The sequence below is a fragment of the Natrix helvetica genome (assembly GCF_964273705.1).
Source record: "Natrix helvetica genome assembly, chromosome: 1".
Lineage (NCBI taxonomy): Eukaryota > Metazoa > Chordata > Lepidosauria > Squamata > Natricidae > Natrix > Natrix helvetica.
In genome coordinates this window covers 88242045-88530402 of record NC_138548.1, presented here as the reverse complement: position 1 = coordinate 88530402, position 288358 = coordinate 88242045, and the positions used below count along the sequence as shown (strand labels likewise).

General features: G+C 40.2%; 2 protein-coding genes across 10 annotated transcripts; one reads left to right on the top strand and one right to left on the bottom strand.

The window, feature by feature from the left end:
* The first annotated feature begins 70873 nt into the window (after positions 1 to 70873).
* Positions 70874 to 161272, top strand: CD44 (CD44 molecule (IN blood group)). 8 transcript variants are annotated; one of them, XM_081948988.1, is made up of 19 exons: positions 70874 to 71321; positions 113121 to 113286; positions 121411 to 121547; positions 124677 to 124748; positions 128977 to 129117; positions 131158 to 131253; positions 135227 to 135355; positions 137336 to 137464; positions 139330 to 139488; positions 141254 to 141445; positions 142507 to 142683; positions 144222 to 144389; positions 144908 to 145078; positions 145603 to 145779; positions 146663 to 146815; positions 148115 to 148273; positions 154637 to 154738; positions 156199 to 156277; positions 159529 to 161272. In XM_081948988.1, the coding sequence occupies exons 1-19, from the start codon at positions 71252 to 71254 to the stop codon at positions 159743 to 159745; spliced, it is 2694 nt and encodes an 897-aa protein (XP_081805114.1). In that variant the 5' UTR covers positions 70874 to 71251; the 3' UTR covers positions 159746 to 161272. The 8 variants fall into 8 exon arrangements, with proteins under 8 accessions (XP_081805114.1, XP_081805117.1, XP_081805116.1 ...); XM_081948991.1 differs by lacking the exon at positions 146663 to 146815; XM_081948990.1 differs by lacking the exon at positions 137336 to 137464 and having other exon boundaries at positions 70875 to 71321.
* Positions 161273 to 162633: 1361 nt separating this feature from the next.
* Positions 162634 to 283887, bottom strand: SLC1A2 (solute carrier family 1 member 2). 2 transcript variants are annotated; one of them, XM_081949059.1, is made up of 11 exons: positions 283641 to 283887; positions 218131 to 218270; positions 202336 to 202488; positions 200373 to 200623; positions 191156 to 191318; positions 188121 to 188247; positions 185887 to 186120; positions 181336 to 181530; positions 180063 to 180197; positions 173867 to 174098; positions 162634 to 170813 (listed from the first exon to the last, which is right to left on the bottom strand). In XM_081949059.1, exons 1-11 carry the CDS (start codon positions 283655 to 283657, stop codon positions 170739 to 170741), a joined length of 1722 nt encoding a protein of 573 aa, XP_081805185.1. In that variant the 5' UTR covers positions 283658 to 283887; the 3' UTR covers positions 162634 to 170738. The 2 variants fall into 2 exon arrangements, with proteins under 2 accessions (XP_081805185.1, XP_081805186.1); XM_081949060.1 differs by lacking the exons at positions 162634 to 170813; positions 173867 to 174098 and adding an exon at positions 179086 to 179222.
* Between the last annotated feature and the right edge of the window lie 4471 nt (positions 283888 to 288358).

The window sequence follows — 288358 nt, the reverse complement described above, 5'->3', positions numbered from 1 at the left end:
TAAAGGTCCTTCCATAGCCTTGGTTGTTACTCTGGGTGGTTTTTAATAATATTCCTACAATGAAGTCTTTGGATGGTCTCTTTGACTGTATTTTCGGTTAGAGAGCAGCAGGGCAGGGCAGAGATAAAAGAATTTGGTGCCAGGGCTGGCATCATTCATATAGCCAGCCCAGAAAGCTTGTGTCTGGGATTCCAGCCAGGAGTTATTCAGCCTGACTTGCTGGAAACAACGAAGCCTTTAATGCTAAAACATTTAATTAAAAAAGGAAACCCTTTCAGCACTATAGCAAAATAAAATTTCCCCTCCTCTGCCGCCTCTTCCCTTTCTTTGCAATGTGTCATCTTCATATAGCTGCTACGTGGCCCTCTAGCAAAAAGTAGCAACGAGAAATTTTTGATGTGGTCAAAGCAAAAGGAAGTCACAAGATGGTAGAATCTTTGCTTTTAATCTGATTTTAAGACCTCATGTTAACAATACTGTGATTAAAGGAAGCCTTATTACCTTGGTGAATTGCAAACATTTGCAGATATAAATTGAAAAGGACAATGATTATAGTTCATGACTATTCTTCTCATGGATACAGACACGGACAAATCCTGATTATCCAAGCAGTGATGCTGCTTCCTTTAGGAAAAGAAAGGGAGATAAATTGGAATCAATATTAGATTTGTTATGGAATAGCACCTTCTGGTGGTCTTGCAAAGGCTGGAAGATGCACATGTACTCAAACCATTTACTTTAAGGAAGATTTTTACATTGATAATCATATCATTTACCAGTGGTAAAGAACCACTGTCCATGGCCCAAATATGGTCTATAGTTGCTTAGTTTTAGGCCATGGCCTTTTCAACCGAGTTATATTCTTCATGCATCAAACTGTTGATACAGGAAGAGACCAATCTTTCTTTGGTGATTTCTATACTATATTTTCAGAAGGAAAAGCTTCTTGATGTCCATCTTGCTAGCTTCCTCTTTGCTGGAGGAAGGTTGCTGACTTCCTTCCTTTGCAGCCTTCAGCTGTTGCTATCTGCTGAAACAGGGAAACCACTTCCAAGCTTGGAGGGAAGAAGAGAGAGACGTGTTACACTTCTTCTCCAATTAGCCCAACTAATTATGGAGCAGGGAAGTTCCATGAGTTTGAAGGAGGATGTATGTATGAATGTAATTGGGGATATTATTTGGATGGGGGTATGTCAAAATGTATGAATGGGGTGTCTTTATGTGTTTTGGTTCTCAGGCCATCCCCCTAGAATGCAACTGTCAAGCTCTTCGTTAATGCTTTCAATATTTAGAAACAGAGAAAATTAAAAGAATTTTAAAAATCAACCTGTCCCGGGCATAGGCAACCTGAAACCCCAGAATTAGATTCAAAAAAAACGGTTCAGACCTCTGCCAAGAAATAAGGATTATTTCCTTGAAGGAAGAATCATAAAGAAAGGCAAGTGAATATCAGAGAAACAATTGTTGCCCCCATCCACTCTTAATTCTGGTGATGTGATAGAATGCAATGAGGAGGTGGATCTCCAGGAGGCTGGAGAATACATTTCAGAGCATAAGCAGCTCAGATATCATATCGTGGGAGAAAGAACGTTAAGACAACCTTTCCCAAATAATTCATAGAGTATATTGCAGATGAAAATAGTAGAATCCTCAATCTGTCAAGATTTTGTTTATAGGTCTGAAATAATAAAGAACTCAGCCTGGAATAATTGCCACATGTCAATCTTGGTTTTGGCCTGACAGGTGCTGTCTTCTGCTATTTAAACTGTAGTACTCAACAGCACAAGTGTTGTTGATCCCTCGATATTATAATGTAATTAGTCCATCATTTTAAATGAATTTGTTTATATGATCTTCTGCTAAGCAATGGCTAAAAACTAAACTGAATCAACTATCATTAGCCTTACTTCGAGCATAATGCAGTTATCAAGACACATATTACATCGGTGCGATCAAATTTACACTGAATAAAGCTGTTAAATGCATCCAATTCTACCCAAGCACCAGTGGTAAGATTCACGGTTTTTTTACTACTGGTTCTGTGGGGGTGGCTTGGTGGGCGTGGCTTGGTGGGCGTGGCTTGCTGGGCGTGGCTTGCTGGGCATGGTGTAGCTTGGTGAGCGTGGCTTGCTGGGCGTGGCTTGGTGGGCATCATGTAGCTTGGTGGATGTGGCTTGGTGGGCATGGTAGGGGAAGGATGCTGTAAAATCTCCATTCCCTCCCCACTCTAGGGGAAGGTTACAGCAAAATCCCCATTCCCTCCCGGTCATCTGGGATTCAGGAGCCAGAGAATAGGTGGGGCCAGTCAGAGGTGGTATTTACCAGTTCTCCAAACTACTCAAAATTTCCACTACCGGTTCTCCAGAACTGGTCAGAACCTGCTGAATACTACCTCTGCCAAGCACCAACAACCACTATAGATTGAGTTTCAGGAGGTCTTTGAATGACAATCCTCATGGAACCACTGTTATGTAATTTTGCCCCTGCATAGATACTGCTGAGTTTGGGTTCTGTTGTATAGCATTCTTGGCATAATCCAACTGTGATGGAAATATCATAGGAACTTGCTAGACATTCTCTTGTGACTAATGCTGATGCAACTCTTGTGGTAAAAACTGCGCTTCTATTGCAAATCATATTGACTTTGTTTACTTCAGTAAGGCCATTCACTGTTATTGTTACCATGAGAACATGGTGAACAGATCCTGAAAAAAGCCTTTTCCACTATACCCCGAGGCAGAAAGGAGCAGGGTGCCTATGGAAGGAGCCATGTTTCAAATATGTATGATTAAGATCAGACAGGTAATTGGATCACGAATTAAAGATTTATATGCCCAGCAGCAGTTGCTATGTTGCAAATCAGGTACATTTTTAAACCCTCAAAAGTAATCCCATGTGGAAGACATTGTGCAGATATACATTGCCCATTTCTTCTCCTCTCTGTGGGTCTCTGAGGGCATCCAAATGAAATGGTGTTATTGCTATCTGGACGATTAAATTCCAGATTCCTGGAAGTTGTGCATTAATCAGAATCCTGCTTGAGAATGGTTGGGCTAGGCAGGAGAAGGCAGATATAAGGTATCTCTTTACTTCCCAGGACACAAATGCTCAGGCAAGAATTGATTTAGAGTTACAGCAAAGAACCATTTAAGCGATATAATTCATTCTGAGTCTTCTCTTTCCTTTTTGTGTTAATGTTGCTTCAGTCAAGAATCTCACCAACCAATCCACGCTAAAGCTCCGACTTCTGTCACTCGTTTTTTAAAGGCAGATTTTAAGACCCATATTCATACATTGGGATATGTGACCCCATCATTGTCACTCCTTGTGAATACTTATCAGAAACAACACATGAACAATACCACAGTAACAGTTTTTGAAATTGCAGACTGCCTTTGAGCAAAAGCTCTGATCTGGATATTAAACATATACCTTTCCTAGCTCTAAAATAGCAATAGTCTTTGTATTTTAAGTTGTTGTTCGCAGTTTTGTGCTGCTTTTTAAATCTGATTATTTTAGCTACTGAAAACAATTTTATAGTGTTAGGCCACCTTAAGAAAATGAAATTCTGAAAAGAAGCATGAAAAGCTTTTATATAAATGATAAATAACTTTATTTTAAATAGTCACCTCATGGTGAGACGGTGGCAAATGAATGAAACTGGTGGCAAATGAATGAATGAAGCTAGAGAAAGAAAATAGGGATGCTTAAATGGCTATTGAGCTCTACTGTTAACTGGCATATTTGCAAAGTTCCATATGCATTCATTGTAGAACAAGAGTCCCCCGCCCCTGGTCCATGGCCCACTAGCGGGCTGTAACCTATCTGGAACCATCCCACCACTGATGAAAGTTGAGTTGTGTGTGCCCATGTGTGCTCACCGGCTTGCCGCTTGCACGGCCTGGTTCCCTTCTCCCACCCTCTTGCTGGGCCACCAAGCTATAAAGTGTGGGAATCATTAAGGGGTGGGCAATGTTACAACCATCAAGTCAAACAACAAATCTATCAAAGCAATTGTTATAAATGTATAAAGCCATTGTTACTAAAAACTAAAAATATGTAAACCGAAAATCATGGCGAGAGTGAAGAATTAGCCACAATAGTGAAGCCATCTTAGGATGTCATCTGGAACACACACACACCCCAGCCTGATGACATAATCAGGTCTTGAGGAACTTTTGAAACATTAACAGGGATGGAGCTAACTTGACTTTGAGGTAGAATGCTCCATAAGGAGGGTGCCGTGGAAGAGAAGGCCTGCTCTTTGCAACCATCAAATGTAAGTATATCTTATGTTTATATTTACATATATATCTCAGGGGTAAAGCACTAGTTTAATATAAACAGAATTATCAATGGACCTACGAAAGATTGTTCTCCCAATCTATATATGCCATGCTGAGTATTTAGGACTGACTTGTTATGATGCAACTTCCTACCACTATTTTTAATCTATTCTTTCCATTATGTCACTTTACATTTACAGCTTGCTGTAGTTTTAGTTGTGTATTGTCCCTCTTTTTGTGAAAGGGTGTGTTGAAATGTCTTCAGATAAAAAAAGCAGGATTGGTCGGGATCTTCATTGTTCAGGGCTGCTTTGTACATTTGAGCAGTGATCTGTAGCCAGAACTATAATTGACGCCACAATTAAATGATTCCATTCTCGGGTGGCCTCTTTGAGTCGTACACTGTAACGGGAACACAACCCGTTATGAAGCACAGCTGCAGTCGTACAAACAAACCCCAAAGGGAGGGGAATGTGGGAGTTCTCTTTCCTTACTCAAGTGGGGAGTGAAACTGGACAAACCTTCTACTGTATCAAGATCAAAGCTTGAAGGTCCAAGAGAATTGGGCTGCAACTGCCAGAACTTTAGGAACAATTGTTCGCTTGGCACAGCACATTTCTGCTGTTCATGTCACTGTTTATAATTAATCTCCCAGACTTTGAAACAAAGTCATTCTTTTGGTATTCAGCTGAATTATGCTGCTGCTTTCCCTTCCCTCAAATATACACAGTTAAATTTACTGTAGATTAAGCTCAGGTTTCTGAGAGATACATGGCAATTTACAGAGAGGCCTGTGATAAAATTAGAAGGCAAATGCAAGCAAGAGAAGTGGTAGGTTGTAGAGAGTTTTGACAGAGGTGAAAAAGAATTAAAGAATTAAATAAGCTAAGCAAAAACATAAAGAACATAAAGAAAATTGTGTTATTCTGAGAATGATGGGCAATCACATCTAATAATATTTCTAGCTTTACAGCAGTACTTTTAGAAATTATATTATAAACAAAATAATTATACATTTTGGCTAGTTTGCTTAACTTATTGAAAATTAGTATGACTAAACATCAGGGAAATAGGGTTCCTGTTCCTTTAATAATACGGAGAGGTGACAAAAAAGCTGTCTGTTAAGATTATTTCGTAACAGATGTTATTAATATTAGAGGAATTTGTTTGTTTTCCCTTATTGGAAAAAAGATAAAACCAATTACTCTTAAATTATTTTCCATTGTACTCATTAACTCATTTTATTATGGTATTTATAACAGGAAATTGGGAAGAAAGGTATGAGTAGGTGGGAGAAAGGTGAATAAAACGTATACTTCTATTGTACTATCATCTAAAACAGGGGTAGTCAACCTTTTTATACCTACCGCCCACTTTTGTATATCTGTTAGTAGTAAAATTTTCTAACCGCCCACCGGTTCGACAGTAATGGTGATTTATAAAGTAGGGAAGTAACTTTACTTTATAAAATTTATAAAGCAGAGTTACAGCAAATCCTTACCGCCCACCATGAAAGCTGGAATGCCCACTAGTGGGCGGTAGGGACCAGGTTGACTACCACTGATCTAAAACAATATATAAACATTTATCCTGTGTGTTCCCATTCCTTGGCCTATAAGTGTTAATCCTATTTTCAACAATCAGTGGCAGGAAGACATTGGGTTATTTATGCCAATTATGCTAATTAAAGTCCAGGCTGGAAAAAATAAACACTAAGTTTGATTATTGCCCATAAAACTTCAAGAAACAAAACAGAAAAAAATATATTACTGAAGATAGAAGCCTTGCTTTTTTCCAAAGGTATGGTTTCATCCTCAATTAATTTTGCTTTGGTCTTTTGTTCCCAGGGTATCTCTTTTACATATTTATTGTTGCAGATACTAACTTTGTCATTCACCCACCATCCCAAATTCTATTTCTCACCCTTTTCACTCTCCAGTTTCTTTCTTTTAAAAAGTGTGCTTGATTTTTCTGTTAGTAGAATTTGGGACAGAGTTGAAGGCAACAATCTTTCATTTTTTTGATGCCTCTAATTACATTCTCACTATGTTTTTCCTCCGAGTTAATGATGACATTTTCTTTCCCTAGAGAATCAACAGTATATTTTCCTTATTCCTTGAGAAACATCTAAACTATTTTTTTCCCACTTGAAGGGAGTTTCCAGATTTGTACAGTCTGCACTGCAGAGTTCAAGCAGTAGCCAGAAGGCCTTCCAAGTCTCCACAAAATATTCCCCTCCTGAAAGAAATAAAATTGGCATCAAATTTTGTCCCAAGATCTAGCCAGAAACAGACTGTCCCATTCAGGGTAAAGTATAATAGCTGAATAGGGATGAGAAGACAAAGTTGGCCCAGTAGTAGAGAAATATCAGTCAGACAAATTTTAAAAAAGGAGTTTATGTATGATCACTAGAGCAATAAACTCTGTTAAGTATTGGAGAGCAGAATCAGGAAACACGGTTTAGATTGAATATTTTTGCAACCAACACATCTGTAGCTACTTCTCCACAACATCTGTAAGGGATAGTCCTAGGAAGCAGAAGGCTTTAACTCATGCTTGGCAAATCTGTGGCATTTGGGTTTCTCTATTCCTTTTCTGTCAGTGTGCACTGATGGGATTTCTGAGGGTATGTGGTTTTGTTCCAGTTAAACTTTTGAGTCAGTGTGTAAACACTTGTCACCTTCAAAGGACTTTTATGTAAATCCATCAAGATTAAATACCAGGGTGGTTCAGATACTGCCAGTTCAGTTGCTGATGAGACCTCATTTGAAAGGTTAGGAATAACTATGTCTTCCTAGGACAGTGATGGCAAACCTTTTTGCACCAAGTTCCCAAACCGAAACACATGTGCATGTGTGTGCATGTGCGCTTCTGAAACCCGAAGACAAGTTGGCTGGTGCATGCATGCCTTTTTTCAGGCTGTTTTCAGGCTGTTTTTCAGGATGGCCCAAAAAACAGCCCAAAAAGTGCCCCCCAAAATAGTCGAGAAAACAGCCCCCCAAACAGCCCAAAATGGCTCACAAAATGGCCCACAAACAGCCCAAAATGGCCCCAAAACAGCCCAAAAATGGCCTGAAAAAGGGCCCCAAAACAGCCTGGGTTTGGGCCATTTTTCAGATCGTTTTCTGGTGCTCTGGTGCCCGCGAAAACCAGCTGGCCAGTGCGCATGTTCATGCCAGAAATCATAAAATCAGCTGGCGATGTCAGGCATGCCCACAGAGAGGGCTCTGCATGTCACCTTTGGCACACATGCCATAGGTTTGCCATCACAGTCCTAGGATATGTTGGGGAGTTTGTTGATTTATTAAAATATTTTATTAGAATGTTTAGTGAGAATCTACAAATAGTCTTAATGGTTGACATGGTAAGGATCTCAGAATAAATAAAATTGATGTCTAAAATTATAGAAAATTGCAAAAAATAAATACATTTGAAATGCAGATTTCAACTTTTGCAATTGTAAATATAGTAAAATGTACTGTTTATTGCTGGATAACTATCAATCAAACGTAGGATTGATCTGCACATCCAGTTCCCCAGTACAAGTGTGGGCCTAGAAGTGTGGGCCTACTCATCCAAAAATGTTATCTACTTGCTCCTGGACCACTACAAAGGCAGTCTCTGCCTGTCTTTTTTGCTGTGCCTAAAAACAGTATTTTACGAGTTATGCTGGAAGAAGCAGTCTAAAAAAGTCCATAGATTTGTTTAAGAAATAATCTGAATGGTGATATTTGATTCTGAAATATACCTACTAACTTTTAAAATCTTTTTTAAAAAGAATTGACTCCTTTTTTTGACATGACACAAAGTAAAATATACTGTGATTACTAGGATTACTGGTTGAAATGACAAGCATCTAAACCATTTTTATGCTGTAGTCATTAAATTATTTTGGAGTGATATAACAATCCAAAGATAATGGGCTACCAGTTACCGCTGGGTCATAATTTTCTCCATATGCTGTTTTAAAGCTATTATTTAACCTGTGTATTTAAGATTTGTATTAATGCTATAATAGCCAAAGAAATAAGAACCAGAAATATGGACTTCTTAGACACTTCTGATGTGCGTTGTCTGTCAGTTGTAAGAAAAGAAGAATGAATCAAATGCTGTTATAATAGTCATAATAATCCTACTCTTGAAGTTCAGGAGAAGCTGATCTACCAGGCATGCTTTAACTAATCTGTAGGACAAATTTTAATTTAGTTAGATATTGTATAACATAATTTGGCTCAGAAGAAGCTATTGGGGATATTAATCATGTTTAACTACATTACAGCCCTAAAATTAGATATAATTTCACATAACAACAACATCAACCTGAAATATTTGAAACTTCTAGCAATGAAGAAAGATATTGTTACCTATATTATCAAAATCTTATCACCTAGATGAGATTGAAATGCAACATGCCAGCTTGGATCACCTTAAAAAAGCACAAAAAGCTGCTTAATGACAATTAATCATTCCACTGATTAATTGTTCTGTCTAGAAAGTTCTCCTTAATTCTAGGTTGGTTCTCTTCTTGATTAGTTTCCATCTATTGTTCTTGTCCTGCCTTCAGGTACTTTGGATAATATGTGCTATTCTCCTATGCTTAATCTTGGATGACAATAGGGGAACAAAGAAATTTGCCTGAATTAAGAACAGCTTCTCAGGGTTCAGGATAGATCAAAATTAAGGGCAAACCCATTATTGTTTGTTGCCTTTTGCTGGTAAATTAAATTGATGGTGTCAAATGATGAGAAGGATGAGGATGGAGCAGCCTTTAATCTGGAGTAGATGACCACAAAGAAGGTCAAGGGGGAGAATAACTGATGAAAAGTAGTGTCACAACGATGTGATTAAAACATTGCCCCTTTGCATGCGTGATGTAACATTGCATGCACAAAGAAACAGGTCACTGGATCCTGAAGATATTGCTAACCATATCATAGGAAATAATTTGGACCTGGTGGCTAAGAAAAGAATACCATCTGAAAAAGAAACTGAATGTGTGTGTGAAATGACTTTTACCAAGGAGACGGTGCTGTGAAGGCATTTAGTTCCTCCTAAATTAATTATCACACATCCTTAAGGAATATCCAAACTCACAAGTTAATTTGCATCTTAAACTGGGTAACTGAACAGCATATTTTAAACTATTTTATTACCCCCGATACTGTTCAAGGCTGTTACGTTTATTTAAACAATTTGTATGTTTTATGACTAGTTCAGAAATTGAGCAATACATTATTCTACAAACTCTTAAGATTTTTGTTACTATTGTCAATGGAAAACTATTTACTGGAAACCCCCAAGGCCAATGATTCAGCAATAGCTCTTTTCTGGAACTGTGATAGTCCTGCCTCTGTCATAGTTATAACTAAAACACAAGTCGAACACAGTAGAATGTCTATGGGATTAAATTTCTTTTATGAAGTAAGCAGTGGAACATCTTAAACGAATGACAATGCAATAAATATCCTTCCTCATAGAATAAAAAACTATTTGGGAAATGGATTCTACCTAATCTGTTTTCATCATCTCCTATGAATGATAGATCATAAATCATCTTCTATGAATTTAAATTGTCAAAAAATCTTGCTTTGTTTATTTGTATGGATTTTTGTTCATTTTTGCAGCAAGCCATTCTATTACGTGAGCTTTTACCAGCATTTTAATATTAGAATATTGAGACAATTCAAACTTGGGATGACATTCTTCTCCACGGTAACGTAAGAACTGGTATGTGATGGAAACTATAAAAGACCAATGCGAATTCCTAGACAGATTATCTCAGACATTGTAGAGTTGTTGGTGCTCTCTGAGCTTGGCTGTTTCCTTGCAGACCTTTCATTACCAAACTAAATAACATCATCAGTGCAATGCATATCTCAGACATACATGTCATGGTCTTTCACAAACCTGCATAATGATGTAAATATTTCTTAAATATGAAAGCAGTGATAAAAGCCACCCAAATTATTGAGAGATATGTTTAATAAATTATTATCCTTATGGAAACTCAGAAAGATTTGACATTTTTATCCAGCTATTATTATTATAATCTGTTCACAACAATGCGAAATCACAGCTGCCAATTCTTTAGCTGTTTTTTTTTTCTTCATATGCATCAAGGTCTTCCTAAGAACCAAGGATATCATAATGTACCAACATAGTATATGTGCAGATCCAAGCAGTGTAGCCTTTTGCAATTACTCTTTGTTGTATAGTTAGTCAGATATCCAGACTGGATTTGGCATTTCTATCCATCTAGCAAGTTGTTTCTAAGGAACTAGGTAGGGTGGATGATTGAGGATGTTAAAGGTATTGTCGCAGGAGGTAAGCTGTTCCAAATAAAGCCGCCTTCTGTAGTTGACTGATGGTAATTTTGTCAATGCCAATGGTGTTCAAGTGGTGCTCAAGTTGTTTTGGGATTGTACTCAAGGCATCTATTACCATTGACACTACCTTTGCTTTCTATACCTATTTGCAGGTGTTGCATTTTGTAATTTTCTTCAGTTTTTTCTCTTCTCTTTTGCTGTCTCCAGGTACTGCAATATCCATTATCTGGACTTTTTGGTCTTTCTTATCAACAATTGTTAAGTCTGTGATATTTTGTGGCAGGCGCTTGTCTGATTTATTTCTAAAGTCCCAAAGCATTTTAGCTTTTTTTGTCTATTTTGCACTCCTGTGAGTTCTTCCTTGCAGGCAAATGGTATTTCTTGCAGATCTTCCAGTACACCATTGAGGCTTCATTATCATGCTGTTGTTTGTATTTGTGAGATCTTTTTGCAGCAGCAAGTGGTCCACTGTTTGTTCAGGTTCTTTGCAAAGGCAGAATTAGCTAGCTGTTGTTGTCGTCTTAATTCTAACTTTATATGCATTTGTTCTTCTTTTTACTATATATCTTAAGCTTGCTACCTGTTCTTACTACATAGCCTAAGGAGACAACAGGACAACTAGACTGATTCTGGGAGTTGAATGCAATGTTCATAAAACATTTTAGGATTACAGATTTCCAATCTAAGAAATCTGATCTCAAAATGTTCACTATACGTGCAAATATGGATTGAAAATGGCCTGTTGTGAGGTTGGACCATTCCTGGTTGACTCAGAATTCAGAATTCAGAGGACGAAAGTTCATTCAAAGGTTGAGTGTTGAGTGACATTTCAATCTCACAATATTTTGTCTACTAACTAACTCTGCCTACTGTCAGGATTTGATCCTGAAAGGCTCAAGGTTGACTCGGCCTTCCCTCCTTCTGAGGTTGGTAAAGTGAGGACCCTGATTGTTGGGGAAAATATGCTGACTCTTTAAACCACTTAGAGCAGCGATGGTGAACATTTTTTGGCTCGCGTGCCACAACTGGGGGGAGCGCAAGGGGGTCGTGTGTGGGCGTGCCACACCCATAATGCAATGCGCGACCCCCCAGTGCACATGCGCACACAAAAGGCGCTCCCTCCCCATTTTTACATGATTTTTTCACCCTCCAAGGCTCCAGAGGCTTTATAGGAGCCTGGGGAGGGTGAAAAGAGCCTCCCCCGCCCCCCGGAGGCCCTCTGGAGGCTTCAGGGACCGTCCGGAGGCTTCCCTGAAGCCTTCGGAGCGCTTAAAACGACCTTCCGAGCAAACCGGAAATCACTTCCGGTTTGCTTGGAGGGTCGTTTTGAGCGCTCCGAAGGCATCAGGGAAGCCTCCGGACGGTCCCTGAAGCTTCCGGAGGGCCTCCGGGGGGTGGGGGAGGCTCTTTTCGCCCTCCCCAGGCTCCTATAAAGTCTCTGGAGCCAGGGAGGGCGAAAAATGGCTTTTAAAAATGGTGAACTCAGCTGGCCAGCGCGCGCATGCACGGTGGCCAGCTGACAGGGCAGCGCCTCGCGTGCCCTGACAAATGGCTCCGCGTGCCACCTGTGGCACGCGTGCCGTAGGTTCGCCATCACTGACTTAGAGAGTGATGTAAAGCATTGTGAAGTGGCATATAAGTCTAAATGCTAAGAACTATTGCTATCTTTTAGAGCTTTGCGGTGCTTCAGGTTTGATTCTAAAATGATACTTTCATAGCTGTGTCCACATCCATACACATACTGTACATACACAGAGAGAGACATATATCCCAGTATCTAAAATAGCTGGCCACAATTCTGCTACTGAATTTATTATGATGATTTGCAAATATATAGTCATATTTTTTTATTACAGGAAATGTTTACAAATTAAAAACATTTAACACTCAGGCAACAGAAGTAACTTTTAATATATAAACGGCAAAAGTTCATTTCACTTCTTTTTTGTTAGCATTAAATCTTGAATTACTTAGTTTCACAATACATAAAACAGCAGATTGATGTGTTAGAAGATCTCTAATCTGAAACAAGCAAAGAATGAAGAAAGAGGAAGTATGGGTAAACAGGAAAGCAATATGTGTTATCGCTAGGGAGGGCAGTTTGAGGTTATGCTTTAATAACAATAGGCAAAGTAACTACAGATTGACCCAATTCTTTTCAAAAAAGATGTTTAAAGGGGATTTGATGGAAAGAGAAAAGAATAATCATGCAATGCGTTTCAGAAAGCAGTTTCAAAACTACTAGACATTAAAGGGCAAACGGTGAAGGGAATATTTTAGCAGTCTAGCAGAAGATGAGCAATGTCTAACCCTTTCAAGAAGGAATAAAACAGCCAATGTTGTTGCACAGAGAAGAAGGGAGAACTGCTTCTTGGAATAAGGTTATCAGTAGGTCTTTCCTCTTTCTCTGGAACTGAGTCGTGCACAAACCTGCTTGCACATAATTCTCATCAAGTAAAATCCAGGTCATGTTCAATAACTGTAGAAGTAAAAGTTGTCATGTTGACTCTGGGATCATTAGCTCCAGGATGTTATCTCGGGTTAGGCAACCCTCCCTTCTACCAGTCAGTCATATATCTTTGTTCACTGTCGTGAGGTTACTCATAGGTTATTTGTGCTTCCCGATAATTCTTACTCCAAAGGTCAGAATTTTTTCTTCCTTTTTATTTCAACTTCTGAAAACATGTGGAATGTTTAATTAAAATGTTGTGTAAAATTTAGTTAGTAACTGTTATTATTTGATCAGTGCTACACAGTTGATAATCTTGTTTTCAGACAGAATTTTTTTTATCACAACCAGTATCTGTTGTGGTCACGATACGTGCAGCTTTAAAGTGAGCCATACAGCCAGCTCTCCTCGATTAATCTGAAATCTTGCTTTCAGTTGGGGTGGATAATCTCTTGTCAAAAATGGATTGTAGTAGTTCCTTGGCAGCGATGTATTTTAACTTTTGCATTTGTTGGAATTGTTTTCATCCTTATTTTGCTAATTGTTCACCATCCAGAGTCACTTTTTCATCTACTTTAGTATCTTTCCAGATATAGATGTCAAATAGCTTTGTATTTTGCTGGATATTTTTTTCCCATTTTTGGAGTTATGGATATCTGTTAAATAAATAAATATTAAGTAGACAAAAGAGTTCACCATCAGTTTAGATTTTTTTTAAAAAAATTGTTTTAGTTAATAAAATATCTCACACATGTGCCTGGGTTTACTTTTGTAATGTCTGAAAATTGGGATGAAGATTGTATTTCCCATGCTGCATGTGGTGAACAACCACTGGCAGACTTTTTGCTCTGTGGAACATCTCAGCATTAATGCTCAGAAATTCTGTACTGAGTCTAGCTGTTGGACATTTTTACTTTTTCTTTTACCTTCTGTGAAAAATGCTGTGGGACCGATAATTATTTAGGGAATAAGTAGCTAGTATATAATAAATAATTAGAAAATTTTCCTTAGTATCTGCTGAAGACTGAAAGAGTTAAAAAGTGTAGAATAATATGTTTATGGCTCTCCAAATGCAATCTTTTATGAGAACAGGAAATTAATGAATTTTAGAAAGAATCTGAAAGTTCGTATTTCTTAATGAGATCCTTTGTGCTCTAATTTTTGAAATACCACGATGGCCGAGTATAGGAGATGAACTAGAGCTGAACAATTTGTTTAGGAAAAAGGATTACTACTCAAGATCAAAATTATAGCACTGTTAAGATTGTCACAGGTATGAATTAAGAATGTGCAAATTGAAGTTCCATATAAATTTTACTTGACACATTATACTTTGGTGGCCTTGGGATATGCTACAGATATTAGAATACTGATAGTCCTTGTTTAGCAATCATGCCATGCTCACCAAGCCATGCCCACCAAAGGCATGGTCACCAAAGCCACACCCACCAAAGCCACGCCCACACAACCAGTAGTAAAAAAAATTGCTGAATTTCACCACTGGGGCATGTGCCTCCAAGCCTGCCAACTCAGATCTAGGAACAGCTTTATGGCAAGAACAAACATCCTTTTTTTAAAAAAAAACAAAGTTTTATTGGTTTTTTTAAAAATTAAGAAAGGGAAAAGGTAAAGGAAAAGTTACAAATTTTGGCAGTTGCATTGTGCGGCAGGTGTCCCCTCCCTCCATACTCATAGTATACAATTACAAAAAATTCAGTACTAAATAACAATATATAGTCAGCATGTAAATTCAGTTAATAATTTCGATCAATTTATATCAAGTGGATTTTCTTACTCATTTTTGTGATCTGAGTTTTCTTGGTATTGCCCCTTCTCCCCCCACCAGCAGAGCTCCGGCCCCTCCCATGTCCTGCATGTCTGTTGTAGAGTCATCTGGTTTATCTAGGAGTGTTTTATTTTTTTCCATAAAGGCCTGCGCCTCTATGGGTGTGTTAATTCTAACTCTTGTGTCCTCCCAGAATATTAACATACCTTCAGGCATCAACCATCTGAACCACACCCCTTTCTGGTATAGTTTCTTCGCTAATTGCGAATAGTTTTTTCTTTTTTCCCTCACTTTCTTGGGGATCTGTTTCAGAATTGTTATCTCCCTATCTTGATATTTCAAAGCTTGCCCCCTTTGTGCACTCAGAATTTCATCCCTTGTGGTTTTTCTAAGAAATTTAATGTGTACCTCCCTGGGTACATTGTGTGTTCTAGCATATGCTGAATTCACTCTATAAACCAAGTCTAGTTCCCATCCCATCTGTTGTTTCTCTTTCTGAATGTATTCAGCCAAAATACTTGTCATAATGTCCCTTATGTCTTCATCATCTGTCTCTACCACATTTTGGAATCTAAGATTCCAAACATTCTCTCAAATTCTATTTTCATCTGTTGGGTGTCAAGTTCTTTGTTCCCCTTCTGCACCCCTTCCATCCCCTCCCTCATCTCAGCCGTCCCACCCTCCAAAAGATCCAGTCTCTGTGAATTTTTACTGATCTGGTCCTGGTTCTCTTTAATTTCTTCTTTCATCTCTTTTAATTGTCTTTTAATCTCCTCTTGGCCCTGTAGGATTTGTTGAAACATTTGTTGAAATTCAGTCTCTGTAGTTCTAGGTTGCATCAGGGCTGTTATCATTGATTGTGTACTAGGACTGGATGTTGTAGATGTCGGGGCAGAGGCAGCGAAGCCAGGCTTCCTAGGAGGTAGTTTTTTATGTGACATTGTTTATACAATAAAGAGCTCAGTCAATACAGAGGGTGATCAGTCAGAGAGGTAGAACAGCCAAGAGAGTCCAGAGAATTAAAGGTCCAAGCAGAAGGTGATTTTTTCTAATTACACTGGCAATAGGGTAAAGTTTTTCACACCAGGGAGTCCAGAGAGTAGCAATCAACAAGAGATTTATCTGAGTAGCTCGGGGACAAAGACCGGAAGCCTGAAGTTTTAAAGGTGGAGTCAGTTTTCACAGTTCATAAAGACAATGGAAGTGTGCCATCTTGCCCTGCCAGCTTCGGGTTTAGAGGCATAACAAAGGTTTCAAAGTTTCCAAAGTTTCCAGATCCTCATTGCATTATAAGGTTAAATCCAAAATTCACCTTTAGTAAGAGCGTGACATCATTAGTTGGCTCTCTCCCTCCTTCTCCCCTAGGGCTGAGAGCAAAATTGTTTCCAGCCGCCTGTCCGAGGGAGGGGGGAAATCCCCCTCCCTCCAGCCGCGCTTCTCAAAGCCGAGCCAAAAAAAAGTTTTAAATAGCTGGCAATTTCTCCAAACTAGCAAAGGGAATGGAAGGAAGTTTCCGCCTCACCGCACCGCAGCCGTGTCCTTCTGCTCGTTCATTCTTCCAGCAGCCTCGCAGCGAAGACGCCGGAGCGTCTCCCCATCATGCTCCCCGATGCCTAGGGCGATGCGGGCCCCCCGCTGCCTCTGATCCAGGGATCCCCCGCGGTGCCGCCCCTTTGGCAGGAGCCTCTACAGGGCGTCCTGTGCCCCCCAAGGAGTGGGGAGCCCACCAGGAAAGCGTGGGGCGAGCAAAGCTTGCCCGTCGCCGTCAGTCGCCGGAACCGGAAGTCCTAAGAACAAACATCCTTGAGCATACCCAAGAACAAAACTTATTTAAAAGATGGAGGAAGGAAACCATTGAGCAAGGAATAATATTAAAGGAGGATATAGATGAAGGATCTGACACAGCTTATACTTCTTGGAGGACACTGAATAGGTTGAGGGTTGGAATGCATGAATGTAAAATCAATATGCTCATGTGAAGGCTCTTAGCAGATAACAACACACTATGTGAATGTGGAGAGACACAGAGCCCGAGCCATCTCCTACCTAGTATGTCAGTTACTACCAGAAATGTGTACCAATAATGACTTATTTTTGACAATGATAAAGCCAAAAAATGGCTTCATTCTGGCAGTTTAAAGTTTGATCTAGACATGCAAGAAGAAGAAAAAAAGAGAAGAAGAAGAGGAGGAGGAGGAGGAGGAGGTGGTGGTGGTAGTAGTAGTATGGGCACACCTTAGTACACTCATATAACCCAACTACATATTGTGGTATACTGCTGGGCACAATTCAAGGTGGTGCTGGTGGTTGGTTAAATGACTTAGGACCTGCATATTTGAGGAGCCATCTGACTCCAACTATCTCAGCCCATCCTACATGATAAGAGCCTCAGCGGTGCAGTGGTTAGAATGCAATACTGCAGGCTATTTCTGCTGACTGACTGCAATTTGGCAATTCAAATCTGACCAAGCTCAAGGTTGACTCAGCCTTCCATCATTCCGAGGTCGGTAAAATGAGGACCTAGATTGTTGGCGGCAATATTCTGACTCCGTAAACTAATTAGACAGGGCTGTAAAACACCGTGAAGCAGTATATAAGTCTAAATGCTATTGCTATTGCTATTCAACAAAGTTGGCATGCTTCATGTCCCTTCAGTTAAACAGACATCTGATGGGATCCAGAAATGCACCTTCTCATTTTCAAAGCCTGAAGTATGGAACAGCATTTCCTACCAACCCAAAATTCCACCATTACATTTGGCTGGCCCAAATTTTGTCAGCCTTAAAAAGAAGTTGGAAAACCTGGATCTTTCCCCAGGCATTGGACCATGTTGACATATGAACCTGCTGTAAATATTAATATGTTCGGCTCTCTTACTGATGCAGTGTATGCTTTATTTTTCTGTTGTGGCTTTTTGTTATTTTTTAAAATATCCTGTTAATTGCCCAGAGTTGCTTTGCAAATGGGCAGTCATATAAATCAAACACATTCATAAATAAAATAGAGAAAACTTAATTTATTTATGTGATTATGAGTTCATATAGTATAGTTGCACTTTTAAAAGCATTAACTTCTTGAGATTACTTCATATTAGGCTAAATTCCATTTGAAGCATTACAAATGTTCGCAAGCTATTAAAAGAAGGTGAGTAATAAGTATCTGTAGATTTTAAGAGAATTTAAAGCTAAACTTCCGTTGCTGTTCTCTGAGCTGGCAACTGAAATAGTTTAGCATACTGTATTATGATTTGATTTTATTTTTTTGCCCCCAAAGAGTTAACGGAGAGAAACCAAATACTAACCAGAGCTGTGTTTACATAGTAGCTTTTCAAAGCAGAGGTCTGGCGCCTACACAGGACAAAGTAGAAAATGAAGGTGAAACAAATAAAAAGCTGTAAGCCCTCAGAGCCCACAGCAAAAGAAAGCATACAACTAAATATTTTCCCATTTCTTTCATTTAAAGAAATTGTTTGAAATGATGACAGGAATACTAGTTTATTTTGCGTTCATATTAAAGATGACTTCTTTGGCAATATTTATATATATTGCGGCAGTTCAAATAACAAACCTCCAGTCCTTTTTATGCTTCCCTTTCTGATGAATCGCAAATCTATGGGCTGTTATCTGCAACTCCAGTTATGCCTATACAAATGTTAATGTACTTAATATTGGGTGGCCAGCAGTGGTGGGATTCAAATAATTTAACAACTGGTTCTCTGTCTCAATGACCAGCTGGGTAGGTGGGGCTTGGTGGTCATGTGACCGTGTGGGTGTGGCCAACTCAATATCACTCAGGTCAATGGGTGCTTTGCCTTAGCTGTGACAGTGTACTAAGGGTTAACTGGAGAGGCAGTTTCTGTAAGCAGGGCAATAAAGATAAGGCTCTTCCTTACATGATTAGCCCTGTGAAGTGGAAAAAATACAGATTTTGTAACCAATTGAAATATTGGGTTTATCAAAGCCAACCTAGAAAAAACAGAAGATACTACAACGGTCATACAGGACACGGGAGGGGCCGGAGCTCTGCCAGCGGGGGGTGAAGGGGCAACACCAAGAAAACTCAGATCACAAAAATAAATAAGGAAATCACAATGTTATAAACAGACCGAAAGTAAATATGAATTTATAACTAGACTATATATTATAATTATATAAATTGATTGAAAATTATTTTTTCTAGAATTAAGATGCTGACTTTTTATGATTATGTATTAAGATTTGATATTTTGATGTAATCTAGGAGTTTGGAGGGAGGGGGCGTCTGCCACATTTGCAACTGCCAAAATTTGTAATTCCACCTACCCCTTTTCCACATAAATGTTTTTAAAAAAACCAATAAAACTTTTTGAAAAAAAAAAAAAAAGAAATATTGGGTTTATTACTTAGAATTTAAAAGTAATGTTGCTGGTGCTTTAAATGCTGTTCTTATTTCCTTAAGTTTAAAGTTTCATTCAAGTGTTAATTTGATGTTAATGATTATTAGAAAAGCATATAACCAATCTTTAAAAATGAATACATCATTATTCTAACTTTTAATTTGGTTATTGTTGTTATTCTTGCTGTTACCATCATTGCTACTATAAGATCATAAATACTTTCCGTACTTGAAATTTCATTTTAAAAAATGGGTCTCTGTTCCTAGGCAATTTGCACTTTGTTTCTCCCTCCCTGCTTCCTTCTTCTGTAAAATTGAAGTTAGCATTCATATATGAGCCACAGTGGTGCAGTGGTTAGAGTGCAGTACCGCAGGCTACTTCTGCTGACTGCCGGCTGACTGCAATTTGGCAGTTCAAATCTTACCAGACTCAAGGTTGATTCAGCCTTCCATCCTTCCAAGATCAGTAAAATGAGGACCCAAATTGTTAGGGGCAATATGCTGACTCTGTAAACTGCTTAGAGAAGGCTGTAAAAGCACTGTAAAGCAGTATGTAAGTCTAAGTGCTATTGCTATTGCTATATAAACATTGGAAATAAATTTGAAATCAAAGAGAATGTAGAGGATTTTACTTAGCAATAAACTGGATAGTTAAACAATGGAATTCATTAAATAAAACATGGCAGTGGCAACTAGATGACTTTGAACATTTACATTAAGGATGTTATAGACCATAAGACTATACAGCTTCTTGTCCCGAATACATTTTATAGCTATATATTATCTTTCTGGTCAGCAATGCCATGTCTCTTTTGCTCTGGAACACTGTTTAGAGAATTCACATAATCTGTATGGTATTCCATAGGGCTCGAGTTAATATCCAAAAAACCCAAGATATTTAACAGTCATCTAAAACAAGATAGTTATGTGAATGCAACATCTTTATATTACAATAGTTAAGTTTAGAGTATAGAGTCTATCTGCCAAGAAAACGAATGGATAATTAATCCATTAACTAATTAACCCAGTGTTCTTACTAAACATTTAAATGCCCAGGCACAAATTATCTTACTTCAGAAAGAAAGAAAGAAGAGATTGTGAATATTTGGATACTAGTTCCAATAGAGGAGAATATTTGTATATTTGTATTAAGATTGAAATGACAGGTTCTTGGTGCTCTCTGAACTGGTTGTTTTCTTGCAGATGTTTTATTATTCAAACTGATGATAATGATAATGATGTTATCTAGTTTTCTTAATGAAATGTCTGCAAGAAAACAAGCTCAGAGACCAAGACCACAACCTCAATACTAGTTCCCTTGTGCAAGTTAATGATGGCAATTTCTCTCCCTCTCCCTCTCCCTCCCTCCCTCCCTCTCTCTAAGTAAGGTATATGGATTCAGTTACAATGGCAATGAGTGCACCATTGGAAGACCTGAAGATCATGAACTTCACATATATCATCATATCACATCAATAAAATCAACCCAATGGTAATACATCAAAAATCAATCTATAGACACTATGGCTGTAGAATATATGGCAGTTGATAGAAGGTTTTCAAAAAATATACCATAATTTCTGACTTTAAGAAATCAGTGTGTCAAGCAAGTCTACAAAGTCTATATAAAGAGTGGAATTTTGTTTTCACTTGTGTTTTGTCTTGGCATTAAATGTCCTAGTTGCATACATCTCTAGTTTCTACAAGTAAAACAAAACAAAAGAGTGTGTTTCATTCTTCAACTGTAGTCAAAGATGTTAACCTGACTCCAATGAATTATATTAATTCAATTCTTATTTCAGTATTCTACAGCACTTAAGCAGACTCTTTAGAAAAGAATAATGCCTTTGCTTTGAACGAGCCTTCACTTGCAGCTTTAGTTTCCTCTATTCTTTTGTGTTGTTTTCAGTGTTTTTTACATTGTTCGTTATTTTTAATTTTTTTTAATCATTGCAAACACCCAGATGAACTGGGAGTCAGGCAGCACATAGTTTTAATATGTTGTTGTTGTTGTTTTCAATGGTCTGCATGATCCAATTTATCAGGTTGGTTGCCTATTTCTTTATGCTGCTTACTTGTTTAGCGACTGTTTTGACAGAGTTGCCAACAATGTACAACAATGTGACCTGATTCATTCTTATGCTGACAGAAGCACAATATTTTAAGTTGTTATTTTTTCTTTCCAAGAGCACAGCACGCCCTGGCTATCTGCTTTCTTGTTTGGTGGCACTCCAAAATACAAGATGGATTAAGAAACATGGCAAATAATTCAATTAAGTTGTTAACAATGCTGGCTTTTAGTTTTTACAATTCATCTTCCTTTAGGATTTTTTTGAAACTTTCAGTTCCTTCAGATTGCTTCACTTTTTAGAGATTGCACTGACTGGAGGACAGATATCTCAACCTCCAAAAATGGGAAAAACGAAGATCCAGCATGGTACAAACCTATCTGAAACGAAGTCCTAGTTTGATGCTATATGGGGGGAACAAACCACTATTTCAGATTTTACGGCAAGTAGATGACCAAAAAAATAATAATTATAAATTAAAATATGTGTTGATTAATCATTAGCTATAACTTTTTGTGCACCTCAGTTGGAGACCTTTCTACAACTAAGGTGTACCAAAGAACTAGTATAGATTTATAGGTAAAAAGCAAAGAATAAAAGTTCTTGGGATGTGAAACAATTGAAAATAAAACCAGTCTTGAATCGAGTTCTATTCTGCTGTAGATCTTATGGAGGAAAAATTCTCTTGAAAATGTTCCAGATTACTTAGGACTTCAGTTAGCTGCCAATATTCCCTTTCATACTGCATGGAATTTCAACAGAGTCACATACTTTTTAAAACTGGGAAAGTTCACTTGACAGTAAAATAAAAAATGTAGTGTTTATTCCCACCAAATGGTCATTTGAAAGTCTTTCTGTTTTTCCAATGTGCAGTACTTTTTTTCATTTTTCCAAAACAACGTCATATTAAACAATCAATCACATTTATTACAATATACAATTTTAAGATACTTGAAAGTCTTTTGTTCTTTCTGTTTTTTTCAATGTCCAGTTCTTTTTTGTATTTTCCAAAACATCAATGACATCTATTACAATATATACATACATACATACATACATACATACATACATACATACATACATAAACATGTTTTCGTATATTTTCACGGGTGTAGGTATGCTGGTCTTGTTGTATTCGGGTCTTTTTCCGTGTAAGATTCTTCAATCTTACATGGGAAAAGACTACAACAAGACCAGTGTGTGTGTGTGTGTGTGTGTGTGTATGTATGTATGTGTATATATATATATGATTTTTTTTCCTGGTAGAGAGGATAAAATTGCATTCATCCTCAGAATCAAATGCCAAGTCTCTTACTTATGAATGAACAAGTGGGTTTGTGGGCACCAGACCAAAGTTAGATGCATGTTTTCACAGCTGATCACCACATGGGTTACAAAGACCATCTCAAGTTTTGTTTTTTCATGGCCAAGCAGGCAGTAGTAAAAGCATAAGAAAGTGTAAAAGTTCAAGCACTAGAAGAGAAACTAAAATCCATAGGTGTCATTTTGAAGCTATTTCATTTAGCAAGCCATAGAAAGAAAGAAAAGAAGAGGTCTAAAGTTTCAGAGTGGTGAGAAAATGCAAAACCCATGGCTTGCAATATATTTAAAAGGATTAAGCTATTTTACATACTAGTCTTTGATCTGGTAGATCTGTTTCTCAAAAAGATTATGTAAAGGGTATGGATATTTGATCAAAGGGAGAAATAAAGAATTTAATAATCTATTTTCTGTAATTGGTTAATCGTAGTAAAAGAGCATCAGGAAGTTTTGGGAAGAAATGCATAACCCATCCAGAATGAATATGCTACTTAGTGCCTGATGCTAACAAATAATAATAATAACCTAGATATAACAGGAATTAGTAGAAACATCAGAATTTATATTCAAAGTTCAATGGCACAATGAAGACATGCATGCTGGTCAATGGTGATAGATCGAGAGAAGTTACTATCAAGAGATGAATCTTTCAAAGAGGCTTTTAAGGATATTCACTATCACCACTACTGTTTGTTATTGAACTGATTCTTCTGTCAACATTACTGAAACAGTCAGTCCATCACTATCAAGCATTGAAAGTATTTGCCAGGCTATCCCATCTCCTTTAAATTAATGCTCTGAATCCATATGGAAAATATCCTTAGAAATAGAATTGTGGCTCAACAATATCTGATTATACAGCAAATATATTGCACTGGTGTTGGCTTGGACAAATGTGGCACACTCACCAGCAATGGAGGAAAATAGTAAAAATTGAAGGAATTAAATTGCACAGCTGAACATGACAATGAATGTTTTCTACTATTTGTTCACCAACTATAGTAAATAGTAATTCCTGGACAGGTGTAGCTTAGCCATTATACTTCAACCTATGATCTATACAGGTCTATACAGGTCTGTTTTAGAATACTGAGTCTAATTGATCATCTTCTGTTTTACATAGCAACTTGATGACTAAACTCTGGTGGTAATGTCTTTTTGATATTATCACATTTGCTATTAATTTATCGTGTAGGAACACAGCAGCAGACGTTTCGGATAAATGAGACTTTCTTTTCCATTTGTGGGTGGCACTGGATCATGAAAGGAGTTGCTACCAATTAAAGAGATTTTAAGTTTGTGAACTGAGCATTTTGTTCATTCCTTGTAAAATTATTATAACATGTTGAGATTATATAGCTTTGTTTTATTTTTTTTAGGCAAAGAGCAATTAAATGGTGTTTGTTTCATCTTCTTATACTTTTACTCTGGAATTATTTTTCCTGAAGTGAAAAAAGGATCGAAGGCATTCTAAATCAATCAATAGCGGAGAAGCAACTGAAATGTATATATGATTAAAAGAATATGGTTGGAGATATCAATACATTTGACTATGAACTGAAATAGAAAAAAATCAGCAGTATGGTTTGTAGTGGAGAAAAATTTCCTAGAATCAATCACCCTTTCCCGAACTTCATCAAGCTTGTAACTATTAAGTTCCTTAATTAGCCTAGACTTCAGAAAATGGGATACTTAACATAAAACATTCAGGGGTGGGCTTCAAAAATTTTAGCAAGGGGTTCTCCGGTTGCTGGGTGGGTGTGGCCATATTGGGCATGGCCTAGTTGGCTTCCTACACCATGGTGGGGGAGCGTTTTTGCCCTCCCTGGGCTTTGGAGGCTTTCCTTGAACCTTCGGGAGGCAAAAATGAACTCCCCAGGCTCCGGAGACCCTCTGGGAGGCTGGAAACGGGCCCTAACTTCCAGCTGATTGGGGGTATTCCAGCAGTCCAATCTACCGCCAATCAGCTGTACTGAATCAAGCTGCAATAAGTGCTGAAGCTGACCTGGATGGTCAGAGTTTGCAGCAGAAATCATATTCAGAAAACACAGTAACTTTCAGCAGGATTCAAAATAATAATAATATACAATACATTACCAAATGCAGGTTTCCAAGGTAGCAGTAAATGCAAGCAAAATGCAAGCAGTTTCACTTTCAGTTCTCGGCTAAGGCTGAATAAGCTGAATAAGATGGATGCTGGTAGGCAGAGGCAGATTTTTTTTTTCTTATTTTCCTTCCCAAAAACTAAGGTGCATCTTATACTCTGGAGCGTCTTATACCCCCCAAAATATGGTACCTGATGTTTTAAGAGGACATCGAGTGAAACGAAACAGAAAGGCAAAATAGAAAACAGAGGCAGGAGAAATGCATCTGAATTGAGAGGAACAGAAGGATGTTCAGAGACAAAGATGAGCTTTTGCAACATTTGCAGGCCACTTTTAAGTTTAACAAATTGCAGCGTAATTACTGGATGGAGAATAGTTGAACTTTCTCTTACCCATAAGTAAACCAAGCAAAACCAAATAAACAGGAAATTAGTAACAAGAGAGAAAAGCTATATAAACAGGACGCCCATAATATGTGACTTTTTTTTTCTCCCACGATAGGACAGCAGTTCTTTATGAAGTCATATGAAATTCTTGCAACATAAAATATTTATGTTATACTCTTAGAGTATGATGTGGATTGAACTAGCCCAGTGGTGGGCAACCTTTTTTTTCAACTGAGCCAAATCTCGCCAAAACCACGATTGAAATTTATTTTGAGAGCCACATTTTTAAAACCAAAAATACATAGGATGGTACACTGTTTTTAGTTTCAATAAACTCTGGCATTTGAAGCACGCAAGTCTTAAAGCTGTCAAGTTGCAAGACCCTTGCACCCCTAACCCTTTAGAAAAAAACAACCCAGGGGTCTTCAAACCTGACAGCTTTAAGACTTGTGGACTTCAACTCCCAGAATTCCTCCTCCAGTCATGTTGGCTCAGGAACTCTGGCATTGAAGCATGCAAGTCTTAAAGCTGTCAAGTTGCAAGACCCTTGCACCCCTAGCCCTTTAGAAAAAAAACCCCAGGGTCTTCAAACCTGACAGCTTGAAGACTTGTGGGCTTCAACTCCCAGAATTCTGAGAATTGAAATCCACCAAGGGCATCAATCATATTAGCCCAGGGATCTGCAAAATTGGCTCTTAAGACTGGTGGACTTCAACTCCCAGAATTCTGAGAGTTGAAGTCCACCAAGGGCATCAATCATATTAGCCCATGGATCTGCAAAATTGGCTCTTAAGACTGGTGGACTTCAACTCCCAGAATTCTGAGAATTGAAGTCCACCAAGGGCATCAATCATATTAGCCCAGGGATCTGCAAAATTGGCTCTTAAGACTGGTGGATTTCAACTCCCAGAATTCTGAGAATTGAAGGCCACCAGTCTTAAAACAGCCAACTTTGCAGACCTCTGTGTTAGCCCAAAGCCTGGCGCTGGGCGGGCCTTGCTCCCCCATTGGTGGAGCCCCAAGAAGCGAGGAGGGAGAAAAAGAGACGGAGGCCAAGAAGCTTCCCCCCTGCCCCCTCCCAGCAAAAATCTAACCGGGGAGCCGGGCGGGCAGTAGCAAATTAGCCGATCACGCACGCAGCATGATCGGCTAATTTGCTACTGCCCGCCCGGCTCCCCGGTTAGATTTTTGCTGGGAGGGGGCGGGGGAAGCTCCTTAGCCTCCGTTTCTTTTTCTCCCTCCTCGCTTCTCGTCCCCGCCCGACTTCAGGATCCTCCCTAATCATTGTGGGTTGAAAAGAAAAAAGGGAAAGGGGCGCTTGTTTTGAAGTGCCCGAGAGGAGGGAGGGGAGCGGGCGCCCGGCACACAGAAGAGCCACATTAAAATGTGTAAAGAGCCACATGTGGCTCGCGAGCCGCGGCTTGCCAACCACTGAACTAGACCGTTCTTATACTATAATTTAATGGATGGAACAACAGAAGGCAAGAAGAAAAGGACAAGTTACAGGGAAGAGGGGGAAATGACCTAAAGTAGAACATATCTGAGTCGAGTTTCTAAAAAGCCGTTATTGTGGCTGAATAGCTGCATGACTTTCAAGTCACATGACTTTCACTTACAAGACAAGATCAAAGTCATGGATGATACTAATTGCCTAGACCTTTTTCAGTTAAACATAACCAGACATAACCACAGCATATTATTAATAACATTAGCAGCAAATAAATTATTTATTCATTGGAATAGAATGTGCACTTAAAACTGTTAGAGGCATCCCTTTGGTTGATTTTGATTTAAACCATTGAAATTCTTTTTTTTTTTTTACAATTACTGGTTTTTTTATAACAACTGTTTTCATTTTTAGATATTTATGGAATAAATAGTTTATGAAAAAGTTTATGGAAAAAGGAAAATAATGTTTCCCCTCAGCTCCAGCTTTCAACACATTTTACTGTATGTGCTGGAAATTTGTTGGTATTAAAAGAAAGTATCCATCCATCAAGAAAGCATTCTTCCAGCATATCAATTTCTCACTGATTGTTGTAAAATAATTTAGCTAGTCCTTGTTTAACAACCATCCATTTAGTGACCATCCAAAATTACAATGGCAATGAATGAATGGTAGTTACAGCAGGTCCTCAAACATTTGGCTGCTGTGTCCTTCAACTTGTCCTATCCCATTTCTGCCCCTTTGGCCACCATGCTCTCTGCCACTTATCTCTGCCATACCCATGCCAACCCTAGCTGACCATTGCTATCTTCTTCCCACTGCTGAAAAGGGCCACCTGGTTAAAGTAGCTGGTGGCTCTTTGTGAGGTCCTTGTGCAGTCTCCCTGAAGCTTGTAGGTGCTTCGTCACCAGAGGTTTTTAAGAAAAGACTGGACAGCCACTTCTGTAAAATGGTATAGCTTGAACAGAGAATCAGACTAGAAGACTCCAAGCTCTAATCTGAATGATTGATTGATTGATTCTGATTGAAGCCTTGATTTGCACATCCATCAAGCATGATAAAATTACCCTTCTTGTTGTCCATATTTCCAGCATAAATTTGAAGTACCTTTATACATTCTAGATAATTTTTCTTAGTTTGATTGGCCAAGGAAAATGATGTGGCAGCCTTATGTGAAAATGCTCTTAGATAATTTGGGAAGAAATCCATGGTACCAAAACAAGTAAGACTCATTTCTGGAAGCAGCATAGCATTTTTGTATTCCGTACTGGAGAACTGTAAGTAAACAAACGTGGATCAAATACTTCTTGTCTGGGAGGTTCAAACTATAAAAACAACTTAAAAACAATGTGGACATATCTAAATCATCAGCAGATTTGGACTGCTGATATTATTTTGTCTCATTGGTTTAGGGTTTTAAGTAGTTATTAATATCCCTTTGGTTGTTAATCATCTATTCTTATATTTATTTAAAATGGCCATGTCTTCAAACTCTCAAGTCTGACTGATCTTGATTAATCATATCTTCATACTCTCCCATCTGTAAGTTTTATTTCTCCTAGCTTTTCCATTTTTAAGTAAGTGATAAGTAGCTGATATCTATTCATTTATTAAAGCTGGGCACAATTTTGTTTCCACCAAAAATATTGAGTCTCTTTTCAGGTTAATGATTTGAGTTTCAATTTTTATTTTGTAATTCCTTATTAATATTCTGTGTTTATTCCAGGACATGAAGCTCAATTACCTTCAGTTTTAATACCCCACAAGAGCCAGCCTAGATGTTAAGCTAAGCTGAGAAATACTAGCTGGCCACAATTACTAAATAACTTTGGGACTTGTACTGTGTGTTTCTGGTTGTAGTCCAACCCTACCCACTAAACTACACGTCTTTGATAATCTCAGTTCCCCATATCTTACTCAATGCACATTTTTCTCAAGGACATTTGTGATTCTTGTGAAAACAACTGCAGCAAATAAGTAATTGTCTTTAACTGAGATATTTAAGTTTTTATATTAGATTTGCCTTAGAGATGGCCATTTGTTTGGTTCGGACCTTCCTCCAATCAAGAGCTGGTATGCTGCTGTTCAACTAATATCAATAGCGCTTAGACTTATATACCGCTTCATAATGATTTATAGCACTCTCTGAGTGGTTTACAATGTCAGCATATTTTCTCCAACAATCCTCATTTTACCAATCTCAGAAGGATGGAAGGCAGAGTCAATCTTGAGTTGCAGGATCAAACTCCTGGCAATGGGCAGAGTGCATCCAATACTGCACTCTAACCATTGTGCCACCATGGTTAATGTCAAAGGTAGGGAATGGCTACTGCAACTCTTAGTTTTGAGGCGAGGTCCATTTCAGTCCTTTTAGCCTACTTGAAAATGGTTTCTTTAAAAAGAGAAGTGGGGGAAACCCCATTTGAACTCAGGCAGAAGTGCCAGGTTTGGTTTGTATATCACTGGCTCTTGTGGAGGAGTCAAGTGACCAAACCAAACCAAACCCTTTCTCTTGAATAACCATCTGTTCATTCACCTTACAAGTTGTTGGAGACACATGGCTACCAGATCTTACATTTTAAAACCACATCTGATTTTTAAAAGGATCCCTTGGAAAGGAAAGGGAAAAATACATGTAAACTCAATTAGTGCTAGCATTTGGTTCCTATAACACTGACTCCTCTGGGTGAGGCCAAATGACAAAGCTATGAGAGAAGAAATAATGCAACAATTACTTAGGTGGAATCTGATGAGTTGTGATCCTGTCCTGGCAAAACTGCCTACTCGGCTTCCAGCGCTTGAACCGTTTGGTTTTACAGGTTGGATCAGCGTCTGGGGCAAATGTGGGAAGGAATCTCTAATGTTTTTTCAGTTGCAGAGAGTATTAAAAGGAATGTCACATAGAAAAAAGTAAAATTTATGCTTCGTTTGTTTGTATTTACACTAATATAATATCAAAAATACTCATACAGATTAAAAAAATATGAAGAAGTAAAAATATTGAGAAACTCTTGTATTTTTCAGGATGAGTCCCAATTACGTTACACAATTACACTAAAAATATAATTTAGATATGCCCGCATTGCTTTTAAATTGTTTCAGATATATCTCATTATAATCCTTTGCTTTCAAGCAGAAATCAGCCAATGAAATCTAGAGATGTAACAAAGTCAGGAAGGAAAATATGGTTATATTTTTAATGTCAGACTCTGTGTGAGTCCTTTAGTAAACTTGCACGAGAGCCTTAAAATCAGCTGGACTGAAGCATAGTATTAGGCTATCTGTTAGGTCTATACAGTACTTTGCAACTGATCTCCCAGGAGTACAGAGGTACAGCACATGCCTATGATGCTTTAAGTAGCTGCACCTTTTCATGGGGTTGCATAGGCAGCCGCAACATAGTTTTGAGAAAAGATGTTGCTGTGGCAGGCTGCTATTCGTTTTCCATATTCTGTGACAGCTTTCCAGTCTTCAATCCTTCGCTTCCTCTCCTACCCAGTAGTAGCCATTCACTTGCCTGTTGAAAAGAGAAGGGAGGGAGGGACGGAGGAAGGAAAGGAGATATTGTGTAGTGGGCTTCAGTAGGCTAGAACAGACTAACTAGATACAACAACATTTATTGACACAAAACTGGAAGTGTGGAATAACAGACAAATCCCTGTAGTTTATACTCTGGGCCCACAGAGCCTTAACCAATCACAATACTTGAAGAAGCCAACCCAAATATGAATGTTTTAAGTTTCCCTCCAAAACAGTTGAAGTTAACAGTTAGGGTCATCTAAAGGTTAGTTTCACTTTAGCAGGGCTTAACACAACTATATATATTCAGAACATAACAGAAGACTTCCATGTTCCCTACCAGATTCCCACAAAAAAACTTAATGGGAAAGTTGGCAGGAAGTTGGAACCAATTCCTGTTCCCGCTGCCTTTTTGCCCAGCCTCTTATCATTTTATTTTCTGTTTAAGTAAGGAAATATCTCTGAAACAATGATTCAATGGGGCATGAGTTGTCTAGAATACACACACACACACACACATCATTAGAGCATTATCCTAGATTTTTAAAAAAAATAAAAACGATGGACTTGCTATCTGTAATTAAAGCTTGTTTGAACATGCTTAATATTTGTTTGGGAAAAAATCACTGGTAGCTTCCGGGCAGAACTAAATCTCTCCTAACTAACCAACTCTTTATTGATCTTATAAGCACCCCTGGGAGCCTATATTGCTTCCAGAATCTAGATCTCAAAATCCAATAAAATGTTTTTAAAGAGGCTCTTACAATTAGTGTATCCGATTTGCTTCCCGCCTTCTTAAAAATGAAAATGTTACAGAACTGTATGCAACTGTTTTTCCACTGAAAAAAAAGGCTACAGAAATCTCATGTGAAATTTGATAATCATTCAAGAATCTTTTAAGTATGTCAAAATGTTTCCTGTTCTCTTAATCATCACTAAAACTTCCTCTTTCAGGCACAGATGTTTGTTGTTCTCCAGAAATAAGTGTCTCAACTTGAAATTTTTGCAAAGTTTGGGCAGCATTGTCTATTATTATGTTATTTTTTGGTTTGGGTAAGGGTTTTTTTTGAGGGGGGGAGGTTGTTTTATGCAATTTTCTGTTCAGAATTCTGAAGAAATAAACAACTTGCAATATGCTGCTTTTGATTCGTTTAGTACCTTAGATGTGTATAACCAATTTCGTTGTATTTAAATACAATGACAATAAAGATTATACTTATACTAGAATGTTAACATTAGCAAATATATGTAGGATTACAGGACTATAAAACAGGGTAATGTATGAGAAAAGATGGGGTGTTACTAAGACTGAAGCAATTTGTGTATTGGAAATTAGATACATTTTCTATTTCTTACAATACAAATAAACATTCAAGAAACACAGAAGGCAAAATCATACAGTAAAGTCTTAAAATGAGATTGTGAACATGCAGCCTTTTATTGTTGTGACCTATCTAGAGCCATTGAAACCATCTCTGGTATCACTTATTTCTTATATGTGGGGCTAAATGCTACTTTAGTTTAGTGATTTCAGTGCTGACTGCTTAATAGCTTCCTACTGCATTTGTAAAATGTCAGGGAGTTGTCTATAAATGTCTTTAGAGAAAGCTTGGGCATCTAAACTGCTTGGGAATTCCAGGACCATGAAAGGAGTAACTCTGTGTGGGGCCCTAGATCTGAAAGGTAGTTTTATAGGATAGGGTCAGCAACAGCAATTGAGAAAAATCAAAATTTTCCATCTGCACATGTGACTCAGAATCACATTTACTATGAACCAATTAGCTGGCAGTTGTCAGGCCAACTGATTGACTAAGCAAATGACTAATATTGCTCAACATGAGTTGTCCTGAATTAACTGGTAAATATGATGTTTCATTTTTTTAAAAAAAAGTTAAATTTCAAGGAAATATTTGAAGATTTACAAAACAGAGTCTGCAAATCAACACAGGTCAAAGAGGTTTAGCTTTGTGCAGAAAAATATAATATGGTTTATTATTGATTTTATATCTCACCTTTGTCTTTATTAAAACTTTCAAAGTAGCTTACAGTAAACATTTTAGATCATAAAACAAAGCAAAAGTCAATACAAGCAAAACCCAAATCAAACAGTCATCAAAGCCATCAATATTTCAAAGCTTGACAAAGCAAACATGTTTTTAGCATCTTCATAAATCCTGAAAAATGGAGAGATAAATCTAATTCCTTGGAAAATGCTTTAATACCATTAGAGAAAAATGGCCATTCTATGCATTCTATGTTCTAATTTATAGTACCTGCCAATTTACACTCTATTTTACAGCATGCAAATAATTCATTGGTCTGTGAGGTGTTCTGTTTTTTTTTCTTTATTTGAAAGTGATGTGAGAGTTAAACTCAAATGTAAAATTGATGTGTTGAATTGTACCAAAATCATGTATGACACCTTCCATTTCATTGATGGAATGGCTATCTAGCTACTTAGAGAAAACAATACAATTGTGACCTTCAAGATACAATGCCAGGCATATCTTGTTTCCATGGTAAAGAGTTAATCACTTTATTTCTCCATCAGGGCTAAGGAGAAAATTTGTTGGATGCACTGTTCTTTTAAAAAGAACAACTTTGGTATAGAGAACAGGAATCAGATGAGGTACAACTCTGGAGTATTGTTTGGCAAAAAATATTTTGTGTATTTAAACTATTAAATAGCTACTAATTAATAAATATCAATTTTCAGTAACAGCTTTTTAATACAATATAAACACATGCAATCAATTAAAATTAATCAATTAAGTGTATTAATCCACTGCCAACGAAAACCATTTTTTACTGTTTGAACTGGAGTTAAACTTTTACTTTCTATCCCATTATAACCAAGGAATTTAAAAGTCTTTTTGTTATTTCAGTGCCTGACGTAGCTACCATTCCTCTCAATGTCATCCTTCTAAAATAGGTCACTTCATCCTGTTGCCTAACTGGGCTTGTCCTCTTTGTTTCCTTTCACAACGATTTTCACCATGGCGCTTATTTTGGATAATAAAAACAATATATTATTGTAATTATATTGTTATATCTTTCACAATCTGTTTGCAATCTTCACGTCAGCTGGGAGTTAAAATTGTGTAATAAGTTTGACTTGTCAGAGGCAAAAGCAAGGAACTGAAATTAAGGTTTGTAGTTATTTACACATCCTTACTACCTAATTGGGCAAAAAATTGGTTTATAGATCTGATTCCAAGGTGATCCAATTGAGTTAACTTTATGAATTGGATTGTTGGTTCAGATTGAATGGTTCATCAAGGTGGTCGCCTCCAAAGTCTTTTGCTCATATTTCAAAAGTCCCATTTCCCCCACTTATTCAGCTTTCTAATTAGTTTGGCTTTATTAAACTATTTAGACTCAAAATCCAATTAGTATTGATGTGTTGTATAAAATCATTTTTAACAATCCAAACTGAACTGATGATTCAAATTAGATCTGATCCAATTTGTACATCCCTACTTTGAATGACCTGCTAGTAGGTCTTTTTGTCATCAGGATTACTGTAGCAATTAAATTAACTAGTTGCAAGTGGTAACATTCTTGTCCTATCTGTAAGATATTCCAAATAAGGTATTGTAATATATAGAGAGTTGTTACCTATTCATAAATGCCAGATAAACTGCTGAGTATAATTAAATGTGCCTCTAATAGAAGAATGCAGTGTTTCAATTGCTTTGTATGAAGATTTCTGTAACTGTACAGCATCTCGTATGACAAGATGATACAAACTAGATAAGTTACTACAGCTTTATAGAAGGAAGCTTAGAAAGTTACACCTGCAGTAATCACACTCCCACCTACCCACCAGTAGTGGGTTTCAGGAGGTATGCCCTGGTACTTGCCTGGAGCACCGGGTACCATTCCGGTACGGTGCTCCGGAGGGCCCACCCACCTGCCCAAACTCCTTACCTGTATTTGAGCTCTTCGGCGCTTCCGCTCATGGAGCGCACAGCGCCTGCGCAACGCTCCACCGAGCAGCTGTAGTGTCGTGGAGGCATTGGAAGAGCTAAATATGCATGCCTGTGCTGTGCACGTGTGCACATGCGCTGCGTGCCTTCATGTGGTGGACGCCGGAACCCACCACTGCTACCCACTATTGATGTTGGAATTTATTATGAAGATGATTGGTCACAGATGATTGGTCAGTCAGATGTTTATGGGAGGAAGCATACTGCTTCCTTTCTCTGTCTATCGGCTCATCACAAGAGACCATCCAGACAGAAAGCTATTATTTTTAATGTTGCCTTTGTTATTTGTGTTGCGTTTGTGCTGATAAAGTCTCCCTTTATTTATTTATCAGCACAAACGCAAACTTTATTAAATAAATCAAGTCTCCCTTTATTTTTTTATCAGCACAAACGCCACACACACACACACACACACACACACACATATACATACATACACACACACACACACACAAATGTAAATGTAGTTCTTTAACTAGTATTGGTTTTCCCAAGAACCTAGATTGTTGTAATGTATTTACATTATATATATATGGATTCAAGCAATGTGTATTTTGTAATTAACAGATGAAAATGTTGTCAATGCATATATTTTCTAAGGTCTGTCCAATATTTTTTGATATGGCACCAGTGTGCTGATAACCATTGAGATCACCACAGCCAGTTGATCCTTTAATCTTTTAATTTTGATTTCCAGATCTTGATACTTTGTGATTTTCTCCAATTTTTAATTCCAATTCTTAATTATTCTTATTAATAAATGATTCCTATACTATCTACCATCTTCATCATTATGGTTGGTTGCACAGACAGCCAAATATTTAGTTTGGATTTGGCACTTCTATCCATCTATTGAGTCTTTCCCAAGAACCTGGGATAGGCAGATGTTGCTGTTTGATGGTGTTAAATTTATCTTGCAGGATGTATGCTGATGGTGATTTTGGGAGATTGCATCCCAAGGGCCTATTACTATTGGTACTATTTTTGCTTTCCTTTGCCATAGCCATTCTATTTCTATTTGCAGATCCTTATATTTTGTGATTTTCTCTAGTTCTTTCTCTTCCCTTCTGCTGTCACCAGGTACTGCCAAATCCCCTATTCAGACTTCTATGTTTTTAGTATTGATATTAAGCCTAACGTGTTATGTGGCAGGTATTTAATTGGATGTTTGTATCTATTATTTTTACAGAGCTTGATAACATGCTTCAAACTGAGGGGGAATACATATGGAACAAACAATGATATATTAGTTTAAGAGAAACCATTAGAAATTAATATTGAATTACCAAGTATGACTTCCTGTTTTGTATATTGTGTTAAATCTTCAGCCATAAATGTTGGTGTTTCTAGCAATTTATAGTATGTTTATCCTCACAAATATTCCTTTCCTCCTTATACATTAATTTAAGACAAAGTGAATTTCAAATTAACCACAGAAATTAAGGAATCTGCACCTATATGTTGCTACTTTGATTTTGCCAGTTCTAGTAAACATTGCCTACAAGAAAATGGCAACTCATTTGTTAACAGATGCATTCAGAACAGCCATTTGTTATTGTGGGGTGGAGGAAGTTTTCTGACGTCTATATATACCACACTCATACAAAATGTATACTTTAATGTTCTTAATATACAAAGCAAATAGTGGAAACGTTGATAGGTACTGATAGCAAATCAAGCACCTCTCCCTTTTCAAATCTGCAAGAATAAGTTAGAGATTCCTTTCGAGCACGGTGTCAAACTCAAGGCCCGGGGGCCAGATCCAGCCTGTGGGGTGCTTACATCTGTGGGCCACCCTGGAAACAACAAAGGCCTCTGCCAATGAAAATGCAGCTTGGGAGGGCTGTAGGCTGCCTTCCTGAGCTCCGTTTTCACTGTCAGAAGATTGCAGGAAGCCATCGCAACTGAAAATGGAGCTCAGGAGCCCGTTCAGGAGCCCATCTACCATCCATCTATCACCCGACCTATCATCCGACCACCTGACCAGCTCACCATCTTTTCATCCAGATGTGACTATGGGCATTGCTATCCCCCCATATGGAGCCCTGGCTTGTTGACTCACTTAACATCGATAGCACCCTGACCCTGTTATAGCTCTTTCCATCATATATTCGAGGTCAGACTTCTCCTACTGCGGGAGTCCCCCCTCTCGCAGGTATGGCCCTTTGCCCTCTCAAGGGCCCACCTTGATGACGGGTTCGTTAACCCAGAGAGGTGGAGGAAGCGCAGACTTAGGGGGTTTTTAACAAAATGTTTTTTATCCATTTTAGGGGGCTCCAGGGTGGGTGGGAGGGTTAATCAGGCCAGGAGGGGGACCAGTGCCAGGCGAACAGGTGAGGTCAGGAGGGGAGTGAGCGGAGTGGGGGGGGGAGGGAGAATGATATTCCAATAGAGGGTTGTTTTATTCCAAAGGTCGTGGGGAGGGGTGGGTGCGAGGATGGAAGAAAATCTCGTAGTCGGTTGGGAGACCGTGGCTGTTGGACACGCCCGGTCGCTTGTACCAACCCCCACAGTCTAGGTGGCCAGGACCTACAGAGCCAGGGCCTGAGGCTGATGCTTTGCAATGCAAGGTCCGTTGTTAACAAGGCCCCCCTCATTAATGAGTTGATCTCGGAGGGGGAGCTGGACCTTGCAGGGATAACGGAGACCTGGTTGGGCCACGAGGGTGGTTTACCCCTTGTGGAAATGTGCCCACCGGGCTACCGTGCATTCCATCAGCCGCGGGTCCTGGGTAAGGGTGGTGGGGTGGCGGTAATTATACGGGAGAGTCTGGAACCGAGGGAGTTCACTGTGCCACAGATATCCGGGTGTGAGTCCCTTGGCGTGAAATGGGGCCCAGGGAGGCAGTTGGGCTTGCTGATTGTATACTTGGCTCCTCGCTATGCATCAGCGGCCCTGCCTGAGCTCCTTGAGCTGATCGCAGAGACGGCGGTTGAGACCCCCAGACTTCTGGTTATGGGGGATTTCAACCTGCCGTCGACGGGTAAAGCTTCCGAGGTGGCTCGGGAGTTCATGGTTTCCATGACAGCCATGGACCTGACCCAACTAATTCAGGGCCCCACACACGAGGGTGGCCACACGCTGGACCTTGTTTTTGTCTCTGGACAGTGGACGAGTGATCTGGGAATAGGGGATTTGGTTATTACACCCCTGTCATGGTCAGATCACTCATCTGTCCGGCTCGACTTCCCTTCGACTTCACGGGGAGGCGGAACCAGATTGTCCCAGATGGTTCTGCCCCAGGCGCCTGATGGAACCGGATAGGTTCCAGATGGAGCTTGGGCCACTTCCTGTAGCCCTGACCCGCTCCCGGACAGAGGACCTAGTGGCCGCATGGAATAGTGCGGCTGCTGGGGCCTTGGACCGGGTTGCGCCTTTGCAGCCTCTCCTGCGGCAACGAACCACCCTGGCTCCTTGGTTTACCGAAGAGCTAAGGGTGATGAAACGCCACAAGAGACGCCTAGAGAGCAGGTGGAGGTCCTCACACTCCGAATCTGACTGAACACAGGTGAGAGCCTATTTACGGACCTACCTTGTGGCACTAAGAGCGGCCAAACGTAGACATTGTGCCACTCTTATTGCGTCCGCAGATAACCGCCCTGCCGCCCTGTTTCGGGTGACCCGCTCCCTCCTATCGCAGAGGCCGCGGGAAGCCCCTTTGCAGGGTAGAGCAGAGGAGTTTGGGGAATATCTGCAGGACAAAATCGCTCAGATCCGGAGTGGATGGGCCCCCTTCAGTGGACCAGGGGAGACGTCAGAAGTGAATCTTGAGGGACCACGCTGGGAGGAGTTTGACTCTGTTGCCCCTGAGGATTTAGACAGGTTACGTGGGCGGCTGCAAGCCACTACATGTTTATTGGACCCGTGTCCCTCCTGGCTTGTACTGGCATCCTGGGAGGTTACACGAGGCTGGCTCCTGGGTCTAGTGAACGCTTCATTAGGTGAGGGGTCCTTACCGGCCGCCTTGAAAGAGGCGGTGGTGAGGCCCTTACTCAAGAAGCCTTCCCTGGACCCGGTGGAGCTAGCTAATTATCGTCCCATCTCCAACCTTCCCTTCTTAGTGAAGGTTGTAGAGAGTGTGGTGGCACAACAGTTCCCACGTCACCTGGAGGAAACCGATTATCTAGACCCGCGCCAGTCTGGTTTCCGGCCTGGTCACAGAACGGAGACGGCCTTAGTCGCGTTGGTAGATGATCTCTGGCGGGCCAGAGATAGGGGTTGTTCCTCTATCCTGGTCCTATTAGACCTATCAGCGGCTTTTGATACCATCGACCATGGTATCCTATTGCGCCGGCTGGAGGGGATGGGAGTAGGGGGCACCGTTTTACAGTGGTTCTGCTCCTACCTCTCCGACCGGATGCAATGTGTGTTGGCAGGGGAGCAGAGGTCGACCCTGAGGTCGCTCACTTGTGGGGTGCCGCAGGGGTTGGTCCTCTCGCCCCTACTGTTCAACACATATGTGAAGCCACTAGGTGAGATCATCTGTGGTTTTGGGGTTGGGTACCACCTGTACGCTGATGATACACAGCTGTACGTCTCCACCCCAAACCACCCCAACGAGGCCGTCGAAATGATGTCCCGGTGCTTGGAAGCCGTTCGGCTCTGGATGGGGGACAACAGACTCAGGCTCAACCCCTCCAAGACAGAGTGGCTGTGGCTACCGGCGCCCCGGTTCAACCAGTGGATTCCATCGCTGGCCATAGGGGGCGAGCAACTGCCCCCCGTGGAGCGGGCGCGCAAAATGGGTGTCCTCCTAGATGCCCGGCTGTCGATGGATGACCATGTGGCAGCCGTGGCGAGGGGGGCGTTCCACCAGGTTCGCCTGGTGCGCCAATTGCACCCCCTATTGGACCGGGACGCCCTACGCACAGTCACTCATGCGCTGGTGACGTCCCATCTGGACTACTGCAACACTCTCTACATGGGGCTCCCCTTGAGATGCACCCAAAGACTGCAGCTAGTTCAGAATGCGGCCGCACGGGCTATCATGGGGAGTACCAGGTACTCCCACATAACACCTCTCCTGCGTGAGCTGCACTGGCTGCCTGTGGTTTTTCGGGTGCGTTTCAAGGTGTTGATTACCATCTTTAAAGCGCTCCATGGCACAGGACCTAGTTACCTGCGGGATCGCATCTTACCTCATACATCCCTGCGACCAATTCGCTCCCACAGGGAGGGACTCCTCCGGGTGCCGTCCACTAAGCAATGCCAACGAGCGGCGCCCAGGAGTAGAGCCTTCTCTGTGATGGGCCCAACCCTCTAGAATGACCTCCCTCCCGATATTAGAACCACTACCGACCTCCACTCCTTCCAACAGAAACTCAAGACCCACCTGTTCCAATTAGCTGGCCTGTCCCATTTATAGTTCCATTTTTAACCTCCTGGCAAACATTTTATTCTGGGGTAGGTTTTTTTAGGGGTAGTTTTTAATGTATTTCCAATTTTTAATTTTAACTATTATTGTACAGTTTATATGTTACCTCCTCCATCTATATTTATTTATATTTATGTATTTATATTGTGTTTTAATATGACTGTACACCGCCCCGAGTCCCTTCTGGGAGAGAGCGCGGTTTATAAATTAAATAAAAGTTAAAGTTAAAGTTTTCACTGGCAGACACCTGGGCCACCACAGGTGCCCCCAATAAAAGTGATGTCAAGCTGACCACACCTACCCTGGCCATGCCCACTCCAACCCCCCTGAGGCCAAACACAACTCTGATGCGGTCTGCAATGAAATTGAGTTTGACACCTCTGCTTTAGAAGCTTTTTGAAGCCACACAGAAAGAAAAAGGGGAATAAATTCCTACTGAATGAGCACAAATGATTTTGCTCATTTTGTCCATATATAACACAGGTCTGCAAAAAAAAAAATTTCGAGAGCTGTTTTGGTTATTCCACGTAATCTTTATGTTTTTTGGTGTACTGAATCCAAAAATGACCTCCATTTTGTCATAGGACATCACGTTTCCTGACAATTTAGGTAACTATGTTAAATAAGGCAATACATCAAAATAAATGGAAATAGACTTATAAAATTAAAGTTTTATTACAATATTTTCATGAAAATCCTTTTTTGAACTGAAATGAGCTCACCTACAAACACTAAACTCGATTCTTCTTCCTTGTGAGTCTCCACTTGGTGCATTTACACTTGTGAGTAGTATCTGGAATGTCTCTCTGAAGCATCCAACATTGGTGTGCCATCATTGTAATGCTCCATATTCCCTGGTATCTCTTTCCATCTCTTTAATGTCTTGGTGGAATCGTTCACCTTGTTCCTCACTCACAGCTCCCAAATTTTCAGGAAAGTAGTCAAGGTGGGACTGGAGGAAATGCACTTTCAAACTCATCAGGCAACCTAAAGCTTGAAATGCTTTCAGCATTCTTCCGATGATCTTTTTGTAGTGGGGATCTTTGTTATTGCCTAGAAATTTCTGTACGACTTCTTTAAATGCAATCCACCCTTCTTTTTGAGGATCCGTCATGGTATTGACAAACTCTTGATCAACTATAAGCCTTCTAATGTCTGGTCTGACGAACACACCTTCCTTCAATTTTGCCTCCGATAGGCATGGAAACTTGGTGACCAAGAATTTGAAGCATTCTCCATCTTTTGGAAGTGATTTTACAAATTGTTTCATCAATCCCAATTTTACGTGGAGAGGTGGTAGAAGAACTTTAGAAGGTACCAAATTTTCTCGGAGGACATTTTTTTCATCGACTGTCAGCACCCTCGGCTGCCAACTCTTCTTGGTCCAGTGATTTTTTCGGACTCGACTGTCCCATAGACACAGAAAACAAGGGTATTTGGTATACCCAGCTTGTTGCCCGAGCAGCATGCACAAGACCTTCAAGTCCCCATACACTTGCCAACCATAGTCTTCATATTTAAGTTTATGAAGAACCAATTCCAAGTTAAAACTTGCTTAACTTATGTATATATTACTGACCATCAGATTTACAGTGCTATTTTTTTTTACATAACTTGGACAAACCCTTTAAGGTTTTTTTGGCATTTTATATCTTAAATGCACTTATGTGAATTAATTAATAGTAATTTGGATTTTAAATTTGGTTAAAAAACCCATAATATAAAAAAAATACCAAAAATTAAAAAAAATGATAAATTTGAAGGCAATTTTGCATGTTGTGGCAAATCATGACATCTAGGAGTTTTTTCAATATTTTATTTGCTTTCAGCACACCAAAATACATGGAAATTAGATTAAAATAATCAAACAGCTTTTTAGTCGCAGACCTGTGTAATCATTTGTTTTATACAATAATTCCTAATGCTAACCAATAATGTTGGCTTCTTTTGGTATAAATAAGAAAGGAAACTAGAGATGTTTATTGGACCACACTTGGAATATTTCATTCAGTTTTGGTCGCCATGATATAAAAAAAATATTGAGACTCTAGAAAAAGTGCAGAGAAGAGATAATTAGGGGACTGGGGTTTAAAACATGAAGAACGGTTGCAAGTATTAGGTATGTCTAGTTTAATGAAAAGAAGGACTAGCATGTCTCTTATTCTCCAAAGCACCTAAAGGCAAAAGAAACAATGGATGGAAACTAATCAAGGAGAGAACCAACTTAGACTTAAGGATAAATTTTCTGACAATTGAACAATGGAACAACTTGTCTCCAGAAGTTATGGGTGCTTGAACGCTAGAGGTTTTTCAAGAAGAGATTGGACATCCATTTGTCTGAAACGTTCCAGGGTTGCCTGTCTGAGCAGAAGGTTGGAGTAAAAGATCTACAAAGTCCCTTCCAACTTTGTTATTTTTATATGACTTGGGATGACTTTGGCATCCCTTTCTTTTTGAGTAGGTTTAAGTGTTGGCTTGTAATTTAAAAACAAAATACATTATATTGTAAATACAATTCCACCATATCAGCAAGTTGAACACAGATGACTTAATGAGATTTACTACTTTAGTTTGATTAATTCGGGGTATTTAAAATTGCAGATTGGTTCCTTAAAGCTGTGGTTTGCATCTCAGCACTCCTCAGTCATATTGAACTATAATGTCCATTGCCCTGCCAGATTTGCCCCAGTATTCCAGCATATCTAAATAATGGTAAAATGGGCAATGCTGCCTTATGGTATATTTTATTATACCAGAATTATCTTCATAATAACAAAAGATTATTCCCAGTGAAGTCAATGAGATTTAATCCCGAATAAGCATACCTATGATTGCCACAGAGCCATTCTAAAATATTTATTGGGTATTTCATATCACATGTTTATAATTTGAACATAAAAGCTGTATTTTAGCATGCACAATTGATTTTAAAATGTTTTTCCTTCATGAATAATATTTTATTTTGAACATATCTACAAAGTCATTTGACTGGCTTAGATATGAATAGAGTAAATTTAATTTTTAAAAACTTCTTGGAATTTTACATAGCCCAGGCACTTTTAGTCACTTGTCTTTAAACTTTATACAATTAATACAATTGCAACTTTCTCTTCTCTTTGTTTGTATTTAATTAAAGCTCTGCTGTTCTCATCTGATGTGCAATAAGTTGACAATAATAGAATACAGCAACTTCCAAACTCTTGGCAAAGTTATTTCCTTCCCAGACTTGTCATGTAATTACATGCACTTTGAAAGACAGGATTGAGCTAGGACAAAATTTGAAATGTTCATCTTGAAAATCAGATTGATGCTTGTAATCTCTGAAACAAGTTTAAGTTTAATGTTCAAATGTATACGTACGTACATATATATATGTACGTACGTACATACATGTATACTTATACATACATACATACATACATACATACATACATACATACATACATATACAGTATATATATGTATCAGGGGTAGGTTCCTGCCATTCTAACCTCTTCTATAGAAGAGGTTCCACAAATCTACCGTGCCGTTTCGAACTGGTTCCAGCTCCCTCCCCCTGCCCGTCTGCACCACGCTTGCCCCACCCGCCGCTCACTGATTAGCTGGCTCACCAATCGCTCCACACACCTCTAAGAGTCCTATCTAAACCTTAAAGTCTTAAAGCTGTCAAGTTGGAACATCCCTAGGGTTTTTTCCTAAAGGGTTAGGGGTGCAAGGGTCTTGTAACTTGACAGCTTTAAGACTGGCGTGCTTCAAATGCCAGAGTTTCTGAATGAACATGACTGGAGGAGGAATTCTGGGAGTTGAAGTCCACAAGTCTTAAAGCTGTCAAGTTTGAACACCCTGGTTTTTTTTCCTAAAGGGTTAGGGGTGCAAGGGTCTTGCAACCTGATAGCTTTAAGACTTGTGTGCTTCGGAGACGACTTCCGGCAGCCAAAGGTGACTGACGCCTGCCTCCGCCTTCTCGCTGCTTCGGTGGGCTCCCCTGAATCTTAGGGGGAGCACAGGGTGCCTTGGAGTGGCGCCCGGCCGTAAGGGCGGCTTGCTGGGACCCCCTGGAACGGCGGCAGCCGTGGGGGGTCCCCAGCCTTGCCCCAGGAGCCGTGGAGCGTAGGGAGCGCGCGGAATGCCATCGCGCGCTTCGCCGAGCGCAGCCCAGGAAGGAAACGATTAATTTGAATGCAACAGCTGAAGCGCGGTGAGGTGGGGGCTCTCCCCAGGTCTTTTACAGTTTAATACCTTATTGACTGACTTGCAGTTTCTTCTTGGACTTTGTTTCAACCAGTGGAGGAGTCAAAATTGGAGGGGGGAGGGAATTTCCACCCCCCTCAGAAAAGCGGCACTTGGAAAATCTCTCCCTTGCAAGGGAGAAAGAGAAAGTTTAAAAAAGTTTAAAATACTTTCACTTCCCTTAATTAATGGGGGAAAAAACCTTTTTTTTCTCTTTTGACTACAACTGTGAGAGAAAGAATGGTTGAACTGATTCTTCTCTAAACTATGTATGGGAACTTTGACTTTGTTGTTTCCTGACCACAGGTGCTGGCTGAGCCAAGATGGCTCACTTCCTCTTTCTTCTTTGTCTTTGTGCATGAGACTCCTCCTTTGAAAAACTTTTGTCACCTTGAATTAATTTCCACCCCAGAGACCTCCAGGAGCCTCTTCAAACAAGTTTTTTCCCTGGATTTGGAATATTTTGATCCACCATCTGCTCTCCTCTTGAACTAAACGACTTATTCTCCTTTGGATCTGCCTGTTTGGTGGTCTCTACCGGCTGTGCTTTCCCACGGACACCATTCCCTGTATAGAACAATAACTATCTCCGAGCTTCATGATGGGTCCTAAAAAATTGCCACCTGGAAAGGCCCCGACATCTTCTACGTCCAGCCCCATTGCCCACCAGTCACAACTGGGATCTTTTTTACAACCTAAAGCCCCTGAAGAGAGTTTAAAGGATTTGTCTACTCAACAGATGCTTCAGGCCCTCTTAAAGGGACAGGACGAAATGAAAAAACAATTGCAGGACTTAAATGACCAGCTCAGAGAAACACAACAAAAAACTACACAGAATGAGCCTAGGATAGGTATACTGGAGGAGGGGGCGGCTGGGATGAGGAGCGACCTGGAGGCAATCTAAAGGGGGAATGCAGAATTTGAGAATCATGTGATAAAAACGGAATTTGAAAGGATGTCTTTTTTTCTTAGGTTTCAAAATTTACCAGAAGTTGAAAATGAAGATCTTAAAGAGATCATGACCACAATGTTAGCAGAATATATTAACAGAGATAAACAACAGCTTGGGTGGGATATTGACCTGATTTATAGGATTAACTCAGCCTATGCAAGAACACATAATGTCCCAAGGGAAGTTCATGTTAAATTTCTTAGAAAAACCACAAGAGATGAGGTTCTAGGAGCTCAAAGGGGAGGACCATTAAAATATAAGGATAAAGAAATAACTATTCTTAAGCAGATCCCAAAGAAAATAAGAGATAAGAGAAGGAAATATACCTTCTTAACAAATATATATATATAATAACGGGGTTTGGTTTAGGTGGTTGTTACCAGAAGGCATGTTGATTTTTTGGGAGAGCAGTAGAATCAGAATTAACACAGTTGCGGAAGCAGAGGCTTTCATGAAAAAACATACTGCTCTCTTAGGCGACGGGGGGGATTTACACAAGAAACAAAGCAGGGAGGGGCTGAGGCTCTGCCAGTGGACGCGACAACAAGAAGACTCAGATCACAAAAGTGAATTGAAATACTATTCCAAATGTTGTTACAATGTATTTTCAAGGAAGTGACAAAAGTAAAATGATTGAAACATATTGACGATTTTGTGTTAAACCTAAAACTGCTAATATCTATGCAAATGTTCATAGTTTTTTATTTTTCCTTTTTGTAAAAGTTGCGAGAACGATTTCCTATGTTTCTATTTGCACAGGGTATTTCATTTGGAATATTGTATCCATTTTTGGTCACCAAGACATAAAAAAGATGTTGAGACTCTAGAAAAAGGGACTAATTTCTTATTACAAGAGTCAAATGTTTTCCATGATTTTACAAATAAAATTTATATCAATGTTACCAAAACTCTTTGACGAATATACTAAGTTTCACCTGTTGCAAAGTACTTCTTTATGTGTTGCATTATGAATTTCAAATAGCAGAAATAAAAGTGCTTAAATCCTAAATGCAAATTTTAAGTATCCATCAAATACAGGAGCAAGATATTCTATTTGGGAAAGCGTATGATAATTTTAGTTGATTGTTTTATAAAACAAATCTTACAAAAATAATTTCACATATAAAGGACTCAAATAAATAGGTACTTAAGAATAAGTTATTACTAGCTAGTTTTTTGGTTTGTTCCTGGAACTAAATAGGCAAACCAAGGAAGAAACTGCAGAAGTAATCTATGACTTATTTTTTATTATAAAATTTGACAGCTGAGTTTTGGGCAGCAGGAGTTCTAAATTATAATATTGCCACACTGGATCTAGTTTAGGCAAATCTAGTTTCTCAAATGCATAGTCATATGAAGGAAGCAAACACAACCCAGAATCCAGAAATATCTTAACCTACATAATCTGGGGGGGGGGGGGGTGTTTGCTTGTTTCTGAAAGCACTAAAACCATCAATTCATCCACAGTGCTTTATTTTTTGTGTGTAAATGAAACACTGGTTTGGATATTTGCTTGCTTCTTTGGCCATGAACTTCATGCTTTTTCTAGCTACATTTGGAAAAATGAAATACAAGAATGCCAGTTTCTATCAATTGAATGACTTTGACCTCAAAAATGTAATGGGTTGGGTGCACCACAATAATATTTTTGTATAAACTGTCTGAGAATTGTGGGTATAGAGTTCACCTTTCAGCTTGGAATTGCTACCTGGAGATTCCCTTTAGAGCACTTCTAAAGGGTCCAAAGCTGCTCTCTCTCACTTTATATTCTGAAAAAACATTTATTTCTACCCAGAGAGATCACCTACTAACTATTGAAATAGAAAGACTTGCAATCATGTTGAAATTATTCACTTCTATAACAAAATGTCTTAATTTTTAAGGTATAAAATAAATATCAGCTGAACAAAAATGGAATTAGCCAAACTGGCAAAGAGCCACTGTTCTGGCATTAATAAACACACTACCTCATTCCTTACAAATATTGCATCTATTTAAGAAGCAGAACAGTTTGATGTATATGATGCCAATTTTAAAGAAGTGATACCTGCTGCTAGGGTTTATACTTTTTGTGGATTCACAGACAACTACAAAGATCACTTAAAAATACTATAGATTGAATTGGCTTAGCAAAAGGCCAGCTATTTTACCTGCTTTGGATCCTTTAGAGGTGCTTTGTGGAATCTCCAGGTAGCAGTTCCAAGCTGAAAGATGAACTTCTATACCCACAATTTTCGGAACGTTTATACAAAAATATTATTGTGGTGCACCCAAAAATATAAATCCTTTATATTTTTGAAATCAAAGTCATTCCATTGCAACGTAATTCGGTCCATTTTTAAACTCAACCCAGTGGTGCTTTTCAGCTGGTTCTATCTGGTTCAGGCGAACTGGTAGCGGTGGTGGTGGTACCCTGCTGGACGTCATCACATCCTGATTTTTATGCTCTGTGCAAGTGCAGAAGGATCTGCGCATGAGCGGAGGTGGCGTGTGTGCTCACATTCGTGAACCGGTAGTGAAAGTAAGTTGATTTCACCCCTGACTCAACCTTTCTTTTGCTGGCTTGTTCCTCCCTCATACCAGATTTGGCTCATAGTTGCTCTTGCATATTGTTAGATTGAAATGGATGTAAAACATAAGCAACTTCTTTGTTGCAGAAAGCAATGAACAAATCTTTCCAAAACCAGAAGGATTTTCTCAGGCCTCCAAAACGTTTTATGACAAGTCAAGATCACAATAGTAAAACTGTTCCTTTGTGAAAAGTGAAAGTGTTTTGCTTTGATCTTTGAAAGTGATCTGTGCAGATGTTACCACAGGTGTGAATAGAGAACACATATACATATACCTCTATATCACTGTATCTTCAGTTGCATCCCAGTCCCTTTTTACTGCTTTTTCACTTTCCACATTTAATTACTTCTTTTATGTTTGGACCTGACCCTAACCCCCACATAACTTCTTGATCTAACATTAAGTTTATTTATTCACATGGGTATTTGCTTTCCCCCCCCTGAACACCTGCTGCTGTCGCTGACTCAACCTGACCTTTAGTCAGCCTTGCCTATACAATTCATTTTGACGTTAGACATCCCTTTAAAGGGTTGGCCCAAGGCTATAGGCCTTGGGCCTAAGCAGCACTGGGGATCTTTCCATGTCAGTATGAAATCAATAAGCTGGTGATATTTTTGGATCTTTGTGAGTATTTATTTCAGATAATTATTTATGCATTAATTATCTAATGGCTTCAATCTAACAATAGGCAAGAGACTCTATGAGCCAGATCTGGTATGAGGGAAGAAGACACTAGAGAAAGAAAGACTGGATTTAAAAATGGGCTTGATCAGGTAGGTGGTTAGGAGAAAAGCTTTACTGAAGAAGAAATTCCCAATGTATTCCAATGGGATAGACAGTTGGAATGTTTTCAACTACTAAATTCCAAGCCCCATTCTCTCCTGATCAAATAACTCAGAGAAGAATACATGTGTTTAATCATGTACTAATATACACAAACTTGAGAGGAAAACACAAACATGTTTGCATAAATAAATCCAATATGTTTGCATCCTTTTGGATGCTGCTGGTAAAGGTTTAGAATTTTTTTTTCAAATGTCATGCTTTGTCTGTTTCTCTCTCTCTAATCCTAACCCAATTCTAACCCTAACCCTTGTCTAGCAAAATTAGTGAAATTAGTCAACCCAAAATATTATATATAAATAAAATATTTTATAACAAGGATTATATTTTAACCGATTATTTTTACTGCCTTGGGTGAAAAATATAATATTGTTCCATACGATAATTTCAAATATTGAAGGCTGCTGTGGATGGGTTTCCCTCCATGTATAGGTTTGAGAAAACTTAAGAAAGGCCTTGGATATACAGGTGAAACTCGAAAAATTAGAATATCGTGCAAAAGTTCATTTATTTCAGTAATGCAACTTAAAAGGTGAAACTAATATATGAGATAGACTCATTACATGCAAAGCAAGATAGTTCAAGTCATGATTTGTCATAATTGTGATGATTATGGCTTACAGCTCATGAAAACCCCAAATCCACAATCTCAGAAAATTAGAATATTGTGAAAAGGTGCAATATTCTAGGCTCAAAGTGTCCCACTATAATCAGCTAATTAAGCCATAACACCTGCAAAGGGTTCCTGGGCCTTTAAATGGTTTCTCAGTCTGGTTCAGTAGGAATCACAATCATGGGAAAGACTGCTGACCTGACAGTTGTGCAGAAACCCATCATTGACACTCTCTCCATAAGGAGGGAAAGCCTCAAAAGGTAATTGCAAAAGAAGTTGAATGTTCCCAAAGTGCTGTATCAAAGCACATTAATAGAAAGTTATGAGGAAGGAAAAAGTGTGGAAGAAAAAGGTGCACAAGCAGCAGGGATGACCGCAGCCTAAAGAGGATTGTCAGGAAAAGGTCATTCTAAAGTGTTGGGGACTTTCACAAGGAGTGGACTGAGGCTGGATTCAGTGCATCAAGAGCCACCACACACAGACGGATCCTAGACATGGGCTTCAAATGTCGTATTCCTCTTGTCAAGCCGCTCCTGAACAACAAACAACATCAGAAGAGTCTTACCTGGGCTAAAGAAAAAGAGATCTGGTCTGTTGCTCGGTGGTCCAAAGTCCTCTTTTCTGATGAGAGCAACTTTTGCATCTCATTTGGAAACCAAGGACCCAGAGTATGGAGGAAGAATGGAGAGGCACACACTGCAAGATGCTTGAAGTCCAGTGTGAAGTTTCCACAGTCTATGTTGATTTGGGGAACCATGTCATCTGCTGGTGTTGTCCACTGTGCTTCATTAAGTCCAGGGTCAACACAGCCGTCTACCAGGAGATTTTGGAGCACTTCATGCTTCCTTCCTCAGATGAGCTTTACGGGGGTGAGCTTCATTTTCCAGCAGGACTTGGCACCTGCCCACAATGCCAAAAGCACCAAAACCTGGTTCAATGACTGTGGGATTACTGTGTTTGATTGGCCAGCAAACTGGCCTGACCTGAACCTCATAGAGAATCTATGGGGCATTGCCAAGAGAAAGATGAGAGACATGAGACTGAATAATGCAGAAGAGCTGAAGGCCTCTATTGAAGCATCCTGGTCTTCCATAACACCTCAGCAGTGCCACAGGTTGATAGCTTCCATGCCACGCCGCATTGAGGCAGTAATTGCTGCAAAAAGGGCCCAAATCAAGTACTGAGTACATATGCATGCTTATACTTTTCAGAGGTCTGATATTGTTCTATGTACAATCCTTGTTTTATTGATTGCATGTAATATTCTAATTTTCTGAGATGGTGGATTTGGGGTTTTCATGAACTGTACACCATAATCATTACAATTATGACACATCACGGCTTGAACTATCTTGCTTTGCATGTAATGAGTCTATCTCATCTATTAGTTTCACCTTTTAAGTTGAATTACTGAAATAAATGAACTTTTGCACGATATTCTAATTGTTAAAGTTTCACCTGTAAATAGCTCCTTTTAGTCATCTGCATGGTGACACAGTGGTTCCCTGAGTCACTGACTCTACCAGTCCAATGATTGCAAAAAAAGGCCTGTTATATCTTCTTCCCTCAAAAATGGAAAAGAAAAAGAAACTGCCAAAAGTGTCTTCAGCCAAGGGATGGAGTTGAAAGAAAACAGACATTCTTCCTGTCCCTGAAAATTAGGTATCATTTGACACCAGTTACATCTACCACTAATTCTAAATTCATTCCACAAATTCCATTTTGGACCCACTTCAGGAGATGATATCATTTTTAAAAAATTTGTTTTCCCAAAACCAAAACAGTTACAATTGCTTTTTTACACAGCTGGATATTTTCAAGTTATAATATATTTTGTACTATTTTAATGAGGACTAAAAAAGGAAAATTATAGAAAGGATTATGATATAACCTTAGATAGAGAGGTTAAAATATATGTATAGGGTCATTCATTTTGTAAGGCTATATGAATTTGATAAATAAATACATGTACTTTTAACTGCTGTGAAAAATATTAGAATCTACTACTTTGCATCTTTTTTTCTTTTCTATTTTTCTTTTACTTTTTTTCACTCAGCTTTCTTCCTGATTTCTTCTCTCATTTTACTATATCTTAGTTTATCTTAGTTTTTAATCTTCCTTTACAAAAATGTGTATATGTATATATGTTTAATGTAGCTTATATGTATAATATATAGCATATATGTGTATTATATGTATAATCTATTGTAGCGTTACCATGGTAATCTATTTTCTCCAGTCCCCTCTGAAGCTATAGCCTTACAACCTTTTCAACAACCTCCCCAAAAAATGGTAGTTTGGTGAGCTGGACAAAAGTTTTCCAGAACTCTTCAGTTCATTGATAACTTCTTAAAGAGGGAGTGTGTCCTACTTATTCCTTAATGGCCTAAAAAGCCAAGGTCATGAGGCTGGAATTCAGTAGATCTATCCATCCTTGATGCCAATCATTCATTTTTTTAAATTTGAAATCAGGGACTTAGCCCTCCAGAGTTAGAGCTGTTTCTCTCACACTTAAACAGTTATTATTTGGCTATTATGGAAATGAAGCTTTCCTTTCTTTCCTATATTTTATAGCTTCACAAGTAAAATTGCTCCAGGGTGCTTGATGACATCTCCAAAGTTTCATGGGAGGTGGAGCTGGGAACTAGAAAAGAAGTAGGAAATGGGGGGAAAACCTTGCTTCACCTTCCAATAAAACATACCACAAGCATAGTTTGACTCAGAAGAAATGTGGACTGCACCATGCACGTTTTTAAAGCAGCTGCCTAATCATTTCATCTACAAAGTTTTTTATCATTAAAAAGTTGCACACGCATCTATATTTTCCCACATCATTTTGCTAGTTTGTTTGGAATATACGATGAAAAATACAACTTCACATCTGACTTAAATTTCACAGTAGTTTGAAATCTGGCAAAGAAAGGAATTTTAAAATTATATACAATCCAGTATGAAAATGTTGATTTCTATTTTTAGTTGAAGTAAATGAGGAGCATAGGGTTTTTATAGCAGTGACACAGGATCTTAAACGTGTTCACAGAGAGAGTCTCAATCATGTATTTGTATCTGTTGCTGTTATTCCAGTAGTAATAGGCTACAGTTCCTCTTTCCATTTCTGCCCAAAAACAACTGTCAGTTAAAACTATAAGAAAGTTAAAAAAAATTAAAGTAAGTCCAAGAAGTAAGATATAAATACAATTTTTTATGATTCTTATTTCATCAATGAGCATGAAAGAAAAAAAGTGTAAGAAGAGTTTTTTTTTTAAAATCAACATCTTGAATCAAAAACTAAAGTCTTTAAAGTCTCCTTTCAACTCTTATTATATCCCTCATATGAGTCACTGGAATATGTTTTTAGTCAGCACTGCACATAACCAGTTATTACCTGAGTCAGTGGAAGCAAATGAATGCTTATTATTTTCCCTAAACATATAACACAGCCCCCCCCCTTTTTTTTTCTTCTTTCTGCATTGGGTCACACACTGAAGATCAAATGCCAGCCACGGTGGTTGTTTATATATAACCTGCGAAAGGTATAACGAAAACAAAAGGCCTCAATTCTCAATTCCATTTTTTTGTTGTTGTTAATATAAACGAGCTGTATGGATTGGATAGTAGAGGAACACGGAGTTTTCTTGTCTATAAGTCACTTGAATCAGTTGAAACTGGCTTTTTCCCAGCAATGGGGGATGGCAGTTGCAGTAGCTATGCTGTATTTTTTTTTTATAAGTTCACACCGGTAGAAAAGAGTTACGGTTTGACCACCATCTTATCTGTTTTGAAAACACTGAATTGATACTGCCCAGGATTTGGGCAGGTGAAAAACTGTCATCTTAACTCCTTTACCTCCAAATAGGGAGGGTCTTTCTTAAGCAATGACCTTTGCATTTTCAATCTTTAGTGGCTGCCGCCTACAGAGAAAGACAGAGTATTCCTTTGTTGTTTCTGACAGAATCTTCCTTTTTGTCCATTGCTTTGTAGCATTGTGGAGGGGAAATATACAATGTGGCTTGTGAGACAGAAAGCTTGGGAATTGTGGGGGGGGGGGGAAGCCACCTGATTTAGTTCTCCATTCTCTTTTTAATTATGAAGTTCAATGTAATAACAAATAGAATAGAATAGAATAGAATAGAATAAAAACTTTATTGTCACTTTAAATGTACACTAATCAGCATACATTAAAATAAAATTTTGTTGCATATAGATCTCAAAAGATAACCATTACACACGCACACACACACACGACACAGAGAAATATCACAGTCTAGTTCAGATGTATATATATACATAACAACAACAAAAAAGAATCATGTGAGTTTACAAGACAGATGGAATAAGGAACAAAGTTGTTACAGAGTTCAGTAGTCCTGCTATAGATACTTCAAAACCTGTTCCGATAGGGGAGCAACAGAAACAGACCACGAAGTGGGTATGTTGGGTCTCTAACAATACTTCAAGCGTTAAGCCCCTAGCGCTTATAAGCAGTAACCTGAACAACGGGAAGTGAGTTTCCTACAATATTCTCAGCTATCCTTACCACTCTCTGTATGGACCTCCTATCTAAGGCACTGCTATCACAAACCAAACCGTGATGGAGTTTATTAAAATGCTCTGAATTATACCTGTGTAAAAAGTGGCCAGGACAGAAGGAGAAAGATATGCTCTCCACATGCAAACGCATGAAATGCAAACGCTGGTTTGCATATTTCACTAAAGATAACATATGAAGAGACCAAGTGAGATTGTTAGGGCAAAGGTGTTGGGACCTAAAATATAGTGGTTGTTTGATAGGATGCCTAAACAAGATTAAATACAGTAGAAAAACTGAAAAATAAGTCTCTTATTACTTTGAGTTGAACTTTGGTTATTTTCCAATTATTGTAAAATGTGACCCTTGTAGAGCTGAAGATTACCCACTCAATTTGCCATTTCATTTACATTCATCCACACACTTAGTCGCTAATAGAGTAAGTACAGCAAATTTTGCAACTGAGAAATTAGCTTTTTATTTAAAATTCTATATATCAGCTTACAATTCAATATTTTTCAGATGATTTATAATAAGTTATAAAATCCAAAAATAAATGATATCTTTGTCCATTTAAAGCAGCTTGAAGGCATGCATTTATTAAAATGTCTCATTAAGCCTTATCCCCTCTGGTTCCTCAAAGGGGCACACATCCAGTACTATCACATTCACCAGTGGAATGAGAAAGACTCTGAAATGCATTTTGGCTAACTAAATGAAGATATATATATATGTAGAAACAAATCCATCCAAATTTAAAATTTCTTAAACCCACCAATATCTAAACTGCCATACTGTACAAAGCTGAATTCACCAGAAATGAAAGGATTAGGAATATCATTTATTTATTTATTTATTTTATTTTATTTCTAGACCACCCCCTCTCCCCGAAGGGACTCGGGGCGGTGTACAGGTACCAAATTAAAAACCATACAAATAATAGTGAATATAATTAAAATCGGATTAAACTTTAAACCCCTGTACATGTATAAAAATCAAAAACTCAGCCTTAAGACCAACCCGTAAAATTTAAAAATACAGACTGAGGTGGGAGAGCTGGAATTAGGCCAGGCCGGCTAGATTAAACAGGTGGGTTTTGAGCTTCTTGCGGAAGGAGCGAAGGTCCGTGGTTGTTCTAATATCAGGGGGAAGGTCATTCCAGAGGGTCGGGCCCATCACAGAGAAGGCCCTTCCCCTGGGTGTTGCCCGCTGGCACAGCCTAGTGGACGACACCCGGAGGAGTCCCTCTCTGTGTGAGCGGATCGGCCGAAGGGATGTGTGGGACAGGATACGATCCCGCAAGTAACTAGGTCCTGTGCCATGGAGCGCTTTGAAGATGATAATCAGCACCTTGAAATTTCAGACTGTGGCCTGTTTTTTAAAAAATTCCCAATCTAAACTTGCCATTACCATTTTCATTACATTTTGTTTAATAGAAAAGCAATAAAAATAGCAATGTCATTTCAAGTAATGTATAAGTAGGGAGATGTTCCTCAACATATATTAAATAGCAAATTCATTATTCACAGTCCCATAGGAATGACCTCCTATTGACCCGCATGGCAGAACAACAGATTGTGTAAAATTGTATAGAATAAGCAGCCTCCAAATGCAATTTCCTTGATCTGCAAATATTTACCTATATGAGTTTAACTAACTTGCTATTTGCACATCCATGTTTGGTCTTAGTAAAACTTTAATGGAAGAAACTTTATTTACATGGAAACTGTGAATAGATAATGCACAAAACACTTTATGCTTCAGATACGCACCTAACAGGGTAAGCAACAAAATCCAAAAGTGACAATGACAATTATATTCTTCCTTCTCAAAAGAGAAATTGTTGGAAAGAGGATTTTATGATGTAGCAAATTTACGTATCGCTTAGTTACATAACACATTATTTTCCTGTCTACCCCAATAAAACCTGTTAGATTGGGTAATGGATAGGCACACACAGGCTCAATGGTAACAACAGCTCTTTATTAAGTACAACAAGTGAGAACAATCCAGCGAAGGTTGAATCTGACAGCAGCCCTTTTATAGTGAGCTGTCAGACCCTTTGACCAATAGGATTAAACCTCTGTTCCCGCCGGAATAGAGGATTTTGGTGGAAACTACTGTGGTTAGAACAAGTATCTAACACCCCTCCCCTCTTGGATGGAACAATCCTACTTGTTAAGTAGTCATGCAGGTAGGCAGGCTTTTGGGTAGCTCTGCCTGACCTGTGAAGTTCAGTAGGAGGGGTTTCCTTGGACAGGTCGGACGAACCGGTTTGCTCCGCAGCTCCGCTTGGTGGAAACTCCTGGAACCTTTCACAGGCCACGGCTGGAGCTTCTAGAGCTGGTTCGCTCGGAGCTCGCTGTGGCCTGTAACATAACCAGATAAGTTTCCCGGTACCCTCAGGCTTGAGCTGGCCATGGAAGGAGTGAGTGTTTGCTCCATTTGGGTAGGGCTTTGGCTAACTTGTGCAGGAGTTACCTCTGGTTGTCTCAGAGTGGAGTTGGAGAGGTGGCCACGGAGTTGGTCAATATGCCTTCTCCAATTCCTACCGTCCTCAAGCTCTAAGGAGGTAAGATTGAGGGCCAGTGATGCCTATCACTGTGGCAGGAATCCACAGAGTTCCCCCGGCGTAGTTGTGGACGTATACCGAACGCCCTACACTAAAAGTCCAAATCTTGCTTGTGGAGTCTGGGGGCAATGAGGCAGAATAATTGGGGAATAGCCAGTCTAAGTGGGACCTGTATTGGCACTGAGTGTGATGTGCTGAATTAGCAAATAGTGGTCAACCCGTGTTTGCCAATCTCCTGGGCCTATCCTATAGAGGGCCTCTTTTGCAGATCTCACCATTCTCTCCACCTGACCATTGGAGGCCAGATGGAATGGAGTGACCAGGGCATCCCTGATTCCCTGAGCTTCTAGGAAGGTCTCAAATTGCATGGCCGTGAATTGGGGCCCATTGTCAGAGACCAAGACGTCAGGCAGGCCGTGCGTAGAGAAAAGTCTGTAGCACCTTGATGACCGCTTCTGCCATAGTGGAGGTCATGAGGACTACTTCTAGTCATTTCGAGTAGGCGTCCACAACTACGAGAAATGTCTGGCCGTGAACTGGGCCAGCAAAGTCAATTTGCATCCTAGACCATGGTGCTTGAGGTCGCTCCCACTCCTTTGTGGGCACCTCTGGGGGACCTGGTCTGGACTCCTGGCATGGTGTACAGGTAGCCACCCATTCTTCGATCTTCCTATCCATGTTAGGCCACCACACGTAACTCCTAGCCAAAGACTTCATCCTGACAATTCCAGGATGCCCTATGTGTAAAGCCTTTAATACTGCAATGAGCAGTTTGCAGGTGTCTTTGTGGAATATTTTGGACAAGGGAAAGGAAAGAAAAGAAAAGATAGAACCGTCACTTTTTTGAAAAAATTAAAAGGATCTTATGTTTAAGCAAATTCAAAACAAAAATATTTCTATATATAAAAGAGACATTGAAAGCGAGAGTGGCAGTGGATTTTAAACTTTTTCTTTTCTTCTGGGAAATATGCATTTATATACAGATGAAGAAACCCTAGGTTACCAGGATTTTTTGGATGGAATTCTAAAGATATTGGAAGGATTTGAGAGGTTTGATAAGAAGTTGGATAGATTCCGGTTCCGGCGGCTACGGCGACGGGCAAGCTTTTGCCCACTCCCGCTCTCCCGGTGGGCTTCCCCCGCTTCTGGGGGGGCACAGGACGCCCCGGAGAGGCGTCCTGCCGAGGGAGCGGCTTGCGGAGGGCCCTGGCATCGGCGGCGGCTGGTGGGAGCTTCTCCACTTCGCTCTAGGCACCGGGGAGCAGTATCGGAGGGCGCGTGGGCGTCTCGCTCCATGCCGATCGGACAACATACTTTTGAAGGAAGCAGCGGCGGTATGGTGAGGGGCTTCCTTTCTTCACTCCCTTTCTTTCTGAATTGATGGACTTTCCAGCATTTTTAAAAGTTAAACTTTCGGATTCTTGCTGGAGGTGCGGCTAGAGGGAGGGGGATTTCCCCCCCCTTGGACAAGCGGCTTGAGAAGATTTTGCTTTCGCCCTCAGGGGAAGGAGGAGGGGGGAGAGCCAACTAATGATGCCTCACCCCTGTAAAAGTGACTTTCATTGGATTTAGTTCCAGAACCTATGGGTGAACTGAGAATTTTCTGAACTTTTAAAACCTTGTTATGCCTCTGAGCCCAAAGCTGGCAGGGCAAGATGGCACACTTCCGTTGTCTTCATGAACTGTGAAACCTGACTCCACCTTTAAAATTCAGGCTTCCGGTCTTTGTCTCCGTGTCACCCAGAAGAATCTCTTGTGGATTGCTATTTTCTGAACACTCTGGAGAGAAAATTTTTCTCTATTGCTAGACTGACTAAAGAATCTCCCAGCTGCTTGGATCTTCTGCCTCCTGATCTCATCTGCCTGCTCTACCTCTTCAGCTGTCCAGTCTCTACATTGACTGATTTCTCTGCTTTATAAACTATGTCTCCAAAAAGACCACCTCCTGGAAAACCTGGCTTTGCTACCTCTGCACCGACATCTGCAACATCCAGTCCTGCCACACAGTCAAAGATTACAGAACTGATGCAACCTAAGAGTACAGAGATGGATTTGCAACAAATGCTTCAACAACTCATACAGGGCCAGGAAGAAATTAAGAAACAATTAAAGGAAATGAAGGAAGAAATTAAAGAGAATCAAGTTCAAATCTATAAGAACTCACAGAGACTGGACCTTGTGGAGGGTGAGGTGGCGGAGGCGAGGGGGGGGGTAGAAGCTTTGCAGAAGGGTAACAAAGAACTTGATATCCAACAAATGAAAACAGAATTTGAGAGAATGCCCTTTTATCTTAGATTTCAAAATGTTATAGAAGCAGATGGGGAAAACATAAGGGACATCATGACTAATATCTTAGCTGAATATATACATAAAGATAAACAACAGATGGAATGGGAGATAGACCTGGTCTATAGAGTGAATTCAGCATATGCCAGAACACATAATGTACCCAGGGAGGTCCATATCAAATTTCTTAGGAAAAGCACAAGAGACATTATTCTGGGTGTACAAAGGGGGCAAGCATTGACATATCACGACAGGGAGATAACCATCTTGAAGCAGATCCCCAAAAAAATTAGGGAGAAAGGAAAAATTATTCGCAATTGGCGAATAAACTATACCAGAAAGGGGTGTGGTTTAGATGGTTGATGCCTGAAGGGATGTTGATATTCTGGGAGGAGACAAGAATCAGAATCAATACACCCATAGAGGCTCAGGCCTTTATGGAAAAAATAAAGCGAACCTAGAAAAAACAGAAGACTCTTCAACGGTCACACAGGACATGGGAGGGGCCGGAGCTCTGCCAGCGGGGGGAGAAGGGGCAACACTAAGAAAGCTCAGATCACAAAAATGAGTAAGAAAATCACATTGTTATAAACAGACCGAAAGTAATAATGAAATTATATCTAGACTATATATTATAATATATAAGCTGATTGAAAATTTTTTATAGAACTAATATGCTGATTTTATACGATTTTGTATTAATGTTTTTTACATAGATGTATCTTATGAGTTTGGAGGGAGGGGGCGTCTGCCATACTTGCAACTGCCAAAATTTGTATACCATTCCACCTACCCTTTTCCTTATAAATGTTTTAAAAAACCAATAAAATTTTCTGAAAAAAAAAGAAGAAGTTGGATAGATTATTGTCTGGCTCAATAAAAGATGAAGGGACTGGAGCCTCAAAAATTAAAGAAGAGAGTGAAGATATAGAAGATAAAGACAAGATAACAGATGAACCTAATAATGGAGCACCTATGAGTGAAAGTGGAAAGGAGGGAACATGGAAAAGTGAATCTGATTATTATTATATACTTGATGATCTGGAGCTCTACCCCTCCTGTCAAGATATGGATTTGATGATGGAATTCAGAAGAAAAACATCTTTAGAAAGACATCTGATAATCAAAGACATGTTAATTTTAATACCAGTTCAAGGGCAACAAGACTATAGGAGAGATCTTTCAAGCAAAAAAGTGCGGAGAGAAGTTTTTAAAAACTTTATAAAGAAGTTTATAAGAGAATTGACCCAACAATTGGCTAAAGAGATAAGACTGTTTTGTTACTGGAAAGACACAGGCTGATAATGAAGGTTGATAACTCAAAACTTAGTTAACCTTTGGTGATTAATAAGTAGGATTTCTTAGACACTTTTAGAATGTTTTTTAAAAATATTTATTCGTTAATTAACTCATTATGATAATAATAATGAAATAAATCTCAATTAGTAAAAATAATTTGGATATAAACTGTAAATTGGGACCTGGGGAAAAGATGTATCAATTTCACTAATACATTTTTGTTTAGATTCTATTATAATGATGTAATTTCTTTGGGCACTTATAAACTTTACTAACAAACTTTTGTTAGAGTTCAAAGTCCTGGCCATATAGATACTCATGGAACCTCTTTATTCCAGCCACTGCAGCCAAAGCCTCATGGTCCAGCTGGCTGTAGTTCCACTCTGCGGCAGACAAGGTCCTGGAATAAAATGCAATAGGGGCTTCGGTTCCGTTGGGCATGCGGTGGCTGAGGACGGCGCTGACACCGAATGGGGAAGGGTCGCAGGTCAGCACCAATGGCAGGGTCTGACTGTATTGTACCAGAAAGGAGTCCGCCGACAGGAGTCGTTTTACCGCGGCAAATGCGGCAGCCTCAGCTTTGCCCCAGGACCATTTCGCGTTCTTAGCCAGGAGACGGTGTAAGGGCTCAGCAATGGTGACTTTCTGTTTAAGAAAGACGCTGTAGAAATTAAGAAGCCCGAGGAACGCCTGCAGCTCCGTTTGATTGCGAGATGTGGGGGCGTCCTGAATTGTTTTAATTTTTTGTGTGGTCGGATGAATCCCTCAGCCATCGATTAGGTACCCTAAGAATTCAACCCTTGGCATTTATCTTTTTTGAGACGGAGGCCTTTGTCTCTAATTCGAGCCACAACTGTTCGTACACATTTGAAAAGTTGCGCTTCATTTGCAGCCGATACCAAGATGTCGTGGAAAAAGGGGATGACTCCTGGAATCCCCTGCAAAAGTCGTTCCATGATGCTTTGGAACAGTCCGAGGGCAATACTAACTTGCAGGTGGTGACATTTGAATGCACCCCTGTGCGTCACAATGTTTTGGGTCTCCACCGTAGCGCCATCTACAGACAATGGTTGGTATGCCTCCACCATGTCCAATTTTGCAGAAAAAAATTTGGGGCCTAATGAATGAAGGAGGTGCTGTACAATGGGTACAAGATAGGCGCTTTGTTGTAGCGCTTTATTTATTGTGCACTTGGGGTCCACGCAGGTGCGGACAGACCCGTCAGATTTGACAGGTGTCACTATAGGGGTCTCTCAGCATGCATGATCAACCGGCTCTAGGATTCCCTGGCCTACGAGCTTGTCAATTTCCCTGTCAATTTTGGGGTGGACATCAAAAGGTACTCTCCTGGGTTTTAGCCTTATTGGGGCTATGTTGGGGTCCAAACTAAAGGAAATTGGAGTCCCCACATACTTACCCAGACTGGTGCCGAAGACGCCCTCGAACTCCTTAAAGATGGCTTTAGCGCAGTCGTCTTCCAAGGCGTTGATACCGGTCACTTCTAGGCCCAGGGCTTGCAACCAATCTAACCCTAGGAGGCTCTGCAGGTTGCCGCTGACCACTGTCACTGAGAGTTTTCTGCTGAACTGCTTGAACTTCACCTGGAAGGTGCCTTGGCCCACGATGGGGACCCTATTTCCCTGATAATCTTGTAGGCGGATATCAGGGGTGCAAAGATGCTGCTTCTTTAGGCTAGGGATAGCCTGCTTTAGGTTATGATGGTCAGTGATGACCTGGTGTAGATCTCCATCTCACATGGAGAGTCCTCAATGAGGACTGTGACCTTCAGCTTTTTTGACCGTCTGGCGCGGAGTTGGCCAGGCGGTCAAGTATGGTAGGTGACTCTACTGTCGCCCTCTGAGCGCAGTGGTGGGTTCTGCCAGGCCCCTTGGTTGGGCCTCTGTTGGCGGTTTCGTGTGCTTCTAGGCTGCCAGGTAGTGACAGGGAATTTGCTGCGGCACACCTTTGAAATGTGCCCCTTTCGCTCGCAGAGCTGGCAGGTTGCGTCGTGGAAACGCCAAGCCGATATGGCATGGTCTCTCCACAGCTAGCGCAAGGCGGGAGACACGGTTTGAATTTGCACACTGGTTGGGTGCGGCTACTGCGCATGCGGCAGCTGTCATCTTCCTCGCCCTCTGAGCTTTTGTGCTCTGCAGCCTTGCAATGTACGTGTGTACTCTTTCACATGTCTTGTGGAGCGGTGCTTTGGCGGTGCTGAGTCTCAGTAAATTTGACAGCTGATTCGGACGTCCTGGCTTCGTCCAAGGCGATCTGCAGAGTGAGGTTGGATTTAGCAAGTAACCTCCTCTGTAGGTTAATGTCCTGCACACCGCAAATTATGCGGTCCAGAATCATCTTGTCCAGGTCTCGGAATTCGCAGTGTGCTGCGGCCTTGCGAAGTGCTGCAACATACTCATTAATCGACTTGCCCTCTTTCTGGTTCCTGATGTTAAACTCATGTCACCAAACGTGCTTGGATGGCTTGGGAGCATAGTGGGTCCTCAGCATCTGCTGGAGCATGGACCAGGTGACTGATTGCAGCGGTGTCGGCTCAGAGAGGTCTTTCGCCGTCTCGAACACTTCCCGGCCACAGTATCCAAGGAACATGTTCTTCTTGCGGCCTTCAGAAAGGCCCAGGAGGTAGTTTGCCTTGAGGAAGCAGTCAAATCGTAGCATGTACGAATCCCAGTACTCGGTGGCTGGGTCATACGGAGTCGGTGGGGCGTGCATGGGTAGTTTGTGTTCTGAGGGCGTTTTGAGTTTGCCGCTCAAAAATGGCTGTTTGAAGCTGCGCTGAGCTCTGGGCTGGATGTATTTGCTAGGTTTCTACGCTCTTTTTGGTTCACCTAGTTGCCTTCCAATCCCACCTTCGTCGCCAGTGTTAGATTGGGTAATGGATAGGCACACACAGGCTCAATGGTAACAACAGCTCTTTATCAAGTACAACAAGTGAGAACAATCCAGCGAAAGTTGAGTCTGACAGCAGCCCTTTTATAGGGAGCTGTTAGACCCTTCGACCAATAGGATTAAACCTCTGTTCCCGCCGGAACAGAGAACCTTGGTGGAAACTACTGTAGTTAGAACAAGTATCTAACAAAACCCATGGCCTCTGTGAAACTTTTCACATTTTATCCGCTTGTCTTAATCAGCAATTGAAACAATGCAGAACAGTGTACACTGAACTCAGTGACCATGTATAATTGTGATTGTCTCCTTTCACAGCTTATTACCTTTGTACTCTTTCCTTTCTTTCTTTGAATCATTGGTAATATCCAAATAATCAAAAAATCAAAAGTGTCTGGGGTGGCTATCAGTAAAAATAAAATGGCATAGAATTGACTAAAACCTTTAGTGGAGAATATGTGTCAATATATGAGTTGAAATACTGGGATTATGTGTACTACAATCCCAACTTTAATAAAGCCTTAGGAAAAATAAAGTACAAAATGAGATGAATGCAACAGAAGTCATACTGGTATTAAGATCCTTGTTTCTGCCTTGTTTAAGCATGTATGGCCAATTCTTAAAAAAAAAAAAAAGCTTATGTTTCCTTGTCAAATGTTATGTACATAGATGGTATCATTTATCAATTTAAACACCAAAAATATTTTTAAGTTGAACTCAACCACCCACTGAACAGTGGCTCAGTGGCTAAGCAGCTGAGCTTATTGATCAGAAAGGTCGGCAGTTCGGCCATTCGAATCCCTAGTGCCGCATAACGGAGTGAGCCCCCGTTACTTGTCCCAGCTTCTGCCAACCTAGCAGTTCGTAAGCATGTAAAAAAGCAAGTAGAAAAATATGAACCACCTTTGGTGGGAAGGTAACAGTGTTCTGTGTGCCTTTGGCATTTAGTCATGCCATCCACATGACCACGGAGATGTCTTCGGACAGTGCTGGCTCTTCGGCTTTGAAACTATATGGCTATATCTATGTAGTTACCAGTATAAGAGGTCAATTTAAGGGCATCTTTATCTTAATCTCTATAACTTTTACTGGAGGTATTGAGGATTGAATCAGGGATCTTGTACAGTTAAGATTCATTGCTCTATCATGGAGCCTTCTTCAAGTAATGATGTATCCAAATACAGTAACAGGTAGGAAAGCTTCCTTCTCCAATGCAACTGACAGATGAAAAAATTGATTTATGCTGCAATTTAATTCATGTTTTCTTAATAATGGATCTTGTTGCATTGGAAAGCACTTATATTCAAATCAGTTAATCAGTATGAACATCAGAACCTATAAATGCCATTCATTAATTTCACTTGTTTACATTCTGTAACATTTACAGATACAAAATGGTCCTTCATTGGACTATGATTGTAGATAGCTGAAGAGAATGATATAACTTTTCCCCTTCTAAGCTGTGACATAAACTAAATTTAGTGGTCAGAGCTGCAACTGTTTTGAAATCTTGATTTTGTTAACAAATTATAACAGTGAAATCATCTTTGAAATAGTTTTCCCTGTATCATTTGATGAACAGGAACTCTGTACAAATGTAGACTGGAAGACAAGGACATCTGAGGTTACTGCTGGTTTTTGCTTTTGAACATAAACTACTAGAAGCCACTGTTCATCCCCTTATTGCTCTGCAGGACTCAGGTCATAACTTACATGTCCGAACAAAGCAGCTGGCAGGAAAAGAAAAGGGCATCCAGCATTCCAGCAGACTGTTTTCTTCTCAAACCAAGAAAATAGTTTCTGGCATTAACTAGATTGTAGATCTTATTATAGAAAGTGTTTGGTGCCACAAAAAAAAAAAGAGATACTTTCTGCCATAAAAAACCTCAATGTTCTTCTTGCAAAAAAACAGAAAAAAAGTCTATGCCATTCTAATGTGTCCAGCATCTATCTCCATAAAGAAGAGAAAATATGGCATTGAGTAGCACATTATAATTTTGTCCATGATAATTTAATTATACAGAGTCTCATCATAATATTGATATTAGTGACCTGTGCCCCAAAAGTGCTTTTAAAAGGCAATTGGATTTTCTTGGAATTTTTTCCCCCTTGAAAATGTTTCACTTCTCATCTAAGAAGCTTCTTCAATTCTGGAATTTGAATGGTTGGTCCTTAGCTCTCTGAGACTCCTTTAGGCCACTTGGGTATATATCTGTACCTTCAGGGTCTCCTGAATAGGAGTGCAAATGAGAGTGGAATCTTTTGAGGATTGCTAAAAGGACTGTGTTGTAGACAGAAAATAGATGGCGTTCTATCTCACACCCCTCTGTTGAGATAAGGCTGTTCAATTTTAATATAGATGGGCTCTTTGACCAGATTTTAGAGGTCCTCTACCATTGGTTTGAAAGAGGTCACGTATATTAAAATTGAACAGCCTTCTCTCAATAGAATCAGAGGGATATATCTCCTGTATACAACACAGTCCTTTCAGCAGTCCCAAGAAGGTTTCACTCATTTACAATCCAATTCAGGTGACACCCCCCCTCCTGAGGGCACAGATAAACCCCAAAGTGGCCTCAAGGATTCTCAGAGAGCTAAGGGCTGATCTTCAGAGTGCTAACAGCCAGATGACTGCCAAGGAATGATTTCCCCATGATTCAGCCAGAACTAAACAAGTTTCTTGGATGAGAAGCGAACCATTTTTAAGGAAAAAAACAAACCAAGAAAGTCCAGTTGCCCTTTGAAAAACGTATTTGGGACAACTATGACCTGGACGATTGAGATTCTTCATAGACATAGTGACCTGTGTATTTCTGGTACAGATACTAACGGTAGAGTATCAAGTTTCCCCTTCTCCCCCTTTTCCCTCTAAGGCAGTGGTTTTCAACCTGTGGGTAGGGACCCCTTTGGGGGTCAAACGACCCTTTCACAGGGGTCGCTAAGACCATTGGAAAACACATATTTTCAATGGTCTTAGGAACCGAGACACCAATTTTATGGTTGGGGGTCACCACAACATGAGGAACTGTATTAAAGGGTCGCAGCATTGGGAAGGTTGAGAACCACTTCTCTAATGTTACTTTTTTTTTTGAAAACTGCTTAAACATTACTTAAAATAGGGGGCAGCTTAACTATAGGTCTATTCCAGGTAAATGAAAATACTCAGAGGTTCAACTGCACACGCAGGGAGAAAGGCTAGTATGAAATGTGTAGAAGCGTGTTTGCATTTGCATATTAATCCTCAAAATGTACAAAACATATACTGATTGGCTGAAAAAAAAGGTTGAATTAAACGCTCTGGCATCTCTGTTAGGGGGATATTTTAGATGTTAAAGCTTTGAGGAGTCCATGTCATTGTAGCAAGGAAGTACTCTCAGAATGAACATCTTCTGCTCAGTAGTTTTTGAGAATTTATCCTCAACAGCTTTCAGGCAACAGATTAGGGAACTTCTACACACCAGTGACAGAAAAGGCATTCAGTTTCCATCTTGTAGAATCTTTCTTGTTTTTTTTTTGTTTTGTTTTTTTAAAATGTCGTTGCAGCCAGTTTTACTTTTTCACTAAGCTATCTTTGTTCTTGAAAGGTACATGAGCTTAGACTACGTATTATCATTCTAAATTGTTATAATCCTTTAGAAATATGGACCATATATCTAAACCAAACAAATAATATTTTCCTTCACATTGAGAATATAACTGGACACCTGGGAGATGCAGAGTGGGAAAGCTAGAAGATGCCTCTGGATTGAAGAGGCTATTTTAAACGGACATTTAAATACCGTATTTAGAGTAACACTGGACAAATACTGTTGTATTCTCGGAGCGTCCACCAGCAGGTGGCGCTAGAGGAGGCCTGTCCACGCGCGCCCAGGATTGGTCGTTTTAAACAGGTTCCAGGGCGGCACGAGCATCAAGCCCCTATTGGCTACCGGCTTGACAGCTGGAGAATATAAATAGCTGTCAACCGGCTTTCAGTTCAGTTCAGTTACTAAGTTGAATAAATCAGTTACTGTTACTGGTTGTCTGTCAGTTATTACTGATACTTAATACTGGCGACGAGGACGGGCGGATCCAACCCAGCAAAACAAGTTACAATGACAACTTCATCGATGTTCGCCCCATTTCGTGTGGAGGCAGAAACCTGGGAGGCGTTCCTCCTGGCACACGACTTAACAAGCCTTTCCCTGGAGAGGAAAAGAGGCATATTTTTAAACTACTGTGGACCAGAAATGTTCGCAACTGCCAGAGCTCTCTCAGCTCCCACCCCTGTACACACGGTGCCTTGGGAAACATTAATGGCAAAATTAAAAACACATTATGAACCGGCACCTTCACGTTTTGCAAGGCGACAAGATTTTCGCCACTGCATTCAAGGAGAGGGGCAATCCATAAGCCACTACGTGGCTGCGCTCCGTGCGGCTGCTATTCCTTGTGAATTTGCTGATTTGGACGAAGCCCTGTTGGAACAATTTATTTATGGTCTGAAAGACGTTAAATTACATCGCCGAATTCTATCCCGGTCAGACCTCACTTTGAAAATTGCCGTTGATGAGGCACGCGCAGCGGAGATGGCCGAACAGTCAACCCCTGACCGTAGACGGTTGCCACAGCCGTTGCCAACGGGACAACAGTTTCCATCGCCTCAAGTAAATCATCAACAACTAGCCTCCTCTATACAATCAGAAATTGACTTAGCAATAGATCGTCTGCAATCATTAAATTTTAGAGACAGTCGCGCCTGCATGAGCTGCGGCGGCAAGCACGCACGCTCAACCTGCCGATTTAGGGCAGCTATTTGCCGGAAATGCGGGAAAAAAGGACACTTAGCAGCAATATGCCGCTCATCCGCTCCTGACAACCGGCCACAAAATCAAAATGCTGCCTACCGTTTTTCTGCACCTGCCCCACCAAATCGCCGCCTAAATTCTCTATCCCTGGGGGACATCCAAGATTACAACCCCGAATGGGTTGTCGACTCAGCATCCGCATCTGCAGGAGGTCGCGGTAAGATGCACCTGACTATCTTCCTCGAAGGCCGGCCTTGCTCTATGGAGCTAGATACAGGCTCAGCTCGCTCAATTATTTCTTGGCAAACATTATCATCTATTCTACCCCACTACAAAGTAAAGCAACTCAGCCCTGCAAACTGCCGCCTGAAAGACTACCAGGGAAACTCCATCAAGCTCCTAGGCTGCGCTAAGCTACTAGTTACTTATGGCTCCTTCACAGGCCACCTACCATTATTAGTGGTACAGGATCCCCTGGCCTCTTTATTGGGGCTCGATTGGTTCAGTGCTCTGGGTTTGTCAATAACTGGCATCCATGCAACGCAATACTCTTCCTTACCTACTAACAATTTCACCTCACTAATTGCGGAATTCAAAGATGTTTTTTCACCATCATTAGGCTGCTACAAGGGCTCCCCAATATCTTTAAACCTCGACCCTTCAATAGCTCCCATCAGGCTTAAGGCCAGACGTCTACCATTCGCCTTAAAGGCGAAAGTAGACGCGGAAATTGACAAACTCCTGGAACAAGGAGTTCTACAACCAGTTGATTTTTCCCCTTGGGAAACTCCAATTGTTGTTCCCCTAAAATCTGACGGTTCTGTAAGAATATGCGCAGATTTTAAAACAACAATTAATAAAGCCCTCCAAGCACATCCCCACCCAGTACCGGTAGTCCAGCACGTACTACACACATTAGGACGAGGTAAGATATTCGCAAAATTGGATCTAGCCCAGGCCTATCAACAGCTACCTGTTGATGAAGCCACAGCACTGGCACAGACAATAGTCACCCACCGCGGGGCTTTTAAATGTCGTAGGCTGCAATTCGGCGTCAGTGTGGCCCCAGGAATATTCCAGGGATTGATGGAGCGGTTGCTCCATGGCATTCCTGGGGTCACACCCTATTTCGATGATGTGCTCATCGCAGCCAAAGACGTCCCCACGTTAATAAAATCCCTACGTGCGGTCCTCCAAAAATTCCGGGCTGCAGGCCTCCATCTTAAGGCATCAAAGTGTAAATTGGGAGTCCCCGCCGTAGAATTCCTGGGATTCCTAATAAATAAAGATGGAATCCACCCATCACCAAAAAAAGTGGAGGCAATCCTTTCCGCACCAACCCCAACCAATAAGGTTGAGTTGCAAGCTTTCCTAGGCCTCCTCAATTTTTATTCGTCGTTCATTCCACACAAAGCGTCGTTAGCAGAGCCCCTCCACCGACTTTTAGACACTTCAGCACCATGGCTCTGGACCAGCCGCGAGGCGCAGGCGCTCGCGGCTGTCAAAAAGGCTTTGACAGCTCCACCAGTGCTAGCGCAATACGACGAGAAGTGGCCCCTGCAGCTAGCTTGCGACGCCTCTCCATTTGGAGTTGGCGCAGTGCTGAGCCATGTATATCCTGACGGCTCAGAGGCCCCCATAGCGTTCTACTCCCGCACCTTGTCCAAGCCTGAGCGAAATTATAGCCAGCTGGACAAGGAGGCGCTGGCCGCCGTTGCGGGAGTAAAACGTTTCCACCATTACCTGTATGGGCGGCCATTTACCCTCCTAACGGACCACAAACCACTTCTAGGCATTTTAGCTGGCGACCGCCCCACTCCAGAAATTTTATCTCCCCGCATGTCCCGTTGGGCGGAATTCTTATCAGCCTATAACTACACGCTGATCCATAAGCCAGGCATAACAATGGGCAATGCAGATGCTTTGAGCCGCTGCCCTTTACCGATTCCGGTATTGGACCCAGCTCCTACAGAAACAATCTGCCTTTTAGATGAATTGCAACTTCCACTGTCCGCATCAGACATAGCAATACATTCCAAAGCAGACCCCATCATCTCAAAAATAATTCATTTCGTCCGCAGTGGATGGCCTAATTCTGATATAGACCAGCCACTACTGCCATTCTATCGCCGCCGAACGGAACTGTCATCTCTCCAAGGCTGCCTCCTCTGGGGACATAGAATAGTAATCCCAAGCAAATTGCGCCAGGCACTGCTATCTCGTCTCCATGAGGGCCACCCTGGCATTGTCCGTATGAAGTGCCTGGGGCGCAGTTACATATGGTGGCCCTCCATGGATGCGGACATTGCAGCGTGGGTACAGGAATGCCCCCAATGCCAGCAGGTCCGCCCCGCACCACCAGCAGCCCCATCCAGAGAATGGGAACAACCCAGATCGCCGTGGAGCAGACTCCACGTGGATTTTTTAGGACCAATAGAGGGAACAACCTTCTTCTTGGTAATTGACGCGTGGTCAAAATGGGTAGAAATGTTCCCTATGCATTCCACTACGTCTGCAGCCACTATAAAAATCTTAGACAACTTATTCACAACACATGGGTTACCTGACATCATAGTGTTGGATAACGGGCCCCAATTTACTTCACAAGAATTTCAGACATTTCTCCAACGCCAAGGCATTCGCCACGCTCCCGTGGCTCCCTTCCACCCGGCGGCTAATGGAATGGCAGAGCGCGCGGTGCGCACGGCCAAGGAATCACTGGCACGCATGGCTCATTTGCCAATGCAGCAACGAGTAGCCACATTCTTAAGATGCCAGCACACCACCCCTTGCCCAATAACTGGCAAAGCTCCTTCCGAGTTGTTAATGGGAAGGAAACTACGTACGACGTTAGACAGATTACATCCCTTTTACGCTACCCCTTCCTACCCATCCTCTCCCCCCCCTAGGGTTTTCATGGTAGGGGAAAGAGTGTTCGCTAAAAACTTTGCAGGGGATCCTAAATGGGTGCCTGGTGTTGTATCGGAGCTAACGGGGCCCTGTTCCTATAGGGTCCTCCTTGGAGATGGAAGAGTGTGGAGGAGGCACATAGATCAGCTGAGGCGAAGAGACACCGGTGCAGCGTCAAACAACTCAAATGTTCCAAATGTTATTCCAAGTGAGGCTATTTTAAACGGACATTTAAATACCGTATTTAGAGTAACACTGGACAAATACTATTTCAAGTTGCAGGTTCAGAAAGGATGCGGTTAGGGAATGAAGTGTGTAATTTAGGGATACCAGATAACAATAGTAAAGAAGATGAGAGAAGGAGAGGGGTCGAAAAGCAACACGTGTGGTTACAGAAAGAAGAAATTCAACCGTGTTTCCTGCTTTCTTCTGTCTTAACAGTCTGTTTTGAAATGAGTTTAGGGCGGTAAATTCTGAGGGCAAAAAAAGGGCAGAAAACACCGCACCAAGGTTTCTTTTCTTTCCCACTCTCGGTGTAACGTTTAAAGTCCGTAATAGCACACGCAGAAGTTTCATTTATTAATCTAGTATTACAGAAAAAAATCTCTCTGAAAGAAACCAAACCAAAAAGAAAAAACACCCTAAAGGCCCTCTCCTTGACTTTATGAAAAGCACAAGCACCTCTCAGCGGATGTTACAGTTAAAAAAAACAACAGCAACCTAAATTTAATCGGTTTATAAGGTCTGGTGAGAGAAAAGAGGACTGGGAGAACCCCAGAGAGGAGGGAAACATTCCTTGCTTAAACTCTTTGCCTTTCCAATGAATGCACAAAAAGAGGGAGGAAAGCCGGGATTAGGAACCCTTGCTAAAACTCAACAATTGCAGGCCAGCCGCTTGCGCTCCTTTTTTTTCGGGAGGGCCGCGTGCCGCGCCGAGCAACTCTTTCCACCCCGCCCCCAACCACGAGGTGCTTTCCAGCCCGGTTGCCTCGGGGAGAGCGCGCAGCGTTGAGTCAAAGCCGTTTGGAGCCTGCATGAAATATTAGCGGCAATTGTGCTTACTCATAAGTAGTAGCCTTTTATCTCCTCCTCCTCCTTTTTTTCTTTTTCTTTTTTTAAATGCCGTGTCACTTGTGTTCCAACAGGGGTGTGACTTCGGATTCTGCTCCCCTCCCTGTTTAGGTCATTCACTACTTCAGGCGCGCTTCACATTGGAATAGAAGTGGTAGCAAAATTTCAGACGCCGGCTTTCGGGACAGATATATTTGTGTAAGCTGCGAGAGCAAACTCCTTCGTCTTTGGGTGCAAGATCTGGAAGCGGGAGCAATGGCCAAGTTCTGGTTGTGTGCAGCCGTTGGATTTTACGTGTTGCTGCAGGTTTGCGCAGCCCGAATGGGTAAGTGACGGGTGAATGGAACTCTCTATCAGGAATTGAGCTGGGTTAGAGGAAAATGGAATACTAGAAGAAGACTTCTTCTGCTTGCCAGTGTGTCTAGTCGTTAACATTGTTTAATCCCAGTGGCGTTTTATTGTTAGTTTGTGAATACATGGTTTGTCCATGTGCGCCTTCACCCCTTGGGCGCGCGTACAGAGATATCCGAAAAGTTAGCCCGAATGGGAGAAACACCATTCTGTAAAAGGAACGGTGAAGTTTGACAGAAGTTTTGCACATCTGGTGCACATTCGGCAGTGGCTAAGGCACTTAGGGATTCATTTTCCTTCACTTCGTTGTGCAAAGCAGATGGGAGAGGGAGAAGGAGAGGGAGAGAAAGCAAGAGAGGGAGAGAGAGCGCACAAAGCCTCCTGGCTTGGACTTGGGTCTCTGCAGTGATGGGAAGTTAATTGTTCACATAAGAGATGCCCAAAGCTCCAACGTAATGAAAACTGAAAAGTGTTCGTTTGCTTTCAGACGAGACTGCTGCGATCTGGAAGCGGATTTTTAAGCCCAGTTGGCACGAAAAGAGTAGTTTTTCCCCAACTTCATCCTACTCTCTCCACTAACGCTTCCCCCCCTCGCCCTTTCTAGTCGTTCCGTGAATAATAAAATGAAATGCTTGTTTGAGAATGAAAGTGGTTTATGTGTTTTTTAAAAAATCACATGCCCCAAATGTCAAAATGCTCTTAAAGTTTGATGTGATACAGAGCCATAAATAGTTGCAGTGAAATAACTGTGCCTTTAACAGAGACTCATTGTTAATAGTAATTGCCCAGAGCTGTTTTGAAGGGAATCTATTATCCTTTTACCCTTATTTCTTCTCCCTTTACTCAGCACTCCATATCTGTTCCTGGGGGCTGACAAAACACTTTTAACAACTGTGGCAGTATCTTTATATTATCTGAACATAAAGAAATGAATTAGGGAATAGTTGCTTGGTGAATTTGTAAATGGGTGTGTCAAACTGCACATTTCTCACTAAATTTTGGAATCACCAGGATAAAATATCCAGGAAAGCGTGCACAAATATTTGTCTAATGAGTGTTATGAGTTTAATTAAACTCCCTATGAGTTTAATGAAAATAAAATCAAGGTGTTGAGTATGTCTTTTTAAGGCAGTGGGAGGTGATCCTTATCTGGGTGAGATATACATGTACAATATAATACATATTATATTGTATACATGTAACATATGCATGTGCACAAGTAAATGACATAATATTTCCATTTTACTATCCACTCTCAACTAATACCTTATTTTATGAACTGCCAAATCTTTGATAAGGACAGCTTGCTATTAGTCTTGGTGCAATCTTTTGTAAGAAAATGGAAGGGCACTCCTGTCCCTCTTATATACTCCATTCTTTGGTAAGGTTAAGGGAGAAAAAGATTTCATGTACATCTTAAGAAAACTTTACATAACATTTTAAGATAGTAGGCAGTGCAGTACATTTCAGGCCAGTTTTGTGGCAGGAAATGCCTGTGCAACTATGGATTATTCCATCCCTATGTGCTGAGATGGAAATAGGCTGGGCAATAGAAATAAGCAATAGAATCCCTTTCTTTAGGAAGTAAGGCTGAATAAAGTATAGTATCATGATTTGTGATGCATATGTTCATTGACTAGTGAATAGTTTGTAGGTTTCAAAATCCTGCAAAATTTTATATTCAAAAGCCAAAGTAGTACCAGAAATTCTTGTATAACAAATGCAAGGCATGCCTCTTCCAAGACACTTTCAGCCTAGTGGGAAGTAAGTAAAAGGATTTTCCTGAGGATAGATGACATCTTTCCAGCATCTTTCCAGCATTTATATTACTTCCTTGATAATGGTTTATAGAATCCTAATCCTGATATTGTTTGTTATGGGCCAATAAAACTTCACTAAGAAATCCTGCTTACTCAAAAAAAAAGCTTTACTAAGCAGCCTTGGGCACATTACTTTCTTTTAATTTAATCTATAGTATAGGAGGCTGTTGTAGAATTACCACCCCCATGTTTACATGAGTTATCCTAAAATGAGTGGATTATAATGTGACAATCAAAATGAAAAAGAAAACCCTATATACATTTATACCATCAAATCAGAATTTTAGAAATATTTGAAGATGCCAGTGATTGCAAAGTTCTTGTCCTGTTATAGAGGATAATAGCTATATGATGTAGGTAATATTGTATTGTACACATTTCAGAAAGTCAGTCGAGTAAAGTATAGCTACATAGATCATATCTTTCAGTTCTCCATTTTCAGTATTAGTTGGAACATGATGTGTTTCATTCATATGGTGAATTCAAGTCCGTGTATGATGGTGAATCTCCAATACTTACTCGTTTAAGATATTTTCTGATCAGCTATTTAAGTTGACAGTTAGGTTGAAGTTGCCTCAATTTCCATGAATGTAGTCATGTTGGTCGGGTAGGGGCATAACATGTTTCTTAACTTCTCTTTGTTTTGCTCTATTTCTGTATGAAGTAATGTCTTACATTTCCTGAAACGTTTGATGTGGTTGAGCCAGAACTCAACAAAACTTAATTTTACATTTTCCTTTAGATTTTTATGTGCAATTACTTGATCCACTTTGTACTGTTAACGTAAAATTTAAGGTCTTAAGGTCTTCCACAGCTTGGGACAGGTATCTAAGGGACTGCATAAGGAACTGCACACACACACACACACGTACAGAGACACCCCCCTACCTTCTGGTGGTAGTAGTGCACTTATAAAGCACTTTCTCAAAACCAATTCCTCTCAATCATAAATCCTATCGTTTTATACCAGAAGATCTACTTTTATTCCTCCTTCAACATATTTGTATTTTAATCTTATTTTTATGCCCTGTCGCGTAGAAATTTTACCATAACTGGGAGAACTAAAGCACTCAATACCCTCTAGTATCTTAGAAAGGAAAATATTGATCAGTAAAGGAGTCAGTTTCCCTTGTCAGCTTGACCTTCTGAAGCATTACCTCAATATGCAGAGCTACGTAACTTAATGTGTAACTTATATACATTGTAGTTGTATTTCTATGATAGGTAAAGTTGAAATTCCTTTTCAGATGAAATCAGAGGCCCTGACAGAAGTAGAAGTGAGAATACAATACAATACAATAGCAGAGTTGGGGGGGACCTTGAAGGTCTTCTAGTCCAACCCCCTGCCTAGGCAGGAAACCTATACTGTTACAGATAAATGGCTATCCAACATCTTCTTAAAGACATCCAGTGTTGGAGCATTCACAACTTCTGGAGGCAAGCTGTTCCACTGATAAATTGTTCTGTCAGAAAATTTCTCCTCAGTTCTAAGTTGCTTCTCTCCTTGATTAGTTTCCACCCATTGCTACACTCAGGTGCCTTGGAGAATAGTTTGACTCCCTCTTCTTTGTGGCAACCCCTGAGATATTGGAACACTGCTATCATTTCTCCCCTAGTCCTTCTTTCTATTAAACTAGACATACCCAGTTCCTGCAACCGTTCTTCATATGTTTTACTCTTCAGTCCCGTAATCATCTTTGTTGCTCTTCTCTGCACTCTTTCTAGAGTCTCCATATCTTTTCTACATAGTGGTGACCAAAACTGAATGCAGTATTCCAGGTGTGGCCTTACCAAGGCATTATAAAGTTGTATTAACACTTCACGTGATCTTGATTCTATCCCTTTGTTTATGCAGCCTAGAACTGTGTTGGCTTTTTTGGCAGCTGCTGCACACTGTTGGCTCATATCTAAATGGTTGTCCACTAGGATTCCAAGATCTCTTTCACAGTTACTACTGTTGAGCAAGGTACTACTTATACTGTACTGTACATTTCATTTTTGTTACCTAAATGTAGAACCTTACTCTTTTCACCATTGAATTTCATTTTATTAGATAGTGCCCAATGTTCAAGTTTGTCAAGATTCTTCTGTATCTTTAGCCTATCTTCTGGAGTGTTGGACATCTAATCCAATTTGTGCTCAGTGAATAATAGGTAATGGGGAAGCCCTTTCAGCATCTTCAACAGAGGTCTGAGGAATAGTTTGCTTAAAAGCCTCCAGCAACGTAGAATTTGTCAGTTTCCGTGGCATTTTGTTTGATTACATTTCACATGTAGGAAAATTTTTTGTAATGTTTAACCAGCGTTTATTCTTGCAATTTCTACCTAGTGTTCTAAGCTCTGTTTTAGGAACAATAGAACAATTCTCTTGCATCTTTTGCATGTCATGTTTTTAGTTATATACCAGTAAATACAATTATTGACCGTCTGGCATTCATCTGAAACACATTTGACCTCCAAGTGTTTTAAAGCAGGCTTCAAAACACCTACAAGCAGATGTGAGCACAACTCTTCTTCAGTCTTTATGGCTGAATGTATGCAGTTTACAGAGCTGCCTTCATGGCACCATTTTACAAGCCCTCACGTGTTCAGGCTATAATGCAGCAGGCTAAATTTACTGGCTTTTTCAAGTGTTTCCGTTAGAACTTGTTATCCAGCCCCCACACCTTCCTGGCTGCTTTTTTGTGATGTGCTTCAGTATGTTTAGTATTCTTAAAACATGTTGTCTAGGCTGAGTTTTTTATTTTTTAAAAATAAGTGTGAAAGTATACAAATGCAATATTTATCATTTTATTTCAGCTGAATATTGCTTTGGTTTGGCTGTGGCCTACCTTCTCAGAATCATCAGAAATTTAATACAACTCAAGTTCAAAGACAAAGTGTGAGACTGTTATAGGAGTTAATGGAGGGGTTCCGAAAAGGAAGGGGGGGAGGATGTGATAAATGTTTCTGAAGCAGTCAAGAAATACGAGAAAAGCATGGGAAGGGAATCAAGAAAGAGTAAAGATCCTCAGAGAGCAATGTAACATATGAGCTTGGTTATTTATGAACAATCATAAACAAAAAAGTGTAATACACAATAAATTTGAAAAAGTATAAAATGTAAAAAAGAAAATAACAGAATAAAATGTATCATCACTGCACTTTATCAGTAAAATATAAGCATACACAAGAATAGAAATCCAGATTTCAAGTTAGCCGTTCTAGAGTTGGATAATAGCAGAAGAAAAATACTTGAATTTTAGAAATTTAAAATACCAGGTTTATGAATTCAATATAGTGAATAAATGAGAAGAGTTAATGTCCCCATCAAGGAATAGAGATCCATAGTCATTCTGAACAACTGCAAATAATATGTTAATGTCAGAGCCATTTGAATGCTGATTTAGATGAAAATAAAAATTCAATTCTTTTCTATAAGATAGTTATAAACCTCAGATTCAAACATTTAATAAATTATCTTTTAAATCAGTTCTAACAAAACATAATATATGCTTAAATTATAGTCTTTGGATTTTTCTCTCCCCATTTCTGAATATATTTCATAAACCATATCAAAATATGATAAAGGAAAGAAATGTGGAGATTTCACATCTCTTATTCATTAATATTTGACTTTTTCTCTATAATTAGTTCTAGTTCAATAAGGAATGTAGCAATAAAATTAGTTGCTTTAAGTTTGAAATCAATATATTGTCAGGATAGATCATATATGAGATATTTTAAATATCAAGTATCGGTAACTGGTAAATTGGTAAACAGAAAGATAAAGCAAAGAGGTGCTTAGAGCAGGGGTGTTAAACTTGCGGCCCACAGACCAGATGCTTTGCGCGCTGGCCACCCCGACCCCCGGTTTAGCAAAGGGGGAAAAAGTCACAATACATCACGTGATGATAATGTGACACCACGAGTTTGACACCCCTGGTTTAGAGGGATGAATTGTAATACAATTCTGAAATATGTGAGGATATTGTTTTTACTAAGACCAATTTATTTCCAGTGGATTTATTTTTGACATTCTGATTATACACTACTATATCCAGAGTCCAGTAGAAGACAAACATTTTCAAAGTTACAGCTCATGCAAAGAATGTAATAGCATGATTAAACATAGTTTTCAGAGTTTATAAATACACATACATTTGAATGATTTTCCATTCTGAGATAGAATTTCTTAAGCATCATTCTGTAATATTTCTTGTCTCAGATCTTTCTCTCTTGGGGGAGGTGAGGCAAAGGTTGCTGTACTTCTCGTGGAACTTTTTCTATGTGGTATTAAAAGTTTCTGTTATGAAGGTAGTCTAAATAACTTTAAAAACCAAAGGTGCAGATATGAAATTAAAATAGCATGCAACAAGTCATTTGGCATCTAAACAATAGGTTCAAATTACGCCTGTTCTTTAGATTGTTTCATCTGTTTCAAAAGAAAGAAAATGTTGAGAAGAAATTTAAATATTCATTTGAAACAATAATCCAGTTGCACGTGCTTTAGATGAAGAGCTAGCCTATTTTTAGGCTTTTTCATGAGCATGAAAAAATGAGAGATTGCATTAAGATTTGCACCAATCCCTAAGGGACCCCGCAAAGCAGGGGCCGAGGGCCAGAACTCTTGTTTTCAATCAACAATGACTGGAAATGGCCTTGAAAAAAAGGATACAAACCAGGACAACACTCTGCCTCCTAACTCCAGTTTCCAAAGTTGTTCCAGGATACCATGATTAATGGTATAGAAAGCCACTGAGAAGTCAACTAGATCAAGGATGGGAAACACATCCCCCCAATGTCCTTTCCACCAGAGATCATCAAAATCAATGCCATTTCCATTTCATATCCAGACCTGAATCCCAACTGAAAGGTGTCCAAATAATCTGTTTTCTTCAGGAACCCTTTGGAGCTGCAGTACAACTATCTTCTCAACAATCTTTCCCAGAAAGGGAACATTGGAGCTAAGATGTAAAGTGTCTGTCAGAGTGGGATCTAGGAATGGTTTCTTAAGAAGGGGACATCATCTGCGCATCATCTCCCAGGAAGCTTTTATAAATCAGGGGGAATGCAGATCTACAACACATGTGGCTGCACTCACATTCTGTAGGATCCTGTCCATTTCCTGAGGACTAACAGGGTCAAACCATTCCCAAATAACTGAGCAAACACCTGTCCCAGGTATCTCTACCAGACCAATGGCTCCACTGACATTCAACTGGGAATGAATCTGAGTGGTTTTTTTTTCCTGCCAGAAAGTTAGTAAATTCCTCCAGTACGCTCCTGCAGGCAGAATTGGGTCAGTTACAGAGGTGGTATTCAGCCGGTTCTGGCGAACCGATAGCGGAAATTTTGAGTAGTTGGGAGAAGTGACAAATACCACCTCTGGCTGGCCCCACCCCCGATTTATTAGCTGCTTCTCGAGTCCCAGCTGATCGGTTGGGTCTTCTTTTGTTGCCCTGCTGGAAAGCAGGTTAGTGGGGTGGGGAGGGAATGGGGATTTTGCAGTATCCTTCTCCTGCCACACCCACCAATCCATGCCTACCAAGCCACATCACATCCACCAAGCCACACCCACAGAACTGGTAGTAATTTTTTTTGAATCCCACCACTGATTAACAAGCAGCCTACTGATATGAATGAAGTTTACTCCCTTAAAAAGGGTAAAGGGGTAAACAATTAGGGCAAATTTAATAGAAGCAATGAATCTTGAGCCGATTTAAAAAACTGCAAACATGGAAGTTTAATCAGACTCCTAGTATTTTGCTATTCCAGATGAATGCCAGGAAAATACCCTTTCCAGTTTTAATGTTTCATTGGGTTGTGCGTGATTCAAACCAAGAGCCTGCATGAACTGGCAGTTGGACCTTTTGCTAACACTGATGATGGACAGTATCCTTCAGCCACTGTATCTGAAGTCTAACTGGCGAGTGTGGTTGGGTTACACGACACACTTTCTCGCAATATTTGAGTTCTTCCCTTCATCTGCCTTGTCTTGAGAGTCATCACTGAGAGGACTACCTATAATATCCAAAGTAATATCTTAACTATAGAAAGAACAGCAAATGATGAGAAATTATGTCATTTGAAAGGTTTGTCTAATTCCCACTATCACCCTGTATAATAATTGAAGTTTTAAAACTATCCTTAAAATCAGCCTACATGTAGTCTTTAATTTACGACCATTTGTTTAGTAACTGTTTGAAGTTACTATAACACTGAATTATTTTTCACATAACTATTGTATACCCATGGTCACATATCAAAATTCAGATTCATGGTAACTGCCGTGTATTTATGATAATTGCAGTGCCCCAGGGTTATGTGAGGCTTTTATGGCCTTCTAGCAAAGTCAATGGGGAAGCCAAATTCATCTTAACAACCATGTTACTATGTTAATTACAGTGATTCACTTAAGAACTGTGGCAAGAAAGGTCATAAAATGAGGCAAAATTCACTTAACTGTCTTGCTTAGCAACAGAAATGTTGGGCTCAATTGTGGTCATAAGTTAAGGACAACATGTATGTATTTAGCAATATTAGCCTTATGTGAATTTAACCAGTGGTGAAACAATTTAGGGTAAGCTGCCTTCTCAGGTAGAATCAGAACTGGCTTTTTAGCCTAAGCTCATAAAAGACAGTCTTCATCAGTGCTACCTGCAATATTACCTATGCCAATTTATTATATCAAACCAGGATATCTTCCTTTTCCAGTATTAAGCAGAGCTTTTGTCTTTTGGAGAATTCTTTATCCAGTTAATCACCTGATCAAGTAGCAGTAGCTAACCAATTTGAGAATGAGAGAGCATCTAGAACAGGAGTCTCTAATCCCCCGGGACGCGGTGTAGTACCAAGCCTTAAGCAGTTCGGAACTAGTCGGCAGAAGAAGTGGATAAGCGTGTGCGTCTTGTGCCTTTTCACGCGGAACCATCCCCCTCCCCCTGCCTTGCTGGAAAGCTTGGGGAACTCTGATCTAGAAGTTCTAGAGCTATGTTATTATTGCCAACTAAATAGATACATTTATTCATTTTCAGAAGTTGTGTTCAAGTCATTTTCTCTTTATTTATCTGGATCTGAATTGTTTATTTGAGCATAAGGTAGAAATAAACCAGAGATGAAAGAATACTATCATGTCTTTATAATGGATCCGAGCGACCTTCTTTTTTTAATTTCACATCTTTTCGCTTTACTGGCAACCATTGTTGGGAGAGGTTTTAGAAGTGTAGTGTTAAGTTCACAGTTTAAAAGGCAATTAGGAAAGTTCAAGGTACTGTGGATTGTTTAGTTGTTGGCTCTTAGAAAGATAATGTATTACAGCCTGCAAAATTTCCATAACTGCTTACATCCTCTGCTGTAATAGAACTTCTGTGCAGAAAAAGAAAATGTGTATTTCACAAGGCATACAGGTACGAACTATTTGTTTAGTGACCATTAGAAGCTAAAGCAGTGCTGAATGAAAAGACTTGCAACCTGTGCCTGACATTAAGCCACTACAACGTCTCTGGGGTCACATGAGCAAAATTCAGGCTCTTGGCAGCCCATCCACATTTAAACTGTATGACTGAAGGGGTGCTTCAACTCCTCCCACACAGGGTTTTGTACGGCAAATACTCTTGGGTGAAAGTACTGTAGATAAACAGCAGTGGTTCAGCTTCTCCAGTGAAATTATGCGACTCCTCAGCCCGGTAGGACAACAAAATAAGAATGCCAACAAATGAGGAGGGCTGGAAGCAGTTTTGCCCAGTGAGAAAATGCTGGTGGCTGGTTCAGGGACCACTATAGGAGTCGAATCTGCCCTTAAGTGCAGTATTTAAGGGACAGGAGCTCTTCCATTGGACCACAAGTTAAAGAAGATGGAAGAATTCCCTTGCTCTGTTTATCCTGGAAAAAAATCCAACAGGCAACTGGGAAAAGTGATGATTAAGCACAGGGAGGGCCGGGATGACAAAATCAGATTCAACTTGCTCAATGGATTCTTTCATTGCAATTCCTAGACAATGTAGCTTTTGGCATACCAAGGTTCTGGGCTGCTTACCGCTCCACAATGCATGGTAATTGATCAAATGGCTGGAGAGGAGGACATAGGCAGATGGAGACAGCTGGAGACAGTTCTTTACCTTACTAAGGCTTTGAGACTGGGAAAAACTAAATCCAGAATGGCTTGGATTTGGGTGGGCACTCGCTGAATGGGGTCTATGACAATTCGCCATGGCCAACTCACCACGGCGAATTCACCATGGCCATCTCACCACAGGACAACTCACTGCAGGAAAAGAGTTACATTAACATCAAAGAAATGGTGGAATAAAATAAAGGATGTAAACGGAGGGACAGATCGAAATATGAATGTCAAAAATTAAAGTAATTTTTATTTATTTTAAATAATTAAATATAATTGTTAAATTGTCTCACAATGAGTTGTCTTGCAGTGAGTTGGCTGTGGCGAGTTGTCCTGTGCCAAGTTGCCGGTGGTGAGTTGACTGCAGCAAGCCTCAGTGAGGTTGGCTATGGGTTGGCCGCAGTGAGGTTGGCTGTGACAAGTTGTCCCATTCCCCACTGTATGTCCCATGATTCTCAGTTGACAATAGCAATGAGAGTGCCGAAAAAGCTGCTGTAAGTCATTATGGTTACGTGACATCTCGCTTTAGAGCATTCTCGTTCTCAATTGCAGTTGTAAGTCAAGGTTACCTGTATTTATTTGCTTACCATATGTACACACTCTAGGACAGCGATGGTGAACCTTTTTTGGCTCGCGTGCCACAAGTGGGAGCGCGGCGGGGTCGTGTGCGGGCGTGCCGCACCCATAATGCAACGCGCGATCTCCCAGTGCGCATGCGCACACAATGCCCCCCCATTTTTACATGCTTTTTTTGCCCTCCCCAGGCTCCAGAGGCTTTATAGGAGCCTGGGGAGGACAAAAAGAGCCTCCCCGCCCCCCCCCCGGAGGCCCTCCGGAGCTTCAGGGACCATATGGAGGCTTCCCTGAAGCCTTCGGAACGCTTAAAACCACCCTCCGAGCAAACCGGAAGTGACTTCCGGGTTGCTTGGAGGGTGGTTTTAAGCGCTCCGAAGGCGTCAGGGAAGCCTCCGGAAGCTCCCTGAAGCCTTCGGAGCGCTTAAAATGACCCTCCGAGCAACCCGGAAGTCACTTCCGGGTTGCTCGAAGGGTGGTTTTAAGGCTTCAGGGAAGCCTCCGGACGGTCCCTGAAGCCTCCGGGAGGGAGGAGGGGGAGGTTCTTTTCACCCTCCCCAGGCTCCTATAAAGCCTCTGGAGCCTGGGGAAGGCGAAAAATAGCTTTTAAAAAGGTGAACTCAACTGGCCAGTGCGCGCATGCGCGCTGGCCAGCTGACAGGGCAGCACCTCGCGTGCCCTGACAAATGGCTCCGCGTGCCACTTGTGGCACGCGTGCCATAGGTTCGCCATCACTGCTCTAGTAAAACACTTATTAGGAAGCCAAAGTAGTTATAGTTACTCTGTGATTTTTACACACACCATATGGAATAATAATTGAAAATAACCACCTATATGCAGCTTTGGTCTTTTTCTGATTCAGAAATGCTCTTTGTTACTCTTTTTGTTATGAAATGTGAATAGTCTTTTAAATTTCCTTAACCAACATCTTGCTCTATAGAGAATTTTAAAAAAAACTTTACAGAGTGTAGGCCACCTTCTATAGTATTTCATTTGAAACCATATGACCTTTCTTATAAGATTCCACTATAAATTTCAAACAAACATCCTCTGGGCTGTAAAAACTTGGCAAACAGCCTGTGTTTTTTCAGTTGATTTGCACATAGAATCCCAGTTGCAAAGAACAGAATGCCAAATCTGACGGCTTGTCTTCCCTGATTGTCAAACCACAATCAAGCTTTCTTGTAGTGATGAGTTGGCTGTACCATCAGTAGCAGTTGGCTGTGAATTCCCTGCTTCTGCTTTTGATGACCCCACCCTCAGCATGAAAGGAATGTTTGGAAGTCAATTAAATGGAGTAGAACAAAATGAATGAAAAGATCAGAGAAAAGGAAAAAGGGGAACAAGCAAAGCAGTGACATAAAATATTTTCTTTATCACATGCATATTCCAATTAATTATCAGTACATTTATACAGCTTTTTTCTTTCCTCTCTCTGAACTCATGGATATATTTGGTGTTGGCTTTTATTCAATAGGGAACACTTTTCCAAAACATGTAAAAGCAAATGGGATTTGGTTGTGTTTCATAAGTTTAAGCAGGTTGCAATGCTTAACCCACAACACAATGGAACTTCTATTGCTTTGTTTAGAATATTCTACCATTGCCATCTTATTTTATATTTTCTTCTCTTTTGTTTGTTAAGATGATTAATTCTAAATAGTATTGTGGTGCTATGCAACCAAAGAGATGTCATTGATTTGGATAGGAAAAATTTGCTCATGTTTAAATTTAAGCAGCTGAAATTCAATGGACATGCTTAATATTGGCTGAATCATGTTCAGTAGAACTTTGACTTATATACCACTTCACAATGCTTTATAGCCCTCTCTAAGCGGTTTATAGAGTCAGCATATTGCCCCCAACAATCTGGATCCTCATTTTACCCACCTCGGAAGGATGGAAGGTTGAGTCAACCTTGAGTCAGTGAGGTTTGAACTGCTGAACTGCAGTCAGCCAGCAGTCAGCAGAGGTATATTTGATAATGTTTATAGCATAAACATTTCAGATGAAATGTATCTGACTGGGCTACCCTCCCCCCCCCACAATATAAGATATGCAAGATCTTATATTGATTGCTTTAATTCAACTTTGCCTAGGATTTCTGTAATGTAGTTTAATATAAAATAAATAGCAAATGGGTTTAAAACTAACATTGAAAAATAGAAATACCAATATATCTGAAATAATTGTTTGGCTGTGCAAAGTTTATGATGAAAGCTCACCTTTAATATTGGTCACAATACTTTTCTCTAGCATCAACTCTTAATTTAGAGCAGAACATGATTACATTTTATAGTTCTGGTGTCAATGCATGGCTTAGTAATGAAAAATTCTCAAGAAAGGAAATGATTAACAGTGGGTTGTCTGGTTCTATTTTGGAAATAGCATTTGCTTTTGATTGAGAGAATTGCAGCACGGGTGGAGAAAGAAGCCCTTCCAAAAGACGTTTTTCCATCTCCAGTTTTGTTTTTCCATTTGTTTGCCACTGGTGATACTCTGAAAAAAAGGGTGTGGTATGCGGTGTCAGACATGTTAAGCATTAAATGTGAATTTTTTATTACTCGTTTTGCCATGCAGAGACTCCTTTTTTCTGCGAAGTGTTTTCCATATGGGCAGAGGAAGCTTGTGCGAGAGACAGACAGACAGAGAGACTGCCTTCCAATACTGACAAGCAGCTTCTGTGCAAATATGTGTATATTTTGAATTGTTGGAAGACAGTTCAAGATACCAGGCAGGGAATAAATAATTTGAAAATGCTTAACAGTTAAGAAAATTCGGTTTTCAAATAATACCTACTTACACAAAACTTACCCAAATGTTATAACGGTCATCTCTTCCTGTTCTGAATTTTTATTTACAATTGGGTGAATAGTGAATGACGAAAGGTAGGCTTCAATGTCTTTGCATATAAAGTGAACACTTTTTATTAAGAATTTGCCTAGACATTTCAGCATATTGGATATTAGGTTGGATTGGTTGTGTCTACTATCTGTTATGAGTTATAGTGACATTGATAGTAAATTCACAGTAGTCATCTAATGACTGCCCATACACTGCTATATCCATAAGCTTCAACATCAGTTGAAAAATGATAATGATATATTTCTGCAACAAGGAAATACTTCCTCAAAAAATCTTTGCAAGAGCTTCTACAACCAATGACTAAAATAACATTGTGTACTGATTAGATGTATCTTCCTTGACACCTGAAATGGTAAAAGAAGAAAAAGACTGATTAGATGATTCTACTGGAACTAGGGAATCAGCCATGAGACTTTAAAAATAATTTTGGTCTACTCCTGGTCTCTGAACATAACCTCTTATAAAGCTGCTGTGGAGACAAAAGATATGGCGGGCACTATCTATGCTACTCTAAGTTAATATAATATGAATAAATAAGAATATTTGTGTTGAATAACAAAAAGAATAACAATAAAAGGCCTGAAAATAATCCTGTAGGTCTCCAACTACAGGTAGTCCTCAACGTACAACAGATTTTTAGTGACTTTTCAAAGTTACAATGGCATTAACTTTTTCACAATTAATGACCTTTGCAGCATCCCCTTGTTCATGGTATCAGAATTCAGATGCTTGGCAACAGGTTCATATTTATGACTGTTGGCTGTGTCCCAATATCATGGGATCATCTTTTGCGATCTTCTGACAAGCAAAATCAAAGGGGTAACCCAGATTGACTTAACAACCAGGTTACTAATTTATCAAGTGCAGTGATTCATTTAACAACTGGGGCAGGAAAGGTTGTAAAATGGGGCAAAACTCACTTAACAAATGTCTTGCTTCACAACAGAAATTTTAAACTCAATTGTGATCATAAGTTGAGGACTACCTGTAATCCCTTTCATTAGACTATGTCAGCATTTTTCCTTTCTTTTCCAACCTAATAACTTCTATAATACTTACGTAATTATGCAAAGATTGTTAATCTTTGGTGGCATCCATTATTAACAAGAAGAATTAAGGGGAAATTGTTTCTTTGAAAATTGTAAACCTAATGATAATGTAAAAAAATACAAGTTTGAATTATGTTTGCATCTTCTTTAATTTCTTTCTTCTGACTGCTCTTTGGAAAATAACACAAATTAATTTGTTTACTTTTCTGCCCTGACTCTAGACCTCTAGATTTTGTAGTTAAGACTTTCCATATTGCCTGGTTATTGTAATAACTTCTATAAATATGTTCCTTTTGTTGACGCTAAGGTTTCTTGAGTACACAATAAACTGGGCCCAGATCATGTCAACTTTCTATTTTTTGCAGCCTGATTTTCATTTTTAGTATTTCGGAATTAAGAAATTTCTAAACTCTTTTCAAGAACTATAGAATAGTACCAGGCTATATGACTAAGTGGAACACCCACATAAAACAGCAAAATTATATTTGTTAAGATACATAAGCTACAATATTAACTGAATTCTAAAGATTAAAAAAAAAGTTAGCGTGGGACAACAAAAAACTTTCCTATCCTCCTTTTGTGCAGTATGAATTTTAAAACTTCAGCATTACTACAGAAAACCCCTGGTGGAAAACCTCCTATAGATACTTCCATAAAAAGATAAATGATTTAGCAATGACCATTTGTTTGTTTTAACTCTTGCTCTTTAAAAACTTTCGAAATTCAGAATTTCCTTATGCCTGGAAATCAGATTTTTCTCATCCTGCATTCAGATACATGCAGGTAGTCCTTGGTTAACAATGATAATTGGGATCAGCAACTTTGTTACTAGGAAATACAGTCATAAGGCACAATGTCATGTGAGAAAATCAATTTAGAACGGCAGTTTTGGCTGCAGTTAGATGAATCCTGCATGGTTGTTAAGCATGACACACACAATTGCCATTTGCAATCTCCTGCCTATTTCCCCATTGCCTTTGCTTGTTGAAAGCCAGCAGAGAAGTTCACAAATCGCAATCACAGAATGCTGCAACCGTCATAATTCTGAACTGGTTGCCAAGCAGCTGAATCCAACATGTGACTGGGGATGCTGTAGCGCAGGAGTGTCAAACTCATGGGTCGGATGCATCACTAGCCATGCCCATCCCCATTTTAGTGAAGGGAGAAAAAGTTGCAATACGTCACATGACAACATTGCGAGTTTGACACCCCTGCTGAAGTGGCTACAACTATGGAGCTCATAGGTCTCCTTGTATCGCACCATTTTATAATTTTGAATGGTCACTGAAGAAGTGATTGTTAACTGAGGATTACTTGGAGTAATTTTTCCTGCATTATATGTGTTTAAATGGAGGCTAGACAGCCATCTTGTATAAATAGTTTTATTTGGATTCCTGCATTATTTATTTTGAGGGGGGAAAACAACTCCTTTAAAGAAATCTTCCAATTTATGTAATGGATTTCTGTTTGACATGCAAGCATTCAGGACCTTTGCACTTCTTATTTCAAATTTGGCTACAACTAATGTTTGACTTATTGACTGGTTCTTAGCTGTTCAATTATGACAGACCTACCTTGGAACTACTTATAACTTGGGTTTGAAGTTCCGATGGTTGATCTTCATCACGTGATGAAACCTTGGCACTTAGCAACACAGCTGAAGTTATGACTGTTTGCAGCATCCTGTGATCACATGACTGTATTTTACGACAGTTTTGCTGAAAACTAGAAGTGCTGGTTTTCAGTAAAACTGCACCCATAGTGAGCCATTGATTTGCTTAATGATCGTGGTATTCTCCTGTGCACTACTTGGAGAGTCCAAGCATGGGTTAAATTCAATCTATCTGCCCAAGGACTGAGTTGATTTTCTTAGGCATGCCCCCTGCTCCTCATTGAGGTCCAGTTTAAAAACTCAGTCTAGCCCAGTAAGGACCATTTTAGGGAGCTCCCAGTCCTTGACCAGATGGACTGGGACTCTCCAAGTAGTTAGCAAGCATTATTTTATTTTTGTGCAGTTAGTCCGTTTTCAGTTACCTAGTTTGCTTAGGGAAGGATTTTTCTGCTGTATTTTGTTAATTTACCTCAGAGAGGGCTATTGCGACTTGGAGCCTTTCCACACAGCTCGTGGGGGAGTTTTCTACAGGGGCTCGTCCAGCAACTGCTGGCGAGCACTGACGGAGAGAGGAGGCTTCCTCTTCCTCTTCCCCCCAACTGTTGGAGGATCGTCTTTTTAGTGCCAGAAGTCACAGCTACACCTGACAGTCTGCGGATCGCCCAACGAGCATGGTGACCATTTTAAATGGCTTTTTTTCACATGCTTTTTTCCTCGGCCCAGAAATTTGCCAGCGCAGTCCCTTGCAATCACAGATCGCCGCTGGGGGGTGTTGGTCTTCATTCGGGTCGCCGGCAAAGCCTCTCCCCCCCACCAATCCACTCCATGTCATTTTCAGGTCGTTTTCCGGTGCTCTGGCAAAGAGACCAGCTGGCCGGTGCACATTCATGTGCCGGAAACCAGAAGTGCAGCTGGCGACAGCACACATGCCCACAGAGAAGACTGAGTGCCACCTGTGGCACGCGTGCCATATGTCCTCCATCATGGGAATAGTCTCTGTAATATAAAGGAATTCATTGGTGTGACTCATGAAGAAATTTGGTCTTGCTGATTGAATATTTCAGAGTTTGCTTGGCACAGATACTTATTTCTCAACTGCATGGATTTACTTGTCTCCACAAATGAATATAGCAAAGATATTTTCAGAGAGATATGAGAAGGATGTGTAATGTCTTCATTAGAGGACCTAACATCATTAATTAATTTACAATTCAGTGAAACAAATGTATGGCTGCTGATTTACTTTTTTTTTTTTTTTTTTGGCCTCATGTCCCAGTTTTTCCAGAGTAGGAAATAGGTGTAGATCATTTGTATTAGCACTGTCTTTAATGCTGCTGATTTAGCTAGCTTACTAGAGTACTGCTGGGTATGGATCCAAATACTTGAATTCATCTTGCTTGCTTGTGAAAATCAAATTAATTCAACCTGTGAAATTGAATTATTAATTTGACTTGAATTTAAGAGGTTTCTGCACATGTTCAAAAACCTTTTTTTGAATTTTCAATTTGGTTTTAAATAAGTTCATTCATTCTAAGTTGTCAGTCTGATTTAGAATGTCACTTCACCTTTGAGATAGAATTAAATCATCCTTGGGGAAAAAAATCCAAATTGAAAATTTCAAACATACTTGCTGTATGTTTCTGTTCTATGTTGTAAGATGGGAACTTTCTTTGGGTAGGGAAGAGTTTCTGCATTGGCTTCTGCATTGCTACAGGCAATACAGGCAAACTCAGGGATATTGCAGTTTGATTTAGTCCATTGCAAACAAACCAATAAATGTAATAAAATGAGTTCCACACATATTTTGACTTCCCAATGTGCATAAACACTATGTGCATTATGTTTACACTATATTGTAGTATATTAAGTGTGCAATGTCTAAATTTTTATGTCTAAAAATATGTAGCTACCTTAATTAAAAAAAATACTTCTTTGCTAAAAAGTGATAATCATAATTTGAGCCTTAAGCGAGTCATAATATCTGTGAAGTGCATTAAAGTGCAGCCCAGTAAAACGAGGCATATCTGTACAAGTATAATTAGTACATGTAACTGAGTCCCTAAAGACAAATATATTCATAATTTATGCCCCAGTTATGTAGCAATTACCTTTCCTTTCTGACCCACTTTCAAATATTGATTTTAGTCTTTAATATTGAGGGAATAGAAAGGAAGTCCATCTTTGGAAACCCAGAGAGAAGGAGGCCTTAATTTGGAAATGCTGGCAGATTATTGCTTATCAGGACATTGGTACTGTAACTGGAGGTTGTATATTTATTATGAGAGCCAGTTTGGCATGGTGTTTAAGGCATCCAATTAGAAATAAGGAATTCTGCCTTAGGCACAAAGCCACCTGAGCGACCTTGGTCCAATTACTAGGGAGGAGGCAAGAGCAAACCACTTCTGTAAATCCTAGCTGAGAAAACTGCAAGGTAGGTCAAGCAGTGGCCGGGAGTCAACACTGACTTGAAGGCACACTCATGGGTGTGGACACTTCACACAAAAGCTGGACTTATTTGGAAGGAATGCCCATTCCTACTTTCAAACCCAAATATTTCATAATAATTTTATCCGAAGGCCCAGTTCCATGCATTTGGGTCAATTTCTGAGACTTTTGCTGTTTAATCAATACCAAATCACTCTTTGCCCAATAAGTCCATAAGAATGTTTAAAATAAGTGTAACTTTTTTTTGGTGCTTGCTAACTCCTGAATGATCATAGGATTTTGTTTATTCTTCTGTTATTTTATATTCCTGTTTGGTGGTCTTAGAGTTTTAACCATTTATCCCTACCACTGGGAATTGTATATATCACCTTGATAGACATTCCAATTGTTTAATCAATCTGTAAATAAAATTACACCTGTGAAATAAATAAGTTTCTTGTAAAAATATCAGATTAATATTATTAATTATTAGCTTGACTGCTGAACATTCATGAAATAGCTATTTTGGCAGCTACAACAAGTATTACATCAGGACTTTTCCCTCAAGTGATGTAATACAATTATATCTGTGGAATACAGTTATGGCCCTTTAGCAGAAGTTGGAATTCAGTTGCTGCACTGAAATAATATAGGTCTTTTCATTTCAAGTTGCTGTTCCATATAATATCGCTTTCCCTTCTCAATGACTTTTATTTTTGTGTCTTGTCTTTTTCAGCTGTAAGTTCAAGAGCAGGTATTATCTCATTTTTATTATACTGTAGCTTCTTGTAAAGACTTTTGGGGGATAGACATGAATAAAAAAAATATCTGAGAAATATAATAAAACAAGTGCCAGTGGTTGAACATGTCAGATTCTAGATGTAGAATTACGTTTCTTCTACATCAAAGAGTTCAAAGATAAAATAAATTCAATAGGGGAGAAAAGCTATCTGACAAAAATATTTTTAGTTAGTAAGAATGATTAGGAATGATTTACTTGAGAAAGGAGACATTAATTCAAAAATAATATAAATAATATATCTAATACAGGAATAAGGAGAAGAGAAAATTTAATAGATCGCCAGATCATTTCAGTAAATGGACAGTGTAGCCATTAGCAGATTGCAAATGTCTGGTTTTCACATCTTCCTTATAAGAGGAAAACCTCATTTCTGATGATTCTATACATTCTGCTTTTTTTTCAATTCTAAGAATATTTATTTATTTTTTAAGTTTATTTGCCATCTATTTCACTTAGCTACTCTAAGCAGCTTTCAGCAATAAAAAGAAAGAATTTAAAGGAGTTTAAACAAAACAAAAGAAAATAATAATAAAACAATAAAATAAACAATGAAAAAGAAAACAGCGAGAATACATCAATGTGATAACAAAAAGATGGACAGATAGAGAGCAGGGAGCAAAGTAAGGAAGTGAATCCTCCCAGCCACCTCCAAATGGGAATTCCCCATTTGGTCCCCAAATCTTCAGGCTCCTGCGGAAAAATAGGCGGGTGGGGGAAGATCTTACCCTAGAGAGTAGGATGTTCCAAAGGGTGGAGGCTGTGGCAGAGAAGGCTCTTCTTCTGTATCCTGATAGTCAAAGGTGTTTGACTGATGGGATCTGCAGTAGGCTCTCTCTGCTGGCACAAATAACATGAGCTTATCCTAGCATGATGAGATGGTTCATCAGATAGCCTTGACCTATGTCAATGAAGGCTTTAAAGTCTTAACCAACATCTTGAACTGCACTGAGAAGCAGACCAGTAGCTAATGAAATTTGCAGAGCACAGGAGCATTCTAGGTGTCCCCAAAATTGCTCTTGCTGCTGCAATTTGGACCAGCTGACCACATTGCAATTGTCCAGACAAGAGATGACTAGGACATGAATAACTGAGTGAAGAAAGTCATGATCCAGGAAAAGTCGCAATTGATACATAAACCGAAGCTGTGCAAAAGCTCTTCTAGTCATGCCTATCACTTATTCCTTGAGCAGGAGATGTATCTCCAGCAGAACCCCTAAGCTGTGAACTAGGTCTGAAGGGGATAGTGCAACCCTCTCTAGAACAAAGGATGACAAAAGGCTCCAGGCATCGAAAGCCACTCAGTCTTGTCAGGGCTCAGTGGAAATCTCATGTACCCCAGCCAGATCCCTACAGCTTCTAGGCATTGTGAGACACCAGAGATAGCATCACTCAAGTCACCAGATGTAGAGATGCAGAGCAGAGTTTCATCAGAATGTTGATGATACCTCAACCCATGTTGACAGATGATCTCACCCAATGTTAAACAGAAGAGGGGTGAGTACTGAATGCTGTGGGATACCGCAAGCGAATGGTCGGATGCTAGATCTCTCACTCCCTATCTACATTGATTTGGCCCAACCTTGGAGAAAGGAGTTGAACCTGTGCAGACCTGCCACCCAGTTCTAATTCACATATCTAGCCCAAAAGGATACCATGGTCAAAAATATTGAAGGTCTTTGAGAGATTAAGAAGAATGAGAATGGTTGCACTACCTCCATCCCACTCCCACTAGAGATTGTCGATGAGTGCGATCACATCTGACTCATAGTCTGGCCTGAATCTTGGCCAAAGAGGGTCAGGAAACCTGTTTCATCCAGGACCCCCCGGAGCTGTTGAGCAATCATTTTCCCCCCACTATCTTCCCCCAAAAAGGAAGATGAGAATCTAGACTAACGTTGTCCAGGCAGGTGGGTTCAAGTGATGGTTTTTAAAGGAAAGGACAAAGCAGGACCTCATTAAAATGTCCTGGGAATGTTTCCTCTTGCAGTGAGGAATTTATCTCTGCATGAACCCACCTGCTGGTCACCATCCTGGAGGCTTTCACCAGCCAGGAAATACAAGGATATAATTGACATGTAGTTGCATTGGTCCAACAGATTCAAATTATTCCCAAATTACTGTGCAAGACCTCTCCCTAGACATCTCATAAGCCGTCTGTTTGTAGCTAAATGGTTCAGAATGCTTGGTTGTCTTATACCAAAAAGTCATAAGCTTATTTTGCATAAAAGTAGCTTTTTTGTCGACGGGGGGACTATTCAGCAGCCAACCACCACCTCTTTGAGAGCCGCTTTGCAAAGTGGCTCTCAAAGAGGTGGTGGTTGGGAGGCTTCTTTGCTAGCCAGTTGCTTCCCAGCAGCGGCAGCTGGCTGGGGCCCACCAAAAACTTTGGTCAGCTTGCCTTCCAGATTCTGGACCAGCCGCTGCAAAAGGAAAGTAACCAAAGAGGCGGTGGGGAGGGGAGAAAGAGGGGAGTCAGGGACGACTGGTGAAGAGAGGGCGGGGGTAAATAGGGAAAAATCCTAAAAAATTTCCTACCTTTTTCTGTTGGCGTGGCTAGGTGGGGGGTCCATGTGACTGGGCGTGAGTCAAGTTGGCCATGCCCATTCAGTCACATGCCCCCCAACCTAACCACACCCACCGAACTATTGACGAAAATTTTTGGAACCCACCACTGTCCTAAATGTTAGGTCTAGCGCCTTGTACAGTACTTGAGTGAAGCTACTTAGTTGAACAAGTACATTCCTGTTTTCTTGTGGACTGGTTGTATTTTTCTGCAATTCGAATTTGTGCATTGCTCAGTCCCAGTTATATATAAGTTAAACGTTATGTTAATTGAATTTTCTTTCTGGACATCCTCTGGATACATGCTTGATTTAAATTGTTTAAAAAGACATTAGGAGCAAACAGATGACTACTATGTAAGAATAACACCACCACCACCCTAAAATAGTGTTTGAATTTTATAAGAATTACACCCTTAATTTTGAGATGTGATTGGAATTTAAACATATTATATGTTTAATAGGGCTTAAAGTTTACACAAAATACACTTGGTCTCAGTTAGCTCTCCTAATAAATTACAGTTTATGGTAATAGGGAAATGCAAAGGAAGGACACAATATGGCTTCAAGGCTTGTTCAAGATAGCCAAGCCTGCAGTTGGTAATTATATGTAAAGCAAGTGTATATGTCTATGATCTCTTGTATTATTTTCTTGTTCACCACTCATTTTCTTAATCTCTACTCTCAATGCTCTTCCTCTTTTTTATGTCTGCTGGCAATAAAAACAGAGCTGGATATATTGGGCTTTATAGAAAGGCTGCAAGAAAGTTATGGAGATAGAAAATTATTGAGACAGACTGAGCTTTGTATTTAATATAATTTAATCTAGCCTATCCAATCCTCCATCTTATTCTCAAAGATTGACTTACTTTGTCCCTTTCATGAATGCCTCATCTTTTATATTAGTTTTGCCTAATTTGCTCCTGTTCAGACAATATTGGTTCCTTTGGCCAAGAAACAGCCAACATAAGCACTATGCCCTAGAAAAGCCTTTACCTTTAACAGAGGGGGGGGGGGGGGATATGACATCATCTCCATTCTACAACACAGTCCTTTCAACAGTTCCAAGAAGGCTCAACATCCATGTGCACCACTCAGGTGACCCTGATGACACACATAAACCTCCGGGTGGCCTCAATGACTCTCTAAAAGAATGCAAGTGACCAGCTGTCTGCAAGGAGTATAAACCAGTGGTGCAATTCAAATTTTTTTACTACTGGTTCTGTGGGTGTGGCTTGGTGGGCATGGCAGGAGAAGGATACTGCAAAATCTCCATTCTCACCCCACTCCAGGGGAAGGTTACTGCAAAATATCCATTGCCACCCCACTCTGGGGCCAGCCAGAGGTGGTATTTGCCGGTTCTCCGAACTACTCAAAATTCCCACTACCTGTTCTCCAGAAGCTGTCAGAACCTGCTGAATTTCACCCCTGGTATAAACCCTTCCATTCCACACCAGCCAGCCAGAGCTGAAGAAGCTTCTTGGGTGAGAAGTGAAAGAAAAACCAAAAAGTCTAGTTGCCTCTTGAAAAAGCACCTTTGGGAACAACCTGATGCCTGAGAATCTCCATAGACACCTTTACATTTTTGCTCCAATATTGTCTGGTTGGAGTTCATTATGTTTTTAAAAGGCAGCTCATCTTCCTGCTCCCTGCCACTTCACTCTTTTGTTTCGGTTCTCTTGATACAGAAACGTTTATTTAACAACCGAGAAAGTCAGCAGATGTTTTTAACATTCTGTTTTTTTAACGTAATCGTCTACTGTCTGTTCTTCATCCCCCTTCATAACGAACTTGCCACGTGTGAGTTTAGAATTAAAATAACTAATATTTACATGGCTTTGTGTACTAGAAATAAAACATTTCCCCCCCATTTTGACCTGAATTATATTTAGGTGTATTCAGAGGCCTTTTCTTCCTCTTTTGGGATTAATAATTCATTATAGTATACATTTATATTCATGGACTTCTGGTTTACTAGTGCAAAATGTGATGGGAAAAAACGGAAAACTATTATTCATGAATTAAATTTCACAGAAAAGAGCCAAGGAGAAAATAAATGTTATGGCTTGCATAAGAACTTTGGGATTAAACCAAAAGGTCTGTGTTCAGACTGCATTACTTTCCAGTAAGAATGTTAGTAGTCTAGTAGGGTAGGCTTTTAATGATAGGTTTCCCCCCCCCCCTCAAGAGGCCATGTTTAATCACTGTCAAAATCAATCATGATGATTTCACAGCCTAAACATTTCAGTTTTATTTCACAGAAACTACACAGCTGCCCTGTATTCTCATGCAATCTGAAAACTCTTCAAATTCTATTTTTGGAGCTATTGTACGGAACATTAGCCAGGAAGAAAGTTTAGCTATCATTTTGACATTGTGGAGACCATCTCAGTATGTGTTTACCAGAGCAACGGTTGTCATACATATGAAACATATTTAAAACCCCATTAGCAGCAGTTTTAACACAGAAATGGACTCCATTAGCAATGATTTTAACAAAACATCTGTACTTGAGGAAATGAAAGAAACATCTTGTTCTTACTTGTAGCTTCACAATGTGCCTACATTTGTCTGGCTCAGTCTTTTTCATTTGTCTTCATATGCAATAAGGCTGATGTAATGTACACAATACATTGTACCAGGTTAGATGTCTGTAGTTACTTGTTAATTCATGCATACATATAGACACTAAATTAGTAGTGTAATAACAGTATTGGAAAGATTGAGGTTCATATGTGTAATTAATGGTCAAGTCTCACTAGGTTATGAGCTGTCAGTATTTTTCAGACTTACCTGCTTATGAGGTGTTTGTGGAAAAAAAATTGTGAAATTTGCTAATTTAAAGATAGCTAATTTACTTTCTATACATTGCATCTTTTTGTGTTCTGTTAGGCAAAATCTTAACACCATGTGGCTTGTATGGTAGGTCCTTATTCTTTCCACAGTACCCCACAGTTTATCTAAAAATCTGATATATCAAACAAAGCTCCTGCACCAAAACTTTATGCAATGAACAGGGTTCATTGGTAAAGAATGGTTGTTTTCACACTGAGTTCCAAGAAGCTTCAGGTTCTTAAAGCATTTGTTAGAAGGAACCAAAATTAAAATTAATGATATCTTGAAGAAAAGTCATTTTCCTAGTTACTTTATTCAGTATGCAGCTACATGTACCAAATGCATTGGGTTTGTATTGGGAGATATTTAGGTTTGCCAGCTGCCAGACTGGACATTCAGAAAACGTACACAACCTACGAAAGCCCTAGGAAAGTTTTTCTTAATTTTCTATTGAGCAATATTAATAAATTGATAAACTCATGAATGACATGGGGGTTTATCCAATCTAATTCTGCCGTGCAGGAAAGAAAATAGGTGACAGGCAGAAACAATCTATATAATACTCACAAAGCATGCAACCTTTTATGAAGTTGGGCCATTTAGTGTGTTGGCAAATGATAAAAATAAAGGCGCTAGTTGTTGGGAGACATTAGTCCAATTCAGTAATTTAGGAGATAGATTAAAATACAAACTTGCTTTGACAAAGTACAATATTTTTTTCATTGAAAGTATTAATCTTAGATGGGGGCCTGTTCACCCGTGCTCTTAGTCAGTTAACCGATGTGTGATAGGAAGAAATTCAGTTGGTGCAAGGTGGGAATGTGATGATGAGAGGAATTTCACTTGATTATTCACAGCCACCATACTCATCTTTCAAAGCAAGTAATTTTTCCAGGAAAAAAGATATTAATATTATGTGTAAAGAGTTGTATTACATCATTCTGTGATTCAGTGCAATGGAAATGTAGGGCTAATCCAAACATTTATTTCATTCACATTTCATTTCAATTATATATACATTCCTTTCTTCTTCTTGAATTCAAGGTGGTAGATAAGGTTCCCTTTTCCTTCCCTTTTATTCTCACAATTGCTTTGTCTGACTGAGAATTGAATGGCTTCTAGTGATTCTGTGAGGGAATTGAATCAAACCTCTTCAGTTTTTTAACAGTTATAATACAAGTTCATCCCAGAGTGGCGTGGTTCATATCCTTTCCCAAATTCCTAGTAGAATTTAGTGAACACATAATTAATTCCGATCTGTAGAAAGCTAGATTCAACTCTTACAGCATCTGTGCGCACTGGGAATTTTTGCATGAATCAGCCTCCCTTGATCTCAAGGCCACAAAATGAGAGTATTAATGACATCATTATTTCCAGTTCACTTTTTATGGTAAAAGCCCTATATATCTCAGTTTTGTGAATACCCTTCAACATTTCTATAGACACAAAGTAAAAGTGTAGGTTTATAGAAAAGTATATGAAAGACAGTTTGGTATAGTAGTTAAGGTGTTGGCTTAAAAATCAGGAGACTGAGTTTTGTTTAATTTTTAGGCATGAAAGCTATCTAGGTGACTTTAGGTCAGTCTCTCTCAGAACCCACTCACAGGGTTGTTGTGCAGAAAATAGGAGTTAGGAATATTACGTGTTGAAATACTTATAAAATAAGATGGTATTCAAAAACTAAATATTTAGTTATGTTAAATCAGTATATTAATTACTACATGGTAGCATAATATAAACAAAATGGCAATAGCACTTAGACTTATATACCGCTTCACAGTGCTTTACACTCTCTAAGGGGCACTCACAGTGCACTCTCTAACGGGTTTACAGAATCATCCTATTGCCCCCAACAATCTGGGTCCTCATTTTACCCACCTCGGAAGGATGGAAGGCTGAGTCAACCGTGAGCCTGGTGAGATTCGAACTGCCAAATTGCAGGCAGCTGGCGGTCAGCAGAAATACTTGTAGTACTGCATTCTAACCACTGCCAACACAGCGTCAAATAAATAATGTTATATGTTAATAATGTTACTTCAGTATGTTTAGATTTTCTAGCAATCCCATTACCTCTGTATGGTATAGGGATCGTCTCCCCCTCATAAAAGTGATGGTGTCTTGGAAAAATACATATTTATAAGTAAAATATATGCCAGTTAAATAGAGAAGAACAATTCAGACCTTTAGAATAATCTGATTGGCTTAATGCTTCTATAATAACATTGGGGAACCTTGACTTTGCAGTGACTTCCATCCACATTTAGTGATTTAAAATCAACCTACAGCCATAATAGAGCATGTCCATTAAGGTCGCAAATAGTGACAACCATTAAATGAAACATAACAAGATTGCTTAATAACCCCATCCCCTCTCCCTGATGCCAGCATTAAATAAACTTGCAGGTTATTAAGCAAGCATGGAGTTGCTTATGGGTGGGGAGACCCACCATCCAACTGGATCCATAAAGAGGCAGAGTAACAGCAAAAGCATTTCAAAACCAATGCTATAGAGCCGTGATGGCGAACCTATGGCATGCTTGCCACAGGTGGCACATGGTGCCATTAATCAGGGCATGCATGGCTTGCCTTGCCAGCTGACTTTGGCCTTCTTTTGAGGCCATTTTTCTTCCTTGAAGCCTCCGGAGCGCGAAAAACCAGCCCTACGGGCAAACTGGATTTCAGAAACATCTGGCTTCCCTGAAGGCTCCAGAGGCCAAAAACCGACCCTACGAGGAGTCCAGAAGTCACTCTTGGGTTGCTCATAGGGCCGGTTTTAGCCCGCCAGAGCCTTCAGGGGTCTTCAGGAGGCTTCAATGAAGGTTCTGGAGGGCAAAAAATGAACCAACGTTGGGTCATTTTTTGTTCTCTGGAGCCTTCAGGGAAGCATCCTGAAGGCCCCTGAAGGCTCCGGAGGGCTAAAACCGGCCCTACGAGCAAACCCGGAATCTGTTCCCAAACTTCCGGTTTGGCTGTAGGGGTGGTTTTTCGTACTCCGGAGACTTCAGGAAAGCTCCTGAAGCCTCCAGAGGGCCTCCAGGAGCGGGCGGGGGCTGTTTTTGCCCTCCCCAGGCTCCTATACAGCCTCTGGGGCCTGGGGAGGGTGAAAAAAGCACATCAAAATGGGGCGGAGCTGGTCGTGCGCACATGCGTGCTTGGGTCGTGTGCATAGCATTATGGGTGTGGCACGTCCGCACACATCCTCCCTTGCGCTGCTCCTGCTTTTGGCACGCGAGCCATAAAAGGTTCGCCATCACTGCTATAAAGGCTTCCAAATAAGCCTCTGTGCTTGACTGATGAACCTGAGCTTATGGATTGGGCCTCTGCTTGCTGTCGGAAGAGTTCAAACCTCTCCTGGTTTTTGCTAGACTTTGGAGAAGCCATGCAAAGTGCCTACTTCAGCACCAGCTTCCCAAACTCTTTCCCTTACTAAATAACTCATTCTAAGGCTGGCAAATCCATTAGAAGCCTTGCACATTCCTCTGCATGATCCTGTAAGTAAACCTCCAATTCCCTCTTACACAGAAAAGCTCGACTCTCCTTAAACAGCAGCATCGGATGATTATCTGTGAATGTAATAAGGGCAGAGAGGGAGTAGGTGATTGCCATCAACAGAGACTTTGTGCTAGCTGCTCTGTTTTAATAAAAGCAGCTACATTGTAGCTCATTTAATAGGATGAGATTCCTTTCATTGCAAGCAGTCTCACAGAGCAGTTGTGTTGAGAGGAGTGTTAATTCCTCACACTCATCTTCAGAGAACGATGGCAGCTATGTCTGCTGTTTGCTCTTTTGCCTTACCCCCTTTCCCTACTCAAGACAGTAATCCGTCTGGTTGCACTGGAGCTGGTCGCTCATTATTTATTAGCATTTCTGAAGTTGGCTGTGGGGTCAGCTGGATACTCATCATTGGTCACCTTTTGTGATTCCAAATCTTAAATTCACCATGACACAGATTATTAGGGACAATCCCAGGCTCCCTCTGGAACTTCTTGAGATCCATTAGTCTCCTGGGGCAGATCAACCAAATAGGTCATGCCTCTCTACAATGGGAAGTAGTACCAGAGAACTTCATGGCAACCATTGTCCTGTGTCTGGATGACCTGGGGTGGCCCTGAATGTCATGGAGGCCATGAATTCCTGAGTTATCCCAGATCCTAGTCCCAGAAAAATAAATTTGGAAATCCAAAGGATCATTAGCCTAGGAAAACTCAAAGCCAATACTTATGGAGTTTAAGAGCTTAGGCACGGAGATTGATACATAGCAAGGAGGCTGATAGTAGCAGTAGTAGTCCTAACTGAGTAATCTTGAAGGGATTTTGCTATTTGAGGTAGCCCCTTATATTGTGTTTTTCATATTTGTAGAAAAACTCGCATATTACAAATCCCTTAACAGTGCTGTACTTTGCAGCTCTATTCAGAAATAAATCCCATTAAATTGAGTAGCTCTTACCAAAAGGTCGTTGATTATAGGACTACAATCTACAATGCATTTTGATTTTCCAAGAAAAGCCTAGCCCAGGGAACGGTGCTTCTGAAATTCCACAATGGTTCATAACAGTAGAGTACCTGCAACAATATAGACATAGATATCAAGTAAAGTATAATTGCTGGAAAAGTATAAATGGAATACACATAGTCCTTGACTTACAACCATAATAGAAATTTCTATTGTTGGTCATGACTGACTAAGTCTATAAGTTACCCACATGACTGACATGATTTAATGACCATTTTGTGGCAGTTGTTAAATGAACATGGCAGTCATTACGCATATACCACCATTGTTAAAGCAAACATTGTGGCATTGAGCAGGTCAGTACAGTTTTTGCTGAAAAGGTAGTTTCCAGCAAATATAAAAAGTACTCTGGGTCATTTGACTGGAATACTGCAGTTAGCCCATTGCCAAGTATCCAAAATGTAGTTAAATGACTGTGTGTGTGCGTGTGTGCGTGCGTGCACGTGCCCCTGTTGGAACTCTGCAACTGGGTTATTAAGTATCTTTTAGGGGGGTCCACGGTAACGGAACGGTTGCTAAGCATTGACTATCGGTAATTCACAAGTACTCTTCATTTGGTATAGGAATTAAAATATTCTATGAAAACCATTTCCATCTATATAGAACTGGAATGCTTCTGTTCTATAAAAATAAAATAATGTGTGATATACAAGGTATCTAAGTCAAGTGAAATGCAATGCAGTCCTTGCTTGTCAATGTAGAATATAGTAAGTAAACTTTTACGTGATCTTCATTGATGAAACGTCTGCTTCTGTTCCAAATGAGGAAAAAATAATGCGGCACTGCAACTCAAATGTGAATTCATGACAAATTAAAATATGTTTTTCTTTCTTCGAGATGTCTTAGGAGTATAGTTCCCAGAATTATTGGCACAGTAGTAGTAGTATGAGACATGTAATCGTAACACAACTAGATGACACCAAGTTGAGAAGGCTGTTCTATACAGGATACAGATTGTTAGGGCAATACTGTGTTTCCCCCAAAATAAGACAAGGTCTTATTTTCTTTTGACCCTTGAAATGAGCACTTGGACTTATTTTCGGGGAGATCTTATTATGTTTGAGGTGCAGGAGGCGAAGAGCATGGTCACCTCAAGGCTGCTGCTGTGTTGCAATATTTTCGGGGAAGGCTTATTTTCAGGGAGGGCTTATTTTAGCGCATGGACTCAAAAGCCCAATTGGGCTTATCTGGGGAAGTCTTATTTTTGTGGAAACAGGGTATGCTGACTCTGTAAACAGCTTAGAGAGGGCTGTGAAGTACTGTAAAGAGATATATAAGTCAAAGTGCTATTACTGTACAGTGAAAAGGCCAAGTTTGGTTTCCTGCATCCTGTCACTTTCTCAGCTACTCTGTTCTTAACCACACAAACCAGAAAGGAAAATCCCAAGTAGATGAGCACTTCCTGGTCTCCTTGACAACAAACTGCAGTTGTTCATGTTTAAATACAGATCACTTTGCTTTTTTTCCATGAAACAAAGCAGTATTTCTTTAAACTCATTTTTGGTACAGAAATTTTGCCTGGCCTCTGAATCGTTAAGTTATATGATACCCGTTTTCAGTTTTAAAGCATCAACTTGTACCCTGCCTGAGCATGAAACCACAGATGAATACTTTAACAGTAAAGGAATATCCCCTATTTTTATTAACATTTTACCCTAACTTTATGGAACAGCTCTTCTAGCAACTGTGAATGATTAGTTCTGCATGATTGTGTTTGGACATAAATTCTTTAGCTGCTACCTTTGCCTTTATAGTCTCTGAAAACCATGTGATTATTTCCTAAATACAGTAAATGCTTGAAGAAATAAAGCTAGATCTGTTTTATCTTCTCTCTGAGCTACATTAATCCAGAGTTTTTCATGCTTATACTTCTGTAATCTCAAGGACCCCGTGCACACAGAATGTTTTACTACTATTGAGATGCCCAGAAATGGTTTTGTAGACATTAAAAAAATGGAAGGGGGAAGCATAATCTAATAATGAAGTGTCTAAGAGTTCTTCTGCACAAGGATGCAATTGCTACATTAAATTGAAATAAGATCCTGCTGATTAAAAGAAACTGACACTGGGAGTGATAACACCCACCCAGCATCTTCCTGCTGGAATTTTGAGATTTCAAAGGTAACTTCAAAATACAGAATTCTGGTAATGAGTCATAGCATAGCTAGCATAGCCTCTCAACTTTTGGTATCCTGCTGTGATGGGGCGATAGCACAATTGCATAAAGAATCCAAATACAAAACCATTGTAACAGAGAGTATGCTACTATAGTTAGCTAAAATTTAATTTTTAGCATGAAATAGGGGGAAGATGAGACACTCCTCTGTTTTAAAATAAAATCAGGTTTATTAGATTTATATCACACATTTCTTCCAGGAGCTCAAGCAATACATATGGTGCTTCCTCCCCCATTTTTCTCCACAACCAACAAACCTATGAGTTTGATTGTACTAAAACTGGTGGCTAGCTGAAAGAAGCTTCCATGGCTGAGGGAGGATTTGAACCTGATCCTGATCCTTACTAACTGGCAGTTGAGCAGTGACTAGTTGAGTGCTGTCTGCTTATCAGTTGGTTGGGAAAAGCAAGCTCTAGTTGATTGTGATTTCTTTGTGAGCAATATAGATTCATGAAGAAAACTTTCATGTATCTTAATGTCATAATAACCTTAAATAGTCAAAGCAACATACTCAAACTCTGCTTCATTCAAACTTCATTCAGAAGACTTGAAGGATGGAAAGTCTGGCCATCAGTATGTATCATTAACTAGAACAAATATATCTATCAGGAAGCATACTATATAGATATATGGTGCAGTTTCTGTGTGCATATAGTAAATGTATATAAGTATACATGTTTATACTGGTATGTCTATGTGAGATTGGAGAAAACACCAACTTATGAAGGAGAGCAACTACATGAATGAAGGCAAATATATGTGTCTCAGGATAATGTTGCAGGATCCACTCTGGATTGGTCACCGGGGTTTAGTTGTCTGAGATTTTGGATTCATTGTGGAGCCCTCGGAAGACTAAACCTCTGGTTCCAGTGACCAACCCAGATTGGATGCTACAGAACGTATAGTTGTATGTCAGTAAGTATGCAGTATGCCTAAACACTTAGAATTTTGATGAATAGAGGAGAGAAGTAAAGTAGCTGTAACATGAAGGATCAGGGCAAAGATACCAAGTCAGTGCAACAATGGATCAGAATGCATGACAAGAGGGTGAGACTTTGTAAAAATTATGTTATTCAGCAGCATTAGTGATTAATAGCAGTAGCAGGGAAACTGTACTTAGTTTGTTTTATCCTCCCCTGTTTATTTCTAGTTAACTCACCCACAAGTGTTACAGACCATTGTCTTTAAAGCCTATTGCAGAAGGAATAAGGAACCAAAGACAGGAAAAGGAAGGTGACTTGTACTGGTGGGTTAAACATTTCTATGTTCATTAAAATTTAAACAGGCTCAGGGGCATTTCATGACTTCACATTGACTCACTAAAATCTCATGCTCTGGGTGAGATTAATGATTAGGACAATTGCTAAAGTTATGCAAGTATTGCCCTTTCTTAGGAGCCATTATTAAAAAAAATACTGGCTTTCAGTTTTGGAACATCACATGGTGTCAGGGAGTAACTACCTGTCAGTGCTTGCCAATTCTATGAAGGGCAGACTAAAGAAATTGAAGCCCAGTTTTGATCTCAGTGTAAATAGGATAGAATAATTACTTTAGAATTGCCAGTTAAGCATACTGTACTCAATGGAACTGTTGCTTCCAAGGTTACTATATAAATGAGGCAGATGAGAGAAAAAGTCACCATATATTGCATATTTCTTCTTTATCAACAGCACAGAACTGGAAATCATTGCAAGGTATAAAATTAAAAGTGTACCTAAATTGTTTTGCAGTTTTTGTTTTGAGCACACACAGGAAACAAAGCAGTATTAACTCTTGCTTGGATTGTTTCCAACCCTATTTCTGAAATTTCTCCATAACCAATTGTAGACTGTTGCTTTTTAAAGCTTTACCATCTTCATTCTTCAACCCTTTTTATAATGGATTGCAGTCTTATAATGGATTCAAAATACATTTTTGTTTTTTAGTTCTACAAATCTAGTTGCTTTTCAGATATACCTGTGAGCTAAGTTCTGTGAAATCTGTGTGTACATTTTAATACACTGTAGCAGAGGTGGGTTGCTGTGGGTACGGCCCGGTATGGCCGTACTGGTAGTGGCCCGGAACAGCTGAAAGTGTACCGGTACGGTGGCCCTTTTGGCCCACCCACGTGCCCACGCTCTATTCCTGTTTTTATGGCAAACGGCAAAGTGCACATGTGCGCACAGCGTGCGGTGCCTGCGCGAGCCCCCAAAATCAGCAGGTGGTCGCAGGGGTGGTGGATTGCACACGCACGTACAGCGCAAGTCGGAATAGAAAGCATGAGTGCACGATCAGCGTACCGGTAGTGACAACCACCACTGCACTGTAGTGATCCTGTAGTATGAAAATCATACATCTTAGTCAGATTCCCACTAGCTAATTTGATTATTCTGTCAAACACTTATTCATTCATTTACTTGGATTTGTATAGTATACTGTGGATTGTTGAAGTCAAAGTAGTTTACAGTATGAGATAGAAATCAAGTTAAAACATAGATTAACTTGGTTTTATCTCTATAAAAACTGCTGAAAGACTCTTTGAAGAATTGTGCATCTACAAATTAATTTCTGTTGGGAGAAATCATAAATTCAAGTCCATGTATAGCAACTATTCTGCAGAGTGTTTCATTGGAATTTATAAGAGTTCCATTGCTCTATGGTACAAAACCCTTTGTATAAATTAAATTTAAGGTAGTTTTGCTTCCTGCTGTCATTTAGATAAGCAGTTAACTTTATCAGAGAATCACTGCAGTATGCTGCACTGTACATTGTGTAGTATGCAGTATAATATCAGCTGGGTGCTCACCATTGGCAATCATTTAATCTAATTAAATACAATACAATAGCAGAGTTGGAAGAGACCTTGGAGGTCTTCTTGTCAAATCCCTTGCCTAGGCAGGAAACCCTATAGGGCCTATACCATTTCAGGCAGATGACTATTCAACATCTTCTTAAAGACTTCCAGTGTTGGGGCTTTCACAACTTCTGGAGGCAAGCTGTTCCACTGATTGATTGTTCTAATTGTCAGGAAATTTCTCCTCAGTCCTAAGTTGCTTTTCTCCTTGATTAGTTTCCACCCATTGCTTCTTGTTCTACCCTCAGGTACTTTGGAGAATAGTTTGACTCCCTCTTCTTTGTGGCAACCAATGAGATACTGGAACACTGCTATCATGTCTCCCCTAATCCTTTTTTTCATTTAACTAGACATACCCAGTTCCTGCAACTGTTCTTCATATGTTTTAACCTCCAGTCCCCTAATAATCTTGGTTGCTCTTCTCTGCACTCTTTCTAGAGTCTCCACATCTTTTTTACATCGTGGCAAACAAAACTGAATGCAGTATTCCAAGTGTGGCCTTACCAAGGCATTATAAAGTGGTATTAACACTTCACGTGATCTTGATTCTATCCCTCTGTTTATACAGCTTAGAACTGTATTGGCTTTTTTGGCCACAGAATTCACAGAATTTACAGAATTTTACTTGGGAAGATTTCCAGATGTGTCGTGTCGTATTTTATTTATTTATTTATTTATTTATTTATTTATTTATTTATTTATTTATTTATTTATTTATTTATTTTATTAAATTTGTTAGCCGCTCCCTCTCCACAAAGAGACTCGGGGCGGCGTACAATAAATAAAAACACATATTATAAAATTACACATTGTACGGAGGAGGTATAAAAACACAATACAATCATTATAATAACATAGAAATATTAAAATAAGATAAAATTAAATACCCCAATGGAGATTACAAGTTTAAAAAGTTGCCAGGAGGAGTAAAATGAAACTATGGTTGAGCCAGGCCTGCTAGTTGAAAAAGGTGGGTCTTGAGTTTTGAACGGAAGGAGCGGAGGTCGGTGGTAATCCTAATATCCGGGGGGAGGTCATTCCAGAGGGCTGGGCCCATCACAGAGAAGGCCCTACTCTTGGGCGCCGCCCTTTGGCACTGCTTAGTGGACGGCACCCGGAGAAGTCCCTCTCTGTGACAGCGAATTGGTCGTAGGGATGTATGGGGCAGGATGCGATCCCTAATTTTATAAACCCATTATGCTTTTCCAGTGATTATTTTAGAACATGATCAACAAGGATGTGTCTTCTACTAAGTCACATTACTCATGATTCAATATTATTGACATCATCAATGATTGACTGTTCATGCTTGGGGATCAATCTTGGTTCTTCTGCTTCAAAGTTTTTGTTCTGCCACTCAGATCTATTCCCCCTGATTTTGAGATACAGGGAGGAAAAAGGTTCACAATAATGTGAATATATTTTCCCTAGTAATAACAATTGTCATTTTATGGAAATACAGTTCTTAAAGTAGAAAGACAAATTAAACAAATATTTTAGCAGATTAATTTGAAATTTGTGTGTACTTATGTTAAAGAACCAATATTATGGAAAAGAATTAATTTCTTGCAAGATCTGAAGAAGAAACTGGCAATAAGATTTTTTATTATTTTATCACATACTGTACCTCTCTTCTCTTTGTTTCACAGAGTCACAGTTTTCTGGTTGAATGTCATACTAATAAGCCAAATTTGTTAGGGTTTAATTGCTTTTACTGTTAATGGAGCAACTTAATAAGCCAGAGAGCTTCCATCATTTGGGTGTAGTGCTAAACAAGCAACCTTGTTTTGGGCTTGTTCCCTTTTTAAGTTTAAGAGAGAGAAACAAAATAATGTCCAACAACAGTTTTCAAAATGAAAGAATAGCAATAGCACTTAGAGTTATATACCACTAAATAGTGCTTTACAGCCCTCTCTAAGCTATTTACAGAGTCAGCAAATTGACCCTAACATGTGAAATATTAATTTGGAAAGAATGATCAATTTGTTTCCTACCCTACAGCAGTGATTTGTGACAAATTCCATAATCAAATAAACAAAAATATTAGTCTGCTAAGCATGTCCTTGTTATTACGAAGGCAAGGAAATTTATCTTCAAAAGATAGTATGCAAATATCTTTTAACTGAGTAAGGATATTTGTTTTGCTTTTTTAGAAAATCTTTTTACCTAATGGCTTGTAGAGAAGGATTGGAGTAATTAGTTCCTTTTCCACCAGGCCATTATAATAGTTATGTGGTACAAATATTTATTTTCTTTTAGCATAGGAATGAATCGAATGCATTGTTCCACCTTTGCCAGTTACTTATTCAGCTGCAGAGTTCCTTATCATTTGTTAGCAATAGCTAAAATTCATGTATTTATATCTGACTCGTTAAAAGGATGCTCATGGTAGCTAACAGTTGTTGTTGTTAGTTGCAAAGTCTTGTCCAATCCATTGTGACCCCATGGAGAATGTTCCTCCAGGCCTTCCTGTCCTCTGCCATCCTCTGGAGTCCATTTACGCTTACACCGACTGCTTCCGTGACTCCATCCAGCCACCTCATTCTCTGTCCTCCCTTTCTTCTTTTGCCCTCAAACTTTCCCAGCAGTAGGTTCTTTTCCTAACAGTAACAGTAAAGAGTAAAGTAAATATTAACAGTAAAGAGCTAATAGTGAAGTCAAGTAAATAAATAAGCAAGTTACAATAAACATATTAAAATTCATTGAAATGCAGATGTTAGAAACAAATAACAGTGCCAACCAAGATTAAAACCTAATTCCACTTCATGTTTTTGTGACTGTGTAAATCAGATATTTTGGGATTATTTCAGATTTTCATGTGCCTCGGCTTTAGGCACCAGCTTTTTGCTTAGTATAGTGCTTGCTGTGTCTCAAAGAGAAATGTCGTGGAAGTGAAGCAATAACGTATTTGGGTCTAAAAGCAAATTATAACTCAAGAAAGAAACCCACTGATACTGTATATAATGATCCATTTCAAAGGTCTGCCCTTTTGTCCCACTTAGGCATTGAAATGCCCAACTTTGAGGGGTAAAAAAAGTCTTGGAAAGTATTTTGAGAAGATTGGGCAATAATTACCTCCATGTCATCTAGTCAACTAAAAGTGACTAGATCAGTGATGGTGAACCTTTTTGGCTTCGCGTGCCAAAAGGGGGGGAGGGCAGGGGGGGTTATGGCCATGCGTGCCAAACCCATAATCCTATGCGTGCAGATCCCAATGCGCATGTGCATGTAACTACCACCCCCCCGGCATGCGCGTGCGACCCCCGCCCTCCCCCTTTTGTTACGTGATGGTCCCGTTTTTTACCCTTCCCAGGCTCCAGAGGATTTCTAGGGCCTGGGGAGGGTGAAAACGCCCCCACGCAGGCCCTCCGGAGGCTTGCAGCATGTTCCACTCACACCCGCAGGACCTGCCGCACCCTGTCGCCTTTAGAGCGCTGGCCTTGGCAGCAGGAAACTGAGCTTGGATAACTAATTGGAGGTGGCATGTGCTCTTCCTCCCTCCCTGCCTTTCTCTCCAGGCATACTGCAATTTGAGAAGGGGGAAAGGGGGCTTTCTTTCCCGTCAAGTCCATGGAAGGAGCAGCGCTGCGCTGAGGTGTCCCACCAGCCGTTTTGATTCTGAAGGAAATCTCCCTCCGTGGACTTGAGAAAAAGGGAGGGAGTGTGTGCGCTCACTCTCACCTCCAGGATGGCTTTTCTGGCAGAGTTCCCAATGGGGGAGATGGGGTTCCCTCCTCCTCCTGCAGCCCATTATGAAGGAGAAGCCCTGGCAGCCACGATGGGCGAGGAGGAATATGTGCTGGGGCGATTGCTGCTTCCTTCCCCCCCCCCTCCAGCTCGCCTGTCTCTTTAAATCGCGCCTCTTTGCCTAAAGTGCCGGAGCGGGACAAAGCAATTGGGAAAGGATTTGTGTGTATGTGTGAGTGAGAGACAGAGAGAGAGACGGTGGGTGGGTGGGGGAGAATAAGACAAGGGGGAAGAACGGAGGCATTTTTGTTCACCTCCCGGACACTGTGTGCCTCCGCCCAGCTGGGCTTCATGGGTGTGCTGCTCCTGGGCTCATCAGCCTCCGCCAGACATCAGATTCCCACCCTCCAGCACCAGTTCAGGGAGGAAAAGGCAGGGCATCCCAACACAGGAACCTCTGCTATCTGGGAGGTGAGAGCGAGCCGAGAAGCCTCTGTCCTTCCTCCTTACCTTATTTTCCCCCAGCCCAAAACACACACAAACCTTTCCCAATTGCTTTCTACTGAGGATGAGGTCATTTCAGGGGGAGACAAAGAGGCGTGAATTAAAGAGACAGGCGAGGCGGGGTGGGAGAGACTGTTTCATGAGCTTTTTAGCCCCGCAAATGATGGCGAGAAACGGCACCCTCACAGGTCAGCTGCTCTTGGCCCAGCAGAGGGGGGGGGGTGTTTCACAAGCTACCCCACCAAGAAAAGCGGCAGCCTCCAAAGGCAGCGGGGTGCAGCTGCTGTGGATAGAAGGTGCTGGGCATCGGGGCCGCCGTGGTTTGCAACAGCGCTGAGAAAGCCGCAAGCTTAAAGGTGCTGTCACTCCTGTGTGCAAGCCGGGATCTCCTCACCCCCTCGGCTGCCGCTTTACCCCTCCTGTGGCTCCTGACCAGCGCTCTCTCTTCTATCTCCCCTTCGCCTCCCCACACTTGTTTACTCATCCCAGAAAGCTTGGGCTACCCCTCCCTCTGACCCTGCCGGCATCGCTCCTGAGCAAACTCCCTCCGACCCCACGGCTGTTGCAAACCACAACCCAACATGCAAACTGGAAGTCCGTTCCCGAAGTTCCGGTTTCTGTGTTGGGTTGTTTTTTGCCCTCCGGAGGCGGGCGAAAAACGGCCAAAAATGAAGGCCAAAGTCAGCTGGCTAGTGCGCATGCCCTAAGAAATGGCTCCGCGTGCCACCCGTGGCACGCGTGCCATAGGTTCGCCATCACGGGACTAGATCTTGCGGGACCTAGGAAGTGTTCTTTCTCTTCAGTGCCCTTCCCTCTGGAATAGCATCTGTCAGAAAGGTCTTAAGACCTAGCTCTGTTTCTATGCCTGGGATTCCTGTGTTATTTATTATTATTGTTGTTGCTGTTTGTAGTCCAGGCTGTCAGGTTTTAAGTCTTTTAATTGTATATTTTGTTTTGAATGTTGTAAGCCACCCAGAGTTATTTAGAATAGATGGCCATAGTAAAATTGAATAATAATAATGACATATAATGAATGGAGCAGGCGTGGGTTCTGGCTGGCACTTCTGCCACTTTGCTAGTGAATAAAAATAGTTCTCTGCATGTGCAGAAGTGAAAAACAAGATGGCGGTTTCTATGGCGCCGCCCAGAGAACCAGTTTGGGAGAGTGGCAGGCCTGGGTTGCTGCCGGTTCCAGCAACCCAGGCCGCCAAACCACTATCAGTTTGGCCAAACCGGTCTGAACTGGTAGGAACCCACCACTGGAGTGGAGCTTTCTTTTAGGTATCATGCTTTTAAAGTAACCATACCTTTGCTCAGCGACATTAATATGCATATTAGTAATATTCATGTTTCTCTGTTATGAAAACTCCCTCTGTTACGTGTGGTTCCAACTGTGGTTAATGGCACTCGGCTGTTTTGTTTTGTTCTGTTTTTTTCCCCCTCCTGGGAGTGACTAGCTTTCCTTTCTTTTGTTTTGTTTTGTTTCAGTTAAGCAGTAAAGTACTTTTAGAGTAAAAATCAAAGACTTAGTTAATCTTGTCCCTTAGATGGTGGCATGTATTAAAACAGTTAAGCCTAGTTCTTTCCATTTTTTACTTGGTCGTTTTACATCTGGCATCCTATTACAGGAGGAAAGCCATATTAAAAATTAGAATCTGATAGCACCTTTCCAAGTAACAAATTTTATTATGAGGCATGTGCTACAGCTCACTTCATCAGATGCAGAGATGCAGGACTTACGTAGGAATTAAATTGGGAGGAAGAGAAGATAGGTTGGCTATGGAAACGTGTGTGACACATGAGATCTTCACAATTAACAACTGTAATATCTTTTAGGAAAACAACTGAGTTTTGAGATCTGAGATTGCCTGAAACATGTTGCTATATCTGAATGCAACAGTTTCTCAATGAATAGCTTTCTGATTTTTTTCAAAACAGTGACCTTGACTCTACTATGGAGTATTGAGGAAAATTGAAATACTCTGATATGAATTTGTCCTTGTTTTGCATCCTGATATCAAATGTGTCTATTAATTTATTTGTGAAAAGTTTGTCCTAATACTTCTGTGTAGAATCTTCATTGACGGATATTGCTAGTTGATAATGACATATTTCACACTGGAGGAAAAACATGTGAAGGTGCCTATCTTGTGTGTGTACTTATTGGGGCCCCGGTTGAAGCTGTTGGTGTGGGGATGACATGATATATTTGACATGATATAATTTTATTATATAGCAGTGATAGAATCACTGCTGGATATCTATTTCTATCGCATACTGTGACTGACTTATGCCTAAAATCTCTATAAAATTCTAAATTAATATACAGGCAAAAGAAATAGAAATCTGTAATTTCCAACTAATAGAATGTTTTTCAATATTTTGACCACAGTCTGATCCTTCTATTCCATAAATAGAAATTTCTGTTTCTCTGGTTACATAATCAGAAAGTCATTATCATTTATTCCAGTGTTGTAATTCAAGTGTATTTTAATTCTGCTTGCTCCAAGGATTTGTTTTGTTCATTGGAAAAGAGCCTTGGCTAAAATACGTTAATGAGTTTAAAGCAGAACTAGAAGAAGACTTATGCTAATGGGAATTATTTAGAAGATATATATAAAGAGGACCATAAATTGAAATGGGTTGATAGCCTTGGTGGAACATATGGAAATTTTTATTATGGCACAAAAGATAATTTCTAAGACACTTTTGTGCATTGCAGTGGCAGAGATAAATTACTGTATTTTTCGAGGTATAAGATGCACTAAGATTTTGAAGAGGCAATTTAAAAAAAAAGTTTTTGCACTCTGCAGACTTCCCAAAAATGGGCCCGTTTTTTGTCAAAAAAAAGGGCATGCATAGCCTTTAGGAGGCTTGTAGAGTGCTCCTGGGGGTGTGTGTGTGCAAAAACAAGCAAAGAACGACCCATGTTTTGCTCATTTTTGCCCTCCCAGCCCCCAGGAACACTCTACAAGCCTCCTAAAGGCTATGCATGACCATTTTTGCAAAGGGGGCAGGATTTCGGGTGGCCAAAAATGCTGTATTTAGTGTATAAGATACACCCAGATTTTCACCCTCTTTTTTGAGGAAAAAGGTGCGTCTTATACTCTGAAAAATACAATACATTGTATAAAATGCGGAATTTTATTGTTAAAAAAATAAAATAAAATCAAGGTCAGAGTAGTTGCTTTTCTTCTGATACGTGGAATTGGTTAAAACTAGTTACCTCAAGGATTTAATAATTAATTAATTAATTAATTTTTCTTTAAATAATTTATTTAAATAAATAAATAAAAAATTAATGAGCTTACCAAGCAATAGTTCTGAAGCAGCCATTTCTGAAATGTTTGTTTCAATGCTTTTTGCTATCTTTATCACACCAATGCTCTTTTCTTCCTATCTCCCTCTCTCCTGTACAGATTTGAATATAAGTTGTAGATACGCAGGTGTTTTCCATGTAGAGAAGAATCAACGCTACAGTCTTACGAGAGAAGAGGCTGTTGAGCTTTGCCAAGCACTTAATAGTACCATCCCAACAGAGGAACAAATGGACAAAGCTTTTACCCTCGGTTTTGAAACTTGCAGGTAGGAAACCTTTCCAAATATACAATGGAGACAGATGTACTGTCAAAGAATAGATGAGCTATTTTTACCACCTGTTGTTTCCCTTACTTATCCTTTGCAGCTTGATCAGTTTTTCCTCCCCAAATGTTCAATGTATTTATCTTTTCTAATTTTCTCTGGTGCTTTCCCTTCTTGGATTGAGTTTAACAATTAACTAGTATAACAAACATATAGTCCTTCAGGCCAGCTTACTTTTTGAAAATGTTCAGAGTCAGGACCTAACTTTTTAAATTAAACATAGCCTCAAGTATTATCTATTTTTAACTATGCATCTGCAATTTCTCTTGGAAGATTTACATATGGAAAATCTTAGCAGTCAGATGGCTCTGCGCAATTATTATACTCTTAAAGACTGAGTTTGGAAGCCTTTGTTATTTATTTTTCCTCTCTCTTCCTTGTGCTTTTTTTGTCCTTTTGTAATTTCAACTTTGTCTTCTTAGTTTTTCTTTTTTACAAAAATAAAATTATGAGACACCTCAAGATCTTTCTCTCATCAACCCTATCACTAATGTGAGGTATTCACAAACTTTGAACTAAAGAGCAGCGTGTTTCAAGCACATGTTTGAAGTCATTATTAAAGTAATTATTAGTGCAAGCCTACAACGTAGATTGATATAATTATCTCAGTGGCTGAATTGTGGAGGCTAAAAGAATAGTGGCTTCTCTTAAGGCCACCCAGGTCAAGATTTAAGCTTGAAACTTCTCAGCTTCTATGGCTAAGTACAATATTAGTCATTGTGCTATAGTAGCTTTCATCATCAGCCTTGCAAATATTTCTGTGTCTTCCTGCTCACCTGCATAGATAGATATGTGTGCCAGAGGGCAGGTTGAACACTGGTCTAGCAATGTCAACCCTGTAAAGCAGCGGTTCTCAACCTGTGGGTCACGACCCCTTAGGGGGTCAAACGACCTTTTCACAGACTATCGGAACTCTAAACTTTAGACTCCCCCTCTGCGGATGGGCTCAGGAGTCATTGCTGGCCGCAGAGAGCGTCACCGTGGCTCCACACCATGGAAAACATAGCTGCGCGTGCATACCCCATACAATTACAGCCTTGGAGACTTTGTAAAGGCGGGAAATTCTTCTCAGTCACCCAGGCTTCTGCAGAAGCTGCTCTCCAAGGCTTTCCAAAGCTCTCCGAAGGCAAGAAGTGGCAAGAAGCGGCTGCCAGCGAAGCTCTCAGCGATGGCAAGAGTCCTGCCACTGCACTGGATTCAGCAAAGTGGCTCAAGCAGCAATAAGACATACTTGGGGAAGGGAGAGCTTGAACTGACTGCCCAGGACTGTTTCTGCGCTGCTATAAAAATGTCTGTTTTCCAGCCACAGGAGGGAAGAAAAGAAGCCAGTCTTTGGAAAGAACCTCTCTCCCCCTCCAGAGAGCTTATGCCGAAAGACAGGAGGGGGCGGACTGGTTTGAATGCGGGCGGTTTAGTGGCGTGCGAGAAAGCCCTCCCCTGCCCGAATGAGACAGACAGAGAATGAAAGGAGGTAGCGTCGGGCGGAGGGGGAGCGTTGGTCCCGTTATTGCTGGAGCTGCTTTTGCTGACTCCAGCATGGCGGTGGGACTCTTGCTATCGGTTTAGTGGCCCACCTTCTTTGCTAGTTTGGACGGGTGGATAAAGGAGGCATGCAATAGTCAAGGGTGAAGGGGAGCACCTTGGTGGCAGGGGTGCTTTATCACAAGCTTCCTTTCTTCCTCCGCCTGCCTGAGCAAAGAAGGCGGGCCACTAAACCGATGGCAAGAGTCCCACCGCCATGCTGGAGTCAGCAAAAGCAGCTCCAGCAACAGTGGGACCAAAAGGAGGTGGGAAATCCATGCAGAGGGAGGAAAACGCATGCATTCCCCACCCCTTCCATTGGAAACGAGGCAACTGTCAGAGGGCAGCGCACGCCACGTGGGCTTGTGCAGGAGCCAAAGAACAGAAGGTGAGGTGACCACAGTATGTGTGTCTGTGTGTTTGAGTGAGTGAGAGAGACAGACAGAGAGAGGCACAGAGGGACAGAGATGGGGGAGGGAGGAGAGAGACAGAGAGACACACAGAATTACAGAGAGGGAGGAGAGACACACAGAATTACAGAGAGGGAGGAGAGAGACAGAGAGACACACAGAATTACAGAGAGAGACAGAGAGGGAGGAAGGGAAGAGAGAGACACAGAGAGAATTACAGAGAGGGAGGAAGGGAAGGGAGAGACAAAGAGCTACACACACAGAGAGAGAGAGACACACACAGAGAGAGACAGAGACAGAAAGAGAGAGAAAGAAAAAGAAAGGAAGAATTGGTGGCTGTTTTGTTTTTTCTTTCCTTTTTTTCTTTTTAAAAGAAAGACACTCTTTCCAGGAGTGTCTGCTCTTAAGCCAGGAGCCAGGAGCCTGCTCTTAAACTTCCCAGACAAAATTTCATTTATTTATAATTAGAAATAAATATTTCACAATATATGATTACATATTGTTTTTGTGTTTAATCACTATGCTTTAATTATGTTCACTTTATAACAATAAAAATATATCTTGCATATCAGATATTTACATTACGATTCATAACAGTAGCAAAATTACAGTTATAGAGTAGCAACGAAAATAATTTTATGGTTGGGCGTCAGCGCAACATGAGGAACTGTATTAAAGGGTCGCGGCATTAGGAAGGTTAAGAACCACTGCTGTAAAGACTACTGCTTATTACTAGCATTTGGCAATTGCTGGAGTAAAATTATAGCATAAGATAAGGCAGCGATGGCGAACCTTTTTTGGCTCGCGTGCCATAAGTGGGGGGAGTGCAGGGGGGTATTGTGCGGGCGTGCCGCACCCATAATGCAATGCGCACCCCCCCCAGTGTGCATGCACGCACTACAGGCGCTCCCCCCCATTTTTTGCATGCTATTTTTGCCCTCCATAGGCTCCAGAGGCTTTATAGGAGCCTGGGGAGGGCGAAAACAGCCTCTAATTCTAATTAGCCTCTCCCCCCCCCTCCGAAGCCCTCCGGAGGCTTGAGGGACCTTCAGGACACTTCCCTGAAGCCTCTGGAGCACTCAAAACGAACCTCCGAGCAAACCGGAAGTGACTTCTGGTTTGCCCGTAGGGCCGTTTTTTTGTGCTCCTGGGGCTTCAGGGAAGCTCATGAAGCCTCCGGAGGGCCTCCGGGGGGCGGGGGAGGCTCTTTTCACCCTCCCCAGGCTCCTATAAAGGCTCTGGAGCCTGAGGAGGGCAAAAAATGGCTTTCAAAAAGGGTGAACTTAGCTGGCCAGCGCGTGCGTGCGCACTGGCCAGCTGACAGGGCAGCGCTTTGCGTGCCCTGACAAATGGCTCCACGTGCCACCCGTGGCACGCGTGCCATAGGTTCGCCATCACTGAGATAAGGCATACTTAAATCCATTGGTATATTTTAATCATTCATCTCTCTAACGACGATAATAAAGAAATGATATAATGTAGAAAATATTCCTACTCCATGTTCTGATGGAAAGTTGCCAAGCTATTGCTTCTGAATTTTTAAACTAATTTCATGCGTTGTTCAGACTTGTATGGGAGTACTTTCAAAGTATTTAATAATAAATACAAATCTAGTGGTGTGTAAGGTAATTACCCTAATTAGCATAAAAAGTAGTTTGATTAGCAAGTTGCTGTTAATGCAGTTATTCAAAAATACTTAGCTCAACTGAAAAAAATTAAAACCAGTATGTCCATTATAATCAGTATGTCAGGAAATCTTGGCCAGCAACATTTGACCTTTGGCCTGACTTATATCACTATCACTGTTCCATTTTCAAAAGGAATCAAAATAATATGCAATGTGGAAGAAAGAGAAAACCAACATTTTAAAACGCATGATCAGTTAGGTGATTATTCAGTCATGAACCCACTCTTTTCCAACTCACAATATATATTTATATATTGAATTATTATATATTGAATGGTGAAGCTTCCTTTATTTTACTTTATTATACTTTATTTTCTTTTGAGCTATGAAAATACTGTAAGGTTAAATGTAAGTAGGAAATTAGTATTTCAGCACCCAGGTTTTTCAGAAAACATTCATACATGGCACATGCCATATAAAGATTTGATATAATGAACCAATGTAACATAGATGTTTCTGCTGTGATGTAATAGCCTACTATACATTTCTCTGATATATTTTTTAAACAAAGCTTTAAAAAGTTGCCAGTATATGCTGGCTTTGCATAAAGTCCTAGGTTTGGTCAATATGTGTACAAAGCTTTTGACCTCCAACCCAACCCTGAATACATCAGATTAAAAAAAGAATAATCAATCCATAAACCAAGACAAAAGTTGAGCAGCCTGTTCCTTCCCTAACTTGATGGGGCTTTTACCTGTACAGTTAGTCCTTGATTTATGACCACAATTGAGCCCCACATTTTTGTTGCTAAGTGAACCATTTGTTAAGTGAGGTTTGCTCCATTTTATAACCCAAGAGCTGTGGTGGTGCAATGGTTAGAATGCAGTATTGCAGGCTAACTCACTGCTCACTCCAGGAATTCAATCCTGAGTGGCTCAAAGTTGACTCACCCTTCAATCCTCCCGAGGTCTGTAAAATGAGGATCCAGAATGTTGGGGGTAATATGCTGGCTCTGTAAAGCGCTTAGAGAGGGCTGTAAAGCACTGAAGCGGTATATAAGTCTAAGTGCTATTGCTATTGCTTTCTTGGCACAGTTTGATACGTACCATATTTTTTGGAGTATAAGACGCACCAAGATTTTGAAGAGACAAATTTTAAAAAAAGGTTTTGCACTCTGCAGATTTCCCAAAAATGGCACATTTTTTGTGAAAACTAGCCCGTGTTTTTTTAAAAGGGCATGAATAGCCTTCAGGAGGCTTGTAGAATGCTACTGAGGTGTGGGGTGGGGACCAAAAATGAGCAAAGAATGGCCCGTTTTTCGTCAGAAAAAGGGCATATATAGCCTTTAGGAGGCTTATAGAGTGCTCTTGGGAGCTGGGGCGGGCAAAATTGAGCAAAAAACGGCCCATTGTTTGCTCATTTTTGCCCTCCCCAGCCCCCAGGAGCGCTCTGGAAGCCTCGTAAATGCAATGCACGGCCATTTTGGTGAAGGGGCGGGGTTTCGGGAGGCCAAAAATGCTGTATTCAGTGTATGGCGCACCCAGATTTTCACCCTCTTTTTTGTAATAAAATTAATCTGGTTGTTAGGTGAACCTGGTTTCCCCTTTGACTTTGCTTGTCAAAAGTTTGCAAAAGGTGATCACATGACTTCATAAGTATGAACCAGTTGCCAAGTATCTGAATTTTGATCCCATAATCATGGGGATGCTACAAGAGTTGTAACTGAAAAATTGTCACAAGTCCCTTTTTTCAGTACTGTTGTAAGGGGTGTGTATGTTTATGTGTTTACCCAAATGTATAAGAATATCTTCATGTGAGCACTCATTAACAACTTTTGCCCCACTACCAGCATACAAACATGTTGGTTTTTTTCATCAATAGGTACTGTATTTCCAAGTTTAATTGAAATTTGTTTTCATTATAAATGCCCTTTATCTTTTGGAATCAGATTAGTTTGCCTGTATCAACCTGCCCATATTAGAAGAATGTTTTTGCATGCACTGCTCACTTGGTTGTTATTTAGCTCCACTGGGCATGAAAAAAACATCCCTTTCAAGGATGACTCCTTGCCTAATTTTGTAATAAAAATATAAAGAGCAGTGTTCTATAGATCATCATAACACTTTTAAATTAGAAAACAATACATTGCAATTCTACGTGTGTCCAGAATTCATTGCAACTTACTCCCATGTAAATGTTGTTAAGATTCCAGCCTTTGTAATATTTAAAGTACACAAATGGCAAAGAAGATGAACACGAAAGCTGTGTGAATAAAATCCACTATTAGTATGGACATTTTAATATGAGGTTGTAAGATGATGTAATGTATTACTTAATAATACATGTATTTAACTATATGTAAGATTAATATTTCTGCTTGACATGAGATTCCATAGATCAGGGGTCCTCAAACTTTTTAAACAGAGGGCCAACTCAAGGTCCCTCAGACTGTTGGGGGGAGGTGTGGCTAGGTGGTCATGTGACGGGTGGGAGTGGCTAGGTCATGTGACTAGGTGGGGTGGCCAATTTAACAGTCCATTAAACAATGCACACAAATTAAACTTTAATTTGTTTTGCTCCTGGGGATGTTTTATTTGCTTTTGCTTGCATGTTGCTTTTTTGGTTGATTTTTCTTTTTACTGGATGGTTTTTCAGTTGTTTAGGAGTCTAGTGGTCCATTTTTATTACAAAATCACAATGTTTAGAAAGGCGTGTATTTTTCCTCATTCAGCAGATAAACTGGAATCTGGTTCTGTCTCCTGCATCGGGGAGACAGAGGTTCAGGATTCATCGAATCATAGAGCTGAAAGAGATAAAGCTTCATAAAGCTGCCTAATAGTATCTCTTTGAATAAGAAGAGATAGTGTATTATTTAATAGCAGAAGAGTGTACTTATCCTTTCCTGAATGCGTGACCAGAATGTTTTTCTTCACATAATGAATATAAAAAGTTGCTCAATTTCAAAGAAACTAATGGCCTCTTTAACATCTATTCCAGAACTAATATGTGGGAAAATTTATCATATACCCTTTGAGAAGAACCTGAGGTTATAATATGCAGAGGTGTTGAAACAATATATAACTATTGTTATGAGCCTGAAGTGTGGTAGGGGTGAAGGCCACTGCTGGCTATCCAGACTCATCTCATGACCCAGTGCTATCCAAACTATTGTGGTTCTTTAGGATTTCAGTTAGAAATTCTCTCCAAAAAGTTGCTTTTAAAAGAGAGAGAGAGAGATTAACAAATGATCACAGCAATATGGTCCCTTGGCTATGGTATACTAAGCAAATAATGTGTAAAATTATATAATTTATGCTAGACTGATAAATAGGATACAAAAGGGATTTTGCAAAGCTGCTCGCTACAAAGTACTGTTCAATTTTTTTAGGCATTTTCCATGTTCTAGAAAGGTTGGTGTAGCTCAGGGGTGTCCAAACTTGGCAACTTTAAGACTTGTGGACTTCAACTCCCAGAATTCCCCAGCCAGCAGAGTTGAAGTCCACAAGTCTTAAAGTTGCCAAGTTTGGACACCCCTGGTGTAGCTCCTTCAACTTTTCCCAGGTTCTTTACACGTGCATGCCCAAACAGCACTTCCACTGAGACTTTTTGCTGAACAAAATGTCCATGCATGTATACTACAAGCATTTATTTATTATTTGTTAAACACGTGTAATTTAAATTATTATTGTTGTTGTTGTTGTTGTTGTTGTTATTATTGCAGAATTAATGTGGGAAAAGCCTCAAAGCAACTTCGATGCCTTCAATAGGGGCAACTGTTTTGGTGCTTTGAGGATGGCTACTTCATTTTTGCAGATACTTTGCTCAGTACTAGTTTGGACTTCTATGCTTACATTTAAGGAAGATCAGTGGATCAAATTATTTGTTGATTCTTTTTCATATCTAATCCTTTTTCATTGTCTTGTTTGCATTCTACTAAGCTGTGAAATCACTTAGAATACAAAAGCCATATAAATTAAATCTGTAGCTTTGCTACTAAGTATCATTCATTTCTGTCCAATGCTAACATAACAGGGAAAATTACTTGTAATTCCTCATTTCTGTAAAATCTGGAGAGTAGAAACTAAGAGAAGGTGGCCTCCATGTTGTGAAAGACTTGCCCCAATCTTGTTGACCTTTCAGATTACTTAACGTAGAATACTTTAGGACACTTTTTAAATTAGTCAGACCACACCATGGGAATGGTAATATGCTCCTCCATTTATTTAAGCTTCGTTTTTCTTATTGTTGCATTGTGTTCTGTATTAATTTTGTATAACATTCATTAGAATGCCCTGCATTTTATATTTTCTGTATTACTTAAGAGTTATAATTTGTCATAATTTTGTGTTGCCACATTTCAATAATGCTTTTAGCCATATAATTGTGGGAGTATAACAATAAAATGAATAATAAATAAGTATGGAGCAAATACATTAGCAAATCAGTTATCAATTGTTGGCTATATAATTTCATACATTAATTTAATTGGTGTTTTTCCTTTTTTTCTAGATACGGTTATATAGAAGGCAAAATCGTACTTCCCCGGCATACTCCTTATTCACTCTGTGCAGCAAACAACACAGGAGTTTATGTACTTGCCTCAAATATTTCTGACCGATACGATACATATTGCTTCAATTCATCAGGTGTGTTTTGGGTTGGTCACATATTTTCTATTTCTGGGAATTTTTTCTGTTTGACACAGAAACCCAGTAGAATAAAGATAGGAGAGAACAATGTGTATGAAGAAACCATTTGCTCCTGCATACTTCATGATCCATAAAATTGAACAAATTCAACAAAATGTACACTATGATCTGATAGCTGCTTCGTAGCAAGCACTCTTGGTATTATGCTCTTTAAGTAAGTAAATACAAGAGTAAAAATAGAATATGGTATTGAAATCTGCAGAACTATTGACTCTGAAACTGGCTTGTTTTGCTCATATGCTGTTTCAGTCTGTTACAGACTTTTGATAGTACATGTTTGCAGAGAAGAAAGACTATAGAGATGTAAGTGACAGGTGCAACACAGATTCATCTCCCATATGCTGCTTTTGTTCCAAAGCATGAACTTTACTTGCTGTTTTTATGGTTAGGGATGGTCTTGATTAATGGTTCTGTCATTGTTGTCTCTAAAGGCAAAAGTCCAATGTAGTTTAGCAGCTGGAACAGTGAAAGAAACAATTAAACCATATGAATTTTATGGAATATGAGTGTGTGTGTGTACACATACGTACACCCTGATATGCGTGTGTGTATACACACACACACATATATATACACACATACACATACATACATATACCCAAACACACACACACATACCCATACACACATATAATATGTATGTTATATGTGATATATGAGATGCATATGTGTGTATGTGTATATATGTTTGTGTGTGTGTATCCATCCATATGTATGTTTGTATGTGTATATATGTGTTTGTATTACACACATGGAAATATACCATATTTCCACAAAAATATGACAGGGTCTTATTTTCTTTTGACCCCTGAAATAAGTGCTTGGCCTTATTTTCGGGGAGATTATTTTTGAGGTGCAGGAGGCAGCAAGCATGGTCACCTCATAGCTGCTGCTGGGCTTATTATCCCAGGAGAGCTTATTTTCAGGGAAACAGGGCACGTATGTGTGTGTGTGTGTGTGTATGTATATATCCAGAGGTGGGTTGCTACCTATTCGGTCCGGTTCGGCCGAAAAGGTAGTAAAAATCTGGCATACCTTTCCGAATTGGTAGTAATGGCAGCCTGGCCACACCCCTGAACCAGTTCCTTGGTCACTGCTTGCTCGCCCCGCCCAGTCTCTGCTCTGCAGCTTGCCTGTCTGAAGTGCTGTGCCCCTGATCCATCTACCACGTAAGCCTGTGAGTCGTGGCTTAGGTAGCTGCCCCTGTCTCCTTCCACGTGAACCTGCCATGCTTCCCTGCCTTCCACATGGCTTTCCTGGCATCCCCATGGCCAGCTTGCAAAGGCAGGCAAGCGGAAGGCTGTGTGGATGGCAGGGAAGCATGGCGGGACTGCGGGGAAGGGAGCAAGCCGCCTACTCCCTTCCCCTAGGCCTTGCCATGCTTCCCTGCCTTTCATGTGGCCTTACCTGTGTTCCCCCATGCCCGCTTGCTTTCTGAGGTCGGCGTCCAGACCAGACTGGCCAGTGGGTGGGCGGCTGGCCCTAAGTGGCAACGCAGACACTATGCTGGGGCTGAGAGGGGTGGCGGTGGCGATGCTGCGGGAAGGCAAGTGGACATCCTTGGGCTGCTGCACATGCACCTGCTCCGTTTCTTCAAGAGCAGAGCCCCCCCTTGCAGGACAATCCAAAGAGGGGAGGAGGATGCTGCAGAAAAAGCTGCCTTCCATCCAGGCCTGTGTGCCTCTTGTGCTGGTTCCGTGGGGCTTAGGGCTCCAAATCAGCCAACTGGCTTCCCACCCAGCCACCTGTCTGCTTCTTGGCAGTGGTGCTGCTGCAGTGGGGGGGTCTGCCTTGCAGAAACGGGGTGGGCACATGTGCAGCAGCCCTGGTACATTCGCCTGGTGCCTACCCTCCTGGAGCACTTTCTTCCTTCTCCCACTGCCAAAAGAAAGAATATTCTGTCATCACAGAACTGCACTGCGCTGGAGAATTCTCCTGCATGGATGTGCCTGGTGGCAGAAGCAACAACACCTTCAGCAGAGCACACTCTGCCTTCAGGGCCTGTTCCCCTGGCCGGATCAACCGTGACGGCACCAATGAATGGTGGCGGGATATTCTTTTGGCAGTGGAAGAAGGGCGAAGGTTCTCCAGGAGGGCAGGCGGTGTATATGTGCAGCAGTTCCAGGATATTTGCCTGGCGCCTGCCCTCCTGGAGCACTTTTTTTCTTCTCCCGCTTCCGAAATAAAGAAAGGACTCAGAGCCTGAATCGGAGCCTCACTGGGAGCACGCCGGCCTGATCAACCTGGCTTATGGCCCTCCATCGCGGACAGCGATGCAGAGTCTGAGGGAAGGGGGGCCAGGTAGGGACTTTGTTCTCTGCTTGTGGGACTGAAAGAGAAGCTGCCTGTGAGGTAGCCCATGGAGCAGAATAAAGGCGCTCTGGGGATCCTCCCCCCAAAAAAGACAGCAAAGAGCCCCGGCCTAGCATGCCCCTCTCCTTCCCTCAAAACTTTTCACCACCGCTTTGGTGGCCATATGTTGGTGATGGGGTAATGTGACTGAGTGTGCGTGATTGACGTCAAGTTGGCCATGCCCACTCAGTCACATGCCCCCCATCTAGCCACACCCACTGAACCGGTAGTAAAAAAAATTGTATATATATGTATATGTATATGTATATCCATGTATGTATATATCAGTGGTGGGTTGCAGGCGGTACGCCCTGGTATGGGCGTACTGGAACCTGCCCAGAGCAACGGGTACCGTTCTGGTACGGTGCTCCGGAGGGCCCATCCGCCCGCCCGAGCTCTTTACCTGTCTATTAAGCCTTTGTCGCATACTGTGCCTGCGTGATGCTCTACCGAGCTACTGGAGAGTTGCGGAGGCGTCGCGAGAAGGAACAATGTATGTGTGCAATGCGCACATGAGCAAAACAGGCTGTACCGGTTGGAATGGGATCCGGAACCCACCACTGGTATGTATGTATGCATAAATGATGGGGAAATATAGTGCTTCCCACATCTTTGTAGTCATGGAGGCCTTCACCATCTTCTTTTGTTTCTTTTACAAAAGTTAGCCAATTTATTGTTGATTTTTTTGTTTCCCATTTTGTCTCCCATTTTTAGAATCAAGAGATGTGGTTTGTGAGCCAGTGAAAAAGTTATATTCTGATTTGCCTAATCATAACAGCAGTATTGGTAAGGATCAAATTTTATTTTTTTTAACATATAAAGTGTTCCTCTGGTGAAACTGAAGTGCACGAACAGTGTGGAACGTGACACTAAACTTGGAGTGAGACTTAGCCTACGTTCAAGTGATGACATAGTCCCGTGATGGCGAACATATGGCACTTGTGGCACGCAAAGCCGTTTGTCAGGGCACACGAGGTGTGCCCTGTCAGCTCCAGCATACATGTGCGTGCTGGCCAGCTGACTTCGGAGGCTTCCCTCAGCCCACGCTGCTCCTACGGCAAGCGGGAAACACCACTACCCCGCCCCCCTGATCTCTCTCTCACCCCCCCCCCGGGGCCTGTTTCCCCACCACACACCTTTTCTGCCCCGGTGAAAGGGGCTGGGCATTGGGGGCATCCCACCCACATCCACCCGCCGGCCACCAGGGATACCACTGGCACTGGCAGGTGCTTCCCGGCACAGGTGAGCCGTGCTTGACTGGGGGAGGGTCACGAGGCTTCGGGCCAAGACCGTGCGAGAGCAGGGATGTGTGGCACGCCCGCCCAAGACCCTCCTGCTCTCCCCCCGCTTTTGGCACGCGATGTCAAAAAGGTTAGCCGTCACTGACATAGTCTATTTAGACGAATTTATAATCAGAAAACAGTTGTAAAAAAAGCATGAGATACATCTTTCTCTGGGAGTCTTTAGTGAAAATTTATCAGTGATAGTTTGATGTTACAGTTGCAGGTATAAGCATCCGAGGTGGCTCGGGAGTTCATGGCTTCCATGACAGCCATGGACCTGACCCAATTAATTCAGGGCCCCACACACGAGGGTGGCCGCACACTGGACCTTGTTTTTGTCTCTGGACAGTGGACGAGTGATCTGGGAATAGGGGATTTGGTTATTACACCCCTGTCATGGTCAGATCACTCATCTCTCCGGCTCGACTTCCCTGGCGCTACCCCTCACCGCGGGGAGGCGGAACCAGTTTGTCCCAGATGGTTCCGCCCCAGGCGCCTGATGGAACCGGATAGGTTCCAGATGGAGCTTGGGCCACTTCCTGTAGCCCTGACCTGCTCCCGGATGGAGAACCTGGTGACCGCATGGAATAGTGAGGCTGCCGGGGCCTTGGACCGGGTTGCGCCTCTGCGGCCTCTCCTGCGGCAACGAACCACCCTGGCCCCTTGGTTTACCGAGGAGCTAAGGGTGATGAAACGCCACAAGAGACGCCTAGAGAGCAGGTGGAGGTCCTCACGCTCCGAATCTGACCGAACACAGGTAAGAGCCTATTTACGGACCTACCTTGTGGCATTAAGAGCAGCCAAACGTCGACATTATGCCGCTCTTATTGCGTCCGCAGACAACCGCCCTGTTGCCCTGTTTCGGGTGACCCGCTCCCTCCTAGTACAGAGGCCGCGGGAAGCCCCCTTGCAGGGTAGAGCAGAGGAGTTTGGGGAATATCTGCAGGACAAAATCGCTCAGATCCGGAGTGAATGGGCCCCCTTCAGTGGACCGGGGGGCGACGTCAGAAGCGAGTCTTGAGGGACCACTTTGGGAAGAGTTTGACTCTGTTGCCCCCGGGGATATGGACAGATTGCGTGGGCGACTGCGAGCCACTACATGTTTATTGGACCCGTGTCCCTCCTCGCTTGTACTGGCATCCTGGGAGGTTACACGAGGCTGGCTCCTGGGTCTAGTGAACGCTTCATTGGGTGAGGGGTCCTTACCGGCCGCCTTGAAAGAGGCGGTGGTGAGGCCCTTACTCAAGAAGCCTTCTCTGGACCCGACGGAGCTAGCAAATTATCGTCCCGTCTCCAACCTTCCCTTTTTAGCTAAGGTTGTAGAGAGTGTGGTGGCACAACAGTTCCCACGTCACCTGGAGGAAATCGATTATCTAGACCCGCGCCAGTCCGGCTTCCGGCCCGGTTACAGCACGGAGACGGCCTTGGTCGCGTTGGTGGATGATCTCTGGAGGGCCAGAGATAGGGGTTGTTCCTCTATCCTGGTCCTATTACATCTATCAGCGGCTTTTGATACCATCGACCATGGTATCCTATTGCGCCGGCTGGAGGGGGTGGGGGTGGGGGGCACCATTCTGCGGTGGTTCTGCTCCTACCTCTCCGACCGGACGCAATGCGTGTTGGCAGGGGAGCAGAGGTCGACCCTGAGGCCGCTCACTTGTGGGGTGCCGCAGGGGTCGGTCCTCTCGCCCCTCCTGTTCAACACATATATGAAGCCGCTAGGTGAGATCATCCGTGGTTTTGGGGTCGGATACCATCTGTACGCTGATGATACGCAGCTGTACATCTCCACCCCAAACCACCCCAACGAGGCCGTCGAAATGATGTCCCGCTGCTTGGAAGCCGTTCGGGTCTGGATGGGGGACAACAGACTCAGGCTCAACCCCTCCAAGACGGAGTGGCTGTGGCTACCGGCGCCCCGGTTCAACCAGTGGACTCCATCGCTGGCCATTGGGGGCGAGCAACTGGCCCCCGTGGAGCGGGCGCGCAATTTGGGCGTTCTCCTCGATGCCCGGCTGTCAATGGATGACCATGTGGCAGCCGTGGCGAGGGGGGCGTTCCACCAGGTTTGCCTGGTGCGCCAATTGCGTCCCCTATTGGACCGGGACGCCCTTCGCACAGTCACTCATGCGCTGGTGACGTCCCGTGTGGACTACTGCAACGCCCTCTACATGGGGCTCCCCTTGAGATGCACCCGAAGACTACAGCTGGTCCAGAATGCGGCCGCGTGGGTTATCATGGGGAGTAGTAGATACTCCCACATAACACCTCTCCTGCGCGAGCTGCACTGGCTACCTGTGGTTTTTTGGGTGCGTTTCAAGGTGTTGATTACTATCTTTAAAGCGCTCCATGGCACAGGACCTAGTTACCTGCGGGATCGCATCCTACCCCATACATCCCTGCGACCAATTCGCTCTCAAAGGGAGGGACTCCTCCGGGTGCCGTCCACCAAGCAATGCCAACGGGCGGCGCCCAGGAGTAGGGCCTTCTCTGTGATGGGCCCAACCCTCTGGAATGACCTCCCCCCCGATATCAGAACCACTACTGACCTCCGCTCCTTCCGTAATAAACTCAAGACCCACCTGTTCCAATTAGCTGGCCTAGCCCATTTATAGTCCCATTCTTATCCTCCTGGCAGTTATTTTAATTCTGGGGCAGTTTTTTAGGGATAGATTTTAATGTTGCTTTTAATTTTAATTATTATTGTACAGTTTGTATGTCGCCTCCTCTATCTATATGTATTTATATTGTGTTTTTATTATGACTGTACACCGCCCCGAGTCCCTTCGGGGAGAGGGTGCAGTTTATAAATTAAATAAAAGTAAAGTAAAGTTCTGCATAGGATAGGATTGTAAATTCAGCAAGAGATGCTCAAAAAGTATTGAATAGACTTCTTTTCTAATCCAACAATTTTGCACGTCTCAGAAAAATCAAGCATTCCAGAAACCTCAATACATAACGCTTTGTGGCATGTTATTTTCTGTAGTGCTACATTGGCATAATTTTTCTAGTAGGGAATGTCAATTGGTGTGTTGCATACACAAATATATATTATGTTACACTTTTCAAAGAAATGAAGTACTTGTTGAAGTATACACATGTAAAATACACAATCATTATTGTATGACAGATAATGGTTTATTAAGGAATTATTTCATAATAGTGGTCAAAAGAATTTACCCTTAGACATACTGTTAAGAAGGGGGTCCTTCTTAATTGGCAGAATCTTACACCCCTTTCCCAAATGGACTGAAAATTGGATTTATCTTTTATTCTCATGTTGACACATTTCTAGATTGGCTTCTGCAGCCTCCATCCCAAAATTTATGAAGCAGAATTGTGATCCCTGAAATATTGTTCACTGTTAATCAAAATTATGACTCATTGAAGCAAGCTAGGACCAAATTATATATTTTTGAAATACTTTATAAATGAACTATTGTGTAGATTTAATCAGAATGTTACATGAAATAACCCCAGAAAAAGACACGTTCTGATTCTGACCATGTCAGAGGAGGAGAGAGGAACTTAATAGCTTAAAGCTTTCTACCACTTACTGTAGGTTCATACTATTCAGTTAGAATCTAAATTTGAGCAAATATTTGCATATTATTTATGTTTGAGTAAGGATTTTAATATTTTCACATTACACTTTATAACCATTTCCTGCACCATTTGTCTAGTTTCAATCAACATGTAATGTTAAATACTGTATATCCTTTTTCATTCAGAAATTTTCAATGCTGATGGATCACGGTACATTGAAGGAAAGAAGGTCACAGAAAGGCCACAAGTAACTGAAGATGACAGCAGTGTGGGCAGTGGTTCTGCAATTGGCAGAGGAACTACAGATCCCAGTGACTTCACACCAGGTATTTGCATTGATCAGCCTTCTACAGAACGACATTTAAATATGGAATTTGTGTATACCTTCTCAACTTAGGTGGTCTCCAGATGAGTGGACTTCAGTTCTCAGAATAGCTCAGCAAGCACCAATATTTTTGAGGCTTCTGGGAGCTGAAGTAGATTGGGAAAAATTCTTCATTAGAGATAATCTTCAATTTACAACAGTTCATTTAGTGACCATTTGAAGTTACAACAATACTGAAAAAAGTGGCTTATGGCCATTTTTCACACTTATGACAGTTGCATTATCCCCGTGGTCACATCATTTACATTTGGATGCTTGACATCTGGTTCATATTTATGATGGTTGCAATGTCCTGGGATCAGGTGATCATCTTTTGTATGTATGTATGTATGTATGTATGTATGTATGTATGTATGTATGTATGTATGGTGTCACAACCCCTGATATGCCCAGATATGGGAGGGAGCATACTGCTTCCCTTTTCTGTCTTTTCGGCTCATCCTAGGAGCCATCCAGGCAGAAAGCCATTTTTTAATGTTGCCTTTGTTACATTTGTGTTGCATTTGTGCTGATAAATATCTATACTAGTCTCCCTTTATTTATTTATCAGCACATGCTGGTTTTGTTATATTCGGGTCTTTTTCCGTGTAAGATTGAGATTGTCTTGGCAACGTTTCTTTTGTTAGCAGAGGCATTTATCAATAAAACAAGGAAAGATACGATTTTCAACAATTCTTTCTCTTCTTAGTCGCCCATGTTTTTCACATTTCAGAGACCTTGCCATTAACTAATCTTCAGAATTTTTTGATAATTTTGCTGTTTGACAACAAAGATTCTTACTGTAATAATGAAAATTACACAATTCTTTACCATAAAAGAAAACATTAATAGTTTATTTCATTGACTATTACTTGTAAAAACACAACCATATGACAATTAAGTAATGATGGTTGACCACAGTTTCATATCTATCTTCCAGAGGAATAAGGGGGTAAATATCTCTTAACTTTGGGTTTTTTGGAAAATATTGTAGCCTGAAGACACACTTGGACTCAACTCTAAATTATGCATGTTAAATGATGTTACCCCATAGACTGACCCCTTGAATTGATTTTTACTAATTCAGAGTTTTCCCCAGCCAGATTGGTGTATCAGTGGCAAATAAAACATATGCTGTAAGCATATTTGGAGTTTACAGTACTGTGTAGTATGTAAGATACAATATATTTTCTCAAACTAAAACACAATAAAACAGCCATGGAAGCCTGGGGAGGGCGAAAAACGGCCCAACACGCAAACTGGAGGTTCAAAATGGACTTCTGGGTTGCCCGTTGGGCCATTTTTTGCCCTCCGCAGGCTTTAGGAGGCTTCATCCTCTGGAGGGTGAAAAATGATCCAACATGCAAACCAAAAGTTCGGGAATGGACTTCTTGATTACCTGTTGGGCAGTTTTTCTCCCTCCCCAGGCTTCGGGAGGCTGAAGCCTCTGGAGGGTGAAAAACTGCCAAAAATCAAGTTTGAAAATCAGCTTGCCAGCGTGCGCATGTGCACTGGAGCTGACAGGGCAACGCCTCACGTGCCCTCAGAAATGGCTCCGCTTGGCATAGGTTTGCCATCACAGGTATATATAGACCTAATAAAATGAAGGGCCTAATGGAAGATGTGGCTCCATTAGGATTCTTGCTGATCGGGCCTGGTTGTCAGGGTTCCAAGTAACACCCTCAATCAAATAAGACTCCGAGGCAAGCAGTTTCGCAAGTTCCATTTTATTAGAGATATCATATTGGCACATCTGGGAAAACCCGAATCTGAAAGCTCCTGGGGTTTCCTCACCCAAAGGAAAATTCCTTCCCCTGCACCCACATGTACATCACATGGTCAATTAATCCACCGTCCCAACTGGAGATGTCCCCCAGTCAGGTCTCTCCAGGTGCAGGCTGAACGTCCTTGACTCTCAGAGAAAAGACTTACGGTTAAAGATTGTATTGTTGATTGGTCACTAAGTGAAAAGAGTACAGCTCATTCATATTTTATGACACAGAGGATGATATCACAACATTTACACCAGTATACGGAGCAGAAGACCACGGTCATCAGCATCCAGGAAATCCTGAAGATCAGAATCCCCAGAATCCTAGTAAGTGTAATAATTGTAGTAATATCTGTTGTAACTTGGTTTTAACAATGACAATGTAGTCCTTCATCCTTTTGACATTGACTGTATAGTCTATATATGCAGACTATATGAAAGAATACATATTCATTCACATTCCTCTGGTTTAGAATCATACATTTAAGCTCTTGTATCTTCTAAAGTAAAGAGTACCTCGAATAACAAGAAATTAAAATTCTAGTATATGACAGGAACATTTAGGTTCATTGTATCCAGTTGTTATACTGTGTAATTGCTACAGATAGTATGTTATAGTAATGAGCTCATAGGATTTGATATCTCTATTGTAGAGCCATTAGGTATTTGCTTTCAAAAAAAAGGGAAGATGAGTCTCACAAATAAGGGCTGATCAGATTATTTTATATGGCTTAGTGGTTGGCTCCTTTTATGCCCGGGTTTCGCTCTATGAAATATTTCTGAATGCATACATTTCTCTAATAGAGTCTCTATAGTCTCTGACTAAAATTAAAATCTCTGGCATTCATTAAGCAATATCCACCCCCACCCCCCCCCCAAAAAAAAACCCTAGTAAAATTGTGATGGAATGTGCACATGGAGAAGCAGTGGAAGGGAGTCTTGGCAGCATAGAGCTTTCTCAGGGAGTAAGCTGTATATCCCAGAGAAAAGCCCAAATTAATAGACTGCGGTCCTAGGTGTAAGGGAAGGGGGAAGAAGCTTAGGATAGCCTATAGAATATTTCAGTGTGTATTATTAGTGTAGAGCACAGATGTCAAACTGGCAGCCCGCAGGCCAGATGTGCAGACCAAGTCTACCCAGCTCTGCAAATGGGAAAAGCATCATGAAATGTCACGTGACTGCAACGTAAGTTTGACACACATGGTGTAGAGGGTTAGAGTGTCAGTAGGCAAGATAGGTGTAAGCAAATAAAAGATTGGACTCGGTTGTATTAGTTGTCTTTGGAGTTGGGCCTGATATATATGTGTAGACATAGCGTTTGTGTAAGTCTTCCTGGAAGAAGTAATTGGATTTTTTTTCTTAGTATTTCTAACACTTACTTTGGGAAGATGTCATTATGGATCTTTCAGCCAAAATGCTCATTAAAAGCCCTTACGGATGGTTTTATGACTATGTATACAAAGCAAAGAAAACGTTTACTTGGTTATGATAACATTTCATATTTAGAGGAAGAACTTCATTTTGAGATTTTGTCATCCAGCTTTGTGATGGCATTTCATCTTACAGTTGATTTCACCTTGCATTTCTTCATATACTGAGTGTTTTTATATTTTCCTGATAATATATTTGGATTCTCGGAAGTGGAGCCGAAGAGAGTTTCATATCAATCCAAATAATAATTTGTTCTAATCTAATGGATCATTTCCTTCTTGTTTATCATTTTACATACATGCTAACTATTAACATGACTTTGGTATTGCAACAGTTTGATTTCTCAGCATTGATTTTAGATTTCTTAAAGAAGTTGTGAGTTATACAACAGCCTAACTAACGGAAGATATTCTCAAGGTGATACTAATATAAACTTGTTTTCATTGTCCTCGTAGAACTGATTAATAATCTCCAATTTCCTAATGATTTTTTCCCCAATACCTGATGTTTAAAAACGTACAAATAGGCACGAGACTATCTAGTGGAGATCCACCCATTAGAAAAACTTTTCATAGATTTTTCCCCCTTCCAAGATAATGGCCACTGTGTCCAATATATATATAATTGTTCATAAGTATGCATCTTTTTTTTTTATTTTGAATCATGTTTAGCATTATATATATGCAATAGTCTTTTCTGTAGAAATGGTTTAATTTATGCATCAGCCTTCATTTTTTCAGAGATCCTGAAGTTATAATGGAAACCTTTGTTATTACTTTGGATATTTACCTGCAATTGCAAATTTTCAGGATTTGCTTTTGGCAATGCTTACTTTGAATGCAGCTTTTTTGTTTCAATAATTTTCAGAGATTATAAGCACAAACTTCTTTCTGGTGAAACTTGGCAAACTCAGAAGCCAATTTTCATCAGTTCATGAAAAGGTAAGCTGGAAATAGGTCTCAAAGTGCTGCCAATAAAGCCATTTAAACTACTGGTTTTTTTTAAAGAAAAATCTGGAACCGTTCTTTGAATTCATGGAAAAACTGATTTCTTAAATATTCATGGATAAAGCAATTTTATAGGCTAAATTGTTGCAGCTATATGATTAAAAACCTATAAAAAGACTTTGTCTCTGTGCTTGTCTATGTTGTGTAGTAAATAACATAAGATAGAATTGACAAATATTCAAATTATTCCAAATATTGGAGGTGGTGGTTGTGAATGGGACTGGTTTTTCTGTACTCTTCTGCTCTGTGCCTAGATCAAGGATTAATGTAATCCTATTGATCTGTGTCGGTTGCAATGTTACACTCTGGGTTCCTTCCTCCCTCTCAGATGATTCATTCTGTCAAAAACATCTCTCAATAGCTTGTGTGTGTTTTTCTGCATTTGGGTGAATGCATGGGTGATATGATGGAATTTCCATGGTTTAAGATTTCTATTTTGCAATTGACTTTTTGTTAGCTGTAAATTATAATTGCAGTGAATATTCTTTTTTTTTATTGTCCAAATTTTATTGATTTTAAAAGTTTTACAGGGAAAAAAGGGGTTGAAAGGTTATAAAACATTTTGACAGCTACATCGTGCGGGGGGAGGAGAAGCCCCCCCAGGTCTCGCAACTTTTACAAAAAAAGATAGAAAATTATCAGCATTTACATAGATATTAGCAGTTTTAAGTTTAACACAAAATCATCAGTATGTTTCGATCATTTTGCTTTTTATCACTTCCAATTGCAGTGAATATTCTATGGTGGGAACAGAATGTATATTCATGTAAAAATGTTTGTATCATATAAAGCATTTTACACAAGAAACTTTGATTTGGGGAGGGAACTTTGCTTATATTAATGTTACTACATTGATGTTACTTTTTAGGAAGTGAATAGACTTGAACTTTAGATTTGATATTTCCATGTAAATACAATATATGTATATTGTATATTGAACAGAGGAAAGTTACAGATCTAAAACAACCTTATACAATTATGATTATATGAACTTCAGTTTGTGTGATTGACTGGCAGATAATGAAGATTACATTGAATAATAGACAATACAGAATTTGTTTTTACAGTTCAATCCCTATACCAAATAAGTTTCGTTCTTAGTTTTGTTAGGAAACACAAAATTGAAAACTGAGTTTCCATTCTTAGACTATGCATAAAAACAACATATCACTTGTGCCTGCGACATTGGGAAAATATGTGATGGAATTCCAGCATATATTTCTTAACCATAATCACTTCTACTCTTTCTACTCTGGAAAGTTGCTATATTGTTCTTTACTTCATTGGGTTCTTTCTGATATTTTCCTGATATCTCTATCTGTTCAAGGGCTTCTATTCTTTCTATTGTCCTTGCTTTCACTTTTATCATTGAAAATTATCTCCATTAGATTTACTTCTTTGTATTCTACAATGGTGGAAATTATAATATTATTCTCTATTTCTGCATTGCCACAAGGAAATACTAAAACTTACAAATTGAACAAAAATAACTGTGAAAATTTGATCCTTGAACTAGCTTCCTATTTGAAAATCCCATTTTGTATCAAAACTGACAATAGAAATGCAAATGATTATCGTCCTTTAACATAACCATGATGAAACTATGTTTATTACTTGGATTCCCTCTCCAACCCCCACATCTTTACTTTGTGTTCATAATGTTTGTGTTGTTAGTGTGTAATCCATCTTGTCTTAGAGTACTCCCAAAATAAAATACGTATGAGTATATTATTTAAAAACCAACAACAGTAGGACTATTTAAGGACATAGGAAGTGACTGTTTATCATCTTCTATGAGGAAGTTCTATTGATTGAAGACAAAACATAAATTCAGCACTGTAGTTATTCTGCCATCATTGCAGCTGAAGAAAATTCAAATCATGGAAAGCACCATGGAAATTCTAGTCAAGATCAGCAAATCACTGAAAATTTTCCATTATGGTTGCCATCTGAAGAACATAAAGGAATGCAGAATACAACCTCCAGCAAGGGTAAACTCTTGTAACATTTTAGTCAATCATAGTCTCTTGCCTATGCTTTTTTTCAAAAACTCTGGCCAAAAGTTTGGTTTCCCTGGGGAAAAAATGTTGCTTATATTCTTCATGAGTGCTGCTTGAACAGTTCTGGTATTGGTGCATTAGAAATATGAACTGTAATAGCCAAGTAATTGTCTATGTCATACAGAAATTTGTTGTTTGGACTTAAGTGAAACTGTTGCTTTAAGAGGGCACTACTTTAAGTATGCTTTAAGGACATGCTATTTTAGGAATTAATCTATGTACTGACATGTAGAAAAGCTAATGGGCATATCTCTTGCATATATAGTATGGAAAGAAATGATTGCTTCACCTAAAATTATAGTGTAGGGGCATTGCTTGTTAATAAACTGACCCAAATAGTTTTAGACAAATTTAAATCTTTCTTTCAGTTTACAGTACTTTTAAAAATAAAATGTGCCCCATAATTTACATGCAGGTAAGACCTGCAAGCATTTCCTTTTCAATATGTATTTTAAGTCAAATGCCCATATCCTCAGGTTCTACACCAATAATGTTTATCTCAGTGCCTTGTAAATCATAACTATTTAAAAGCAGCCCATTTCTATAAGAGTTACAATTTAAAGAAAAAAATGACAACATGACAAAGAAAAGTCTTATATCAGTTAGTTCCTTAATGGATTTAAACTGGGCTGTGTAATTGGAAAAGAACAAAATATTTCTAAAGTCCTGCATTGCATTTCTCTGCCTTCATTTTGCCATAAATTCTCCATTGTCATGCTGAGGTTCCACTTACACCTCCATAGTCAAATATTCCTGAGACTTGATACATAAACTTATTTTCCTGACAAATACTTACTCTTTTAATTCTCTGCTGAATCCAGAAAGGTGTCATTTTGATTTCCTTTTTACTCTCTTCATGTGGTTCCTTCAAGCCATATTGTTAAGCTTGGAGAGTTTTCCTCCACATTTTATCAGCGGAATAGCCACTGTGCCATCAGTAAATGGGTGTTGAATGTATTATTCTCCTCTGGATCATAGTCACATCAATTCATCCAGTCTAGGTATGAATCTACAGTTTTCTGGAAGTATACTTTCCAGAAGATGCTATCATTTATCATGCTCTGGATATGGTCTAGAAGGACCAGACCCTTTTCAGAAAGATTCACTTTGGAAAAACTACTAGGCCATGCCTAGAATAGCTGGATCAGCATTATCTGGAAGAAGAAATGTACATTTCCCTCAACTATTCTATCTTCACAAAAAGAAGAGTTTATACATACATATAAAGTCTTTAAAAACACAGTTAAGTTCTGACTCCTTCCCCAGGCCTTTGAATCAAGATGTCCTAATTGTAGAGTTGTAGTATATTTTAATCTGTTGCCATTTTATGATTTTAGCTGACTAATATTGTCTTCAGTTAGCTCAGAATGTAATATAGTTCATATTATGCTCTCATTTCTACATATAAGAATACAATTATTCCATTCCTTTCCATGCTTTCCATATAAATTCATATCCAAATCCCACTTACATTCTTCCAAAGAACTCTCTCCCCCGCCCCATTTTATGGGGGAGATTCTTTTAAGAGTTAGGATTAGGATTAGGTTTGTAATTAGAAACAATCTCTCAAGTACCTCATATCTTATTGAAATGTTGCAGTTGCTGAAGTAATGATGATCCAGTATGTTTTTACTAGCAAAATGTGTTTTGCTTCCCTTAAATCACAAACTGCACAATCCAGATTCTACCATTTGTTTAAAGTGAACTTGCTTTTACACACACACACACACACACATACGCACACAAACACACACACACACCCCTCTGAAATTAGATAATCCATTCTTCATATCTTATTGACTATTCCAATCAGTGAAGCAAGAACATATTAATGATGTAGGCAACAGAGAAATAGATAACAGGATGAAAATATAAAAATCTTACCATAAGTTTACATCAATAAATCAATAGATCAGAGTTTTGAAGATGATGATGATGGTGGTGGTGATGATGACGAAGAAGGGTCTGGGCAAAAAAATCCTGAAACAGTTCTTGAGTGGGACAACAGTGGTGATAAGGAACTTCACACGTCAAATACCAGTAAGAACTAATCCCTATTGTGCATTGTATTATAGAAAATAATTAAGGTATGATAAAGTGCCTTTTAGATGTAGGCTTAGATCTTCAGTAGTATACTATTTGTATTGATCTACAAAAGATTATTTTATCTGAGATAGATAATAGCAAATAATAGAATTTCAGTTGAAACAGGCAGATAAATTTGAGCGATATTTTTCTGCATGGTCTATTTTGCATAGCTGGCATTGGCTTTTGCATTGGAAAATGTCTGCCTTGGCGATTGCTGGAAATAGAAACCCAGCAATGCTCTCAAAGGTGTGTGCCTACAATCTGTGCTTAATTTGAATGGAAAGGGACTAAATTCTGAGCTGCATTACCTGCTTTCCATTGGTATCTGTTTTATACTTTCACTTGGCCGACCCAAAATTAAATGTCAAATGGGTAAACATCTGTGGCGGACTTAGCTTTGGTTTTGGTGGTGGTTATTATGGGCTGATGCTGCAGTGTTCTCTATGCATAAATCTGAATATTTCTATTATTTCTTGTTAATAGCCACGTTGTTAGTTAACAAGTGTGCTCAATTAATACCATTTCTGCTATCTTTTTCCATTTTAATTTATTTTGTTGTATCTATGCTGCTGTTGGGGAGCAGGTCGTATAGGTGAAGGAACTACTGTATATGGTTGGTGCACATTAGCATTATATGAAGAAGTTAATTTTAAAAAATTATCACATATTGAAAAGGTGTTACCTTTTACTCTTTTTATTCTGCATTTCCGAACGTGATTGATTCCTATCATAACAAACTATTTGCCAGATGAAAACTTTCCTCTTATGTAGTTGTATGCCAAAAGATTCTTTACCTACCCTGTTTCCCCGAAAATAAGATCTTCCTGGATAATAAGCACAATCGGGCTTTTGAGTGCACTAAAATAAGCCCTCCCCTGAAAATAAGCCCTCCCTGAAAATATTGTAACATAGCAGCAGCCATGAGTTAACCACGTTCACTGTCTCCTGCACCTCAAAAATAATAAGACCTCCCCAAAAATAAGGCCAAGCGCTTATTTCGGTCGTCAAAAGAAAATAAAACCCTGTCTTATTTTTGGGGAAACACGGTATATAGTTGTTATGGGCCATGAAGCTATTCAAGGTTCAGCTTTTTTTAATGTTAGTGTTACATTTATATGCTTGGGGTTGTTGATTCAAACCTAATTTCCTTTAATGTAGAACCAGTTTGATGTAGTGGTTAAGGCATCAGACTAGAAACCACCCACAGTGAATGCTTTCAACTAAGGGAGAATATATTGCTTGTTCTTTTACATCTGATTATTTCATCTGTCTGTACCAGAAATGGTGCATTTCTCACGAGATAGTCATGCTTGAGGGCTCACGTAGGCAAATTTTCGAGCACATGAAAGTACCTGTGTGATCTGTACTTTTAAAAACCTGTGCCTTAACATGTACATATAAATTATTCTCTAACATAACTTAAGCTCAGGTGCTAGTTGATAGTGGGATTCCAAATATTCAAGCCATTGTCAATTGAAACAGTGAAAGTTAGGAGGGTCCAGGAGGGGAGAAATTGGAAATAGAAACTAACAATTAGGAATGGGGAAAAATTTAGCTGAGCCAAGGGAAAAATGTCCTCTCTTGGGCCAGACTGAGTTGAAACTGGAGCCAAGGAGGAGGAGTCAGAGAGGCATGACTCAGTCTCTGTGCAGATTAGGACATGATAATCCCATTCCTGGACCCTCCTGCAACATACTGAGAAGCAACGTCGCAGATAGACCAACATTTCTTCTGTAAAATAACTTAAGCCCAAGTGCTAGTTGATAGTGGGATTCCAAATGTTCAAGCCATTGTCAATTGAACCATTGTCATAACAGCTGTGAACTCCACCAAAGATGTCAAACAAGAAGAATCATCCCACAATATATTGCTACCTGCTGTACATTCTGAAAGGGACAATGAAGTCAGATCCTCAACAAATGACACAAGTGTGGATGTCCTACCTGGAATTGTTGAACAATATTCAACCACTACTGGTATGAGGAATTAAACATGATATTGAACATATTTATGTTGGTTTGAAGTAGAATTTCTTCCCACAGTATCAAAACTCAGAATGTAGTTAGTCATTGGAAGTATTGATAATTTTAGCTGGAGTATGCAGTTAATACATTGTGATTACTTCAAACAGGAAAATAGACCCAAACATATAGAACCATTTTCCAGATGTTTTTGCTTTTATCTACCAAAACCATGAAGGTTGAAGGTTATTATATTATATAATATATATATATATATATTATATATTATGCAGCTTTGATGAAGCCAGAGTCTCACGAGTGGCATTTTAACATTATTTCAGGCTCCAGAGTTTTGTGAAGGTTACTGAAATGCCAGATTGGTGCATTGCTCTGTCAGGATTAAATTAATAATTAAATTTAATCGTGGCACATGGAGTAGTACTCGAACTGTGAAAGTCACTTCAGGAAATTTATGAATAGTTATGTGGAGTAAAATCAAATTCTCATTTAATGTTTCTTAAGAAACGAATGTTACTAATAGACATTTAAAATTGGCTTCAATCTATTGCTTTTTGAAAGTTGAAATAAAACGTGAGGTTGCTTTTTTAGGTATACCTTGATTAAAGAGAACTGCTTAAACAAGTGATTCCCAAACCTGGATAAATTATTTAGAATTGTGTAAAAGTAATGACCCACAAACCTATTTCCCAATCACAACAGGGAAATTTAAATTGTCTTGCAGTGTTTTACCTATATTGGGTAAAAAGGACTTTTGCAAAGTGGTTGTGTACAATAAAGGAAAGCACTGTTTTGGAAGCACTGACTTAAACCATTTCACAAACAAATCTTTGGGTAATAATAATGGTTTTTTATCTAAAGGCATTATTTTGCTGAAATTGAAACAACAGAAATAGATCGCATTTGTATGTTGATATACAAACTTGGTTGTACATTTGCAGCTTTATTTCTTATGAAAAGTATTGCCATTTTCTCTTGAAGATGGGAAAATCTCTTTTACTGCACTGGGCTTTTTGTGGGCTTTCTCTTTTGAGTTTTCAATTACAATTTTTCTCAGTATCTAAAGCTTTTTCTCTTAGATTTAGTGAACATAATGTGTAATGCATTATGTTTTCTGCTAAATTATTTAATAAGTTGACGATGAAGGATAAATCTGGTACTTTAGCTTCAATATTTCATAGCGTTTCTACTTCAATTTCCTTGGATTTATACAGCAGCACCTTTAGAACCGAATAAGCTTAATTGTCTGAACTTCATCCTGGCAATGAATGAATGCCATTCAAAATAAGACTTTGGATTGACAATATAAATCTGGACTATGTATCTGAAGTGAGTGTCCAAAATATTTCAAGAAAGAAAATGTCCAAATAAAAGAAGAAAAGGAAGAAAAAGGAGAATGTTCTTGGACTTAAGATGCTACTGTGAATCCAGATGGTACAAAGCCTTTTGCATCTATCAAACACATTTGATAGATCAGATAAGGCTGCAAGCTGCTGTCACATCTTTTCTGCCTCTACTGCTGTTATATTCCTTCTACTATTGTTCCTGGTGTCTGGGGCATCTCTGGAAAATCAACCATTTCTGAAAAATGTGGTGCTGATTATGGGGCCTGTGAATTCAACAATACTTTACAAAATTTTATCTACTTTCCTCTTCCTCTGCCTAACGCACATAATGAAAGTGCAAGCCATATATATAGATAATCTGGAGGGTTATTCAGCAAACATAATAATGGAATTGATTCAAAACATCATCATAACAGCTGTGTCCTCCAGTGATGATTTCTTCAAGCAGGAAGACTCAAAGCAGCCTCAACTGGAGGGTGCATCTCCTGAGCTGGAAACTGAAGACACAGTATCCCCTGCAATCAACACTTCAGACGAGTTACATCCAGAATTTTCTGCTGCAGATGAAAAAGAAAGTACCCTGGAAAAAAAATCTTTTCATCACCCAGGTAACAATATGAATACTTCCATTACAGAGCCAACTTTCTCTTTAAATTAGCTGCATTTGTTTTTTCATCCAAATTTCTAAACAAAATACATTACTCTTTAATTTACAAGTTGTAAATTAAAAAAAGAACTGTGTTTTGCTCCCCTCCCCCCCCCCACCAAATTCACTCTTAATTATTTTAGAGTTGATTTAGATAGCAATTTACAGATTTAAATAATGAGTCTTCAGTAAGACCTTATGTGAAACGATATTTATATACCGGTAGTTACTTTGCAAAGCCATTATGTCTAGAGATATACTAGAGATGTGAAGTCAGTTTCCAAACATAATTACTCTCTCAGAATCTATATTCTTTATTTCTCTGTAAATTCATCTGTGAATTTGCAATATCTTAGAACAGGTTTGCAGTTCTAATTTATAAGGAGCAGCAAGGTTCATTCCAGGTAACAAAGCTCTTCCTTTGATATCTGGTATATCATTGTTTGACATGGAGAGTCGAAGTGTAGATGAGCCAGTGGTTTGGTGTAATAAAAGGTTTCAGAGCTAAGAATAGAAGTTTATAGACTTTTTACTGTCTGAGCAAACTAGAGGTCTCTGCTGCATCTATCTGGAAGTGCAATGACTCATGTCCATTTACAATTATTTGTTATTGCATACTGCATACAATTTGATTAAAGTAAAATCTTGGATTCCAGGTGATTTGAACCTCCTGAAATTACTGAAATTAGTTTGTTGCCTAAATTTGATTCATAGAAAAAGCAGATATTTTGGCTTAGTTCTGTTTCCATATAACTTGGGGAATTATACTTCATCCGGTTACCTACTTTAATACTGGCAGGAAATTTGTGAACTACGCTGAACCCAACACACCTAATAACTTTGGCAGCTTGTTGGCATTAGAGATCTAACACAATTGTATATGCTCCTTTTAAACTAAGCCAGAAAGCCTAAATATATATTTGTTTGTCAAAGCACCTTTAGACCTTTGATTCTGAGACACCATCAACTGAATAGACAAATAGTTAAAATTTATTCCTGCCTTATTTATCATAACTGCAACAGTTACTTTCTTCAATGGAAGTGTTGAACATGAAGAAGAGCATCAAAGTCAGCCATCAGCTGTTGATACAGTTGCACAAAGGAGTCAAAGTTCTGTCGCAAACAGAACAATCCATGATATCCTACAAGTACTTGTATCTCCAAGGGACAGCTATTATGAAAATGCATCTTCTCCGCCAGGTATTGGCAGTATGACTGTTGAATATAAAATTTACTGTGTTGCATATAACATTATTTCTAGCAGTGTGGCCATGAACAGCACCAATGTTTCTACTATTGTAGGGGGGCATTGTCTAAAATCTGCTCCATGAAAGGAAATGCTATAGTACAAATTGAAATTTGAAATTTCCTTTATTTTGATTCTGGCAGAAAGTGAGCCATGTTTAATCTATTTATTAAAAATTGAGTTCTTTTTTGGAAATTATCTGTGCCAGTGAGTTCATTCTTTTGGATAAGTTCTTTACTTTCTTAATAATTGTGTTCTGCTTCCCAGAAAATTTTATATAGTAGATAGAGCTAGGTAAAACAGACAGAAGGGAATTAAGAAGAAAGTTTGTGCAAATATAATTACAAAAATACTTCTCATGACCTATTGAGGCTGCATTAGGTGGTCAGCACTTGCCTAAATAGGTGGATACTGCCTACATTTTAAATGCATTACTGGAAATCACCTGAAACAGCTTCCCAGATGAAAATAGCCATGAAAAAGGAAAGGTCGAAAAAGAAATACTTTCCTTTTTATTACTGTCGTTATTGAAAGTTTATTATACATTCCCAAGTATATAGGTATTCTTTGTTTAATGACCACATTTGGGACTAGCAAGCCAGTCACTAAGCAATGTGGTTGTTATGTGAGTCACCTGTAATTGTTAGGTGAGACACTGCATGACTGAATTGTGTCTTTACTTCTGACTTCTCTGTTGACTGTGCTTGTTGGAAGCTGGCTGTGAAGTACACAAATGGCAATCATGTGGTCATTGAACATTGTGACAATTGTTAATGCCTTGTAGTTGTGAAGTGCCCAAAAGGCCCTTCACATGATTGTAGGTATGAGAACAGGTCAAAAAGTTAGTTTTTCAACACCATCATAATTTCAAACAGTCATTAAATAGGGCAGATATTAATTGACGACTACTGTGCAATATAATATTCCTCTTTTTAATTCTAGCAGAAAGGGGAATTATTCCACAGCAGTAGTTGTTCTTTGTAAAAGAAAATGCATTTATTTTGCACTAATTTTTCCAGCTGAATTAGGCCCTGTAGATATAGATGTAATATGCTTAATTGGCCATGTGTTGTACATGACTAAATGATGATGTTTAGCTTCATATTGAGAGCCAGTTTGATCCAGTGATTAAGGTTTCGGGCTAGAAAGCAGGAAATTCTGACTTCTAGTCCCACATTACTCACAAAGTCAGTGGGTCACATTGGTCCAGTCACTTTTTATCAGCCCTAGGAAGCAGGCAATAGCATAACACTTCCAAAAAACCTTGCCAAGAAAACTACAGAAGCTTGTTCAATCAATTTCCAGAAATCGGACATGATTGAATGGAAGGAAGAAAAAAACTTATTTCATATGGCGTGTAAACATTTTGACTCAATTAAAACAGTGTTAAGATATTCTTGGTTTTCTCTTTCTATTTATAACTATGTAAAAGAGCAACTGGAAATGTAGCTCTAAAAAGTGTTTAAAACTGACCCAGCCATCTTTGTAACAGCAAAAGTTTCCAGTGTTAGCACTGACTCTGAAGTTCCTACTCGTGATTCATTATTGCACCTAAAGAATAGTGAAGAAAAATACCACACAAACACATCTAGAGAGCAATTGCTGCCTGAAATTCTTCATACAACTGCAAATAAGCATGAAAATAATATTTCACATACAGGTATTAGCAACATTTTTTAAATTTTTGTTTTCTGTTATTTTTCTAGTAGAATTGTGTTATAGCTTTAAATACATAGAATATGATACCATTAACTATTATGCCACATGAACTGGAAATTGTTGTCAATAAAACTTTCTCATGTGATTAATACATAATATGACAATAAATCTTACCTGTATAGGAATGGGTTTTCTTTCATCCATAAAGATTGTATTTGTACATCAGTATAGAATATATTATTGTATTGACTTTAGATATATTCATAAATAATATTTAGGGGAAAAAAATCACAATCGATTTTCTCTCTGTGGAATTTCTCCAAAGAAATTTTAGTTGATAGTAGGCAAATAATTTTTTATTCATTTTCATATTTCTGAACTAAGAAAGAGATTACATAATCTATTATTGTAAATAATAAGTAATATGTTATCAAGGGAATTATATTTAAATTTGTATTAGAATATGGTTCAACAAGATGTGGCATGTGCAAACAAATCTTTTGAAATCAATTGTTGCAGCAACTGTAGTCTCCGGCAAAGGCAACGTAACCACACAAAATCCATCATTTTATGACATCCATCTAGGACTGGACAATAAAAATGATATCTCTGAGAACAAAACTAGGGAAGATGTTCAGTCTGAAATTATTCCGAATGAGAGAAAGCCTGAATTGGAAACAACTCAGACAGGTATTTCTCAGAAGATACAATTTTAACCATCTTATTTCTGCTATGTTTTGTGGTCTTTCTCAAAAAAGAAAAGAAAAACCATAAATTATTATGAAATACCATATTATATGGTATTTCAACATGTAATCTGTATAAAACTACAGCCAGAAAGTATGTGAAAAATGATGCTGAATAGCTATTAAACTGATGGCTTAGCAGTAATTCCTCAAGGTTTACGAGAGGACAAATAATGTACGTATCAGTTGAATGTTAATTCACTTCATTTGTTTAGGTGATGAAAATTGTCACTTGAAAATGAATGCTGAGAATGCTTCACTAGCATCATCATAATCCTAAATTAGGGAAATATTTATACTTTTAAATTAAAATGTGTCTGTCCAATGAAAAATACCTCTATTTGTCAAACCAGTACAATGATTTGCAGGTCAGAAAGATAGAAGCCATGCATTGTATATATGTTTTAGAAATTCATTTAGTGAAAGTCACTCCTATTTTGTTTCAAATTAATTATCAATACTGTATAGCTGTAATTTCCACTGAAGCTGATGATTATAAGGATTTTACCCAAGATCCATTGATTAAGGAAGATCCTGATTTGAATGAAAAACTTCATCACCCTACAAATTCATCAATAAATGATTTCATACCTGGAATTAGTAATCTCACAGACAATGTGCAAGAAAACAAAACATCGCATACAGGTACTAGGAAAAAAAGAATGAATTTTCTCTATATTGCCATTCTAGATCAATTAATATAATAGCCTAAATTAATTCTGAAATTCTTCATGACATGGAACACACTTATTCAGTGGGTAGAAACAAGTAGTTTTAATTGGCATCACATTTAGACAAAACTCTTTTATTGAAACAGCTGTAGTCTTTAATAATTGCTACATGAACCATTTATACATGTAAAATTGGCATGAGGTTTTTAAAATAGTCTATATGCTTCTGTTGTAATGGTATATGGTGTTGCATACAAAGTTCACATCTTTAGTATGAAAGAGTTTAAATAGAAAGGGAATCTACAGGTCTACTGCTATATATCAAATTAGTAGACTACCATTTTGTAGTTCTGTTTTAATCTGTAAACTTGCTTTAGTCAAGGATTAAATTCATATTGCTGCATTTTTACAGTACTTATCTAGTCAAATATTAATACAATTAACCCCCAAAAAAGATTGACTACTGTAAAAAATGTAGGAAGTGATTGTACAGCTGTTCCAGGATTTTTAAAAATATTATAATAATTGTGAGACTCTAGCCCAGGAGCACTAGATGTTTTTCCATCAACTGGACAGAGTAGTGCAACAAAACCTTTCATATAGGTAGCAGTGGTTAATATGCTTCCAATTACAGTGGTCCTTGGGGATAGATTACATGAGTGAATCATTAGATTATTTTAAGTGAGTGAATATAATTGACCAAATATGCTCAGAAGCCAATTTTTTTAAAAATACAGAAAATATGAATGAAATAGAAATTTTTGGCAGTGATTATTTGGATGGAAATTCATTTTGACAATGCACAGATTAAAAATGTAAATATCCAAATCTAAGTTCATCGTTGGTTCATCAAACAGTTGCCATATTCAAGGATCTTGAAGATTCAGCTCAATCACCATTACCTCCTATTTACCAGCCAGAATGGATCAGTGAAGAAAAACCTATCATTACTTCCAGTAATGGCACGGAAATCAGTAAACAGCATGAAAATGAACGTGATTTTTCTGAAGGTATTGCTGTGAATAATATTGTTCCTTCATAGTGAGGCATGGATGAAGTTTGGTTTCGTAGCACCTATAGCCGTGATGGTAAACCTATGGCATGCATGCTACAGGTGGCAAGTGGAGCCATTTGTTAGGGGCAAGTGAGGATTTGCCCTATCAACTGCTGACTTCAGCCTTCATTTTCAGTTTGGCCATAGGGCCGTTTTTTGCCCTCCAGAGCTTTCAGGAGGCTTCCCGGAAGCCCTGGAGCACGAAAATGGCCCTACCGTCAAACCAGAAGTTGGTTCCCAAACTTTCCGTTTGCCTATAGGGCCATTTTCTGCGCTCTGGAGGCTTCAGGGAAGCCTCCGGGGGGGGGACGCTTTTTTTTTGCCCTCCCCAACCTCCTAGAAAGCCTCTGGAGCCTGGGGAGGGCAAAAAACGAGTCAATTGCATGCTAAAAGCAGGGGGGGGGAATCACGTACATAACATTACGGATGTGGCCACACCCGCGCACAAGCCCTGTGCATTTCCCCCGCTTTTGGCAGATGATGGGAAAAGGGTTAGCCATCACTGACCTATATTATATATTCATTATTACAACACCTGAAAATAATTCAAATAATATATAACAACTTAACAAAATATTTCTAAGCTGATCTGTTTTGTTCTTAAGCTGATTTAATATAGTATGGTTCCATTTTGATTCTGTATAAATCCTCATTCTGTATAAGCCTTGAATCATAAAAAAGACATTCTGAATCTTAGTCTTATAATCTACTTTTTGATATTTTTATTATCTTATTCAGTATATGGTGATCTGTGTTTTTTCTAGTTCTCCAAAGACATCCAGTGATTATTTCTGTGATAATTAATTGATTGGAAACTTGCAATGATTGTGTGTAAAATGATGAGTAGATTTAGGATGTAATGTTACTAAAGCAAGAATGTATATAGTGATCGGGAAGAGGGGGAAAAACGCTTAAAAAGCCCAATTTTAAGCAGCAACCATTGTTCTTACTTGTGAATTATTTTTGTTTGTTAAAAATGAATAACAATAGATACATGGAAAAACTACATACCAAATTTATTACCGTTAACCACTAATAATCTTTGGTGGACACAGGAAAGAAAACAGAGGACCCAACAGGAGTTAATTAGGATGGGACTTGCTGTTAGAATTATAGTGTGCTTTTTTATATGCCTGAATTATAACCAGTATTATATTGTTTTGTGAGAAAAAAAATATTGGACCTATGCTGCAAAGGAAATGAAAATGCAGCTAATAGTTTTGTTTCATTCTCCATTGCATTATCGCTGCCATAGATCCGGTCGTTTATGGCACCAAAGAAGATCCAACTTCAGAACCAGTGAGGCAATGGGTTAGTGAAAACAAGTATACTACAAAACCCGCAATGGATGTCTTGATTCCTGGAATAGTTCCTCGAAGAGGAATAAATCAAAAAAATAAAACTGATCATACAGGTATCCACTAGAATGGTGGTGGGATCTTTTTTACCCCTCTATTAGGTGAGATATTCTTCTGTTTTTAATTTCCGTGTCTATTTTAGGCATGTAAAAAAAAAAAAGCACCTAAGAACAGTTTATGAGGTATGTCACTTTTCATTGGATAGAATGAGAGTCTGGAAAGGAAAGCTTTTCTTTATCCCAGTTTCACTCATAGTCTCCATAATTCTATTTAATTCGGTCTACGAAAGAAATAGACAGCCAGCTATCTTATGTATTTCTAGTGCTTAAATACATAAATAAAACCCGATTCTTATATCCTCTTTTGATTTATAAATTTCAGCCTACTGTATCATTAATGTTTTACAGGTTACTCATGAAAATAATTGGTTGAGGGGTCTTTGGTGGTCTCTGGTGGTCTGTTAGCACTGATGATGTTACTTGATTTGGGTAATGAAGCAACCAAGGAAGCAACCAAGCTCAGAGACCACCAAGGTCCCCTCATTTAAACCCTGAGCTACGAATATTCTTCTTTATTGCTTATTAATTAATTGTTTGCCTGATGATAATGATGATAAAAATATATATAAAATCAACATCTGAAACTAGTGAACTAATGGTCCTTTTTGACTGTAATTAGGATTTGAAATTACTAACTCAAGGTCTTCAATAATGTAGATGTTTATATAATTTAGTGTTTCATTGAAACTGTATTCTTGGATATCTGTGGAAGAATAGTGGGTGAATAAGTATGTTCATACCAGAATGCATGTGACTGCTGTGAATGCAATAGGCTTGGCTGCTCAGGTGGCTTTAGGCCAATAAGATCATAAGAATCACATGTCTGTGAGGCATTCAAAGTTCAGTGCCCATTCTGGATTAAAATAACTTTACATTTGGCATCATGAGGAAATGCGCTACATTTTCCTGATGTACACATTTTGAAAAGCATGTATCGTATGTACTTACAACTGGTTTTTAAAATGATTTAGGTTATTTTTATCCAGCATTGTATAGATCTGCATTTAATATTGGAATCTATAAATTTCATTTTTAAGCCATTTATTTTGGTCTCCAGTTATACCATGTAGGTCTGTTTACATTTACAAATTTATTTTTGTTTTCAATTCTTTCTGCCAAGTGATATCTTTACATGTTTTTCAAGTTAGCAGGACTAGCAGATTACATATACCAGAAAATATTTGTTGATAATGTAATAATAATAATATGGTAATTTTTTGGAATCCTGTTTATAATTGGATTGCTTCCTGCTATCATTACAGTTTTTTTAAAAAAATGTTATTTAGACATTTAGAATATGTATAATTTTGCTAATAAGATATGTATTTATTGATCACTCTACTGTTGTTCCAATTATCATATTTTTCGGAGTATAAGACACACCAAGGTTTTGAGAGGCAAATTAAAAAAAAAGTAGGTAGGTAGATAGAAGGATATCGAGGGAAAGAGAGAGAGAGAAATACAATAGGTAGGTAGGGAGAGAGTAGTTAGGTAGGTGTTGTGGCCCTGCAGGATCCGGTTGAGCTATTGATGGACTCGGATAGCGAGGAACCATATGAGTCTGCCCTGGACAATGTGGAGGACCCTGTGCAGGGTTCAGACTCAGAGCAGGGACCAGAGAGGCTGGTTGGCCACCAGGAGGCGCCTGAGGCATGGAGCAGTGGGGAGGATTAAAGGAAGTTTGTCCCTGATGCTAGATTGAGAAGGGCTGAGAAACGGAAGCAGCCACTCCGTAGGCAGACTCACAGAAGATGATTAAGGACAGATGGTTGTGGATTGGTCCCTCCCAAGAGAGATTATAGGTGAGGCGTTGGGAGGGGACATTTGTAGGAAACAACCGTTCGAATTAGTAGTTAAGAAAATCTATCTCTGTATTCTAGCTGTGTCTGTTTGTTTGGACTATCTGCATTGCTTCATTTGAATTATCAGGGTTGCTGCAGAGCTACTCTATTGAACGTGAGTTGTCTGGGCCCTCAACCAAAGGATTCATTATCTCAGTAATTAAACAGTGGCAAACAGCCAAACCTGTGTTCTGGTTTATTCACAGGGGGGCGGGGTCAGAACAGGTAGGTAGGTAGGTAGGTAAAGGGATATACAGAGAGAGAGAGAAATAGAGAGAGAGAGAGAAATAGAGAAATGCAGTAGGGAGGTAGGGAGAGAGAGGGTATAGGTAGGTAGGTAGAGGGATAGAGAGAGAAAGAGATAGAGAAATACAGTAGGGAGGTAGGGAGAGAGAGAGAGAAATACAGTAGATAGGGAGGGAGGGAGAGAGAGAGAGAGAGAGTAGGTAGGTAGAGACAGAGTAGGTAGGTAGGTAGATGTTTCCAGGTGTATTTAGCCATGTGCTGGACAAAGAAATCACTGACAATCTGCAGCACCTAAGAACTTTGTTTCTGCTGTCACAACACTTGATCAATCTAATTCTCATCAATCACTTTAACTAAAGAGCTTTCCGAAAGAGGAGGGGAAAAATTTTTGCACTCTGCAAACCAAAAACGGCCCGTTTTTCGTGAAAATGGGCCCATTTTGTTTTTGTTTTTAAAAAGGCATGAATAGCCTTGGGAGGGCTTGCAGAGTGCTGCTGGGGGGGCAAAAAATGGAGGGCATTTTTTGCTCATTTCTGCCCTCCCTAGCCACCAGGAGCTCTCTGAAAGCCCTCATACAAGCTATGCACGGCCATTTTGGTGAAGGGGACGGGGTTTCGGGAGGCAAAAAATGCTGTATTCGACGTATAAGACGCACCCAGATTTTCAGCCTCTTTTTTGAGGAAAAAAGGTGTGTCTTATACTCCGAAAAATACATGTCAAGGACTCCTCCAACAACTAGTAGTGCTGATCTGTGGAGATAAAATGTTGAATGAAATATTGTGTTTACCTTTTTAAAAAGAAAAAATAATGAAAATACAATTTACTGCAATAGCTGTCAGCATCAATTATTATAGTCTGGCGTTAGTATATTTATTACAAGTAAAAATATATGAATTTCCTTAATATATTTTCATGTCTGTGTAGACATAAAAGTGACTTAAAAGATAGGAGAGATGGCCCTCATTCTGAGAGTTATTGGAGACATTTCTCCCCCCCCCCTCTGTGGTCTATCACTACAGATAGTCCTTGATTTACAACCGTTTGTTTAGTGACATTCAAAGTTACAAAAAAGTAACTTTGAAAAAAGTAAGTTGTGACTGTTTTTCACACTTACGACCATTGCAGCATCCTCATGGTCATGAACAAAATTCAGTGTTTAGCAGCTGGTTCATATGTCTGACCTCGTGGTGTTTGGGAGTCATGTGATCAGCTTTTGCAAGCAAAGTCAATGGGGAAACCAAATTCACTTAACAACCATGTTACTAATTTTAGACTGCAATGATTCACTTAACAACTGTGGCAAAAAAAGGTCGTAAAATGTAGCAAAACTCACTGAACAAATGTTTCACTTAGCAAAATAATTTTTGAGCCACAATTGTGGTCGTAAGCTGAGGACTACCTATACTGCACACATTGCAACAGGCCATAATATTTGGCAATAAGAAAGAGAGAAATATCTCTTTATATTTCATCTCCGCTTTTCCACTTTTTAAACTTAAAGTAAGAATTTTGTGGAAAAAGTTTTGATCCTGCATATATCCTGCTCATCGTTGATTTAACTATTGTTACCCCAGTTGTGGCCTCCAGTGATGGAGACAAAAATGAAAAATCAGTTCTTGGTCCAGAGTGGCATCCTATATTGACCAGTGATGATGAAAATGTTGTAAATAACAGTCAAGATCCTATAAATCTACCTTCCACTGACAGTAAGACCTATAGTATATATTCCTATAACTTTAATATCTAGTTTTGCAATTTGTAAGACTTCCTGTCTCGTAATTTATGAATTTGGATGACCTATCAGTAAAAACAAAAAGAGTAATATTTATGAAGAAAGCAGTCCGGAACTCTTGATTTTCAAGGGAAATCTTACTACAAACAAAACCTGTCTCTGGTCTATAGCTTCATATAAAGATATATATGGTTGGAATGTTGCCAACCAGGAAGTGTGATTCTCTGCCTAGAGTGATAATTTTTTTCACTGTGGAGTATTCTTTTCTGATTTCTAAAGAATAAGTAATTACTGTCATATCACTTTGGACATAATGACATGCATGACCCTAATTTCTAATGTATTACAAATGATTACTGTTTGTAAATCTTTATTATATATTATTGATTTTAGCTTAAATTAGGGAATTTTCAGATTGTCATTTAAAATAGTAAAATACTGTAATTTGCAGGTTTTGACAGTCTTCACGAGAAGACCAAAATCTCATAAAATTTTGCTATTGCTCTTTGAGCTCTGAGAAGAATTAATGAAATTGCATGATATTGCAAACCTTTTTAATTTTGGGAAATGGGACATTAAGGGTTAGAAATATATCAATTTTCAGTCTAAAAGCTGTAAAACAGAATAAAAAAAAAAGTGAAAAAGTGGGTAGATTGTTTAAATATATTTGCTACCTTAATCAGAACTATAAATGGACCGTCTGTTATTGTTTACCAGTCTTTAGATTATGCCATATTAATAAATAAAACCAGTTAAAATCAAATAGGCCGTTCTTGACATTAGCAAAAGAGGTTGCAAATCGATAGCAGCAGCGTCATCTGATACTCCTCTGGGTATCATCTAAGGCTTGTTTTGATCCTGGCTAAAGAGGAACTGGGGCTTTCCAAATATTCCAGTTTAACACTTTAAAAACCTTATGGGCTTTTTCTAGGCTTTTCATAAATACTTCAGATAGATCCTGTAGTATTTGCAATGCTATTTATTCTAGAACAAGTAGCATAGTTTCTCTTGTAGAATGTTTTTTCTATCATAAATTTTGATTAGCCCTGTGCCTCCTAATAAAATTCCACAGCAGATCCACACTAAAAAGATCTCCTTGTCTATCATATTTTGATGTGCCTGTCTCAGATGTCAGTGCAAGGAAGTGTTAGATTCCTTCAGTGCAAAGGAGGCTTTTTTTTAGATAACCATTGTGGCCATTAAGACCAAGAGACATAAAAGGAATCTGATCTGGTTTGAATCCTGAATGTTTATAATACGGGTAGTATAAACATTAAAAGGTGCTACCCTGTATATCTCATTTTGTTCTTTCCATTAGCCCAAAATACTTAAACTATTTTTGTTATAATAGTTATAATATATACCGGTAGTAAATCCACTCACTCATCACGAAATCTCCAGAACTGTAAAGCCTACAAGTTTGAAATTTGGCACGTATGTTCCTCTTGGCTTCTAGGTGCTCGGTAAGAAAGGAGTTTTCGAAATGACCATCAGATCATTAGTATTTCTTATACAGTATTTATATATATAAACACGCTCTGATGCTTAAGGAGTTAGACGTTCTAATCCTCCTCCCCACCTGAAAAGAATTCTGCTCCAACTGCCACTTGGGTGTGGGAGTGGCTAGCGCATGACCTATCCGGCTTGTGCTGGGAGGTTAGACAAAGGGGATGTAGAAATAAACCGAATTTATACTAATTATAGGCCTGTTTTTCAGAATGTAGCTATTGTGAACTGTAGGTGAATTTGTAATCATGAATTCCAGAGCTGTACTGTTTTCTTAATCTGATGTAGATTTTATTTTGCTGGATAAATTATTTCCAAATTCACGAATCAGTGTGAGTATGTTGTTTCTAATCTTTCTAATCAGTGCCCTATGTACTCTCTGTTGATTTAATTTGATTTACTCATCATCTGGTAGCCATTAGGAAGTGTCTGTATTAGGTATATTGCAACATATGCTCACTGTCACAGTTACACCGTATCATAGCCTTGAGTTCAAATGCCAAAACTTTGTTTTTTATCCTTGCTATTCATTTAAATCAATTTTTATTGTTCCTAATACAAACCAATGGGACTTAGTGGAAAAGTGGGGGGTAACCATAGTAAAATATTAGAAATATCAATTTTTGAAAGAAGTGTCTTTTACTTATTTGCACCTGGCATTTAGCTATGCTTTCCAATTCAAATCAGTCTGGATATTTCTGCCTACAAAAGACTTGCTGAAGTAAACTGAAATTATTATGCTTATTAAATTTCCCTGGCATAGCACAGCTCTCCCACATCTTCTGAAAGAAAAGCAATCTTTTAGTAGTGTGTGTGTGTGTGTGTGTGTGTGTTTGGAATAAAGATTCCTGTAGTGTCACTCCCTAAGTAGTGACAGCTCATCAGTACTTATGGGAATTAAAGCTTTGTTATGAATGAAACACATAGGTCCACAGAGGATGATTAAATAATAGCATGTTATTTTTCCTCTGCAAATACAAAAGCAGAAATTCCAAATATTGATAATGCAGAGAGTAATGCATGTCTTTTCTCTAGGTCCTGATCCAAACATACACTCCAATGTAGTGAGAGACAAAAATGTGACACCTTTGCCGGAAGAATCAGGAAAAAGTCAACCACGAATGGCTCATATACCAGGTTTGTTTCTATGCTTTTATAATTGGTATTTATCATGAAGACATACTAGAATAGAATAGAATAGAATAGAATAGAATAGAATAATAGAATTGTAAGGGAACTTGGAGGTGTTCTGATCCAACCCCCTGCTTAGGCGGGAAATCCCACACCACTTCAAATAGTTATCCAACATCTTAAAAATTTCCAGTGTTGGAGCATTCACAACTTCTGGAGGCAAGCTGTTCCACTGATTAATTGTTCTAACTGTCAGGAAATTTCTCCTCAGTTCTAAGTTGCTTCTTTCCTAGTTTATACCCATCACTTCTTGTTCTACCTACTGTGAGGTTCCTTTATCTTTTGTTGTCATCTTTTGTTGTCATCTTTTGTGTGTAAAACATGCAAATGCCACCATTAAGTATATACCTTCCAATGATGTCCTGTTTTTGCACACTTTTCATTTCTCCCCGCCTCCACAGGTATATGTCCATGTCTTAGGATATATTGGAATTAAAGGTTCTCTGACACAAAGACCAGTGGCTTAAATCTGGAAAAGTACCGCCAACATAAAAGGCTCAAAAAGCTCAATTATATATAAACATATATATATATTCAATGGTGTACAAACAAAGTAAAAGTTTTGTTGAACTTCATTACTTTGGATTATTTTTGGATTACAGAATGCCACAATTTTACTGGCATGTAGGAACATAGTGTAATTTGGTAGAATGTGGCATGGAATGGGTATTAACTGTAATCCAGACATATCTCCATGGCTAAGAAGTGAGATCTTATGTTTCAACTACATAATTGCTTTATTTCTTACACAATTTTTATCTGTGATATATACACTACCCAATAAGTGTTATCCTATCTATCGTAGAAAATGAATAGTAATTTCAAAACTGTTTAACGTAGCAATATTGATGCTAATCGTAATATTCAAAACTACTTTTATTGAAGAATCATACCTTCATTTATAATCTCAGATCTCTAATTTGTAAACTATGTAATTTGATTAAAATAAGTTTTTTTAGTTAATTCTTAGAATATCATCCTTCTTATGGTCCCGTTCTCCTCCTCTTCCCCCCTCCCCCCCCAAATGCCATTTGACTACTGGAAAATCTTACTGTGGCTAAAGTAGTATACGGAAATCATGAAGATATATTTTTTTAAAATCAGAATTACATTTTGTTCCACTCTCACAATTGTGGAAGTAACAGCAACTGTAATTGTCTCTTACCACACACAGGATAATGCAATAATGGATACAAATTATCTGCACAACTATTATTACTTATATACAGTTGTTAAGAGTAGCTGGGACATAACTTTCACTTATGTGAAAAAGTGATCATAAAGAATGACAGCTAAAAATAATAGATCATGGGTATTATTCTGAAGGAAGTAAAATTAGATATTAAAGAGAATATGTAAATTCTTGGATCATCTGACAAAGTAATGTTTTTTTTTTCTATCCGCAGATTGGCTTATTGTAGTTGCTTCTCTTTTGGCCCTGGCATTGATTCTTGGTGTTTGCGTTGCTGTAAACAGTCGAAGGAGGTAGGAAATGCTTTTGTAGCTTTCCATTTCTCAGTGCCAAAACTGTCTGTTGTGAAATATTTTTAGGACTGACAATTTTAAAGTATTCAAAGGAGACAGGTTACAGAGAACTTAATCATCAAGTACACTTGGAAGCCATAGACCACTGTTTTTAAACATATAATGCATCAAAGACACCCTAGTTTACTACTTTATCTCCTACTTCAGTGTTCATTGTAAAATATGTGTCAATTTCTGTGTCAATTCAAAAGTGGATTTTTCAGCCTCACCATTTGTCATAAAACTTTCCTCCTTTTGAGTCAGAGCAAAGAGCCACCTTGAAGCTAGTTGCTGGGATTTACCCCTGGATTATTTTCTGAATAGTATTTGAAAACTAACACTTAGCTATAGTGTGCATCAAAAAACAAAGTTATATTGATGTAATTAGATAGCTGGATGCTATTGCTCACACAAACTATTTGCCTACAGATTAATTAATTACTAACTTTGTAGTTAAGAACCAGCATTTCCTGCTTGTTCATCATTTCTTTAATATAATTCCTTAATTTGAGTATGAGTGTTGTTCATTAATTTATATTAAATCTTGATCTTTTGAGATGCTATTGTTGTTGTACTAAGGCACAGTTTGCTGATTTTTAAAAATATTTTTAAAGCTGACCAATGATAATCACAGGCAGATAGCATCTCCTGAAAATGTGCAAAATTATAAAAGAATAGTATTTTCCAGTTGAAGAATTAGCTTCTCCTAGTATTAAATGTTACTTATTAAAGTAAAGTTTTAAAGCCTAGTACAGATAGATATAACTTGGAATATTTTGTAACTTATTGGTGAGCCTGGGCAATCTATATTTCAGCAACAAAATTTAAAAATAAAATGCAGAGCTATTCATGTTTTCAGAATGAAGCCTACAAGATTAATTCAGATAAAGAATATGCAGTGAAAACCATACCTCCCCTTTTTCTATAGGCCTTTTCTCCTTTCACATTTCTCTCTTTTGTGATGAGCATTATTTTAGAAAAGAACAGAGCAATCAGGATTCTATAAACATTGCTAGAAGTCATAAAGGAGTTTCAGCCTATTCCTTACTAGCTCTTTCATTGTTACTTCACTCAGTATGAATCATTGATTCAGGTCTTTTTCCAGTGGTTGAATAACAGCTCATTCAGGGAAATAGGGCTGTGCTGTAAGGAAGGCTATATTAGTGAGAACAGTGTAGGTGTAACTCTCTTAACATCAAGAGAATAAGAGGGACAGGCTGCTTATTTGTTCAGACAGAAATGCAGAAAGAAAAAAGACATAAAACTTAGGTAATATATTTGACACTTGAAGTTGTAGGTGACATAGGAAACCATGAAAGAAGCACAAAGATGTTTGTTTTTTATGGAAAAAAAAAGACTGGAAAAAGCACACGTTCTAGCAGAATCAATTATGAGGGAGTAATTAAAAACAGCCTTGAACCCTAAAATATGCTCTCAAGACACATTCAGATGAGTTCTAAGTTTTAATTGTGCAGGAAAATATCCAGGAAATTTTCAGTTAAGAATTCTAAAGGATTTTAATAATAATTTTAATTTGTAGCATTTCTGATGGAAGACATGTACTTTATTTGGAACAAGCAAAAAACATTCATTGTAAATTCTGTTTGAATTTTGCTATGAGTAACATCTGCTTTTCAGTAGTAACGTCAATGTTATTGGCTCCAAAGTTAGTGAAGAAATACTCCATTTGGTGAACTGATTATAACATGCTGCTGAATTTTCCAAAGATTTCAACAAAATTGAATGGGTGGGGACAGGGGTGAAATTCTGCAGGTTCTGACAGATTCTGGAGAACTGGTAGCAGAAATTTTGAGTAATTCGGAGAACTACTGGCTTGCCCCAGAGTGGGATGGGAATGGAGATTTTGCAATATCCTTCCCCCAGGAGTGGGGAGAGAATTGGGATTTTGCAGTATCCTTCCCCTGCCACGCCCACCAAGCCATGCCCATAGAACTGGTAGTAAAAAAATTGAATTTCACCACTGGGTGGGGGAGAATATATGAGTTTTCTTTTAACGAAATTGGGATGGAGGTATTACAAAATGAAACATTTTTTCCTAAAATATATTGGACACATCCCTACCATAGAAAGCCAAAATATATTGGACACATCCCTACCATAGAAAGCCAAAGTTAATGGCTTAATTCTCTTTTAATATGTGAAGCACATATCAATGTTTCTTTAATGTCTTTTATCCTAGACTGAGTGTGTTTTTTTAACCAAGCATTTCAGTTTAATAAAGGGCAAGATTTTACAGTTTAATTCGATATAAGCCTGAGTCAAATTCCATGGCTAAATACCAGGCTCCCCCCAAATTATAGTCATTTAAATTGTTTTCTGTTTCTGCAATATTCAAAATCAGATATGCAAATGAAAGGAGAGTCACAGGTCAGTATTCATATCTCTAAATGTTATATGAATCAACCTAAAGTATATAAAAAAGTTTTCGACTGATACATTTGAATCACAGTTTTGATGTCATTGTGAAATCCCCTTTCTCCTTTTTTTCCTGAAGAATCATTGTAATAGAGAGCAAAAACTCTGTTAATCAATGTACATTGCTGCTACTGGGTGAGAATATTTTGATTAGAAGGGCTAACAAAAAATATTTGCCCTACCAGGACCATGTGGATGAAGATGAAAAGGCATTTCCTTTTTGAGCACTGTTATATGAACTGTGTGATTCTTTGAAATATATGACATAGTACATTTGAGTTATTTTTAATGTAAATGTTGGCATTGATTCCTAGCTGTGGGTTCTTCCTTCCTTCCTTGATCAATTACTTCAATCCATGTGCAACTCGACATCCATAGACATAGCCTTACCCTTAAACCATCCAATCTAAGATTATTGGTCAACTGAGTCAAAGAAACCACCATACTAAGCAGAAGAACCACTGTAGCTATTCTTCCAGGAATTATCTTTATCTGCCTTTTACCATCTTCTGAAGAATCCAAAGATATGCCCCATTCAAAATAAGGAATTTGTTAGAAGGCTATTTTGATAGGCTATGCCTCGTTCCAATTATATCAACGCACCAAAACCAGAAAAATAAAGATTAATCTGCCGTAATTAATGTTCTTACCTAAGAAATAAGCAAGGAATGAATTAATGTTTTTAATGTAGCCAGTTGGTCAGGACAAAATGAAGGCAGTACATAACATGTTATCTTTAAATATTTTGACTTTACAATCTTTTCCTTTTCTGTTAGATGTGGGCAGAAGAAGAAGCTTGTGATTAACAATGGTAAAGGAGGCATAGATGAGAAAAAGAAAGATGGGTTAAATGGAGAAGCCAGCAAATCTCAGGAAATGGTGCACTTGGTACACAAAGAGAAGCCAGAAGACCAAAAGTGCCCACAGGATGAATTCCAGGCAATTGATGAAACACAGAACCAACAAGATGTGCCCTTGAAGAGTGGCATGTAGGAAGCCTGGCCAAATTGAATCAGAGTTGGGGAAACAAAAAGCATCATACTGAACTGGGACTAGAACTCAGAAATGCAATGAGCTACTGATATCTTTAAAGCATAATTAAGCATACATTTTCTTGGGTTTCTTTTTTCTTTCATAAAGGTCAGCTACAAAAATAACATGTCATTTTTTGTTTTGCCCAACATTGCATCATTTTTCCCAGTTTTAATTAGTGACCATCATCTTATTGCTAGCATTTGTTCCCCATTTACAATATCTTTGGTAAGGCAAAACACCGAAATTTATTTTGCCTGACCTACAGAATTTTTGAACTTTCCAGAATCTGTAGCCATTAAGGTATAATGATAACATGCATTCCCAGGGAATTTGCAATGATAGGCTATCTTGAAGTTAGACACATAGATTTTGGAATTGAATTTTTATTGGCCAGTTACGAAATTGTCAGATTTCTTAAATCTCATTAATGTTTTAATATTTTGGAATTACATGTTGTAATAGTTGAATATGAAAAGCATGTTTTTACACATTCCGCAGATCCCCACCATGTTAAAAACACACTCACTAAAAAGGATGGAAAGACCAAAAAACAACCCCCAAACCCAAACCTGATTTATAGCAAATAAATTTTATTCTCTATAATCTAAATAATGTGGTGATGTTATCTTTAAATTTTAGTGTTCATTTTCCTTGCTGCTATACTTCTGGTATATTGTATTCCATTTGTTAGGGATCCCATCCATTATCCTGTGGGCTGTGAACTGACCCTAGAATATTTGGACGGGACCAAACCAGGACACAGTCCTTCCTCCTTGTCCCACTATCTGTCGGTGTTTGTCTTCCATTGAAATACCCATTTCCTATTTGAATCTGCATCAATAGGTCTAGTCTAATGTAAATTAGAGTGTTAAAGGATTCTTAAGAATAAAACAGGGAACCTCTTTTCCTACACAGTTCCCGTTCTAGAAGAGTATGTTTATGTGAAATCTTTTCTATGGAGTCATGACTTACAATGGAAGAACACATGAAACATATTTGAAATAAATAATTTCAGAAGTTCTGTTCCCTTGAAAACATGCCACTGGTTGAAATTCAGCAGGGATCATCTATACACAGAACAAGTGCCTTTAGTACAATGTACTGTATCCGCCTGCCAGTTTTTCAGAAATATGATATGGAAGGTTGTGGAAAATTTTGGAAAATGTTTATGTTGTGTGTGTGCATTACTGAGTGTTTTCAGTTGTGTTATGCTTTTTAGTAATAAGTTAGATATAGAAAGTATAGACTATCTTATGTTGGAATCCACTCTGATAAATTAGCTAATCAGATATAAGAAACAATTGTTTGAACTTTTATTGGATTGTTTTTCAGTCTGAAAGAATGCATGGAGTATAATTGTCACCCCATATGTGATTAAGTTAAGGAAACTAGTGTCAGCTACCACACATACCATTTAAATTACAATATAATAATTGGTGCCATATACTTCTTTGCCAAAGATGTTGAATAAAACTTTGAACCCTACTTTCACCCAGTTTACATGACAAACTAAATTTTCCTTTTAATTAGAAATACTACTTCTGATTCCGAGCAACATATTCTTCTGTGGGTTTTTGATATTTGAACCAGCTTCTCTTATAAATTACCTGGCTACATACATCAGAACTGCATGGGGAAGAGAATTTAATTGGGTTTTTTTATACTGAATTTTATATTTCAGAAAGGGATTTGAAACATAACCTTGATAAACTGGACCAATATGAAATGGATCATCCCACTACAAAAATGGATTGTAGCGAACAACTAACACATGGTCCTTAATGGGTCTACGATCACATGAAAGGAAGCATGCAAAAGGTAGCTCAGGGTACTGCCTAGAATCCAGTTGTCTAGATCAGGGGTCCCCAACCACCAGTCTGGACCATGACTGGTCTGTGTTATGCCAGAAACTGGTATATGCAAACAAGTGAAGCCCCAATCCTTACGATGCAGGTAGCATGCAAAACCATGCCCCCTCCAGTCCATGGAGAAACCTCTCTTCATGGAACTGGTTTATGGTGCCCCAAAGGTTGGGGTCACTGCTCTAGTTGACTTTGATGAGGAACTAAAAGGATTGATAATAAAATTTGCAGATGACACAAAGCTGGAAGACTTTCTAATACCCCAGATGACTGGGTCAAGCTTCAAAAGGATTTCGATAGGCTTGAACATTGACTCTATCCAATAGAATGTTATTCAATAATTTAAAATGTAAGGTTCTGCATTGGGCAGGAAAAAAACAGATGCATGTTACAGGTAGACCTTGACTTACAAGAGTTCATTTAGTGACTGTTCAAAGTTACAATATGTCTGAAAAAAATGACTTCTGATCGTTTTTCACACTTGCAACAATTGCAGCATCCCCATGGCCATGTAATCAAAATTTGGATGCTTAGTGTACTAATTTAGTTTTACCAAATGAACAAGACTGATTAATATAAGCAATTTCTACCATGAACCATTTTCTTCAGATGTAACTATTCTTCCACTTTTAGATGCTATGGCCAATGTTGGTCTAGTAGACAATGGGCAGAGATATTTTTTCCCCCATGGACAGGTTTTCTGCATTAAACACGCACGCACGCACAAACACACATTTGGAAGCATAACTCTCAAATTATTTTATCAGAAAAGCTTCACTGTTTAAAGAAGTGCATGGATGAACAGAAATCTGTAGAAGCTAATCTAACACAAATGTGAAAGTAGTTGTTAGTTTGATATGTCAATCATTGGCAAATTAGCATACATATATCAAATAAACACTTGCTACTGGACTGTAACTTCATACATCCTTCCATCACATATTCTCTCTAGAGCTTGCAAGTAAATAAATAGACTCACATTGATTCTATCCATGAAAATTATGAATTCACATTTATTGATATGTACATAAAAAAATCCAACATTTAGTGAAATATTGTTTTTCTGATTATTTCCAGTATATAAAGAATGGCCAGTTTTGTTTTATATACAAGTTACAGAAATCAGTTCACAGAAAAAAAAATTGCTAAAGGATAAAGAAGATAAGAACTATGAAAAGTACTTAGTAAACAAGTCATTGCTACTGTAGTAAATAATCAACATTAATAGAAAGATTTAAAATTTCCATGTATTAGATTTTACACAAAATGGCATAGATATTATACAATACATCATTTCATTTTTCAGGTGAATATTTTTAATTACAGTCAAAGCCATGTTTGTGCTTTCTTTTGTATGTAAGGTGACCCACCAACAATGCAGTCTAAGAGGTCATGTGCACAAGATCCATGATTTCAAGAGATCATAACCACAATAATCCCCCTTAGCTGAATATACATATCTGCAGAGCTTGGAATTGAGTGGATCTCCTCTTTCTATGCATAATTTTATGGTATCCTTGCATTCAAGGCCTACAGAAGCAAAATAATGTAGCAATGTGCAATAACTTGATTCAGTTTACAACTAAAAAACTGTTCCTTGTTCTCTTAAGAAAGAGGAATAGTTATAACCTAGTTCTTCAGCCTTGCTTGCAATCTTAGTGACTAAGATATGTGGCCTTCAACTCCCATAATCTCCCAGCTATGGTGACCATTATCAGGAATTCTAGAAATTGAAGTCCACACATCTCAAGCTTCTGAGGTTAGGAACACTACTCTAGAGAATTTAGGACAGGCAGTAAATAATTTGATTCAGGGTTATCATGAATTATATTTAAGTTTTTGTATTCTAAAATGTAAAGCATGAAATGAATCTTGCCTGTTACTGCATTGCAGTAGCTTTTTTGCTGGGACTTAGAATTAATACGAGATCAATTACATGTTTGTCCAGCTTATAAAAGAAATTTGGGGAACTTTTGTTCCTTTTTCCGAATCTCCTGGATTTGTCTGATTTGAACTTTATATAAAGCCTCCTTTTTTCAAATAACAGTCCCTAAGAAAGCATATTTTTATCTCAATCATTTATTTTCACATGAGCTATTAACACTGGATAATGAACAAGTAAAGGAATGCACTTCAAAAAGAAGTCTGTCTTTTCTCATACTACCTTGAATTTTGATTTATTACTGTGGTCAGTGAAGAAGTGAAAAATGAACACTTGAGGAATCTTGAAGGGTTAGATCACCACCATGTCCTGGTTGAGAAGCAAAAGCTGTAGTTTCAAAAGGTGTAAACAGCGTTCAAAATAAAAGATTTTTGTTTTTACAAGGGATCAACACATTGATGGTTGCAACGATTTATTAACATCTATCTTTATATCTTTTCTGTATCATGTATACAGAAAAATACATAATCAACTCAATGTAATACTGTGCTTATTTCATTAAAGTAGCAGTGCTATTGCAATCACAGCGCGACATCAGACAATCATTCACATTCACTAAGTGCCAGGGATAGGTATACATACACTCACATGCATGCTACTTGTTTAGATATGTAAAGACAAGTACTAACATATTTACAATAACCTGGCTGGAATACAAGGGTTATAACAATTATTTAAACACAATTATACTGCTTACACCACTATATAGCAATGGGTAGCAGATTATAGAAATTTTGCTGTTAAACATCTGGAGATGGAAATACCAATATAGCAGCCAAAGCCAGACAACTTAATCCAATCTATTTTCAAACATATTACTATACATTTCTATTCCAGCAGAGTTGAAGTTAAATTAAATTAAATTAAATTACCAACTATTAATACGGTATAGACAATTTCACTGAAATTACACCAAGATAAACTACATTATCTACAGAAAGTGCGGGGAGGCACTGTTCTTCATGCGGAAAACAACGCATCAAAACTTTATAAGAGCATCATGCTTTGATAGGTAATACTAGCGTTTTATCTTACGAGTTGTGTTTAGTTCTAATTACGAGAATATTTGAAAACTCTGCTTTAAAATAGAGGAGTATTACAAAATAAGATCACAATAATGTACTGCCCCTACCTACTGTACAGTTCATTCATTTGCAGGTCATACATGACAGGTTGCACAAGTTACATATATACCTGTTTCATAGAGTCAGTTGTTACTGTAGGTTTCGCCTCTTCAATTTTGTGCAGCTGTATGCTAAAAGGGGCAGAGCCTGACTCATATTCAAACTATAATTTGGGTTTTAAAATTTTATTTGCTCTCTCAATGTGCTTGGATAATAACAAGGCATTAGCAATATAAGTATTTTGTAATTAACTGTTAATAAAGGAAGAAAAACAGATTTCGATAATTATGGTGAAAAAATATATTGCTTGCTTTTTTATTTTATAAATGTTTTAAAAATTAGGAGGTATTTATATATGTGCTATTCAGTTGATATAATCCCCTAAATAATGTAGTTTGGTCCTTTTGTAGAAAGGCAAAGATGTGAGATCAAATGCTGCAGTTCCTTACACATTTTGAACTTATGTAGCTAAAAATTAGAACAGTTTGAACCAACAGAGTTCATTAGTAGCTTAACAAATAATTCCTGGTGTCAGTAATATTTTGTCATTCAATCGTTAGGAAAATACTATATCTTAATACTGTTTGAGAAGATAACATTTCTCTCTATCAGTATGGGATGTGACGTGTGTCACATTACTGAAGAAATGTAACCATTAAACATTGATCTGGGAATTTGGTACATAAACAAAAGCAGACACTTCATTCTGTCTGCATCATCATTTCCATGGAAGACCTACCAAACTCATGAAATGCTATTTGATGCAAATCTTGGGACACCAAGCTGAGCCTTACTGACTCTGGGCATAAAATAGATTAGGGTTTTTTTTCCCTTCAAAAGCTGTAATCCTAAAGTATATGGATTTTGCAAATTAATTCCATTGAAAATAATGGCAAGTAAGTACATTAAAACAAAATATATTCTGAATCAGAATATTTATCTGTAAGGTAGAGACATTCTGGTAAATTATCCTGGTAAAAAACAAGCTAAGTATAAAAAAAAGGCTCAATCTCAAATCTGTATTAATACTGTAATAGTGTTCCATAATGAACTGTAGCATAAAGACACCTTTATCTTCCATTTGTGCTTTGCTTAAAGTTATAAAATTTAAAGAGTTATGTTAATTTAACATAACATAACAGTGGCTGGTTTCATCTGTCACACAAGTCATAGTTTATTTTAACCATGGCTTGTGGAACAAGCTGTAGTGGCCTGCTTTATATAATGCTCAGCTATAAATCATGGTTTGCAAGCCACAAGAGCCAAGTTCGTATGTTGTGCTAGGTCAAAACCAACCCACTGATACAATGGCTTAATGTGTTGCGTGAACCCAGTCACAAATCTCATTTATCAGAGTTTGTTACAAAAGAATCTTCCTTAAAAGGATTATACCTTTTTTTTTTCTTGCTTGCTTATATGGTTGTATAATAAAATAACTGTCTGCAACTGGTATAAGAAAATAACCTCTGCAAATGTCTGTAAATTACAGATGCCAGAAATAAGTTAATTCATTCTACAGTGTATATCAGGGTTGCAGAAGAATAAATAGCTAAATTAGAATAAGTAGAAATACACCTCATGCATTCCATAAATTACCATTCATGCATTAGGAAGGAAGGAAGGAAGATTTTGTTACAGTAGTCAACAGAAAATTGAAGAAGCAACTTTGAAATAAAGATAATGGAATGTTGAGATCTATAGCACTGATTAAACCAACCCCATAGCTCTGAAAACAAAGTGTCAAAGTTATAGCAAAATAAAATATAATTTTCAGAGGAAGTATTTAAGTTACATACAACACAGTTTTCTAATGTGAAAGATTGGCATATCCTAAAATATGATTTACAGACCTTGCTTGAGGCAATCAGTGCTATAAATTGAATCTAATTCCAAGTGGCTTTCTTTTTTTCAGAAGAACTCAGTTTAAAAGATGGGAGTTTCCACATAGCTAAAAATTGTGGTTCTTCTGATTTTTAAAAAATATTTTTAATAAAATATTACTCTAGCAACCTGTGAATTGCAACATTAAACATGTGGATAAAGTTGGTTTAAAAAATGAGTTCAGCAATTAACTTTCCTGTTGTTTGGAGAAGAGGGGAGAGAGAATAAAAGATGGAAAAGCCATGTTTTTTAGATGTTGATGTGGCATTTTCAGACATAATACTTAATGGGGTACTAGCATGGATCATTTTTCTTTAATTTGGTTCTCTATTCCACCCTACATGTTCTGAGAATGAGAGAGGTCTGCATTCTGTAAATCCACAACATGCAAGTTCTCCAATATATAACTTCAGGATTCTAATGATTCTGATTCTAATTCTCACCAGCAATGGCCTTTATTACATTTTCTTGGGTAAAACCCTATGGTATGAGATTTTCCTCTGTTAGAGTTAACCAATAATTTCATGGAGTTATTAACTCACTTTAGAAGCATACAATCGAAGGAATATAATCATATCTGAATAGATTAGCCACCAATTAGCATTAGGCTTGGTGGAACAGCAGATGTATAAAATGCAACCCTAGATGTAAGGTACATATTCTTACTATTTTGAATTCAGATTTGTCAAAGTTGCAGTGTCCATCTTCTCTGACTTTACAGAATCAGTCTCACTAGCAGGAGATAAAATTTTGAAAAGTAAAGAGGATGCATATAAAAGAGAATTCCTGACATCCCACATTGTAGTGGGATGTGAAAGCCAGTTTTTTGGGGTTTGATAAAAATGTTTATATTAATCTTTTTGAGCAATGTTAAGAGAAATATAGATAGGCAAAAAATAAGTGCAAAACTATTAAAAGACATTTTTAAAAGCTGAAGAGTATCTAGAGATTTGATCAAGTATCTACAAGTGAGGCAAAAGGCATTTCAGCTTGCTAAAAAGATATTATTGATTTAAAAAATGGGTTAAAAACAAATGTTTTCTCATGCATGCAAATATAATACTTTTTTTGTTAGCACTGCTGTAACTTACTTCAAGTGTCTTATAAATATACACTTAAGCCTGGTTATAAAAAGTGGGGAGCATATAGCAGCACCATAGAGAAAACAAATGATCATTCTGTTGAACTCCATGAATAAAACAATACCAAGAGTGGTATTATGGGAAGATGTTCTCTTCAAGGTGGCCAGAATTTCTCAGCTTTGCAATGCCATATCAAATAAATGGAATTTTGCTTGTTCGGATCCCCCTTTTTATCTAATCAAGGAATTGCACCTAATTATAAGCAAAGCTGGGTATATAATGCAAATTAACAAACTGGACTTGAATGAAGTGCAAAGTGCTGGTGCAAAATTGTTTCCTATGGATGAAATTCCTAATTGTTTTCTTTTGCTGAGTCTCTAGATAGCTATCACACGTCTTGATTGCACAAACAAGAAATAAATTATTGCACACCAGGGATTAAATTGCAGAAATGCTTAAGTATTATATGAATAGTTAATTATTAATCATGTTACCAACAATGGAGGCATTAATATGGAGGAAAATCTTGACTACTGAGAAAAAATATAGAATGCAATTGTTACTATACTTTGTATTTGCAAATGAAAAGCATGTTGACACAAACGGGTAATGTTTATAAACTAGCATTGCAGAATCCTTCTGCATCTTTCTTTTTGGAAATTCAGAAACTACGGTAGTTATCCTGGATAAAAAAAAGGTGGGATAATGGTTAAGGTTCCGTTTTGTACTGTGAAATGGAAAGACTGTGGACAGTTAAATTTGTTGGTTACCACAGCAGAATGCAGAACATTAGAATTCATTCAGGAATCAAATGCTGAGCATGATTGGTCACCTCTCCTTGTTATATTGTTGGTAAGCCAGGTACCTTAAAACATGTAGGGCTTTAATTACAAGGCCAAATTGACTTTTTTGATATCCCCATGAATATCCCTGATTGTAAGTAAAGTGTGGCTTTGTTTTTAAGAACCAGAAATTCCCTGAGTTATGAAATGTCCAAAAATGTTTTCCCAAATCCCACACTCTGCTTTTTTTTTCTTGTGTAAAATGTCAGGAATCTCTAATTGCAAAATTGCAATTTCTTATTTTAATTTGAGAGCTTCCTTCTCAGTGTGTTTTGTAAGGAACCCATGACTTATTTTCAATTAGCATGTCGGAAATTGTCCCCCTGTAAAGGAACCTATGCTTATGTTAGTGGTCAGTGCTTCGCTTCTTCAAAGTGAAGGGGAAATATAATGTGACACTGAGCACAAGCATATCGGTTTTTAGTGACTAAAGGTGCTTCAGTGTGGATTGCCCATGACAAAAATTGCGCCAACATGTGATAACCACAAATGCACTTCTTCTCCATAAAGACTGTGTGCTCATCTGTGTAAAATTTAAGAGTTCTCCTTTTTCCCTGTTAATGCACGCAGAGACCATGTGCTAGACCTGACTTGAAAAGGAGATGTTAAGAGTTGTGCCTTCCTTATATCTATCCTGTGTTTTTTTGAGTTAAATTATACTGCCTGCAGAGTTCACTAAAAGTACGAGAAAGAGAAATATGAATATGGATGTGGGAGTTACATCCAAACCTCTGCTCTCACCAGGGCCAATTATTTAATATACTGGAATAAAAAGGAGAAATGTAGCTCTGTCTGATCTTTTCATATTTCTACAGAGAATAACGCTAGCTTGAAAAGACTTTCAGCTATTAAAATGGCATCACTTTGCAGGAATTGATGTTCTGAAGTACTGTGGCAAAGAAATAATCACTCGTTTAGTGCCATAGCAAATATTCCAAGGAAGTGAATTGATATTTGCTCAAACTAATTATACTTACGTAATATACTTAAGAATCAACATACTGGGTGGGAAGATATATAGTACTTACAGGAAAATATCTTAGCCCTGATTAAATAACTAACTGATGTTGTACAACAAGACTCATGCTAAATATAACTTAGTTCTTCTTAGGAAAAGGAATGACAAAAGAGGAATGACTAGCAGATGGTATCTTCCCTAAAACGAAGCACTCTCAAATCACAACAAAGACACAGTAAGATATGATTGGGAAAACCGAAGGGTGCATGCTGAGCAATTGGCATTGGGTTAGTTTCAGTATGATAAACTACTGCATTAGCATTCCTGTGATTTCTTGATGCTTTTGGATCCATACAAATATGACTATTTCCTGCTTTTATAGATTTATTAAGATTCTGCTAACTGTTGAATATCTTCCCAGGCAAGTATGCATACTTCCTGGCATGGATTGTTAGCTGCGCAAACATGTCATTTGTTTAATTCCAGCGTCACAAATTTCCCTACTGCAAGGACATTCCACTGGGATCACAGGGAAATTAATCCACAATCATAAATGTATCCAATTCAGTTGTGTAAAAACTGTATTCTGCCTTCTGATCTCAAAAAGGTTGACTGTTTATAGAACTAGAATGGAGAGATGAGGTATTTATCATTAAAAAAATACTTCTTATTTTGCATGTATTGGCATTCACTGGAGTTCGGAACTGGAATTCTTTTTTCTTTTCTTTTAGGTATATCACTTATTTTAAGACAGCTTGAAGAAAAGGGAATTGAAGAAAACCATATGCAAATTAAAGCACATGAAAAGCATCGAAGAAATAATGTCTTACATTACATGTTCACTGTATTCAGTACGTATCAAGATACAGGTTCACAGGTATTCAGCAGGAGGGAGATTCTGCATGATGTACCCCTTACTTAATGCTAAATATTTAGTCCCTGAAGCAAATCAGCTATATTGTGCCTTTAAAAATCTTTCTTCTTTAAATGCCTACATTTTCTCTGTTTGGAACAGAAGGAGGAAACCCAACCAAATATTTCTCTTACATCCAAACAAATAATAAAATAAAATGAATTATTTGGCCAAGAAACTAAAAGAGCAAAGACTTCACAAGACCATTGCTAAGTTTCAGTTAACAGCATCAAGTAAGCGCATTTCTATGCTAAATAAAAACAGTGGAAAATCTTGGATCTTGATATCTGCTTTACCAAAAGACAACTTCAGGGACTTATTCAAGATGGACCTGTAGATTTTCCATCTTATTTCTCATGTTTCCAAAGTTCTTCTTCAACAGCATTGAAGTCTGCAGATTTGCCATTGGTTGCCAAGGTTACCTGAAAGTAATTACCATCAACACCTAGCTTAAAATCAAGGCACTTTTATAGAAAACATAATGAATTATGCAAATATCAATAGTTACAGAACTGACAAGAGTATATTTGTACTTTAAAAAAAAATTTGTAGTGATTCGGTTCTGCCATTTCATTTTTTTAAAAAAAATTAATCTATTGAAAATACTAAAATTTACAGCACAAAATACAACGCAGAGCTATTTTTTTGTACACAATCTATAAAAAAATAGCAAAACAGTAAATGGAAGAATTAATTTTCCACAAGAGAGTGACATCTTTCATTACTGGTGCATGTTAAAGGTACAGTTACAGTCAAGTCAAACAAGGACGGTATTAACAAGAGTGCATTTAATTTATTTCTGTTACATTTTTAAATTTAATAAAAATGATGGGAAGCCCAGAATGATGAAAACATTCTAGGGGAAACCCCGATTAGCAAGCAATAGCCAGCTAGTTAATTAAAAAAATACTTCCTGGCCATTGATATCTTTTTACAGTTGTAATATCATAAACACAGCCAAAAAACCCGAAGAGTAAATGTACTTTGAACTGATTAGAACTGAACTGGACCTTTACATTATAATTGTCTTTTATCTACTTGTGCTTCCAACCTTACCTTTCATGTTCTGGTCCTCAGCTTCAAAAAAAGAACCTTACAAGGCAAGATTAATATTCCACATGGACAAAGTAGATGCACAGAAGCATTGGACATGAAAACATGAGGAATGCATTCACATTTGAAACAATTGCAACCCTTTCTTCTGATCACAAAGAGGAAAATACATGCATTAAAAACAGTAAAGTTCACTTCATATTTGAAGTTGAAATTGTAGTTAGGTCAGAAAGAAATATAAAATCTGACAATAAAAATACAAGGAAAAAAACTGCCATGCAATTTATAAGCCAATATTGCTTGCCAATAAACTTATATTAGTTATACAGCACTACCAAGATAGGAAACCAGTTAAATATTAAAAAGTCAAGATGAAAAATAATTGTATTAGTAAGTAAGTCAAGCACCAATAACAAAAACTGTTGACCAAATAATAAACTTGGATCCTGTTACAAATTTTCATATTCATGCATTCATTTTAGTGCTATTTCTGATAAGACAGTTAAACATTTAATTATATTTGTATCCCATTCATTTCAACATGAACATCTTAAATATGTGCTCCACTGTCTGAATGACTGAAAGTTAAAAGTGATTAATTTTGGTGTAGTGTTCTTTTACACTTTATTTATATTTATACTTTATTATACTAATAATATTTTATACTAGAAGTAGTTTAATGCATATACCTGAAAAAATTCTGCTTAAACTGAGAACCAAACAATAGCGCTGTCATAATTTTTCTGTCATGGAAACTGACATATGGATAAAATCTTCTGATCACAATAGATTTTTGGATTGAAGCATAATTTTATTGTCTTTAAATGATGAAGTTTTAGAAACTTAATATGACACAAAGCTTTCTGCGGCCATTCCCTCCTCCTCAGCTTTGAAACTGGAAACTAACTGATGTGGATAAAAAACTTAATGACTATGTAATTAAAACCATGGTTATATGTCAGCTTGGATAGGGGAAAAGGCAAAATCTGCATTGGGTCATCACAACTCAAACTATATGAGTTACACAGAATAGTTGTCTCTAACATTAGGGTACAAGTATGAAAGTACATAGTTTGTATTGTGATTTCATAATGCACATCATTTTTACATCATTTCGGTTAGTAGTGGATATCTATGGCTGATTAGATATTAATAACAGAATCAGCCATTATCAGCCTAAATCTATAAATTTGAAGCTGTAGCTCAGCTAAAGAAAAAACTGAATTCAGTTCTCCAGTCAAACCTTGAGTTGTTAGTAGTGACAACTGTGTTTTATTGTCCTTTCAACAAGCTAAGAAAATCATTAATTCATACACCGACTTCCCTCTTTCTTCCCACTGTGACTGGAAGCATTCTCTTTCATTTTTGACTGATCACAATTTATTGTTTCATCTGAACCCTCAACAGTAACTAATCCTAATTACTTGGGGTTGAGAAAAATACAGTTTGGAATCTATGTTTTTAAACTAGTTTATTGCAAACAAAACTTAGTTCATATTCTCTAATATTTTACTAGATTCAATTGCCACCTCAAATTGTGATTAATAAAATAAGATGTAGGAATTATTCCAAGAATCTTTGTGACCCTATGGATTCCTGAAACTCAGTTCAATCTTGGTCAGGACAATTCTTGTTATAGCTTTCTCTTAATTCATGTTATTACTGACAGGATCAAACATAAACCACAAAATTGACTTGGTAATGATGACCAAAAATAACTCTGAAAGCAAGAACAAACATGCCAGGATTAGTGAGTTTCCACACATTAAGAAGTCCAACACATGTGCCTGTTATGGTATAATATGGAAAGCATTAATCTAAAATAATATTGGCTTTACATTTTGCTTGAGGCTCATTGTTTCTCAACAGTTAACTGTCTTTCACATTAATCATCATACAACTTCTTAAATCTTTTTCTCAGTTAATTCAATTGTCTGTTGCATTGTATCATATGGTATAGTATTTTTAATTTTATTTTGTGATGTTTTATGGCTGTGTATTGCTAAGCACTCAGTCTCATTAGGTTAAGATGGGTTATAAATTATAAATTCTATAAATAAATTTTGAAGAAGAAAAACAAATATTTTTGAAAGCAATCATAATTTTCCTCAAATTCATTATTTCATATCAATTAAATATTTTTTAAAATCACATGAATATTGAAATAGAAAATGAAGCCATATTCTTTCAGCATGGTACTGCTTTCCATATACACAATGAAACATGCTCTTGGTTGCAAACATTACATGCATCTTTAAGTTTAAACAAAATTGCAATAAATTAAACAAAATTAAAAGAAAATATACACATATTGAACATTTTTAATGGGTGCCAGTTGTCTTATTACATATTTTTTTTAAGAAAAAGTTTGTACTGTGACTTGCTAAATGCAAGTCTCAATATCCATAAATGTGAAAGGTACCTTGCATTCATCTATTATGACAGAGTTGTGAGCTGTGTAAACGCATTGGTTTGAGTTGTTTTCCCTGTGGTTTTTCAGATCATCATAAATTGACTGAGTCTTGGTCATTTCAATATCTTCATGTATCTTGTGATGGGCATCAATGTTTTCCAATTCTGCCTTGGATAGATGATAAACAATGCCAGCTCCAAAGGAGTCTCCTACTACATTGACAGATGTTCTCATTCGATCTCTACAAAGAAAACAATGCAAAAAGATGGAAGGCTTGAAGCACAAAGAATCAATTTACAGGAGACTTCACTGATCTTCCAAATGTGATGGTAGTCAGAGTCAATCTTGACCAAAGGCCAAGCTCTAACTTCGTGGCGATCCAAGGCAATTTAAGGATATTAGGCTTATTTGCAGTGTGAATCCCCAATGTAAGAATGTTTACATAACAAGAGAAAAGGAGCAATGTAAAGTAGATTCCTATATTTTCTCAAAAAGCATTCCAGAAGTTGCAGTTAGTCATTAGTTAATTATAAAACTCCTTCATTTCAATTTCTCCCATTTTGGAAAAGAAAACATTTTTATCTCTTTTGAACTTGGTTAATGTTAGTGGTGAAACCTTTGATTAAGAAGGTAATGTATAAAAAGGTTCATCTTAAAAGGAGCTAATTATTAGATAGCCAAGAAGAGCTCTTAAAAAGCCCTGAGAATTTATATATTTGCATTTATACTTTCCAAAACCTCTCCAAAATGCTAGCTTCTGCCATAACGTTTACTTCAACATCAGTCACTGTGAGACCGATTATTTCTTTATTATTTCCCTAGCAAGATAGGCAATTTTGTTATGTCTGCATTTCTGTAGAAAAAAGTCTTATCCATAGACTGAACACTGCACAAACACTCTTCAGAGCTGATCCACTGGAATCCAACTAACACGGGCCAATAGGTATACAGAACCTATGCAGAGCATATTTTGTCTAGAGCCAATTTGTTTCTTGAATGCATTTGTGATGGCACTTTCTAATTTTATTGTTTGTGAAGGAAATTATTTGAGAAGGAGATCACAGCACATCTATTTTTCTGAAAAGGAACTTTAATCATCAGAACACTTTGAGTTGCAGATTAGGTGGAAATATTTTATATGCCAGTAAGACCAGGAAATACTAATAGATTATATGTAAAAAACCTTCTTCAGAAAAAGAAAGTTAAATGCTATCATAATTAAATGGGCCTTAAAAAAAGACTAGCCAAATATAACTCTCCAAGAATCTTTTGATTTTTGCTATCTAAGGTTTTTCGAAATTCGTTCTTTCTTTATAACCCATCTGTCAGCTATTCATTCACTAGCTGAACTTCATCTTGATTTATGATTTGTACACTAACATTAAAATGCCATTTTACAAGGTATTCTCACAAATTTAGATTTTACGTAATGATAAATGGAAAAAGAAAACAGATGTCCATACTAAATGAGGGACAATTCATTTCCTCAGGCCTTTCAGAAGCAAAAACTGAAAAATCAAGACTGTACAAGACTATTCTTATTTTCCTGTTTGTCAAAATATAAAATCCCTGTGCTGACAGTACTCTTATGATGTTTGCTTTGCTTTGTCAATTTCCCATTTGTAAAATTCAGTTCTTGGCCACCACTAAGATAATGGATTAATTCTTCTATGAAAAAATAGCACTATTTTGTAAAGGCTGCATTTTAAATAGGAATAGTGCAATTTGCTAATCTCTCTCTTTCTCCCCCCCTCCCCATGCAGAACAGAAATATAATCTATTTTTACATTTTTTAGATCTCTTTTGCAAAATGATTCCGCAGCAATTTTGAGAAAAGGTATATGCATACTAAAATGTAAGAATTATGTATGAAGTGGTCAATGCTACATATCACATTGTATTTAGGTGTATAATTCAAACCAGGCTGATAACGTTCACTAATCCATTTTAATTGGCTCATGATTATTGGCCAAAGGCTTTTATTTGCTAGTACTAAAAAGCCTGGATATCGGGTAGATTATTCATTGCATAAATACAAATATCAGATAATTCAAATCAACTAGAAAACCAACTAGGGGGAATAAAAAACTTCAGTCAAGTTTTATGCTGTTGGTTTTTTTAAAAAGTGAGGAAATCAGTAGCTTCATTTGTAGCCACTTAGGTTTACTACAAACATGGCTTTTTCATGTGAGATTCATTGAAATAGGAAATTGTCCCTCCCAGTAAAAAGGAATTTAAAAAAACAATGTGCCATCTCTGAATGTACAGTCAGTCTAAAAAGGTGTATAAATAATCTTGAAGTTTATCTCAATAACAGATCAGCCCTGCTGTCATTAAAGCCTGTTCAAGATCCCAAGCTTCCTTTGCTCTACTTGATCTTTTCTATAAAGATGATGTCACAGAATTGCTTCAGGGGACACTTAGGTTAAACCACAGCATTACTCAATATTTGAGAAAGATCAGGCATCACAATGTAAATTCCAGCCTTTCCTGCCCAGTGTGCTTGGTCTCCTCCATAGGTGAATTGTGGCTATGAAGTTCTCTCCATTTAGAAGAGGACTGTTTTAACAAGTTACATTGCTTTAAATGACATTTCCTTGAACAAGAAAGCAAACAATCACCAACATCAGTTTAACATCCTCTCACCGCCTGTCAGGCTTTGTTCTTTTCTGCTTCAATATAAACATGCCCTTAAAATATAAACCCAGTATTTGTAGGTATAGCTACCTATCTACATCAGGTGCAATTTCCCCTTGTGTTGCTTTCTATTAACTATTAAATTGCATGTACTGTTTCCTATCTACAATAATATTTTATTTAATCTCATTTATTTAAATACTACCTTTATGATTTTTTAAATAAATAATTCAAGGTGGCAAGCATACCCACTATTCTGTTCAGGAACAACCTTGTGAGGTGGATTGGACTGAGAAAGAATGGCCTGAAATCTCCCTGCTGGTAAAAGTAAAGGTTCCCTTTGCACAAATGTGCTAGTTGTTCCCGACTCTAGGGGGCGGTGCTCATCTACGTTTCAAAGCCGACAAGCCAGTGCTATCCAAAGACGTCTCCATGGTCATGTGGCTGGCATGACTAAACGGCAAAGGTGCATGGAATGCTGTTACCTTCCTACCAAATGTAGTCCCTATTTTTCTACTTGCATTTTTACATGCTTTCAAACTGCTAGGTTGGCAGAAGCTGGGACAATTAACGGGAGCTCACTCCATTATGCGGTGCTAGGCATTTGAAGCGGTGAACTGCCAACCTTCTGACTGACAAGCTCATCATCTTAGCCACTGAGCCACTGTTTTTATACTTTCTATACTGGCTTTTATACCAAAACAGGACTATTTTCTTATCTTTTAACCTAGAAGATAGGAATGAGGTTGAAATTTGATGTAAACCAATTGTTAGAGCATCTTTTTTCTAAAGCATTACAGATAGTTTTTGTTTAGTGGCTGTAACTGGAACCAGAAACTTGGTTGTTAAAGAAAGCAGTCACTAAATGAAACTGGTGATTGAGAAATGTGCTTACAATTTCGTTTCATACTTTTCCTTTGCTTTATAAACTCAGAAGGCCACAACTTGAAACAGCCCGGTGAACCCAAACAATGGAGAAATGGGGGTTTCTGAAACTCAGCTCACAAAGAAGTTGGGTAAAAAGGACAAATTTTATAGCGGTTCCCCCCCCTTCCCTGATTTTTGGGGTGCTCACCCCAGCACTGTGATAATTAGCAGGAAGAGAATTGATGTTTGTATTAGATTCATTGGAGAGAAAAGGATGAGAAGAGAGTAATCAGGTACATAATGGGGAATGTACACTGAAAGAAATTATTGCTGGCTATTTGCCTTGCACACTGAGTTTATGAGTCAGGCCCTGCTTAGGTAGCAAAAAAGGTTTCAGTGTGATATTGAATAGGATCTTATCAGAGTCATGCAGCAGCCGACTTAATGGCTGGTTCTCAAGCTGTCACAGCATCCCTAAGGCCACATGATTTCAATTCTAGAGGTCCAGAGGTTATAATCAACTAATTAAAGTCACAGAGCTGAGCTTGTTAACTTGTAGGTAGCACTTTGGGGGATTCACTTCTGGGGAGAGAAAAGCAGCTCATGAAGAGATAGCTTATTTAGGCAATCTCTCCACTCTATGAGGTGGTGGAGAAATTTTAAACAGGTTAGGCTCACAAAAAAATGTGTACTGACATGTGACTGAGACAGAGAGTCATAAATGAGCACATTTGTCACTAAGTTACTTTTTTGTCGTCATCATAACTGCAAACAGTTGATGTCCAAGGCAATTGCTAAACAATGACATGAGTCTACAGGACTTTTTGTGACAGGACTATCTTAACTTTCTTAACTTTTAATATCTAGGGTATGGAATGTTTTTTTCCCCCTTTTCCTCCCAGGAGAACTGTACAGCATCAATACTAACGTCTTCTTGGTGTCAGATGAATATCTCACATGATCAACTGCAATAGGCTGTTAATCAAGTGACTGTTTTATCGTCCCACTGGCTGATACTATTCTGTCCTCTATTGCTGCCTCTGCAGTTTTAAGATTTTAGCACTGTGTTTTAATTATCAGCTTGTCTTGTTTATTGCTACAATACGTAAGTCATTTTCAGCACTTTTAAATGGTGTGTGTGTTGGGGTGAGAAGAAATATGACAAGATCAAATCCTTCAGGACCACTAAATACATGGTAAGTGTCCATAGAAGCTTCTAATCAGAAGTTGACGAGATTAGAAGCTTGCTCAAAAAGTAAACAGAAAATGCTGCATCATTGTCCTGACTTTTGGAAAAGAATAATCTCTGTAAGGCAAAAATGGAGACGATCTAGTGACAGGACAGTGTTGTGTCACAACTGAAGAAGGTCTACAAACATATGTGTAGTTTTAGTGTCCCAAGCAATCCTGACAGTCTTTCTGTACATTATAGTCCTTAAAATAGAATTGCAAAAGAATCACCCTCCATCTCATTTTCTACATATTATATATGTCCATATATGTATCTACTTATATGTACTTTTTACATATGACATATTTCTACACATTATATCTCATGGCCAGGGCCACAATTGAATATTTGTCCATCTACTATTCCAGGAATTACAAAAGGATTGGCTCCCGCAATCACAAATGAATATTGTTATATGTAGTCCTTGGTTAATGACCTTTTATTTGGCAACTGTTTGAAGTTATGAAGGCACTGAATGAGAAAATGTAATGGCCGGTCGTCTAAATTTCGGCTGTTGCAACATTCCTGCGTTCACGTGATTGCAATTCAGGTGCTTGGCAACCAACTTGCAATTATGACAGTCAGAGTGTCCTGAAGTCACCATCTATGAACTTTACTGTCAGCATCAATCTAAGACAATGGGAAAACCATCAGGTCACAAATGGCAATCACGTGATGTCACACCTAATGTCCATGTAGGATTTGCTTAATGATTGCAACTGGAAATGCTATTGTAAATGAGCACAGGAGTTTAGCCTGACCAGCTCAAGGTTGACTCAGTCTTCCATCCTTCTGAAGTTGGGGGCGATATGCTGCCTCCATAAACTCAGAGAGTGCTGTAAAGCTGTGGCTCCCAACTTTTTGAGCACTAGGGACTGGTTCATGGAGAGAGGTTTATCTGCAGACCAGAGAGGGTGTGGTTTCACATGCTGCCTGCAATCCCATCAATCTGCCTTCGCTTGTTTGTGTAGCTCAGTCTCTGACATGCCGCAGTCTGATGCCAGTTAAAGGACCAGGGTTGGGGACCCCTCCTGTAAAGCACTATGAACTGGTATATAATGTAAGTCTGAGAGCTATTGCTATAAGACATTGTATTTTTATAATAACAATTAGTAATAGTAATAGTGTGCAATGTGTATATATTACCTATAATTGGATATCAGAAACAATTCACATGCATGACATTAACCCCTTTTGTATCGTAAACATTTTGCTTTTTCTTTGAGTGCTGAAAATCAAATTCTGTGAAGTGGGTTGAGCTAAGACGTAATGTATGGCTCTTCCAAAGCCATGTAGGATATTTCATGATCAACAGGAGCTTGGCCTTGGATATCTCTATTACCAGTCTGAGATCTTAATCACTAGTTTGCAGTGTATCACGAGGAAGTGACTTAAGTCAGAAATTAATATCCTATCAGCTGGATAATCGATCACTATTTTGACATCTATCATAAAAATAGCCTTACGTACAAGAGCCAATCTACCGCCACGAGTAAGCTTATATCCTGGGTGGGAAGTCCTACTGCAGTGAGGATAAGAAGCATGGTCACCAGTCCCGCACTAGGTATACTTGCAGCTCCAACACTGGCAAGAGTGGCTGTCAAACTGTAAAACAAAACATGTCAGCTTATTTAATACAGGAATTGTGCAAACATGGACTCTGGCTATTATCTTCTAAAAAATAATGTAACTTTTGACTCACAAAAGTTCATTTAGTGACTATTTGAAGTTATAATGATCCTGAAAAATGTGCTTTATGACCGTTTTTAACACTTATGATCCTTACAGCATCCCCATGGTCACATGATCAAAATTTAGATGCTTGGCAACTGGTTCCTACTTATGACTACTGCAATGACCTGGGGTTATGTGATCATCTTTTATGACCTTCTGACAAGCAAAGTCAATGGGAAAGTCAGGTTTACTTAACAAGCATGCTACTAACTTAACAACTGCAGTGGAGAGAAAGGTCATAAAATGGGGCAAAATTCACTTAACAAATGTCTCGCTTAACAACAGATATTTTAGGGTCAATTGTGGTCATACATCAACGACCACCTGTACTGTAGTCAGCACATTGCACACTCCACAACTCTGCTCTGCGATGTTCCTCACATTTCCAAAGAGAACTGCTTTCTACTGGCAAATGGATAGACTTGGACCCAATCCATTTTGCAACCTTCCCTGCTGGCTTCCCACAACTACAGTCAATGGGGAAGCCAAAAGGAAATCAAAAGCCACACTAATGTGAGATGTTAATGACAGTAACTGGGGAGTGCTGGATGCAGTCACATGACATTGCGCTTTAGGAACACATCACTTAGTAATAGAAATTCTGGTCCCAGATACCATCATTAAGCATAAATTATGTAACAGGTCCATCTGTTCATTTTCAAAACCATTTTTCCCCATTACATTCTTGTTAATTACTCTGGCATTAAACAACATGTGATTCTTTTAAGTTTAGACAATTGGACCTTCCCTGGTTTTTATTTACTATCAATATGGTGAAAAATCATGCTTACTGTTTAACATCATAAACAATGGCTATCAGATTGCCTGTATTTGCATATAAATGGTGAAACTGGAAAAGAGCTCTTTTCACTTCTTGTTATGATGGAAATGGAAACTTTGTATAGATTCTGAGCATGAGTAAATGCTAGCATGTCCTTCCAAATGTAAATCATTTTGCAATATTTAAGGTTGGGGTATCAATTTTTTTTTACCAACCCCAATAGATTACCTGACAGTGACTATCTGTCCGCCGTCCAAATTAATGCCATTCATCTGTGCTATGAAGATGGCAGCCACTGCTTCATAAAGGGCAGTTCCATCCATATTAATTGTGGCTCCAACGGGCAAGACAAACCTTGTCACACGCTTATCAATGCCCAGATTTTCTTCAAGGCAGCGAAAAGTAACAGGCAAGGTACCAGCACTGAAGGACCAAGGAAAATAAATTATTTTATTTTGTTATTTTAAACATTTGAATAATTGCTCAACTCAACCTGATTCTGGGCAGCATACAAAAAACAGTAAACAAAATACAAAAGAAAAATAAATTCTATTACTGAACTAATAAGCAATTAAATAGTGGCACAGTGGTTAGGATACAGTACTGCAGGCTACTCCTGCTGACTGTTGGCAGTTCGAATCTCACCAGGCTCAAGGTTTATCCTTTCGAGGTTGGCAAAATGAGGACCCAGATTGTTGGGGGCAATATGCTGACTCTGTAAACTGTTTAGAGAGAGCTGTAAAGCACTATGAAGTGGTATAAAAGTCTGCTATTGCTATTGCTATCTCCACTAAATGGGAGTTCTCTTCCTGATCCAACCATATATTGGGTTAACTATTAATTATCTTTCCAAAAGCTTGCAGGGTTGGAGCCAATTATATGTCAGCAAGGAGATATTATTCCAAACAGCAAAATTGCCACAAAGAAGGCATGTTTCCTGGATTCGACAAGATGACTGATGAAGTGTCACATAGTTGAGGAATGCTCATAACTATCTATATTGTTGCATTCTGTAATCTTTGGATCAAGGGCTGTACCATGTAGAGTATCGTGCAATAATCCAACCAGGAGGTGACTAAGGGAAGTAGGACTGAAAGGAGGACCCTCCAATATAAGAACAGCCACAAGTTGGCATCCAAGATTAAGTAATTCAAAAGCCCTATGGCCACAACTGCTATCTATTCAACAAGAAGGAGAACCCCCAAATTGCACCCTGAATCTGAGCAGAACAGTGATTCATCCAGAATCAATTATGAAATATCTCGGGTTCCAGGTCTGTGTGCTCAAACTTGATATTGGTATGGCTGAGCAGAACTTCTAAATACTGGGACAGAACCTTGATAGTTTTACTTGGTTGGCTGGAGGACAATATACAACTGAGATATACAATTGAGAATCAGCAGCATACTGATGATACTGCACCAAAGATATCTTCATGTAATTAAAAAAATTAATTCTGATTACATGTTATTATCTCACAGTGCATTATCAGCCAGGGCTCTCCAATGCACAAGTTAACTCTGTTCATCTACTCTAGAAACTTACACATTTTGAGTGAGGCCTTTCAGTGATGGGACAAAACTTGACCATTAAGGTTTCATAACTCAAGGCTGGCTTGAGTTATTCTTGGAACTATTCCAACAACTTATTTGGTTCCCAGGTTGTCCAAACAATTCAGCCTCAGGTACCAGCAATGAATATTCTTTCTCTAAGTATAGAATTCAACTGAGCAAAACACAAAAAGATCTGGCTAGATGATCCTTAAAATGTGGCTATTATTAAAGGAACGGTTTCCTCACTTTTCGATGACAAAATGAAAATGTCCATCCATCGATAATCTCCATCCAAAAACTTTCAGATCAAATCTTGCTTAGTTTTTTTGTGAACATTTAACCTCAACTAGGTAGAGTTGTGTAAAACTTTTGAAGGGTTTGTTGGTGCAAGAGAAGTTCCTCTTTTTGTAATATGAAAACATTCTGTCCTCCAGAAAGCCTGGTGTCTCTTTCCCAGTTTGTCTGCGCATATATGCACATGTATATAGAACAATGTACTTGAAACTCTGGTGAAGTGAAGTGGATATGAAGACATGCACATATTATACAAAGCAAACTTCAGAGGGTTCCTTTGGGACATAGGTGCTTCAACATTACAAAGAGACACACTTCACTCATGCCAAAACCTTTTGAGAAGCAATCCTTCAAATGCCTCCACATTCCAGTTTAAATTGCAATTGTTAGATAAGCAAAAGTGCCAATCAGGAGACAGGGTTGGTAGCAGCTACATTCAGTATCTAGTGTTCAGTTTATTTGGCACCATTTCAACATGGACAAACCATCATGGATTTTGATATCCAGTTTTTCCTCCAGTTACCCACATATTCTTTTTATAGGCAACATAAACAAAATATGAAGTAACATGCTGACAATTAGCTTTACTTCTAAAACGAGAACAGTTACAAATGTATTGATCAATCTAATATTCATCCCATAGGCATCCCTTCCTCCATGTTCTGTATCTCTTCTGATTATATTGGAAAAGAAAAAATTCACAGTGGACATTATGGAGAATCAAATAACTTATAAACATGCCCCAACCACGAAATGTGGTTAACCCCTCCAGTGCCTAAAAGAAATACTTTGCTTTGATAATAACTGTATTTTCCAATAATGCACCAAAGAAGATGGAAAATATCTTGTTATTCAAACTCAATTGGACAAATTTTTACATGTTTAGGACAACAGATGAACCAAAACATAGTTCTGATTCAATACTCATAGCTTTTAAATTGGTGCATGAAGTTTACTTATTTTAAAAATTAGGGAAAGCATCTGTCTACATTGATGCGTATTTGTCACACGTAAAATAACTTGAAAATAACATGAATGTGTTTTTATTATATTTTGAAGAAATGTGCAGCTAACTGTCCATTTTCTGAAAAATATTTTCCAGTCTGATGAACCAAGCCTGGCAGATTTGCAGAAATGAAGAACTCTGAGAAACCAAAACAGTCATATTTCATATCTCTATTGTAGCTACCTAAGCAAATATACATGAGACAGAATAGAAAATAGGGCTCAAGGGAAAACATAGAATACAGAATAGGGTTGAAAAGGACCTTAGAGGTCTTCTAATCCAATACCCTGGTCAAGCAAACATATACCATTCCAGACAAATCCAATCTCTTCTTAAAAAGCTCCAGTGATGGAGCACTTATAATTTAATTTAATTTATTAAACTTCTAGACCGCCCCCTCTCCCCGAAGGGACTCGGGGCGGTGTACAAGTACAAATTTAAAAACCATACACTTGATAATATACATAAGTAAAATTGAATTAAATATCCCCTGTACAAATTTATAATTAAAAACTTAAACCTTAAAACCAAACCATAAAATTTAAAAATACAAACTGAGGTGGGAAAGCTGGAATTAGGCCAGGCCGGCTAGATGAAACAGGTGGGTTTTGAGTTTCCGGCGGAAGGAGCGGAGGTCCGTAGTCATTCTAATGTCAGGGGGAAGGTCATTCCAGAGGGTCGGGCCCATCACAGAGAAGGCCCTTCCCCTGGGCGTCGCCCGCTGGCACAGCCTAGTGGACGGCACCCGGAGGAGTCCCTCTCTGTGTGAGCGAATCGGCCGAAGGGATGTATGGGGCAGGATACGATCCTGCAAATAGCTAGGTCCTGTGCCATGGAGCGCTTTGAAGATGATAATCAACACCTTATAAGCTCGGGAAGCAAGCCGTTTTACTGATTTATTGTTTTTACTGACAGAGAATTTCTCCTTAATTCTAGGTTGGATCACTGTTTGATAATTCCATCTGTTACTTATTGTCCTGTCCTCAGCTTTGGAGAATAGAGCTGTCCCCTTTTCTCTGTGACAGCCCCTCAAATATTGGATGACTGTTATGTCATCCCTAGTCCTTGTCTTTGTTTGACTAGCCATACCCAGTTAGAATAGAGTAGAGTAGAATACACTACGATTAGTCACAAAGGACAGAAATAATACACTGAGAATAAAGATAGGGGCTAAGTATTATTTTCTGGACCCAGTACAAACTAGTAGCTCCTATCTACATACACACTGTAATAAGATCTCATGGAGACAGTATCATGAGTCATGAAATAGTTTGTTTTATTTCTGCATTTCTAATTTTGTCCCTATATGCCACTTTTCTAGGCACGCTACAAGTTAATACAGCTTTCAGTCCAAACTTGTGAAGATGATTGGCTGTTTTATGTTCTTGAACTGATACAAATAGGTTTGTCCAGCAAGACTTTGAGGTTGTTGACCCCGTTGTCATTATTATGCACGTATGTATGTACACTTATGTATTTATATGTTTAGTTGTTGGTTTGCACCATATTTGTATCACCCAGTCAATGGTCTCTGGACCCTTCAAAATAAAACGTAACTATGTAAAAGTGACAATCCAGCCACCGTCAACTCCAAAGAAAAAGAAGAGTGTTCAGAGCAATCTAGATCAAAGTACAACAGGTCCAGCCCAATCTCTTTCATCAGTATAAAGTCAGACTGAATCCAGTTTTGGTGGCGAAATTCTTTGACTTCTGCTTTTGGGAAGCTTTTTACCCTAATAAAGCTTTCTGATAGTGTCGGTCTGAAATTGTGCAGCTGACAAGCAATAGCCTTGGAGAAAAATGATTCAGGACACAATTCTTTATCATGATACTGAATCCCCCCCCCCCCCCCAATTTTGGTTAAAAGGTAGTCCTGTGAAAGGAGAGATACATCCCTAGCAAACATCATCATTTTCTATTAAATACCTTGAAGCTGTGCCTAGAGCAGTGATCCATGCTTGAAAGATCCCAGCAAAAAATGAGAAGGGATTTTTTCTCGTAATTACAAAATACAACAGAGGCAAAAAAATCCCTCCATGGATGAGAAGACCTACAATCACGGTTACCATGTACATGCCAAGCTGTCGAGCAACTACTTCCAAATCCTTGATTGCAATGATTTTTCCACAAATGAGGCACGCAATGCCCAATGGAGAATACCTAGAAGAAATAAATTAAAAATGTGGAACAGAATTACAGGTATCAACCTAGTAATAATCAAATGCACTAAAAACAAAACCCAAGAAAGTTTCCCTCTGATAATTAGAATTTCATTTCACTTTCAGACATCTTGAACTTACCCATTCTACTTCAATGTTGCTTATATGCTTGCTAATTATAAAGTCTGTATAATTTTGCCTAATATAATGCTGTGAATGAGAAAATTAAACTCAAAATGTTCAATCTACTTATCTCTTTATATATTCTTTTTGCCCACTTGCATTCTACTAGTATCAGTAGGGAAATATTCACTTTAGATCTTTATAACTAATTATAGAAGAGCAGCTGTGATAGTTTTTGATGGCACTAAAAGATTGTGTCATTTAAAGACTAATGCTTTTATTACAACTTAAGTCAGTCTTCTGGAGGCTGGAATTTCATGAATGCCTTTACATGTCACATCCTCACTATTTTATCATAAACTAAACTGAAACTATGGGTTTACAACTGATCCTTCAATGAAGAATCCTAGTAATCTATAAGCTTCTCAACCATGTTATTTGAATCATGTTTCCAACTCCTTACTGAAATATCCACTGAGGATAATCCTTGCAATCTGGTTTCAAGGAATTTTTATTGAATGTTCAACGTTGTTTTATGTTTTTATGGTGTTTATGAGAGTTTTACAAATCACTAAAGCTGTTGGTAAGTATGGACCATTTCCTCAGATAACAGTCATAAATAACTGGACAGCAAGTATCTTTTAGATATGAAAACAAATAACTTTATCTCCATACAATAAATATTTTGCTTACATAAATAAACAAGATTAATGAGTAAAATCCCTAGAACAGTGACACTAGAAGCTGTAGAATCACTATTAGCAGCTTGGAATGGATCCTAAACAGTATGTGAGATTAACTGTGATGCAAAGATCCAGTTTTGATACAGGAAAAAACTGGAGCATCACACAGTAAATTAAGTGTTAGATTTTGCTGGACCATGACATGAATCAACTGCTATGGACCATTTCTACAGCTTCCCAAAGATGAAGAAGGGATCAGAGCTGAAAAACAACAACCCCAGAGATTCTGTACAATTCAATGCTTCAAAGGCTTCCCCATAAGCAGACATGGCTATGTAACTCAGTTCAAATGCAAATAAATGTAATAAAACCTAGCTACACAATCCTTGAATCTATTCCTTTGTTCTGAGGAGGAAGAGGCGGTGCTACAACACAGCAGCTACCAGATGTGGGTTTTCCATGCTCCTCAGTAAGAGGTACAGCATATGATTTCCTAAATCTTTCTTTGAATTGGAGCAAAGTCAAATTGGATAGATTTTAAATGAAAAGTAGATTGATTTTCCCCCCAATGTATGAACCAAGCTCACAGCTACTAATCATCTTCCAAGATGCTGCTAATCGAGAATGAAGCAAGGAAGAATGAAACAATAGTCTACTAGGATTCTATAATGAACTAAGATGTTGTATAGTGTGGCATGATGTAGCTCTATAGCCCATGTTCACCTTTTATTGAACCCAATCTACCCTTGCACAGACTTTTGTCTGCTTACTTATTGTAAAAAGAAACCATAATTCCTCTCTGTGTTGTTCTCTAAGTGCTTTGTACAATGGAAGAAAAACAAAATTGGAAAGCAGAACCCAAAAAAGACAAAAAGATTGTAGTTTCAATTCAATATAATAAAATACATCAATGCAAACATTTTGGCAGGCTTACAGTATCTGGGTCTCCATGACCTCCAAAATCAAAGGCAGCATGATTTCATCCTCATTAGCTAGGAAGCATGAATGGAAGATGTTATCATCATCATATCCTGCTTGTGAAATTCCTAGATAAATTTGTAGTCCAGACTCCTGGATTATATATGCTTTTGGCTTGACCCAACAAAGTTCTCTGTATTATTACTGATGAAATTCCAAATGATTTCCAAAATAGAACAGGGTTTGGAGTATCTAGAAGATGACGACTTTAACTTACCACATGATCATAATTACTAATTTCATTACAATCTCATTCAAGATGTTGAAGAAATCCACCATCATCTTGGCTTGTTCTCCCATCTTGCCCATTGTGATACCAAACGCAATGAAAAACCCAATGAGGCCTGTCGAAAGAATACTACCGTCAGATTCTTTCATGAAACTTTTCTTAAAATTGTGAACTTTTCTAAAGGAAAATTTTCTGTATTCTTGTACCTCAATTTACAATTAAGACAAATTGTGATTTTTGTAGGGGAAGGGACACAATTAAAAAGGAGAATTGAGACAAAACCAAGATAACGATAGCTCAAACATGTAAGATTTATTTTGATTTTGTATTATCATTGTAATTCCCTCTTTCCCTAAATTTCTAGGTTTTCTTGAACATTCCCTGACCCCTTGGCTTCCTTGGGTCTAAAGGAGATGGGTCAGATGGTCAGTTTCCAGTGCATGGGAGATCATATGGGTTCCAGTAACTGTTATTATTCCCTTGCTTTAATCTTACACAATGGGTTGTTTTTTTAAATGAAACTTCATACTGCAGAATTTTGTAGACTTTGTTATTTTCCACCTGGAATATTCCTATGTTTATTCCAGCACAATAATTTTGTCTTTTTTCCTTAAACAAGTCATACGTTCATAAGATGTTAGTATTATACTGGTTATTGTTAATGATCTGTTTAAAAACACAGATATAATTAGGGAATGTCTTTTAATGGACAGGGATAGCGGAGCACTTCATCTCACTCAAAGCATTCATTGACTATCCTTAGATAAATTCTGAAACTGTGTGTGTGTGTGTGTATTTTCTTGGCAAGGTTTTTCAGAAGTGGTTTGCCACTGCCTCGTTCCTAGGACTGATAGAAAGTTACTGGCTCAAGGTAACCCAGCTAGCTTCAGGCCAAGGTTGGATGAGAACTCACAGTCCCCCTATTTGTAGCTTAATGGCTTAATCACTCCCCAGAAATAAAATATATAGCATATAATTCAATAAACAATATACACCTCTATTGATTTTTCTTAACCATTCAGAGGCATCCTGTATTTCTGACCTTGGTTATGGAAAGTTTGGGTGATGTAGGATTTGAGATACTATTTTGAAGAAATTCAGTCCTAATTAACCAAGCATTCAGAGATTATGGAGTTGAGGGAGTAGCTTTGCTCTGTGGCTCTTAGTCAAGGATCAGTTTAGTTTCTCATCTCATTAACATCCTTGTGAATCTGATGCAGAAGCTCATAAGCATTTGGAGTAGAGTTACAAGAAACTATCTGTGAAACGAATTATTTTCAAATGATACTAAGGTGTCTACAAAATTCCTAAACAATACAAAAACTAAGGATGGAACTGATTCAGTCCTCCCATTGCTCTCTCTGCATTTCTAAATATACTCCAGAAAAATGGGATACTTCTAGAGCAGATCTGGAAATACAGGGAGTTGCAAAGACATTCTATTTTAGGCTTGTTCAAGTTCTTTGTGTTATGTACTGAATTTACATAGTTGTGTTAAGCCTTGCTAAAGTGAAACTAACCTTTAGATGACCCTAACTGTTAGCTCCAACTGTTGAGGGAAACTTAGAATATTCATATTTTGGTGGGGTATTTTATGTATTATGATTGGCTAAGACCCTGTGGGCACAGAGTATAAATGACAGGCAATTCAGTTCCAGTTTTGAGTCAATAAATGTTATTACCCACTACACAATACCTTGCTTAATCTTCATTCTGATGTAACTGAACTGAGTCTTGGTTTCAGAGATATGCAGAATTATTAGCAGAAAAAAATTGTCTAAGAAAGAACATTCTTGGCCTCTATTAGGAGGACCAAAGCTTGAAAATAAGTCTAATCTATTTAGATGTGCTTGAGAATAAATGAAATCCTTTAAGTGGAAACTAGCTAATGTTTCGTCCATTGTAATGTCAGCAACTAATTATCCAATCAGTACAGTGGTGGGTTTTGAATTTTTTTACTACTGGTTCGATCGTGCCCGTGCGCCGCTTCTGCGCATGTGCAAAAGCGTCTGGGCGGTTGGATGAAGTTTCCCGCCGCCACCACTACCGGTTTGCCCAATCCAGGCCGAAACATAGAAACCCACCTCTGAACCAGTAGCCTCAGCCTTAAAAACATCAGCTTTGTCTCTTAGATGCTAGTTAGAAAAAAAAATGATTGGAGCCCAAAGGTCACATTTAGCCTATTCAGATTCCCCTTGGCAGGATTTCACAATATCTGGCCTTTAATCAATACAATAGAAGATACAATAGAATATACATACTTCTTTAAAAAATCACATATTAAGCATAGTTTTGATTCAAATGCCTTCTCGTTAATGGATTTGTGTGATTTACCCAGTTCAGAAGGACTTGTGTGTTCCTTCTGCAATCCTCCTCTTTAATAGCACAGCTGATAACTGACTGCTATTATTCAACACTGTTATTTCTCAGCCCCAATTCCTGCAAATGTGCCTGAACATATTTACAGAAATGGCATCACAACTGATATTCTGATATAAAAAGTTAACATTAAAAATCCAACTTTCTTTTAACTGTGCACTTATATATGCAAAACCAATTCACAGCAATGAATAGGATGTCTTTCCCTTTATATCAGGGGTTTTAAATTGTCAGCCCTTGGGTCGGATGTGTCACGTGCAGGCCACACCCACCCCAGCTCCATGAATGGGAAAAACGTCACGAAACATCACGTGATGGCAATGTGACGACGCGGGTTTGACATCCATGCTCTATACATCTTCACAGGTAATTAGCATGAAATACATGCAACTGCAACTGTTCCTATGTAATTGGGCATTTCTCAAAAATTGAGTGAAACCAATGTGTTTCCTTCCATGAAAATACACCTGAAGGAAGCTTCAAATTAAACTTAAACTGCCTAGATTCAAACTGGCATAAGATAAATACACTGGAATAGATCAAGAATCTATTATGTACATAAACAAATAATTTCGGGGTTTTTTTGAACGACAGAACATGTCTATGAAATAAATGTAATATGTGTCTGAAGAGAAAGAGAATACCTAAGACATTCATTCCATCCTTAAACTCAAGGGCCTTCTTAATAATTAATTGAGGCTCTGGAGTAACTTCTGTTTCATTCACGATGGTAAAGATGGAATCTGTAACATTAGATGGTTCTTCCATTTCTTGCGGCATGAGGACTTTTTTGGTAACTGTTTGAATCTGAAAGAATAAAATGCAGAATGAAAATGCAACTGGGAAATTGCCTTTTAGGCACCGTTTTTCCAACTTCTTACTAAGGCTTACTCTTAAAACATATTCATGGATCTAGCATTGCAAAACACCAATAACTGTCTATTTTATATGCATTTTTAAAAGGCTCCTTTATACAGCTGCTTTATGGTGGGATCTAGAAAACAAAATGAAATAAAGATATCTGATTTCTACACATATTGGAGATATTTCTTCAAACTTGGAGATGCTGCTTTAGAAGAAAATGATACTCATTCCCAAATCAGGTTGGAATTATGTGGTAGCAAATCCGAGTAAAAGAACAACCACTTCCATATTTATTTACAGGGACATCACCCCACAAAATGTTACACTATATTGCCAAAAGTATTCGCTCATCTGCCTTTACTCACATATGAACTTACTGTAAGTGACATCCCATTCCTAATCCATAGGGTTCAATATGATGTCGGTCCACCCTTTGCAGCTATAACCTTTCTGGGAAGGCTGTACACAAGGTTTATGAGTGTGTTTATGGGAATTTGTGACCATTCTTCCAGAAGCGCATTTGTAAGGTCACACACTGATGTTGGACGAGTTTACGTGGCCTACCACTTCGTGGCTGAGTTGCTGTCGTTCCCAAACACTTCCACGTTCTTATAATACAGCTGACAGTTGACTGTGGAATATTTAGGAGTGAGGAAATTTCACAACTGGATTTGTTGCACAGGTGGCATCCTATCACAGTTCCACGCTGGAATTCACTGAGCTCCTGAGAGCGACCCATTCTTTCACAAATGTTTGTAAAAACAGTATACATGCCTAGGTACTTCATTTTATACACCTGTGGCCATGGAAGTGATTGGAACACCTGATTCTGATTATTTGGATGGGTGAGCGAATACTTTTGGAAATATAGTGTATTTGGATAGCTTGCAGAATAAAAGGATCAATATTTTAAATTTATATTTAAAGTATTTTTTTTTAAAGGTAGAAAATTTTATATCTAATATATCCTTGTGTCAATATGGGCATGGAGGTTCTATCAATGGAAACTTTCCAAAAATTTCCAAGTTCTATTTTCTAGGTTCTTCATTGTATAGAAAAACTTCTACCGGATAGCAGATCTTCAGAAGTATTCTCTCTATATCAGAAGAATAGTAAGCACAAAGAGAGAATAGAACTATTGTATAGCAATTCTTTTTTCTTTCTCTCCTGGTTATTTTAGAGTGAGTGAAAGCTAAAATGTCAGTAACATCTTCAATGTGCTTGTGAAATGTGTTCACTACACATTTTATATCCCAAATTCTAGCTAGTACTCCTTGAAATGTTTTAGGACAATATTCAATTTACAGACACTAGAGAGTTTAGTCCCTTTAACTGAACCAGTACAATATATCTGGCAGGTCCCAGGAGGTGTGCCTTCTCTTCCACAATACCTGACATGTGGAGTCCCAGAAGTGACATTAGCTTCATCTCTCTCAACGTTCTACAACTCTTTCAAGTCCTGACTATGTTACCAGACCTCAAGGGACCAGGGAGATTTTGCTATGGCTTCCTGATGGTGGTAAATATCACTCTCTTCTGGCTTACTGTATATGCATTTTTATAGTTATTTTATCTTTGTAACTGCTTTTATGCATGCAGTTTTTTTTTAAATTAGTGCTGTATGCCGTCCAGTGTTACTTTCATATGAGGTGGATGGGTATACAAATAAGATAAATAAATAAATCAAGGTTACATAAGTATTTACTTTGCATTAGTTTTCAAGGAACTCCAAAAGTCTCTGGATACTGTTTATATAATTCATGATGATAAGATGGCAGCCATTTTTGCAGATTTTTATGAATCAGAACATAAACACCATTCTGAGGGCTTCTGAAGACACGGATTCTCCTCTGTTATTGAAGTTTTTCTTCAAGTCTCATTAAAACTACAAATATGTTCATCCCAAAGATGCTTTTTCAGGAGGCAACTGGACTTTCTTGGTTTTTTTATTTTGAAGATGTTTCGCTTCTCATCCAAGAAGCTTCTTCAGCTCTGACAGGATATGGGGAATGGAGGCCTCTTCAGCTCTGACACTTTCCTGAAGAAGCTTCTTGAATGAGAAATGTCTTCAAAAGGAAAAAAACAAGAAAGTCTAGTTGCCTCCTGAAAAAGCACCTTTGGGACAACCATGATCTGGATCACTGAGAATCTCCACAGACTACAAGTATGGTTAAACTGAAAGTGAAAAAGTAGCTTCAAGTTACTCTTGACCTCTTATCAGTACATGGGCATAACTGTGAGAGATGATGCCTACAGAAGAGGAGCTGGTGTGATGTGCTATAGTGAAATGACAAGGAAGAAGAGAGCAGGAAGGTTTCCCAGGAAGGAGGGAGAACATCCCAGAAAGGAGATGAGATGAGATAGCCCAAGATAGCCCAGCCCAGAGATGAATAGGAGACAGAAGAAAAAAGTAAAGCTAGCCACTTCCTAGCATCTTCCATAGCATATCTATATGTTGGGAGAACTAAGGGTTTAGATTCTGACTGTTGGGTGTAAACAAATACAGGTAGTCCTTAACTTACGACCACATTAAATTTATGCTGTTAAATGAGAAATTTGTTAAGTGAGTTTTGCCTCATTTTTATGAATTTTCTTGCCACATTTGTTAAGTGAATCACTGCAGTTGTTAAATTAGTAACATGTTCATTAAATGAATCTGTCTTCCCCATTGACTTTGCTTGTCAGAAGGTTGCAAAAGGTGAACACCAGGACACTGCAACTATCATAAATGTGAACCAGTTGCCAAGCATCTGAATTTGTGATCCTGGGGAGGCTGCAACGGTTGTAACTGTGAAAAATGATTATAAGTCTCCTATTTCAGTGCTATTGTAACTTTGAACAGTCACTAAATGAACTGTTGTAAGTTGAGGACTACTTGTAAAGCACTGCCTGAATTGTTCCACCTTGTTTTTGGACTTAGCAATAAGTATTTTCCTGATAAGAGAGTATAAGCGACTTATAGCTGCTTTCTTTTAGAATGGCTTTCAATTACCCACTCTGGCCTACAACTCTGATATTCTTTGAAGGTGTCCCATCCAATATCCCAAGGGGCCTTCCAGGGCCAGCCAGGCGTTGTTATCTGCTGATACCATAACTAGATTACACCTTCACACATAAGAAATAGGTCAAGGAGCGGCATGTGTCCAGCCTATTTAAAGCATATCATAAAAGAGGTAAGCAAGCTACTGTGGTAACTAAAATGCAAAAGCACACTTGATGTGATATTCACCACAAATGATTTTACTTCTGTAATATTTAAATTACATATCCTTCCGTAAAAAACTTAAGACCCACCTGTTTAACTTTGCTGGCCTGGCCTAACTGTAGCTTTTGTGTCCCTCTAGCCTATATTTTAAATTTTAAATGTTTAGGGATAGATTTTTTAGGTTGTTTTAATTTTTAACTATAACTGTACAGCCTATCATATAATTTGTTTTAATGGGTATTTATAATTATCTAAGTTTGTATATTGTTTTATTGTGGTCTGTACACCGCCCCGAGTCCCTCTGGGGAGAGGGGGCGGTCTATAAATTTAATAAATTAAAATTAATTAAATTAAATAATTAAAATTATTATTATTATTAAAATGAGGATAACTCAAGTCTGGATCCAAAAGTATTTCTAAATCACAAGCAGACCTGGTTAAAAACACGGAGGAGGGGTGGTGGTAGAATGACCTCTATGTAAATGACACCTCAGGAAATACACAACTATAATGAAGAGCACTCCTAAATGTGGTTATTTGTGCCTTGAATTGATCTTTGTTTCAGCATATGCTCCCTCATTCCAAATCTTCTAAACAGCATTCAAAAGAGCAAAGTAGAATCTTCTTTGTCATGTATTACTCAACACTGTATTTTCTCAAAATTCTCAAAAATTTAATGAGCTTTCTTTTGTTTACCAGTTTCTGTTCCTCTGCAGATTTAAAACCGTTACCTTATGCCATGCAAATCAAACTTTTCTCTCCTTTGTAAAACACTTTCAGTTCCTTAAATGTGGTGCCTTCTCGTGGATTGACTCATTTTCTTTTTTGGTAGGATTTGTTTTGCTTTCTGTACTATTGTCACTCTTACTGTTAAGTGTTTGTGCAATTCATTTATTGTTTCAATTTTAATTGTTTGGTGCTTCGAGAATTTATTGTGTGAATACAGATCCATCAGTCAAAGCTGGTGTGCTAGTGGGTTAAAATATCAATAACAGGAATCTGAATAAACCGGAATAGGATAAATAGGAATCTGAATAGTGAAGCAATGAAAGAGTTGAAATGAATAGTTTGGAAGGATAATATAACATTATGAGTAGCAAACAATTTAAAAAAGAAGTGTTGATGCTAATATAGTATAAGAAGCAGCTTGCTTTGCCTCCCACTCAGCCTATTATCTCATTAGGCAGCTTTTCAGGAGCCCAACGGTTTATTCACTTTGTGTCAAATGCAATTAGCTAGAAAGGGGAAGACCAGTTTAGCATTTTAAATGGATACCACTCCTACGCTTTCCCTATACTTCTTTTTTCCACGATTCTGTGAATATGAAAATTGTGCTCCTTAAAATTAGAATTGCTTGAAACTTAAAAAAAGAAACTTGTGTAATTGATGTTTAACTTCCCGCTTGGCCTATTAACCCCTTTTTTTTTCCAGCAGCCAATAAAATATAATATACTGAAAGGAAAAAATACTTTTTAATATATGGGCGCACATAAATACCAGAGAGAGTTTTGATTGCCCCATTGCAGCTGTCGTCTTGACTTTGGCATCCCTGTCTGAATTTGTGTCTCTTGATGGTTCTGCTCCTTCCCTACCCTCCAGGCAGAAAGGATAAGCTTAGAGCTACAAGTCAGATAAATACACTGTTTTAATTCCTAAACTGACGCCTTTAGAGACAACTGAAAAAAGGTTGACAGCAGGTCTTGTCCATTACATTATAAAATAATTCATGTAACTGCTAAACAAATTAACAGGAGAGAAATGGGAGAAAAGAGCTCAAGGGCATCTCTTGGTGAGTATGGCACAAAGCATAGATAATAAAAAGCCAAATCATATAACCTTTAAGCAAATCTAGACAGCATACTAAAAAGCAGAGACATCACCCTGACAAAAAAGGTGCGTATAGTCAAGGCTATAGTTATCCCAGTTGCAATGTATGGCTGTGAAAGTTGGACCATAAGAAAGGCTGAGCGCCAAAGAATTGAGGCCTCTGAACTATGGTGCTGGAGAAGACTCCTGCGAGTCCCTTGAAATGCAAGGTAATCAAACCGGTCAGTCCTAGAGGAGATCAACCCTGACTGTTCTTTAGAAGGCCAGATCCTGAAGACAAAACTCAAATACTTTGGCCACCTAATGAGAAGGAACGACTCACTAGAGAAGAGCCTTATGCTGGGAGAGATGGAGGACGAAAGAAGAAGGGGACGATAGAGAATGAGGTGGCTGGATGGAATCACCGAAGCAGTAGGCATTAGCTTAAATGGACTCCAGAGGATGGTAGAGGACAGGAAGGCCTGGAGGACCCTTGTCCATAAGGGTCACGATGGGTCGGACACGACTTCGCAACTAACAACAACATTAGTAGAAAGTCATACTAATGTATTTTTCTCAGGAAAGTCACCTTAGTCTAAAGTATTTACTTATTTGTAAGAACGGAGTAAACAACAATAGAGAATTCTCACCATCTTTCTAATCCAAAAACATTTCAGACCTTACTTGGGTAGATACATTCATCAAAGACCATTCATTCTTCAGAAACCAATCATTTGGCTCTTTACTGTTTCTGGCACTTCCTCAAACTCATCTAACACTTCTAAATTCATTCACTTTTTGCAACACTGGTGACCCTGACCTTGTTAACAGTTTCAGAATACTGAAATGAGCAGTCTATAGCCTTCCAGATTTTTCTAAATAACATTGTTCAAATAATCACAAGGTATCCCAATTCCTGATTAAAAACAGGGGGAGGGATCTATATTCTTTGTTTATTATATTTTTTAAATAAACACAAACAAACAAGACACAACACCATAAAAACATCTTCCATTACAGATTGTAAAGTGTACAAGTCTACAAAAAACTTTTGTGCATCCCTTCCACCATCATCACCTATGATTCATATCAAATTATATATTTTACATCAGATATATTTATATATATTACTATCATCAGACCTCATCCTTCATATAACTATAGTTGTTTTAACGTCCCTTTATAACAAATATTCCAAAGTTTAAAACAAAACCACAGAAGAGAGCTGACATTGCAACGACACAATGTGCGATCTCGGAGCTCCGAGATCGCAGTCGATACTTTTGCCACTGGACGGTCCATCTGGACCTAAACCGTCCCGAAGAGACGGTGACAGGGAAGAGTAGGTCTTGTTGATCTCAGGGACACTGCAAAGTCCCTGATTGATCCAAGAGAATCTCTTCTTGCCAACGACATAAGCACCCCCAAGCTGCTGAAGTTGGGACAGCTCGCAATGGGAGGAAAGCGGAAAGAGAAAGTGTGTCCATCTGGTGAGGAAATCTTATTTTTATAAAAGACTACCCAAAAAAGATTGAAGCTAAACTAAACTGGTAAAGAAAAGAAAATAAGTGGCAAAATTAAGCATTATTGGACAGTGTGTTATACTTTTTTATTCTTTTTCTATGGATGGAAGTTTTGTAAACATTTTCTATTTTTTAAAGTGAAAGTATCGGTTTTTCTTCTTCTATTTCTTTTTTACCTATGGATTAAATATTTTTCTTTATTTCTACAATACTGGTTTGGATGGATTTTTTCTTTTCATTTTGTTTCATTTAAGAATTTTGTTTCTTCTAAGCCTGAAACATAAAGAAGATATAAAAGGAATATAAAGAGGGTAGTAACTTCAGAGGGAAAAGAAGTTACACTGCCACTTGGAGATTGAGTCCTGGAAACATTGTTTTTCTTTTTTCTCTTTGATCATCTTGACCTTGCACTTCAAAGGCTTCACCTTGTTTATAGAAGAGATAAGGAGAAGAGCACGGGTTGTTTATGCATGTGCTCTTTGGATGCGCTTTGGTAGCTGGAAAGAAGTGAAAACAAAACTTTGTTTTTAAACTAGAGTGGCAGTGTTTACTAACTGGAAGGATGGCACGACACCAAAAAGAAACCATAACATTACAACAGATTATGTTTGAAATTCAAAAATTATTAGAAATAACAGAGAGTTGAGAAGAGATTGGAAAATATTGAAAATATAAATTGTAATGTGGTAAAACCTGATGGAAAAATGGAAGATATCCAGCAAATGGAAAAAGTGGAGGTTAGAGTTCTAAAAACCCAAGGGAAAAATGAACAAAGAGGCAAGATAATTGTGAGTATTGACAGTGAACTGGGTGTGGTTGGAGATGGAAAGAGTGGAACATGGAAAGGGAAGATAAATGGAAAGGCGCTCTACTCCAGATTTCAAGGTATAGAAGAAGAAAAAAGAGAAGAATTGATGGACTTAAGAAGAGAAACTTTGACAAAAGCTCATAACCAAAGATAAGCTGATTAAAGAAGCTGATGGAGAGTCTCGAGATTTTACAAAATATGTAACAAGCAACAAGTTGCGAAGAGATGTCCACACAAATTTGATTAAGGAAATAACCAGAAGACTAATTCCACAAATGGCAAAAGAAATAGAACTACACTATTACTGGAAAGACACTGGTTGAGATATGAAAACTAATAACAAAACACTAGTTAAAGTTAGTTAAAATTAGATCATTATGTTAGAAACGAAGTGATAATGGATAAAATTAGATAAATAATTGATAATGATAACAATGTATACATATATATTGGTTTCATAAGAGAAAATTTGGTATAAATTTTAAATGGTGAAAAAGGGGGAAAAAGTAATATAAACTTAGTCAAATTATTCTTAAATAAATGACTGATAATGATAATAATGTAATATTTGTATCAATATGATAAAAGGAAAATTGGATATAAATTGGATATAAATTGTAAACCGTGATTAAGAAAAGAGGCGCAAAATTTTGTTATCAAACATAAATAGTTTTTATTTTGAATGTGTTATAAAGATATAATGTTGTTGGATGATATTGAAAATAGATAAAATGCCATCTATATTCTTATGAAATCAAAAATACATCATATTAAAGTTAAGCAGTTTTGGTTGCATTTGAGCAAACACGTTCATGTCTATTTAATCTTTGAATGAATCTTTGAATAAATTAAATATTCAGCATGTATTGAAAATGTTTCTCTATATTTTGCCCAAATAATGGGCTCTGGTTATAGTCTGTAGAGATTCTCAGTCATCCAGATCATGATTGTCCCAAAGGTGCTTTTTCAGGAGGCAACTGGATTTTCTTATATTTTCTTTTGAAGACTTTTAACTATACAATTTGGGATGAACATCCTTTGAATGGTATGGGAATAGGAATGGATTTCCAGAGGAAAAAATTGCAGACCATAAGAACCAGGAGCCTTATTCAGGTGACCCTGAGGGCACAGATAAACCTCCAAGTGCTTCAATGACCCTTTAAAAGGATGCAAATGACCAGCTGTCTGCAAGGAATATAAATCCTTCTGTTCCCCACTATCCTGTCAGAGCTGAAAAAGCTTCTTGGATGAGAAGCGAAACATCTCAAAAGAAAAAAAAAATCAAGAAAGTCCAGTTACCTCCTGAAAAAGCACCTTTGGGGCTCTGGTTATAGTTCAGACAAGACTAGATCCAGATTTTAAGGTTCCAATTTAATAAAACAAATCAGAATCCAGAGGGAAGTTGCATAGCTTTCACTAGAAACGAAGGCATCAGTTTAAAAAAAGATGATTTTTGCAGACTGAGCAGCTCATCCAATAAAGATTCAAACAGAAGCTTTGTCAGTTATCATTCAAATATGTTTTATGTATAAAGGTATCAAATTGGTAAAGCAAATGACATGTGCAGTGATTATTCTGTTCAACTTATTTCACTTAAGGATGTTTTCATAGTTAACATGCATATTATATTCCTGTAAGAAACACGCAGCTTTTACCTGTTGAAAACATGCTTGCACAAGATTTTCAGGGAACAAGTTTCGAATAAGGTCCAAGAAAGCATCAAGACTGGATACTTCGTCATTCTTCTTTCCTTCTCCCAGCTGCTTCTTGAGTTTTGGATTGCCAGGATGAATGGCTAACACCAAGATCACTCCCAGGATAGCAGCAATGATTGTTGTGGACATGTAATATACCATAGCTCTCGTCCCCAATCGACCACTGGCCTTAGCATCTAGTCCAGACAGCCCTGTAACCAGAATTGAATTGGGAAGAATTGAGACACAAATAGTACCTTCTTGATTATTGCGAACCTGCATAATGACCAAGCATATTTCTTATGATTAGCATTTTGCAAATAAGTATACCCTCTTGCTGTTGCATTTTGGACATTTTCACTGATCAGTATACTTCACAAGCTAATATAATAGTATGGATTTTCTTTATTTTTCCTATATATGATTTTGATACAGAAAGTCCTACATAACAGTTTCTATAAAAAAATACCAAGGATAAATATGTACAATAATTCAATTTAGATACCTGTAAATCTCTAAGGTATCTTAAATGATTGATGTATATCAATGAATATCAATATACAGTTAAATTAAAATAAAAGTAATCGATCAGTTAAATTAAAATAAGGTAACAGAATAACAGAGTTGGAAGGGACTTTGGAGGTCTTCTAGTCCAACTCCCTGCTCAAGCAGGAGACCCTCTACCAGTGATCGCAAACCTATGGCACGTGTACCGGAAGTGGCATGCAGAGCCATCTCTCCGGGCATGCCAGCTGTCACCTGTTGCTCTTCCGGGTTCTGGCGCACATGGTCTTCGCTGATCTTCACAGCGTGGGGACAGCTCCCCGGCGTGCATGCACCTGCTGGGAAGTTGAGCTTTTGGTTTTCAGCGAGCAAATGCGCACTGGCCAACTGGCCTTTGCATTTGCATGTGTGCCAGAAACTGGAAGACCAGGTGACCACATGCTGAAAACTGGAAGCTCAGCTCAGGGGAACTGCTCTTCCAGTTTCTGGTGCTCTCCTGCGTGTGCGCGCTTCCATTTCGGCACTCAGTGCCAAAAAGGTTTGCTAACATTCAGACAAATGTTTGTCCTCTCTTCTTAAAAACCTTGAGTGTTGGAACACCCAAAACCTCTGGAGGCAAGTTGTTCCTTTGAATAATTGATTCTCCATGGTTTCTAAAAATCCTATGCAAATTCATCCGAAATCAGTCTCACTATATTTAGTGAGGAAATACTTCTAAAGAAATACCTTTAGGCCTGTGAACTTATATATATATTATTCATATACCTGGAACATTGCTTCATACAAGTTATTTTTGTACAATGTGATATTTTTCATTCAAGGTGCTTTGTTTGATAGTACCTCTGAAGTAGGTGTACGATATATGCCTACTAGAAGATCACTAGATGTCAGCAAGAACACATAAAAACTGCAAACTCTTTGCTCTTATCTAGTGGTCATCCAGATTTTTGTTTGTGGCCTAGATATTGTAGTCTTCCTGAGGTATGATATCTTCTGACAATCTCAGATTAATAGAGGCAATTTCACTTTTAATTCTGTGTCATTAGAGTCATCAATAATTAGACTCAAAAGGAATTTCTGTGATTGAACAGAGAGAACATCAGAGAAGGGAATAGTGAGGAAGCAACATCACTCAATGGCATTAAAAATTAATAACTGTAACATTCTAATCCTTAATAATGAATTGCCATTCACTGTCTCAGAATTCTATAAAGTACAGTTCATTAGAAATGAAGTATCATCTGTTTTTATAAACATAAGTATAAAGTACTGATTAATTTTATTGATTTTCCTACCAAGGATACACTAGTGCTGAATTATGGGGAAAAAATTATTAAACTCTGAAAAGCGGTCAGCATGATCCTAAAAGTCTTTACTTTTCACAAGATATGAAATTCCAGTTATTTGTAATATATCTCACCTGTGATTAAACTTGAGATAATTAAAGGGAGGATCAACATTTTCAACATCCGCATCAAAATATCTCCTGGGAAGGCTATCAACATGACGACATCAGGATTAATAGGAGCTGCCATTCGAAGGAGCATTCCACATAATGCTCCCATAATAACACCTGGATGTACCAAAACAAATAATAGAAAGGAAGGTTTAGGACAAAATAACCTGAATAATTATGAGTCTGCATGCATCATTTTGTGGAATTATCTGGGCAAATTGTAGTTTCCCAACAAGGAAAAATAGGATACCATAACCAGTCAACAGGTCTCCATTTTGCTAAGCCTTACTGATGAGCTCAGCAAAATACTTATATCTTGCCCTTTTCTGATTCTGAGAGGGGGATGAGTTGAACACTGCTGCTCAAATGGCTTGGGATGTCTACAGAGATATAGTGCCTGGTTCCCACCTATTCTCAGGAAAGGCAGTGCTAATTGATGAAAGCCACTGAATGTGTCTTCTCACTGAAGCCAGGTGCTGCAATTTGATAATGAAGTATATTGCCTATCATATTTACAAGAATGGGGCGTTGGTTCTTACCTGATACACCCCTTCTCGAGGCAGATGGAGACAACGGTCATGCATGGGTTAATTCAGTCAGTAACCAGTAACCAGTCAGTAATAGAACTGAGTCTACCAAAGTGATGTCATTGCCTCTGAGGAGTGTCCTCCCGCTTTTGTGACGAAGGAAATAAGTAGACTTCTGTGAGTTAGTCAACTGCTTTCAATCTTCCGATGCTCTAGTATAGCACCCAGAACTCCCTCCGCGAACTAGGCTAGGACCAAAAGGGTGGAAACGACCGCTGTCTCCACCTGCCTCGAGAAGGGGCGTATCAGGTAAGAACCAACGCCCCATTCTCCAACATTGGTGGAGACAGCGGTCATGCATGGGACGTACCAAAGCTGGGCGTGTCCCCAGATGGGAATGAGACTGGGCTTGAAGAGGGAAGAACCTGTTGAAGGACCCACCGTCCGAATGTTGCATCCGCCAAAGCGTATCTTTCCACCTTATAATGGCGGATAAAGGAAGGAGTCGCCCAGGTGGCTGCCTTGCAGATCTCTTCCACTGAGGCCTGCGTTGTCCACGCTGCTGATGTAGCTGCGCTGGGTGTGGAATGCGCCATGATGTTGGATGGAGGCGTGTGGTGTATGCCAGGTAAGCTCTAGTTATGGTTCACCGGATCCAGCACCCAACCATAGATGGAGAAGCCTTTATTTATTTATTTATTTATTTATTTATTTATTTAATCAGACTTATTAGTCGCCCCCTCTCCCCACAGGGACTCGGGGCGACGTACACAAGCAACGGTCTACAGACTACAAAGGAGGAGGTAAAAATAAATAAATACAATAATCAGGGAAGTTAAAACCCCAATAAGAATAAAAGTTTAAAAGCTAACATTGACAATTAAAATTAACCAAGGGGTGGAACAGTTGTCGAGATTATGCCAGGCCGGCTAGCTGAAACAGGTGGGTCTTCAGTTTACTGCGGAAGGAGCGGAGATCGGTTGTTGTCCTGATGTCTGGGGGGAGGTCGTTCCAAAGGGTGGGACCCGCCACAGAGAAGGACCTACTCCTGGGCACCGCCCTCTGACAGTCTCTAGAGGACGGCACCCGGAGAAGGCCCTCTCTGTGTGAGCGAATGGGCCGCAGGGATGTATGGGGCAGGACACGATCCCGCAGATAACTAGGCCCTATGCCATGGAGCGCTTTAAAGATGGTGACTAACACCTTGAAGCGCACCCGGTAGGCCACAGGAAGCCAGTGCAGCTCGCGCAGGAGAGGTGTTATATGGGAGAACCTCGATCTCCCCATGATTACCCGCGCGGCTGCATTCTGGACCAACTGCAGTCTCCAGGTGCACCTCAAGGGGAGCCCCATGTAGAGAGCATTACAGTAGTCCAGACAAGACGTCACCAGCGCGTGAGTGACTGTGCACAGGGCCCCCCGGTCCAAAAGGGGACGCAATTGGCGCACCAGGCGAACCTGGTGGAACGTCCCCCTCGCCACGGCTGCCACATGATCTTCTATAGTCAGCCGGGCATCAAGGAGGACGCCCAAATTGCGTGCCCGTTCCACCGGGGCTAATTGTTCATCCCTGATGGCCAGCGATGGAATGTGCTGGTTGTATCGGGGAGCCGGGAGCCACAGCCACTCTGTCTTGGAGGGGTTGAGCCTGAGCCTGTTGTCACCCATCCAGACCTGCACGGCTTCCAGACAACGGGACATCCCTTCGACGGCCTCGTTGGGGTGTTTTGGGGTGGAAATGTACAGCTGGGTATCATCAGCGTACAGGTGGTATCCCACCCCGAAAGCACGGATGATCTCGCCCAGCGGTTTCATATATGTGTTGAACAGGAGAGGTGAGAGGATCGACCCCTGAGGGACCCCGCAAGTAAGGGGCCTCGGGGTCGACCTCTGCTCCCCTGCCAACACACATTGCGTCCGGCCAGAGAGGTAGGAGCGGAACCACCGCAATACGGTGCCTCCGATCCCCAACCCCTCCAGACGGCGCAATAGGATACCATGGTCGATGGTATCGAAAGCCGCCGAGAGATCTAATAGGACAAGGATGGAGGAACAACCCCCATCCTTTGCCCTCCAGAGATCATCCACCAACGCGACCAAGGCCGTCTCAGTACTGTGACCGGGCCGGAAGCCGGACTGGCGCGGGTCTAGATAATCATCTTCCTCCAGGTGACGCGGGAACTGTTGAGCCACCACACTCTCAACAACCTTCGCTAGAAAAGGAAGATTGGAGACAGGACGATAATTTGCTAGCTCCTCTGGGTCCAGGGAAGGCTTCTTGAGCAGGGGTCTCACCACCGCCTCTTTCAAGGCGGTTGGTAAAAGGCCCTCACCCAACGAAGATCCTTGTTTGTGGGATGGAAATACATGAAGAGTGCTTCGGTGCGCCTGAAGACGGCCATCTTGGCAATATAGATCTTAAGAGCATGTCTTACATCTAACTTGTGCCATTTGCATGCGAGACTGTGAGAAGGATTAGGGCAAAAATTCGGTAGAGTGAGACCGATGAAAAGCCGAATTGACTTTTGGAACAGAGGTGGGATCAAGTCGAAAGACCACGTGGTCTGAGTGAAAGGCACACAAGTCGGAATGGATGGAAAGGGCTGCCAATTCTGAGACACATCGTGCAGACGTGATGGCCACCAGAAAGGTTGTTTTTAATGTGAGGTGATACAGGAAGGCTGACCTGAGAGGCTCGAAGGGTGGTCCAGTGAGAAAGTCAAGGTCCTTGGTTAAATCCCATGAGGGGAAGTGGTGAATGATAGGAGGGCAGAGATTAGACATGCCCATAATGAAGTGGCGTACATGAGGGTGCAAGGAGAGAGGCTCATCCCAGTGAAGTGAGAGAACCAAAGAGAGAGCCGACACCTGCCTCCATAAGGTGTTTGACACAAGTCCCTTATCTAGCCCCTGTTGCAGGAACTCCAAAACCTGGGGGACCGAAGCCTCCAGGGGCGAAACCTCTCTAGAAAGACACTATGTGCTGAAAGTCTGCCATGTTGATTCGTAGATTCTATTAGTGGCTGGGTGTCAATAAGCCTGAATAGTTTGAATTACAGTCTCAGAAAGGTTTGCTGCCCTCAAGACCGCCCGCTCAGCTTCCATGCGGTTAAGCGGAGCCAAGAGAGGTCAGGCTGGTGAATGGATCCCTGGTGAAGAAGGGACAGTATCAGAGGGAGACACCACGCTGGGCCCACTGAGAGGTTGACTAGGTCCGCGACCATGGGCGACACAGCCAATGGGGGGCGAGTAGGATGAGTTCGGCCTCTTCCTCTATCATTTTCTGAATGACCCTCTGTATCAGGGGGGAAGGGATGGAAGGCATACAGGAGACTGTGGGGCCACCTGCACCTTAAGGCGTCCATCCCTTCCACGCCTGGTGTCATGTAGCGAGACAGGTACCTGGGCAGCTGATTGTTGGATGCTGTTGTGAAGAGATCTAGCACTGGGGTCCCGTACCTGGTTGACACCTGTTTGAAGATGCGACGGTTGAGGGTCTACTCCACAGGGTCGATTGTTGTGTGGCTCAACCAGTCTGCTCTGGTGTTGTTGGAGCCTGAGATGTATTCGGCGTGGAGAGAGAGAAGGCTGGCTTCCGCCCAGATCCCTAGGTGAAAGGCAGACTCCATGAAGGAAACCGTTCTCGTCCCCCCCTGGCGGTTGACATGCGACTTGGCTGTTGTGTTGTCTGTCCGAATTAGCACATGTGTGTTGTGAACTGAAGATTGGAACTGAAGGAGAGCTAGATGGATGGGCCTCAACTCTAGCCAATTCATACTGTGGGAAAGGTTGGAGTCGGACCAGAGACCCTGAGCTATCTGATTCTCCAGGTGAGCGCCCCAACCCGTCAAACTCACGTCCATCGTAACTACTAGACGAGGAGGTTCCCTGAAGAGGGACCCCTGAGAGATGGCCGGGGAGATCCACCAGTCCAGAGAAAGACCGTTGTCTTACCTGAACAGTCGTTCTCTGGGCGCTGCGGGACAGTCCAAGCATGGGTTAACACAGTCTAACTGCCCTAGGACTGAGTGAGTTTTTTATTGTTGACCACGCCTCCCTTTGCCTCTGCAATTCAGTTTTAAAAACGAAGACCTGGAACGTAGACCTGTTGACTGTAGATCCTCAATGTCATAGTCTTCATCACAAACCCTGGGTGGGGTTGGACTGTCCCGCAGCGCCCAGAGAACGACCGTTCAGGTAAGACAACGGTCTTTCTCCTGTGCGCTGCTTGGACAGTCCAAGCATGGGACATACCCAAGCTATTGTGTCCCAGGGCGGGTAGATTCTAACGAGTCTGAAGCCTCAACAACTTTCTGTAGAACCCTTCGTCCAAAGGAGGCTTCTGCCGAGGCAAAGGTGTCTATTTTATAGTTTTTGATAAATGCTGTAGGCGAAGCCCACGTGGCCGCTCTGCAGATATCAAGGATGGAAGCCTGGGTTGCCCATGCCGCTGAGGCCGCTGCGCTCCTTGTTGAGTGCGCTGTCATGTTGCGAGGAGTTGCCTTGCCTTGGTGCTCATAGGCAAGTTTGATGCAGGCCCTCAACCAGCGTCCGATCGTGTGTGCAGACACTTTACGACCGAGCGACCCAGGCAAGAAGGATACAAAGAACGATTCGGAATGGCGAAATTCCTTGGTCCTTTTAATGTAAATGCGCACTGCCCTCCACGCATCCAATTTATGCCAAAGCTTTTCAGTTGGATGAATTGCTTTAGGGCAGAAGTTGGGTAGGATCACTTCTTGTGATCTGTGGAAGTGTGTATTCATCTTTGGTATGAAAGTGGGATCAATTCTTAGAATGACTCTGTCAGTATGTACTATGCAAAGATCCTCCCGCACAGACAGTGCAGCTAGTTCGGATATTCTGCGTGCGGACGTGATGGCTATAAGAAAAACCGTCTTGAGAGACAAATGACGGAGACTGGTCTTACGTAATGGCTCAAAGGGGCCCCCAGTGAGGGCCTTCAATACTAAGGGCAAACTCCAGGAGGGATAACGATGAACCACCTGGGGGCAGATGTTCACCGCACCTTTCAGAAAGCTTTTGACTTGAGGATGTTGGCTCAAGGAACGACGTGAATGACAGGATAGGATGGTGGACAGCGCCGCCACCTGTCTTTTGAGCGTGTTAGGCGCTAGTCCCCTGTCCAACCCTTCCTGGAGAAAGTCAAGAAGGTTAGGAATTGAGGCCGAAGTGTCCTGAACACCGTTCTTGCCGCACCAGGTCAAAAATGCGTTCCATGTGGCCTCATATATCCTATTGGTGGAAGGCCATCTGGACGCCTGGATAGTTTGGATGACCTTGTCAGAGAAGTCTTGTTTCCTCAGGAGATCCCCCTCAAGTGCCAGACGGCTAGTTCTAGCCACTGGGGGTCCGGATGACTGATGTGGCCCTGGCTGAGGGAGATTTGCTCCTGAGGTATTCTCCACGGGTTCCGAATGGAGAGACTGACAAGGTCGGCGTACCAGGACCTCCTGGGCCAGTGAGGCGCCACAAGTAGTAGTTCTGCCTTTTCTGTTAACAGTTTTGACACTACGTGTGGAATGAGAGGCAACGGCGGAAAGGCATACAGAAGGCCCGGGGGCCAACGGCTCCTCAGGGCGTCCGTTCCCTCTGCTAGAGGAGTGTAATAACGGGAGAAGAATCAGGGTAGATGTGTGTTGTTGTGTGTGGCAAAGAGGTCTACTTGCGGTTCGCCGAATTTCTCCACGATCTGACTGAAGATGTCTGGATGCAGTCTCCATTCGGAGTGATCGATCGTCTGCCGACTCAGCCAATCCGCTTCCCGATTGCTTGTTCCCGCTATGTGGTCCGATCTGATGGACGCCAGATGCCTCTCCGCCCATCTGCCCAGTGCCTCTGCCTCTCGCATGAGGCTTCTGGAGTGTGTGCCGCCTTGCCTGTTGACGTGGGCCTTTGTAGCAACATTGTCTGTTAGTAACAGTACATGATGGCCCACAATGTGAGGAGCAAATTGACGAAGTGCGAGGCGGGCCGCTCTCAGTTCCAGCCAGTTTATGCTGTGGCCCGCCTCCCTCAGTGTCCACGTGCCCTGAGCAAGTTGGCCCTGACAATGTGCTCCCCAGCCCAACAGGCTTGCATCGGTTGTCACTACTAGTCTTTCGGGCTCCTTGAAAAGAGACCCTTTTCGCACTGCTGCTGTTCTCCACCAGGCAAGGGAGCGGATCACCTTGGGTGGCAAGATTACCTTTCGTAGTGAGTTGCTGGTTTGGGCCCTCTGCATTGGCAGGAAGAACCACTGCAGTTCCCTGGCATGGAGTCTGGCCCAGGGAACCACTTGTATGCACGAAATCATGATTCCCAGAAGTTGGGATAGATGCAAGATCGGCACTGACCTGTTCCTTTTGCACATCAAGAGTTTGCTTTGGAGACTTTTCATCCTGTCTGGCGACAGGAATACCTGACAGGTCTTGGAGTCTATGACGGTGCCGAGATGCTGGATGCGGGTCGTCGGCTCCAGATGGCTTTTCTCCCTGTTCACCGAGAAGCCGTGTTTCTCCAGTGTCTGGATGGTTGTCTGAAGGTCTCTCCGCGCCTGAGTTTGGCTGGACGAGTGAATAATGATGTCGTCTAGATAGCATTCTAGACGAATCGGCCAGTTCCTGAGGTGGGCTGCCAGTACTGCCAGTATCTTTGTGAAGGTCCTGGGGGCAGATGAGAGGCCGAAGGGCAGGGCCCTGTACTGGTAATGCCTCCCGTCGTAGTGGAACCTCAGGAACCTTCTGTGTGCCAAATGAATTGGGACATGCAGGTAAGCCTCCCTCAAATCTATTGACGTGAGTAGATCCCCCTGCCTTGTGCATTCTAGGATGGATTGGAGGGACTGCATCTTGAACCTTCTGTATGCTAAGTGTTGATTTAGACACTTTAGATCCAAGATGGCCCTCCATCCCCCTGAGTTCTTTGGGACCAGGAAGAGGATGGAGTAGAATCCCTGCCTCTCCTGATCCCTTGGAACGGGTTCTATGGCTTTTATTGTGAGCAGATGGTCGATTTCCATCTGCATGAGAATTCTTTTCTGGGGTTTTTTGGGAATTGGGCAACGGATGAACTTCCTTTGTGGAAATGATAGGAACTCTAGTACTAGGCCCCTCCTGATTGTATTCAGGACCCAGGAGTCCGAGGTGATCTCCTCCCACAAGTCGGCGTACATCTGGAGCCGACCCCCTATGGGAGGTGTCCCTTGGTGGTCATTTCCCTCTACGAAACTGGCGGGAGTTGGAGCCGCCACAAAAGGGCTTCCGAAAGGGCTGCGACTGATGTTGCCTGCCCCTGTTACTGTAGGAGTTCCTATCCTGACCCCTATCCCCCGTCTGAGTGTAGTTTCTCTGGTAGGTGCCTGAAGTGGAGGCTTGGTTATTCTCCTGAGATCTAAATGTCTGTTTTCTGAAGAAACTAGGTCCCTTGCGATCATGTTTCTTAAGGGTGGCTGGTAGTATCTTTCGTTTGTCCTTGGTCTCAATGGTAAATTTATCTAGGGCCTCCCCAAACAGCTGCCCCCCTTTGAAGGGGGCGGAAGCGAGCTTCCACTTTGCCTTCATGTCCGCCTGCCAGTGGCGTAGCCACAGGAGGCGTCGGGAGGTAACATTGGATGCCAAGGCCCTGGACGCAAATTTGGCTGCGTTCAGGGAGGCATCCGCAGAATACTCTACCGCCGTGATGATTTTATTGATGTCGTGTCTCCAGCGAGATCCCCCAGAAGGGGGTCTGAATCTCAGCTGGCGGAGCCAGAGAAGTGAAGACCTGATAAAAAAGGAGGCAGAAGTGGATGCTCTGATGGCCCAGGCAGCCGCCTGGTGAGTCTTGTGACATGCCTTCTCAGAGCGCTTGTCTTCGGCCTTGAGACCTTCTAGAAGGTCAGCTGGTAGATTTTGGGATGAGGTCAGGGATATGACCGGGGCATCTACCTCAGGTAACTTTAATACCTCTTCCATTTTAGCTTCTACAGCGTAAAGTGATTTGTCACCTCCGCTGGGATTAGTGAGGGTACCTGGCTGAATCCACTGCCTCTGGACTACGTCCAAAAATAGATCTGGCACAGGTATTTCATCTACGGTGGGAGCTGGCTCGTTAAATAGTCCCTCTTTATTGTCCTTAGAGGATGAAGAGGAAGCTGTGGTACCCTTGGGGACGGCACCCAATTCAGTGGCTGCCTTGGCCTTGTGTAGGATGGACTTGAACAAAGAGGGTTTGAACAACCCCGTGAAGGCTGGCTTATCGGGGGGTAGGTCCTCATCTTCAGATAATTCAAAATCATCGATTTCACCTTCTTCCCATCCTGACTCCTCAGTAGCCACTGAGGTGCCAGGAGATGGGGGGTTAGCCTCCCTAGCCTGAGTTGCTGGGGTTTTTGGTTTGGCTCCACTAGTGGAGGGAGCTTCCCTCTGCTGTAGGCCCTCAGCAATGCCTTGGGAGATGGCCTGAGAGATTAGTTCTCTCATTTCAGCAGACAGATGGGACCCTTTGTCCTCCCTGGGATGAACTGGAGTGGATGCAGGGCGCTTCCTGCCCCTCCTGGAATTATAACAGTCCTCTTCAGTGGTCAATGCCTGACATGGGCCCAATTCCTCTCTGATGGAGGAGCTGGGAGAATCGGGATACCCCCAGGAGGCATCTGGGGAAGAGTCCCTCGATATTTCTCCAGATGAAGGAGGTGACCTGACCCCTGGGGGGGAAGCAGGCCTTTCCTCCCTATCTTGTCTTGGGGATCGGTCTGGTGAAGGCTCCACCCGGTTTGGAGACCTATCAGATCTAGGAAGCTGTGGGGCCTTGTGTTTCCGACTGCTTTCTTTACCCTTTTCCCCACAGCCCTGGGGATCTGGGGATGCCCTTCTAGCACCGTTCCTGCCTCCTTTGCTCCCACTAGGAGCCAGATCTAATTTGCTCCTCTTTGAGGAGGGCCCAGCCTGCATTTCCCCTGACCCCTTGTCTGCCATGGTTTAAAAATGGCACAGCAGGGTAAGATGGCTGGGATGGAGGTGGTGAAGGGGCTCAAGGCATGGCCAGCCGGCCTGAGAACGCCTCTCGAGTTACTAGGGATTAGAAGGGAAGCCCAAGGGACAATACCCTCTAACCTGCCGGTGTCGCCTTTAGGATAGGCGGAGATTGGTAGTCAGTCGAGGTGGGCCTAGCTGGGAACCCAGACGAGGCCCACTTGTCGATGGTTGCTGTCGCTGAGGTGAAACACGTCTTGCTCTGTGTCCTGCTCACCTCGGAGTGCCGTTTTGTCAATTAAAATGGCCGCCGCTGCGCACGCAGCTCCCGGCTCAGAGAATACTCGGGTTGCGGCAAAAAAAGCGCGAAACCCTTAGAATGGCCAATGCTGATCCAGGCAAGCGGCGAAAAGCGCGCGAAAGCCTCAAAATGGCCAGCGCTGATTCAGGGAAGCGGCGAAAAGCGCGCGAACCCCATAAGATGGCCACTGCAGTCGCTGGGCAATGGAAGCCCTTCGCTACTCTAGAGAGCCTCAGCGCTCCTCCCAGGCAGCCTAAAAACGTGAGGGGAAAGCTGATACGGTGCGGCGACCTCCCGCCCTCAGCTCGAGCGCCGGCAGCCGCCGGGCAGCTCACAGACCCCTGCGCTCCTTACTGACAGTTTTGGCGGTCACTCCGGCTATCGAATTATCTTCCTATTCTCCTGGCGTGTCAACAGTTAAGGAATTTACTCTATTATTCAATTTATGATTTATTTAATTCTGGGGAGTCCAGTGTAACTGTCATAAGACTGAGGAGCTCCCCTGCTACAGTCCAAACGGGCAGACTGAGTTTTTAAAACTGAATTGCAGAGGCAAAGGGAAGCGTGGTCAACAATAAAAAACTCACTCAGTCCTAGGGCAGTTAGACTGTGTTAACCCATGCTTGGACTGTCCAAGCAGCGCACAGGAGAATGTAAGACCTCTGGAGTCAACCTGACCTTCACTAGGGAACAGCTGCTGTTGGTCTTCTGGAATGGCAGAAGAAACCACTGGAGGCAGCGGCTGTGAAGCCACGCTCAAGAGACGATGGAGAAGCAAGAGACCATCTTTCCCAGCAGTTGAGACAGCTGGAGAAGAGGTGCCTGCTGTCTCCTCCGTACCACGAAGGCTAAGTCCCTGAGGCTGATCTGTCGTTACTGAGACAGGAAGACTTCCCCCTGAGAGGAGTCGATGAGGGCTCCCAAGTGCACTAGACGAGAGACTGGAACAAGGTGGCTTTTCTCCTGATTGATGGAGAATCCCATCTCCTGAAGCATCTGCAAGATGTGCTGAAGATCCCAAAGGGCCTGATTGTGTGACCTGGACAACAGGAAAATGTCATCCAGGTAGCAAAAGATCCGAATGGGTCTGGCATATAAGTGGGCTGCTACGACTGACAGGAGCTTGGTGAAGACCCTTGGGACTGATGATAGCCCGAAGGGGAGGGCCTGATACTGAAAGTGACGGCCCGCATAGACAAAGCGGAGGAACAGTCTGTGTCGCTTGTGAATGGATACGTGGAGGTAAGCCTCCGTGAGGTCCACTGAAGTGAGGAGATTGTGTCTGCGCACACCCTCTAGGATTGACAGGAGAGAGTGTATCTGATGAATTGATTTAGGAATTTGAAATCGAGGATTGCTCTCCAGCCCCCCAAGACTTCAGCACGATAAAGAGATGAGAGTAGAACCCCCGTCCCACCTGGCCTTGAGGCACAGGTTGAATGGCCCGAATGAGGAGCAGATGATGGATGGCCTGCTCTACTAGGAGCCTCTTTTGAGGGTCCCTGGAGATTGAGCATGGGACAAAGTGGTTCAGAGGGCTGAAGCGCAAGTCCAAGAGAAGGCCGAATCTGATTGTGGACCTGACCCACGCGTCATTGGTGATGTTGTCCCAATGATCTGCGAAGGTTGACAGACATCCCCCCATGGGGAGATCCTCCAGGCAGTCACTTCTGTCTCTTGTAGGAACGGTTGTTATTGTCCCTGAATGACTTTCTGGGCTGGAATCTCTGGTTGTTTCTGCCTGATCTGTTGGAAAAGGAAGGGCCCTGTCTGGGGGGAGCCTGACGTTGCAGACGGGAGCTGGAGGAATCCCCATCCTGACCACGAAAGGGCTGCCTGTGATAAAAGGATTGACTGTGGCCCTTTTGCTTCTTAGTGGCCGGCTGCAAGGCCTTCTGCTTATTCTTGGACTCCAGCAACAGAGGATCTAATGGGGGGCCAAAGAGAAGGGAGGAAGAATAGGGAGAGGAGGCTAGCCTTCACTTGGCTCAGGCTTCCGCCTGCCACTGTTTTAGTCAAAGCAGGCGACGGGTGGAGATGGAGGATGCTATGGCCTTGGACGCAAAACGGGTCACACCCAAGGAGGCATCTGCAGTGTATTCTAGGGCCGCCTTTATTTTGTTAATGTTTCTGCAAGCCCTAGAATCCCTGGCCGGGTGAAGTTGCCTTAGCCATAAGAGAGCAGAGCGACTAAAGAACGAAGCAGAGGTACCCGCCCTAATGGCCCAAGCTGAGGCCTCGTGACCCTTGACCAGAGTTTGTTCTATCTTCTTGTCTTCGGGGCGAAGAGCCTCTTCAGGAGCCGCTGAGGCTGCGTTAGGAGAAGAAAGGCCAATTATAGATAAGTCAATAGAAGGTACCTCTAAAGCCTTGGTGAGTTCTGGTCCCACGTTATACAGGTGCTTGTCCAAGGTATTGGGGAGGGGACCTGTACCTGGTGATGCTCATTGGTTCTGGACCATGTCTATGAAGAGTCTGGGAGACGGAATCACCTCCTTTTCCACCTTGGGCTGGATGAAGATGGGTTCAGTAGTGTCTACCTTGTCCGCTTCCGTTCCCTGAAGTGCTTTAGGTGAAGGGATGCCCGCGATCCTCTTGGCCTTAAAAAGGAGAAAGCGAAAGAAAGCAGGACGTTCCTCTTCTCCAAAAACCGAAGGTTGACTAGATGTGCTAGGGAGCTCATGCGATGAAGAAGCCAAGAGATCATCATCCCTGCATCTGAAACCAGAAGAAGAAGCAGATCTGCGTGGAGTAGAGTAGTTAGAAGACCTATGTTTAAGGGCTGCTGCTATGCCATGTTCAATGGCCTCAGATATCATATCAGCCTTGCCAGGTGAGTAAGAGCGGCTGTGGCGACGGGGTGGGGGAGAAATTTCCTTCTGGTAGAGGGGCCCAGAAGAAGGGGTTTTGTTGGTGGTGGAGGCACTTGTGGCTCAGGGGCAGGAGATGAGGCCATGATCTGTACTCACGACTCCTTGAAGTACCCAAAATGGCCACCGGAGATCTTCGCGCCAAAACAACAACATGGCCGCTGAGGCTACAAAGCCTATGGGCTGGGCGCCATGAGGTAGCCGAGGTTGCAGAATGAGGGAGGGCGTCGAAGGCCCTGCGGAGAGGCTGTAGATGCTGAAGAGAGCAGCAGTGGCGATCCGGTGGAGGCGGGAGCGCTGAGGAGCGGTGGTGGTGTGCAGCGGTGGTGCTTCCTGGCGCCGGCGGCTGCTGGCGGCTTGGCAGCAAGAGGAAAAGCCCGGGAGGCCAGCAGGGGCAGCAGCACTGAGCGGAGCCTCCAACGGGCGGTGCTGGGAGGCGCTGCTTGCAGGAGAGTCTCTGAAATTGACGGTAAGCTCAGGAGGTAGAAGCCTCGAAGAAGCCCTTTTCAAAAAGCCCAGGGGCTCATTGAGAGAACTAGCTCCAAGGAGCTATCCAGATAATTCTTCCCAATTTGGATATGATTTAGGGGAAATTTAGAAAAAAACCAATTAAAGGTAATTATAATAACTTGAAAAGTTGAGGCGAAAGCAGTTAGCACAGCCAGTTCGGATCGAGCTGGGTCTAAAAAAGGGGGAGGACACTCCTCAGAGGCGATGACATCACTTTGGTAGACTCAGTTCTATTGGTTACTGACTGAGTTAACCATGCATGACCGCTGTCTCCACCAACGTTGGAGAATGATGCAACTGTGCTGTAAGCATTTTTAATTGTTGACAACCAGAAGTCATTTACTAATGAATGCTTCTTAAAGGAATTTTGGGGTATCAAGTATCGCTGCATAAACATTTCAAGATAGGTCTAGTAGACTTTATATCTGTTGACCCTGTGATTCTGAAAAGGACAACGGACAAACATATTAGGCATATTCCTAATCATTGTGTAAATTAGCTTACTGGTACAGTCTCTCAAGCGTCAGTTGCAAACTATTCTGAAAGACAGTTTTCCTCGCTCACTAAGAAACTCAGAAGCAGAACTTGGAATTTTGTCAGTTAGTGCTGAAAGCAGATTTGAAAAGGGAATAAGAGAATCGGTCTCCACAGGAAACCAGTCCACCAGAAATGTGTTAGGAAACGAAAATCTATTGTAATATTAGAATTGTGAACTCACATGCTATGCCATATCATCCTTCCATCCATCCATCCATCTATTTATCATCTATCTATCATCTATCTAAAAATAAACCTTAAATCACAAGAAGGTCTTAAGCCTTCTGTCCTTTAAAGAAATTCGATCCTGTATAAGCACTAAAATTTAATAAAACCCTAACATTTGTTGGTACTTGAAAAAGTGAAACTCTCTCATAACAATATTTAATGTCTGTTTTGAATTTAAAGTAAGAAATATTAGGAAAATAATTTTTGCAACAAGATAATGGGCTGATAAATCCTATTTACTAAGTAAATAAGAATGTTTGATTTAATACTTTGTGGATCTCTCATTCTCTCTCTCTCTCTCATTCTCTCTCTCTCTCTCTTTCTTCAGACATGGTGAGATATTGGAAAAGTTTCTTAAAAGTGTATGGACCAGATGTGCAATACATGAATGAAGCACTCTAGGGGAATTTAGCTCTGGCCTTGAGAAAGAGGAAGGAGAAAGACAACAGTTGCTCAGGCCTGGGAAAATAGAAAGTGTGAGAAAGAACAACGCTGCCTTCATCCTGTTCTCCTTAAAGGGGTGGGGGTGGGGCAACAATTCTAGTAAAACACATTCCTGGAATCGTTACTATGCCAGTTTCTTAATCAGGCTGAACTCAAAGGGCTGACAAACATATATGTTTGGAAACAGGGGGCACATACAAAACCATTATTCCCCATTAATAGCTAACTGCCAATCTGTATTAACTGTCTCTTTGTGGCAATGGAAAAAAATGACCTATAGACCCCCATCATTTGGCTGTCATAATTAGTCATATTTTAAAAGGAAAAAAACATTCTGAAAACTCACTTAGGAAAAAAAACTGCACCTGCAATCTTTCTTCCTTTGGCAATACAGCAACTGCTGCAATAAAAACTACTGAATGATGTCCCATGCTTTATTGTAACTCAACATACTTGTTGGAGATCAACCTAGGAATGGCTCTCAATCATCTTGCAACAGTCAATCAGAGCCAAATGCGCATGTAAAAATAAACTCAGTTTCAAAATCTTTATTAGCAGGGGGACATTAAAAGTATTTGCTTAGCTTTTTCAACAAACAGCACAGCTATCCATTCAGGCTAAAGTGAATAAAGAAAGACTTTGTGAAGGCTACAGATTTGGCTCTTCCTCTCACAGTACTGTAATTTTTTATTTTTTTTAGTTAAGTCTGGGCAGGAAGCCAAGGAACGACACTAAAATGTCAAAACTATTCCATATTTGGAAGCTGCTATACCCAGAAGGCAACTGAGAAAAGTAGATCACTGTATCGCTTGGTCTAGTCTCTGAAAGTGCACAGCAAAAGAGAAAGCAAAAAACTATCAGCCTTCTGGCAGGAAACACAAGGGACATGAATTGCCGTTTCCTCATTTAACTTGGGAAAAAGCAAGCACACTCTGCTAATGTGGTATGTATTTATATGTTTCTATTTTTATGTTGTGATTTGATCCTAAATCATGGGTTGGGTGAGCTGTATATAAATTGAATAAACAAACAAAGTAGGTACCGTATTTTTCAGAATATAAGATGCACCAGAGTATAAGATGCACCGGAGTATAAGACGCACTAAGATTTTGAAGAGGTAAATTTAAAAAAAAGTTTTTGCACTCTGGTGGCCTCCCAAACCCTCTGCACACCTCATTTTTTGTGAAAAACGGGGCATGCAGAGAGTTTGAGAGACTCTCTCAAAATGAGAGAACCATGACAAGTGTTTTGCATAGAGTTCAAAGCATGGTGGAGAAAAAGTGAAAAAATAAAAGGAGTAGATAGGGGGTCATCTTAGGATATCAGAACATATTACATTAATCCATTAATTAATTTGGCCAATATTTTTTTTCCTCAGGTTGACTTACCAAAAACAGTAAGTGAAAGGAGCATATTTTTTCTGAGTGAAAGACAGAGCCGTACACAGAGGTTCTTCGGTCGATGTTCCACTGGACTCATATGGCTTTCATGCATTCGTACTTCTACCTGCTTTGGCATATTGTTGGCACTAGAAGAAAAATAAAATTAAGATATTTTAATATGAAATCCTGCCCGATATTCTACTAAGAAAAAAAAATGGAAGAAGTTGATTTACCATGTTGTACAATAGGTGATTTCACTATTACTAAAAAAAGTCTGAAATTACAGTCAGATGTCCCCTCTTTCAAGAATAATAGGAATGCTGCAATGGATATAGTACTATATTCATGTCAGGAGCACCAAGGTATTTCCTGGTTGAGAGGACTGAACAGTGACATCACCATTTTCTAGGGGCACCAAGTCGGAGGGTCCCTTTATGTCCCCATTAAGTTGTCCATCGAAGTGGTATCTATCTATTGATTTGCGGTCACCCACTTTTGAACTGCTGGTTCAGCAGGAGCTAGAGCATGTGATGGGAGCTCACCCCATCCTGCGGCAGCACCTGGATCTCAAACTTGAGCCTGCCAATCGTCAGCCCAGTGTCCTTCCCTTGTGAGCCACTGCACTCCTTTTAATGGATGTAGTAGTAATAATAGATAACGTGCCTAGCATGACTAGATTCTATACAGAAAAATACCGTTTGGTCCTGCTCACACATTTTCAACGTTGTTGTTGTTTGACACAAGAAATCAGCAAAATAAAAATAAAAGGAAATTAAGAAATTAGAGATGAGTATAGTGAAATGAAGTTAAATGCTGATTGAAACATGACTGGAAATGCCAGTTGAAAAGATAGATTCCTAGGATCAGAAAGGGCCATATTATCTCGAGTCCAACGTTCTGATTAATGCCGGAATGTAATTTTAAAAATCCCAGAGAAATAAATGTCGAACCTCTGCTTGTTATCGGATTTCTGCAGGCAATACATAAAGAGCATGGATATGCACCTTCTTTAGCATTGGTGAGGAAAGCTTAAAACAATTAACAGAGAAAAAAGCAAAGGCTGGTGCAGTCTACAATGTCTCTCTTTCTCAGTTTTCCCACCTTCTTAGCAGTTTTAATTTAGCCATCATACTGAAGGAAAATCTTCACGCACGAGGGATCCAGAGGCTGGTTTTAAAGTTTAGCCATTTCCTTGACAATCTGATCGCAGCTTTCTTTTTCCTTCCTCTCTCTTCTCTTGGCTTGAATGCCATCTGCTTCATAACAGCTGTTGTCCCAAAACAGTAATGAGGGCAAAAACTCACTAATGAGCTTCAAAACTTTTTAATGAGCCTCAAAATAGAAATTCTATGTGCATGCCAGATATATTACTTCATGACAGGTCAGCTCAAACATTTTGCTCCCTGCAGTGAAGTCGCAAATGGTGCCCTCCCTCTTCATTCCCCAAGTCAAGGGACACATTATCCTTGGCCAACCAAGATACAGGTTATCCTTGACTTAACAACCATAATGAAGCCTGCCCAGTTTGGTTGTAAGCCGTGACATTAATAAAGCTGTTTATCACAGATTGTCATTGAGTCACCATGCTTGTTAAGTGACTCCATCATCATTAAGCAAACCTATTATTGTCTATAAGGTATTTTTGTCAAAACCAAAAGTAAATGCCCACTTTTGACAAAAACATCATAAATCATGGTTGTGTGAATGGCCATAAATACAGGTTGGTTGCAAGCATTTAAAATTCAGTCACATGACAGCAGTGGTGAGGACAGCTATCAGAATGTAGAAATCGGGTCATAAATACCTTTTTAAAGGGTTGCTAAGCAATGCGTCATAAGTCAAGGAATACCTATATTTTGGTGCCTAAAGCAAGAAAGGAAACTGACTGAAGCATCCACTTCATTGTGCCTAGTGCTATGGCTAGTTAACTACTTCATGGGATAATGCCAGCATCAATTTTATTAGAGATAAAGTTTTATGTTATTATATTATATATTATATTATATTATATGAAATGTTTTCATTTTTTTAAAAAAATTGTAAGTGCGATTAACAAACATAAACAATGCAATAATGATAATATGACATAAGTTGTAATAATAAATGGAAACAAACAGAAAATGCAATGCTTCATTTTCTTATTTCTCCAATTTAAGAATATCTCAAGATCAACAGAGAGCACATCTCTTGAATATAACATCCTTTTAACATCTACTTTCTTCCATCTATATAATTTTCTTAGCTGATGTCTAGGGCTTGGAAGGACCAGAGGTATTAAAATTATATTAAAAAGTGATTACATCTTTCATGTTAATAGATTTTCTGAAGTCAGTATCCAAAATATTTTTTCTAGTAGGAGCAATTCATTCTTACAGAATTTATAGCCTTTGTGTTTATATGAGTGTGTGTATTAAAAATATGCCCTATATAACTTCAGAACATGAAAGAGAGCCCAGAAGCAGTGATACTGAGGGCATATTTCTTAAGAGAACTAAGAAGGCTTTCATTATAGAATAACCACTGATCCAAATTTGGACATGCTAACTATGTTTTAAATAAGCAAAATAAAACCAAATCAGATGCAATTTAAGATATATTCCTTATCCACGCTCTAAGTTTGGATGACACACAAATCCAATTATAAAGGTGCTTAAGACGTTATGTGAATTAGCACAGTGTTTGACACAGAAATCTGTGTGATGAAAACCAAATCTACACAATCTTTCTCTGTCGTTAAAGAGAAAATGAATCTTGACTTTTCCATATTCTCCATAAGAAAACTTTAGTCTAAACAAAACTGCATGATGTTTCAAATGAAGAGCCGAGTTTCCAGACTCGGTTGCAGAAAATACGACTTCAGCAACAGAGTGGTCAATGCCTGGAATGCGTTACCTGACTCAGTGGTTTCTTCCCCAATACCCCCCAACTTTAACCTTAGACTGTCAACCTCACCCCATTCCTAGGAGGTCTGTAAGGGGGCGTGCATAAGCTCACCAACATGCCTACCGTCCCTGTCCTAACAACCCCATTTATTCGTATCCATTTCATGTATTCATAATCTTGTATGTATAGTATAGTCTTTATTGTCATTGTACAAAATTTATAATAAAATAAATAAAATATTATGTATCTATTATCTTATACACGCTTGACAAAACAAATTAATTGAAATAAAATTAAAAAAAGTTTAGAGAGCGCCAATGAATAAGCAATCCCAGACAGTGATTCCACGGGTTCCACTGAAATTAGTAGCATTGTTTCTAAACTTTGTTAATATAATTTGCAACAAAACCCTTCCCTCATGCCAACCCTCAGCTAATTCCGTAATTCCCACAACATTGTCAAACCATCTAGTAGGGTGTGTATTACTATTATCCTTCTCATCTTTCCCATTATCTACCATATTTTTGGAGTATAAGACACACCTTTTCCCCTCAAAAAAGAGGCTGAAAATCTGGGTGCGTCTTATACACTGAATACAGCTTTTTTTTTTTGCCTCCTGAAACCCCGCCCCCTTCACCAAAATGGCCGTGCATAGCTTGTATGAGGCTTTCAGAGAGCTCCTGGGGGCTGGGAAGGGCAGAAATGAGCAAAAAACGGGCCGTTTTTTGCTCAATTTTGCCCCTTCAGCAACACTCTATAAGCTTCCTAATGCCCTTTTTTTGACAAAAACTTTTTTGCTGGTTCCCCCCCCCCCCGGAACACTCTACAAGCCTCCTAAGGGCTATTCATGCCCTTTTTTGGAAAAAAAAACCTGGGCTCTTTTTTGGGAAAAAAAACCTGGGCCCTTTTTTGAAAAAAAAACCTGGGCCCTTTTTTGCAAAAAACGTGTCGTTTTTGGGAGATTTGCAGAGTGTAAAAACTTTTTTTTTAATTTGCCTTTTCAAAACCTTGGTGCGTCTTATACTCTGGTGTGTCTTATACTCCGAAAAATATGGTAGTTCCTTATCTTCTTATGACTAAAATTTTGTTGCTTGAATCTTACAATTGGTATTAATTGCTTATTTAGTATCCTAGTATGATTTGTGTTGATTGCTTATTTAGTATCCTCTGACTATCATTAAGTGTTGTATCTTATGATTTATGATCGTGATTTATTACTTGCTGTTTATATGTACAATGAGAGCTTATGCACCGGAGATAAATTCCTTGTGTGTCCAATGACACTTAGCCAATAAAGAATTCTCTTCTCTTCTCACCATTATATATAATGAAAGTGTTTCAGTTTTGTTTTTCATCTCATGAGTTAGGACACAAGTATTTTAATTTCTTTTTCTGTTGTCCTTTTGTCTTCTACTCTGTATATATATTATCAAGTCTGATGAAAATGGAGGAAGACAACAGAGAGATCTAATTCATTTTCTCAATGACAGGGATGAGATAAGAAATAATTTGCCATCATACAATTGATTCTAGAATGACCAGAGCACTATGAATAAAGATTATCTGAATCTCAGGAAAGTCCAGCTTTCTAGATTATTATTAAGGAACTGATAACATAGGTTTACCATTTTTTGAAATGGAAACATTAGCTTCCTTTCAAAAACGTATAAAGTAAAATGATTTACATGTTAGATCCTTTCTCTCAGAAATATCTATATTTTGCATTTTGTATGCTCCATTCATCCTTTTACTTCCATCTATTTTTTTCAAAGTAAAGCGTACACTTTGAAAAAAAAACCCACTCTATTTGAAGCTACAATATTCATATTTATTATGTATCATGCCCAACTGCACGCGGCTCAAAGCTCGCAGCTATAACAAACATCTATATTAAGACCATGATTTGCAGAATGGTTGATAGAGAAAGACAGTGGATGCACTACAGCATTTAGGCTATAATAATATGCCTCGAGAGACTAAGCAGACCTCTTTCAAACAAAGATAGCCAGTATACCTTTGGGGAAAAAAGATCTGAACATTTGACAGTTCATAATTAAAACAACATTAATTTGCTTTCATAATTTGTTTCGTAGCATCCTTTCCCTTCCTCATGCAAAAAAATCCTCTTTCTTTGATGCTGAACTTGGGGATATCTGATTAACTGCTATTGGCATTCAACTTGAATCTGAAACAGTGGTTTGCACCGGTTTGGGAGAACCATATGTTAATTTTCTGAGCCAGTTGTTGGAAGAAATATTTTCCCACTTTACAGGGCTAATCCTGCAAGGAACACAGGAAGGAAAGATTCTAGTGTGCCTGTATTTCTAGCCTAATCCTTATTTTAATTGCCGCCACTGATAGTTTAAGTGTTTTCAGAAACTGCCTCTAACAGCCTTAATGGTTCTTGGTAGTAGCCCAGAATTTCTATCTGTAGGTGAGCTTCTCCAGAGCCCCCCCTCCCGGAGTTTTTCTGTGGTATTTTTATTCCTGGGGCTTGAACTATTAATTACAGAAGAGTTGGAATAGCCATAGAAGAAATGGCTGAGAGACAGGATGCAAGCATGACATTCTGTCTGACTTTTTTACTGCCTTTCTGGGGGCATGTGATCTTTCCTTAAATCTGGATTATTACCTTAGGACCGTGATGGCGAATCTATAGCACACCTGCCCAAAGTGACACGCAGAGCCATGTCACCTGGCTCGCACATAGTGGATCTGCTGAACCCTATCTCATCGCCCATTCCTCTTCCAGGTTTCTGGCGTGCATGCGCGCACAATGATCAGCTGGCCTTTGTGCATGCGGCAGTGCAGGAAACTGGAAAAGTTGGTCTTCCATTTTCTGGTATGCATGCATGCCAGCCAGCTGATCGTTGCACATGCATGCATGCACCGGAAAACGGAAGTTCATTTTCTGGCACGCGCATGCCATCTGGGCAGGTCTTCTGGGTTGCGGCCCAGACAAGTGCACATGTGCTCCCTTTTTGACACTCGGTACCGAAAAGGTTCACCATCATTGGCTTAGGATATCTTGTGAGGTAAGTGAGACCAGCTGGTCTGACCATCTTTGTCAGACCACTGAGCACAGGAGTGTCTTGTCTATGGGGATTTTTCAGTCATCCAGTTCATGGTTGTCCCAAAAGTGCTTTTTCAAGAGGCAACTGGACTTTCTTGGTTTCCAGAAAGTCCAGTTACCTCTTGAAAAAGCACCTTTGTGGCAGGAATCTCTTGCATTGCTTCAGAGTGGCCAAGCTATATTGATTGCTCACTGATAATAAGTGGATCCTTCTTCCAATTTGTTATCGTTTGCTCTCATGCTATATGGCATAGTAACATGGAACCAATTGTAGAAGGCTAGCACCCACCCCTCTCCTAGAAGAATGAAATATTTTGAGAAATATTAAAAAAGAAGAATATATTTCCCTGGATGAGAAATGGAGAAACATGTTTTCTTAGAGCAATGGGTCTCAACCTTCCTAATGCCACAACCCTTTAATACAGTACCTCATGTTGTGGTGACCACCAACCATAAAATTATTTTATGTTTTCCGTATTTTTTCAAAAATGTGTTTTCCAATGGTCTTAGGCGACCCCTATGAAAGGGTCGTTCGACCCCCAAAGGGGTCGCGACCCACAGGTTGAGAACCACTGTCTTAGAGGGAGAAAGAAGTCCCCACTTTCCTTAATAGCCCACAGAAGATGTCAGCACTTAAGAGAGAAAGAGGTAGATAGCTATATTCATAGACAAAAATTCCCTGCAGCAAGGTCTGAACAAAGGCAGAATGGGATTAGCTCTAACTCAGGAGTTGTCTCTTTAGCTAGGCATTTTGTAGCCCAAACATGCCCACCCACTTTTTGGAGAGCTTAAATGACCTCTCTGCTAAAGGGTTTCACTTTATGAGCAAGAGTAACTTGGCTGCTGATAGTTATCCTTGTATTTTAACTATTTTAATTCCTCAATGTCTTCTGGCAACCTGCCTGATTTGTAACTCAGTATTGCTGAGGAAAAGGAAGGTATTCAGACAGAATGGTTTAGGTTTCCATGAGGCTGTGACTCATTGATCTTCAGTGTGTATTCCCCCATTTCTGATCTAATAACTGGTATTTAGGGCAGCTTTTTGCAAGCAAAGAAGCTTTTTGTATTTTTGTACAAGTAATTCTTGACTTACAACAATTCATTTAGTGACCATTCAAAGTTACAATGGCAATGAAAAAAGTGACTTATGACTGTCTTTCACATAAACATGTGAACATCACATCCCCACAGTCATGAGGGCGGGCAAGGTGAAGTGTCCCTCAATGTAAGTGACATTGAGTTGGCCATGCCCACTCAGTCACAAGCCCACCCAGCCAGTCATTAGCGGTTGTTAAAAAATTTGCAGCCCATCACTAATCTGAAATAATTAAAACCAGAAATCCCTAAGTTCAGCTATAATAGATATATTTATAAGAATATTGAAAATCCCTACTATATTTTGTAAAATATCGGGGTCCACTACTTCACACTCTCTTCTGATTCTGTTCCAGATGCCATATTTCTTTCTAAATCTCAGCCAACTATAGGTTGAATCTAGATCTGGATCAACAATAGTTTCCATTTCCTCATGATTCCAACCAACATTGCAGAGCGCAGTTTGGGCCTAGTCTGAATTTTGAGATTGGGGGATAAAATATTCATTGTAATTTGTTGGTTTCACATACCTGCAAACTTAGTTTTGTAGAAAAGCAAAACCAAATTAAATTTGATCCCGCAATGAAAGGGCACAGGAAGGAGAATGTGCAGGCCCACGATGGTTATCTAGTCTTCTAAATCCTTTTTGTTTACAGCAAGAAGAAACTGAACAAACCAGATAGTCTCTTAATTGGATCCATTTGGAAAAATTCAAGAAAAAGAAACAGCTTGTGAATTTGTGCCTGGTTTTTCCTTACAGAAGAAATTGGGGAAACCAGCATTTTACCCTAATGATGGGTGGAAAGGGAGAAGTACAGTAAATGTAAACCTATTAAACTAGAATTCCTTTGATGGGATCTGGCAAGATGGCTGATGCAGTTAAGAGAAGGAGGGATCAATCAATACCTCTCTGCTATGAAAAACAGCATATTCCCAAACTCTGCAGAATGACAGCATTTTCAGCTGAAAACGGATTTCTGAGCAGACGTAAAGTGAACCCAATTTCTGAAAAGAAACAATAGTATGAGGCCACAGGAATGGAGCTAATCCAGTATTGGCACAAGTAGCTCTTATTTATGTCGAACTTGCCCAATAAAAGAATGAAAACCAGGCGTTCTACAAAAAAAGTCCAGATTCATTATGAATAACATGTGAAAGCTCATAAATATGAATTATCCTGGTTTGTTGATATTTATTTATTTATTTATTTATTTAATTAACGCTTATAGACCGCCCCCTCTCCCAAAAGGGACTCGGGGCGGTGTACAGTCCATATCAAAAACATCATAAATAACTCTAAAATTTAAACAATTAAAATTATTAAATGGATAAATACATAAATAAGAGGAGGTTAAAAATAGACAGAACTGTAATTGCTAAGTAAATAATTTAAAATGTACAGAATTTAAAACCCCAGTGTCCTATAAAATTAAGTCCCCTAGAAAACCAGTAGGAAATATATATGCCAGGAGGTAGACGTTAAAAATTATGCCAGGCCAGCCAGCCGGAACAGGTGTGTCTTCAGTTTCTGCCGGAAGCAGCGGAAGTCAGTGGTGGTTCTAATGTCGGGGGGGAGGTCATTCCAGAGGGTTGGGCCCATCACAGAGAAGGCCCTACTCCTTGGTGTCGCCCGTTGGCACTGCCTAGTGGACGGCACCAGGAGAAGCCCCTCCCTGTGAGAGCGAATTGGCCGCAGGGATGTGTGTGGGAGGATGCGATCCCGCAGGTAACTAGGCCCTATGCCATGGAGCGCTTTAAAGATGGTAGTCAAAACCTTGAAACGCACCCGAAAGACCACAGGTAGCCAGTGCAGCTCGCGCAGGAGCGGTGTTACGTGGGAGTACCTAGTACTCCCCATGACTGCCCGCGCGGCTGCGTTCTGGACTAGCTGCAGTCTTCGTGCGCGTCCCAAGGGAAGCCCCATGTAGAGAGCATTACAGTAGTCCAGGCGAGACGTCACCAGTGCATGAGTGACCGTGCGTAGGGCATCCCGGTCCAGAAGGGGGCGCAATTGGCGCTCCAGGCGAACCTGGTGGAACGCCCCCCTTGCCACGGCTGCCACATGGTCGTCCATCGACAGCCGGGCATCTAGGAGGATGCCCAAATTGCGCGCCCGTTCCACAGGGGGCAGTTGTTCGCCCCCTATGGCCAGCATTGGAGTCAGCTGACTGAACCGAGGTGCCGGTAGCCACAGCCACTCAGTCTTGGAGGGGTTGAGTTTGAGTCTGTTGTCCCCCATCCAGACCCCGACGGCTTCCAAACACCGGGACATCACTTCGACAGCCTCACTGGGGTGATTTGGGGTTGAAACGTACAGCTGAGTATCATCAGCGTACAGATGGTATTCAACCCCAAAACCACGGATGATCTCCCCCAGTGGCTTCACATATGCGTTGAACAGGAGGGGCGAGAGGACCGACCCCTGCGGCACCCCACAAGTGAGTGACCTCAGGGTCGACCTCTGCCCCCGTCAACACACATTGCAACCGGTCGGAGAGGTAGGAGCCGAACCACCGTAAAACGGTGCCTCCGACTCCCATCCCCTCCAGCTGGCACAATAGGATACCATGGTCGATGGTATCAAAAGCCGCTGAGAGGTCTAATAGGACCAGGATAGAGGAACAACCTCTATGTCTGGCCCTCCAGAGATCATCAACCAGCGCGACCAAGGCTGTCTCTGTGCTGTGCCCGGGTCGGAAGCCGGAGTGGCGTGGGTCTAGATATTCGGATTCGTCAAGGTGTCATGGAAATTGCTGTGCCACCACATTCTCAACAACCTTCGCTAAAAAGGGAAGGTTGGAGACTGGACGATAATTAGCCAGCTCCATTGGGTCCAGTGAAGGCCTCTTGAGTAAGGGCCTCACCACCGCCTCTTTTAAGGCAGTTGGCAAGGATCCCTCACCCAATGAGGCGTTCACCAGGCCCAGAAGCCAGCCTCGTGTCACCTCCCAGGATGCCAGTACCAGCCAGGAGGGACACGGGTCCATTAAACATGTGGTGGGTCGCAGCCGTCCACGCAACCTGTCCAAATCCTCGGGGGCAACAGAGTCAAACTCCTCCCAGAATGGTCTCACAAGACTCACTGTTGACGGCTCGTCCGGGCCACTGGAGGGGGCCCATCCGCTCCGGATCTGAGCGACTTTGTCCTGCAGATATTCCCCAAACTCCTCTGCTCTACCCTGCAAGGGTGCCCCCCGCGTCCCCTGTGACAGGAGAGAACGGGTCACCCTAAACAGGGCGGCAGGGCGGTTATCCGCGGACGCAATAAGAGCGGCACAATGTCTACGTTTGGCCGCTCTCAATGCCACAAGGTAGGTCCGTAAATAGGCTCTTACCTGTGTTCGATCAGACTCGGAAACGTGAGGATCTCCACCTGCTCTCTAGACGTCTCCTATGGCGCTTCATCACCCTCAGCTCCTCGGTGTACCAAGGAGCTCGGGTGGATCGCTGCCGCAGGAGAGGTCGCAAAGGCGCAACCCGGTCCAAGGCCCCACCCGCCGCCGTATTCCAGGCGGCCACTAGGTCCTCCGACCGAGCGCGGGTCAGGGCTACAGGTAGTGGCCCAAGCTCCGTCTGGAATCTATCCGGTTCCATCAGGTGCTTGGGGCGGTACCAGCTTGGACAGGCTGGCTCCGCCTCCTCGCGGTGGGGGGTAGCGGCAGGGAAGTCGAGCTGGAGACATGAGTGATCTGACCATGACAGGGGAGTAATGACTAAATCCCCTATTCCCAGATCACTCGTCCACTGTTCAGATACAAAAATAAGGTCCAGTGTGTGACCGCCCTCGTGTGTGGGGCCCTGAATTAATTGGGTCAGGCCCATGGCTGTCATGGAAGCCATGAACTCCCGAGCCACCTCAGATGCTGCTCCCGTCGACGGCAGGTTGAAGTCCCCCATGACCAAGAGCCTGGGGATCTCAACCGCCGTCTCTGAGATCAGCTCGAGGAGCTCGGGCAGGGCCGCTGATGTATAGCGAGGAGCCAAGTATACAATCAGCAGACCCAACTGCCTCCCTGGGCCCCATTTCACACCTAGGGATTCACAACCGGGTATCTGAGGAACAGTGAACTCTCTCGGTTCTAGACCATCCCGTATAACTACCGCCACCCCACCACCCTTACCCAGGATAGAATAGCTAAATTTTAGTTTGTTCACTGCTTTTTTTCTACTCTCATTTTTACTTATTTCTTCTGGATGAGGCCAGAATGCAAAAAACTGTCACACATAACAACATCAGCCTCCCAATTACTGACTGATCTAGTTAATTCAAAACATTTTCCTAGTTTTGTTTTTGGAAAAGAAAGGAGGAATTTTAAGGGTCAATATTAGCCTTAAATCTTAGAAATTAAAGATACCCCTTGAAATTCCCCTTTTCCCCTCACCGGAAGCAGGTTCCTACCAGTTGGACTCGGTTCGGTTGAACCGGTAGCGGCATGCCGGCCAAGTTGCAGAGCCAGCAGAGACCCAGGCTGGCCACTCCCACCCCCCGAACCAGCTCCCTGGTCATCGCCGCCATCTTTTCTTTTAGTTCTGTGCATTTGCAGAACAATTTCCATTGAACTGTGCATGTGTGTGCACGAGCAAACAGGCAGCAAAGCCAGCTGAAACCCACCCCTGCCTCTCACCCATATCTGGATGCAGCTTTCATACTTGTACCCAACTTTGTACAACTCTCAAGCCAAAGTTATGCCCTCCAACACCAAGGAATCTCTCTGAGGTCCCTTTTAGCAGAGTGCTGGTTCTACATTTATTCTGCTGCAGCAGAAGCTGAAGAATATCTATAATGCCCTGAAAAATGTAAAAGTAGATGATCCCAGACTTTGGGATTTGCTTCCCTTTTCTAAATCTAAATTTAGAGCCCATCAGCTGGAACCAATCACACAAAATGTTAACAGGTGATAACAATAATAATATATAATAGAAGCCATGTGCTTCCTGTCACATTACTTACTCCATCTTGTAAGCCATGCAATCAAAATGAGAAATTATTTTGAAAAGAAAAAAAAGTGAAAAGGAAAACTGTTGGATTAAAATGTAATTACTACATGCAAGAATCATGAGTTTGAATTTAAAAGAGATTTTAAATCATGGAGTGTCAAACTCGCCACATCACGTTGCCATCACGTGACGTTTCACGACATTTTTCCCATTCACGGAGCTGGGGTGAGCGTGGCCTGTGCATGATGCATCCAGCCCACAGGACACCAGTTTGACACCTCGTGAAAGGTAACTTTCTATACTTGTGAAAAAACATGATACTTGTATCATATCTAAAATGTTTGTTACCACAGCTAAAGGAAAGCTTTACCCTAAGCATTTATGTATAATACTTGATTTTAGGCTGTAATAAAATAAAACTGATAGTTTTTTTTATCAAAAGCTTTTAAGCTTTTCAAGCCTCTTACTATGTATGTATGTATATATGTGCACTTAGCTTATTTTCTCCCTGTTTTTTGTAAAATACTTCACTGGCATTGAGTCAGATCACCCAAACTTTCTTTTTTAATTAAAACATTGGAAGAATTTGAAAACATAGTAGAAAGAAGCTGTAATTGCACCCAACATCTTTATTTCTTCAGAAGGGATAATTTAAGCAGGTCACTCTAGATAAATCACTGTAAGTGTGATACAGGCCACTGTAGATTTGCTCTATAATATATCCAAACACTTCTGGAAACTAAGAAAGAAGGAAAATACAAGCAAAAGGAAGGAAAGAAGAGAAAAAGAAAGAGAAAAAGAATGCGTATACTAGCAGAGAAATAGCAGACTGTGCATTTAGACTGCAAAAAAGAGCAACTGGCAGCAGGCATTAAGATGATGGCTGGATTTAATAAAGGACTGGATGAACGCCAAAAATACAGAAGTTGAATTTCAGTAAGATTAATCACAATGTTACATGGTTCTTTTGGCCCTAAGACTTTGAAAAAGTACACAATCATTTTTACATTGCAGGGCACATGAAGATTATATGCAGTGCATTGGTGGCCTATTTATTTCCATGCCCAATTCAGTTCCCGAAGTGTTCAAATGTTGGAGCCTGTGACCATATTCTAATAGCTGGGACCTACAGTAAATACTCAAAAGACTGCTTTTTCCCACAGAAGCCTGCTTATATTTTAAATTCATCTATTGGTCTTTAAAATGTTCTTTTTTTACATGTGCTAAGAACCTACCTAGGAATGCCTCACAGTCCCACATGGTTTAAGTTCCCAAAAACCATGGACTGCCAAAGGACATGTGGCAATCATTACTGAATCCTTTGTCCTCTCCCATCTAATTTCTCATCTCACAGAAAGGAAAATATTCTCATCAGACATAGCTTCACACTTGTCAAAGCACCAGAATGCAGAGTGCTGAAGTTCCACAATTTAATTTGTTTTGCAAATTTGTTTTCCCTTTGTTTTTCACTCAAATAGTTTCAATTGTCGGTTACAAAAGGAAGTTTTGATTTTCTAGGTTTCAGTTTCTACCATGAAGTGTGTGTGAGTGTATGTATGTGTGTGTGCGTGCCCACACGCATGTGTATACATACCTTAAGCACATCTCAAAAAGTAATAAACTGGAGAATGTCTTTTTAAAATGAAAAAAGAATCCTTCCAATTCTTGTTGCATCTATTTTATAAAAATGGATTCTTTAATTATTATGCATTATTGCAGAGAAGCACAAACCTAGAGCAAATGTAGTCCCTCAACCACCTAGGGGTGGCACCCAGGGATTTCCCATGGTGAAATTACAACTACATATTTCATGCATTTCCCTTATGACAAATGGGGGAGAAAGTATCTATGAATCAGTGGTGGGGTTCTATCTTTTTTACTACTGGTTCGCTCGTGTGCGCGCGTGCAATGCTTCTGTGCATGCTCAGAAGCGTCCGGCGGGTGGGCCGAACCGGCAGAAACCCACCTCTGCTATGAATGATGAGGGAGTATATTAGCTATTTTTAATTTGATTGTTGTCTATATGTAAATTAAGTAAAATCACAATTAGTTGTTATACAGTTCCATCCACTTTGCTTTTAATGTAGTCCTTAACCAGCTCATGAAAAGCCTTCCCAAAAGTTGCTCATCTCTATCCTGTTATAGGCTCTTCCTTTATTCTACAGCCATAGTTATTCACCCTATTGAAGAGGGAATAAATATCAAGAGAAAGGGATATTTTGCTCTCTTCCCATCTGTTGTTCCATAAAAGACACCCGTTTTCCTAAGCCCTATCCTTTTCCTTCAATCAAAGGTTAAGTAGTCTGACTTGTAAAAGAGGTTGCTAAGATTTTTTTTTTAAATCAACTCTATTGGATCTATTAAGTTAAAAAAAAGGAAAAGTGATTGGGAAACATACCCAAGACTACAGTTCTCAAACATTAATCAAAATCACTCTTACGGATGTATTTTTGATTTCTTGATTTTATGTATTAGTTTTATTTCTTGGCTCACCTGGTAAGTATTTAAAGGTAGCTATTGGTCTTTTAAAAACACACAGGAAAAAAATAACAAGGATCTGCAGAGGTGAAAAAAAATCAATGCAAAGTAATACTAACATTAATTAATAGGAAAAAAATTATGTATTTGATTTCTATAGATCTCCATCTCAATAAGTGACTCCTGTTAAAAAAAGATATTAATCTTTATGCATTTTCATTCCAAGAGTACACATGCATGCTGCATTTTGAGTATACTTCCAGCTGATTCTGTTGCTTTCTTCCTGAAAAGTTGCCTACCTGTCCATTTATTTATTTATTAATATTCATTGCTTATAATATATCCCAATTCCATAGATTTCTAAGCAGTGCACAGTAAAATACAAATTAAAAATAGATAATTAGAAAACCCCAAACTGAATTATAGAGGATGCATTTGACAGTGGATTAATTGCTTCTAGCCCCCATGGTCACATGATCACATTTTGGGCACTTTGCAATCGGTCTGCATTTACCGTTATGCAGTCACAAATGAAAAGTGATTAAGAAAAAAATACCAAAGAGTTAAAAAGACACAAAGCAGACAAAATATTCCAGGCAGGCATTCAGGCAAGTTAAAGTGGGGGATGGGGGAAGACTGGGGGAAGTTTTTATTAGGTATAGAGAAACTATGAGAAGAATGATTTGGCAAACAAGCTGGTGGATTATGGCTCAAGAAGAAACAAATTGAACATAAATAAAACTACTTATCAGCTTGAGGCAGAGAAACTCAACATGGCCTTTTATAACTTTTTCTCTGTGTATTGAGCTCGTGAAAATCTAAAGCCAGACAAATCCGGGAAGCTTCAATGGACTCAGGTAAGCCTGAATTCAATCCAGCTGTACATCAAGATTAATACACAAAGGAGAAATGGATTTATGACCTCACAAGAGCAAAGCCACGGCTGCAATGTATGGCTATGACCCATTTTCTCTAAATTCACCTTTCAGTAAACTATTCTGACAATGGAATCCCTGCACCAGACCTAAAAAATTCATTTTTAATCCATACAGAATTAAAGTCTTAATCAGAGTTGTTATGAGTGATCCAATGTCTTCACGAATTAGCACGTCTTCCTTTATCTCCCTTTCTTTTTCCTATCTACTACTATTTCTTTGCACTCTCCCTAAACATGGTAGCTTATCTTGGATTCTTTATTACAGATTTATCATGCACTAGGATTTATCATTAAATATGACAATGGAAGAAATGAATAAAATACACTATATATGACATACCTACCATCTTAATTAAATATGACCTAAGATCAGGCACAAGAAGTTAGAACATATGCCAGGCTCCTCCCACCTCCTCTTATCAAAACAATTGTCCCAAATGAAATCTTTTAATGCAATTCACACTTCATGTAACCTTGCAAGGTAACGATGTAAGCAACTGGAGTGGCCGTCCTGGATATTTCCCAATAATGGCCTTATGCTGATGAATTTATTTTCTTCACTTGCAAAGAACAAGCCAGTTAAGAGTCATTTTGATAGAAATCTATGCAAATGAAAACAACCTACCCTGTGGAGGTTGTAGGAGCCAATCATTTCATTTTTTAAGGCTATGCTTAACTGTAAGTTGTTAAAAACAGGATAGAAATCAAGTGTAGCATTATAGAATCTCTTGTGACATATTATTTTTGGTACTGAAGCTTAGCATGTGTGGCTTTATCCTTTTGACAGCTGTTTCTTGGAGCAAAATGTATGATCACACCACAGACTGATTTGATGAGTGAGTACATGCCATCTGGTAGTATCAAAAAGGCTTTTTACATACTGCACCTTAAAAAATAGCCAATTTCTCTCTCTTTCTCTCTCTCCTCTCGCCACATACATACACTTGCAGCAGGCATGTAATCCTCTTATCTTCGGTACCGGTTCGGTAGACGGAGCATGCACAAAAGTCCATGATGATGTCAGGGTGGGTGGGAAGAGCCTAGAGCCGCCGCCACTACCCGTTCGTCCGAAGCAGTGTGAACCGGCAGAATATCACCTTTGACTTGCAGGTATGAATGTATTAAAATCTTCTATTGGGTATAGGTTCTCCAAACATGCAACTGTTATATTTGCCATTTATTGAACTTGTTCGTAAAAACTGTTCATTAAATAAAATAGCAAAAAGCTATTTTTTTAGCTGTATAACAACATTAAAATATAACCAGCAATGGGTATTTAACATATAGATGCAGAGTTTTCAATATGATTTCCCATTAAGTATAACAGAAAGAGATGAAAAAAATACATGGTATTTGAAACACTTACCATCTTAAGTAAAGGTGACTCAAAATCAGCCACAAGAAGTAAGAATACATGACAAACTCCACCCACTTCCTCCTATCAAAATGTACACTCCAAATGAAATCTTTTAAATATTTCATTAAAGATATTTCGTGTAACCTTGAAAGGTAATGATCTGAGCAACTTGACTAGCAACACTAGCGCAGACCTTGTCATTCAAGGAATTCCATCTGGTGGAATTAAAAGAAGAGCCTTTTCTGCCATCTCTCCCGCCCTCTTGGACATTGTGCTCCTTGAAGTGAGGTCCACTCCCACCCTCTAGGCCTTTTGAAAGAGTCACAAAATATGGCTCTGCCTACTGGCCTGGTGACCCAATGTGGATGTTCCATGTTAGATGTGGTTAAGAGAATCCCACCTCCATCCTGCAGTATTCTGTTTTTTATACATATTTAATCTTGGCTCATTTAATATTCAGTATTTTGTGCCTTTGTTTTTATGATGTTTGTAAGCTGCCAAGAGTTGACAGTGAAATGGACATTTAAACAAACAAATAACCAAATTGGTACCAATGGATATCAGCTGGGTCCAAGTTTCCCCAAGGCACAGAAAACTTACCTATTCATCTTATTCATCCAGTGTTTGCATTTCTTACGGATGAGGGGAGCACATCTTTTTTCTTCTGTCCTGGCCACTTTTTACAGAGGCACGATTGAGAGCTTTTTAATGAACTGCATCACTGTTTGGTTTGGTGGAAGCAGTGCCTTATTAGAAGATCCATACAGAGAGTGGTAAGGACAGCGGAGAAAATTATAGGAAGTTTGAATCCCATTATTCAGGTTACTGCTTATAAGTACTATGTGCTTAGAGCTCAAAGCATTGTTAGAGACCTCACACACCCACTTCACGGTCTTTTTCTATTGCTCCCCTCGGGGAAGTATTTCTGGCAGGACTTCCAGATTCTGTAACAGCTTTGTTCCCTATGCCATCAGTCTGGTAAACTTGCAAGATTCGTTTTTCTTGTCATGCACATGTATAAATGCGATCTAGACTGTGATGTTTCTCTCTGTTATACATATGTGTATGTATGTGGGTATATGCATAATGGTTATCTTTTGAGAGCTGAGTGCAATGAAATTTCATTTTAATGTATGCTGATTAGTGTACATTTAAGTGACAATAAAGTTTCTATTCCATTCCATTCTATTCTATTCTTTGTCTTTAACTAAATTAGGACATTGTGGATGCACTTACATATACTGAGTCTCATCATGAATGTAGGAGAAAAGCAGATTAAAATAATAACAATAATAATAAAAAAGATTGAGAGGCACTTCCAATGAAATATGATATATATAGCTTCACTCTATGTTCCTACACAGTACAGCAAAAATAATATTCCAGAAAATATGCTTGTGTCCAATTATGAAGAAAAAACATGAGCTAGCCATTAACCAAAGCCGGTGCTGCTAACATTTTTATTCCTGTGAACCAGAAAAAGGGATAGGAACACAGAATTCCCTCCATGAAATTGTTGTCCTGAATCCTCCCTGTCTCCCCAAATGCCATGGATGTTATAAAATGTAAAAAGGCATAAGGATTTAAACTTTTAAGTATTGTAGAGTGAAGTCGTTGCCTACATTTTAGCTAGATTTATCCTCAGTGATCTCTAAATTGATAATGATAATAATCCTGCTTAAGGAATACTGCCATGTTTGTTGTGGTAAACTCTAAAGTGCATTATGTAAACATAATCTAGGATAAAATGGAGAGATACAGACAGAACATAAAGAGCAGCAAAGGCTAAAAGTTAGTACATGATTTAAAACAATGTACAGTATTTGATTCAGTCCTTGGTAATCAGTCTTTTCTTTCAGTCAGAGGTGTCTGCAAAAGACAATAAAATAAAGTCACAACGGTGCAATAAAAGCTCTGCCTATTTTTTATGAGCATTGTGTATGCAGCACACATATTGGTGGAGCTTTAACTGCACCACTGTAGTTGTTCCTTGATTTGTTTGACCCTCACCCTAAGGAGACCCCTGCTTTCAGTCTTGTGTTTCGCAGACTATTACTCGATACGGTAACAAATATTTAAATAGGAATGGAAATTTAATGGGTGGGATGTTTCTGACAAGCAGTCAAATAACTTAGTTTCTGCTTGAAGAAGTAAAATTACAAGAGGGCAGAATAATCTGAATACATTTTGTGATGAGTTCTGAGCATTAAGTATGCAAATTAACTGCTTATGCATACACCTCCGAAATTGCTAATGGGAGGGCACATTTTTTTAAAAAAAGAAATACACCATTTAATAGACAAATAGATGATAGAGCATCCTTCTATTAAATGGTGTATTTTTTTAAAAAAATGTGTGCTCCAATTAGCAATTTTATATATGAAAATGTACTGGTTGTCCTTCGAATAAACAACATACCAAAGGTGGCACAGATATCCAACACATAGTGGCAGAATGTAAGATGCAGACAGGAACAGCATACACTGAACAACACAACCAAGTAGTTGGTACTATGTACAGGAACTTCTGCACAGGATATACATTAGACCCTTTGAAGTCCAGATGGGAGAGTCCGCAGAAGATCATGGAAAATAACAGGGCTAAGATCCTATGTGATTTCCAGATCCAAACAGAAAGGCAAATACTGAACAATCAGCCAGACTGGAATGGGATAACTCGCCACATCCAACTCGTCACAGGCCAATTCAACAATTCAGTTTATTATTTTAATTGTTGTCATGCACATTTAATTTTGTCCTTTCTTTTGCATACTTTCTTTAATGATTCTACTTCTTCAATATTAGTGTAACTCTTGTCCCATGGCAAGTTAGCTGTGATGAGTTGGCCCTAGAGAGTTGTCCTAGACCCCAGCCAGATATCATGGTAACGGAGAAGGACCAGAAAATAGTGGTGCTGATACGATGTAGCAGTTCCAACAGACAGAAACATTAGTAAGGTGTATGAGAAGCTGACGCTGAAGAAGTACCAGAGGGACCAGAAGGATGAATTAGAGAGAACGTGGCATGTAAAGGCCAAGAACTCCCAATAGTGATAGGAACAGTTGGGGCTGTTACTCCTAAACTAGGAGAACGGTTCCAATAGATCCCAGGAAGATTATCAGTGCTCTGTCCAGAAGTGTGCAGTGCTAGGAACATTTAAGATACTGCACAGAAACCCCAGGATCTCCAGTATAGGACCCAAGATTGAGGAAGACACATACCATTCATAATAGTGAGATGTTATTTCTTTTTTGACAAATTACATATAGCACACGATGGCTATGTATTGCATTTTCCCTCTTACTTTACAGTGTAGAAAGTCTTGAAATCAGGTACAATTAATTTGATTAGATGAACTATTTTGATAAAAATGACAGGTTCAGTGCAGGCCAGGAGAGAATAATGGATATACTGTACTAGGGAAGGACCAGAATCATCTTAATTCAAACATTTATACAACCATCTTCTCACAGTTCATTAACTGATAAAATGTGGCAGGCACCATTGTATCTAAAGCACCATTGTATCTAAAGGTTGGCTTGCTAGACACTTCTAAGTTAATTTGTTCTTTGAAGTGACAAGGAAGAATATAGAGCAATTATGAAGGGATCTAGTATTTGGGACCAAAATAGAATTATCCTTGTAAAATGGTTAAAAAAGTGCAATCCATTTGTAGGGATGGTAGTCGTTCTATAGCGGCTAATTCCTGTGAAAGAATTCTGCCCTTGAAAACTTTGAATTCAAATTACTATTATTTTCTGTGGCAATCAATTACTGTAAACATTCAAGGTAAAATTCTTATTGTAGTTATTTTTAAGAAAACTGTGTGTTTAATAAGAGAAATGTCACCTTGGTATGAACTAAATGACCTTCAAAGTTAAAGAATATTATAGTAATTGCTTAAGAATCCTAAATAATTATATAAGAAAGGCTAAGCTATTATTTATAAATGTAATTTGTAACTCTTTATAATTGACATACCAAGTTCTGTCCATAGTCTATTTAAATTATACCAGGCTCTATTGTACACTAACTAGATTTCAGATAGATGTACCTATGAGCTTCTTTCCACTCTTCCTAGCTCTATGTTGAGAATTACAGTAAAACTAAAAGTTGTTTGGTATGAAGGCTCAATTACAGTACGAATGAAAGTTTGACACTGGAACTTGAACTAACCTGGTGCATGTTATTACATATCAAAAATAGCTCTGAATGTAAAATGTATAATCTGAGATTTTTTTTCATACATACATACATAACACAGTTGAAAAATGGAAGAGTATTTCTTCTTTCCTTCCTTTATATCAATAAGATGTATGTGTTTTCATAATTGGAGCATTACCGTATTTTTCAGAGTATAAGACGCACCTTTTTTCCTCAAAAAAGAGGCTGAAAATCTGGGTGCGTCTTATACACTGAATACAGCATTATTTGCCTCCCGAAGCCCCGCTCCCTTCACAAAAATGGCTGTGCATAGCCTTAGGAAGGTTTTCAGAGTGCTCCTGGGGGCTGAGGAGGGCAGAAATGAGCAAAAAACAGGCCATTTTTTGCCCCCTGCGCCCCCAGCAGCACTCCATAAGCCTCCATAAGGCAATGCATGCAATTTGTTTGACAAAAGACGGGCCCGTTTTTACGAAAAATGAGCCGTTTGGGGGGGCACCCCCAGGAACACTCTGCAAGCCCCCCTCCCAGGCTATTCATGCCTTTTTTTAAAAAACGGGCCCGTTTTCACGGAAAACGGCCGTTTTGGGGAGGTTTGCAGAGTGCAAAAACTTTTTTTTTTCCTTTTGGAAAGCTCTTTAACTGATTGATGAGAATTAGATTGATCAAGTGCTGTGCCAGCAGAAACAAAGTCTTAGGTGCTGCAGATTGTCAGTGAATTCCTTCTTCAGCACATGGATAAATATACTTGGAAACATCTACCTACCTACCTACCTACCTACTCTCTCCCTCTCCCTACCTACTGTATTTCTCTCTTCTCTCTCTCTCTCCTCTCTCTCTCTCACCCCTCTATCTACCTACCTAATACCTACTCTCTCTCTCTCTCTCTCCCTACCTATCTACTGTATTTCTCTATCTCTTTCTATTTCTCTCCCTCTATCCCTCTATCTACCTCCTTACCTACACTCTCTCTCCCCCCTATCTACTTTATTTCTCTCTCTCACCCCTCTAACTACCTATGTACCTACCTACTCTCTCTCCCTATCTACTGTATTTCTTCTCTCTCTCTATTTCTCTCTCTATTGACCTACCTAACTACTCTCTCTCTCCCCCAACCTACCTACTGTATTTCTCTCTTTTTCTCTCCCTCTCTATCCCTCTAACTACCTACTTTTTTAAAGAAATTGCTTCTTCAAAACCTTGGTGCATCTTATACTCCGGTGCGTCTTATACTCTGAAAAATATGGTATATTTTGATGAACCTATCCTAATTGGTAATTCAGCATTTACGGGTACAGTTTGGGCATTATTTATAAAACTATCTACTGCAAAGTCCATTTATCCAAAATGATATAATCAAAGGCTTTGCTTTTTTACTCTATTTGCTTGGTCTGTGTTCACTATGGTACTTCTCCATTCTCATTTTACACTGAAGCAGTAGGATGAGTAGTATGAAATACAGAAACATGCTGAGAAGATTATAAATTCCAATATACTGAAAATCCTTTCTGGCCACAAGAATGAAAAAAGAAAAGGGGGAAAAATATTTCAGAGGACCTATTAGGGTTTAATAAGAAAAATACCCACATTCCAAATTTTATTTTTGGAGGATGAAACTTTATGGAAAGTTTTAAACCTCCTGTCAGAATAACTTTCTATCTTAATAAATAATGTAGAGTTTCAACTTATGTTGCAGTATTTCATGACTGAAGTCTGATGGCCAAACTTTCACAGCTGTGTATTCAAATTAAATTTGTGTGTGTGTGTGTGTGTGTTTGTGTGTGTGTGTGTTGGGGGGTGCTTTTGAAACAGTCTTTACTCTTAGTGACTTCCTGGATTAGTGTCTCCAATTTTTTTTCACAATTTCAGACATGGTTTGCCATTGCATCCTTCTTGTAGACAAATATAGGGTCAACCAACTGGCTTGGTACCTAAGGTGGAACTGGAACTCACGGTCTCCTGGTTTCTAGCCTGGTGCCTCAACTATTACACTAAACTGGCTGTCTGACAGATAGTTACTGGCCCAAAATCATCTAGGGTGGCTAGGATAGATTTGAGCCTTTGGTCTGCCCATTACATCACTCTGTCTCTTTAAGTTTTTTACTTAGGTATGAAAATTACTTTCACTTATACACAGTGCCTTGATACTTATCCTAAGTTTATAATTTTGAACAAGACCTATTTGACATCTAGTTCAAAATCCTCACCATCACTTAAAACGTTTTTTTCATCTAAGTGATTATCACAGGTTCATTAAAAGTTGACACTTCTAGTTTAGAGAAGGAAGTGGTTTAAACTGACAGACTCTGCCTCCATAATATGCAAAGAGAAAATTCTCTTTTCACTTTCCCACCCCACCCACCTGCCGTAGCGTTTAACTCTCTCAGAGTAGAAAGTCCAATTTTAGAAAATCCTTGCCATGTCTGCTAGACCTAGGCATGAGCCATGGCATAAAGAAACTTCATATTAATCTTCAGCTAACAGCAGCCCACATTTTTTAAAAAAATCTTTTGTCTTCCCACTTTCAGAAAATATTCTTTCTTTCTCGTCACTTTTTTTCTTGGGCACTAACATTTATGGCATTCTTTGCAATCTCATTTTTTCACTCTCATTCCCACAGAAATCTGTACAATATTCCTTCCACATTGACTTCACATTATTCTGTCTCTGTTAGGCAAATGCAGGGCAATGGGCGTTTATATACAAGCAAGCACAATTTGAAGGAAGGCTGAATTATATCATTGTTTTGGTACTGCGGTGTGATCTGAGGTGGTTAAGCAACTACCTACATAAAATACTTGCCTCCCCAAGAGCTCACTTTCTAAATGCCAGATTTCTATTGAATAAAGGACTACCCAGATTCAAGTAATCCTCGGTTTATAACCACAATTGCGACCAAAATTTCTGTTGCTAAGTTAGAATTTGTGAGTTCTGTCCCATTTCACAACCTTTATTGCCACAGTTATTAAGTGAATGAGTGCAGTTGTTAATTTAATAACAACTCTCATCTAAGCGTAGTATACAAAATTGTCTGCTACAACATATTGCCTGTCAGCGACTTCTTCAGCTTCAACCACAATAATACACCAGCAAACAATCGATGCAAACTCAAGGTAAACCGCTCCAAATTCAATTGCAGAAAATACGACTTCAGCAACATAGTAGTCAATGAATGGAATGCTCTATCTGACTCTGTTATTACAGCCTCAAACCCTCACAGCTTCAATCTCAAACTGTCTACCATGGACCTCACCCCATTCTTAAGAGATACATAAAGGGAACATGCATAAGCGCACCAGCACGCTTACTGTCCCTGTCTTACTGTCCCCATTTAGCTGTATTTACTTCCTTTGTTCATGTTTATGTTCATACCTTCACTTGTTATCCTGTACATGTTTGACAAACAACCAACTCCAGATTCTTAAGAGAATTGGCTTCCCCATTGACTTTACTTCCCAGAAAATCTCAAAAGGTGATCGTATGACCCAGGGACATGTCATAAATATATGCCAGTTGCCAAGTGTCTGAGTTTTGATCACATGACCATGGGGATGATGCTATGGGGAAAATGGTCATAATTCATTTTTTTCAATGCCGTTGTAACTTTGAATAGTCAGTAAATGAACTTGTAAGTTGAAGGGTACATGTAATTAAGAGTTCTTATTATAACATATATGCAGGTGCAGGTGCATAAATCAAGAGAAGAAAGCAAAATTCAGAGATGCTGTGGGGTTTTTTTCATTCTCTCCAAGACAAAATAAACGTGAGAAGAGAATTTTAGGGATAGAAAACAAGTGTTGCTTTTACGTCTCTGTAATTTAATGGGTCTTTCTCCCAGAAAAAAATTAATGGGAGTGTACCTTAACATTTTACAATGGAAGTGTGTGCCTGTTTATTCCGAACAAATCCAATTAGTGTCAATAAAGTTGTTCCCCAAGAAATGTATCACTAGAGATTGCATAATAATACATCAATAAAAAAGGAAAGATGCCCTTGACTCTTGTTGCCAGTTATCCCATTTATCTTATTTTCTTGGCAAGGTTACAAAAATGCTTTTCAGGATATGCTTTTAACTTCACAGTCTAGCCTACAGCCCTGGAATTCCCAAGCAGTCGTCCATCCAAATACTAACCAGGGCCCACACTGCTTAGTTTCTGAGATCACCCGCTGAGGCACTACATCAATAAAATTAAAAAGGATTGCTGTACTAAGAAGGTGTTGAGGTTGAAAGCATTAGTTTGCAATTCATAATTATGGTTCTTTCAAAAAATTCAACAGAGCAAATACTGTTTGTCCATTTTAACGCTAGACTAGGGTGTGAGTCAGATAGTTTGTACAGGTAGTCCTCAATTTATAGCCAGTCAAATAATAGTCATTCAAAATTATGACAGACTTAAAAAAAAAAACCTTACTTATCATTCATCCTTGAAATTACGGCAGCTATGCCACTCCCGGGTGATTGTATTTTGTGGAAGAGCAGAATTTTAACTGTATTTCTAAATACTATAAGGAAGGTATAATTTTAGAGGATTCCAACTCTGGGATTATTCCAGAAAATAGGGCTCATCACCTAGAAAGCCATTTCTGATTCTCCAATGTCTTTTCTGGTGTTATCTCTGAATTTGGTTTGGATTTGCCATGGAGAAGAATGTCTACTATTGTGCTTCCTAGATTTTTTTTCAATAGCAATTTCACCCCAATTCTCTCTATGGAAACTTGAATTTGTACCTTTAACATACAGGACTTGAAAGAGAATTCTGTGAAATTTCAATGTTGTGGTTTAACATTTTTCCAATGTGTTAGATTGGCAGTAAGGTAAACAAAACAAGCCATGCTTTAATGTGCAAAATAAGCATAGAATCACATTGAACAGAGAAAACTAGAATGTCTCACTTGTGTTTTTGTAGAATAAAAACATATAGCAGCTCAAATGAGGAAAAAAATAAGCAGCAACCTGGAGTTTAATACTTGAAATGCATCCTGTTACAAATGTAAAGGTAATGGTAAAGGTTTTCCCTCTCTAGTCGGGTCTGACTCTAGGGCACGGTGCCCCCTCCTTTTCTTAGCTGAGGGACCCAGCATTGTCTGAAGACATTTCCGTAGTGGCCAGCATGATTACATGCCAAAGGCGAATGGGGTACTGTTACCTTCCCACCAAAGTGGTACTCACGTTTGCATGTTTTCGAACTACTAGGTGGGCAAGGTTACAAATGTAGCTGGTATTAAATAATAATAAACAGTAATAAATATTAATCATGACTGGGAGTGAACATTAAGGATAACTTATTCCATGAAATCTAATTTTATTTTCCCAGCAGATGTTTTACTTTGGTGCCTACTATGACCTCCACCTCACCAATAGAACTGGAGAAGCTATTTGGCATTGTGAGATGGATCCAGAGTTAGCCATATTTGGAGTTAGAGTCACTAACGTTATTTTCACCATTTGATATTTCTGCAAAATATGATGCTAAGTATACTGGCTCCAAGAAGGTCAATCACATTAACACCTAACCCAGCCATACCCTTAGTATGGTTTAAAAGTCAATCACACTGTGCTATCATCACTAGCATAAAGTTCTAAAGATCGCCACACATGGAGATCACAGCTCAAAGAAAACAATGCACGTAACAGGTGGTAACATTTTAAATATAAGGATTATGGAGGTTGATGGATTAAGGAAGTCGTGCCACATCATGTGCACATGAACATACACGCATACCTTTAACTGATACTCTCATATACCTTTCTTCACTTCTAATAATAATGAACAATTAATGGGAAGAAAATGGAAGTAGTGAATTTTCTACCTTCCTTTTGGATCAGCTGCCTTATAAGACCCAAATCTTTCACAGTTTTTTCAATGGGAGAAGTGATTGAGACTCCATGACATATCTTAGGTAGTTCTACTGATGGCTATTAAGTACATGTCAAATACTTCATTACCAATGATGATAAGAACCAGCTCAAAACATAATAATACGGGAGACAATACTGAATAATAAATGCTTTAAGTGTAGCAACCCAAAATTTAGCCACAGTAACAATTGTGTTGGTATTAAATTAGGAAGTGGAAAATTTCTATAGCTATTCCTCATCTTACGACTACTCATTCAGCAACTGTTCAAAATTATAATGTCACTGAATAATGGGGATTTATCATTTGTCTTTGAAGTTGCAGCCATTGCTACAATCCTACAGTCATAATTCAGGCCCTTGGGGTGCCCAGCTCATTATTATGATGTTGCAATGGTCACATGATTGCATTTGGGACTTTCTTTGCTATTCCTATGTGTATGGCATGTATGGATCACTGGCATTTCCAATGGTATTGAATGAATATCTGTCATTTTAAAGTACTTTATTGCTCTCCTTTTCTCTCCTAGGCTGACTGCACATTACAATAGTAGTACGAACAAACATATTTTCATGCCCAGTTTACTGTTTATTCTGTAAAACTGCATCCATTTTAAATAGCTTTCACCATTTATCTGTTGGGCTGGAAAGACAAGTTGGTCTTGCTATCATTATGTAAATATAATTATAAAAATAATAACTGGTGCCATTAAATGTTCATTGCTTAATTATAGGCTTACTTAAAATACTCAGTTTGAAAAATTTGTAAAGTCTTTCCTGCAGCTGGTATACAGGCACACCCAGAACTGAAATCTTGGTATAAATCTGGCAGTTATTACATTTAAATGTGCCCTTCAGCCAAAAAACTTTTATTATGAATAATTTTTTGAAATGTTGGCAATGCTACTGTTAATATCCATGATATACAGATGTGTCACGATCTAAGAATATAAACCAGACAATGTTAAGCAATCCAGAATTTTATGCACTTCTATCAGAAATAATTACAACTGCATGAAAATACATTCTGAACAATGTTGACACAATTCTTCTTTGGACTTCAGGTCTGTGCAGGTTAACTTAGGAAATAAATCCATTTAATTCAGTAGGGTTAGCAATACAATTTTCATTCGCACTTCCCTGCTGGCGATTTCTATGAAAAGTAAATAGGAACTTTGGAGACTTGGTTCTGTAAGGATTGTACATAATAGGGAAAGATAAAATTAGTAAATTCTCCTTTCCCATCTAACAAGTTTCTAAGACTGTCTGGAAAAGATGGCTGCTACTAAATGATGAAAAATGTCTGCTAATTATGTTCTCACAGTAAACAGAAGTCTTCAGCTTTGGTGGATAATAGGAATTTTTGGAATGTTAAAAACTAATTATAGTTTACATAATGGCTGCCAGACCAAGTTATAAAACAAAAGAACAAAAAAGTCAGGTCAGGATATGGAGTTTTAAGGGCACAAAGAGTCTGGCCTTTGACCATGCAGATACTTATCAAGGTAAGTACCTAGAACTAATATAATGCCTAGCTTGGCCTAGAATTAATCTTGATCTACCAGTCTTCCCCACTCAATTATTTGGTCCGGGAATCATATTGTAGTCCCGAATCATGTTGTGAGTGGCTCAGAATTGCTAGTATGAGATGGGCGGTCATGCAAATCATTTAAAAAATAACTAATGATGATAATATTAGCTTTGGCACAATTCTTTGTGGCACTGGTAATATTCCTACCAATGCTACTTTCTCTTTCTTCTTTCTTTCTTTCTTTTTCTTTCTTTCGTGTTGTAAAACAGAATGGGATTGGCATACATTTTCTTCCTTTTATTTCCTTCTACAAATCTTTTTTTTTTCTGCAAATCACAAGACACTTTCCAGATGTGTGATTATTGGGCAACAGAGAACACTGTGGTGATCATCCTTTTATTCTGAATGCCAAGCTGTTGTGAAAAGTAATAAAGAAGCATTATTTCACTGGAGGCTAATTAAGGGTGTGGCACAATAGACAAATATAATTGAAAGTGTTCCCTTAATTATATTTGGTATCCAGTGGAATTCAAAACCTGGCAAGGAAAATTAAGCAAAATGCATTTGACATAGTCTAGTGGAAGCTGTAAATATGATTAACCAGGGTTTCTATATTACTGCAAAAACAGGATTTTTCAGAATTCAACTTACAAATTGTTTACCATTCACAGAATGCAATTACGAACAAATAATTATTAACTTACAGAAAGGGGGCTCTAGGATTTCTGAGACACCCATTTCTTCTTTAACATATATCATTTTGATTCTTCCACAATTATCCCTAGAGCTTTCTGATAGTATTTTTCATCAGTTAGATACTAGTTTCTGCTAGAGAGCAGAATCTCTATGACTCTATGTGAGATTCTAAGCAAATTTGTTTTCTTTTTGGGATCCTTATATCTATTGTTCAGGACCACAGAACTGCATTGCTGAAATCCTCATAACTTTACTCAAGGCTTTTCACAATGCCTTCTCTAAGGCAATGCCTCCAAGTGATAGTGACACATTTGAAGGCATTTTACCACCGATGCAATTACAGCTTAACTACAATGTTCTATGTTTTGTGTTCTTCTTTTTGGACACTGTAATCAAAAAAACTAATAATGCTGCTGATGTAGTTTATTATCTTTTGCTTTGACACAATGAAAGACAGGAGGAAAAAATATGAAAAGTGCACACTGCTATTCTCATTACAATATTGCCTTCTATCAGTATTTCTCCCATTGTTTAAAACATTTTTGTATTACACAGGACTTTGGCTAGGTGTGTAAATCTATGTTAGGTGAGAAATCATTTTATGTTGATATGTTCATTTGCTCTTTTCTAACGTAAACAATGCAGTATATTATGACTATACTCCTGTGCAATCTGGAATTCATTACATTCATCACGCTTACTTGCTAGGAAATACATGGGGGTGAAAATCACTACGTATAAATTGGAACTCTGGTTGAAACTATATACGAAATGTAATTGCCAATGTCTCTTTCCTTCTGTTTTTTATTATAAAATAACTCCAATGTTTTTTTTTTTAGAATCAGTTGGAAACATAGATTGTTTTCTTTTGTGGCTGTTTTTATTTTGGGTTAAATACATTACCAACTGTTCTTCCCTATGTCCTGTGAAAAAAATGTAACAACTCTTCAGCCACCTCCTTCCTCTTGGAAAAATGGTGTTAAATGAGAAAACAGGACATACACAAGAAAGAAAGAAAGAAAGAAAGAAAGAAAGAAAGAAAGAAAGAAAGAAAGAAAGAAAGAAAGAAAGATCTGGATTTCCCCTTTGCCTGGTCATCTGCTGAAAAAATCAGTTTCTTGGGCTACTTTAGATTTCATTTTTAAAAAATCAAGAAAGAAAAAAATGCATGGCAAATAAAATAGAGAAGTTGCTTTGCAGAGTGAGATAGGGGACATATAAATTGAATTTGTGAAATAAATAAACAAATAAAATACATATAGAATTTTCTATTAACGTACGCCTTTCCCAGCATGCTCAAAAAACAATATTACTTTCAGAAGTGATGATGATGCCTTAGAAAGAACTCATTATCTGCTTTATTTAGAATGCTAGAAAAAATGGAATTGATTATCCCCATGTTTTAAGCTTTCAAGAACACTGGGAGTGGCTTTACTTTTTTCTAATTTATTTTGAAAGGCAAATCCATGCTGAATCAAAATTGGGCTGATTTAATTTTTATTAATAGTAATCTATGTTTGTTTACTGGGCTATGAATTCTACTAATGATAAATAACTTGAGTTTTTTTTCCCCACATGATAGAAAGTCACACACTTTAACACCAAACTTCCAAAACAGGGTTAAAACATAAAGGTATCTCACAGAGGAAGACATAATGGCTGGTTGTTGAATTATGAGGCTTGAAGCCCACAAGTCTTCAAGTTGCCAAGGTTGGATGCCCCTGCTATAGACAAGCAAACTTTAGCAATAGCAATAGCATTTAGACTTATATACCACTTCACAGTGCCTTTACAGTCCTCTCTAAGTGGCTTACAGAGTCAGCATATTACCCCCAACAATCTGGGTCCTCATTTTACCAACCTCGGAAGGCTGAGTCAACCTTGAGATTCAAAGTGCCAAATTGCAGGCAGCCAGCTGTCAGCAGAAGTAGCCTGCAATACTGCACTCTAACCACTGCGCCACCACAGCTCTTTACCATTTAAATATGTTTAAATATGTTGTTAGTAGATATGTGTGTTAACAAAATACAATATGAAATTCATGTTCTGAACAACAGCAGCAAACTGTAAAAAGACTTCCATATTGTTATGGATGAAGGACATTCTGAAGAGAATGATAATGATATCTAAATAATAGATAATATATGTAAACTTGCCCTTCTGATCTAAAATTAAAGATTAAAATGCAATTCCTACTGGCTATAAAGGAGTTAATATAATCCACACAGCTTCACTGAAGATTAACCCTCTAATCACTGTGTAGGTTCTGTAAATAACCAATAGCATTAGTTTAAGAATGATAAAAGAACCACTTTTAAATGGCTGTGGTTTCTTGTTTTCACTTTGTTCCACTACATTATCTTAATGCCATAGTAAGTCTGCGTTGAGCAAGAGTAAAAGCAAACCGTCAGGAGGTTTGATTGCCTTTAATCTCCCTAATCATCAGCCTCAAAGACAGCAATGAAGCCTTATTTAAAGACAGTGAAAGGTGTTGACATTGCTAATTAAAACAAGTGACTTAAAATATATACTGTAAAGAATATTCATCAGTTATGCAATGCTTGATGACTCTCACCCAATAATTTTAAATTAAGAATGTATTTCTACTTCATCATTACTTTTTTTAAAATTTACGTTCCCTATCCCTGTTCCTGGCTCTAAGCTGCCTCATGGAAGATAAGCTAAATGTTGCTGCTCTGAAAATTCAGTTTGCAATTATTCTACTGGTACCAATAGCCATTAAACATAAAAAGCCAATTTGTATCCAGTTATTTCTATGACACTTCCATGAATGAGGAAGTATAGCAGGCAGGTCAAGATTGACAGGTGACAATTCCAGACTATAAAATTCCAACCAACATTTGTTCCAAATATTGTCCTAAATAATGGTCTTCCTGCATAGTCACGTTTAAAAAATGCTAATATCCTTTCTGATTCTTTGCCTTGCCACTGACATCTGACCCAAAGGTGCTTTTTCTTTGAAGACGTTTCGCTTCTCATCCAAGAAACTTCTTCAGCTCTGACATCTGAACACACATGGACCATAAGGCTTCATTGTTGAATTATTCATGCATGAGTTAATTAATTACTCATTTTGATACCTTTGATTAATTTTATTTGATGGCAATTGACAATGAAAATATAAAGCAGGATTAGTAAAAACATTACAGTAACAACTAACCAACATATTAAAGAACTATTTCAGGAGTTTCTATTAACCTCTCTTACTATCCAAGAGAACTTTGGGGTCAGACTTCTTTCTTTTATTCTCATTGCCTCCAATGAATTGGGGTCTTCATTGTGGAATTTTGTAATAACACCCCTTCCCAATGGTGGGTTGCAGGCAGTACGCCCCAGTACGGGCATACCAGAGCCTGCCCAGAGCACTGTTCCGGTACGGTGCTCCAGAGGGCCCTCCTGCCCTCCCGAGCTCCTTACCAGTCTTTTAAGTCTTCAGCACTTCCGCGCACCACATGGCATATACAGCACCTGCGCAATGCTCCGCTGTGCAGCTGGGGCATCGTGGAGGTGCTAAGATGCATGCACGTGCTGCATGTGTGTGCGTGCATGCTGCGCGTGTCCATGTAGACGCCGCCGGGCCCCAACCATGTCGGTTGGAACAGGATCCGGTACCCACCACTGGCCCTCTCCCACTATTCTGAAGCAGCAAACACAAAAGAGTAGTAAGGAAAAAGGAAACCATTCAGTCCTCTGCTGTTATATATCGATGCCCTGTGCAGTGCAACTTTCATTTTTTTTCTTCCGTTAAACCATAACAAATTTGCATGTTTTTCAATTCCATTAAATCATAACAAATTTCTGTTTGAAACTAGGGCACTGTTTCTCAACGTCAGCAACTTTAAGAAATGTGGTCTTCAACTCCCAGAATTTTCCAGCCAGGAATTGAAGTCCATGCAGCCTAAAGTTGTTAAGGTTGACAAACACTGATCCAGAATATAATAACTCTCAAAGATACAAAAAAAAATTACCATGAAAGGAAAGAAAAAAATATTTTATTTTTCTGAAATATCATATACTTATATTTTGAGAGTACAAACTTGTTGCACTCCCCCCCCCACCTTAAAAATACCAGATCCACATCATTTAATCTATATACTTGTGTCCTTCTTGCGCCTCTTCCTGGACAAATGCAGAGTAGTTTATTTTTAATGAACTTTTTCAAAGAGTTTTAATTTAAAGCTCAGCTAATCTTAGCTGGTCCATGAACAAGGCTGGTCTCTTGATAAATCTTAGCACAGATTTGTGGTGAGCTCTAAGATACTCGATGTCTCACAGGGAATTTGTGAAAGAGAAATTATATCCAAAATATACAAAAACGAGCAGCCAAAATAAATGTGGCATATTCTTTGCGATTCTCAAACATGCATCAGATTGCGGTGTAGTTACATTAGGTGGAATTTTCTAAACTGGGAGGGATGGCAATGGTGAGGGAGATGGTGTGTTGAGGACAAAGAGGCAGACAATAACTTCATTGTTATGATAAACAGGCAGAGACATGGTAGGAGGTAGGTAGTTATCAGACAGGGCAGTCTTAATGCCTCATACCAATTTTGTGTTGCGCTTCTCTGGGTTCTATGCCAAAGTATAGTTATTGCACCTCAGTGGCCCTGGTCTCCAATTTTGCTACCAAATGCTAGTTGGGCCTGAAATAAAGCCTCTCTCATCTTGGACCCAATAATGAATGAGTGAGTTGATATAGTGCAGGCGTATCAAACTCAAGGCCTATAGGCTAGATCAGCCCACAGGGTGCTTAAAACTGGCCCATGGGGCCACTCTGGAAACAGTGAAGGAGCGCCCCACCGTGCCTCTGCCAGAGAAAACGGAGCTCGGGAGTGCTGCCTGCGGTTGTCCAAAGCTCCGTTTTTGCTGGCAAAGTGTTGCAGGAGGCCTTCGCAGCCAAAAACACAGCTCAAGACCCCGTTTTCACTGGCAGACTCTCAGGCCACCACAGGCACCCTGACACGAGTGAGATTGAGCTGCCCAAGCCCTCCCTGGCCACGGCCACCCCAGCCCCCTGAGATCAAACACAACCCTGATGCAGCCCTCAGGGATATAGTTTGACACACCTGACCTAGTGAGTCACCAAAACAGGTAATGAGAATATCCAGGACCTTGCCTTTAATTTTGCAGATATTTTGTCTTTATTCTGTTCCTGAAAATTTTTTCTGAGACTTGCAATCACTAATGCCTTTCCAGAAGAGAAGGAAAAATTGATCCTCCTCAGGCTGTCTGATTTCCATTACCTGGTGGTCTCTATGGATCCATGTTATGCAAGATACAGAGCAGAAACAGAATACTAGATTGAAAACATTCTTTAATCGTAAGACTGTAAGGAAACTTTTCCTAAGGTCTAGAAGAAGAAAAAGCAAACCTCAGAAATAGAATCTTTCCTTGACATTTTTCAGATATGACATACAATAGATCTATTTTATTCACATTTCTATTTGGAAAGGTTCCACTGAGGGTGGGTTCCTGAATTGGTTAGTACCAGTTTGCTGCATGTGCACTTTGCGCCGACTGTGTGTTGCTTGAGCATGCACATTTGACTAGAAATTGCTCTGTGTATGTGCAGAATCATGCCAGCAATGGCAGGAGTCACTGGAGAACCAGTTCGGGGGGGTGGGGTATTCAGGCATGCTGATTCTGCGATCCAGACCTAAATTCTACTACCAGTTCGACTGAACCGGGCCGAACCGGCAGCAACCCACCTCTGGTTTCACCGGGTGCTATCATTCTGGAGAGATTATATCAGTGATGGCGAACCTATGGCACGCGTGCCACAGGTGGCACGTGGAGCCATTTGTCAGAGCACGCGAGGCGCTGCCCTGTCAGCTGGCCAGTGCGCATGTGCGCACTGGCCAGCTGAGTTCACCCTTTTGAAACCTATTTTTCACCCTCCCCAGGCTCCAGAGGCTTTATAGGAGCTTGGGGAGTGCGAAAAGAGCCTCTCCCGCCCCCCCGGAGGCCCTCCGGAGGCTTCATGAGCTTCCCTGAAAGCTCCGGAGCGCAAAAAACTGGCCCTATGGGCAAACCGGAAGTTTGGGAACAGACTTCCGGTTTGCTCGGAGGTTCATTTTGACTGCTCCGGAGGCTTCAGGGAAGCGTCCTGAAGGTCCCCCAAGCCTCTGGAGGGCTTCAGAGGGAGCCGGGGAGGCTGTTTTCGCCCTCCCCATGCTCCTATAAAGCCTCTGGAGCCTGGGGAGGGCAAAGAAAGCATGCAAAAAATGGGGGGAGCGCCTGTAGTGCGCATGAACACTGGGGGGGGCGCACATTGCATTATGGGTGCGGCACACCTGCACACTATCCCCTTGCGTTCCCCCCACTTATGGCACGTAAGCCAAAAAAGGTTCGCCATTGCTGGACTATATCATGCTTGTCCCAATTAAATGGGAGCAAGAACCCAGCAATAGGGTGATTTAACCTTATGTGGTGAAAGCTTATTTGGTAGTTCAGAGTAAGAGTAAAGCCTTTACTTTTCTAGAGAATTTGATTGAAACAAAATAACATCATACCTATTTCTTACAGGTGATTTGTTTATTAAAAGTCAGTACCTTAATGTGTGGATTTTTCTTGGTTATTTTATAAAGATGGCACGTCTCATAATCAAAAAGAAACAAAGGAATACATCACATCATTATTTATCATTTACATTATATCCTGTCTTTCCTACAGAAGCTCCAAGTGGCATACTTATAGACCTTGACTTCTGACTGGTTGCTTAGCAACCATTTGAAGTTATGATGGATTCCAAAAGAGGTAGCTGTGACACAGATTTGAAATTCTGACAATGCCCCCCCCTCTGGTCACATGATCACATTTTGGGTGCTAGGCAACCAGTCTGTATTTACACTGTTTGCAGCATCCAGCAGTCACATGAATGTAATTTATTATTATTATTATTTTGCTAGAAACTAGTTTTTAATTCTAGTCTATGACAAAAAATCCCACTGCGGACAATGGATTTTCTTAACAACTGCAGACTCACTTAATGACCATCAAAAAAAGTCATAAAATTGAGATGATCCACTTGATGCAAGGCTTATGACAGTAATTCCAGGCTCAATTATGACCATAATCTAGGACTACCTCTATAATGTTCCTGCTCCCCAGAATTTCCTACTCCATTTTTTTAAGTTATTCCAGTTCTTTGGACGCTTCTTAATTTGACAGAAAAAATAAGTCACAAGAACTCTTCTAGTTATTTCTTGTAAAAACCTTGTGGGCATAAATATATCGTTCAATGTAGAAAAAAATGTGGGTTTTAACATCCTACTGTAACATCAGAGAGAACAAGAAACTAATTTAACAGGTCTGTAAAGATATAAAGAAGGAGAAATGAAGAGTCACAAACAAAGACAACACTTGTGAAGTCATCTCAGTGTGGCTCAAAATTTTTAAATTCCAATCCATTATTCAAATCTTCTCCCTAAAGGGCTACCTCGCTATTTGAAAATTCTAAATTTACCTGACTTGAACATTCTGACTCTACAAAAAACCACCCTACTTGGAACAACTTATATCCTCCGACGTTACCTTAACAGTTCCTAGGTCCTTGGTTAGGACTCCAGCTGTTGAGCTACCAACCAGCCCCAAAGGCTGTGAATCTCACCAAAGATTAACCACATAAGAATAATAACAATGTGATAAAATGATTATCCTTGTACCTTTGTCATGTGTGAGATTCAAGAGATCATGTGGTGTAATGCTTAAAATGTTGGACTAGGATGAGAAGTTCTCAATCCAAGTCCATACTCATCCTTGGATGTTCACTAGGTAATTCTTGGAGGAAAAGTGTAATACACATCTAACATATAAATAAAAATACATAATCTTATTTTGTCACCAAAGCAGAAAAGGTCTTTCAGGAAAAAAAGACTTCGGTTTAGACCCTTTCTTCTACAATCCTTCAGTTCCTTGGCTCTGTCATATTAGGACGTAGTGCAGGAAAGGCAGAATAGCTGACCAATGCTTGCTAATATGCAATGCAACATCCAGAGGTCCAGAAGTAGTAAGTGTGTTAGAGTTTGAAAACTGCCAATAGTATATATTTCAACTATGAAAGCCAACATTTGACCAGCTTTTATTTTCTTTCCCAAATTAGACGACAAAATGTTTTCTATATGAAATCTGCTTCATACAGGTGCTCTTTAATATTACTGCAAACACTGGATATTCTGTCAGTTAGGAGGAAGTTTATTCAGGTTTCTCTCCCTTTTAAAACAAATGGTCATATGACATAGAGGTTTATATTAGTGCCACTCAAAGACAAATAGGGGACATCTAAGCATCACATGTTGTCCAAGGAGAGAAAAATATATAGCTTCCTACACCCATTCCAGGAACCATAACTTCGATATGCTCTAGATCACTGGTATCAAACTCGCCATGTCATCATCATGTGACATTTTGAAATGTTTTTCTCATTCATGGAGCGGGAGTGAGCGGGGCCAGCGCATGACGCATCCAGCCCAGGGGCTGCTAGTTTGACAACTCTACTCTAGATCTACAGACTGGTTTATGAAATGGTATCTGCATATATTATTCTTAAATTCTTTGGTTCACTTTTAAATTTTGATGGTTAACTTCATGGGCCATCCCAGAAAGAAAAAAATCACCTACAACAAAATTGTATAAATAATGCAAACTTATCATAATATATATATTTAAAATAGATACTGGAGTAGTTTCATGATACTTATGTATTTTAGGCGATTGTTTTTAACTATGCTTTTTTAATCTTCAACATAAAAAGAAGCATCTTTAAAAATGAATTTGGGCACTCAGCATGGTAGAGAAAAAAGTCTTAATATGTACTGCCATCTGTTGGGAAACACATGAAACTTCTTAAGTATGCAACAGTTATAATATGTACTGCCATCTGTTGGGAAACACATGAAACTTCTTAAGTGTGCAACAGTTATACTTCTAAGTTTATAAAAGAATATTTGACAACTCTAGCCCCCATTCCCAAATAGCATCCAAAAGAAAACACACACTTCATTTACTGAAAGAATACTACTTTGCTTGCTAAACCAAAAACATGGTTTTATCACATGAATAAACATGAACATGCTTTTTTCTTAATAAAGTAATTAAATAAACAGTATCACATTTAAATGTGCCCTTAACATATGGACATTTATATGCGACATTATGCAAATTAACCTCAGCATAGATTAAAGCTTCTTTATAAGACTGTAATTAAATATATATTTCTCTCTGGGAATGAGAAAGAATAGGGATTTATCCTCCCATTTTTTCTCTGCTGAGAGTGGATTTTAGACAGAAGACATTAAAAGTATACAAAGTACAACGTTATGGTACTAAGGAAATATGCTGGGCAAAATCCATGGCTGTATTGGTTAAATAAAACATATTTAAGTTAGAAGACAAAATAAAAACAAATAAGACTAGCTGCCATTGAATGGAATTGTTGAGGGAATATCATGCAACAAAATGTGCATTTTAATATTCGGTGGTAGAATAGATTAGAGTAGGAGTAGGAATAGAAGTAGGAGTAGGAGTAGGACTGGAGTGGAGTGGAATAGAATAGAATACAATAGAACAGAACAGAACAGAACAGAACAGAACTTTATTGTCATTTTGCAATGTTTACAATGTCAGCCCCAATCTACTTTGTGTAATGTTAACACATACAAACCACCAATTGTCAAATCAATGTCAAAGGCCTCGCAAGGAATGAATCTGCAGTTATTGAGGTTTTAATCTTTTGACTGAAACAGTTTTAAATAGTACTAAAACAACTAAATGTTGTTGCTTTCCCCCCCTCATTTAGAGGCAGTGTTATGTCCACAAGGGCTTTGGGTTGAAACTATTACACATCATGCACATTCAGCAGTTTCAAAGTAGTGAGATGAACTTGCAATCAGAAGTATTCTCATTTACACAGGAAACAAAATCCAGGAAACATCCATTTCTCTGTCAATGCTCTGTAAATCTAGAGCGTTTACAGACCATGGCCACAGACACCCAAGGCTTAAATCATGATTTAAATCATAGCATTTCTTCAAGTTATTGCAAACTCCTTGTGATGACATTGCAACCTCCCACCCCCGGGGGGGCCTGCGGACCAAAGATTGAGAACTATGTATTAGAACATTAGGTCTGAATTCTGCAATCCTGAGAACCAAAATACTTGTTTTATAATCTGTGATTATATGTAATTGAATTGTCCAGAATACAAAATTTAATCAGAATGCTAGATAAAGAACAATTTCTCATCTTGAAATTTAGAATCCTTGAAAAAGAATTTTAATTCTGAAATGTAAGCTTAGATCTTTGAAAAAACTGATGAGCCAGAATACAACTACAGGAGCATCCAGTCATGGTGCAGAAATAAGAGAGACATTTGCTGTATTGTATTAAATGGTGTGTTGGGTAACATCTCATAATTTGGGTTCAATGATACAAGAGTATTCACAGCTAGTACAATTGTTAATAAACTGAAATACTGTTTAGCTGCAAAAATATCTGTTTAATAAAGTATTTAAAATTTATTAGTTTGGTTTGGTTGATACAAATTGAGTGAGGCAGCCTCACTCAATTCTTTGTCCAAGCCCTCTCCTTTTGAGCTAATTACCATTCTGATTATAGACCTGGTGGACTTCCATGCTGGGAGTCTAATCTATTTTAGGGAATTAGCCCTCCAATCCAGCTGACCCACAGAGGTCTACCAGGCTCTCTGTGATTCTGTGAGGTTCCTTCTTGTTGCAGGAGCCATTTTGTGTGATGTCCAGCTGCTTTTACATTATGTGTGAGCAGCTTTTCTGTTATTTTTGTGTAAAGTGTGATAGTTGGTTTTTGACCTCTCTGTGACTCTGTGAGGTTCCTGCTTGTTGCAGGGGTCATTTTGTGTGAAGTCCAGCTGCTTTTACATTGTGTGTAAGTCAGTTGTACAGCCACACCCAACCACTCACATGACTCCCAAGCCACGCCTGCCTGTCACATGACCCAAGCCACACCCACCAAGCCACACCCACAGAACTGGTAGGGAAAATTTTTGAATTTTACCACTGCTCCATAGCCTCTTTCCTCTTTCCAGTTGTCAAAGTCATTGCTTCTCAGTGCTGTACTTGAAGGCATCCATGTTGGCTATGCTTTGGTTCCAAAGCTAGGACAGCTCTAGCTAAATCAGTTTTACAGATTTGATTCCATTTGGAATAGATGCAAGAATTTTTTTTGTTGCCTTCTATTGCTCTGATGTATTTGTTTGTTTGTTTGTTTGTATCCTGTTTTAATTATTTATACAAATAACTCAAAGTGGAGAACATATCTAACATACCTTCCTCCTACTATTTTAACACCAAGTTCCTTTCCCCCCAATCATATGGAGGTTAAAAGCTTTTCATTATATTACAAACAGGTTCCCCATTTTTAATAAAGAATCTCAATGTTTATTCCTATGTGTGGTTGATTATAGAGGGAAATGTGTCATGTCTTACACAGACAAAATTGCATAGGTAGAATTAAGTGACATGTTTTTTCCTTCTCTACTTCTTTCTATTTCTGAATGTTGAAAACTCTTTGATTCTGTTTGTGTTCTAACTATACAGGTGACGCCACAATTACCAATGCCGCTGTTCAAACAATAAATATACTTCTTGGCAGTGACGTGCGGTGAGGTTTACAGCTGGTGAGGCAGCAATTTTTTTAGACTTGTGGACTTCAACTCCCAGAATTCCACAGTCAGGCATGCTCAGTTGCGACCTGCCGCACTCTGCCCTGGGGTTCGGCCACGGCACCACCTGCCGGGGCGCGCTTGTTGGGTGAGGGCAGCGCAGATGGGGAGCGGACAGAGCGGAGGAAGCCTCTCCCCCCCGCTTCCCACACCCGAAAGAACAAAGGGAATCTCTGCCGCCGCCCGGGCAACCTGGCCGGCCTCTCTCACGGCGGCTATCTGGTGCTGAGCTTGAAAGTCCTGCAAGCACCGCAGGCTGGACTGGAGCCTCGAGTCTAGGGCAGTGAGTCATTCGATAGGAAACTTGCCTCTTGGAAGGAATGACTCAGCTTGGCTCCTGCTTTGTCTCTCCTGCCTCTTCGCTTCTCCGTTCGGTCGTTGGGCGGCAGATCGAAAGCGGGAGCCAAGCTGGGTCATTCCTCCCAAAAGGCAAGTTTCCCATCGAATGATTCGCTGCCCTGATGATGAGAAGTTAGGCTGTGCCTCACTTGCCTCACCCGACTGCACGTCACTGCTTCTTGGCTGGAATTGATAATATGAAAGTCATTTGCCTCTAAGGTATAGATTCATTCAAAATTCTTGTATTCTGCATCCATTAAAGTTAGGGTTTTGCTAAATAGACATTATGTCTGACTGGGCAATAATGTATCCTGAAACAAGCAACCAACAAGACACCAAAGCTACATTAAATTGAGTAAAATAAAAGAAATATTTTGGGAAGCACAAGTGGGATCTGCATCAGAATGTTGCAGCATAAATTAATTCAGTTCAGAATTCCAGATAAACAGTCTTTAACATGCCCTTTGCCATTGGTTCCACTAGGAAAATTTCCAATCTTTTCTACCCAACTGTCAATCAGCAACCCAAATCCCAAACTCACAGATTTAAGCCAAAGATAAAAATAATTTTCTTTGTATGGCTTTACAGCAGGGGTGTCAAACTCAAGGCCCGTGGGCTGGATGTGGCCCATGGGGTGCTTAGATCTGGCCTGCAGGGCTGTCCTGGAAACAGCAAAGAACCGGCCAGTGAAAACGGCGCTCAGGAGGCTCCTGTGAAGACCACCCAAGCTCCATTTTTTGTTGGCAGAGGATTGGAGGAGGCCATCGTAGCCAAAAACAGAGCTCAGGAGTTGGTTTTTACTGGCAGAGCACTTGGGCCACCACAGGCATCGCCAACACGAATGATGTCAAGCTGGCCACGCCCATCCCAAGGTCAAACACAACCCTGATGTGTCCCTCAATGAAATCAAGTTTGATACCCCTGCTCTATAGTATATATAAAGTGGTAATAACCAAAGAAGGCTGGTATTTGAAAAGGGCTGCTTTTTTGTAGAGCCAAAACTTCATCTCTTACTCATCCTCTTAGAAACTTCACAAGAAATCATCCCTGTTTCTATTATGCTTCTGAAACCCATGCTTTGAAAAGAAAAGAAAAAAAATTCCAACCCCAGCTATTTTAAAAGTAACAAGAAGTTTCAAATTAACAGGCTTTTCAAAATGCACCTGCTGACAAAAATAGATACACCAAGGTTTCTGTCATGAATACAAATACAGGGTGGAAGCGAGACTGAATTGTGCTATTTTAAAAGCTTAATTTTCACAATGATATGAACTAGATTTCCTGTAAAGCAATCTCTTGGAGAAAATGAACCACCTTAATGTGTCTATAAGTACTCACTCATTGTTTATATTAATATAAGGCAGGATTATCCTATTTCTTTCTCCTCATGGGTTTTGGCCTCTTCTCTGCAACTAGTTGTTTATTGAGGGAAGACAGTCAATTTAATGTACAAACATATCACTTCACTATTTCCTGACTCAACCATAAAATTTGTTCCATCTATTCGTATTTGTCCAGAGTAAGGAATAAAGACTCAAATATATGCACAATGTTTAGGCACAACTTTGTGTAACATCTTTACAACATGAATGTAAGGATGCATGCAACAATTTAGATCATATAGTATATTGTTTCTTAAAACCTGAGCTAATTTTTAAAAATATTTTCTTTTATTGCCACAAAGAAGAGGGAGTCAAGCTATTCTCCAAAGCACCTGAGAGAAGCAATGGGTGGAAAATAATCAAGGAGAGAAGCAACTTAGAACCGAGGAGAAATTTCCTGACAGTTAGAACAATTAATCAGTAGAGCAGCTTGCCTCCCGAAGTTGTGAATGCCCCAACACTGGAAGTCTTTAAGAAGATGTTGGATAGCCATTTGTCTGAAATGGTATAGGGCAGGGGTGGCGAACAAGTTCGACAAAAAGAGCCAAAATTTTAAACTGTGAGAATCAGAGAGCCACACCACGCAGTGACCTGCCAAAACAGACCCGGAAGCAATGTTCCCTCTAATTTTTTTTCGATGTGAGCAGAAAAGTATAGTGTTTGAGCGGCACATTTTCATGCCTGAGCACCTGAATTTTTTTCACAGATGTCACCTAAGACAACAACGAAATCAGTATTATTTGAAACTCAAAGTTATGTTTCTTCAAGGTACCCGCTTAATTCAAAGTGTTATATAATATCAGTATCACTTAACAACGCTCCTGCTTAGCAACCAAAATGTTGGCTCAGAAACTCTGGCATTTGAAGCACGCAACTCTTAAAGCTGTCAAGTTACAAGACCCTTGCACCCCTAACCCTTTAGGGAAAAAAAACCCCAGGGGTCTTCAAACCTGACAGCTTTAACACTTGTGGACTTCAACTCCCAGAATTCCTCCTCCAGTCATGTTGCAGCGACGTCATCTGCGTGGATCTGCTCCATCTTTGCTTTCTTCATTGTGGGCAGGGCTTCTGCTAAAGATGCCGACGAGTACGAGTTGCCACCAGAATAACTGCTGCTACCTCCTCCTCCTCCTCCTCCAACAGAATCACCAGATTTGCTCCTGAGCTCAGCGCTGGGTTACCTCTGCCCCCTCCCCCTCCTCCGTGCTTTTGAGGAGCCATGAGGCTTTTTTTCCCCTGCTCCCCCCCCCGCCTTCCTACTGGCTCCTGCAGCCTCATGGCTCCTCAAAAGCACGGCGGAGGAGGAGGAGGGGGCAGGGGTAACCCAGCGCTGACTGAGCTCAGCTGCTCCGAGCGGAGGGGAGGTGCCGCTGCCACGCGCGGAGATGCCGGCTGGAGATGCCGGGTGGCAAATCCGGCAGTGCTGCCTGTTAGAGGAGGAGGAGGAGGAGGAGGTGGCAGCAGTTCTTCCGGTGGCGGTGGGGGCTTTGGGGCTTCACAACTAGCCTCAGTCGCCCCGTGCTCCTCAAAGCAAGTCTGGGGAAGTCCTTTGCAGGCGGCCCGTTCTAGCTGCCTGCAAAGGACCTCCCCAGCTTCCGAAAGGGAGCGCGCGATCCGAGCCACAGTATACTAAATAATGATAAGAGGCAAAGAGCCTCATTTATGTTGGCCAGGAGCCGCATGCGGCTCGCGAGCCGCGTGTTCGCCACCCCTGGTATAGGGTTTCCTCCCTAGGCAGGGGGTTGGACTAGAAGACCTCCAAAGTCCCTTCCAACTCTGCTATTGTATTGTATTGTATAATTTTTGACTGACAAGCAACCAGAATTTGTTATAAGATGGCTATATAAATGTTTTAAATAAATACATACTTTTTCCGTAGATTTTTAAAAACTGCATATGTGAATTGAACTGTAAGATCAATTTCCACAAAAACATTGCATGATTTAGACTGTCTGCAAGCTACAGTTATGAGAGTGCAGAACTCAAAATAACTCTTAAGTTCTTATTTCCTACATCTCAAGACGCTTTTTCAATGTTTGACCTATCCCATCTTTATTATTTTCTAAGTACCTCCAGGTAGTGAACATACTCCTGTGTCCTCCTAAATGTGAGGTGGGTTGGGCTGTATGTTCCTACTGTACAATATATACATGATACATCCAGGATATTCACACAACTTTATCAGAACGTGCCTAATCACTCAACCAACTCAATATAGCACAACCAACACAAGCTGTGAAAAAGATGCAGGTAAAAAGAAGACATGTACAGAGTGTAAGGACTGTAACAGCCATTATTAGGACTTTTCAAAATCCAAAAGACCATAGATATATGTGCCGATAAAGGATCATAATAACATTCCATTTATTTATATTATTTTTACACATTATGTGACTAAATCCTGTTCTCATAAGGAAACTGTACATGGATTATTTTCCCATCTGATTATGGATAAATCTTCCATATGGTTATATATAATCTAGAATTCAAAATGATGGATAGAAAATCTACTACTATAAACCAGGTAACCTTTCAGTAACTTTTTCTGTAAATGTTCTCATCCCATTCTGGAAGCGGGAAAGATGAATTTCACCGATCCCTCTTTCCAGTTGATCCCCAGAAAACACACACACACAGAGTGTTGTCAAAGCACCTGGTATGCCCAAATATGGAAGGTAGCATACTGCTTAGAAGCCACCCTAGAAGCCTTTCAGGCAGAAAACCATTTTTGTGTTGCATTTTTGCTGATAAATAAATGAAGGGAGACTAGTATAGATCTATTTCAAACTATTTAGCTCTCATCAGCAAGCCATACCCTTACTGGGACTCGAACCTGGGCTGTTTTTACATATTAGGCATATTAGGCAGCTGAGCCAGTTCTTTGGCTCAGCTGAGGGAGGAGAGCGTGTGGCTTTCAGTGGAGGAGCTTCCGGCGATGGCGGTCGCCTCCTGAAGCTCCGGAATATCAAGGAGCGCAGCGATGGGCGGAAAGGTTGTATCCGACCCTCATTTCCATCCGAGGGTCGGGAGTCAGATAGCATGACCACCCTGGCCCATTTTCAACCCATTTGGGTCCGCCAGGGTGGGTCAGAAGACTGGCGGGAAGGATAGAGAGCAGATGATGTGCGGAATGGGGGAGAGAAACCGGCAACGGAAATGGCGGCGTGTGTGTCAGCGACAGCGGCGGCGGCAACGTTTGGAGCGTTTTGAAGCGTTTGGGAGCGTTTGGGAGAGAGCAGCTAGTAGGAGGAATTGTGAGGCTGGAATTGTGAGGCTGGAAGGACAGAGGCTGTGGCGCTGGCGAGGAAAGAGGCTGGTGAGCTGGAGAGCTGGAGAGCTGGAAATGGCGACGTTTGTGACAGCGTTTTGGAGCGTTTCGGAACGTTTTGCAGAGAGCGACAGGAATGAAGAATGTGAGAACGGCAGGAAGGAGGAATGTGAGGTTGGAAGGAAAGAGACTGGTGAACGGGTGAACTGAGAGGTTTGGAAGGAGTGAGCTGGTGAGCTGAGAGGTTTGGAAGGAGAGAAGGAGAGATTGGAAGGAGAGTGAGGAAAAAGGAGAGAGAGGAAAAAGAAGGAGTTGGAAGGACACTGGAAGGACACTGGAAGGAGAGAGGCTGGCTCCAACAGCAGCCGCTGAAAGAGATGTCATGGATGCCAGTAACATCATTAGGACATTGGGTGAGTCCCACCAACATCTGGATTTGAGGTGGGAGTCATGAGAGAGTAAGACTGGAATGGAGGTTGGGGGCGGCTGGGGGCGGCCTGGAACACCGGAGGTCACCGGAAGCCCTATATTAGGGCTATGGGTAGGCCACAGGGATGTTTAGGCCAAGACCATCTGCCCCCCAAGAACATCGGCCCCCTCCCAATCGGGAACTCCATTCCTTAAGAACTCCAGATTACCATCTTTAAACTCTCTCCATGAACTCCCACCCACCTAGGACCACCTAGGATCATCTACCCTTTGGACCATCTCTCCTCCACCCAGACCACCATTTGGACATCTAAGAACTCTTTCCCCCCCTTTTTTTCTATGACTGACCACTTACCATCTATAACACCTTTGACCCCATCATGTTTTTAAGATTCTGAAGATTATTTATACGAGGCTTGACCTGTTCCGCCTGCGGGAGACCCCCCTCTCACAGGCATGGCCGTTGACGCTTGCAAGGGCCCACCTTGATGACGGGTTTATAGACTCCGAGAGGTGGAAGAAACGGAGGCTTAGGGGGTTTTTAACTAAATGTTTTTTATCCTTTTTAGGGGGCTCCAGGGAGGGTTTTAGGGTAGGAGGGGAGGGAAATCTGTCCAGGAGGAGGGCCAGTGCCAGGCGAACAGGTGAGTCCAGGAGGGAAGTGAGTGTGGTGGAGGGGGGGAGGGGAAAGAACGTTCCAACAGAGGGTTGTCTTATTACATCGGTCGCGGGGAGGAGGGGATGCGAGGACAGGAGAAGACCACAGCGTCGGTTGGGAGACTGTGGTTGTTGGTTACACCCGGTCGTTTGTACCAACCCCCGCAACCTAGGTGGTCAGGAACTACAGAGCCAGGGCCTGAGGCTGATGCTCTGCAATGCAAGGTCCGTGACCAACAAGGCCCCCCTCATTAATGAGTTGATCTCAGAGGGGGAGCTGGACCTTGCAGGGATAACGGAGACCTGGTTGGGCCACAAGGGTGGTTTACCCCTTGTGGAAATGTGCCCACCGGGTTTCCGTGCATTTCATCAGTCTCGAGCCCTGGGTAAGGGTGGTGGGGTAGCGGTAGTTATACGGGAATGTCTAGAGCCGAGGGAGTTCACTGTACCTCAGATACCCGGATGTGAGTCCCTTGGTGTGAAATGGGGCCCAGGGAGGCAGTGGGGCTTGCTGATTGTATACTTGGCTCCTCGCTATACGTCAGCAGCCCTGCCCGAGCTCCTCGAGCTGATCTCAGAGACGGCAGTTGAGACCCCCAAGCTTGTGGTTATGGGGGATTTCAACTTGCCGTCGACGGGGGAAGCATCCGAGGTAGCTCGGGAGTTCATGGCTTCCATGACAGCCATGGACCTGATCCAATTAATTCAGGGCCCCACACACGAAGGTGGCCACACTCTGGACCTTGTTTTTGTATCTGAACAGTGGGTGAGTGATCTGGGAAGAGGGGATGTAACCATTACTCCCCTGTCATGGTCAGATCACTCATGTCTCTGGCTGGACTTCCCTGGCGCTACCCCCCACCCAATGTTCCCTCTAATTTTTTTTCAGTGTGAGCGGAAAAGTATAGTGTTTGAGCGGAACATTTTCATGCCTGAGCACCTAAGAGAGCAACAGTTTGAACTGTTGTCGCGTCTGCTGGATATTTGCGCAACATTCCAAGTGTCAACTGCCAATTGCGAGTGAGGTTTCAGCCTGATGAATGCCAGGCATGAAAATGTGCCGCTCAAACACTATACTTTTCTGGTCACAGTGGAAAAAAAAGCCTCTCTGCTAAACTTTTACATTGTTAGACTGGCTAGAGAGAGACATGGCACCAACAGCCTGGGTCCTGGCATTTTGCAGGCAACCTGTCCTCTCACATTCCTTTGGAATGCAATCCATCACATCTGAATTAGATTTTGCCAATTATCCTATCAAAAGATAATCCTATTATTCTAAAATATGACTAAGTCACTATTCAAAACTGTAAATATTTAATGCTGATAAATAATAGCAGTAATTGTTATTTAGTATGACTAAAATCAGTAGATATATCAATATAATATCAATCAAAATTGACAATAAACACTAAAATAACAATACAAATATATAATGTGGAGTATAAATGTAATAAATATAATATATAAATGCAATATAAATGTAATAAAATGATTTATCATGAAACTCTCACCCTTGCCAAAACTATTTTGAATAAAGATATAAAATTAATCAAGTATTGCATTTATTTTTCAAAATTAATGTACTAATTTTTTATTATTTCAGTTTTGTACCCCATCTTTTCATCTCCAAGGCATTCAAAGCAACTAACAGATTTTTTTTAATTGAAATCTACTTAAAAACTAGTGTTAACATCATCATAAACTAATTCAAAAAGCCTGGCAAAAAAGGGAATTATCCTTTTCTAAAACCAAAAAAGAAAGAAGAACTGCTGTAGGATTGTATTCCATAGTATTTAATCAATGCAGAGCTTTCAAATGTAATCCAAATTATATATCTAAACAATATTATAAATCATTTAAATATCAGAAGATTAGAGCATTGTTTTTTCTGATCTCTTGGCAGAAAGGATGTGTACTGGCATTTAATAGAATTTAAAATGATTAAGTCCATGACACAAATTGCACAATAGGAAATCCAGGCCAGAATTTAGCAGGCCCAGGGGAAAAAAAGTAGGTAAGGCCACTTTATAGCTAAATTTGATACCATTAAAAATTAAATAGGATTAAAATCTGTGGTTTATAATTTACCCAGTTGTGCCATGCCATCCGCCCCACTCCTTTGGCCGGCATTAGCCTGCTGCACCAAGGAGGCACGTAAGAGAAAAAAAACCAGGAAGAGATACGCACGCAGGACGTCTGGACGGGGAGAACCGGCTCCACCTCATCCCAAACAAAACGGGATGTTTGGGATCCCCCCCCCGCACCTGGACTGCTGCCCTCTTTTAAATCTCCCCCAAGGCAGAGGAAACTTGGCCTCCTCCGAGTGTTGCTCTCTGTAGTTTGGGGAGCGAAGACGGGCTGAGCTTTCTCCATCCTCCCCCTGCAACTTCCCAGCACACAGAAGGTTCAGATATTGGGGAGGGGGGTCTGGGAGTTAAGGGGCTTCAGCGCAGCCGTCGACAAAGGCAGAGGCAGAAAGGGGGCTTTTCGGTCCTGGGGGAGACACAGTGCCCCTCGCCTGCTCCTCCACGGGCTTCTCAGCAAGCAGCTGCCAGGCAGAAGCACGACCTCCATAGGGCTGCCGGGTGGGACAAAGGCCGGGAAAGAGACTAAGGCGGCGGCGGGGGGGGAGGGGAGCCGGGACGTCCTTTAACGTTGGGAGATACGCACGCAGCTAAGCACCCAGCAACCTCGGCGTCTAAGCGGGCGTGTCCACAGCATGCGCATGCCCGCCCGCACGTCCAAGACAGGACATAAAAAGGGAAGGAAAGGCAGGGAAGAGACGACTGGACCCAGCCCCGTTTAGGGCGCTGGCTTGCACGCAAGCGAAAAGCTTTGTTGACAGGTCCGAAGCGCGGAGAATCAGGAGGTGCCACCCACATGCAACCGCATAATAAACTGCACCAATTCCACCCAAACTTTTTAAAAAATGTTGTCAAGACTCCTGTTTAGCTGGAGGGGGTTTCGTTCGCGATTCCGCGGCTGTTCTGCAGAGTGCACAGACTGCAGTCCGTGTCTGGCAAATGACACTGCGCGGCAGTGAGAAACTGCTGCGCGGTATTTACTTGCCATGTGCGCGGCCGCGCAGCCGCGCACCTTAGAGGGAACATACCCCCACCGCGAGGAGGCGGAACCAAACTGTCCAAGTTGGTACCGCCCCAGGTGCCTGATGGAACCTGATAGGTTCCAGACGGAGCTTGGGCCATTCCCTGTAGCCCTGACCCACTTTCGCTCCGAGAACCTAGTGGCTGCCTGGAATAGGGCAGCCGCTGGGGCCCTGGACCGAGTTGCGCCTTTGTGGCCTCTCCTGCGGCGGCGACCCACCCGGGCTCCTTGGTTCACCGAGGACCTGAGGGTGATGAAGCGCCATAGGAGACGCCTAGAGGGCAGGTGGAGGTCTTCACGCTCCGAATCTGACCGAACACAAGTAAGAGCCTATTTACGGACTTACCTTGTGGCATTAAGAGTGGCCAAACGCATACATTGTGCCACTCTTATTGCGTCCGCCGATAACCGCCCTGCCGCCCTGTTTCGGGTGACCCGCTCTCTCTTATCACAGAGGACGCGGGAAGCCCCTTTACAGGGCAGAGCAGAGGAGTTTGGGGAATATCTGCAGGACAAAATCGCTCAGATCCGGAGTGGATGGGCCCCCTTCAGTGGACCAGAGGAGCCGCCAACAGTGAGTCTTGGGAGACCACTCTGGGAGGAGTTTGCGTCTGTTGCCCCCGAGGATTTGGATAGGTTGCGTGGATGGCTGCGACCGACCACATGTTTAATGGACCCGTGTCCCTCCTGGTTGGTACTGGCATCCTGGGAAGTGACACGAGGCTGGCTACTGGGCCTGGTGAACGCCTCTTTGAGCGGGGGGTCCTTCCCTGCCGCCTTGAAAGAGGCAGTGGTGAGGCCCTTACTCAAGAGGCCTTCCCTTGACCCGATGAAGCTAGCTAATTATCGTCCAGTCTCCAACCTTCCCTTTTTAGCGAAGGTTGTAGAGAATGTGGTGGCACAGCAGTTTCCACGACACCTTGAGGAATCCGAATATCTAGACCCACGCCAGTCCGGCTTCTGGCCCGGACACAGCACGGAGACGGCCTTGGTCGCGTTGGTCGATGATTTCTGGAGGGCCAGAGATAGGGGTTGTTCCTCTATCCTGGTCCTATTAGATCTCTCGGCAGCTTTTGATACCATCGACCATGGTATCCTATTGCGCCGGCTGGGGGGGATGGGAGTTGGAGGCACCGTTTTGCGGTGGTTTGGCTCCTACCTCTCCGACCGGACGCAATGTGTGTTGGCAGGGGGGCAGAGGTCGACTCTGAGGCCACTCACTTGTGGGGTGCCTCAGGGGTCGGTCCTCTCGCCCCTTCTGTTCAACGCATATGTGAAGCCGCTGGGGGAGATCATCCGTGGTTTTGGGGTGGAGTATCATCTGTACGCTGACGATACGCAGCTGTACATTTCCACCCCAGACCACCCCAACGAGGCTGTCGAGGTGATGACCCGCTGTTTGGAAGCCGTCGGGGTCTGGATGGGGGACAACAGACTCAAGCTCAACCCCTCCAAGACTGAGTGGCTGTGGCTACCGGCACCCCGGTTCAGTCAGTTGATTCCATCGCTGACCATAGGGGGCGAGCAATGGCTCAGGACCTAGGTACTTGCGGGATCGCATCCTACCACACACTTCCCTGCGACCGATTCGCTCTCACAGGGAGGGGCTCCTCCGGGTGCCGTCCACTAGGCAGTGCCAACAGGCGACACCTAGGAGTAGAGCCTTCTCTGTGATGGGCCCAACCCTCTGGAATGACCTCCCCCCCCGTTTAGCCGGCCTGGACCATTCATAACCTTATTATACCTCTTGGCAGATATATTTTAACTGGGTAATTTTAATTGGGTATTTTTTAGGATTGTTGATATACTGTTTTTATCTGCTTTACCTGTACAGTGTTGTATTGCCTCCTCTTCTATGTTTTTATGTTTGCATGTTTGTAGTCCATTTTATCTATTTCATTTGACTGTACACCGCCCCGAGTCCCTTTGGGGAGAGGGGGCGGTATAAAAATCGAAATAAAGGTAAAGGTAAGGTAAGGCTTAGAGGTTAATATAACAGCCTAATATGTAAAAACAGCCCAGATTTGAATCCGAGTAAGGGTATGGCTAGCTGATGAGAGCTAAATAGCTTGAAATAGATCTATACAAGTCTCCCTTCATTTATTTATCAGCAAAAATTATATATATGCTGGTCTTGTTGTATTTGGGTCTTTTCCTGTGTAACATTGAGATTGACCGTTGGCTTACCTGAATGGTCGTTCTCTAGGCGCTGCGGGAGTGTCCAAGCACGGGTTAACTTCAGCTTGCTGCCCAAGGACTGAGTTCAAGATTCTTGTAGCTCCGCCTCTTGCTCCCCTCAGAGGCTCAGTTTCAAAATATGAAGATAAGTCCAAGTAACCTGCCTATGGCAATGATCCACGTCCCCAATGATGGAAGGGATTCCGCGGCCGCCTTCAGGGTGGGGTTGGACACTCCCGCAGAGCCTAGAGAATGACCATTCAGGTAAGCCAATGGTCATTCTCCTAGGTGCTGCTTGGAGTGTCCAAGCACGGGACATGCCAAAGCTATGCCGTCTCAGGGAGGGAAGAAGAATTGTCCAATGCCGCGGGGGTCGCGACGACTCTCTGTAGAACTCTTCTTCCAAATGCTGCCTCAGCCGAGGCAAAAAAGTCAAGTCTGTAATTTTTGACGAATGGAGATGGTCCTCGGGGGGAAGGAGAGGAAATCCAGGGTCAACCCGTGACGGACCGTGTTCAGAATCCAGGTGTCCGTCGTGGTCTCCTCCCACTGGGCGGCATAGAGTTGGAGACGGCCGCCTATGAGAGGGTCCCGGGGATGGTCACTTCAGCTTCCGAAAGGAGCAGTTGGAATACCCCCCACGGAATGGTCGACGGTTGCCCTGTTGTCTGGTCTTGTCCCTACAGGAGGATTTATCCTGGGAATGATCTTGGGCTTGGGCATAAGGTTGGCTGGGGCCCCTGAAGAGGTGAAGGGCTCCGAGCTTCGAAAGGAATTCCTACGAAAGAACTGGGCCCTGCAGTCCGGTTTCTTTGTAACCGCCGGCAACACCTTGCGTTTATCTTTGGACTTGATTAAGAAGGGGTCCAAGGCCTCCCCAAACAGCTTACCCCCTTTGAAGGGAGCGGAAGCAACCTTCCACTTTGCCTTCACGTCTGCCTGCCAGTGACGGAGCCACAGCAGGCGGCACGAAGTTACAGTGGAGGCCAGGGCTATGGAGGAGAATTTGGTGGAACTAAGTGAGGCATCAGCAGAGTACTCAATGGCCGCTATTATCATTAATATCCTGCCTTGTCCTAGTATCCCCCGCTGGGAGGCCGGCCAACAGTTTGCGGAGCCAGAAGAGCGCCACCCTGCTGAAGTATGAAGAGGATGAAGAGGCCCTCATGGCCCACCCTGTGGCCAGGTGAGTCTTGTGGGAAGCTGACTCCACCCTCTTGTCCTCTGCCGTTAGGCCCTCCAGGAAATCAGCCGGAAGGGCAGAGTTAGAGGTGAGGGAGACAATGGGGTCATCTACTTGAGGAAGTTTCAATAGTTCCTCCAGAGGGCCTTCCATGGTATATAGCTTCTTATCTGTCCCACTGGGGTTGGCCATGGAGCCCGGTTGGACCCATTGGCACTGAATGATATCCAGAAATAGTTGTGGAGCTGGAACCAGGTCCGGGGGGGGGGGGGACGACTTCCTTAAATAGTCCCACGCCTGGATCCTGAGGGCCAATAGCTTCCTTGGCACCCTGATCAGAGGAGGGCTTCTCTGCCAAAGCAGGTAGGCCCATTTGGGGGGCAGTGGCACGGGCTTTGGTAAGAATAGCCCTAAACATGGAGGGCTTAAAGAGGCCTGTGGTAATGGGCAGCTCGGGTGCGGGATTCTCATCCTCAGAGAGGTCCAGGGCATCCTGCTCCGCTTCCTCACTGTCTGACACTTCACTGATGCCAGTGGGAGTAGGGGAGGCCTCCCTAATTGTGGGCTCCTGAGACCTTACAGGTTTACCCTTGCTGGGGTTTGCAGTGGCAATTGGTAATTTAGAGGCCAACTGCTGCATGCCATCTGAAATGCCCTGTGAGATAGAACGCGCCACAACATCTTGCATGACCTTAGACAAGGGTGGCTCCTGCATCTGAGGTGGGTCTGGGCCGGCCACGAAATACCCAGAGACCCCTCCCCTGCAAGGGAGTCTGCCTCATCAAGGGAGTCTTCAGCCAGGGAATGGCTGGGAGAGCCAAGGGGAGCCCTGGAAGGGTTGGGAGAAAACCCAAAATCCTCCTCCTCTGGCAGAGAAGGGGATTCCCCTCGCTGGGGGTGGGTAGGGAAGGACTTGCACCCTCCTCCCTGGGTGAAGGCGCTATAGGCTGCTGCTGCTGCGCTGACTGGGCCATCTGGAACTGTTTTTCAAGGGCCTTTTGGCGTCTTTCAGCCATTTTCTCATCAGCCTTAGAGGGCTTCCTAACTCTAGGGTGTTTGCCCTTAGCTGGACACCCCACCCCATCACCTTTGGCAGAAGGGTTGGGCCTGCTGCGCTTACTGGCTGTGGGTCCATCTGATGATCCACTTGTTTCTCCATATATGCTGGTTGAAGAACTATGATGGCTGGCAGGAGGAAGAAGGAGACTGTGGCCTGCTGCGCCTGGAAAGTCCTTCGGAGAAACGCTGCCACACGAGTCCTGCAGGAACCAATTGCAAGTGGGGCTGGAAAATGGCGCCAGCTGAGGGAGGCCGGGTGCCTGCAGATGCGCGCTATGAATGCAAGGGCGAATGGTCTGACAGCGACCAAAAGAACCCCTGCAGCCGCTTGGGAGGTCCAGAGGGGAAGGAGCCTGTCTGGAAGCCCAGAGCAAGGCCCGAATTTAAAATCCCCTCCGCGGCGATCTGCAGTGAGGTCAGGCTGTGCGGCTAAGGCAGAAAAGCCCAGGAGAAAAGCGCGCCAATTTTGAAAACAAAATGGCGGCCGCGTGCACGCTTGCATCTACAACAACACCAGGGGCAGCTTGAATAGCCTAATGCTCTGCGCTGGGGGTTCTAACTGCCTACCTGTCCCCCAAAAGTTCATCAGCGATCGCCAAACGAACCCCCCCAGCCTGCCTCGCGCGTTCAAATCTGTGGAAAAACAACGAAGAAAACCGGAAAAAATAACAAAGAACCTAGAACCTAGCTAAACTATACAAACTAATTATAAAGGAGCTACACTATACTATCTAGAGGGTCCAGCCTGCTGCACAAGGACTGGATCTCCCCAAAAAGCGTTCTGTAGAACGACTGAGTTTTCTAAAACTGGGCCTCTGAGGGGAGCAAGAGGCAGAGCTACAAGAATCTTGAACTCAGTCCTTGGGCAGTAAGCTGAAGTTAACCCGTGCTTGGACACTCCAAGCAGCGCCTAGGAGAATGTCTTGGCAATGTTTCGGCGAAGTCTCACTCGCCATCTTCATGATGGTGTTTTCGGCTTAAAGCATGGTCGGAGCTGCCTTCTTTCTATAAATCTTGGTGGGTGAGTGTGGAGTGCTATGTGGAGTGAGTGTGGAGTGCTGGCTTTGTTTCAGTAAGTGGATTGATTGGCTGTGTGGTTGTATCATGATTGGTAGATTGGTGCTGACTGTGTGTCTGTTGTTTTGTGTTGTAACGGCCTGGGTGGTGGGTGGGGCTCGTTTGTTGGCTAGGGCTGGTTTCCAGATGTCTGGTAGACAGGAGGTATCATCACCTTTATTCATGTTGTGGGGATGTTTCTCTATTACATGGTATTGCAAAATTGTGTTGTCCTGTTTTGTGTCTCAGTTCTTGTGGGGAGTCTCTCTTTGGATTAGGTTGGTAAAACAATTTAAGCCAGCACTCCACACACACACACCAAGATTTATAGAAAGACGACAGCTCCGACCACGCCTTACTCGCACAAGCACGAAGCCAAAAACACCTAAATACAACAAGAACAGCATACCTACCCCCGTGAATATATATATATGTGTGTGTGTGTGTGTGTGTGTGTGTTGTAATTGTACTGATAAATAAATAAACACAAATTTATTTGTAACACAAATACACACACACACACACACACACACACACACACACACACACACACACACATATATATATATATATATATATATATATATATATATATATATATATATATATATATATATATAAGCAATCAGAAAGCAGTCAGAAAAGAAGAAAAAACTTCTTCCAGCACCTTAAAGCAACAGGACATGAAACTGATTTCGAAAGAACCAAATTAATCTCCAAAACTGAACACTTCAATAAGAGAATAATTATGGAAGCCATCGAAATAGAGAAACACCCCACAACATGAATAAATGTGACGACACCTCCTGCCTACAAGACATCTGGAAACTAGCCCTAGTCAACAAACGAGTCCCAGCCACGAAAACTGACACCGGACCCAGAACAACACAGGATGCCACCACCAGTCACCCTCACCAGACTCAAACCCAAACCCATCCCATAGACGAAATGCAACCACCATCCAGAAGCCAAACCAATCACCAATTGCTGTACACCCCTCCGACGCCCATACTGACACACACCATGAACACATGGCCAGACCACAAACTCAGAGCCAAACCAAAGCCCGGGATGTTACACCACAGCCATCTGCTCAGGATATTACATCACAGAACTCAACCCAAAGGCTCAGGATGTTACAACGTAGCCAACCCCCCAGGAGGTTGCAGCACAGGACTCAGGATATCACTACAATAGAGCTCAAGATGTCATCACACAGCCCATTACCCAGGTCGTTACAACACAAAAGAACAATAGGCACACAGCCAGTACCTCAGCCACACAGGATGTTACGAAATTGTCAACTAATCTGCAAACATCAACTCCATCAACTAATCAAGTTGTTACAACACAGCCAACCAATCTGCTTACAGCAACAAAGCCAGCACTCCACACGCACACCAATATTTATAGAAAGACGGCAGCTCGGATCACGCTTTGTTCAAAGCCGAAGCCACCAGCCTGAAGATGGCAAGTGGGACCTCGTCGAAACGTCGCCAAGATACTCTCAATCTTACACGGGAAAAGACCCGAATACACCAAGACCTCTGTGTGTGTCTGTGTGTGTGTGTGTGTGACATATATATATATGCCACTCCCCCACCCCCAGCTCTTTGAAGTGGATCAAATTATAGAAGACCAAAGCAGGAATACAAATGAATAACTAACACTTTCTTCCCTTAAAAAAGATTTTATAGAAAGCCCTTCTTGTAGCACAGACTAGGATCCTGGTTTCTATTAGGACAACCTTGGAGATAAAATTAACACTGAACCCAAACAAATGAACCACCTCTTCTTTTTCCTACCATCCTACCATTTCATCCCAGTATTTCGTGCCTGGAATGAAATATCTTTTTGTTAAAGTAAGGTCTAATGGTTCACTTCTAAAACAGGTTCCATCTCCTGGGAACTACCTAACTACCTTTTCCAATTCTATTGTTTCCAGGTTATAACTCTTCCTTATTAGACAATAACCTCTTCATCTAATGCCCCCCAAAATACATCATCATCCCTGTTCTGCTCCCACTTGTGCCATAAAGATATCCAGAGGTTTAGTTAAGAAAAAGATATGTCAGGTCAAGCTCAGCAATTGGTGTCTTTATGAGTACAAGCAATTTTTTTGTCATTTTTTCCCCAAGCTTTTTTTTAAATTGACCCTACAGTCTTGTAATTTATTCATGGTCTTCTGTCCAAATACTAACAGCTTGGCTTTCCAATCCACACACAAAGTTGGCCAGGTGCTACTATTTGTTGAAATGCAGCAGGAGTAGAAGACAAATACTTTCCAAATCTCTGAAGTCATGATTTCATTAGTGAGTCCATTCTTTCTGATCCTTGATTGCCAAGTGAGATAAAAGAAATAATAAGGCATATAGAGTCCTGGCACTGTATACCAACACTGAAGTGAAGCTTTGTGCTCCATGGATTTTTATGTTCTTAAAAACTGACTTGATTGCATCACAATAGCACTATTCAGACATTCCATATGTGATATTAAATAACACGGGTGACAGGAAGGCAATAACTTGTCTTAGTGGCCCACACACCCATTCTGCTTTCCATATGTACATTGAGGAAGCCTGCAGACCCTTATCTATCTGGTGAAGCTCTCTACATAATTTACATTTTCATGATTCAAAACCACTTAAGGAACTCGAATGTACAAAAAAGACTTATCTTTGCAACTGAAACTCGCATGTACAAAAAAGGCTTCTCTTTGCAACTGATCACTTTGAGGGATAAAATATTAGTTGAAGGAATAGGAAATAAATGTAGACATCCCATCCTCCAACTCTTATAGTGAAAGAAATACCCTTGGTGTTTTCAGGTAAAAAGTTGTTGACCAACATTTCCAAGGAGGCTTGTAGCATCTTCTAATTAATGGATTTAACATTGAAAATGTTACTGAGAAAGAGAATTACATATGAGGAGAAAATACATTGAAGGCATAAATTAAGTACGATTAAAACAAAGATGTAAAAAAATGAAAATCAGACAACGCCTATGAAAAATAAAGGATGATACAACCAATCCTGCATGTTCAATGTATTTTCCACCAGTTCTATGACTAAATTATCACAGTGTCCTATTTAGAAGATGGTAAACAATCTTCAAGGCTTTTCTGAGCTACCAACAACAGCATCACATGACAGAAGGTAAATTCTTTGCAATTCAAATTAGCAATAAAACTAGAGAATTTAATTCCTCTGCCTACAAGATGTGTACTAATTCAGGGTCACCTGATGCTTTGCCAGAGGGCTACCTGTTTGTGCCATTAAATGCTACAGCTTGGCAAAGAGAGACATCTTTTTTTTCCTTTCTGGAGGGCAAAGTTGGAAACTTCTATCTCAACTGTTGCCAAGCATTAGCTCTATCTGGTGCGGATGCCATGGCTTTAATCTCCAGCAGCAAAATATTTTATTTACTCAGCAACTCAGTGCCTGATAGGTGGTGAAGTAGTAGCCGTCTGTCTTTCTAGTAAATCAAGAGTAGGAAACTTTATGGCCCATGCAGTCTCCTCTGAGCATGAACGCTGAAAAGACAGATCGGTCTCCTGCTCTTTTTAAATGAAAAACATGACAACTGTAAGGAAAGCTTCAAAATGGACGCTTACGGCAATAACCCCTCCCAAGCGCTCCTCATTCCCAAGCATTTGATGTATCTTAGTTACTTTGTGGCTTGCCTATTACCAAAAAACATTAAATACAGAACTTGGCTATCAAAGGTTGCCCATTTCCAGCTTTAAAAGCAGTGGAAATCATTTTCTTGTTCACTGGAAGTGCATCAGCTGCTAGCAACCTGCTGCACAAATTGATAACTTATGGACCAGAACGGAATAATAGGTGTTGGTGCTAGCTTGTTCACAAAACACCAGTCCATGCTACCAAACCTACTGAAGCCAAAGGTTCTATTATATTGAGCGTGGTTGGATTGTAAAGATGAGAGACAAGGAGGAAGAAATAATGTTTCAATTTTATCCTGACATGTGTTAACCCACACAACATTTTTATGTACACCATTATTTAATTGCCTGGGAAATTATGGACTTACCTTCTCTCCAACCCCAGTGTAAGTTTTGTCTGGTGTAAACTTGCACAGTGGTAGCCAGATATTTGGAATCAGGTTTGGGAAGAAAACAATGGATTTTTAAAGCACACGCTGTGAATATGTCTAGCCAATTCAACATTGAAATGCCATTTATATATATGGCCTATTTCTGCATTCCTTAGGAATATTACTACCATCCTTAGCCAGTAAAATGTTGCTATTATGGTTTCATAATTTCTCCATGAACCTTGACCCCTATAACCCTGGGTGACAGTTGAGACATTGCTAAGAAGCTAGAAACTGATTTTATCTTCTTTCTGATACTATAATCTAGAACGAACCTTTGATGACACCTTATAGATAACAGCCTCCTTCATTCCACTGGACAAAGAAGTCAAAAGCCTTATGCAACTGAAGCTCCTGAGTGGAGTAGAAGTATTTCTAGTATTCAACTAGAAGTATGTAAGCAAGCTCTCCAGTCTTTCCGTTCCTTAATCTACACAACCTGAAATTTTTGCTGCTTCCTTGTTAGGGGATTTTTCTTCCATCAATCCTCTAAGTCAGTGATAGTGAACCTTTTCGGCACAGAGTGCCCAAACTGGAATACGTATGCATGTGTGTGCTGGAACACCAGAAACCCAAAGACCAGCTGGCCAGTGTGCATGTATGTGCCAGTCAGCTGGTCTTCGGGTTTCTGGCACGCTTATGAGCATTGCGCGCGCCGGAGCACCAGAAACCCGAAGGCTAGTTGGCCAGCATGCACATGCCTGTTTGTGGAGCCATTTTCAGGCCATTTGGGGGGCATTTTCCAGTGTCCGGCACCCACAAATACCAGCTGGCTGCATGTGTGCACCAGACACCGAAAGAGCAGCTAGCGACGGCACGCATGCCCACAGAGAGGGCTCTGCATGCCATCTCTAGCACCCGTGCCATAGGTTCGCCATCATGGCTCTAAGTCCATAGAGGAAACTGCTGCAGACGTCTTCTGTTTCATGCTCTCAATAGATGTCATGGTTATAAATACACCAGGGCTCTGCTTCAGAGCCTCTTGTTAACTACTAGAAATGAACTGATTCCTAATCAATGGATATATTGTATAGGTCTAGGCTTTTTCAGATATATTCAATATATTATCAAGATAATAAGTACTGGATGGCAGAGTTGGATTATGCTTAGAATTGTTCCAATCAGTTTTCAGATACTGGTTGGTAGCAAGCAGTCTGGACGGTTCCAGTGAATAAGTTACTTTGGGGAACTGATGAAGGAAGTAAAATGTTGCTAGGTGCTCTCCATCTCTTAACAGTTTTTGCTATTTCTCACCTAATGTTATGTCACTCAGAAGTGCTTGGTTACAATTGTCATCACTTTTCCTTAGTAAATTATGGTTCAAATAACACATTTCTATAATTGCCAAATGTGGCCATCTTAATAAAGTCCTGCTAAGAATACTTCTCTGATAGGCATACATGGATATGTCTATGTAGCCATGGCAGCTCTGTTTATGAAACACACCCACTCCAAAGTATATGCAATCATTGCTCTAGTATCCTTCCATAAATAACTGAAATCTGCTTTATTTCAGTAACTCTTTGGCTTCAACTGTTGGACGTATGGCATCTTCTATGGGTGCTAACTTGGACTTTTGACTTTATGGGTGCTAACTAATTTGTACTTTTGATTTTATCATTTTTCTTTAGTCTTGTACCTCAACCAGAGTTCTTCAAGAATGAGGTGAGTTATAAATGTTGTTAATAATAAATATCACAATAATGACCTTGGTCTATCTATGAGCATGCCTACATTTCTTTTGCTTTTATATTCCAGATAATTTATTTCAATTATCAACTGCCCAGTGTCTTTAGTCCTTGTTTGTTGCATAAGATTTGCTCAAGCCAGAACTGAAGAAGCTTTTTAGATGAGAAACAAAACATCTTCAAAGAAAAAAACAAAGTCCAGTTGCCTCCTGAAAAAGCACCTATGGGATTCCCTAGAGCCTAGACTATTTGCTCAAGACCAAATTTTAACATGCAAGAAACCACTTTATACTAACCACTTGTTAGCTTATCTGGTTGAGGATCCCCTCAATCATTTTCAATAGGAATATTCCCATTTTCCTATCTGGAGCATCCCACTGAATCTGAGGCATGCATTAAATTTAAAGAAAAGCTTGAAATATAGATATGGTAGATAATGACTACAATGGGACATGGTAATGACTCTAGAAGCATATCGTGACTATTTTTTCCCTTACAATGTAGTGTGTGTGTGTTTGTGTGTGTGTGTGTGTGTGTGTTTGTATTTGAACTAATGATTTGGAAAATAGAAAGTTTGATTTATTTGAAGTCCACACAATGTATTTTTAGAGCAATCTAAAAGCAATAATGGGAGCTATAAACTGTGTAATTCTTCTATCCATTTATAGTTTTTATGCTAAAATTTAAAAATACATCTAGGCTAACAGATTTGGATTGCAAAAAACCAATAGCACTAGACAGGGACAAAAGATACAGAAGACTCTATGCTCTGCTACTTTTTAGTGATCACATGCATTTTAGTAGTCCACATATAATAGCCCTGATGTATTCCATATATTTTTAATGAATGTTTGACAAAGACTAGAGATATATGTATACAGTATTTAGTATTTTTAAGGAAACAAACCCTTGTTGGCTTGGTGATTTTTTTGAACAGCAGTTCAACCTTCCCCACCAGATGCTATTTGTATGGTGAATTTGTTCAATTTCATTCTGAGAATGCTACTGCTAGCCCAGTCTATGCAGAAGAATTCTAAATTAGAGATGGAATTGTGAGTGTATGCAAGCTCATTCTAAGTATACAACTTCTTGCAAATTTCATTGTGCATTTAGCCTGAAGACCTCAAAAGAACATCTGTAGGAATATATACTGCCCTAAAGATAATGTGACTTAGAAGCTGAGCCTGACTTTTGGTGATTGCACCTACGCAGGTTTTTTTTTTCCAAGCAGCATTACGAAAGTGGTTAGCTGTAGCCTTCTTCCAGGATATTCAGCCTCTCAATCTAGCCAACAGCTCTAAAATCCCTACTTGATAAGGGTTATGGAAAGGGTTGAAAGTACATTTACCTGAATTTCTCTGAAGCCTTTGGAGCGCTCAAAACGACCCTCTGAGCAAACCGGAAGTCACTTTGAGGGTCATTTTGACCACTCTGAAGGCGTCAGGGAAGCTCATGAAGCCTCCGGAGGGCCTCCGGGGGGGGGGGCTCTTTTCGCCCTCCCCAGGCTCCTATAAAGCCTCTGGAGCCTGGGCAGGGTGAAAAATGGCTTTAAAAAAAGGTGAACTCAGCTGGCCAGCGCGCACATGCGCATTGCTAGCTGACAGGGCAGCGCCTCGCGTGCCCTTACAAATGGCTCTGCGTGCCACCTGTGGCACGTGTGCCATAGGTTCACCATCACTGACCTATAGCAATGTTTCTCAACTTGGCAGCTTGAAGATGTGTGAACTTCAACTCCCAGAATTCTCCAGAATAGCTTGAAGATGTGTGGACTTCAACTCCCAGAATTCCCCAGCATAGCTGATTGGGGAATTCGGGGAAGTGAAGTCCACACATCTTCAAGCCGCCAAGCTGCAAATGCTGCAATAGTGGTGCCCACACATCTGCCCGACATGTGGCAGAACATTCCGAGCCCGTATACGCCTCACCAGCCACCTGAGGACACACCGTGGACAGCCCACAACACATTAGATGTCAAGGTCCTCTTTGAAAACAAGGGACGAACATCATCATGTTTCAACTCTATAAGTAGGTAACTCATGCCGAGTTTCACTGCAAAGTTATGATATGTGTATCACTGCTCCCCAGCCTCTAGAGAACCATAGGTTCTTTATTTTTGTGACATAATGCAGCTTTAATGAGCTGGGTGTCTGTAACTCAAACACTGTATCAGCAGTATATGTCCTCAGTGCCTCATTCAGTCTCTTTCATTCACATACAGTACATCTGATATGTGGGTCATAACATAATTGCTGCTGATAGAGATGTCAACAATTACACAGATTCACTCATATTAGACACTATTATCTAGCTGTTGGCCAGCATGTTCTTGTAAGCTGAAATGGGACTCAGAGCTTTGTGGGAAACAAAGTCAATGTCTTAACATGGTATGCCAATCAAGCTATCAGGTTAAACTCTAATAAAGCACCTCGTTTGCTGGGGAATAGCATGAGATGTGAGGGCAGTCATTGTCTTTTATCAAGTTTGATTTACAGTTAACTTGTATGAACTCGGCCATTAAATATCAACGACAATGATTTATCTGGATTTATCAACATTCCTTTCCTTCACATACTGATGGGGATGCATTTTCCAAAACTGGCATTTGTGTTTTGTTGTACTAATCTAATGGATTAGATATACTCGGGGCGGGAGACAGAGGTCAGCCAGATAGTAAAAAAAAAAAAAAACCTAAGTGGAATCAGTAGGTCCTGTTTAACTAGGTCACATAAACATGGTAAATGCATTATTTATATCTGCAGGATGCATGGAAAACAGGGTTAATAGCAATGAATTATTAAGTTGATGATGCCTACGAATATCCCTTGTTTTGGTAACTGTTACTTGCCTTTAATTTCCTTGACAATATTTAACTGAGCTAAATCATTGTAAAAGGAAATTGTACAATTCCTAAAAGCAAAGTTCCTAAATCAGATTTTGAAATCCCCTGGTCTTTTAAGGAAAGGTTCTAAGGTTCTAAGGTTTATAATAATTTCATAGGAATAATATCCCCACAGGAATCTCTGCCTCTTCCCCCGAAGAGTATACCGCATCGTGCAAAGCTCTAAGAAATTCCCCGGCTTTTAGCCAGAAAAAAATTATTTTCCTTCTCTTAAGTCGCGCAACAGTTCCCAGCAACGCGCCTTGAAGTTACAGGTTGCTTTAAATTGCCTTTCAGCCGCGCGTCCGAGGACAGGACCAGCAGTCTATTTCTGCGCAGCCTCAATCTCGCTCTTACATATCCCGCGCTTACAAGATTCTCTCCGGAGCTGATCACGCTGATCCAACCTGACAGCAAGCCCCGCCGAGCTCAAGGAGGGATAGCCCGGCGCCTAATACTTGCAGGACAAACCGATGGAACCCCGGACACGACTTTCCACTGCAAACAACCCAAAAACCATTCCACAAAGCCAGAGCACCGAAGTTAACTTGGGCCTCGGGAAACCTTTCGCAACAGGCAGCAAACAACCAAATACTTTCAAAAGTATTTTCCTACATAGCAGAGGGTAACGCCAAAAAACGTGTGTTTGCTTGCTCCGGAATAGGGTAAACTGTTGGGTAATCCCCACGACTCCCAGCGTGGCGACGTCCCGGTTGCCTTGGCTTTTGCTGGCACGTTTGTCGATCCCGTTGGAAAACTCGGTAAATCGCCACCTTTCGCTTTCCTATTCTGAGCTTGTTTTCGATTCCCGTTTTTAAAGCGCCGCTCTTAAACGCTGAAAATTAAATCCCACCTTCTGCAATGCAATGAACTCTCTGAAAGATTTGAGACTAACACCCTAGCAGGCCACCTCTGCATATCTGTCTTAAAATAGCTCCAATGAGATTCCCAGGTAAGCGGCAATTTCCAGGTTTCTTCTGGTGCTATTTTACACAGATCTCACTTTGAATGTAAGGGAGGGTACTCTGGGGTAAGGGTTGTGAATGGCCACGCCAGGCTCTACAATGCTTCATTCCGAAGAAAGTCCCACTGATCTAACTAAGGGATTTCCTCTATAAACAATCCCGGTCTGGATAATCTCCTTGGAGGTGGGGGGGTGGGATGGTTTGGTAACGTTTAGCCTTGCAAGGATTACAGAAGTCAAGGCTGATATGAAATGGGCAGCCTTTCTTCCCGAAGGGGGCTCCTTTTTGAAAGACGGTTCTACCACAGCTCTAGGCTGCCATTGCACGCCTCTTTTTTAGGCGCCGGGGAAAAGGACCGCGGAGGCGCCGCTCTCCGTTTTAACAACCTCGGTAAAATGAAACTCTTTTAAGCCGTGGCACGCTCTGGCGGCAGACCTCGACCTTCCCGTCCCCACCCCTCCCGGCAAATTCAAGTCCCCCGTCCCGCCTCACCTTTCCGTCGATGCCATGGTGGTGCCGTGCGAGCCCCCCTCGCTTGTCTTTCTCCAGAAATCTGGGGGCTTCCACAAAGCGCAGGCGCTTTCAGCGGGGAAGATTCAGGACGCTCCCTTCGGTCTTATCTTTGGGCGTCGGGAACCCCTCGGTGGTTCCTGCCTTGTATAATCCTCCCGGCTCTGAAAAGCCAGCATCCAAGAAGAGCAAACCCCCCGCTGCTGCTACCGCCGCCGCCACCTCCACCTCTTCTTCTTCCTCCTCCTTGGCTTGGAGTGAAATTTCTGAACGTCTTCTGGAAGCTTGAATGCTTTGGTAGAGAAGGGGAGTGCGAACGAGAGGGGAGGGGGAGTGAGGAAGAGAGAATGGAGGAGGGGGAGGGAAATCCAAAAGCCCACAACCCCCGTGAGGAAAGGCTACGATCAATGGGGAAACGACAAGGTTTAAGCAGTGCCAGGGCTTTGATTCTTCACTTTCTACCCTCACCCGGAGAGCTAGCTGGGATTGTTTGTGTGTGTGTGAGAGAGAGACTGGAGGAAGGGGGGTTATGTGTTGTGTATGAACGCGTTGTGAGACGGTGGGTGATCTCACATTGCCATGGTGTCGGCTGAGGCTGGATTGGAAGGTTTAACGGTGGATTTGCAGACTCTCCCTCTCTCTATTTTAGGCAAGAACTGACATCACTAGCGGTTGCCTCGCCGGCAAATCCCCCAGCCTCTTATTTGTAAAGGAAAAGCCCTCCCAGACGAACGCACGCAAGGATGCATAGGAATGAAGGCAACCTGAGAGCGGCGCCTGGTGCACTCTCGGCGGTCTTAACTTCCAAACCCCTGAAGAAACGGGGTGTTCCTCGTTAATTCGATATTATTATCACTGCTACCTTCCCTCCCTCCCGGGCTGGCTGGGAAAGCGGAGCGAAAGCGATTAAGTGATAACGTGAGGAAGGGGGGGGGGGGGAGCGCTTGGAATCTCAATCTCCCGCAACAGCAGATTTTCCCTTTGTGCTGGCTCCGTTCCGATCCCACTCGGCGGCGGTGGGGGCTGCAAGAACACGCGCCTTCAAGAAGGAATACAACACCCATATACAACGCCGCATCTCCTTTGTAGTTGTATACACCGGTCCTCCCCCTCCCATTTCCAGTGCATTTTGTTCAGACGCGAACCCTCCTGCTCCCCCGCCCCCGCCCCAGTTCTTCTCTATATGGCCAGGAATCTGGGCGTTAGAAGCCTAGCTAATTAATACTAGTAGTCAATATTATTCACTTCGTTATCGGGCTTGAAATCCTGGCATTAGCCTACCACGCGAATAGAAAGCGTCGCTTTGGCCAACGGGGAAAGAGTTAAATCATCTTCCATCCCCACCCCGAGCTGTCACACATTTCTTCTTTAAAACATGCCCGGGCTTCCGATTGGAGCGCGCCGTCCGAGGAGACGCGATAATGAATTAATACCAGCCGAGGGCAAAGCGGCATGCGCGTTCCCCGCGCTCTCAATAAGCTGCTCCGGCTCTGGCTTCGTGTAGCCCTATGGCTGTAATCTCACACACGGCCTTAAAAGAGAGTGCAAAGGCATTGCGGCTGAGAAGGGAGCATAAAGTTTAATTTCTGGGGACACCAGGTGGGGGCAAGCAGCCTTTTATGACGGAAGGGTGCAATTTAGGATCACATGCTTGGTGCAACAGGTCAGAAACTGGATGGGGTTAGAATGCATGTTTGGGGCTGGATATTAAAGGGGTGCAAATGGATGATTTTGAAAGGCATCAAATCAATCACTCGCTCTTACCCATTCCCCAATGCAAAAGGGAGTGATTTTTGGCCCAATTACTCTTCAAGTGAGCCCGGGAGCTATAGTACTTTTTCATATACAGGCTTCAAGAATTGATATCATTCAGTGCTGGAGATAATTCAGGACATTTTGGAAAATTAAGAATAAAGTTTGTAAAACTATTCTCCCAGCTTCTCTTTATTGCTTGCAAAATGTGTGTGGGGGGGAGTATGTTGCGGGTAATCTTAAGAATTTTATTTTATGCTGCTGAATTTGAACATTTCCTCAATGGTTCTGTGCGGGAGTATCTACAAGTAACATCTTCAGATAGTGAGTATAGCAAAAATTCATCTAAACGAACCCACTGTGCAATTCCACTTCAGAAAGTGGAATTTACACTTTAAAATTCCACTTTAGTTTACACTTTTTCTGAAAGTGTGATCTAAATCATCCAAGCAGAGCAATAGGAATTAATTTGTGGAGTAGGGAAATGGAACGTTATCCTTTTGCAATACAGAATTCCAATATATATTGACTATATCAGCAAGATCTTTTATTGAATCAGTCTCAGTTGAAATAAATGTAATATTTAGAGTAGCACAGCATTCTTAATTAAATTGGGTGAACAAACCAAGCAACTTTGGAGTTGGGATGAGAAACCACTTCCAAATAAATTCATAGTTCTGCATCCAGTTCAATTTTCTGTGAATTTGATTGTCCCCAGAAAACTACAGTGAGGTACATTGAATGCTTTTGGATAATTGATGCAAGATTATTCAATCTGATATTAACTGATGATGGTGCTAACATCTGATAATACCTGGTTGGGTGATAAAATATGTGCAAGTAAACAGCCAAGTTCAGAGCGCAACAAGGACTCCACAGTTCAACCTTGAGCTATATACAGTATATTCAATTGGAACTTTGCATAATTACTTGGTTTTTTTTGCATCTATAAGGAGTCAGAAGACCTTAAGGTTCTGCTGATCTCTGCTTGGAGATATCATAGATCAGTGCTTATCAAAGCAGGTGAGGGAAAAAGCTAGAGATTTATCTTTCCTTAGAAATTAAAAACATTGACTTGGTTTCCTTTTCTCTTTAAATGATTTCTTCTTAATTGGTATTCTGGGAAGTAGTTAGTAGATTAACCTCCTTAGAACAAAATAGAAAACAGAATAATAGGTATCCTTTTAAAATGGAACATTGGTTGTTAGATCCCCAGTCATTCTGCTGATGATTCTCATCAATTTGAAATGAATCAGGAGGAGTCTGGTAACACCTTTTCCAATTAACCATTTTTATTAAAAGGGCAGCATATGCTCTTGCCAGCTGGAGCGCAGTTCTTTAGATGTAGAGTGGCTAGGACGCGCATAAATCCACTCTGTTAAGGCCTTCTGATCTTTTGATGTGTGTGCGTGCGTTTGACAATCTATCGCACTATAATAAAGGTGCAGTTTCATTGTTCTAAAACAGCCACTTTGAACTGTTAATTGAATTTCCTGGAAAGTTGAAATTAATGCTACTTTGTCCTTATTTGAGATCCTGATACCAAACTCATAGCCATTCATTCTTTTCCACAAAGTCTACATGTTTGTTCAAAGTACAATTGAAAGGATTATTGCTGACAGATGAAGGTGTATGAGACATTGGAAGAAGAGCATGTGTGGACACTTCTTTTTTTAATAAAGTTACTGGGACTGGTGATGTTGCTGTTGATATAAATAAGGGGGTAAAATAAACCTCTGGATTTATTGCAGAATCTGCTCCCCAGTTTAACATTGTGATTTGTTCTTGCAAGAAACTGTTTGAAGTTGGGTAATTATCTCTGCAAGTGTGGGTGTGCCACCCTGGACCAGATGAATGTGCCATTGTTCAGTATGGTTTGTAATATATTAATAAAGCATCTGAATGGCAAGAATTGTAGGAGACAACCAGTGGTCTGGTTTTTGTGGTTAGGCTTTTAATAGGTCCTCCCTGATCATTGATTGGCTTGTTTATTGATTTGTTTCCCAAAGTAATTGGGAAATGACTTCCGGTTTGTGCGTTGGGCTGTTTTTCACCCCCCGGAGACTTCAAGGAAGCCTCCTAAAGTCTCCTGAGGGTGAAAAACAGCCCAACACACAAACCAGAAGTTGGAAAATGGGCTGTTTCTGGCCTCCAGGGGGATGGGAGGCCATTTTCGCCTTCCCCAGGCTTCTGGAAAAGGTGTGGAGAGGGCGAAAAATGGATCCACCATGCCATCACGTGCCAAAAGCAAAGGGAAACCTTGGGGGGGGGGGTGTTTACACGTGCATGCATGGGGGAAGGGTACATAGAATTATGGGTCTGGGCACATGTGTGTATAACCCCCCACTGCACTCCCCCCGCTTTTGGCATGCAATGGCAAAAAGGTTAGCCATCACTGTTCTATAGAAATGATGACATTGATGATGGCTGGAAGATATGGTCCCAATGGAATGACAGATTTTTTCATGGTCCAAATGACATCAAGGAATCTCAGGAAATGAGAGTTCAAAAAGTGTTTTTTTCATTGTTCAAGTCGTAATATTGTTTTTTTGTATAGGTTTTATTTAGCTATAACCTACCCTATAGCAACTACTGCAGGGGTGGGGAACTGTGGCTCTTTTGCGACTTGTGGACTTCAACTCCCAGAATTCCTGAGGCAGCTATGTTGGTTCTGGAATTCTGGGAGTTGAAGTCCACAAGTCGCAAAAGAGCCACAGTTCCCCACCCCTGAACTACTGCTTTATTGATTTTATTTCTTGCTTTTTCTGCCTTCTGTATATTACAATACAATACAATAGTAGAGTTGGAAGGGACCTTGGAGGTCTTCTAGTCCAACCCCCTGCCTAGGCAGGAAACCCTATACCGTTTCAGACAAATATTGGAATGTACCTGCTAAGAAAATCTGTCTTTTGGCTCTTGTTTATTTCTTTGAAGAACTACCTTATTCC

Bases quoted from the DNA above. Each gene is read 5' to 3' on its own strand.
- CD44 (XM_081948988.1), top strand. From the start codon at position 71,252: ATGGCCAAGTTCTGGTTGTGTGCAGCCGTTGGATTTTACGTGTTGCTG. The intron at 144,390-144,907 runs GTATTAGCAACA...CAATTGTTGCAG, and splicing joins AAATAATATTTCACATACAG to CAACTGTAGTCTCCGGCAAA. The intron at 145,780-146,662 runs GTACTAGGAAAA...TTCATCAAACAG, and splicing joins AAACAAAACATCGCATACAG to TTGCCATATTCAAGGATCTT.
- SLC1A2 (XM_081949059.1), bottom strand. The intron at 181,531-185,886 runs GTATTTAATAGA...TTGGTCCTTCAG, and splicing joins GCTCTAGGCACAGCTTCAAG to TGCTGGTACCTTGCCTGTTA. The intron at 174,099-180,062 runs GTACGTAAGGCT...TTTTCTTTGTAG, and splicing joins GTGGCGGTAGATTGGCTCTT to AGATCGAATGAGAACATCTG.